Below are 288,358 nucleotides of genomic sequence, written 5' to 3' on the forward strand. Positions count from 1 at the left end.
TTCGGAAGGGCACGCAAATGATTCATTGCGGCTGGTGTGGTTATGCTGGTGATATTGGCTTCCTTAAAAAATGTGTGTGGTAAACAAGTCAATAGTGGTATTGACTTGTATGAATGTTGCATTCGTTTGTACATTTCATATAAATGCGACTAATTTAGTCGTACAAGGAGAGAGGATGTCTCCCTCCAGTAAACATGCCCTACCAGCAGACTGTCAAATGCCGAGTGCGATCATAACTTGAAACTCATCCAGCATGCAGCAAGGAAAGCTGATGTGTTAAGACAAAGATCAGACACAAATCTTTTTTTCACAAGTTAAACTTAACGCGTTTTGACATGTGAACACACCTCTCTGTCACTGTTGCTGTCATCCATCCAGGTGGGTGGCATGGGCACATTTAATTTTCCGCAGCCAAATGTTTTTAGAAATGAAGGATGTATGCTAACTGAGCCTACTCTCTTGAATGTGCAGTTGTACTTCGGTTGAAGTGGAGTAACCTACTGTCGCCTTTTCCCCGTCCTCTATTTGCAACCTAAATGAGAGTCATCAGATTCAGATTCAGATGACAGGGCACATTTTCACATTTGTAGGGGCATCTCATTACGCTTTCAGCGTGCAAGTCTGATATTGCACTGGGCTTGCATTTCTCTTACTCATCTTGCCCTTTTCAGTCAAACTTCATGCAACTGGTTAGTGAGTCATAATAATTCACAGTAGGCCTACTGCGGGCTTCGTTAGCAAACGGCTTCTTCTGATCTCAAAAGTTAAAAACCCTCTGTATCAAAGATGAAATGTTTTTAACAACCAAGGAATCCAGTTGCCTTCGATTTAATTTTTGTGGATTACCCGGATTGCTGGAAATCAACACAAACACCGGCCAGTCGATATATACATAGAGCAGCAAGGATTACTCGAACTGCCAAGGCAGTTTACATGCATCTTTATGGTTTAATGGCTATAGAAAACACTTGGGTACTTGGCCGGTAGGCATTATCTATTAGGTACTGTATGTTTTTATTCATCTGTTTATTAGGGAATAGAGTTGTTGATGGTGTAGTTGTTGTGCCTGACTTGTGTGCGGCCAGCGTGGGGATCAGTTCCTGCTAAGTTATGGTGTGGATGTGGGTGTGTATGACTGTTCATCTCTATGTGTGCACTGTGACTTGCTGGCAACCGAGTAAGAGTGCAGTCCGCCTTCACCGAAAGTCAGATGGGACAGGCACCTGGGATAGACACCCTCGTGAGAATAAGCAGTTCGGATGATGTAGGGATGGATTATTGGGGAATTTCTCAATCAGATGCCCAACCTACAACTGTTAAAAATACATTTCGATTTCAGATGAACTTTTTGAACGGTTGATTATAATTTCAGATTAATTTTGTGAATTCCCCTCCATTGAAGGGGAGCCTTTGGTGATTACAAAAAAAAAAATCAAACATATACTGGTGTTTTAAATTCACACAAATCACATTCGATGTCAAAGTCAAAACAGACTTCAAATTGAAAGCGACTGAAGATATTTCCCAAATGTGTTTGATGGGCTCCACTGAAGTGGCCACAGTAACCCAAAGGCAAGGCCTACTGAGGGACAGCCAAGCTAATCACTGCGCAGCCTTATCAACACTCGGCATCAAATGCTTCAAGACAGGATTGCTAAAAGCTGTTCTTTTCACAAAGCCCCAATGCCAACATTACATTGTTGATGCATGTTATTTGACAGTAGAATGCACCAGTTATCCCTGCAGCAGATGCTGCTTTGCGTTGTCACACATCTGCACGAGCAGAAAGACTCCAGCACCACAAATGGACATTATACACAAACAAAATGGGATTCCTTTTTGAAACCCCTCATGATTTTTCAACGAGGCTCTGTCATTGGATTAACAAACGCAAATTATAATTCACGCCTCCCTCTGGCATGATTAATAGCACCTGTCCACAAGCAAGTCCACATTTGTCATATTTAATCATGATCGTAGAAGACCTGCTCTTCACTGTTATGTTCTGCTCCATTTGTGGACGGGTTTCATTCATTCAGAAAATGTTACCCAAGGGTAAGGGAATACAGTTCACACAGCAACCTACTGGACAGGAAATAAGAAGGAAAAATCTTAACACATTCACACAAGTCATCTTGCTTGAGAGCAGAGCAGCACTAAGACAAATGTTTGTGACACACACAAAAGATTCCTTTTGATGATTGAACTGTTTTGGTAATTATTTGCATAATCTCTTTCTGTGGGAAGACCTCATTTTGTTTTTCACTCCTTAACACTATTTCTTTGTTTTGTTATTACCAACTGCTTAAAGTTTCTGGTCAAACCAACTGGTTTGACTTGCTGTTGTGTGGCTTAATGGAGACACCACACCACATTCTAAGCAAAGTGGAAAAAATGAACAGACTTACATTCGAATATAAATAAATCACTCCATGTCTGAAAATGTAAAGACAATCACATTTTCGCTCATGGTGGAAAAAAATGAAGAAAACAACCAGATATCAGAGGATGAGCACATGATCAAAATAAAAACAGGAAAGTATTCAATATTGATAGTTCAAAATAACATGGGACGTCTGACTAAAACCTTAAAACTAAAAAGCAGTCCCGATTCTGAAAAATGTATCTTGTTTGAAGTGTGTAGACAAGCAGTGATATAATTTCACTGCCCAAAACATTTTTATTAAAAACCAGAGAAATTAAGATAAGATAAGATATCCTTTATTAGTCCCACACTGGGGAAATTTACAGCCTCCACCAGCAAGAATGTAGGCAGAAAGAAGAAGAAAAAACAAACAAACACCGTCCAATTAAGTGCAATATAAATACAAAATGGATAAATCGCAGTGCTATTTACAGTTGTTTTCCACATCATTTAATTATTAAATATTATTGTTGCTATTTTTTATTCAGCAGCCTGACAGCAGTTGGTAGGAACGAGCGTCTGAATCTCTCCTTCTTGCAGCGCGGGTGTAACAGTCTCTGGCTGAAGGAGCTACCTAGTGCTGTCAGGGCGGGCTGGAGAGGGTGGGAGGGACTGTCCATCATAGCTTTTAGCTTAGTTAGCATCCTTCTGTTGCCCACCTCCTCCAGAGTGTGTCAAGGGAGCAACCCAGGACAGAACTGGCCTTCCTGACCAGTCGCTCCAGTCTCTTTCTGTCCCGGGCTGAGATGCTGCCTGACCAGCAGACAATGCCATAATGGATGGCAGAGGCCACCACCGAGTTAATAGGATACACGTTGGTGTTTGCAAATAAAGATTATTAACGTGGCATCAGTGCATATGGCATTTATTCTTAGCACATTATCCATTCCAAACTACTTTACAACTTGCACCATTCTTACAACTTGCACCACCAGTGGTGGTACTCGCTTGAACGGCGCCTGGCGTGTCAGTTTTTATATTCGAACATGTCACTTAGGCCGGTACCAACTCGAGCAGTGACCCACCTGAGTAGTTGCAGTCGGAGGATGTTGTGTGGGGTAGTTGACACCCACTTTGTCATGATTACCTCCACATACGCGAAGTTTAACAGCGTACCCACTGCCATTCCAGTTTTAATAAGTGACCGACGAGTCAGTTTTATTTTTAATATTCATGATCCACACACAAGAGACGTAACACTGTCTTGCTATGTGTGGACAAAAGCATTGACCACAAAGTATCTTACAATTCAACATTTTGCATTGACTGTTGGCTGACTGATGGCATGATTTTATTAATGATTTAGCCCTGAACTTTGCATTGTGCTGACAGCGGAGATGGGGTTGCTAAACCGTGAATTAAGTCCCAAATCCCTGCGATTACCCGTGGCTGGCACTCTGCTCGTCACTATAACTTATTCATCAAAAAAAAAAAAAAAAAAAAAAGATGGACTTCCAGCATGGTAGCGACCTTCTCCATACGCTTTTCTTCCAAAGTCTTACCTACCTGTTATAATCCTGCATAATGGAAATGTGGAATGTCACCTTGTGTGTGAGAGACAGCTGATATCTCTCCTTGTGCAAAAGAAAAAAAAAGTCATTTAGCAGAAGTGCAGATCACATTTAATTAGATGAGAGGATTTAAATTGCCATGCATCAAACACTGCAGATGGCCAAAACGGAGAGAGCTTGGGCCACAGGCCAGATTCCATGAGCTCTTCCATAACCCATCAAAATCCCTTGAGCTACAGGGGTCAATAAGTCAGAACACAGCTGCCTTAATTAACAATGACCATCGCTTTGTAGGCGTGCAGAATTTCAATGGCTCTCACCTGGAATCCAACAAGAAGTGACTGAAGTTTATAAATAAGAAACTTTCACACACTTCCTCAACTTTGGAATGGGACACTGTTTCTAATTTCACCCAAATAAATCATGAAGCGAGGGACAATTTCAAAGGCATACAATGTATAACAAAACTCAAATAGCTCCAAAATATGGCTCAAGCTCGAACAACTTCTTTTAACCTCACTAATGAAATTAACCTCACAGGGGAGAGAAACACTTTAATGTGTCAGAGTGTGTGAATATTTTCACTATTCATCTGTCACCTATTATTAAGGGGTGCTCTCACTTTCATTCTATTTCCAGGCTGCATTAATAACAACAGCACGACCACTGTCAGACATCATTAAAGACACATATATGGAGGGAAGGGAATATATATATATATATATATATATATATATATATATATATATACACACACACATACACGTATATACACACATATAAGCACATTGATTTTTTTTCTCTGGAAGGCATACATTTAGATTCATATCTCTGACATATGGATGAACTCTTAATTTTTGAGTGTGATGGAAACTGTCAAATGGTCAAATACCTGCAAATTCTGTGAATGCAATAAGACCACAAATATGTTTATGGATGGAAAATGTATTGAAAAAAAAGTATCTTTTTTTTCTTTGAATAAATGTGCTTTTGAACTGTAATATTGGTTGCTTTTCGTGAAGTGGCTCACTCTGAAAATACCATGTCACATTTGGGTTCAATCACTTTTTTGCAAACAATATTTGCCAAGTGAGAGATAAGTGTTAAACGTTCCACATATACAGTATGTTAAAATTTTGATGCCAAATATGAACTATAAATGTAAATGTTACATCTATATCTACATGTAAATGTTAGAGGTTGAATAAATGCTTGAATCTTGCTTGGTTTAAACTTGTGAAAAAATCACCTTCATTGGTATTCACGAGAAGCAACTTAAAAAATATGATATGACAAGTCACATGAAATTTGAAAATCATAATTTTCATTGTGTCTTTTGTTTTTGACAGAGATGCGAGTAAGTCAAATACGTGCAAGTCACAAGCAAGCAACAAGTCGTAACCTTCAAGTTTCAAGCGAGTCGCAAATTACTGTGGGGAAAAAAAAATCAAGCATGTCAAGCCATCGCTTCGGTCAGGTGAGTCATGTCAGGCCATGCCATCTTGGGCAGTCACAACATACAGAATAGTGGATTTTTTTTTTGACTGCTCATAACACAAAAGTCAAGTCAACTGTATTTATAGAGCACTTTCAAACAACCATCGCTGCATACAATGTGCTGTACATAGAGCAATTTAACATGCACAATAAACAGTAAGACAACTCGGTAATAAAGGCGGTAGAAAACACCAAACAGTAAAACCAAGAACAAATCTAAGTCATGCTGAGTCGAATGCCAAAGAATACAAGTGAGTTTTGAGGAGGGTTTTGAAGATGGGCAGTGAGGAGGGTCTCCGAATGTTCAGTGGGAGGTCATTCCAGAAAGAGGGACCAGCGACAGAAAAGGCTCGATCCCCTCTGAGCCTCAGTTTAGTTCTTGGTACTTCTAATAATGTCTGGTCCACAGACCTGAGGCGCCGGGCAGGTGTGTAGGGGCGGATGAGCTCAGAGAGGTAAGGTGGCGCGAGATTATTCAGAGATTTGAAAACAAATAAGATGATCTTGAAAATAACTCTAAAATGTATGGGGAGCCAGTGAAGGGATGCCAGAGGAGGAGTTATGTGCTCCCTCTTACGAGTACCAGTCAAGAGGTGAGCAGCAGCATTCTGGACCAGCTGAAGGCGCTTAATGGAGGAATGGCTGACTCCAAAGTAAAGGGCATTGCAGTAATCGAGCCGGGATGTGGCAAAGGCATGAACAACTGTCTCAAAGTACATTCACGCCAAATCCAATGAAAAATAACCTGATTGTATGAAATCAATGTGCATACTCTCTTATTATTACACAATTTTGAAAAGTGCATGTTTGTTTGTATCGCGTGCAAACAGTATCATTTAGCTCTTTACAGCTACCAATATAGCAAACACTCTTACTTGATACTAAATACTGAAATATGTCATATGTGGGAATAAATGTGTACTGAGTAACAATCAAATTTCCCAAATATTTATGTGTGTTAGTAAATAGGTCAATGAGCAACATTAGCTTTGGTTTTTAGTTTGTAGGTTGTTGGGTATTTTAATTTAGTCTATGCTGAAATTTGATTTGAGGTTGCACATGATTAAAACAATGAACATATTTAACTTGTTTATATCGATTTACCACATTTTAATCATGTGCAACCAATGTACATGTTCGTATTCAGTAAATCCCAAGGATTTTATTCCCAGTGCATTTACTTGCACATCAAACATGGTGGAAATGATGCAAGCAGAAAAGCCCCTTAAGGTGGAGTCTATGTGTACCTCAATGCTAAAATTGGCATCTCAGTTTTAAATGGTATCATTTCTAAATTCCAGTCTCCATAATGTTGATCATTTTATTGTCTTCGCACTTCAACACAAAACTGACTTGAGGGTGAGTTAACCGTTGACCAGCAATTGTTGAGCTAAATTTCAAATGTTACCTTTGTCAGGCTGATGAAAGTAAACCTCGTTGAAGTTATGCCTTTTGTCTTTGAGGTGCAAACCTTGCATGATGCTCTTGTCGTTTCCATGTTTTCATCAATAAGAAAATCAGTGAATTCAAATGTAAGAAATCTTTTGAGCTTCCTCTGTGATCCTTGCTCAAAAAGGCAACTTTCGTCCTCATCTGTGTCTGAAAAAGTGCAACCTGCTTCAATTTAGCTTTTTGTCTCAGAATCTACCTGTACGCGTTCCGACTCATTTTGACATGGCGTATCACTAATCATATCGACCCATTACACATATAGAATATGTAAAGTGGCTGTATGTAGTCACTGATTTGCCAGGTATTTGCCATTGCTAAAACAGCAAATTATTCAAAAAAAAAAAAAAAGAAAATTAACTTTTAATTTGATTAACTTTCTAGTAAAGGCACAGAGAAACTTTTATTCGAGCGAGTATGATAGTTCCTGGCCCACATTAGCAACAAATGCCCACCAAATGGACAAAATTATTGGCTTGAAAGCTTCACTATGCTCAGCGGTCTCTGATGACAATGCATGTGATGCTGTTGTGATTACAGCTTTATGCATGTGCACAAACACGCACACACACACACACGCACACCCACGCATCAAACCACTTATTGCCTTGATTGCGCTGACTATGTTTAAGTATCCATGCACTGTGGCTAAACGAAGATTCAGAGGCCAAGTGCCAACATTGTCTGTAGTCAGCAATAAGAAGGGGAAAAAATAAGATCACCAGTATTACCCAGGATCCAATCCCAAATGGAACAATAATGTTTCGACGACAAAATATCCAAGTCTACATCCAGGAGGTATGCGTGGAAACACTGGTAGTGACCATTGCAACAGTGCTGGAGCAAGAATACGCTTCCCTGTGGGGTCTAGATGAGTAAGGCGCTGTCAAGCCTAGTGCCCAAAAGCGGTAATGGACCCCCTGCCTGCGACTATCTCCTGGTCTGCATCTTGCCGCCAGCTGAGTTCTCCCAATCTCTTGCTGCACAATCCTGATACGAGTCACCTTCATCTCACAAATAGAGCAATTGATACAACCACAGCTGTTTCAATGCATGCATTACATTATCACTGTGCATCAAGATATTTTGTATTTCCTATCATTTCTTATAGCACAGACAGATGAAAAAGAAGAAATAAAATTTGCAGTACAATCAATATAGAAAATGGTTCACTTTTTATGAGTCCTAAAATATCTCAGTACGGTACTTAAATATTAGCTGTATGAATCTGAGAACGTGGAAATGCAAATTGTTCAACTATCCACTGTTCTGCTCACATATTGTAATATGATAAAGGTTGCTGGGATATTTGGTGTTTCATTAGCTCAGTTTTGTCCTCAATATACATTATGTGGACGTCAGCAAACTACGAGTTCACGACATGTGAAAGTATGATGCCTGTATCTTAAATTTTATTGAATGAACAGCAGTAAGTAAGATACATTACAAACATATTTTTTGGTCAAAAAAGTTCTCTAGGCTTTATAACAGTTTCAGCTGGCGGCATTCGATCCTTAGTTGAAGATGTCATTGCTTCCTGGCGTGAGACAGAGCACTCTTATATGATCACAAGGCATCTCACAAAAATGAAGGAGAACAAAGTCTGCACCGAGTGTTTCCAAAGGTGGCCAACGTTGTAAACATTGCGATGTGGCAAAAAAACATCTTTGGGAAAATATTTCTTGCCATCAGGGAAACCGACTGACTATTGTACAAAACAGAACATTGGCTGAGATGTTTGTTTTTGTTTACTGGTGCAAAACCATTTGTGAGGCCGGCATGATTCTTGATGACCAGCAAAAATTTATTGATTCTATAATAAATTAGTAACATCAGACATTACAGATCATATTGGAATGAAAGTACATCTTTTTCACAACCACTAGGGAACGGTTAAAGATCAATACAATACAATGTGACACATTTTCTTGTTTTCGCTTGAACTCATGGTTAATATGCCCCCTTGAATTTTGATGATTTTTTTTTTTTTTGTGTCAGTAAACATGAAATTAGATGCCCTGTCACCAATCACAGGGGAATGGTCCTTGTTTAGAGAAATGGCTGCCACAGAATTTGGCAAGGACCCAGGAGGAGCCAAAGACTGGGTGGTGTGCCAGCAAGAGGCTCCAAACGTTAAGACTTGTGAAGGCTTCAGTTCAACAAGATAAACACAACAGAAGGACACGGGACAAAACTGGCGAAGCCTCATGCCAGATGTTGGGAACGCAGAGTTGCATGTAACAGCAGTGTAACAGGGACTACAGCTGCTTTTAGAATTAAACCGAGAACAGCACTTCCTCAACCCCGATGAATATACAGTAACTGCTACAGAAAATGGATGGATGGATTAACCATCGTGCAGCTACAGATACGTACTGTATGTGTGCTGACACTTCAAACGACCATCAAATGATCAATGATCAAAACAAAATCCAAATCAAAGCATTGGTTTCAAATCGGATAAAATGTGAGTTGTTTAACGTGTAAACAACACACAAATGAAATCACTGACCATTAAGACCCTACATGTCCTTATAGCCCCGCGACCCTAGTGAGGATAAAGCGGTTCGGAAGATGAATGAATGAATGGATGAATGTCCTTATAACCAATAGGCACTTTCTTTGGTAGCTGACCTATACGTACAGAACACCGTTGCCACGGTAACATGGGAACCTTCAATGCTTTTTTCCATCCACTGACCTGAAGTTCATTTAAATCACCAGGCACATTTTTTTTCTCCCTTAAGGATGCGATGTTAAGACTAAATGAATTTGAAGCTACTGTGAGAGGGCAATTGATTGAATTTCAAAAGAACTTTATATTTCTTCAAATTAGGAAACAACAGAAACACTGAAGATTTTCTTGTGCAGACCTTGTAAAGATTGTTAATGGTGAGACTAAAGACTATTTCAAACGAACCATGTGAGGATAAAGCAGATCAGAAAATGGATGGATGGATGGACGGTCTTACTGTGCAAATTTCAATTCTTTGTGAAAAGAATGCAGACAAGAGTTCGTTGAATCCTTTCTTGCATAAATTATAAAGCCTCTTTCACACAATATTTCAAAGTTGGCTTTTCCCCTTGCTTTGCTCTTCTGGCTGAAAGATAGTGACGACAATTTCCTGACATTGGAGGTTGTATCAGAACCATAACATAGACAGGCATGAAAGATGCTTAACAATGAACAGTCTGGTCATCCCATGTCCTTCTCTGTGAACCAGGAAGTGGCCTTCTAGCATACGGATGGATAAACAAAAACAAATATACCACTTCTGTATGGCACCAGCTTTCCCCCTACAAGTTAACAGTTCAAACTTGGGAATTCTTATGGCAATCTTTTGTGCCAGATGATATTCTTTGATCACACTGTGCACCTGTGATGCCATTTTCAGTCGACAGCAAATGGTAAAATAGCCACCCGGTGAGAGGGAAAGAAATGGGTGGATCTTGCTGCTTAATTCATATTCCCCAAATAGAATATTAATCACAATGCTGTGTTTTGACTAGTTGGGGTGCATAGTATTGTGAAGAAAAATTTAGCCCTGACTTCCTATTTAGGGAAGTGGATTTTCTCATCCAGACGACGAACACACCTGCCAGTCGTGATTTGTGAATGAAGGTGGCTGTCTAGATGTCATGAAATGTAGACGTTTCCTGAGAATTGTGAATGTCGTTGAAATACGTGAAAAATATAAACCGGCTTTTCATTTCAAACGACCTTATGCTTTGAAGGAATGCATGTTTCCATATACAGAAGTAAATCCAGTAAAAGTAATTTAACCAGAATATTGAGCTTTTAACAGAATGCATGTTTGGAGGTCCATCTATAAAAAGGTGTGCCTGTCATGCACCAGACTATTTAAATCAATTAGCTTCACCATCACAAATTAATATGCTCACAGGCACACTAGATTGAATTAACCCCGTTAAGAACTTGGCAACGCTATGCTATTGGCCAAAATTATCGAAACATTCAACAGTATAAGATTCAAATTTGTCAAAGGAATGTTAAAGTAATGGTATCTCAAAGGAAGCCAAATTTCAAGGATGAAGAGGAACCCATGAGATTTTGTTCAGCCAGTTAACTCAACAAAAGGCCACAATCTGGGACAAAATTCCCTAGGATGTCATCGCTGTGGGGACATGAAAGCGTACCAACGCTCAGAGAGGAGCGTGGAATAGATATGTATGAAGGTCAGTACTGCAGTGACAAATGGTTTTCAAAATAGATTGTAAAATGTATCACAATGTGATGATCCACAAAGGATAGACATTCGCCATGGACCTGTAACTGTCAGGAAAGGGTGCGAGTGTGATGTTTCATGGATCAACAGTATGATCAACGGATTGCTTGCTCTGTGAAAAGTCAATTTTGTTATGTCATGTCATTTTTGACATCGCTCCTGTCCAGGGTCATGGGGGCGGGGGGGGTGTTCTGGAGCTCCCAGCTGACTTCAGGCAAATGGCGGACTGCACCCTGAACTGCTCGCCAGACAGTCGCAGTGTGTGAAGAGTAAAAGAGATCTGACTTACCTTTGTCTCTTTGTCTCATCATTGACTGCATCTCCACAGCTGTTGACCTTGGCTTGAGCCAATACTGATGTTAAACCAAGCATCGACGCCACAATGGTCAAGTTGCCCAACTTTTGGTAACACAAACCATGGCCGTGGTTTCTGCACATTGAGGCCCAGTTACGTCTGAGAGAAGTAACACAGGATATTATGAAATACTTTCATGTGGTGGCAATGTTGGATGCCTCGACAACAGCCAGAGTGATAGAGCTGCTCCACCAGCTATCGGCAAGTACGATCCACTTTAGTAATTCTTTTTTAAGCATTTTGGACTGTCCAAACTGGAGAAGGCAGAAATACTGCTGTCCCTCAACAGGCCGAGGCACCAGCAAGAAATCCAACTTGATGGAAAGGATACTGGCTGTACTGTACTCGGCTGATCCCTCATTCATGTTCACCCACATATTCCTGTGCCAGTTTCCAGTGGCAGTGAGCACTGCACTAAGCATTTCATGCCTCTCCTCCCAAAACTGCCGTGTGCTCGCTTGGGAGGCAGGTTTTCCTGGCCAAATGCCAACAGTCAGTCCATGCGCTGATTCCCAACCAGGACACTCACATCATGCGGCCCTTGTGTAAGGCCCTGTGGGAAAAGGGCCCGATGATGATCCCTGGGGTTGTACCACCCTTTCAACTCAGGCAAGGTTGCGGTGGCCAGTGCAGCTGTGCCGGTTGCACCCGTCTCTCACTACTCCGCCCACCCTCAGGACAGATGCATCAGGCCTCACAGTGGGAGCAGTGGGCAGGCGGAGCCTGGCAACCACTGGCCTTCTTCAGCCTGCAGTTATGTGACAGTGAGAGGAAGTGCAACACCTTTGACAGACAGCTACAAGGCCTTTTCCTTGCCACCCGTCACTTCCACTTCCTCTTGGAAGGCCACCACTTCACTGCCTTTGTGAACCTCAAGCTGACATCTGCCATGGTCAAAACCTCTGAGCCATGGTCTGGTCGACAGCAACATCGACTTGCCGCCATATCAGAGCTCACTACAGACGTGCAGCACGTGGCTGGCAAGCACAACTATGTTGGTGACACCCTCTCCCGGTCAGTAGCGCGGCTGTTCACCTGGGGCTTGATTACGCTGCCGACCAGGCCACTTTTTCGAACTGCAAAGCCTACCGTATGTCCGCCACCAGACTGTATCCAGAGGACATCACCTTTGTTGACGCCAGTGCCACATTGCTCTGTGATATCTTCACCGTCCAACTGTGCCCCATCATGCTTGCTGGCTACGAGCGCTATGCTTTTGACATCATTCATGGACGTTCCCAACTTGGTGTGAAAGCTTCCGCAAAGCTGCTGGGGGCCAAGCGCTTTTCGTCATTTTCCGCATCTCCAAAATAACCTTCATAAAAACTTATCAAATGATATTTTACAGTTAACATTTCAGTGGGTTGTAGGATAAATTCATATTGTGTACTGTATGAGTAGTTGGGCTGTCCACTATGAAATATAATTAGAATTAATTATTGATTAATCAAATAGTCCATCCGGCAATTTCCTTATCCGCTTATGCTCACGAGGGTCATGAGCGTGCTGGAGCCTACCCCAGCTGTCTTTGGGCAGCAGGCGGGGTGCACGCTGAACTGGTTGCCAGCCAATTCACACATAGACGAACAACCATTTGCACTCACACTCATATCTAGGGATAATTGAGAATGTTCCATTACTTGCCATGCATGTTTTTGGAATGTGGGAGAAAACCAGAGGACCCGGAAAAACCCCCACACAGGCATGGGGAGAACATGCAAACTCCAATCAGGAAGGTCGTAGCTGGGATCGAACCCTGCATCTCAGCACTGTGAGGTATTTACTGTTTATCAACTTGTTGTTTAGGAAAAATCAAAAACGAAAACAAAAAAAAGTAACAATATTGAAGCAAAATCATACGAGAGGGATTAATTAATTAGTTGTCGATTAATTGACTAATTTTGACAACTGTCATGTGGAATGTGCAACTGTATTCTACCGTCAAGTGGAATATAATTTTTCAACCTGCTTGGGCACTAAATATAGCTTCAGAAACGTGTATGAGGGAATCGTCTTAAGTCAACGGGAGAATATGTTGGAGGGCAGATTTCACCAGAAAGGGCCACATTTTAGGGTTGCTCCACCCAGAACTCACATTAGGAATGAAGGAGTGATAGTGAAGCAGTTAAAGTGATGGCAGAATCTGTGCAGCTAGAGCAGTGCACAGCCATGCGCGTGTTTCCCTCCTACGCGCATGGGAGAATACGGGCTTCTGTGAACACGGGCTTACGTTTGAGAGTTATCTTACAATAACCTAAGCATTTTCAGCTTTCATTCACCCTGTTTTGTATTCTGAATCTCACGTGAGCTCATGAACAAAAACACAAGTGACAAAATGTACATTGTAAGATGTTTCCATGACAACAAAGAGACAGGCTCTTCTACATTGCGGACATGAAGAAAGACGCATATGGAGTCATATCTTAACGTTGACCTGAGTCTTCGATACGTTCACGTATTCAACAACTCGCGTATTTGACAGCCGATAGTTACCACATAATCACATACTGTATTCTATGAATAAATCTTGGTCGACTGGACCAACTTAACATTTGAAAAAGGGTGTCTCCCTTACAATGGTGTCTCCCTTACAATTGTTACCACAAATTTATAATCAAGTTATGACCGTAGCTGATTAGTTACTTTCGGGGGGGGGGGGGGGGTTGGGGGGGGGGGTCACGATTTGGTGCACTGAGATATAAAAATGTCTACCCAGTTATACAGCCTTTCTGACAGAGTGCATTATTAAAGGCCTTATTGGTTCCCTGATTTTCATTTAATCTGCCTCCAAGATGCATTATTGTGCACACTTTATGATCTCGTATTGTTTTATTGGAACATGCATTGTGCCTCTGTAGTAGCACTTGCTTTTATGGCCATGCAGTAAATTCTGTCTTTTAAGATGAAATCTTGAATTACTTCACCAAGGTGGTGCAGGCCATCACAGAGGGCAGGCTAAATTTGGGAGATGGTGTACTGGTGAGGTTTGCTTTACTGCTGGGTGCACAGAATGTTAAGGAGCTCTCTCTCGTACACAACTCGCTGGCTGAGTGGGATTTATTCAACTGGTATGCGCTGCACAGCACCAAGAGGTTTCCTCTCCAAGAAGCTGTCACCATGGTAGCCCACTAAAGCCACTGAAAAAGATTCAGCATATGGTTCCAGCTAGGCTTTGGTTTGAAAAATGACCCACAATAGATGACTAAAATGCTCCCTCAAATTTAGTGATGCTCCTGACATTTGATTTAATAGTGTACATGGTCACATTTGAAGTCCACAACTGGTCAAAGAAATTCAGTCATGCATTCATCTTTTTTCTTTATCCAAGGATGTCAAAGTCACATTGCCGCAACATCTTCAGCTTCAGAAGCTTGATGAAAGTCACCTGAGCTGAAAAAGCAGAATCACACAAATGGAAAACAAGTATAATCGGTGAACGTCACACTCACAAAGTAGGCATGCCTTTCGTAGCTCGATCAGCAGCCGAAAGTTTTGGTACACATATCCAATATGTGTGTTGAAGATTGGGTCACAAAGTGTGATTATAATTGTTTGGGTTGGTATTCATCCAATCATACATTTATTATTGTGGTGAACTGGTCTAAGATAAACAAAATATTAGCTATGACTTTCATTGCATGCATTTGTACTTTTAAAGTACAACACTTGTCAGTATACTGTAATATGAAGAGGCCTTTTGGGTAAATACAATGCATTTTTCTTTGAATATATCTTTGTATGCAGAGACTGCTATTTAATCGCTTGTTCCAGAAGTTATTCTTAATATACTGTACACATGCCACTGCAACAGTCGGAACAAACTCTCTGACGTTGCAGTTAATCAACCTCGGCTTGTTGCGCTTTATTGGAATTATCAGCTCAGTTGGAGCACATCTTGAACCCAATTGCTATGCAGAACCTATGCATTATGTAAAGGCGTAGTAACAGCAAACTTTGAGTCAGCAGAATGTTATGCATTTCTTTCTCTATAACTCTACCCTTGATGAAAGGTATCACTTTTCAACTGAATGTGCAGCCAGATTAGTGGGGATATTCGCTGGGATTTGAAGCACAGGAATTGGGATTCTCGCAATCTCCCGAGGGGTATCCACAGTACACACACAACAGGAACATATTTATCGCAGAAGTCTATGTTGCCCTTGAAATACCTTGTCTAAATGCAAATCTGCGTGATGTATGCATATGTTTCCACTTCCGAGAAGCTAAAACACCATATTTTGTCAAGTCATATTGTAATCGCATGCGCCAAGCGAAGAGGAGGTGATTCTATTTATAATTTTTTTCTGATGAGACACCCTGATGATATTGACTGGATGTCACTAAGAGTTGCTCATTGGTTCCTCATGCTTATTCATTTCTTCACTCCTCACAGTCAGAGGAAGCGTATGGATGTATAAATCAAAAGATGCATTCACATCTGATAAAATGGAAGATAAATAGGCTCCATCCCATACTGTCCCCCGGAACGAGCTATGGGCTTGAGGCATTCAAATGTAGCCCACCCTCCTCAATAAGGCATGAGCAGATGAATGGACTTTTCTCCAATTCCAGCCTGATTGGTGGTGACAAACTATAGATCACCTGTGAGGGAGCGGCAGCCTATTTCAGCTCGACTTGTCTCAATCTATTGCTCTGCCACGGGAATCACTCCGGCCGAAACAAAACGACAGCTCCGAGGCCTTTTGTGCGATGGTGTGCTTCTCATTTTCGAACTCGCAGCAAGTGCGCCTCTCAAGGATGAAAGACCCGATCACACCTAGCCTCCAGTTTTGCATACAATAATTAGGGATTCAAGTTATCAGACTACACAAATATAAAATCTCAGCATTACCGTTTACACTTCCCTTTGATGAAACAATTCCAATATGTTCTTGCTCTATCTGTGCATCTCTACTTAGTTTGCACGCAGGGAGGTAATTTCAACTGGCATTGCTCCTTTTTTCATCTTTGCGTATAGCTCAGGGTTTGACATCAGAAGCATAAAAGTGCTATTTACGTTGAAAAAAAGGAATTAAAAAAAATCACCACATGCAAGCGCAAAATCAAATAAACAGTGCTTACAATCTCACACTCACAGAGGCTTTTACTTTGAAAAACAGCTCATTAAGATTGTGTTTCTTATTGGCTCAGGTGTTATCAGAACAGTTTCGATCGTTTGAGATTAAACCGGCCTATGGCCTGGAGGCAAATGTGCGCTATTCAATTTAATAAATTGCATTATTTCTAACCTGCTAATTTAGCTTTCAAACACAAACACATTTTAATGCTTCTTTTTTTTTTTTTTTTTGCCCCAGGTTGCAACTTTTCCTCTTTGATCCCCTGCATGTCAGTCAACGTGTGAAGGATCATAGGATACATTGCCATTAGTGTTAGAGCAGCAGTTCCTTTTTTTTTTTTTTTTTTTTTGCAATGACTTCAAAGTCATAGCACCATTAAATGCATGCACAGTCGTACAATGTGATTCTCTGGACACAGATTGTTGGTAAAATATAAGGAGCGCATTTTTGTTCTCTCTACGACTCAGCGTCTGCATAGTAATCAGCTTGTAAATTTGGGTTGAATCACAAGTCACTCCTCAAAGCATCATGCTTGTTAAACCTACAGGCTTGGAGGTTAGAAGCTTGGATGAAAGCCAGGGGCTGGTGAAAACAGTCTTCTATCCAAAGAAGAGTTGAAAGCTGACTTTTAGTGACTGCTTTAGGCTGCTGGTGTTAAATGTGCACTGACACTGTCGTTATTTTCATGCTGAAATGTGCACCACAAGCTGATGAGACTACGGATAATAAGCAGGAAAGCGTATTGTACAAAGCCTATCTTGTTATCAACACAAAATCCAGCTTCTTTATGGGGGCGGGGGGGCAATTCTAATGGTCAATTGAATTGTTTTGGAGATTTATTTCATATCCTTGATCTTAAAATGCAATGCATAAAAAGCAATCTCTAAAAATAGCCGTTTTCATTTCAATTACAACCTTTTACCGACATGCCTTAGAGTCTTAGCACTTCATGACATAACTTCATGATAATAATTTTGTAAATGATGCCAATTCACCAAATAAAAAACATCTATTCAACTCAAGCTTTGAACAGGGTATGAATAATTTTGTGGTTATCTGTACCTAACAAAACCATTTCATATTTCAAAACAAAATATTTGAAATGAAACCAACTAATCTGAAAGAGAAGAAAATAAAAATTCTCTGATACTGAGTCATAAAAAAAACACCAGTCACTGCTATGAACTACAAAAAAGGCAGGAGTTTATTGACTATGCTGAAATGGGTTGGAACTTTTATACTGAAAATCAATTGAGGACTGCAGTAATGTAGTGTAATTAAGTATTGAACCAAGTCAACATGTGGTTAAAAAAAAACTAATTTACAAAAAAAATAGAGCATTGGGAAATCAACCGAATTGTCAAGAAATGTTCGTGGACTGATACTGTGGATATTCTTTTCTCTGAATATCACAATCCAATATAATGTAATACATTATAATGTATTACCGAGATACAAAAATATTGACTACACATCAACTTGTTGAATCAATGTTTTTTGGTTGGCATCACAAACAACGACCTATATAATGCCCTTGTTAGATGCCAAGTTTTTTTTTGACGGAGCCCTGTGTGTAGAGTGTTCATTGATTAAAATCCCTCAAGACTTGTTATATGGCAGCTGAGTGGAGATGGATAACCCGCTGAAAGCAGCTGCTGCCGCCACACACAGAGCCCTCTGACAACAATGTGCACCTCCAGGACCACGCAAAGATCAGGGAGACACATACAACACAACCATCTTTATGCATTGTGTGGGCAGGCCCTTTGCATGAATACATACTTATCACACACACACACACGCGCGCACACCCTTCTTGGCACAACACTAATGAGGAGCCAGAAAGAAAATGGATGGATGGACAGATGCAACACTGCGTAAGATGAAGTCAAGATGGCGCCCGAGTAGGCAGCCGTTGGCAAGTGCTCTCATGAGCCTTGCTTTTTTTGTTGTTTTTGTGTTTGTTTTGTCACTTTGTGTTTGTTGTTACATCGTGTGGACCTGATGTGGACTTTTTTCAGCATTTTTTTGGCCATGACATTCATCAAGGAGGAGACTCTGTGCTTGGTGGTTGCGCCTTCTCGGCAGCATGGGTATACTAGCACTGTTTGACTGGGAGGAATGTCGGCGCCATTTGACTGTCGTTGCTGGACAGTCTCGGGGCGCTTGTGTCTTGCGCGTGTAATGGGCAGCATTTTTCACAGCCCCGCTTTGTTCAGCGGGGGGGGATCGGTGCTGTTGAACGGTCTGCGGCTGGATGGATGTAAGGCTTGAGGAGCCGACAATGAGAAGAAAGGAGCGTTGGAAATGGGAGTCACGGCTTGGACTTTGAAGCGGATTACGTGGGACAGGAGAAGTGAACTAATCTCTTTTCGTCAATGGACGCTACAGCTTTGTGTTTGCTTTCAAAACTTAGCTTGGAGCAGACGTGTGCACATTTTCAGCATGACGTCTCTGATCCACTGGTGAAAGGACACTTTGATCCTCTCCTCTTTCATCTATAACTGCTTCAGACAACAAAGTGTATGCAGAAAAGTGCTGAAGATCGCACGACTGTCTGTGTCCTATGTGTTGTGTTGTGTTGTGTTATTTTTGTTATTTTGACTTCAAAATGGCGCCGCGAGAGTGGCTGCCTTTCCAGCAGCTCCTATATTTTGTTGTTCTACTTCTTCCTTTCATAACTTTGCTGCTGTGAATTGGGAATTTCTCCATTGCGAGACTAATAAAGGTTTTCTTATCTTTTCTTATTGAACGACGTGCGTGCATGTGTGTGTGTGTTTTTGGTTGTGCACCCTGTAGTGATACTTTTATTTAGAAAGTTTTGCTATTTTATTTGCTTATACGTGTGGTCTCGAGCAGGGATGTGCGGTCAGTGTAGATGAGGGAGGCAGTTCCACACTGCTACCCCCTGTGATCTTTCCTTTTCCTTGCATGTGAAGAGAGAGAAAAAAACATGATTACAATAAATTATGTTCCATTTTATTTCTATGATCTGTGGTTTACATAGATTTTTGTTTTCACTCCAATGATAATGTGCCAAAAAATGTGATTGATGGTCACCAAAATTGATGTCTTTATGTAAAAACCCTTGCGCTGCAGTTGATGTATATAATTTCAAATAACGCAACATACAATTTTACAAAAATTGTAAAAGTATTATTCCTAAATATTTATTTTACTTTCAACCACTCAACATTTTCAGTGGCATCAGTGCTATACATAGACATATAGTTCTTATTTTTTCTTTGTATCTTTGCCCTCTATGGAGAATAAAAGCGGTATTGTGCTATGACCAAAACATATATACATATATACAGTATATGTATATGTATATATATTAGAGCTGTCAGTTTAGCGCATTTTTATTGGCATTAATTTAAATAAATTTTAACGAGATTAAATTTTTTCTCGCGAGATTAACGCGGCACACGTCACAGCGGATGTTTCGTTGCTCTATAAATAAACCAGAAACAAAACAACAAGCTGCACAGGTCCACGCACGTTTGTTTTGCCAGCCACGGCAGCGCAAGACACCGAAAACGGATACTTAAAGAGTTTATGAAAGGAAAGTTTACTTTTAAAAAGTTGCCAGATTGTTCCACTGACAAGACCAATGTTACCTGTACCATACAGGTACAAGACCAATGTTACCTGTACCATACAGGTATACGATGTATGCCACTGACGCGATTGTTACTTGTTTGCGACTATTTTGTGTGGAAGGGTACAGTGTTCCGTGTCCATATAAATAGAGCGGGTGGAGCTTCTCTGTGTTCGTCTGACAGTGACAGTGCGCTGAGGAGGTGACATGACAACGAAAGTTCAGCAGGGCAGTGGTAGCGACCTAGCGAAAATAAAACGTCTCCAGTGTTGTCATCGAACCAAGTGTAGTCATCCGAAATGATGTCTACACAAAACCGTAGAGAGACTTCCGCGCAAGAAGGACCAACAGAATCAACATAGCCTGACTGCTGTGTTCAAAGCAAACTTGAGAAAAACGAAATATGGAACAATTGTTTAAATCCACTATAGGCTGAGTACTAGTTTACCTTAGATATGCACTTTATAATGTTATATTGCTCTGTTTTGATTCCATAAAAAGAGCTGTTAAAGCATCTGTTGTGTGACAAAATATATTTTTTCACTAACATGAATTGGAATATTTCATATCACACAATTTTTATGCTTTGTCTTTGATTTAAAGATGACAACATGCAAACATCTACAAAAAATGTAGACATTGTAACAGAAGGGTTTTAATGCTCCCATCAACCTCTGAAAATATTAGAATGATTGCCCAAGTATTAGGTATTTTAGGGTGTTTTCCTCTAATGTCACTTCAGGAGAGAAACACGTCATCCATAAAATACAAAACACATGACATGTCTTGCAACTTTACACAATGCTAAACTTTGAAAAATGTGCAGGACTCTCGCATGCAAACATTGACATATTCATCGCGTATATATATATATATATATATATATATATATACGCGATGAATATGTCATATATATATATATATATATACGCGATGAATATGTCAATGTTTGCATGCGAGAGTCCTGCACATACATGCCTGCCAACCGAACCTTATTTTCAGTAACACCGTGATTGGCTGTTGTAGATAAGACTGGCCGTCAATCAAACAAAAATCTTTATATTTTTCACGTCTCAGTGAGAAGCAACTCAACAGTACTATTTCACAGCACAAACATAGTTACAAAGGTGAAATAAAATAATAATCAGAACTTTACTGATAGAAATCTTAGCCAGCAGCATGGCGCCAAGAGACATACAACAAAGCCACCTTTCTTAACAAGCTGGATTGATCGTTAGTGGAATCGGTGTCCGTAGACACTTTGTTATCCTCCGAGTGTACAATAGGTGACATTGTTGCTACAGCAACACTGTTGAGATGAAATGGCGGGCTAAGAAAATACCTGTACAGTGTTTGGCTACGCTCTGGCCTTGTTATTTTGTCTCCCGAACCACATACTTAACCCAGTTAGGGACAACTAAAGGGACCCTACTTCTGTCCATGCTTATTCCGTTCTTAAAAAAAAAAAAAAAAAAAAATCTCATCCTCCGTTCCAAAAATGGGCGGACGAATGGACCGTTCCATCCCAGGGACGAAATGCCCATCACTGGTTATTTTTTTCCATTCTATTGGACTCAGCGTCGACTGGTTGCCACCTAGTCTCATGACACACACAGGAAAAGAGGATCCATCCCACTCACTTCCACATGACATCTGAGTGAGAACTGTACCCACGTTGCCTGCACACAAGTCAGTCAAATGTACCACTACATACAATAAATTCTCCACCAGATAATATTTGTTACATATTAAATTGCCAGGCAATCTGGGGTCCGGTGGTAGTGTTGTCACCTTAGCTAATGCTAGATGCTACCTTGGTTGACAGTTCAACAGCACTCAGTCAACACACTAACCATTACCCTACCTCTTTTGTTTGGCCTCAGCGCTGTGGCAGTGTAGCTAAATTTGTTTCCCTTGCACATCGAGTCAACAACCAAACCTGAATCCTTCTCCACGCAGCAATCGATCGTCGCATTCAAGGACTTTCTTTTTTTAAACATTGAATCGGAAACAGAAAATCAAAGGACACAAAAGTGTGATTGGATTGGATTGGATAAGCTTTATTGTCAAATGTACTGTATGTGTAACATACAGCACAGATGAAATTTCTTCCCTCTCAACATAAAACAAGAGGAGCCGCTGGAAAAAAAAAGCAATGTCACACATCTTTCACTCAATATGTGCGTGCTCCCGCTGAAGAGGTACAAATTTTTTTTCACTTTTCCACTTTAACTCCATTGGCACAATATACCTCACAATTCCAATTTGTAAACGTGGAAACGCACCACGAGAAACACTCAGTTCACATTCGATCTGACTACATTTCGCCGGATTCTTAGACTGTGAAGTAGGAAGTTGTTCTAGTTCGAGTATGACACAAACGTGAATGTGAAAGTAAATAGGAAGGAATTTAAAAGCTAAATTCCGTTTTATTGGTTGATAGTATGAATCGCTAACTGTGCAATAGACCTACACGTGGCCCAAACAAATGGCTTCCTGATCGAACTACCCCCGCCAAAAAATAACCAAAGAAATAAAAAAAAAATCTGAATCGGTGAGTTTTTTTTTTTAATGAATAGCTTGGTATAGGATTCCACAGGGGAAAAATGCAAATCCTGTTGGTGAACTGGTGAACAGTCAACCTCAAATATAGTATATAATGGATTACTACAGTGTGATTAGTGCAAAACTTGTAGGCATAAGACAAAAGATTTAATATTTGTGAAAAATAAAACTGAATAAAATAAAAGGTAGAAGGTTAGAGTATGTTTTGGGTATTAATTATTCGATATGGAGGACATCATGTTATTTTATTTGGTTCACATACGCATATTCAAAGCTGCTGAGGAGAGTGCATTGCCGCTAAAACGTAAATTTATATGGTCAAAGCATCATGAAGCTGACTCTTTCAGCAAACCGTGTTGTGTGCAGTAGGCGAGAAGCCGAGAAATGATCACAGGTATCGATAATTCAAGAGAATGATCATTTCAATAATGTGAATTTCATGTAACTTGAATGGTGATAAACTGTGGGAATTTTGAAGTAGAGCAGGTGCCGCGGGCATGATTGAGCGTCTCCTGTGTCTCTGAGTATTTCATATCATGTTGAAAGTGGGAGCTGCACCACTGATCAAGACTCTCTATTTGACAAGTCTTGGAGAAAGTGTCGCTTTTGTCTTTGCAGGGCAAACACCTCCTACTTGAGTTCAAATTGGCTCAATCACACGCACCTCTCTGTTTCCAACACAATGTGAACAATTTACTCAAGGGAGGCCCATTGACATTTAGCTCGGATGCTATATGCGCTCCATCAATTCCCATGACACTTGCGGCTTGACAAAACATGCATGCATCCGTTTCTGAAGTGAAATGGCATTAAAAGGCACAGAAGAATTACCATGTGTGCTGCTTCATCATCAGAAAGAATCTGCCAGTTGAACAGCCTCATTTTCATTCCCTCCTTCTGTCTCTTGACCAACTGAAACAAGGAGTTCTAATGATATTGATATTGAAGCCTTACATTTAAGGAACAGTTCTGCTTTCTTCTGCTGAGTAAATGTGATGTAACACAACTTCAACTGAGTGAACATATTTTTGGAAAGCAAATTAAGCACTACATTAAGTTCACTGAACTTTTTTCCCAAAGCTTCGTCTCTCTGTATTTAACACTGTCGGTTGATTCACTTGACAAAAAGGCTACATATAAACGTCTCATAATCTTTAACATACTGTTTGAGGTGTTATGTGTGCGTGAATTACTTAGTGTTCCTGTCACCTCTCTAAACGGTACATTGACGTCGTTCCCTTGTTGATATACTGTATTTTGACGACCCTCAAAGCCGCAGCGTGGATGACAGAGATGACTATCGCATCAGTGGTGTCCTCGCATTCGGTCACCATCGCCCCCTCTCAAATATAGCAGACGTTTGTGTGAGAGCCAGCAAAGTCAAGCAGACCACCATAGCAGTTCTTCATACCATACAACCAGTCACGCGTGGCGAAGTTCATGACCGGTGGGGTTCTACTCCTCTGGAGTTGGAGATATATACTGTATATATATATATATATATATATATTAGACTATATTTCAAATGTGCTTCAAATAAGGTCTAAATTGAATTCTTGAATGGTGGTTTTCAAAGAATTTGAATTATGTTTCAATTAATTCCACATCGTTTTGTGCTTTCTTCTGTCTTTGTTATTAATTTATTGTTGGATATGATATTTGCTCCATGTACAGCACTTTGGATATAGCGATGGGTGTTTTAAATCCATCCCTCCCTCCATCCATCCATCATCTACCGCTTATCCGGGGCCGGGTCGCGGGGGCAATAGCTTTAGCAGGGAAGCCCAGACTTCCCTCTCCCTAGCTACTTCTTCCAGCTCTCCCCGGGGGATCCCGAGACGTTCCCAGGCCAGCTGGGTGACATAGTCTCTCCAGCGTGTCCTGGGTCTTCCTCGGGGTCTCCTCCCGGTGGGACATGCCCGGAACACCTCACCACGGAGGCGCTCAGGAGGCATCCGAATCATATGCCCAAGCCACCTCATCTGGCTCCTCTCGATGTGGAGGAGAAGCGGCTCGACTCTGAGCCCCTCCCGGATGACCGAGCTTCTCAACTTATCTCTAAGGGAGAGCCCGGACACCCTGCGGAGAAAACTCATTTCGGCCGCTTGTAACCGGGATCTCGTTCTTTCGGTCACGACCCATAGCTCGTGACCATAGATGAGGGTTGGAACGTAGATCGACCAGTAAATTGAGAGCTTCGCCCTTTGGCTCAGCTCCTTCTTCACCACGACAGACCGATACAACATCCGCATCACAGCAGACGCTGCACCGATCCACCTGTCGATCTCTCGTTCCCTCCTGCCCTCACTCGTGAACAAGACCCCAAGATGCTTAAACTCCTCCACTTGGGGCAAGATCTCTCCCCCGACCCGGAGGGGGCACTCCACCCTTTTCCGACTGAGGACCATGGTTTCAGATTTGGAGGTGCTGATCTTCATCCCAACCACTTCACACTCGGCTGTGAAATGCTCCAGTGAGAGTTGGAGAGCCCTGCTTTAAGGAGCCAACAGTACCACATCATCTGCAAAAAGCAGAGATGCAATACTGAGGCCACCAAAACGGACCCCCTCAACACTTCGGCTGCGCCTAGAAATTCTGTCCATAAAGGTGATGAACAGAATCGGCGACAAAGGGCAGCCTTGGCGGGGTCCAACCCTCACCGGAAAAGATTCCGACTTACTGCCGGCAATGCGAACCAAACTCTGACATCGGTGGTATAGTGACCGAACCGCCCATATCAGGGGGTTCGGTACCCCATACCCACGAATCACCCCCCACAGAACTCCCCGAGGGACACGGTCAAACGCCTTCTCCAAGTCCACAAAACACATGTAGACTGGTTGGGCGAATTTGCACATACCCTCGAGGACCCTGCTAAGGGTGTAGAGCTGGTCCACTGTTCCACGGCCGGGACGAAAACCACACTGCTCCTCCTCAATCTGAGGCTCGACTTCCTGACGGACCCTCCTCTCCAGCACCCCTGAATAGACCTTACCAGGGAGGCTGAGGAGTGTGATCCCTCTGTAGTTGGAACACACCCTCCGGTCCCCCTTTTTAAAAAGAGGGACTACCACCCTGGTCTGCCAATCCAGAGGCACTCTCCCTGTTGACCACGCGATGTTGCAGAGGCGTGTCAACCAGGACAGCCCCACAACATCCAGAGCCTTGAGGAACTCCGGGCGGATCTCATTCACCCCTGGGGCCTTGCCACCGAGGAGCTTTTTAACCACATCGGTGACTTCAACCACAGAGATAGGAGAGCCCACCTCAGAAACCCCAGGCTCTGCTTCCTCCAAGGAAGGCGTGTTGGTGGAGTTGAGGAGGTCTTCGAAGTACTCTGCCCACCGGTTCACAACGTCCCGAGTCGAAGTCAGCAGCGCCTCATCCCCACTGTACACAGTGTTAGTGGTGCACTGCTACCCCCTCCTGAGACGCCGGATGGCGGACCAGAATTTCCTCGAAGCCGTCCGGAAGTCGGCTTCCATGGCCTCACCGAACTCTTCCCACGCTCTGGTTTTTGCCTCGGCGACCACCGAAGCCGCGTTCCGCTTGGCCAGTCGATACCCGTCAGCTGCCTCTGGGGTCCCACAGGCCATAAAGGCTCGATAGGACTCCTTCTTCAGCTTGACGGCATCCCTTACTGCTGGTGTCCACCAGCGAGTACGGGGGTTGCCGCTACGACAGGCACCAACCACCTTACGGCCACAACTCAGATTGGCCGCCTCAACAATAGAGGCACGGAACATGGTCCACTCGGGCTCAATGTCCCCCGCCTCCCCCGGAACATGGGAAAAGCTCTGTCGGAGGTGGGAGTTGAAACTCCTTCTGACAGGGGATTCCGCCAGACGCTCCCAACAAACCCTCAAGATACGTTTGGGTCTGCCAGGACGGACCGGCATCTTCCCCCACCATCGGAGCCTACTCACCACCAGGTGGTGATCAGTTGACAGCTCCGCCCCTCTCTTCACCCGAGTGTCCAGAACATGCGGCCGCAAATCCGATGATACAACTACAAAGTCGATCATCGAACTGCGGCCTAGGGTGTCCTAGTGCCAAGTGCACATATGGACACCCTTATGTTTGAACAAGGTGTTCGTTATGGATAATCCGTGGCGAGCACAGAAGTCCAATAACAAAACACCACTCGAGTTCTGATCGGGGGGGCCGTTCCTCCCAATCACGCCCCTCCAGGTCTCACTTCATTGCCCACGTGAGCATTGAAGTCCCCCAGCAGAACAAGGGAGTCCCCAGCAGGAGTACTCTCCAGCACACCCTCCAAGGACTCCAAAAAGGGTGGGTATGCTGAGCTGCTGTTTGGTGCATATGCACAAACAACAGTCAGGACCCGTCCACCCACCCGAAGGCGGAGGGAGGCAACCCTCTCGTCTACCGGTGTGAACCCCAATGTACAGGCACTGAGCCGGGGGGCAATGAGTATGCCCACACCTGCTCTGCGCCTCTCACCGTGAGCAACTCCAGAGTGGAAGAGAGTCCAACCCCTCTCGAGAGAACTGGTACCAGAACCCAGGCTGTGTGTGGAGGCAGGTCCGACTATATCCAGTCGGAAATTCTCTGCCTCACACACCAGCTCGGGCTCCTTCCCTGCCAGAGAGGTGACATTCCATGTCCCAAGAGCTAGCTTCTGCAGCCGAGGATCGGACCGCCAGGGTCCCCGCCTTTGGCTGCCACCCAGCTCACATTGCACCCGACCCCTTTGGCCCCTCTCATGGGTGGTGAGCCCATGGGAAGGGGGACCCACGTTGGATCTTCGGGCTGTGCCCGGCCGGGCCCCATGGGTGTAGGCCCGGCCACCAGGCGCTTGCCAACGAGCCCCACCTCCAGGCCTGGCTCCTGAGGGGGGCCCCGGTGACCCGCGTCCGGGCAAGGGAAACCTTGGTCCATATATTTTTCTCATCATAAGGGTCTTTGAGCCGTGCTTTGTCTGGCCCCTCATCTAGAACCTGTTTGCCATGGGTGACCCTGCCAGGGGCATAAAGCCCCAGACAACTTAGCTCCTAGGATCATTGGGACACACAAACCCCTCCACCACGGTAAGGTGACGACTCACGGAGGGGGGGTGTTTTAAAGTGCTCTATAAATACAGTTGAGATAAGTTGAATGTCATAGTAAGAAAAACTAAATACTAAAATCAGCTCAACTTCATTGTTGTTGGGTTGTTTTTGTGAATATGTTATGATAGGCCATATTATTAAATGACCTGAGTGTCAGTTATCAATACTGCATGTCTGATGTTAAAAATAAAATCTTCAAAATTGGTGAAATAAATAAATAACTAAATAAATGATTGCCTCATTTTATTGGAGGAAAACTCTGTTACCTCAATCCAAGTGAATGGAAAAGTTTGCTGGGGACTCCCAATTCAAGATGACGGCTACGTCTCCAGGTATGTATGTTTATAGCATTCTTCGATGCAATGTGCCAATGGGGTGCAATACTCCCACACCCAAATTTCCTTTCCTACTTTTATAACACATTTGCTCAGTGAGCGAAAGTCCACCCTGTCCCTCAACCAAAGAGGTTCATAGGATGACCAAACATGGTGAAAGTCAAAGGGGAGGACAATGCTACGCTCTGTGCGCAAACTTCCCTCATTGTCTCCATTGTGTGATGTGTAATTGAGAGACAATTTGTATTACGTGGCATTGGTAAAGGGATTAGGAGACATGATTTACGTTTCAAAGACATTTATGGTTCAAAGCAAATGAGTTTCTTTTCTCAGTGGGACAATAGAGAGCTGACAGACTCCTCCCTTAATCTCTGTGAGCAAAAAAGGGCTCACTAAACCGAAATTGAGGCTCCGTGTAATTCAGACCCTGATGAAGCCATTTCAGATTTCACATTAGCCCTGCTTGCTGAGCTGAGTTAAGAGCATTTACGACTGTTCCACAAGCAAATCAAAGGTCAAATCAGTGTGATGGCTCGCCTTGAAGTGCTGTTAAGGGTTTGCTTCATCTTTGCCATAGCAGCAAAATTACAAGATAGGAGAAATATTGTTTTGTATGTTTCTTTCTTTCTCCCCTTTCGCCAGTGGGCAATTCGTTGTCAAAGAGGCGAAGGTGCCTTTCCATTTTCTGTAATAGCAAGCCGAGGGAAAAAAAAAAAACAAGAACATTTCTGTTTACCACTGTCGCTTTTGAAAATGATTTGTTGCAATTGGTTACTGATACGGCTCCAGGATATTTTGTGGGCAAGATCCTTGGCCCAAAAATCTGTTTGACCTTCTTCTCCGTTGTGCAGCTCACGTGAATGACAGGTTTAAAAACACACTCAATATCAAGTGATTGAAGCACGTCGACTGGCGCAAAGCTGTACCTTGTATACAATGAATTTACGGTCCATGAACAGTTTGTCCACAGACATGATGAGTCAAAAGCAACACCAGAATCAAAAGAGTTCAAAGGAGTTGTGGCCATGACTTTCAACCTTGATGGTGGAGTTGTGAAGCATGGTGATGATAGTGGGAGTTCTGAAGGGTCTTAGACACAGTCAACACATGGTAAGGTATTCAGACAGGGAGATTAATGCTTATGACTACATCTGACCAATCAATGACTGGGGATGGGATAATGTAATTGGGTTGCGCCCAAATACGGCCATTCGAGACAGCTGCTCATAGCAGGAACCAATCAAATGCTTCCATCCCTGCTAAGACTCCAGTTGTTCGTTTGCCGCATCTGAATCTGCTTTGCACTTGAGAACTTTTGACATTTTTTTTGTTTAAGTTTATAGTTGGGAAGTTTTGGTAAACATGATGATGTCAAAAGGGCCAGCTCAGGGCGAGTCAAGACACAAAAAGCACCTTGTGAAACATTTTTTTCCATCATCTTTTGCATTTTTGACAAACAAAAAACAACAACAATCCATGGAGCTGAAGAAAATGCCTGAAGACCCTCTAATTTGCAATGCGGGTTAGTACGGTGTCTCCACGAGTCGCAGTAACTGTAGATGCCGCACATGCTCTTTCTCTTAAGAGACATACACACACATCCACAGCATTCCAACCTTATTGTTTTGAATGCGACGTAGGTTTGTCACACAATGCGTTTTGGTGTGTGTGCACGTGGGTGTTAAGAATAAAACAAAGGAGTACTTTGAAACCTGCCTTCAAAAGAAAGCATCTTGATAACTCTTTTCGGCAAAATGAATTTTTTTTTTTGCTCAAGCCTTGAGATCTTGAGCAAAAAGACGAAACGTTAGGTTGCTATTCTTTTAAGCAAATGAATTAATATGCAAATAACACTGGAAACTTAATAAAATAACATCAATTTGTCTGTTACAGTGAAATGTCTTTCAATATACATCATTTTAGAGAGAAGTACATATAATTGGAAAAAAAAATGTCACAGAACTACCCAGCTAGTAATTTTCCTATATGTAACTATTGTCATTGTAGTTTGCAATTGTGTAGAACATTGGCTCATATTTTGGTTATTACAGGTATTTATAACTCCTGTTTATTATAAAATATGTGAAATGATGCAATTCTGTTCGACACAAATTAAAATTAGAATCCAAATACAAAAAAAACCTAATACAGTTCAATTAAAACTGTGAATAATGAAGTTTCTCAAGGCAAACTTTTTGAAACGGCTAATGTTGCAATAATGTTTTGTGTGTATTATATATAAGGATTTCTGAACATAAGTCTTTTATCTAGCCGAATAGCAATGAAGTATTAATCCCTCCCTCAAAGCCAGCCAACTTTAAACGAGCAGGTCTTGTTCCTGTGACACCATCGTGCTATTCTAATTCCAACAAAGTCCCCTCTCTGATCCCAGCTGTAGCTGGACAGAAATCATGTAAATTTATTGGTGACATTGAAACGGTTCTTTGCTATTCAAATGAGGCCTACGTCGTCAGACGCTAAATACTACCACATACTGTCTGCTAACGCTAACCTCCCTGCAAACAGCTGTGACCCCATGCAGGAAGTCAGACAACCCACTTCCTGTGGCAAGCTGTGCCGCTGGCTCTCTTGGCCATGGATGGCTTTCTAATTGGTGTCCTCTCACCTCTCTACTCTGAGATGCTCCTGCCTGACAGGTCTTGGCAGCAGGAAGAGATGTCCTTGGGGGGGAAAAAAAAGTCAGATCAGAGGGAAAAAAAAAAAGTACATACAGTATAACATTTTTAAGAATGCCGCTCAAAGTCATTTTAGAAAGTAAATCAAGGTGAGTTTACGTACATATTAAGCTACAGTAATACATGTCGACGTCATAAGGTCTGTTCTTAGGTCCCTTGCAAGATATGCAGCACTTTGTGTACAGCGATGGTTGTTTTAAAGTGCTCTATAAATGCAGTTGAGTTGAGATATCTTTATTTCATATATATATATATATATATATATATATATATATAGAGTCCGAAAATGAGTGTTATATTCACAGAATATTGTGTAATTAACGTATTAGGAAAAGTGCGTGCTGGAGGTTTTATTGTTTTTTTTTTCTTTATTTTTTTATTTTGGATGAGACAGACTGAAAGGCTACTTAAATAATGTGTGTAGATTGTTAAAACCAGTCAAGTCCGCAGGCAGGTGTGTTCTATTGTGAAAGGTTCTGTCGTCCTGGTTTCCTGGGTATGTCTCATGAAACATTAACACAGAGCAACTTTTGAAGTTGACTGCCCAAAAAGAGTTTTGAGTTCAACCAAAAATTTCCACAAAAACATGATAATGGTAAAAAACTAAGAAATAAACTCAATAAATGATCACAGACGTAAACAAACCTCATGTGTGGGCAATGTCTTCCTCAATAGCCGTCGAGCTGCAGTCGGCAGAATATTTTCAATTAAATTATTTAGGAATGTTAAAATGTTACTTCGAACATCTTGCAGTTTTTCAAGGTTTTGTGAGGGCAACAGCTTAAGCCAGTGGTATGGAACTCCGGTTCCTCGAGAACCATATCACGCCTGTTTTCGATCCCTCCCAACTCCAACACCCCTGATTCAACTGTTCATGATTGTTTCAGGCTTCTCCAGAGCTTGCTGATGAGCTGATCATGTGAATGTGAGTAGGGAGAGATCGAAAACAGGCAGGATATGGGTCTTGAGGAACTGGCGTTCCTTTCCACTGGATTAAATCTTGGACAAATTAATTGACTTAATGTTATAGTCCTATTTTGTTTATTTACTTATTTTGATTTTTTTCCCCAAAACTAAGTAAAATAAAAGCTGAAAGCAAAAACTGCATTTTCAACTGTTAGCGATTGGAGCAGCAAACTCCATAAGCAGCGGCTTAACAGAGTGAACAATGCTTCAAAAACGAGGCTGACTTCAAGCAGTTTGTCTAGTTGAAGTTATCTTGCCATTCCTATTTGAACACTTGTGTATTTAACCAAAAACACAGGAAACTTTGCTTCATGAAAGTTAGTTCAATACTACATTTACATGAACGCACAATGCAAAACGACATCCGCGAACAAACACATGAGACAGTCCATCCATCTATCCATTCTCAACACCGCTTATCCTGAACAGAGTCATGGGCGGACTACACCCTCAACTGGTTGCCAGTCAGTCGCAGGGCACATATAGAGACGAAGTACCATTCACACCAACATCCATACTGTCATTGAGTAGGAACCCACGCCCCCTGCATACAAGACAGGCGAGTGTACCACTACACTATCAGCGACTACCACGATGCAGTCTGGAATAGAAATCTTGTCAAGATTTAACAGAAAACGACAATCATAAATATTTATATTCAAATAAATACACATCCATAACATATTAGACTCAAACTAAATTGTAGATTTGTGTTGTGATCGTGAAGTAATGTCACCTGGTCTCCGCCTCCTCACCTAATCACATTCTTTGCAGAGATCCTACTGAAAACAGGAGCACTTACTGTCACACATTTATTAGGGGTGTTCACACGGCACACATTTGCTCCGGCGCTGCACCGATGTATTTTGTTGCCATATATTTTACACCGCAGGAAATTGTGTGGAGCGTTCACACGTACAAAGCCGCTGAGCGTGTCAGTATCGGCACAGCGTCGGTGCAGCCCCACTTGCGTTCACACGGCAGTTTCTGCAGCGGAGCAAAACGACAGAAAACAAATGAGCTGTCGTGTCGGTTCTTTTTAAAACGTATACACAACTCAAGGAACGTGCTTCTCGGTCTCCGTGCCTTCTGCTCGAGAGTGACCGCCCCCGAAAACGTAAATCAACGATGACTTCAATGACACTCAGAAAAGCAAACACGTAATGCGCCAAACAGACAATCAAGAGAGGAAATCACAAAATAAATTATATGGGGGGCGGGGGGTTGTGGACACACAACAAAGGAACAAACTACACAAACAACTCCGAGACAGTCCAGTCTCCTACAAAAGGAAAGATGTTACCAGCCAAGTCTGGTGTCGTTATTAAACAAACACATGACGGAAGTCCGACAGAGCACGAAAGCAACGCATTCTCTCCGTACGTAATCAACTCTTCAGAAGCATTTGCTCTGGAGCAAATTTAACTCAGTTGCGTTCACATGTGCAAATTTACATCGGTGCTGCTTCGCAAACGAGCATTTGCTCTGGGGCAAATTTTTAAACCACCTCCCTGAGGTGGATCAAATTTGGTCCGGGGCAAGCTGTTTTCCGGGGCTACGCCGGAGCTAATTTGCACGTGTGAACGCTCTACTGGGGCAGCCCCGGCGTAGCACCGGACCAAATCTGTGAATGCAGTCCTCTCGAAGAAACCCTCGCAAACAAACACAAGCGATATTTGTGGGCCGCGTTCCTCTCTGTCGACCGCAAAACTGGCGTCTGTCAGTGACAGACTGTGACGTCTGTAGGTCGTTGACCCGGTTAGTGATGATTAAACTGATGGACGGAAACCCACTTCCGTCAATGATAGTCCGTCTTTTTTATGTTTTTGTTTTGGGAGTGCTTTTTTTCAATGCTTCCCACCATGGCGGCACAGTGGTCGACTGGTTAACACGTCCACTGCACAGTGCAGAGGTTCGAGGTTTGATTCCGGGCTCTGGGTCTGCCTGTGTGGAGTTTGCATGCATTCCCGTGCCTGCTTGGTTTTTTTTCCCCAAGTAATCCGGTTTCCGCCCTCATTCCCCCCAAAAAACATGCATGATTTATTGAACACTTTACATTGTCTATCTGTGTTACTGAGTGTGAGAATGGTTGTTTGTCTATGTGTGCCCTGCGATTGGCTGGCAACCGTTAAGGATGGAACCTGCCTGCTGGCCGAAGACGGCTGGGAGAGGCTCAAGCACGCCCGCGACTCTTCGTGAGGAAAAGCGGATCAGAAAATGGATGGATGGTTTCCCGTCATTCACCAGTCATCAGCCTCCGTCAGTGACTGACTGAAGGACTTTCTGTCAGGACTAACAGAATACCCACCTCTGATTATACTGCTTGCTGGTTGGAATGGTACATTCACCAGAAAGAGCAGCTCAATGCCCATTGAATTATCAGGTCATGCAAACTTTTCACTGTTATTGAGTGAGTTAGTAAACTATTTAGTGTCATGCACCATTAAAGATGCCTAGCCCACAATGCCCTATTAGACACATAACCAGACAATAGGCAGACATTCACAGATATATCAAACAAAAAGAGTCCCCATTATGTCGCATCTAAGCATATTACAGAAACAAAGCCAAATAAAATGGCTTATATCCTACTTGAGTCTTTTTTCCTCTGACATTGAAAACAAAAATACAGGCACATGAGACAGTTTACAAAATAATTGTCACCTCGAGTTATGATGCCGTGGACAATATAACAATTATACAGGCAATAAACATTTAGAAAGAGCAATACTGGTGAGTATGATTTTTTTTTCATTTAAAAAAATGATTACAATTAAATTTTTTTCTGGGGTTTTAAAATAGATTATTGGCATTTCAATTCATTTCAATGGGGAAAGATGATTTGAGATACAAGTGTTATTAGTTTAAAACGGTGTAATGGAAGGAATTACAGCTGTAAATCAATGCACTGCCATACTTTGTTTAAGCGATCTCAGTATTCTCAAAATCACTTCATGCTGCCAATGAATGGTCTTTAAAGTGTTCTATCACACGTACCACTTAAACACTACAAAGGCCACTTTTATCAATGACTTACCAGCTGCACTTTTGACTGGAGTCTCATTTCAGGATTACGCACCCTCCAGCAGCTGATAACTTAATTATTGTGGGTGTTAAAGTGGCTGAACCATCTGCAGCTAAATGTCAGTGAGATCAGGAGGCTGCTGGTGGATTTGTGATGGAACGAGGAGCTACCTGCACCTGTCACCATTCAGGGTGAAGGGGTGGTGACCTCCAGTTACCTTTTTGAGTGCAATCAACAAACAGCTCCCACCTGTCAGAACGGACAATGGTGCTGATTCACCAATTGTGCAAGCCCTGGCAAAAATTATGGAATCACCAGTCTCAGAGAATGTTCATTCACTTGTTTCCCTTTGTAGAAAGAAAACTGATCGTGGCTCAAAAGTAAAGTCATTTCAAATGGCAACTTTCTGGCTTTAAGAAACTGAAAAAGAAATCAAGGACACAAAAAATGGTTGTGAGTAAGAGTTAAAATTTTCGAACAAGCAGAGGGAAAAAAAATATGGAATGACTCAAGTGAAGTGACATCATCTGCTTTTGCCTCCTGAGTCAATCACAGCCGGCCATCACAGTCCCCTCAGAGATCTTATTGAAAACATGAGCACTCACTCTCACGCATGTATATAGTCAATGCAGTCCTCTCTAAGAAACCTCTGTGATCAAACAGACAAGACAAGCAGGGGGTGTTTATGTTAATCATTAGCAAAACGGGCGTGACGTACAGCGAGGTCCGTTGGTACCTGACCCGATTAGATGATTGTACTGAAAACCCATTTCAGTCATTTTTTTTAAAAAAAAAACAGTTTCCCATCACTCATCAATAACCAGCAAAACGGGTGTCCGTCAGTGATGACGGACAGACCGTTTGCCACTGTGACTGCAAACTGCAAGTTGCAATTTGAAATGACTTTAGTTTTGTGCTTGTTTTCTACAAATTTGAACAAATGTGTTCATTCGTGTGTCACTCGCACCACGTGTACCGAAGAAGAGGCAAGACATACCGGTGATTTGTTGTAAGTCGCAAATAAGGGGAACATAAAAAAATTGATTGATGTTACAAGCAAAAATTGATGACATAGCAGCCACCTCCGCTTCATACTTGACGCTGCACGAGTTTCACCAACGGCAGGACCAAGAAGCACACAACTGCTCATTGGTGCGGGTGACTGCGGCTTGCAGTGCAACATGAGGCTGACCTGTGCGCCGTCCGCTTCCCGTACTTTCTCATATGGTATTGAGCTGTAATGGCAGGCTGTACTTTTAGTTCAGTGCTCTGCCCTCCAAATCCGGAAGCTTAGGTTCAACCCCAAATTGGGCGGAAGCCACAAGAATTAAAAAGCAAAACTGCCATTGCATGTAGACAGTTCATCATACTTCATGAAAAAAACTGACATATTTTATGTTGTCCACATGACTTTGGATGGATCAAGCTATTTGCGATCTTTTTGGCAGTGCTTTGTCTATGTCACACACACACACATCTACTCACTGTTTAACATTGTATAAAGTGACAGGAATTATTATTATAATTGATGACAGCTCTAAAGCTGTATCAATAAAATAGCATGGGCTACACTGACGCACACACATAAACATGGCAACAGCACACAGGCACGTCTGACTAAAATAAATACAGTGACATATTTATTTAAGTTTGGCACGCTATCTTATGTAGACTCGTCTCCAGTGTAACTCATTGGTTTGTATGCTGCAGATTTGGCCTTTTCCCACTGTCTGATGCTGCATGGATGACATTGCCATCATGCAGCTGCACAAAAACCTTATGAGATTAAATGCACAATAAGAATATTTTTTTACATTGCAGACAAAAAAAAAAACCTTGCTAATCTTACCTTCTGACAAAAACAAAATATTGAACATGACAAAAGGCATGTTTCAGTTTGTGTCAACTGCATTTTAGTTTGACAAAACAAAGCATTAAAAAAAGTCTATTAGTTGAATGATTTAACATAAGTAAATATAGGCGAAAGTTGACAATAAATTCAATATTAATTACAAAAATCCCTCATTCGCCCCCCCCCCCCCCACAACCCCCCTGCAAAGACTGTCCCCCAGACTTTAGTCCTGATGTTGCACAGTGTTGGCTTCATATATATGAATAAGTAAAATTTAAATTTGACTTATTTTTTCTTGTCAGGTGGCACTGATTTATGAGGAAAGGACACTGCAAGGTTCTGACAAAAATCTCATCATTGGAGGGAGACACCCTCTGCCTGCAGTGCATTGATGGTTTCTGCCTCCGCTAATCTGTCACACATTTTTAATATGACCTTATTATAAACTATAAAATAAAATTAAAATGTTAAAACAAACTATAGTCGACATAAGTCGCAGCATCTGTGGCCAAGACAAGTCATGTTCAATTAAACCCACCGAGCGCAGATTCCGATTGGCTCGAGTCACGCACATTCCCGTCAAAAATTAAGTAAGTGCTCTTTGCTCGCTTACAAATTTGAGATGCTTTGAAAGATCCAGATTTTGAGAGGACGCAAACTGCACTCGAACGGTGTGCCTGCAAAGAATGTCACCTTTATTTAAGGAGGGTGTTGAAAACTTGCTTGAAGTTTACAAAGAGATGGGCTGGTTCATGTCTTTAAAACTGCATTTTCTCCACTCTGATGGGCGACTATTGCTAGGTACAGTATTGTGTATTCTTGCAAAAAAAAACACTTTTCAATACATTTTTAGGTGTATGTACTAATTTCCTTTATAAACAAAACAAAGAGTGATTTTGTGCATGGGTAGTGGGACTTCAAAGTGTTGCCTAGCTTTTTTGGTTTGGATTGTCTTTTCTTTTTTTTCAAAAACATTGCTACAGTACAGTAAGTATTGTGTAGCTATGAATCGGATAATTTGATGATGCTATTATGAAACAAAGTTTGGCTTGATTCATAAAGCTTACAAAATGCATTAAATATTAAAGAGCAAATATTTGGAAAACCTAATGTCCTCAAGAAAATAAAAACATGGACAGATTCAAAATCAGCCCTCAGAAATTCATCGAGATCATTTATTTTCGACTCAGATTAAAGAATATGTCAACATTTGTTTGTCTGTGTGATACAACATACCAATGTATTACTGAATGATCTATCGACTGTCACTTTTTCCCCTAACATGACGGTAATTTAAAAAAATAAAATAATTTTCAACATGTACATTTGCATTGGCAAAGGTGCATTTAAATTATAAATACAACTCATCACAAGCATGCTGTTTAACTTTGACACGAACAACAACATCACTAATCTGACAATGAGTCGAGCTTTGAAAAGTTATTTGATGGCGGTATATGTAGAGCACCACAACACCGACAGTATACTGTCCAAGTCAAAACCTGTGTGCATCAAACGTCCAAATGTCATGGTTGGGCTAAATTCAAAAGATAAATTATTCATATGGCCTCAGTAACGTGTCCATGAGGTCACCAGAAGGCCTCACGAGCAAAAATGAAGTTGACAGGGTACAGCACAAGTCGTCTTTCAACCCCTGTTAAGAAAATAAGTGGGAGGGGCGAAGGGGGGGGGGGGGGGGTCATAACTGAAGCAGCTGTTCAAGCAAGCAGGGAAAATGACCTGCTCAGTAAACCAGAAATAAGAGGCTGAAATATGCAAAACAAATTTTGCGCTATACGGCAAGCTGGGTTTGGTTCAGTAGCGTGCTTACCTTGGGGAGGTGATGAGTTGAGCAAAGCACGCCATACAAAGCACGAGGATGTCGCTGCAGATTTAAGAATGTGCTGTTATTCATTATTGTAGTTTAGTGACTTCAAAAACCTCCTCCAGTACTAACACATGATGAGCTTGGGTCATATAAAACATGATATTGTACGTCCATGGAGATAATCTTTCTCTCACTTCTTTAAATTTCATTTAGATGTAAGGAGGATGACATTTTTACAGAACACAGGTACAGATACCTGTATACAACGGCTTGTAAAATAGTTCACTCAGTAGAGAATGATGATGTGTTTTGTGATGTTCCCAAAGTTTGGATTGAACAACACTTATCCAACCCTGCATTCCAATAAATTTGGGGACATTGTGTAAAACGTCAATAAGAATAGAATACAATGATTTGCAAATCCCTTTCATCAGATGTTCAGTCGAATACGCTACAAACACATATTTCAAGGGCCCGTACCATGCTATTTTCACTTTTCCACAATTAACTATAGGCATATATGTGATTATTGAAAACCTTTGGCATTTCAAATGAAATCAGAGTGATGTAGATCTCTGTCCTCCTTTTCACAACAGCATCATGCTTTACATGCACTGTCAAGCCAGTCCCAGAAAATGTTATGCCAAGTCCAAGTTATAACATTCACACCATTGACTTTCACAGATGATCATATATGTTTTGGATCATTGCAGTTCTTTTCAGAATACATCTTCCGCTCTAGCCTGTGCAGTTTTGTTCAAGAAGTCTCTGTTTAAGGTCAGGAAATCTGCGGCAAACAGTAGATTGCGATACCATCACTTCTGTCGCTTGGAGGTTGTTGCTGATGGCCTCACTGCTCCAATACCATTGGAGTAGAATGTATATATAAATGGGGTGTACCTAGAGACCATTTGAATGTGTGTGGCGCACACAGGTAACTGCTGCGTTGTGAGAGAAAAGCTAATGTTAAACCAATTATTCTCTGAAGACAAAGCTAATAGCTTCCCTTCTTGCAAGACCTTTTCCTTTCAAAAACATTTCCTGGTGTATTTCGACTGCATGTCTCCGTGGCAGTGACAAGGAAACCGATGCTGACCTTCATTTAGTCTTTGGAATGACAATACCGGAGGGGAATAAGAAAGTGTGGGGGGAAACAATACAACAGAAAATCAATAGCTTATTTTTCACTTTTTGCGAAGGGATTCAAATGTTTGTTCCAAGAAAGGTCGACATGCCTGTGAGAACTTTTGCACGACATACGCCCGATCCAACCATCAAACTGATACTGTGTCCATGGACCTGAATGTGCTTAATGGCCATTTGTTTACATCTATGTTCGTACACTATTGTTTGTGTTTAGAAACTAACGGAGTGACCCTGAATAATCTGCAGTGGAGCACTCATGAGACCACACTGAATTACAATGTTTGTCTCGAAAGGATATTCAATACGTGACATTCAATTTGAAATCGTACGTAAGATCAGGTAAAGTCTATCAGGCATTCAACTTGACCAGATTTTCCACCATGTCATAGTCAGAACCCGATTGCTTTTGTGTGATTTTAGACCTCAGATGATGAAAGTGGCAGTTCAAATCAGTAGTTACATACTCCTTGTCAGCAGTGTTGGTCACAGTTGTACACGTGAGCCAAGGTCAGCGAGAGCACTGCTCTGCGGCATCAACCATGTGCCTAAATGCCAGTGAATATTCCTCAGCGACGACCCTGGCTGACATAGAGTCCGTCCTGGCTCCCAGAAGTATTCCTCAATCTGTCTCTGTCTCTGTGGTGGGAATACCTGATGTTTGCTTTCCAGTGCTGTTCTGGGATTATGGCCGGGGATTTCAGAAGAAATGTATTCATTTTAAATCACGTTGCATACAAGATAGGGTGGGAGGATGGAGATTTTAATGAGATTCAACATTTTGCAAACAACAGGAACTATTTCGCAATACAGCTGTTGTGCAATAATCGATGCTGGGGAAAAAACATGCAAGATATATCGCAAAATCTATGTCGCTTGAAGGAAAAATTGTGGAAACACTCATCTGGCATATTTATTGGATACTTTCAGAACATTTGTCTGAATAAACGCTGACATGTCCAATTAATGTTTTTGAATAGCACATATTTATAGAACACCAGTAGCTTTTTTTCTTTTCTTTTTTTTAGGTTTAGTACCAGGTATGGTCAGTAAATCTATAGTTGAGAAGCAGGACAGTGTTGTGTTTTGTTACTAATACAATGTAATAAAACATTTTCATTGGTCATTTAGATCAAGATCGCTCCATCCATCTATTTTCAACACCACTTAACCCGCAGAGGGTTGCGGGGAGTTGCTGGAGCCTGCTGGAGCCTACTGACTGGCCACCTGAACTGGTGGCCAGTCAGTTGCAGGGCACTTGTAGAGACAGACAACCATCCAAACCCATAAACACACCGTGACTGAGTGGGAACCGATCCCACGCTGCCGGCACACAAATCAGGCAAGTGTACTACTACCCATCAGCGAACCCTAGAGCAAGATTTGAATCTTAAAACAATGTTGATGGTACACTGATGTGAATACAGCAATGTGTTGATCCACGACAGAGAATTGATTCACATGTCACATATTTCATTCTTAAGAGATTGCATGGGCTGTAAGTGGGTGTGTTGCCCGTGACCTATTAAGATTGTGATAATTTCCAAAGATCCCAAATAATGGGTGCAGAATTGCATGTTCACTCAATCTAACTGCACTCTGTTGGAAGCAGGTGCAAAAGAGATGTAGTAACACTGGAGATGTAGTAACACACTGGACAAATGGTTTTCACCTTGGAAAAGTTCGAGGTGGATGGCAAGCGAAAAATGAAGTTGGGGTATTGCACCTTGCGTTTAAATCTTGGGACCGCACACCCAAAATATTGTTCTGAGAAAAGCCAGCACCCGTTTTCACTGTGCGCTTGAATGACCCAGATGCAAGACAATGCAGAGTTGAAAAAATAATGGTGATTATTTTTTGATAATGATAATTATCACGCTGGCATCCAGTTTTGCGAAGATGCAAAATCAGCCATTGGAATCAGATTCAGATTTTATGAATCAAATTGCACTTGCTAAATCAATCGATTAACATTTACTCCTCCAAGAACTCACAGGCACAATCGATCTTAGGCCTGGTTTCAAAATCAGCTTCCATATCTGCTGATTGCTTGTGCAAACCTGACGTAAATCAGGCCCCAAATGTCCAACAGCACAGTGCTTGAACCCTGAACAGCAATGTCATTGGTATCTAATGTTACTATGTAGACATTATGCCATGACAGATTACTATGTGAAAAGTCAAAATTTTGTCACAGCCCTAAACCAATACACTTAAACCAGTGGAAGCTGTAGCTCTTATCATTCATATTTTGTTTGTTGATATTTTTTCCCATTGGTGATCAGTGATGAATTCACTGAGCTTACACATTGTCATCTTCTGCACTTTTCTTGTATCAAAATGGATTAGCTTGTCCATTTGAGGAGAAATGACCAGAGGCTCCCTGTTGTGTGTTCTGACAATAATTTGGTAGTTTCAGGGGATGCTGTGGTTATGTCCACGGGAGACCTCCACATGTGCCATCACTTCCATTATTCCCCCCTAGTTAAAGGGGACAAAGTCAAGTTCATTGCCTCCGGTAATCATGACGTCTTTTCGCAACAGGACACAATGGCGGGAACTTTTCAAGGGCAGAATGATTTTCTGACCATTTTCCCCCCCAAAGAATGACACAATCTTGCTTTAGTAAGGAGTCAGGCCAACATTCTCTAGTCACCATAATTATAACATCGGCATTTCACCGGATATCAAATCATAATAATCAGCACATGTTCATAATAGACAGGGAGAATTGTGTCGAAGAGTGCATGACGCTGATGGCAACCCAGTCATTTGACAAAAGTACACGAAAGGCAATTGGTAAAATCCTTACTGACTGCAGAAAAGACCTTCAGAGCACATGACGGTGATTGCATCTCCAAAAAGACCAAAAATATGTTTTTCTTGCATGCTGCATCAAGGGAGGTTGCAAGCATGATGAGCACTGTGTTCAACGGGGGTGGGGGCTGTCGATTCGAGACTGGCTCCAGACCAAACCTAAATGACAAAAGCTAAGTGAGAATCGCTGCTTGATTGACATACGATGATATCTGTGGACCCAAAATAATAAATGTTGGTAAATGATGAGGGGAATGTGATCCAGTGTAGAATGACTGAACTGATACACTGTAGTTAATAGGTTTTGGAAAGCACTTGAATTTAGTGCAGATTGCAATTGTGTCAGGAATCTGGATGTCACAATATATCTCAACTAATCCTCTTTCGCAAATTTCAAGGTCATGTCAATCCAGCCATTTAAATATTAAAATCAAACCATTTTTTGACCTGAGCCTGAAATAACCAAATATTGCAATTTAATTTTTTTTTGTGTTTGATTAAAATGGAAAAAAAAATCTGTCTATCTTTTGTTTTTCGATTGCCAATTATACACGGATTTTGAGGCTTTGTAAACAACAACTACGAGAATGATCCATCACTAATATATTGTGTTTGACTCATTTATGAGAGGTAACGTCAAGAACCACATCACTCATATTTTCAAGCCGAATGTTTCCCCACACAGGACTGCATAGTTTCTCTCCGTCTACTGATATTGCAGATTACGACAGGGTAATGCAGCGGGTTCGATGCTAAATTACTGGTGGCTGCAAAAGCACCTGTTGTGTGTGTTTATTTTTGACATTGATGGCAAAAGGAGTGGAATCAGATAACAGATGCTTCCATCTAACTGGTCTGCAGGGCTAGGAATGCATCATGAAGCCCCTGAATGCCAAGTGGCATTTGATAAGTCTCAAGAACCTTTTTTTTTTTCCTCTGGAGGTATCACTGAACATTACAAGGGGAGCCTCTTCCTCTGCTTCCTTTCACAAGGGTACAGTGTTTTTAAGGCAAAATAGCATGTTATACATACAATGTTTGTCCAACAGCACCATTCTGCCTGTTGGTTGTTGTTCTTGTTTATAGTGGTGCCTGTGCATCAGCGAAAATGACTGGGATCCGGGGCAAGCTTTTATCTGAATAAGCAGCGTCCTCTGCCCCTCGCAATTGACTCACACACATCAGCTACTGTCTGATGTGATCAATTACCAAAGATGAAAGTGACAAGGCTACTGCACCTTTACCGTGTTGCGTTTCCAGCGTCAGTGTCAGCTCCAGGAGTGATGGGATGACTCTGTCAGCGAATATATCTTTTGAAATGCAGGTTCTCAGCTGTGACACAACATTCAAAAAGCAACAGAGATGTGACTACGGGACGGAAGAGAGGTGTCTGTTATGGAATGACCCCCCCCCCCCCCCCTCCTACATACCCCCATATATTGGTGGGAAAGAATGAGGTGTCAAAGGAAAAAAAAAGTGGTAATAGACTGGAATACATTAAATGATGAGGAGTGTCCACTGGACTGGAACCAATTCTGCAGGCTTCTTCAAAGCTCACTAGCCCGAGAATAAGCAATGGGGACTTTGTAACCATGTGTGGCTTAGTGTTCCAAAAGGAGAGAAAATACGCATATGCCAAATTAAATGTAAACATGTTTTCATTCTGAACGAATGAATTTTGAAATTGTTTTCCCAATTCAATACATCCCTTTCTCCTAAATAAAGAAAATTGTTCGGAACATATGGGAACGTCATCCGCTGTTCCATTTCCAGGGAAATATATTTTTCGTCAAGTTCAGGTGAAGACATTGATTGAATTGAGAAGCAAGCTATGGGTCAACACACCAAGTGGACATGTCGCGGGAGACCAGTTATCAGCAGATGCTGAAGTGCTTGATTCCTTACTTTTCAATCAGGTCCTCAATAAATAAATAATTGGCTTATATAATATATATTTCCATTAGGGTGTAGAAATGGCTTGGTTATCGAGTATTTCATTCATATATTGATGAACATTAATCCAGGACAAACCATTCCATTGCAACAGTGTGTCATTCTGTCCCTGTCTCTTGCACACAGCTCTGAGCAAGGTATTCTGGGAGGTCTTTTTTTCTATCACAGCAATCTTGGTTGGTTGCACACGCACACTTGCATACACACACACACACACACACACACACACACACACACACACACACACACACACACACACACACACACACACACACACACACACAGCTGTTAACATTAATCATCAGCTTGTTACATTTTGATGCTAAGCAATGTTGTGTTTGCACCAAACATACCTTTTAATATTTTGGCCAAAAATTTCAATCTTGGATTTATCGGACGAAAATACATGTTCCCACCTGTATTTGGAAATAATTTTTTTCATGTTCGAATGAAGCCAATGTTGAACTTGTAGCTTCTAATAATAATGATAAAATAATGTTTAGCTACGTTTTTGACCTGGGAATGAGAGGAATTACTGGCAAGTGGAATCCAACAATTTGGTGATGGAATGTTGCTTGCGTGAATGTTTTAATTGTCTGTGTGTGCGGTGGACATATATGGTTTAATCGTGTTGGCTTAGCACAAGTTTCGATGCATTGGTTAATGTTGCTCACTGAAGAAGCGTGCCACTGCAGCTGGTTGTGTTTGTGATGTGTCTATGTGCCACATACACAGAGTGAAATGTTGAAATGCTTCTATTGTCTTGAATGAAGACGACTCTCTTGGTTTGCAGTCTTTGAAGCAAGTAGCAGGAGACGGTCAAATGAAGGCAGGAATGCACAGGTGAGATCCGATGTGCTGGTTGCCAACCCAACCTACAGTATATACTGTATATTTGCCTTGCCCAGCTGTGTATGAGGCAAGATGAGGGCTGGCACACTTTATGAGACACATATGCACCTGAAATGAAATTTGCCAATAAATCTCGCTTTGAGTGTTCAAAAAGCGTGAGATGTACTGTATCTCTTGAAAAAAAAAACCTTGCACAAAATAGAGCACACCAATGAAAATAGCAAAGCTGAATTTTAGCTTTAATAATCGCCTAATTTACAGAAATGGAAGTTGATAAAAATCTGCCTGGTGTTCATTGAGAAATTGATTAAAAAGAAAAGGATTTCAAAAGGCGTGTACTTAATTCATGTTGAGGCCAATATATTTTCCTGGTTACCACATACTGTAAATGAAACCATCAAAAATGTAATTGAAAAAAATAATTAATAATAATCAATGTAAACATAATTTATTTGGATTTATTGTTGTATTTTCTTTTAAAGAAAACTCTCAAACAGTTGTCGTTTGTCAATGAAACACTGCATCAGCATAGTTCAGCTTTAATGAGACAAAATGGACACACATACTTGACAGACTATTTGAAGACAACAGACCAACACACAACAGGTTTTCTTTTTTAAATTCATAACACAAAGCAGGAGGGATGAAAAAGCAAAGCCTTCTTTGCCCTTTCATGGTGATAATTGTTGTCTGCATTTGGTTGCGGTGGAGAGACAACTCTCTGAAGCATTAGTAATAAATAAAAGTACATTACAAATACATGTTAATTAGCGGGAAGCCCTTTTACATGTGGCTACAATAATTTATTAAACAGGAATATTGAAAGCAAAACCTGTACATTGTTGCTGAAATTTGTTTGGAGTGAATTAACGGTAAATGTAAGAGATGATGTGGCTCCAAAGAAGATGTCATTTTTGTCAGAAATATTCTTATCATGGTTTTATTATCAAACCTGATTCATTGCAGCATTATTATGCAAATGCATTGCCTCTCAAGAACCAGATTTACCTGAAATTAGATTTCAAAATACAACTATGTCCTTCCTCTTGCAAAGAATTCTACACCCACTTTAACAGTATCGTCTGTGAAAGAAAACTGCGGGGATAGGCCTCGTTGTTCTTTCTGGGAATGTTTCCTTCTCCCACTGGATCCAAAGCGTCAGCTTAAGGGAGGTAGAACAAGCATGTCGCCAAGGACCTGTCACACAGATGTCCATACAAGTGGCTGCCTTTTTGTGCTGCAAAACAGTGGAGTTGGATATCCTCAAAGTATCTGAATGTATATACAGTAGCAGCAGGGAAGACATCCAATTTTACTCAACCAATTTTCGGGTCATGGGGGTTGCGGGGGGGGGGGGGGGGGTATATACAAGTGTGCAAAAATGATGAGAAATTCATCGGTCAAATAGGTATAGAAAATTATCCATCCATTCATCTATCCATTTTCTGATCCACTTATCCTCACAAAGGTCACGGGGTGTGCCGGAGCCTATCACAGCTGTCTCCAGGCAGTAGGCTGAACTGGTTGCCAGCCAATTGCAGGGCACACATAGACAAACAACCATCCGCGCTCACACTCACACTTAGGGACAATTTAGAGTGTTCCATTAACCTGCTGCGCATGTTTTTGGAATGTGGGAGGAAACCGGAATAGAAAACCCACAGAATCGAAACCCTGCACCTCTGCACTGTGAGACCGACGCGCTAACCAGTCGACAGAAAATCGGAAAACAATGGCCATGACACTGGGGGTTACTGCACAGTATAATGATGAAAGTGTCACGTAGCGAGGTGGTGGTGGACCCCAAAAAGCAGGCAGGAGGGAGGAGCAGGGTGTATTTGAAGAATTGTATTTAAAACAAAGAAAACTGCATCCAAAACAAACAAAGTCCAAAGTATCAAACAAAAACCATGACTAAAGCTAAAACATAACAATGAACTAAACATGACAGAAACTAAGAGCAAACAGCAACACACATGACAGTAGCAAGAGCAACAATGACCCGACACTGAGTGTTCGGGCTGGGAGTCCTTTTAAAGCCTTAATTAGTTATGACCAACAGGTGTGCAGCTGCCGGGGGAGCCCTACAGTGCCACCTGTTGGTCCCCAAACCGAATCATGACAGTACCCCTCCATCAAGGGACGGATCCCAGACGTCCCAAAGTTGTCCAAAAGCTTGCCTCGCCGGGGAACAGGAACTAAAAGCGACGGCAATCCTTGCCTCGTCGCAAAACGGGAACAAACGCGACGGCGACCTTCGCCTCGCCGAAATACAGGAACTATAAGCGACGGTGACCTTCACCTCGCCAGGGAACAGGAGCAAAAGCGACGGCAATCCTTTTGGCTGGGCGTGGCCTGACGTGGACGGAGCTCGACGTAACGGGGGACAAGGAACAGCCAGACGTGAACAGGGGCTCGGCCTGACGTGGGCGTGGACGTGGCACGGCTCGTCGTCGACGTGAACGTGACTCAACTCCAACAGACACGTGACGAGCCTCGGCTCAACGTAGACGCGGACGGGGCTCGGCCCACCGTAGACGCGGCTTGACGAGACGAAAACAGGACAGCCGCATCACCAGCGCTGCCTGAAAGGGGAAAGGGGTGTTGGCCGCAGACGCGCTCCGCCAGGCACATGGTGGAACAGGGACCAATCCGTAGTACCTGCGGGGTCCAGGTGGTCGGGTCATTCTGTCACGTAGCGAGGTGTAGTACCTTGAAAACAAAGTGAGAATGATGTTTAGACTATTACAATGCACTGCCCTTTTTCAGACTATTTAAATTTCTCCTCAATTTTGACCTCTGACTGTTATTGCTCTCCAAGCCCCCTTATTTTTTTGGGCTTGTTTCTTTTGATTCTGTCCGCGTGTCTTGAAGTGAGCTGGTACATCAGCGCAGTCATTCCATTTGGACAGGATTGGTTCAAGAAAAAAACAACCCCCCTCTCTGAGTGAATCTCTGTCTATCTAATGGCACCAGAGGCTTGAAAGAGTCTCCGACCATAGACAGCACTCAATCAGAGCGAGCCTTCTAACTGACCTTGCTCTCCAATCATACCGCTACAGGGGATCAGGCAATCACTCAAACCACCTGGAAAGGACTGTTTGTTCACATTTTACAGATATAAGTCAGAGTACGCCCTTTTCTCCCCCCAGAAAGTTGTCTCTCCACCCCAAAACCCTCTGATTACGTCCCCTCGAAAGTGAAACATGCTGTATTGACGGTGTCGTCTGTCCGTTTAGTATTTCAATGGGTTTCAATTGCTACCTTATTATTAGCAGAACTGGATATTTTCTGAAACCACTTGACCGTATTTCCCAACCTTTATCGAGCCGGGGCACCTCGATATTATATAACAAAAATATCACGTCACACCACAAAACAAAAAAATAGACAAATGCTGATTATCTTTTCTCAAGTTACTCACAAATTGACTCTGAGCCCTGAGATCTGGGCCAGTTTAATTGAACACCAAGCTAAAATACGAACAGGAAGCCATGATTCTTCTTTGTATGAATGATGTCAAACTGATGTTTAATGTCCTGCCTGGAATTGCATTTGATCATCTGCCTTTTTATGACATGTCTAAATAGATATCCTGTATATAAGATAAGATAAGATAAGATAAGATATCCTTTATTTGTCCCACACTGGGGAAATTTACAGCCTCCAGCAGCAAGAATGTAGGCAGAAAGAAGAAGAAAAAACAAACAAACACCCTTCAATCAAGTGCAATATAAATACAAAATGGATAAATCGCAGTGCTATTTACAGTTGTTTTCCACATCATTTAATTATTATTAATATTATTGTTGCCATTTTTTATTCAGCAGCCTGACAGCAGTTGGTAGGAACGAGCGTCGGTATCTCTCCTTCTTGCAGCGCGGGTGTAACAGTCTCTGGCTGAAGGAGCTACCTAGTGCTGTCAGGGCGGGCTGGAGAGGGTGGGAGGGACTGTCCATCATAGCTTTTTTTCCATCATATAGATACTTTTTTTTTTGAATGAATGATGCATTTTCTGACAAATTAAATCAAAGTAGACAATGTCATGCAAGCACCCCTGACGATCTCTCATGCCATACGTTAGTTAGAAATCACTAGTCGATTTAACTAGAGTAACTCTAACCAATTATCTCCCTGTAAAACCCTGGACAATTCCAACCACTGAATCCTATGGATGTGTCAAGTCATCTGGCCCTAGCTGAGGTGAAAGATTTTTCAAGTAGAACCTTTTCAGACTCCCGCAGATGATAAATTGAAGGTCTTTGACTGTTGAAGACATTCCCAATAAAAAATAAATTGAGTTTGAAATTCCAGTGATATTATTTGATCTGATCTATTCTGTACATCCTCAAGGGCTGCGTCACTGACGAATCCTGCACGTACAAAAATGTGTTCCAAGGCCAGAGTCTCAAACCGACTTCAGTGATGAAGGGTGAACCTCCTTTTTCACCCTTTTCTGTATTTGACTCAAATTAATTCCAAATTTGTGTCAAAAGTGTTTCAAATGTGATTTAGGCCTTTCTAACCATATAGAAGCAGATTTATAAAGGTGAAAAGCCCTGCGGCTCTGAATAAAAGGCTTTTGAAAACTATTTATTTCGCAAATAGTCACACTATTTGATGGGCTCCACTCTTTCATTTTGTTGGTATTGCTTTTGAACGGAAGGCATTTGAGAAAGTACACTCAAGTCGAAACACTCAATGACAAGGACAGTACATTTGTCACACACTGATTAAAATGGGAATCCAGCTGTTTGAAAGTAGCACCTGGAGCAACTATTCAATGTCAAGCCTTGGCAGAAATAAAACAAAAAAGATCTTTTGCTTTCTTCAACCATTGTTAAATTTTGAGGGCATAATGACATGCGTTGCAGAAGTGAGTGAGCCGGCACAGGGGTGACTTTTTAATTCAAGCCATAAACTCTCACTCTGTCAATGTCCCTGGACTCATTGCTAAATGTCACTTTGTTACAACAAATTAGAAAGATTTCCTGGCGGTCATTTTCAATCATTTTCACTCTCGGGCTTCTCTCTGGCACGTTGTTTCTGCAGGAACAAATTGCGATCATGTTCTTGTTTCATGTGGTACTTTCTGCATCCAATTACAGGCGGAAGAACAGTAATTTTCACCTATAGTTGAATTTGCATTCCGTATGAGACATGCAACAGGGGTGTGAGTCATTAATCATTGTCCCATGAGAGCTGTCAGAACCCGTCATGCTTGTCAAATGTCTACTCTCTAAACTGCCTCTAGTTATCAAATCCCCATCTCTGACCCACCTGTGAAGCTTGACAGAGTTAAAGGTGACCTCGCTGGGTGCAGGAAGAAGGTTGGAAGGCTTGAAGTGTGTGTGTGTGTGTTTGTGTGGTTGTGTGCGTGTGCGTGGGTGTGTTCGTCCTCGTTTCTCTTCCATTTCCCCTTTTGTCTGCCAAATTAATTGCAACATTTGTTACTTTCTATTTTCTCATATTTTTCAATTAGGCTAATGATAAAATGGGGCTTTTGTTTTTGAAGGAGCAGTGTTCTGAAAGGAAAAGAAAATTATTCATCCATCCATCCATTTTCCGATCCACTTTAACCCCACAAGGGTCGCGTGAGGTGCTGCAGCCTATCCCAGCTGTCTTTGGGCAGTAGATGTGGGAGAACCTGAATTGGTTGGAGAATATACATATGGCACAGAAATAAAACAAAAATGGAAGTCGTCATTTTAACAAGTTCATCTAAAAATTCCCACAGGAACCTAAATGCAAGAATCTGAAACAAGCACTAATTTTCTCTCTTGGCAGCTGAATTACATGTTGGAGAATGATGTCATTAAATATTTGTTAAAAAAAAACAACTCTGTTTCAATGTAGCACAAACTGAAAAATACCAAAACAATATACTTACCGGTATATTGTTTTTAATTGTCTGTGAAATGATGTTTAAGAAGAAGACAACATTTATTTGTCTCACAATGGAGAAATTCCCATTTTAAAGCAGCAAAATTACGAAAGGGAGAAAGTAGAAGACAAAAGTATATAAATCGAAATAAATATAAAATATAATAATTTGCAGGGCAATTCAGATATTTTGCCTAGTATCTGATGTTTTCATGTACTGTAATTTGAATTGTACAAATTGTACGACCCATGCCTCTTTCATATGTGGATATACATCCGATATGTTTCAGACTAGACGACAGCGGTCAGGGTTGCACTCCTCTGAGCTGTACAACATCAAAAGACAAAAAAAAGGTCACAATTGTTTGACAATGGTTGACACAGAAATGCATTGATATATTTGATGTCTTGTTATTATATTCTACTAAAATGTCCACGGTAATTCTTGCATGATTGTAACTTTTTTTTTTCTCTGAGTAAGAGTACTTGAGTGTCTGTCTTTTTTTTTTTTTTTTTGAAAAGTGATGGCAGCAAACCAGAGGACATGAAAGTGCTAAGCAATGCTTATTCCATTGTGGATCAAATGATTAAATACATAAATACAAAGAAAAGTCAACAACAAAAATGTTGTCTTGAGCCCCGTGACAATAAATCTATGAAACATGTCGTAGATGTGAGACAATGAAATGCATGGTCTATTCGAATTGGCTTTATGTCACTTCTTCTTCTCAGTCACTCCAAGAATCACCTTGATGTCCATTATCTGCACCCATAATTGCAATATTGATTTTTCCTTGTTGTGGCTTGCTTTTCATCCCACCATTCTTGTTGCTTGCCATTGTTCAATTGATGTTCTTGCAAGTCAGCGTTGATTGGCCAGAATAATACTGCCTTGAAAAGACATTAAAAGAACAATGCAAACGCTGTGTGCATTTTGACCTACTTACTATACGTTAAAACATTCCAGATTATTCCAAATTATTTTCACTAAGGTGCAGTAGCGGCGAAGTGGTGCATGCTACTGTCAGTCATTCAGACCCCGCAGATTCGATCCGGCCAATGTCCTCGTGCAGAGGTGCCTCGAGATACATGTGACTTTTGAGTTTTTCCGAACCCCTCCCCCCCCTCCCCAAAAACAACCCCCCCAATCATTCTGCCTATTTTTTGTTTTCACTTGCAAGCAAAAATGTGTGATATAAGCACTCTATGGTGGCAATCAGCTCAACTCCACAAAATGAGGCTATTTGGTACATAGTGAACAATTTTTCATAAAAGAGGCTTCAACTTGTATTTTGCCACTCTCGGCTGAAATTTACGGTCAAACTAAAATGAAGAGAAAGAATGACCTTTTGTGTATTTCAAACAACACAGCGTTGCCTTAATGTCCACTAGGTTAATGTTAACACATCATTAAAAATGCCCTTGACAGAATTAACAAATAGCACTGGAACCCTTTAATTCAGTGGCTAGTTGAACACAAATGGCAACACATGTGGAAAACCAATACAACAATACTCACAGGCATATCTTTATCATTTGTGAAGAAACGATGAGCATTACTGCCACTTCTTGGGTCAGCTCTCGAAATCTTCTCCTTGTGTTTGTTTCTCTATGGCCCATATTTTGATTCCCAGCATAAGTATGGCCAAAGCGCAGTCTAACTGTGCGCATGGCTGAAGTTTTCCTTCTTTTGGTACACTGTGTTTTTATAATATAAAGAATTTTTTGGGTTGTTTATTGTTTATTGAACATATAAAATATACAATACAGCAAAAATGGCAACAGTGAAGATGAGTCAAATTGTAAAAAGGAAAGGAAAATAGTCATCACAATTATATGTTCAAAGGAGTAGGAAGAAGTAAAAAAAAACTTATCTAGTCCTACTCCTTGTTATATAATATATGAATTGATCAACAAGTACAATACTATCAGGTGTTATTTTTGTTATTAAAATATAGTATATAGTTCATATAGAAAATTGAAATGGAAATTTGGTGTATAAATAGCATCCTTAAGAGGCATTATAACAGGAGGTGGTGACATCAAGAGCGTTAAAGTACATTGCGATATCCTGCATCCCATTCCCTATACATCACTTCTCTTCTTTTTAACCCCTTCCGCTGAGGCCAGAGTTCGGCAAAGGTCACTTTCGCTTCATTTTCTCATGTTTGCTCATAGGGAACCTCTGAATATATAAGGAGGGAAGTCTTACAGTGCTGCCTGAGATCACTGATGTTATTATTCCATCCATTTTAAATAACAATTAAGAGAAACATGTGAACACAATTGTCTAATGAGCTTATTTCACTAAAACCTCAATGTAGACTATGAACAGATGGCTGATTAATAGTGCTACTGTTTCTTCAATAACGCAGCCTCAATAAAATCACAACTAAAACCTCCAACCGTGAAAATGATTATATATTCAGACCACACACAACACACAAGATGCGTCAACTGTATTGCTTTGTTTGATCTTCACGCTTTCAAAGCGGAAGGAGAAGCGTGTCGCCATTGCAGAAACTCTGACAATAAAGTCCATAGAGGAAGAGCTTCAGGGATTTGCTACCTACATTGATATTGCATAAAAGTGTGTGTGTGTGCGTGGCCGTGTGTGCGTCTGCTTGCAGAACAGGCTTGTCAGACACAATGACTGCCGTCTGATGTTTTTGGTCAAACTGAACGAAGAGTTCTCCGTAAAAGCATTTGCTTGATGTTTTTCCCGACTCCAAAAAGGCTCAGAATGAGGGCTAGTTTCATTATCCATTCTAGTCGATGCATCACTTTAAATTGAACTACTGTACTGTTTATACTTAACGTAAAAATATATTACTGTTAATAATTAACGTAAAAAATAAAATATTAATGTTGTTGTTCTTTAATGAAATGCTACACATCAATAAAACAAATGCAGTACCACCTGAGGCTATTACCTTTTTTTTTTTTTTTTGCCAAATGGTATTTGTTTTCATCGGCACCAGCCTCACAGGAAGTACTGTGAAGAGTTTATGTAAAGTAAACAGAAATCCAAGTTAGTCAATTGGCTGAGCAGGCTGAAAAGTAACCTTCCTTTGATTCCAACATAACACAAAATTGGTTGCTAAAATTGGTTCAGGTCTGCAACTCTTCATGCATAATTATCTCTTTAAAATCGTTTGAAAGATGCTGTCACCCTGTCAACATTTTCTTTTTGTTTTCTGTGTATGTCGTCATTTTTCAAACTAGAAAACAATGTCATGAACATTGTACCTTCAAATTTTATTGCACACCGGGCAATGAAAATAATGATCCAAATCTAATCTAATTTTGGAGTTCATCCAACCATCTTCTCCACTGCTTATCCTCACTAGGTTCGCGGGTTTACTGGAGCCTATCCAAGCTGTCTTCGGGCAGTACATGGGGGACACCCTCAACTGTTTGCTAGCCAATTGCGTGGCACACAGAGAGAAAATAATCATTCACACTCGTATTCACACCTAAGGACAAGGTAGAGTCTTAACTTGACTGCATGATGCGTGTTTTTGGAATGTGGGAGGAGACCGGAGTACCGGTACCCGCACCACCGTTCCACCTTTTGGAATCAGCTATTTTGTTAGTTGGGTATTACCTTGCACGCAGTGCTTCCTAATTCTTTTCTATTATGCCCAGCCAGGAAGAAAAAAAAAAATTTTGTGCTCACGCAATCTCCGCCACACCTATAAGTACTGTAATTTGTTATCAGTACAATTCTGCCTTAGCTCTACTTTGCGTTAAAGAAATCAAAAAAATAATAATAAAGAAAGAGACTAACTTAGAACAAAGAATAACTTTATTACCATTAATACACAATTTAGTTTGTCAGTGAAAAAATTTGAAGCGCATCAATTTGCCTGAAAAAATATATAATAATCATAATAATAATAAAATGAGACTGCCACTGCCACCTGCTGTAGTGGATGAGCAATTACAGTGTATTCTTGGATGGCAAAAAAAAAAAAAAAAAGAAGAAAAAATTGCTCCCAGGTCACCCACCCACCATGGCATTGCATCGCACCCCCCCCGCCCCAAAACCCGCCCATCCCTCCTATTTGAGAACGATTGCTTCGAAGGGAAATTTCCTGAAACGATTTTCATCATGCACTTAAAGTGTACAAACGCGTTTCGTGCCAGAATGACGGGACAAATTACTGGGGGAGAAAAAGAGTCCAAATTAAGAAGTCGACTTTAATGTTATTTGTTGGCATAGCTTTTGGTTCTCTCATGTCTCTAAAAACAAGGTCAATGCTCAAGATTGATAATTATCCTAAAATATGACGTGATAATTTGGGTTCGCTCTGATGAAAATCAAACCTCTAAGGTTTGACTCTCCAGGAGCAATCACTGGGTTGATGCAAATTTGTCCCAGTAACCCACTGATGCCAGAAAATGAATAGCTATACTGAATTTCAAAACGTGTTTGTTGGGAACAACCCGCTTTCGGTCTGATTGGTTTGCCATTTTAAAACTCAAGCAATTCAGGATGATGTTCGAAGGTCATGTTTTAGTAAAACAATAAAATAAATAATCACAATCGATACGACTACTTCTACTTACAATAATGATGATCATGTTTGGCCTGATGGTCGGTTGGTCATTTTGTTCTCCCTCACATGTTTTTGCATCCTGGCATAGGGCAAGGGCAAGACCAGTCAAAAATGCTCTTCCCAATAATATCTTCTATATGCCCCCACTAACCTATAAATTAAGCATCAAAATCTACCCGTTTTTAGTCCATCTCATCCATTTTGGCACGTGCTATCGACAGAAAATGACATCTCAGTGCCTAATTTCGAAGGTAATGACCAATGATGGTTCATCTGTTTTCTGGGTTAGTTCATGTGATGCTTGCAAGCTGAGCCCTGGCCACTGTCGGGCCCCTGAAATAGATAAGACAGGGTGGATTTTTCTGCTTCATTCATATTCCACAAACACCATATTAATAAGAATCCCATCTTTAGACTAGTGGGGCCACACAGAACATATTGTGTCGCCATTTTGACTTGACCCTTCACGACAAGTTTGTTAGTGACAAAACTAAACCTCAACTCTTTGATTTTACTCACTTTTATGGAAGCGTGGAACTGCAATTAGGGAGTACAATTTTTTTTGACTGGCAAATATTTTCAACCAAAGTTGAACTTAGGTTTGAATGTACTTGCAAGGCTCGGTGCTCCAGTGCTTACCGCGTCGACCTCACAGTGCAGAGGTACCGGGTTCCATTCAACCACTGGCCTGCCTGTGTGGAGTTTGCATGTTCTCCCCGTGCCTGCGTGAGTTTTCTCCGGGTACTGCGGTTTCCTCCCACATTCCCACATGCATGGCAGGCTGATTGAACACTAAATTGTCCCTAGGTGTGATTGAGAGTGTGAGTGGGTGTTTCTCTGTGTGCCCTGCGATTGGCTGGCGACTAAATCGGGGTGTCCCCGCCTACAGCCCGGAGACAGCTGAGATAGGCTCCAGCACACCCGTGACCCCCCTTAGGATAAGCGGATTGGAAAATAGATGGACGGATGGATGGATTTGCAAGTATGTTCGGAACATATTTAAATACCAGAAATTGTGCACTGCGGACATAATAAAATATTTAAAAAAACGTTTGTCACAATTAGTCTGTAAGTATGTTCAAATGCATTGACCAGTCAAAAATGTTTTACTTCACATTGGCAGTTCCACCCTTCCATCCATTTTTGATTGAAGAGTGGAGTATCTGATATGCCTTTCAAACATGAAATCCTTCACTTGTATTTGTGAGAGTTGCGCAATGTCTCCCAGTACAGTACATGCTGAGCCTGTTTGACTCCTGCCTGTCTCAAGCCCTTTGGACAACTCAGCTCTTTAAGGCAACAGAGCACCAAGCACTTGATCACATTAATCACCAAGTCTTCTGAGAAAGTGACCACAACACTTTGTTCATGATTTTGGTTCTGAAATGATCTTGATGTTGTTTCCTAGAGTTTTACCCATCTGATGACCTTCTTTTATTTGACAGAATTATGCATTTCATCGGGAAGTTGAGCAGGTGCGTACACCCAGCCATCCCTTGGATGTTGTTGGAATGTCTCTGAAGCAAATTTCTCAATGATGAATAATTCACCGGATATTATTCTAAAGGTCAGTTTCGTAATTAATACCCTGCTGTTGACTAAACAGCCTCAAGGTACCTGATGGCCAGTTTAATTTCAATTGGAAATTAGCGTAATGTTTGACAAGCTCTATATGTTCTCCTGATACCCTAACAGATGACACCTTGAGAACAAAGTGGGCTTACAATAAGTTTGCTTGTTAGCAGATGGGAATGGCGGGGCGGGTGGTTGTATGGGGATCAGAAACAATCTGTGAGTAAGCTGCTACCCACATAGTCCTTTCTGTCCAAATATGCAGTTTTGCCGTAAAGGCAGATTACTCTTGTTGGGTATGCATGTGTTTTGACAGCATCGACATACTTGGCACTGGCCCTGTGACATTATTAGCCAATTACTGTGGAGAACTAATGGAACAGGTCACAGACGGGTCTCCCTGGGAGTTCGGGGACTGAACATATGCTCGTAATATGGCAAGTTGACAGCCCAGTAAAGGCTTTGGCCTGTTACGGAGGAGATGACTTGACTCTTGTTAAGAGTCGGAATGGGGCTTGCTTGTGTAAAGCCTGAAGTTCACTTGCAAAGAGCTCATTTGAGTGCACAACCTATGCATTTCCGTGAGGCATTTGGGAGGCTGCTACAGAGGTTGCTGTTAACTATCACATGGATGGATGCACTTGGAGAAAATGGGATGCAGTCAGCCTCACTTTCTGTTCTTGTACATACAATTTTAATTCATGTAAGCTACCCAATAGTGGGCTCTAGTGCTCTCTGTGCTCGTGCTTGCTGTCGACTAAACTAGAATGAAAGTTTAGTAGTTGATTGAAGTGATGTTCAACTTCCATCCAACCTTTCATGTGATTTGGGTGATTAATGCAGATCACAGCATGTGCATTTGGAGAGATGTTGGGGTCAGATATATCAGTGTACCATCGGGGGGATTGTCTCTTCTCTTTTTGTTCTCTGTGTATACTTCTGACTTCAAGGACACTGGATCATGCTGTTTGAGTAAGGTCTCTCGTGATGCTACAGTGGTGTCGGATATATATATTACGGGTTGACACGAGATGGAGCACAGAGAGCTGGTGGAAAACTTGGTTAAGTGCTGCCCCAGTAGCAATCTTCAACCCGATCAAAACTTTGGGAGGATCAGGGCCACACCTAAGACCATTTCTATTCTGGGCGTGAACATGAAGATGATGCAGTATTTGGGAATACTGAAACTTAAACAATTGACGACAGGACCAATATGGAGTCAATAATGAGAAGCAGAGGGCATAAGAGAGTCAGCAGTTGAGTTCTGTACTAATATGTATGCAAAAATAGAACAAGGAACATTCAATATCTCGCTGGACCTCAGACTTCATCATGACAGCAGATAAATTGTTTTCCTGTGACATCACACACACACCTGAACCCACTACCGAGGGGTCTACGCACTGAATTAGATCATTTAATTTAATTTAATTAAATCATTAAATCATCTTTCTTCTTTTTTGGGGTCTGTCCTCTAGCCTTATAATTTTGAACCTAGTTTATCCTCTCAATTTACTGACATGCACAGAAAAAATATAGTTGTATCAAACATCACAAATTTCATTGCATTGACATTTTTCAAGATACGTACGGCAACTTATAGCACCATCTTGACAAACAACAGTGCTTACCTGTATACTGTAGTACTTAAATGATGGTCAAAGTTTGACTCTGGGAACGGATTCATTGCACAGTACTCCCATGAATCAATATTGGTAACATTTATTCAAAATCCAAGCAAGGTGCATGATCAGCCTCCTGAATGTGGTCGATTCCACTGTTTAGGAAAAAATGACAAGCATAATCTCTGTACACTTGAGAGACTCAATATTTAATGGCGCAGTTAAAATTCAAAGACCAAAAACAAAAACATTTCACTGTATGGAAGTCATTTGTATAATATTAAATGGTATATCTTACAAAGGCATAACAACACAGACTGTATAGATTTAAGTGACCAATACAGATTGGCTGGCAAGCACTGAAGCCCTCTTAAAGCAAACATGACTTCACTGCTAACTAATTTACAAGCATATATATTCAGATATAGACTTTATACAAGATACATATATGATTTACATACAATATTGCGGCAAAAGATATATGCCGATTTCCCCATAGGAATACACACACACACACGCGCACACACAATATTTTTATGCAGACCCATTTACATTGCAGCAAAACTTGTCATCTCATCTTTTTATTTATTTTCCTTTCACCCTATTTTCCCGTTTCCACGTTTCAGTGACTTGCCTCTCGCTTTTGTAGTTACTGTTGTGTGTCCATTTGTGATATTGTTCTTGGGGTGCTATGTACAGGGTGTTTACAGTGTTACCTTGAAGGATATTGTAAACATTTGTGTAAACTTGGAGGCCCAAGTTGTATACAAACATTATGACATTTGATTCGTGTGTTCTCCATTTCACATTGATTTAGTTTCATAAGACAAACAAGTAGAGCAGATAACATTAATACTAACACTGAATCTAATGATGAATGCATCAACGATACAGTCAAGAGCTAAAACGCCTTGTGGGAGTTTAAACAGTTCATGCAAATGATGCCACAGGTTGAGCGTGAAGCACATTTGTCTGAAAACTTAAGAAATGTATGATTATCTTTTCTGTTGTCCATTTGTAGCAATTTTGAATGAATTTGGGAAAAAAAAAAACAAGGAAAATACACTGACGGCTGAGTCATTTGTTCAAAGGTCTGTGATTGCTGACCATTTCAGCTGTGTAATTGGGGTGATGTGAAATCTAAAAAAAGTTTTTACTCTAGACTTGCTTTTTGTTGAAAGAGAGAAAAAAAGAGGTCCGAAGTACAACGGCCACCAAAATTGTCATTTCAGAATCCAAACTGACACCCAAGCTATGCATTCAATCAGTAATGCAGCTGCTACAACGTGACAGCACATTATGTAGTGAAGATAACACGGTGAAGATTAACAGATATTATATTCCATTCATACATTGTGCATATTGTACAAACGTGATTGGATAAATTATTTCCATCAGGAACATTTCTTCTGACATTGTGACAGTGTTTCATTCCATGAATATTCTCTCCCTGTGTGATAAGAGCACAATTACCGTTGACATCTTGCAAAGAGTACAACAACAATAATGCATGTCCTTCTCATTCCCCCAAAATTGTTATAAAAGCCATTATTTTTGTCTAATGTCTCGCCTTTGAATGCTGACAATCTGTAAACATAGATTAAAATGGCTCTTTACCGAGCAATTTCACTCAATCAGTTTGATGTTCCCAATGATATGTGCTCCTTTTGACTGAATATGGTTATGCTATTTGCGGATATTTGGGTTTCCAATTGCAAAGAAATGAGATGAAAAGTGATTGGAGGAAAGAAAATCTGGCAAGCTAGAAACAGGGAGCTTGTTAATTGTGGTTTCGAGAAAGATTGATTAAGAATTTTTGGAATGCATTCATTTTCAGAATTACCTCAGGTATAATTGAACAACTCATTTCCCCGGAAGGACTCATTTCCCTGTCCATGACGTGGGTCATGTTAGGTGATCATTTGCCTGAATGTCAGATAAAGCCTATTTACAAGAATCAAATCTTTGACCGATGACGATCTTAAAGGAGAGGGGCAGAGGCGGCCTGCATTCAAACAGCTTCCTTTGCACTCTCTCCAAAGAATGCCTCAATACATTATAGATGCAAGGCTGCTCTCAATTTGCAAGATGGTACAGGGAAATGAATCACATGAATCATATACTTGGTGATTTAGACACCTGGCTTGGGTGTTAGTGGGAAGCAGAGACACTTAATGTTGCTGCAATAGATTATACTGCACCCAATCTGTTCCAGCTCAAAGTTATGTTGGAACACTTATCATCATCTGTACAGTTTACACAGATGATTTGGAGTCTTTTGCATTGTCTCAACCGTCAGTGAGAGGCCCGTATTTGTTTTTCTCTTTTAGGTCAAGGGTAATTTCATGGTACACATGGCTGCAAAAAAACAAAAAACAAAAACAAAACAACAACAAAAAAAAAAACAGGACACACACTCAATAAATAAAAATGCAATCTAAAGTTTAGCATTGTGGAGTATTATTCCAGCATTACCCAATGTTGCCAATCACATGTATTGAAACACAGCTATAGAGGAAAAATATCATTGTAATTAGTAGCAAGCTGGTGGGAGTTAATGATACTGGAACATTATCAGCACATTAAGATGACAGTTTTGAGGTCTTACCAGCTTGTCATTGCTGGTGCAAGTACCCAGAACATCCCGTTATCCCAGAGAGTCATTCTGTAGACCTCTTAACCACAATTAGGGTAGCTAGCAACATCGCACATCAAAGTAATTAGACGAAAAATTTCATAAGTGGCTCAATGATTTGGTATTATGTGGCTGATTCTGAGCAGCAACATACAGAACTACAAAAGGACGCTGCGGTGGGGGAGGAGGGGGGCAGTTAGCCTTTCCAAAAGCGCATCCGTCTGCACTTTTCAAGGCAAGATAACGAGACGACTTTTAATAGTGAGCCCCTTTTTAATGGAGCTCGCAGCATATGGGAAACATCTTGGACATGTTTGCGTTGGTGTTTTTGGTTTTACCGGTCCTTGGTGTAAAGAATGCAAGAAAGATTACCAGAGTTGTCTACCGTTGGCCTAGTTATGCTTTTCAAATGTTTTTTTTTTTCCCTAAATCTTTCCACAGTCCCCCCTGACCAAAATAGACTTCTGAAACATGTTCAGGCAAGACAAACGAAACATCTTCCACCACCAAAGGAGTTTGTGCTGCACATTATACAGAGCAATATTTCGCTAGATCTCAAATAGAAACACCACCCTGGGCCCCTAATTAGCATTTAGCCCAAATTAGCTTACTCAACACACTGTATTTGCATTTGTTTCTGCATGAGTAAATGGTCTTTTAGTACACAGTTGCTCTAAGCTGGGCGCAAGGAGACATATACTACACTGCCCCACTCTATTACTAAGCATATATTGAATACTAAAATACAGATTCCCCCCCATGATGAAACTACTGAAGTGCTATGTTTATTGTCCAAGATGACTTGATGTGCCCTGTTGTTTCTTTGTTAGTTTACAGGATTTTCCAAAAACTGCTTACTGTGCTGCCACCAAACGTAATGGCGGGGCGTGCGCCAAGAAATAACCTATTGAATTTTGAATTCATTCAGACAGAGGTGTGAGTCCACCACTTTTGTTATCATTGTGAAATAAAATGTTCTTAATGTTCAAAATCTTGCGGTAAACAACAGTTGGGTATCCTTGAAGGTTTGCTGCTGAGCCATATGAGGACTGTGTTCGAGTTTGGTGGAGCTCTTCACACTTCTCAGGGCCACGATAAGCTATTCATGCAGTGACAATAGATGATGAACAAGTAATTTAAAAAGTTTGAGCCCTCAGACTGACCCAACAATTAGTAGTATGATACAACTGTTGTTAAAGTCTCAGAAGCACAATGGAATCCATTTGTTAGATGTTTGTAAAACCGAGCTGGCCGTATTTACTCAAATGATCCATACTTGCACACATATGCATTAATGAAGCACTGTATTGAAAAAAGGTGGATGGAGTCACATGTACAGGATGTCAGGCCAATGTTGTTACAGCTGGTGCTCATGTAGAAAGGAGCTACTACCACCGCCGGTTGCTGTCTGCTTTCCAGGAGATGAGAAGCTCGCCAGGGGGATGACCTTGACGGTGTCCTCCTTCTTATTGCAGTGTCTGTCCAAGGTGTTGTAGAATTGCGGCCTGTTAAGCCCTTTGTCCAGCTCGTCTTTTTTAGGCACAGACCTTCCCAAAGTGTGCCGGCCATCCATGGCACCCAGGCTGCCCATGTTAACCTTGACCCCCCGTGCACAGCTCTGCTGGAAGCCAAATGAAGGGAGAGTACCGGAGATGGCAGTGGAGGTCGGAGTGGAGGCGGGGCTTCCACTCGTCGGACTCTGGAACTGGGTCAGGGTTGGTGGCATCCAGCAGGTGTCGGAGTGGCCCAGTATCAGACACTCTTGGGTACAGGTCTCGGACGCCTCAGCCAAAGCTTTCTGGAGGTTCACCTCAACGGCTGGAGATAAACACAACATAAAACCAACAGTTGAGAGCACTTAAAAAAACACATTGGAATGCAGTGATTAACTGATGAGATGAATTCAAACGCAGATGGAACAAAGCCATTGTCTTATCTGAGTTTGACCCGCTAAGTGTCATCCTTTTGACAAATTGTAAGTTAGTGATAAATGTTTCATTTCATCTTATAATGAGGAAAGCATTAGTGGAGCATTTAATTTCCATTGGTATTCCCAGGACAGTCTGTTTACCTACACTATGCAACGAATTCCCTGTAGCTTAATTAGACTGGAAAAAAAAGACTTGCTGTTTCTATCACAGATTGGCTTTTCTGTATTAAATATTTAATGAACACTCACACAAACAATGTTTATTTTAGTCACTGTCAGTGTGACATGCCTCAAAACACACTTCTCATTTTTCAGAAGCCCATGTAAATCCGATCAAATGGAAATATTACAATGAAGAAAGTCAACACTTAATTACAATGGCCGGGCTGCATGTATGGACAAGACAAAGACAAACAGGAAAAGAAAAGACTGAACGAGGAGACATATCAGCAAGGCCATAAGCTTCAAAGCAATCTTATCTCATTATCCCTAGGCTGGCATCACATGTGGAATGCGTCTGGTGTGAGGCTTCAGCATTGAGCCTCAGCAATAAAGCCTGTCAGGCCAGATAATTAGAATGTAAAACAGTGTGCATCAAGGCAACGAACAGCCCGGCGGTGTTTTGTTTCCTCGGCCATGCGAGGGACAGTGGAGTCCACGTTTGAACATCACAAGTCACTCCTCCAGGCCTCTGCTTCAAGCTGTCACACAGAAATTATTTTGTATATTTGCATAAGTGAGAATGCTGTACATAATAAAAGTCCGGGGTTTTTTTCACCCTTCGATGACTTCTTGCTTTTTGCACAAAAAGTTGCACAGACGCTCTGCAAAGAGATTTGTGATTTGTCGTGACATTTATGGTTTTATGACATTAGATAAAAGATAATACATTAGTGGTGTAAAGTTTTATTTTTGAAAAGCGTCAAAACAGATCAGTTGAACCATTTCAAGCATTTTCCTCTGATGAGCACTAACCCAAGATGGCAATGTCCATGGATGGTTATGACGGCATGACATATCCTTCCAGCGACACGTTTTTATACGTTGTTTCATATTGCAGTAGGGCGGGTCCAGCTTCGGAAGCTTTTTTTTTTATCCTCTTTTCAGAGACTGCTTTGTTTGGATTCATAATGACACGCCAGCATCATAAGCCATTGAGTCTTTATATACTGGGATCCAACAGCAGATCTCTGGTACATGTTGGATTTACAACTGGCTGGAAATCACCGATATGTTCCCAACTGAGGTGTTTTGTTCCCCAACTTGTTTCAACCGCAAGGATATTTGATGCTGGCATGCAACTAGCCGGCACCTGTCATTAAAAACCGGGAAGCAGATAGACCAATTAACCGTTATCATTCCTACAGATGAATAATTACAGATGAAGTATCGATCTGAATTAAAAATGAAGCTTGATAAGGTTAGACGTTTTATGGCATCATACAGCAAAGTGGCTCTCATATTTCGGTTTGGAAGTTGATGCAGTCCAGTTCTACGGAACATTAAAAACTACAAACACAATACAATAATAATAAAGACATAACTTACACTGTCACTTGAAAGTCAGCGTTTTCATGTATGCATGATACAGCTCATTCTGTGGCTAGTTAGTGTATTCAACTTGCTGAAAGTGGAGTTTGATCTGTCCCTCCCACACTGAATTAGAGTCTGGGAGCAAGAGTGTATAAATCCTTTGGGTCATATAAAAGTGTCACCTTTCAGAGGGTCGCCAACTTCATTAAGGCAAAAATGGGCCCCATGTTGTCATTCTCTGAGCTACAACAATGAAGCTTGAGCCAAGTCGCCGACTTACTGCCCACCTTGCATTTTAATAAGGTAACGTTATTGACATAAACGTCTCATTTAACAGGCAAGCGAAGACACAAATGGAAAGCAAACAAAACACTCACAGTTCTGTTACTGTCCCACATTTCTGACAGCCAAAGGCAAGGACTCACATCAACTTCAATTCAAAGCTAATTTACGGCTTAATGTGTCTTGAACCAGAAGCAGCCTTCATATTTAGAATGCGGCTCCTCCGCAAGTCCTGGGACTGCACTCTTTCCTATTCCATAGGGACAATTTGGATGGGCAGGTGGGATGTCTCAGTCTGCTTTTGTCAGTCAAAGGAATGACGCAGCCTGCTTATGATGTCTCCGTCTTTTGTATTTCGGGGAAACAGCCGTCTCCTGGAGGGCTCGCAACCTCGTGAATGTTCTTCTCTCCCTTTATTTCAAGGAACATGTGAATGGCAGACAAGGCGGGTTCATACAAAACAACAGCGCCTAATCGAAAGTAAAGCAGAGATCAAACCGACTCTTCTCATTTAAGTTGTTTTAAACAAAGTGGTTCTAAAAATCTGTCACCCGTTTACTAAACTCGTACAAGTCAATTAAATGTCTAATGCAAGTTCGGTCTCACAATGACAAGTGACGATTCAGTTCACAATCTGATTCCAAACAGCCTGCAGGCTAAATTAGCGGCTCGGTCATAATTAGCTGCACTTTTTATCAGCCTACCCATTGCACACTTTAACTGGTATCCTATGTTTCTGACACGTCATTGCATCCTTCAGCCGGGCTTAGATGAAACGGCTAACCTTCCATTTGTGTGCTCAAGGCAAACAGAATCTGTTTTGTACTTGTTCCGAAATACAACATTTATGTACGAAAACTACTGTATACCATATATAGAAACTATATACATCACATTTTCACTGGACACGCGCTAGTACACAAATGCTTCCCAACAATGAATCATTTAAACTTACATCGTGAGGTGGTTGAACAAGACAAATTCTATTTCCAGGATACTTTGCCTTCAGATTCGCTAACCCTGGACGAAAATGAAAATGTTTTGAAGCTTATTTTATCATTTCAGGGTTTTAAATATGTATAAGGCCATCATTTGCCATGTGTAATTCAGTCTCCTCTAAAGGCTGAATAAAACACCTCTCCCTTTGAGTTTATTTTGGCTTCAGGGCAATGTTTGATTTAACGTACCAGATTGGTGGTAAACAGGGTACAGCACAGCGCCGTGATATAAGTGCCGCCTTACACAACAGACGTGCTTGTATGTTCATCTTTCATGTTTTGCTTAAAATTCTCTGCTTTTAAAATTCTACCGTTTCTAATGCAGAACACTCAGACGCTTTGACAAGTGCCTTGATGATATTTTCTGACGGAGCTGTTTCCATCCTGATGAGCTTCAATATGTCTGCAAACATGTGATTCAGCTCATTATATCAGCACTCACTAACCCATTATTACTAATTAAAAGGATAATGGCGTGCATCTAGGACATTAAACTCTTGGAACCAGCTATCAGGAAGGTGGACCTGGCCGCATCCTTTGCAGAAATAATTGGACCGGACTTCTAGATATTATACACAAGGCATTAAACTCTGGAGTTGTGATGTCACAACTTTCCACACTTCCTCCATTATAGTATGGAGGATTATGCTCATATTTTGAATGACAATGTTTGGTTTTGATTGTCTCGGGTGCATCATATAGGGAAACAAACGTGTCAAATTCAATCCCAGGATAACAGTAGAGACTCGACTGCATTCTGCCAGCACATAAAACGGGCTCATTTGTTTAACTTGGCCAGTGTTTTGATTTCGAGACTGTCACTGAGCAGAATCCTTTTTTTTTTCTTCCCAGCCAAAACTTTAAAAAAAAGAAACGTGTTTCTTCACATACACCGTTCGCTCAAGAGTAAAAACACATCTAAGCCTAGGAAAAGCGATGAAAGTACCTCTCGATGACGGATTATTTCTGGATCAGCCAGTTTAATGGCACTCGAAAACTATTACGTTAAAACAAGCAACAAAATGTCCCCACTCATACATGTGTAATCTTCGCCTCCCACTGGAATGTTAAAATGTCCATCCATGCAAACGGTGTCAAGTTGTGCATATGTATTATTGTAAGATGCTTGGCAAAGGAATGGTAATATAGCTGCTAAACGCAGAGCAACTTTATGAAATCAAAATCCTTTCAGGAAATTCAAAGCTTAAAAACAAAGGCGAAAGGGGGAGTCCTACAGTTGTACGGAATAAAAACGCAGAAATGAAAAAAGGTTCTTTCATATTCATTTAATAGATAGTTTTTTGTTAACCAAATCTGAATGAAAAATCGGAAACAGAAGAAGAATACCTGGAAAAGTTAAGGTGTTGATATCCACCCACAATTGAGCGGATCTCTGTGACGTCTATCAGTACTGGGTTTCATACTATTTTCTTTGTCATTATGATTTAAATAGATTTCCTTTTAATTTGTCACCCATCTTTAAAGTACATCTCATACCCATACTGATCAGAAACACACAAGCACACACAAAACATGATTAATTTAACAATGTGGGCATGACTATTGTAGTTATCAATGGTCAAGAAGTGCACTGTCTAATATTGAGAGCTATTTATAATAAATTGTGTAAATCAGAGCTCTCGGGCAGTGACAGTCAAATGTAAGCATTGTTATCTGTTTAAACATTGTTGAAACAGTTATTTTATCAGGTCTTATTATACTGTCCATGTAAATCTAATATTGCATGAATATCTTGTCAGTGTACAGTACACCCATCTGTCCATCTATGAACTGCTTATCTTCACTAGGGTTGCAGGGGTTTAAAAGTAGAAAATACTGACTCGGAGTCGATGACGTCTCACGAATAAGTCTCAGAGCTCTGTTTTTAACAGAAGGCAGCCCCCAGTAATGTATTCTGATTTTCATGCAGTTGCAAGCCCCACTGCATCTGTTTAGGGAATTTGGGAGACCATTATTGCGCCAAGCTGAGTGTTCTGAAATAGCGAGGGCGAGTCCTTTGACTATGCGCCTGGCAGTTTGGTGGCAGAAAGTCATCAAAATTATATGCTTGTTTAGAGCACATGTAAATCAGATGCAATAGGTAAACCTCTGGTCCAATGTTATTTGGGTGAATTTGACCGTGGCACAGTCAAATTTTGAGCACCCAGACATGTGTGTGGATGTCATCATATTTCATTCGGAAATATGAACAGCAGACATTACATCCTCCGAATCACAGTAGAAATCAATTACTGTATTTTCCACAAAAAGGCGCACTGGATTATGAGGCGCACCTTCAATGAATGGCATATTTTTTCATACATTGGGCGCACCGCATTATAATATGCAATCTACAATACATCCACTAGATGGAGCTACACTCAATGAAACGCCAACAGAAAGATCAGATGTCAGTAAAATTTATTTAATAAAGCAGCGACACAGTTCACTTAACCCCGCTGTCCCCAACCGCCGGTCCGCAGGGCATTTGGTACCGAGCCACACAGAAAGAATTTTCCTTATTTCCGTTTTATTGATTTCGGAACACGAAAGATGTTTTATTTTGAATAATTACCGGATTCTCCGTTACATCCGTCTGCGTCACGGTTGACTCACGTCAAACCACGCTTCTCGGTCACGTGACCGATGACGCTCAGAAACAAAACTCTGAAGCCCGCAAAATGAGTAAAACAGCTGCTTGGAGATCGCAAATGACGGCGGCCTTAAAATTACATTTGAGACAACTGGATTAAAGTTATGGCTGAATACTCTGAGATCGCCACAATAGCACTGTTGCTATTTCCGACATCCTACCTGTGTGAGGTGGGGAGTTTCTGCAGCAACAGCGACTAAAACAAAATTACGAAGTAGACTGGACATAAACCACACACTTGAGGTGTCATTGTCTCCCATTACCCCGAGATGGGACTGTCTGATTGCAGAAAATCAAGCTCGGGGCTGTGGTGAGTCATCATTTTCGTGCACTTTGAATTTGCGTTGTATCGTATTTTGAAGGCATTAAACATTACCATAGCGATAACAGTGTTGCGACCAGATTAGACGCTCCTTGTGTTTATTATTATATTTCGAAAACACCACAGTTTTCATGCAGTTCATACCATATTATTTTGTTGTATTAATCCACCACACCTTAAATGCCGGTCCCTGAAAATATTGTATGACTTAAACCGGTCCGTGGGGCAAAAAAGGTTGGGGACCCCTGACTTAACCGACAGCAAGTTATAACATTGACTTGTTAACGTTGAACTCCCTTGCCGCTGCTCTATTTCCGTGTTCAACTGCATAACCGATTGCCTTAAATTTAAACTCTGCGTTGTCAGCATGTCTCGAGCAAGGAGCCATTTTGGGGTCCAAATACTACCGTAATGACCATACACAAGGCACATCGGATTTTAAGGCGCGCTGTGAGCATGGAAGAAAATGGAAGGCTTTTAGGTGCCCCTTTTAGTGCGCAAAATACAGTAGTTGAATTATTCTTAATAATTATTAGCGATTTTAATAATCCCACATGGCTGGCATGAGGGGCAGCTCAGTGGTCAACTGGTTTGCACGTTGGCTTCACAATGTAGAGGTGCAGGATTTGATTCCGGTTCCGGTCTTCCTTTGTGGAATTTGCATGTTCGGGGAGAACATGCAAATTCACTGTGATTCACTGTGATGGTTTTCTCCTGGATCTTTCCTCTGACATTTCAAAAAACATGCATGGCAAGGTTAATGGAACACTCTAAATCAGGGGTCACCAACCTTTTTGAGAGTGAGAGCTACTTCATGTGTCCCGATTGTGTGAAGGCCGACCAAATTGATACATGTCTGTAACAACATTTGTACAAATTACATTACACATTACATAATATTAGAATTATTTTGTAATAAAAGTTATTTTTAATACTTAATGATTTTGATTTTCAGGCTCTGATCATCTTAAAGATGTGTCACAATACTGTCAGTGTTTGCATTTTTAAATCATAATTTTGACTAGCAAATCACAATCCTAGCACTGGTGGGCTATTGGTGTGGTCCTCACGGGCTACCTGGTGCCTGCCTGCGGGCACCACGTTGGCGACCCCTGCTCTAAATTGTCTCTGGGTCTGAGTGTGACCCCTGGATGGTCGTTCGTCTATGTGTGCCCTGCCTTTGGCTGGCCCGAAGACAGCTGGGATAGGCTCCTGCACGCCCTGAAACACTTGTGAGGATAAGCTGATCGAAAAATGGATAGATGGATGGATGGCATGCAGCTGTCAAGGAGGGCACGTGAATGATCGGTGGTGGGGATAGATATGTGAAGTCCGAAGTCATCAGCCGTTATTAATAGCTGTATGTCATGGGGGTACTGACCGCTGACCCACCGGTCACGTACCGATTGCTGCATTCTTTTCCACAGAGAGATGTCTGCATCCAAGGCAGTCATTGTGCCACATTGGAAGGGAAAGAGAGGAGCCTTTTTGATTGCTGGCAAGTCAAGTCGGGTTCATGCAAACAATGGCCCAAACTGCCTGTTTTTAAAAATATGCCACCTTGCGCGTAAGGGTGAAATTACAAACACACCAGGCTAACCTCTCACAGTCATATAAAGTGCAGTGCGGGAATTACCGGTATGCTTGACTCAAACATAGAACCCCCAGTATCCGTGGAGTCTTGAAAATTCAACTTTTCCTGACATGTTCGGATTAAAAGGCTATTTATTTACTTTTATCTGTAGATAGTACAGTATAATCCCTTGTGAAGGCCATAAGAGCTGTCACGTTTACTGTTGACAAGGGCGTGGAGGGTGAAGTACAGTAAATCATACATAGAAGGAATAGACAAAACATCTCGGCTCTTTGGGAAGCTTAAGATCAATGTTGGGTCCAGAGGTCAGGGGTGTCATGTTGAAAGATGAAATATATCTACAAGACAGCATGTTGTGTCAGATACTGTAGAAAATGTACTTATGTGAAATTAAAACAAGACAAACATTCGCATGCAATCCCTATTTTTACATGGACACACAGTTGCAATTGTGACTGATTGGCTGGAACAACGCTCCAGTGGATTTTCATCATGAAAACAGACATCTTTAGTTAATTCTTTGGAGATACACACTACCGTAGATACAGTATAAGATGTAAGATATGGCAATGCTTGCTGTTTTGGTTCAAACAAATCGAGGCGGATCTAATGAATAGCCTCCCTCCAAGGAGACAATGTGACGCTGATAAGAGAGGAAGGAGTGAGGTCATCCATATATACTCTCGACTAATTACTTCAGATGCATTTACTGAGATGCGGCTGACAACAGTGAGTCTCCGAGCCACATACGTATTTATCAGCACTTGCGGGACCTTCACACTTCCTCTCCTGTAATCCATCTGCACTTGTTCACTCTCTCGCTTTTTTTTTTGTTACTTCCAGCAGTTTGACCCATTGTAACCAAAAGTAATTGCGGGCAGAAAACAACATCTAATGATTACTTTATCTGTGGGTCTCAGCCAAAGTGAAAAGTCACAATAGACAGGTAGTTTGGACAAAAGGAGAAGTCCTTTTTTTTTTTAATGTTGTTCCTGACACACAATTTCAGGCAACAAAGAATATTATTGACTTGAACCAAGATTAGAGCACAGAAACAAATAATGAAGCATCAGAAGAGGACAAAGCGCACAAGCGCTTGGGAGAACAACGCGGGCAAAACACTCACTGCTTCTTTCTTTTTGTTGTCATTGATTAAAAGTAAGGTGTGTGTGAGTTAAACTGGCCCGTTGTCTACCTGTAATTTGATGTAAATTTCCACTCTTCCAGTATGCTGTCAATAGAAAATACGGTACCTTGGCAACAATTCCTCCTTTCCAAATTCAGTGCTGAAGCAATATATTACCCCACCTGATATAAAATAAAGAGCATTTTGAAGTTTATAAAGTGGACTACTTTCAATTTCAATGAGCTCTTTATATGTTGCCATTTTGAATAGGAATGAAGTTCTCTGATTTCCTTTTAAAAGCCTTCAATGTGGATGTGTAAACAAGAGTTTTAGTAATTGCTTATGATGTTAATTTAGGGCAGCACAAACCTAGCATCGGGTGGTTGTGTCATAAAATTGTTAATCCCTGTATACTGTGTAGCGACAATTGTGTAGGTACACTGTTACTAGAAAGGTATGAATACCAAGATGTCTTTTTCTGTCTTTCTTTTTTTTTTTTGTCTGATTCGTGTCACTTGACTTTGCTCGTGTGACATTGTTTGATTGCACCTCCTTCATTATGTATCTGGTCTGCAATTTGGTGACCCCCACGACCCTTCTTTAACCACCCACCCAGCCATGAAAACGTACGTTGTCATTATCAGCACAATCAGGGGCGGCCAAACACACAGCACGGGCCAGGTAGATGAAAGGTGCAAACACCATAACAATCTGCAATCAGCGCTCATCAACACAATGATACACAGAGGAGGTGGGGCAGCAAAGAGTTTCTGAGGGGGGCACAAACTCAAGCCGTGCAAACACACACAAACCCTACGCTTTTATACTTTTATACTTTAAAGACTAACACAAGCTCATTCAGTCCTGCTGCTTATGAATTGCGTACAGCCGATGAACACTGTCGATATAGTGGAGGTGGACTGCTACCGGAAAGATAGTAATACATAAATGTATAAAGTAAGCACCGGTTGAAAGAAACATGAATATACCTTAAAATGCATTGCACAAGGATGACTATTTAAAAGCGCCCACACTACGAACCATCTGTAACGCAAAATTTTAAATAGGGGGGAAAAAAAAGTTTGAAAAAGAACCAAAAAGTTAAATCTGTGTCAACAATTCAGATGGATGAAAATCTGGGAACAATTGTTCCATACCTGCAAATAAATCCCTGCTTCAACAAGTCAGCAAACAGAAGGGAAACTGCAGATTTGAACTTGAACCCTGTTCAGTCATATCTGTCAGATTTGAATGGGGCTCCTGCTTTGACACAGAGAAATACAATTCAACAAACTGCGTTCATGCATATATTGTAATTGTTGTAAAAAAAAAAAAAACCTCTAACATCTTCAAAAACAATCTTTCCTTTTAAACCAAAGATTTAAGCAAATTTGAGGCAGAATTCAAGTGTGTCCTTAATTATTAAAACCGGTGGCATCTCAGGCAAGAGCAGCAACAAAGCAGCGCCTATAGATGAAACTCTTGTTCACTTGATGGAAGAGACAAGAGGAAGTGTACAAGGCAGACCTACATCCCGTGTCATAAATTCATTGCGCTGACCCATTGCCCCCAATTATTATGGAAAACAAGAATGAATCAAATTAACATTGAAGAGATCTCCGGTCCCTGTCTAGCCAATGTACTCAGTGGCAGCCGGCAGAGAGAGGGTAATAAACAAGGTGCCGCTGCATATGCTATATATCTTGCAGTCATTGATGATTAGCTCTGTTTTCCTTTAGCCATACATTACTGTTATTGCCTTCTCGGCGAGACAGATAGGAAGCGGATACAAAAGCATCCTTGAGCCCATCTTTCAACAAACTGGCAGGCTGCAAACCACTCAGCAGTGGCGGTTGAATGGTCTCAGTGCAGGGTGGTGAGCATAATCTCTCATATGAGCAGAGGGTGAGATGTGTGGCCATTGTTTCATCTTTTTTTTGGACACTCTATTATGTTTTGTAGGCTAATAATATACAGTACATGTATTGTATTCAATGCCATGATTACACTTCCACTGTGGAAAAAAAACGATTGGGATAACATTATAAAAGTGATCGAAAAGATGGTGTTTGCATCTCCCCTGAATCATCTGCTCTTTTACAAAATGGTTTCTGAGGAGATTTTCTCCATGAGAGAAGCATTTGTGAGGTCAGAGGTCACTGGTGTTGGAGCCGAGAGAAAGCCTGGCTCACATTCCCCGTTGTAAATTCATCCCAAATTTGTTGGGATCAGTTAGCAAAAGGTCAAAGCATAGCCACTTGCTCACAGATGAGGCATCAACAGAATTCAACCAATAATAGTTTTAATGCCCAATGGAAAGCATGAGTCTGTGAGTGTTTGTTTTTGTTGGAAAAGGAAGAAATAATTTGACACAGATGTAGCCCTCCCTACATTTTTCAGACCCTGTCTACAGTGAATTGTTCTTTGATAAATGTGTGTCTTACATGTGGAAATAATATTACAATGTGGCAAATGTCTGCAATAAAAAAGCTGTATTTTAATTTTCTTTTTGTTTGTTTGTTTTGCTGATTTTTCTGGAAGAAGATTGAACACTAAGTATTGAAACTCAGAACTAATTCACTGCGATCCTATATTTCCAGTGATAATTTTACAGTTTGAGCCCTGCGAGTTCCAGGGACTCGCTGATCAGAAAAGTATGAGTCCCGTTATGCATTTAGAGAGTCCCAAATTTCGAATTCTGAAATGGTCTACTTATTCAATTGCATATGATAATAACACAAACAACAACAATATACGTTGATAATAGATTTATTTCTTATAAACAAGTGCTGAAAAACAACTTATCGCAAAAAAACGATCCAACTTTAGCTGCTTCCTCTGTGATATCTCTGCAATCAACTTTCGCAACACTTGTTTTAACGTTACACAAATTGTCTGCCGATCTCGCCAATCTCATCTCGCAAGAACGGAAATCTCGTCATGCGAGATTACCTAACGCGAGATCAAAACAACAATGGCGGCGATTGTCAAACTGCGATCGTTGCTGGAAAAAAAGATGTACCGCAGATTTTTTTTTGTTGTTTTGACTGAGAAATTTCCTTGTGTCCCAGAAACGCACATTATTTGAAACTGTGCGTCCTGCGGGAAAATTATGCGTCTAGGACGCGGGACGCTGAGGTAACGAGATGGCTGTATTTCTCCTACATATAAGCCCACCTTGATTACAATGATGCATTGCATTCTTCTCATGTTATGAAAATGTCATAGCGTGTGGCGTACGGTCGTATCAAAAAGCACGACATACACATTTAATCCATAAGAGTGCTACTCAAAGATTCGTCAGCATCATGTTAATAGAACCATCAACAATGAAATGCAAGCAAAGCCTTGCTGAGTTGGAAGTTTTCTCACTTTATGTAGCAACAAGGGTGGCATGGTAGTCAACTGGTTAGCATGCCGGCTTCACAGTGCAGGGTTCGTTTCCGGCTCTGGCCTTCCTGTATGGAGTTTGCATTTTCTCCCTGCCTGCATGGGTTTTCTTGGGGTACTCCTGTTTCCTCCCACTTTCCAAAAACATGCACGGCAGGCTAATGGAACACTCAAAAATGTCCCTAGGTGTGAGTGTGAGCACGGATGGTTGTTGGTCTATGTGTGCCTTGCAATTGGCTGGCAACCAGTTCAGGGTGCACCCCGCCTACTGCCCGAAGACAGCTGAGATAGGCTCCAGCACGCGTGAGGATAAAGCGGATGGGAAAATGGATGGATGAATGCAGCAACAGTGGAGGGGACAGATTATGCTTGTCATCAATGAACATGTCCTGTTCCTCTTCCTACAGTGGCCAACAGAGCTGCAGGGAGAGATGTCAAATCCAGGTCCAGAAAGTAAAAACCCGACCAGAGTTGGCTTGAGGCACAGGATGCTCTACTCTACCTGCAGATACACAGGCAACCAGGGAGCTCGCCAAACTGTGGCAGAGTTTTTACCTTCTGGACCAGGATTTGACCCTTCTGGCTGTAGGCAGTAGCGCTGCATTTCTTTCCCATTCCTTTTTCTTTTGCTGCTTTTTTTTTTGTCTCGCCTATGGTGGACCATCGGCCTATCAGACCACTGGAGCGGCCAAGCCCAACGGGAAAATCACAATTTTTGTAATTCATTCATCCGCATTGACATGCTTGAAAGCAAGATAAAAGTGATATACTCCCTGTCAAATATCAGTGCTAAACACGAAAGCAGACACCAGCATCACGTTCACAGCTTTACTTTGCCTGTTTGGATGGTGACTGTCATAATAATTCACCCAAAACTGCAGCCACTACAAGTTCATATATACAGTATATGCAGTATGTGTGTGTGTGTGTATGTATATATATATATATATATATATATACCTGTATATATATACTGTATATACACACACACACGCACACCTAGGACTCCATCAAGGACCCCACTAATAGATATGCGCTCTCGAAATTCACAGAGATATTCAGTGGATTGTGTTAATGTCACTGTCACTCCATACTTCATTTGGGCTGTGTGAAAGTGCAGTCGTTGTCAAGTAACCCTGAGCACTCCTTGACAGTCAAAGTTCTTCAAATCGTTAAATTATGTCAAAGCAAGAATTCAACTAAACTCAGCCTGTTCTTGGCTAAACCATTACATTCTCCCGCTTACGAAGCAGTACAACCATGCAGTTAATTAGAGTTTAATATTTTTTAGCTTGTTTGTCCTTCCATCCATTTGCTATAGTTGAATCCTATTTAGGATCGCAAGAAGCTGAAGCCTAACTGAGGCTGAGTGTGCACCAAAAGCAGACTACACTCTGGACTGACCAAGAAAAATAATCACAGGGCAGAGTTTGAGACAAAAAACCTTTTACACTCACAATTATAGTACAGTATCAATGAATGGAGTCGGGTAAATGAACCACAATATTCCAGATCATTAATATCATAATAATTACTAATACATTCGCAAGTCCTTTTTTTTTTCTTTTTGCCACTCTCACTTTGACGGAAGATTGAACAGCTTTTAAATTCGAATAAAACTGTGCCGACGGAAGAAAAATAAAACTCAAACGATGAAAGAAAAGGGCAAATGCAGAAAGTGGGTTCACTGATTATTTTCAGTGTGTGATGATGAAGCAAAAGCCCCAGTGGTTGAGACCATCCTCACAGGAGGAGTTAGCGAAAATGGCAATGCAACGTTCCACCGGAGACTGTAGTCGACCCATTGACCTGAATGTCTGTACTGCTGTTTTGCCTCCAGCGTTAACTATCTCTATTAACACGTCTTTGACGTCTTTGATTTTGTCTGCCTGTCGAGCCCCGGGGATGGCTGTTCCTCCTGAGGCGCCATTCTCTCTTTGTCAGATGTTTAGCATGACAACAACCCGCAGCAGCTTGGCACTTGTCATTCCTTACTTTTGGTATAGACCCAAATAAAATTAAAAAAAAAAAAAAGAGAAATAGCACGTAGAGACTACAATGAAATAAACAAAAACACATCACCTAACCTGGCCTGTTGTTTTTGGTATTGCAAGAGAGAGGGAGAGACAGAGAGAAAGAGAGAGAAAAAACATCCACCAGGATTCCTCAGCTCATCACCACAGCCGGAGTTATACTATTGCCAATTTCATCCCAAGGTTGATTCCCACCTTCTGTGTTTGTATGTGTTTGAATGAGAGAGGAACAGTTTGCCGCTTTGTTATTCAGTGCGTGGGGGCACCTGTACCCATTTCTATGATAATTTCCTACTCGCTATAAGCAAAGACAGCAAGACTGATGCAATTCATTTCCTCTTTATTCACTGGTGTGGAAACGTTGGGCCAGGCGGAAGTTACTTGTGAAGTCCTTCGGAGTTGTGGGGTGGGGAGTGAGTTGTGTTACTGGTGGGACGAGAAATCACAAGGTGGATGATTTCGGAAGCCATGCATCCCTAACATTTGTGTTTATTTCCTTCTCAGACAACAGACTTACTTTGTATGAGCACCTGTATCAAAGGCAATCTCCCTCCAAAAAGCAAAAAGGGACAATCAGCACAGGGGTGTGTCTTCTGCACCCTCTGATTTCATGTTGTCACTTCCAGTCAATCACCGTGACATCTCATTCTCCAGATCTGATGGCCTGCCACCCATCCGCCATTCCTTTTCTCATCCATCTGATATTGCTCATTATTCCTAACTATCAGGTAGCTTGTTAGAATTCAAATTCAATTTTCTCTGCCCCCAGAGTGACCTCAGCTCGCGGGTCACTTTCTTACACAGCGTGCTTTCCAATAAGAAATTCAAACTTGTTTCAAGACTTTTGTTCGGCACCCACTGAGCTCTGCCTTTCAAGACAGAAGTGTGTTCAGTGCCTTGAAGGCATATGCAACTGCTCCAATATACTCTATCATTACTAAAATTGGTCTTTCAAGTCAAGTCAAGTGCAACTTTATTGCCAGCACAGATGAAATTTCTTCCCTCTCAAGACAACATGCAACAAGAGGAGCCGCTGCAGATGCCCGCGCCGCCATCAACAGAAAAGTTAACATAAAATGACAAAGTAATACAAGACAACACATAAGACACAGACAATCGTGCAATCTGAACCACTTTCCTGCATACACTTAGTTGTTTGAAGCAGTTATAGATGAAAGAGGAGCGATTCAAAGTGTCCTTTTCACCAGTGGATCAAAGACGTCATGCTGAAAGGTGCACACGTCTTGTCTTCAAGTTGAAAGCAACAAGAAGCTGTAGCATCCATTAGCGGAGAAGAGACTGTCCATTAGCACCGACCTTTCTGCTGAACAAAGTGGGGCTGTGAAAATGCTGCCCATTACAGGCGCATGACACAAGCGCCCAGCGCTGTCCAGCAACGACAGTCAAAGGGTGCCGACATTCCTCCCAATCAAAATCAGTGTTGGTACACGCGTGCTGCCGAGAAGGCGCAACCACCAAGCACAGATTCTTCTTCTTTGACGAATTTCGTGGCCAAAAATGCTGAAAACAGTCCACATCAGGTCCGCATGACATAACAACACCACCACGTGACAAAACAAAAGACAAAAACGACAAAAAACGCAAGGCTCTTGAAGAACACTTGCCGATGGCTGCCTCCTCGAGCGCCATATTGGGGGAAAAAAAATTGCAGCAAGTGTTTAAAACAAAAGATGTCATCATATGTGGACAGTCTGCTTTTCATACCATTGCAAAATATATATTTGAGCAGAAAGGCCCATTTAGTGAACATACAAAATTTGAGCTTCCTCCGATCTGTAATCCCCCCCCCCCGCTGATATGAACAGGGCATATTTAAAGACCAATTAGCTAAGAGTGTTTTTGTTTTTTGTTTTTTTAAACCAGTGGTTCATATAACTGAGAATTGAGAACTGAACAACCGGGCCCCGTTCATGTGTAAGATAAGCAATATTTTTTATGAAACACCACTATAACTTTTGCAGTATTGACAAAAATACAATCTTCTTACTGGACTTGCTGTATTCCTCTGTAATTGAATTGCATAGCTTGTGGCAATAAATAGACAAACAAATAACATAGGGTAGCTTGTAATTAAGGAAAACTATTATCTGATATTGACAGCGAGCGCTATCAAAAGATCCCCTGCCAGACTCAATGAGGTGCCAATCAGCCGTGTGTCTCTGTCTTATCTTGCCACCGTTGCCCTTCATTTCACAGAGATCTTTCGTGGTGGATCATCAGTCGATAGCTCACAGCTGATGCTTAATGCTGAGTAATTACATTGGCCAAGCCTCTCCCGATACATTCATATCCCCTCAACACCTCTGCGTGTTCTCTAATCTCCCATCAAGTGAGGGGGGGGGGGTGTGGAAGACCAAGGATATGAGCAAAGTAAGCAAGGACATTTTGGGGGTGGATCAAATTATTATACAGTATACTGTAATTTCAAATTTCAAACTGAGTCATATGTTTCTGCATTTTACAATGTTACAAGCTCTTTTTGTTTCGCAGACCGTCCCCCCCCCCCCCCACCTCCCCCCATAAACTGCCATAAATCACAATACAACTACCGGTACTCGTAAGTGGAAGTGAAACATATTTTTGCAGATTATCTTGAAAAGAAATGTGAACATGAGTCCTTGCTTTGAAAAAAAAAAAAAAAAAAAAGAAAACTGCAACAATATTTGCCTTGGTCGATATGTTTCTCACAGGTTTTAAAAAATAAATGAAATATTCTATTTTGAGCTGGAACATCATAGATCCAACACAATATGTTTATGATTTGTTTGGATTTCTAAATCTAGAACATTCTGGGTGTAACAACTGATGTTGCAATCAAAACACCTTTATTACAGACTCGATTCCTATGAAGTTGGGACGAAATAAAAACCGAACACAGTACAATGACTTGCAAACGCTTTTCAAGCGATATTTAATTGTATACACCACAGAGACCAGCTAGTAATGTTCAAACCGATGACGTTATTGTTTTTAGCACATAATAATTAACTGAATTTTGTGGCGGCGACACTTTCCAGAAAAGCTGGAACAGGTGGCAAAAAAGACTGAGAAAGTTGAGGAATGCTCATCAAACACCCATTTGGAACATTCCAAGGTGAGAACAGGCTAACTAGGAAGAAGCGGGTGCCAAAACTGCATCTAAAAGGAGTTTCCCTTCGTTGCTCACTCATCCACAAGCAACGATGGGGCAAAGTTCACCTCTTTCTGAACAACTACCTGGGAAAATAGTCAAACAGTTTACGGACAAGGCCAAAAACTAACATTGAATTCCCGTGACCTTCGATTCCTCAGGCGGCACTACATCAAAAAACGACATTAGTGTATAAAGGATATCACCACATGGTGTCAGGAGCACTTCAGAAAACCATTGTCAGTAAATACAGTTTGGAGCTGCATTAGTAAGTGCAACTTAAAACTGTACTTTTGGGTAGGTTCTCATTGTTATCTGATTTTTGTCCCTTGCATTCTTGCCCTCAGTCAGAATGACGGGACGAAAGACGTTCACCCCTCCTCCAAGTACAACCATGAATTCTTTTTCAAAATATCCTCATGTAAATGTATATGAAACAAGACAATGAGTTGGATAATGGACACTTCCCAATGCCGAGATGTCAAGCAGGCTGAGCAGCACTGCAATTTTGCACAGGTGTGATATTGAAGTGCCATCCCGTGAAAGAAACTCAAATTATTTTCTCATCAATCCTACTTGTCTTTGCCTGTAGTGTAGCTCTTGTTATTCTCCCTCATTGCCTCTGCTTGCAAGGTTGATCCGTGTATCACAGGTTGAACATTTTTGAACATTCCATTTTACATTTTTTTATACATACATACATACATATGCATACATACATACATACATATGCATATATATATATACTGTATATATACACACACAATATATTCTAAGGAGGTCAGTAATGCGTTGAATAATATTCCTGACAAATGTTCCAAATGCCTAAGGGTCAATCAAATCATATCAGGGTGTAGTTTTTTGTTACAATGAATCGGGTCTCTCAACGTTTTTTTTACCCTTTCATCCAGAAGTGTTGATGTTGAAACTTGAAGATAAAACTTGACATTCTTATGGTCAAATACAGTAATTTTCTTTTTACCTTTCAGGGCTACGGGTAAACAATTGATGACAAATCTACAAAACTAAATGCAGGTGTAGAAGCTAAAGAGTTGCTGAAAACTGTTGAAATCTGCATGCATTAAATAAGGCTGGGACACTAACTCAGCTGAACTTTTGGATGCTGTCAATGTGCAAAAAAAGGAACAGAAATAGTTTCCCTAATTGGTACTTTTAATGCTTTTACAGAGATAAATAAGAAAGGGCTGCAAGTAAACAACATCTCAGTACTTAGAGCTTAAAACCTGACCTACTTTCCTTGTGCTGCTTTTTTGAATATACTCATTGTTGTACTTGAAAAACATAAAATCCTTTCCAGTAGTTGGTGAATTGACTAATCATGATTATTCCACACGCACAACATTAAAAAAACGACACATTGGTGTCTTCAGAAAACACACACAGCCACTTATAGATCCTGGATGTGCGTGTAGCAGAGTAAAGCTCGCACGTAACGAACACTCAAGACCAAAAGCCAACAACGACAGCCTATTCAAAAGTCTCCTTCATGAGTATGATGACAAAATGCCTAACGATTCACAAGAGTGCAACATCACCTTAAGAAATGAGAGTTAAGATTTTAGAGAAGATCAATAGGCAGCCATCAAGATGAACATTTCAGTCTTAGTGGCTTTGTACGTATGTTCAAAAGAAGAGAGGCCTTGGTTTGTTGTCATTGTTGGCCGCTAGTGATTACGATCAAATTGGAATCGCATAATCCAGCCTCATTGATTTCAGTTTACCACAGATTATGTTGAATGAAATAGTTGTGTTTTTCTCCTCCATCAGGAGCAATTACCCAGCAATGGGAGCTTGATACCACAGGCAATTTGGAGCCCTGATGTTGCTGGATTATTGTTTTTAGCCTGGTGTTGTTTTTCTTTCTTACTATTATTTTTTAATCAATACAAAGTAGTGATTCACGTGATGAAGACTATTCGTATGTATATATATATAATTGCATATCACTTATCATGCTGACTCACAGCATGATAAGTCAGTCTTTAGTTTGTGTCATTCATTAATTTAGCTACAATATTTGCAAACATCTGCTTTTACTTTGAAAAACAATGATCACCATTTTTGTCAAATTTCCTGGCATGATATCGGCCAAACCAAAACCATCCATCCATCTATCCATCCATTTTCCAATCATGTGCTGTAGCCCACCCCAGCTGTCTTTGGGCATGAGGCGGGATACACTCTGAACTGGTTGACAGCCAATCGCAGGGCACACGTAGACGAACAACCATCCGCACTCACAATCACACGTAGGGACAATGTAGGGTTTTCCATTCACCTGACATTCATATTTTTGGTATGTGGAAGGAAACTGCAGTACCCCGGAGAAATCACACGCAGGCAGGGATAGAACAAGCAAACTCCACACAGGAAGGCCGGAGCGGGAAACAAACCCTGCACCTCTGCACGTGCTAACGAGTCAACCACAAAAACCAGTCAATGAATTATTTTTGTTTGTGCATGTTTAGCACTGTCAATTTGAAATAATGTCGTTAACTATAAGGATGGAAACAAAATCTATTTTCTTAAATCTGAAAAATCGACACAATAATCAACAGATTAATCAATTATTGAAATAATCTTTAGTTGCAGCTCTAGTGACATTTGGCTGTGCAGGTATGTATGTGCTTGTATTGCAGAATGCTGCGTTTAATGTTTAGGACAGCACAGGGAATCTGCTCAGTGAGCAGCCAGCATCAGATGTCACTGGGCGCTGAAATGATCCAGGCACACTGAAATACGGAGTTGAAAAGATTTTTCTTCAGGTGATGTGACATGGCTACATCTTGTGGCTTGCTCCCAGTTCAGTTTTAATGATTCAAAAGTTCCAAAATGGTAATGCTAGATGATACAATATGTTGCAATAATTTTTGTTGCCATTTGAAATATGTTTACATGAGTGGAAATGTTCTCTCCGCTTACTTGTACTCATATTTTGAATGTGCTACATTGGCACCACTTTGTGTGCTGGTTTGCACCAGCTTTTCCGAGGCACTATTTAAAAATGCAAAGTCAACTACCCATTTCAGGTTTTATAAATCAGATGAAAATTAATCAATCAATTTGCATAAACCCCTCCTAAAAAGCGCAAACTAAACTGTGTGCCAATATGTCACATATGGCAGACGCAATTCTGGTAGCTGGTACATCAGCTTCTACATCTGTTTGCGTGAAATTAAGTTTGCACCTGTTTTTGCATGTACTAATTTATTTCAAGTAAGGCTCCATATCTGTGTAAATGTACACATTAAACAGGCATGATAGCGCAGTCAAACATGAAAAATGTGATCACAGCAAAGCATGCTGGGGAAGGCATTCCCCAGCATGCTTTCCTCTAATATCCGAACAGCAGGAAAGGACTGCCTCCCAAAAAATCGGCCCTGGCATTTTGACTTGGACTATCACACACGTGTGTACCTATAAATGCTCGAAACCCCCTCAGTAACTGAGAAGTCATTGCTTGTCTTACCAACCACAGTCAGGATTTGACATGGTAAGCAATGACATCTCAGCCATGAGGTTTGCTTGCTACAGTGTGAGTGATATAATTGACGTTGACTACAGGAATCCAATGTTCTATTCTTAAAACAGGTTACAATTTGTCTTAAGACATGTCTCCTGACCACTCCTGTCTGCCACATAGCTCTGTCACTGATTGATTGATTGTTTCAAATTTCTTTCTATATTGAAAATGAATTCATGAGCTGCCCCGTCTAAATAGTGGTTCTGTCTCTCGGGGTAAAATGAAGGAAAGTACTAATTAAATATCACCACATCAGCCCCAAAGGATGCCGGACCACCGGGCATCAGCCCTGTTTGCCAGATGTCCAGTGCAGCCCTGCCGAACATGCTCCAACATGACGTAATGTGAAGAGCTGATGACACACAAACAGTATATCCCATAGTGCTGTTTTGAGTGATGAAAATTAACAAAACATCACATGGGAGTCACCTCGCTGATGAGCACCTGCAGTCCATCCTGGGAATCTCTGCTAGACAGAATTGAAGGCCAATCATAACCAAACTTGTTACCAAGAAAACAATTCCAAGTATCATTGAACAAAATGGCATGACACCAAAGCGATGTAAATGTTTTGATGTCTCATTATTTCAACTTTTACTGAAAAGCTATTTTTTTCTTGAGATGTTCCCATTTTGAATTTTCATCATTATAACAGATATTTAAAAGTATGGTTACCTTATAGTATCCTGCCCGTTGCTATGCACGTTTAGATGAAAGAAAGTTGAGTATTTCAAAACATTTTGCTCATAATAATGTGTAGTGGAACACAACTAGGATTAGCTACAAAGGGAATACAGTATATCTTTTTAACTATCAAATTCCAACGGAAATTTTGAATGCAATTGTGGGTCCAGAAGCAGCATTTCAGGATGCATCTTGGCAAGGTGGGCTTGCCCTTTACAACTATACAAACCTTTGTTGTCAATGGAAAGAAGGTCCTTCACTGGACTAATAAATGCGCACAGAAGGTAAATTGATAAACATAAATGTATAAATTGTGGCTTTTATTCCACATTTTGGAAAACAAAAACATAATCGGGATAAGCGGAACAGATTAAACTCCGAAAGGTTAAAATGGGTTAAAAAAATGTTGATGTACCATCATGTGTGGAAAATCGAACCCCCAAATTTTAATTATGGGCTCGTAGTTGGAAATTTTTCTCTCAAAATGGGAGGGAGGGGAGGGGAGCATTGACATAAATATGGAAAGATTGAAATCAAAATGAAATGAAAATCTCTTTGCGACTGTATGCGACAACAGTGTGGCTTGCAAATACAAATTGTGTGCTCAGTTTTGATACGGCTCCCCATTCATTTCATTGGTATGTTTTTTTAAAGTTGTTTTGGGGAGAATTATCTTGTGATGGTAGCACATAATTCTGAAAAGAATGATTCCAAACCGAGTTGGCCTGAGACTTCTTAAACCTCATGTGTGCGGGTATGTTAAACAGTGGGTGCTGCAATCTTGCAGGGGAAAAAAAGTAACAGTAATACATGCTGCTTGCGTTGTATGCAGTACCACTGCAGTCCCATCAGGACTATACAACGCAGGAATAATGTTCGCCAGTCAGCATAAATGCAACAAATAATAAAGGCGTAGTTTAGACTGATGACTAATCTTTACAAATGAACCATACTGTCTATTTACCGAGTGAGCTGCCATGTTGAGGTCAGTCGCTCAGCAAAAACAGTACAAGTGATGTTTCATTTCATGACAGTGCCTTTACCTCTTTTTTTCCTCCCATTTTGTCTCCTCTACTTTTGGAGGTGATTTTTTTTTCTGTCCCCCTAGATTTGGTGGCGCTCCCTTGAATTTGCCTATATTGCCACATGGGGCGGTTCTGCGCCCATCTCTGAAGTCACGGTGACATCTTTCCCAACTGATAAAAAGTCCAAAAAGGGGCCATCCTTTCTGTCTTTATTATGTTCACCATAATTTGCTTTTGAATGTAGTAGATTCCAGTAATATTGCTTAACAACAGCTCGCACAAAGTCAGACGGTTTTAATATTTCCCATTTTGGCCATTCTGAGTAGATAATTTGATAAAGTTCTGGACATAATGGCTGTGCTGCATCCTTGTAAATGTGCTTCATATGACAAGAGACAAAAATTTTCCCCAACAATTTCTGAAGATAAGTTAGGCTATTTGATTGCTTTGATGTTTACCAGATGAGCATATCAGCTCTAAAGGGTACTGCACAGTATGTGTTTTCCTTTCAGTATATACAGGATGAATTTTAGTTCTGGGAAGTGATGTACATGCGGTCTGTTTTGTGTTGTATTAATGTTGTTCCAACATTGAATCTGCTCGAATCCTTCTCAAATGTTGTTTAGGCAAAGTTACAAATTGAAAGAGTCCTGGTCTTTACGCCATGTGTCCTGTCCTCTGCCGACATATTAGTCCTGATGCCCTCTTATATACAATATTCTTGAAATGAGAAGCAAATTTAAGTGAATGTCACCATGCTGTGACCCAAAAAACAAGTCAGCCATTCCTCCTGCTCTCATCTTGCATTCTCTCAATCTTGCGAGGGTGAGCACGTCAGCTCTTCCTCATATGGTTAAATATGCAATCTGTGCCTGCCAGTCTATGAGCGAGTTTTGGCTTAATCCTCATGAATACGTGACTTTGTCTGCATGAATAAATAAAAACCTGCTCACTGGGTAATTGAGGTGCCGTGCCACTAACAAATGAGGACACAATTTGTAAATGGAAATTCAGCCAACCGCCAACCCCTGCCCCCCACCTCCAACCCAAAACCTGACCCTTGGCCATTCATATCACAATAATGTGCTCACACAATTCATATAGACGTGCTATTTTCACCAAGATATACCAATGAAATGTTAACGTTCCCCAAGGAATATGAGATAATTCTATTTTTTTTGATTTATCATTTCAAATAGTAGACTGGAGTAAATGCTGAGGTTTTAAAAAGAAAAAAAAATGGCAATGTTGTATGATGGGAAACTATTCCGTTCAGGGGCAAGAAGTGCATGATTAAATTCAAGTGTAGACTAAGTGAGCGACTATGGCTATGAATGTATTACTCACAGATTAAAAATTTGATACATATTTTATGTGTACTATTTAATTGATTTCCATTTATAAGGCACGTCAGCAAAATGGAGTGGGGATGACTAAAATAGATCTGCAATAATTGTACAACTAGCGGCAGTCAAGCCAAAGGAACCACAGAAGAAGAAGAAGAATGAGTGAGGAGAGTAGGTTACCTCAGTTTCCCTCCTGGTTGTTTCGGCTTCACAAAGTGTTCCATTTTCTATTTTAAGTGCTCAATTATGGTCATTTTTGTGTCGCGAGCATAAGGGATTCCACATGCGTATAGCTCTATAAAAACAAGTGTCTGTCTAAAATGGGGGTTCTGTGACAGAGCCTTCTGCCATTTCCCACAGCCACAACCGAGCCCAAAGTCCTCTCAGGTTTCAACCTGCCACTTTTACCTTCAGCGGTCAGGATACATACGAAGTTAATGACGACTCTAATGTGAAATAACTCAAGTCACACCTTACGCCTCACTCACACTGTTTCTTTCCAAGCAAATAACAGACATAAAATTGATAATCATTATAATAATAATAATAATAATAATAATAATAATAATAATAATAATAATAAACATTGAAGAGGACTCTGCGTGATTTTTACGAAGGGGCTTTTCTTGTTGGTAAAACATGCACTACTACAACAATTCGAAATAGCTTAGTGTGTCTATCAGTGTAAAAAGTCAAATAAATGACCGACTGCAGCATCCTTCAAAATCAGGTTGCACAGGTCCAGAGCAGGAATGCTAATTGGCCATCACGTTCCTGATTAGCTCCTCCGGATGAGGACATTGCTGGTGTGTTTCCACTTGCCAGGAGACTAATCAGTGACAAAAAAAATTAAATGTGAGGTTAAGGGAGGCTAGCAACAGCATTACTGTGTTTCTATGACAAAACCTTGTTAAACGGAGGGCCGTTTCAACATTTATTGGGTGGTTTTATTCATGTTATCTGTTTTCTGTTTGACATATGAAGGTCCGGCATTTGCGCCATAAAAAAGGCTGAATGAACTGAAAGCAGAAACAAATAATCCATATATAAGTATTACAATGCTCAGCTAATTGCGATAAAAAAATATTTGATAAAATCAAATATAATATAATATAATTTATTTAATATCAATTTACCAATCTGTCTTTCCTCAGCGGGGTCACGGGTGTACTGGAGCCAACCCCAGCTGTCTTCGGGCAGTAGACGGGATACACCTTGAACTGGTTGCCAGCCAATCACAGGGCACGCGTAGACGATCAACCATTGGCTCTCACAATCACACCGAGGGACAATTTTGAGTGTTCCGTTATCTTGCAATGCATGTTTTTGGAACGTGGGAGGAAACCGGAGTACCCGGAGAAAACCCACGCAGGCGCGGAGAACATGTAAACTTCGCCCAGGAAGGCTGGAGCCGGAATGACACCTTGCACCTTTGCACTGGGACACGGATGTGCTAACCAGTCTACCTTAAAATAATATAACATAGTATAATATACCGTATTTTCCGCACTATAAGGTGCATCTAAACGCATTCAATTTTCTCAAAGGTCAACAGTGCACCCTATAATCCGATGTGCCTTATATATGGAATTACAGTCTCTTTATATTCCCCATTGAGTTGTTTCTCTGTTAATGTTCTTATGCCATCTAGTGGCTACTTTGTGAGTATGTGCAGCCATTATGAAAGAAAGACCAAAAGCATAGTTAATGACTGAGCAAGACTTCTAAGGATATTTAACCCCTTGTGTAGGTGAGCCCAAGCTTTGTGAGGCGAAGTGAATTTGAAAATGGATAGAAAGACGGATAATAAAAACATAAAGTATAATATTATATGTAATATTCGTTTCACATGGGAAAAAAAAAGGATTTGCGAATTATGATCCAACTCACAAGCAGCTTTCTATCATTTTTACTGCCCAAGTTTGCTTCGCTGGTGTCTGATTCCCACCAATGCGGGCCAGGGCAAGTGCATTGAGTTCGGTGGGGCAGCCTTAGCGAGGCTCGACCCTCCTGCCGAGTGCTTGACCCACTTATTTTCTCATCTTACCGGTTCCTCCCCTGAGAGTTGGGCTTGGACGCTGCTGAGGCCATTACAGTGTGAGGGGATACATTGCGCATTAGGTTGCACTGTCTAGCTGTCTGTCTGTCTGTCTGGATCAGCAGCTCACAGACTAATTTGAGACTTCATTATATAAAACAACTAAACAGTCGAATGAGCTCCTATTGAAAAGTTGTATAAAAAAATGCTTCCGACAAACATATTACTCTTTTTCTGTTTTATTTGGTATTAACATATCAATGCACTATTAGTATGTATCAATGTACTAGTCGTGCCATTGTCTTTTCCTCAAATAGATTAAAAAATATGTATGTCTAGGAATTCTACAACAATAATTCAAATCATCAGGACTTGCTGGTGTCTATCGGATCATTGTCCTGCTGCATGAACCAAGAGCACTTGAGTTTGAGGGTGCAAACTGATTGTCAGATGTTCTCCTTCAGGATTTTCTGGTCGACAGCAGATTTCATTGTCCCAAAAATCACAGCAAGTTGTCCTGTCCAAATGGTTGTTTGAGAGTGTCAATGGTTGTTTGTCAATGTGTGTCCTGCGATTGGCTGTCAACCAGGTCAGGTTGTACTCCGCCTAGTACCGGAAGACATTTGGGATAGGCTCCAGAACACCTGTCACCCTTGTGAGTGTAAGCCACTCACATGGATGAATTTTGTACTGTACTATTGTACTTGCATTCAGGCTGGAATGCAAGTCAAATGTCCTTTAGGGGCTGTCCTTGAAATCCTTCCAGTGTTATTTGATGTTTATACGGGATTAAATACGGTTTAACTCACTTCATGTGCAAAAAGACCTTTGAATTTCTCATAATGCACATTTTATCGAATGAAAACCAGGCATAGACAAATAGCTCATTATCAGTTGTTTATATGACAGAATCCAGAGACATTCTTGTTTAAAACTGAAGGGAAATGGGGCAAGAAGGGCAAGAAAGAAACTGAATTTCAGGCTGGAGTTGAGGTTTATTTGCTAGGCTGCATAACATTTCCTGAAAACAGGCTTGCGGCAGGACTATAGCGATTCTCCCTTCCTCTACTGGATTATCATTTAAAATAGTCTCCTTGGGAGCATTTAGAGTGAACATTATAGGAAAATAAAAACTTTCATTTTATTATTGGACCAATTTATCATTTATGTGATGCAAAACCACATGGCCCAAAAGCAAAAAGCACATTTTGTACTTTTATTGGCGCCGCCATACAGTGTCTGCATGTTGGAATTTGTGGTTGTACGTATGCATCTGTGTTAGTTATTCCTTGTGAGCCCAAGATCACAAGCAAAAGCTGAGTATCCGAAAGCACCAACTTGTTTGGTCTCCTCATGTTAGTGACACTCGGTGAGTTGTTGCTTGTTCTGTGCACTGTACAATAAAGACTGCTCCCAAGAGGAATACACAGCCACACGCACGGTGTCTTGTTATCTCCTGCAGGAGGGAAGAGGGGGTTTGCCCTGATAATGTCTCCTGTGGTCTATGCTGACTTTTTTTTTTTTTTGTTAACACAACATAAACTTCTATAACAACATTTTCAGTGGATTGGTCTGAACTCAAGTATATATACAGACTGGAGTGTATTTTTCAGTGTTTAATCACGTAATATATTGTGCTTTCATCATTAAAATGCAAATGTAAGCTATTTTGCTTTTTTTAATGTAATGTTCAGTATACAGTATGCTAGTTATTTGCGATGTCACTCTTGTCAACGATATTTAGAATAAATGATGGTTTTCAGCCATTTGAATTTTGATGAATTATTTGTTTTTGTTTAATAATCAGTGAACAGTTAAATAACTATTAATGGTCTGAGAAAGGACAGTATATTTCGCAACAAAAAGTGTCGAAGACATGAAAATGTCTTATGTACAACGGCTCAGGACAAAAGAAAACTACAAAGTATAACGCTCTAGGCCGGGGATCGGCAACACGCAGCTCCAGAGCCGCAGGCGGCTCTTTAGCGACATCTAGTGGCTCCCTGCAGCTTTCAAAAAAATGTTTGAAAATGGAAAAAAGATTTTGATTGTAGGCTAATATACTGTAGCTCAAATAGATATAGATACATTTTGCAGCTCTGAAAAAGGAGAGCTGTGATTCTGTTTTTTTTTTAAACGTACACTTTATTTATGCTTTTAACAGTCTCGACAAACACAGACACGTCTGCATCCGACTCCGTGCCTTCTTCTCTTCTCGTTCAACTCAAGAGGCGTTCAAAGACAGCCTCAGAAAAAATGGAAATTAATGATCACTTCACTGACACTAAGAAAAGCGAAAATAATCCACCAAAACAAAAAAAATCAAGCGAGGAAATTACAAAATAAATTCTATGGAGTCCTTTATGAACACACAACAAAGGAATGAATAACATAAACAATTCTGAGACAGTCCAATCTCCTACATACAAACAGCATGTGTTGCCTTCATTTAAGTTTTATAGCAGGCTTCAGACATATATTTTTTTTTTTTTTTTTTTGTCCTATATGGCTCTTTCAACATTTTGGGTTGTTGACCCCTGCTCGAGGCCAATGGTTCTTAACCTGGGTTCGATGGAACCCCAGGGGTTCGGTGAGTTGGTCGCAGGGGTTCGACGGAGCCTCTGCCATGGAGGTTAAGACACACCCGACTCAACATGTCAATTATTTATGACACGCCATGCAATTTCTTGAACAAAAAACATCATTTTTATTTTTCACTGATGAAGGGTTCAGTGAATGTGCATATGAAACGGTTGGGTTCGGTACCTCTAAAAAGGTTAAGAACCACTGTTCTAGGTTGACAAGCAGTCTGTGGCTTACTCAAGCCAAACTAAGCTGTAGAACAGTAATAGATAAATGCTACTTAGCGTTTATCTGGGGAATCCTCAACTGTTCTTTGCTCTTCTTTTAATACAGAAAATGTGCCTGGTTCAGATCAAACTGTTGCTTTCAATAGAATCATCTTTGTACGACATTGTTTACATTGTCTCCAAACATACAAGTTCTATGTCCTAGCGCATTTCTATGCATGTACTGTCTTTATACGAGTGACTGCAATCATATGTAATCCACATGCGATTTGATGGTTGCAAAATGAATTCTTGACACTCTGACTTGCTTTCAATATTCTATATTTGAACTGAAATCCAATAGAGTGATATTGCTTCGACTCGGTGCAAAATAAGCCGTAAAGGATTTCTTTTGTTTGCCCGGTTTGAAATGTGTGCCTTAATAAGACAAAGCCTGTTCTTGTAACAGGGAAACCACAGCTTCTTCAGGTACCTGATTTTGCCCTTTCAGCGTGGGTGTTTTTCAGGCGAGGCAGGATTTGAGTAAAGAGTGTGATTGCTCTTTGCCAGTTAAATGTTTAAATAAGACATGCATTTTGAATTGCTGCAGGTCTCATCAATATGAAATTGGACGAGTGGAGGGAAACAAGCACTCAGCGTGCCAAAAAATCCAGCATTCCACTTTTCGCCAGTGCTGCATGGGTAAAGAGGCAAACCACTCTACCTCACAAGGGCTTTCCGTCTAATTTTCCCGCTATAGAGTGAAATACATTTCGGTATTTATCATCTACAGATTAAATCTGCGAAGGGACTCAAGAGACGGAATGAAAGATTCTTTTATCAAACACAGCTAAAAATATGAACAACTCCGTAGTTGATAATGCAAAACCACTGGAAAAGTGTTTGCAAATCCATTTAATAATGGATCTCTCAAGTGTCAGTCAATCCTATTTCCACATGTACAGTCATTACATAATGTTTTAATGACAAGAACGAACAGACCTGCCAGCAAGAAGTGTGCGATATCCATCAGGGAAAAATATTCATTGATCCTCAGAGCTTGTTATCTGTCACTCAATCTGTGATCCAATAGCATCCGTAATGCTGCAAAAGCCCACCCGTTGCCTTCTTTCCTAAAATCCCGCTGTGCTTGAACATGTGTCGGCAGCAGAGGATTATCAACCTGTATTTTTTTCATGCAGAAGCAGTATCGGCAGCAAATGAAATTTGCTAATATTTTCAGGATGACAAGAAAGGACATGAAACTTAAAGGAGGGATTCAGACAGCCAGAAAAGGCTCTGAAATGCCAACCCAATGGTGTTCCAATGTCAAGGCCCAGATCTGACCAGAAAAAAAATTAAAATGTGTATGGAGAACAAAGTTCAATAGCATTCATATCCTTAACTTACTGAAACAGTTGGACTGGACTCGGGGGCAACTAGATGAAAAGGGATCAGTTGAAAATATGAAACAAAGGTCAAATCCATCGAGGATCTTAAAACTTAAGCGTGTCTGTGTGTGACTCGTCCTTTGCCTTCTCAATGCAAGTGAGAGATGTTTTCAGTCTATCTCTACATCTGCCTGAAAATGACAAGAGAGGCCCTTTCTGGATGAGGATGTAACTATGCGTGTTGACTAAGTTAGATAACAACTCATAGTCCAGGCTGCATATTTCGCTCCTTTGTGTGCAGATAAAAAGCTTGCCATGTTCCTGAATAGAAATTTTAGCCAAGACACAAGTGTTAGTGGAATTAGAAAAACAAACAAACAAAAAAATCATATCCCTCTGCAAATGGGTTCATGATCTGCCCTCTGGCTCACAAACTTTTTGGGGGCTCGATGGAACTTGCCAATGCTGCTACAAGAAAAACATCTTTTTCATCCTGCTTTTCACTGTGTTGGACTTTTCTTGCAATAAGCCTGTTTGCCATCATCCTGTCCTTGACATGAATTCTTCCCTCAAGTTCAATATTGAATTAACATTTGCTATGTCTGCCTTGATACGACTGTTGAAGTAAATATATCTGTAAAATTTGATGTGTGGAAAAAAAATACACAAAAAAATAAACTAAATACCTTGAAATGGAATATGACCATGTTAAAAAAACGTACCTTGAGGTAGGAACATATTTAATTCCCATTGTAACATAGCCGTCACTTTTTTGATGACAAGCAATCACTTGGTGGGTGTCAAAGCATTGGCGATAGTGATACATAGCACAATAATTCGCTTTTAGAGCAAAACTGTTTTAATGTTGAGGAAAAGACACAAAAATCGGATTGGACAGAAAAACCTGTTTTCTAAAAGCTTCATCGAATATTTCTCTATCCTGTATATTGCATCTACAACGCAAATGAGCATATTTTAGAATTTATAGTATGGCTCACTGTGTTTACAATGAACATTTCCCGGCGTTAAACATTCAGAGTGATTATTGGCAGCTGCAGTCCATCAAGTTCCATCTCGACTCTAACTCTGTTCTGATCTTTTCTCCATCCACTCCTGTGCCTGGGTTTGCAGTGCCTATTTTCCATCCATGTCCATCATGTTGCCTTGACAACAGATTTGGTTGATCTGCAGAGCAAGGGGCACAACTGCCAGGCTGTAGAAAAGGGCAATTTGATGCAAAGGCAAATATCACCTGCACTTGGTGTGTGCTGTCTCTCCATTTCGAGCTTCCCTTTCTCACAGAGTAGACACCATGTGCCATGTGCGTGCACGTGTTTGGTCTGCATGTGTGTTTACAGGAAAGGCGACTAACACATCTCCTTGACTGCACACAACAAAACTGCCAGAGGCGATTTTTCTTCAACTGTACAGTATATGTTGACATACTTGTAGTAGTCACACAGTACTGAAGGAAGAAAACCAGATAAGTACAAGACTAAATAAAGGGAAATCAAAGAATTTGACTGACCACAACTATGATGATATACACTAAATGGTTACATTTGCTTGTTGGGTATACATTCACCAATGAGATCCCGCATATCAACATAATTAAAAAAATAAAAAAATAATAGCAATTGAATCAGTACAATTATTATAGCGGTTGTAATTTTCTAAAATGACCTTTTTAAGCTAGTGCGAAATATGAAGCACATCCAAAGATGATGAAGTGCTGCACTATTGTAAACTGCACCCATCATACGAAAAGGTATTGCTCAATGAATGCTTCTCTGATAGTGTCAGTAGAAATGGAACATGATTGTCTTTGTAGAAAAGAAAACAGCCCTCCATTTTTTAATTTCCAGGCAGTTTTGATGCTATTTCTATCAGCATGTCCCGCCAAGTTGGGACTGCAAACCCCTAAGTATTTTAAAGCTTTTTTTTTTGTGCCTCTCTGTAAACGTCACCGACAGGTTCTGACATGACAACTTAAGTTAACAGTATCCAACCTGTCATACTGTATTTGTAAACAGCTTAAATGTCCTTCTATGGTCTTCAGGGGAAGGAGGTGAAGCCTGACAGCAGACAAGGGGTTTTAACAAACATCCCCATATGCATACATAATGCTCAATTTGAAAAGGAGGGGGGAGAAAAAGTTTGCCGCCCCATTTAATATATAGCATTTCTCTGCATGCCCAGAGGATGCCTTCTGTTCACATCTGCTTTGCGGTTCATGCACTATACTTAGCAAACCTGGATCTCGTTGTCTGGCAACCTACTGTAGTTCACCACACCACCATGCATCAAGGAAACAAGTGATAAAGTGGAATAAGAATATGCCCCCCGAGGACTCCATCCACATGCCCACATGCAGTCTCCCTCTTGAAGTGCTCCCTCATGATAAATTGGCTCCACTTCTTTTTTGCTCAACAGGGCAAACTTTGTAAGTGTTTTCTTGGCTAAATCAGCTGCTGCCTGCTGTGCCCATGTTGCGTGAATATTGATTGATAACGCTGAATAGTGTGCTTACTGTCCTGACCCAGCAGCCGACAAGTTGGCAAGAAATCCAGTGGATTTGCATGGCTCAGGCAGGTTTAACTAATCAGCACAATGGGAATCCCCAGGGTCCTCCTCCCAGAGTCGGTTGCGAAGGTCAGAAGTGAGAAGGCAGTTGAGCCATGAACTTTGCCTCCCTTATTTGATCATGGAGCTCGGGTCTGAATCTCCCTCACTGGATCAATTTGATGATGTATTGAGGGCAAGATTGGCAGCTTTGGATGAGAGTTCAATATTTGAGTGTAGAGCAATAGATGGGACCTGTTAAGTCACCTTTTTTAGCATTTATTTCAGCAGAATTGGTGACAGTATGGATTTGGACACTGGCTCAATTTCTCTGTTCAACGTATTTATACTTAATACAAAAAAAAAAAAAGCATTCTGAATATCGTCCAATATATATTGTGTATATCGCTGGTGTCGGGTCAAATCATCCCATGTCACAATTTGTTTTAATTTGGAAGTTTTATACTTTTTTTTTCAGAAATCTATACCTCGGTTCAGCCCACATGTGTGGGTGTTATTTTTACAAGTTACTGACCAGTCTAAAGGCTGAAAGTGGCTTGCTCTCTTTGACAATGCAATGTTAATTGTTGGACAAAAATGCTGTTTCGGGTTTCGGTTCTCAGGAAAAGTGAGGACTTTGGAGGTATGATGATTAATCAAACTGAGAAAGGTGTCATCCATCCATCCATTTTCTGAACCACTTCATCCTCACAGGGGTCGTGGGGGTGCTGGAGCCTATCCCAGCTGTCTTCGGGCAGTTGGCAGGGGGACACCCCAAACCAGTTGGCGGGGGGACACCCCAAACCAGTTGCCAGCCAATCGCAGGGCACACATAGACGAACAACCATCCGCGCTTACACTCACACATAGGGACAATTTGGAGTGTTCGATCAGCCTGTCATGCATTGAATGTGGGAGGAAACCGGAGTACCCGGAGAAAACCCATGCAGGCCCGGGGAGAACATGCAAACTCCACACAGGAAGGCCGGAGCCGGGATCGAACCCACGTCCTCTGCACTGTGAGGTCAGCGAGCTAACCATGGAGCACCGGGCCGCCAAGGTGTCATAGTTTATGGCAAAAATATAGGATGTTTCCAGATAACTACAGCTATAATAATAAAAATATTTAATTCACTGTGTCAATCAGAACTGAGAATGATTATACTGTACTTATTAACAAAGTTCTTATTTTGGATCTTATTCGATTGTGCTTAATGTTGCAGTCATTGTACGTTCTCACAATGACTTATCATTATAACAAATGTACAGTGATACTTAGTAATTTGGGTGCATCCAGAAAAGCTCTCTAACAAGATGATAATTAGTCAATAAAAGAGAAAAGCTCGACTCATTCATTACACTCCACGTTGAACAGATAAAACACAAAATCCAGCGTCTTGGCAGACAAACAAGTCCACTCCACACCAACCACCACCACACCCAGTCACATTGACTTGGCAACTGACTCTTGGACCGGTGATTACGACTGCTTGCTTGTCAAAAACATGCGGCGAATATGTCGATGATCCGTGAGGAACCAGGCACCCTTGCTAAGCCTCTTCTTTTGTGCGATATTATTCTCCAAAAAGTGCAAAGCAAACTGTGAATGGCTGAATTTTGGGCAGCATGCACGACCGTGCTTCGAGTTGCCAGATTTGACTTTTCTCCACTTTTGGCTGTGCGGTTGGAGACATATGGGTGAAAATTGGGGCTTGTGTTCAGAGAAGGATTCCTCACATATGTCACCATTTTAAGAATTTCAATTAAGAGAGAAGACTATAGCTGTCCCATAACAGTGATCTTCGCTGAGTTTCAACTTCATCATTTGAGCCAATCATTCATACCATAAAGCTTTGAGATGAGTGCATTATTCTCCAAGAACTTTGGAGGGTCTAGCAAGAAGTTATATAAAAATCATTTGTTCTAAATATACTGTAAACCATTTGACATGATCTCCTGCGTGTCCACTCACTGCCATTTAGCTTTTCTTTTGCCATTACACAATATGCATTTTCTTCTTCGGTGGCTTTTGCTGCATGTCAATATCCTATTTATATGTACCTATGCAATGGAGGTGAGGTTTAATGTGTGGCTAAAATATCAACCAGGTGGTGCTTTGAAAATTCTCACCTTTGGAAGGAGAAGGAACTAAGCAGATGGTGGGCCCTTAGGGTCCATAGCACATTGTTGACAACGAATTACAGAGCAGAGGGGAATGGGTTGGCTTATAACCTCGATCCCATGGTTCCATCTGCTGAATGCTAAGCAAGGCCAGCAAGCGGGCCGACATGCAAACATGCCACTCCTGACATCGCTCAAGTCTCAAGTGTACAACACGATCGTGGACACGTGTGAGTAACTAATGCAGTACTATGAAGGCATGTAGACTTCAAGGTGGCAACATCATCAACGGTGGGGTATGGCGAGTGGAGATGGTTGTGAAGTGAGGGAGTTTGGGGGATTTGTTTTGCTATTGAATAATTTATCAGACATTTCAAATAAATATCCGAGTTCTCGTTTTGGTCATTGCTTCCATTTTGCCCTGAAATTATGAACTAATTTGTGATGCATTAAAGGGAGCCAAGCCACCTGCACAAAAGTTGATGATGTTAAAATCAATGACCCTGACCTCATCATCGTTGACGTCATTGTGACTGATATTATTCAAAATGAGTTTTAGCTTGGACAAATCCCACTTGAAAAGAAGCGTGTTACACTATCGTATGTCAGATACCATCTGTCGAATCTCATGTAAGATTTGTATGGGTTCGGTAATGACCTTTGGCATCCACTTTTACTTCAAATATCATTCGGACCGACAGGGTTATTGAGTTTCAGTAAGACAATAACACACACATTGACAGTAATTTCTCATTTGAACTCCAAGATCAGCCACCCCATCATTACTTGTTTCACATATCATTTGAAGTCAACATGTGTTTTGATGAGATTTTAAAAAAAAACCCAAAAAAACCCCGAAAGTATAAATATCAGTCTGAAACTGCAACCAGGGTCCAAATTGCATAGTCCCGATACTTCATGAATTTTGAAATGAACAAAGACGCTGCATGGTCAATGATACGGTCATTCAAAATGATTTAGACTGGCATTTTCCACCCTCAGCTCAAAGCAGCTCTCCGGACCACGTTTATGACTTCTATTCAAATCCTGTCTCTCTGGCTCCAAAAAGAGAAGCCTGTCTTTTGTCCTGTAGAAACAAAATGACGCTCATCGGGTTCAGTACATTCATCCAGTTTCAAAATAGGCTTTCAACACAAAAGGACTGTTCCAATCCTATTATGTCTGAACAAGGCAATGCTCTCGGAATCAAAGAGGAAACGGAATGATTTTGTATCTAAGTGCAGTTGTCTTACGGTATCCTCCAACTACGTCTAATCTTGCTCTATTCACGACCGTGCAGACCACAACAAAACTAAAAATTATCGCCAAACAGGCAGTTATGATGACAACAAAAGACATTGGCAGAAGCCTATAAAGCCAGCAGTACACAGACAGAAGATATCATTGATGCCTCTAATGTTTGAGGACTACTAGAAAGAGTGGACAATCAGAGGTTTGTTCAGATTGATTCAAAGTGGAAAGCGGAGGCAGCCAAGTGTCCAGCTTGCACGGTATCTACTGCCTCTATTAAGATTATCCAATCTCTTTGGGTGTCGAGCAATATCGTGGAAGGTCCCCTCTGCTGTTGTGCCTCAATGAGGAAGTAGGCCCAGTACAAAGTCAGACCTTGTGCTGCAACTGTTTGTACTTGTGTACTGGCTTCAGGATGGTTGTTCATATCCTGGCTTGTTGAAGCTGCCACAAATCGTGAATCTCGGTCCCGTCTGTAGCGCCGCGCTGTCAAACAGCTGTTTGAGAATGCGTTTGTGAGTGAATCACTGAAGCGGGCCGCTCATGAAATAGCTTCACCAGACTGACTGCAACTGCAGTTCTTGGATGTCACTAATTAAATGTTATTGAACCTCTTTGTTCGTGTGAGGTTGACAAATGTAAGATGTTGCCCATGCTACTTAGTGCATGTGCACTAATGAGAGAGGCCAGTAATTCGCTCAATTATTTGTTTCCCCTTCTTTTGCCAGCGCTTGGTTGCTCAAGAGGGACCGGGAGGGAACAAATAATCACATTCTGTCAAGAGGGCAATGAAAAGAAAGCAGTTACACATTGTTTGATCGCGGGGTTTGTGTCTTCTTCCCCCACTGTGGTACCTACACGGTTTATGCACTGCAACAGGGAGGCGCACAGACTGAATCGCAGACCTTCAAGTGGCTAAGCCTTCAGGCTCACCCAGCTTCAAGTTTTAAATGAGCAAAGTATCGAGGGTGGCTTGATTCTCCTTTCTGCAAAATGATGGCAGATCATTTACACACTCTGCGTTCATTGAGAACATGCACATAAAAGGACTTCGTTCAACAGCACTTCCATTATGGGAGTTCACATCTGATTGAGTTAATTGAGTGTAATATGGACCTAATATCTACATTTATGAATGATGTAAAACATTTTTCTTCATTTTGCATCACAATAATCGTGCTATGGCTGGCATCCGATGTAGTTTTTCCAACATTCGCTCCCATCCGCCTTCATGAATTAATAAGACATGCATTGGAGCATTAAGGTGAGGTGTGCGGTTTGGCCCGCATCATAATTGCCTTTTTTTAAAGACTAAAGCCTGGAAGCAATTAAGTGTTGGAATAAAAACACTAACCGGATAATCAGCCTGCCATTAACACTGCTGAGGCTTTAGTTTGACCCTGCTTGGAAATACACTCTGTTTATGCTTCTCCTGATTCCAGAGCTTCATCTTGAAAAGCAAAGTGGAAGTTGACTGTTTGGAGCCATAGTGAAGTAGTCACACGCATTTGCATCCCAGGATGTTACTACTACTTACTGTTAAATGAACTAAACATTGGCGAGCATTGCAAAGGTGTGCAGTATAAATTAATTTGTCACACAGGTCTTCTTTTGCCCCTTTAATTGGATTTGCTCTTGATTGCACCACTACCCAATGGCCGAATATTCCCGGCTAGAATTTAGGCTCCAGTATGTCCCTGAATGATAACAATTATGAGTATGAGAGCGGGTGAAATTTGCATCCGGTGTACTAATCTGATATTTCATCTGCGCTACAACCACGAGAGTAGATGGTTGGTTTGATGTTTGATATCCATTGAAAAGCCATCTCTTAAGGTCTGAAGATTGGTTTGTAAAAGCGACTTCAGCTAATGTAGTCTCAGTGCATTAAAAGGACCAAAAAAGTCATTCTTTTTTACGTAAAATGATTCTGAATGAGAGGCTTGCCAGCATGCCCATTCCATCCCTGTTTACTCTGAACCAGTTTGCAAATATCTGTCAACGTCCTTGGAAAGTGCCACTGCCCCCACCCACCGGGAAAAAAAAAGAAAAAAATATATAATTCCGGTGGAAAAACCCCCACACAGTTTAACTTCATATAGATTAAGTATTTTAACTTCAGTCATTATGGATCGTTCTTTTCTCAAGAAGGGGAGACAGCATCCAATTTAATTGTGTTATTCCCCATTAAAACCTGTGAAAAAACATCAAAGGCAGAAATATTTAATTAACAATGTGGATAGCATGTGCAGCTGTCTGCTTTTTGCAAATTACTCTTTGCTGAGAATAAGAAACTTATCACATCAACACAGACGTCCCTGCAAAGACGTTGACACAAGGAAGGAGAAAAATACATGTCTTCCCCAGTGAGAATTATCCACTTCACAGGTAATTTCAGTTTAGAGTTTCCAAGTTGGAAAATTAATACCCTGTCATCATGTGCCAGGAGACTTTACGTTCTCATGTTGTTTGCTCTGTGAAGTGCGGACTCAACGAGAATTAGAAAAGAAGTGTCACATAGAATATCGTTGCAATTCATTTGTGAGTCTTTCAGTTGTTGTTTGTTGTTGGATGCAAAAAGGTCTCCGGAAAGCTGTTTACTAATGATTATTTTCCCTCTGGCATTCATCTTTTAGCTTGTTTAGCCCTTCCAGTGCAATATGACCCGGAATAATTTGTCTCCCTGCATATTAAAATAAATGACTGAATAATATCTTAGCGGGAGGACGACCACCTGGGGAATGTTAACCACTTTAAGCGATAATTGCCCCACCTTGCTCTTAAAATACAGTATGTGGTGAATCAAAGAGCAGATGAAATGAAAGAAAACCTGCAAACGGCCCTCGCGGACTCAGCTCCGAGCGTCCTCAAAGACTTTCAGGCGTGCAAGGCAGTTTATTTGACGCCCATTTAATATTGTGGTGTGGGGTGTCTTTCAACATGGCGGTGTTGTCTATAAGGTGAGGAATGATGTCTGATTATATTTCCATCATGAATTATGAATAGTAAAGACCAAGGCCACATGCTTGCATATTAGCAAATTAGAACGGTGAATGATTAACACCCTGCCTTCCTAATGTCTGACTTCAATATGGTGCCTCCCCAAGAGGACTATAAATAAAAGGTGAATTGTAGATGAGGAGCGGTAATGAAAGAAATAGTAAATCCACCTTGAAGGCACAAGCAGATGAGGTCGAAAGGAGTCTTTTTGATAGATTCTGTATACCTCTCTATAGTCTTTTTTTGTTAGATTCTTGACACACACACACATATATATATATATATATATATACACACACACAGTACACAACCATTATATTCAAATTTATAGTGTAATAGATGGATCGATGGATCATGTAAAAGGTGAGCAACAAAACTTTGCATACAAAACCATTATAAAAAATAAACAATTACAGGACAGGATAATCCCTAACCTCATTGTATGAAATGAGCTATCAGAAGTCGACTTTATTTGACAAACATCCCCCAAACGTTTTCTTCTTCTTCCATCCTTCTCAACTAAGCCAGCATGTGACCCCACGGCACCTCTGTCCACACGGCCTTGTGTGGCTTTAAGGCCGTGTTACGCTATGGACCAGTGACTCACAGATGCGACAGCAGGGCTGATCATCCATTATTATACCTCAGTGGATCAAAATGAGCAGGTCTGCCCATTGCAGCCTCCCGAGTGCTGCCCTGTGGCGGCTGAGCGGGGCTAAACAGACCCCCTCCCTCCACCACCCTCCTCTGCACCTGTAAGCTCAACGACACCAGCCGGAGCCCTTGTGGAGGCAGCGGGACATGCCTGGAGACAACATCTGCTTCCCCTTTGGTGACCCGCCGAGTTGAGCCAACTGCAGAATCAAGGGCACGCTCGCAGTGGTCCCAGATTTGATCCGAACTGAGATTGGGCTGTCACCTCTTGCCTGTTACTTGCTTCAGGAGACTTTCCACTCAACGCACTCTCTTTTTGATCTTCTTTTGCTCATTTTTTTTTCTGTCTAAAATGAACACATAGGAACGTTCAAAATGTGATTTTCTATTATACCTTGAGTAAATTGCCGAGTACAAACAAAACAAAAGCATTATGTTTTCTTGGGAGTGAGTTGCTTTATTAAGTAAAAATTACTAACCTCCCTTGCTGCTTCATGGTTGGCGATTGCGGCTTGACATTGTCGCGCGTCTTCATTGGTGACCATAATTTCAGCTAGCGCAGTTTTACCTAATTATTTTGTCGCTTGTGTTGCTAGTTTTCTTACCAGTCCAAAAAGTTGTTTTTTTGTTTGTTTTAATGTGGAGAAATGTGTTTTACAAAAACGGAGATCATGAACATTGGATCTCGCGCCCCCCCCACCACCCACGTCCCCAAACCCCCTGAACCCAAATCCTTGTTCTGACTTTGTGGGTGCATTCGAAAATACACTCCGGCACGCTGCTTTACTCTAATCGTTTGGGAACTCATAACATTGTTCAAATGTGCTGTTCCGTTATTCTCAGTGCCCAAAAAAATAGATCCCAGTGAAGACAGGACAGCAAGGTAAACAATTGCATTCAAACATGCATGGCAGCGGAGTGAGTTCTGCCACCGACAGCACACGAAGAGGACAGAACAAAAAGTCTGCTTAAAGGAGAAGTCAAGTCAAAACTTTTCTGTACAATAATATATTGTCTGTGGTATAAACACAGCTTTCTGAGTAATATTGCCTTCATGTAATATGAATCAAGTAGCAAAATCCACCCATTTTTATGCATCTCGAGGGGCAACCAATTTTTGCAAGGGGAAAAATAAAATCGCAGAATTTTGGAAAACTACGTTTGTTTAGTTTGAACAAATGTTGAGTCTGCATTTTTGGTCAGAAATCAACCCCAATATAAGAGTTTGATTGTTGGGACAGCATGCCCCACTACTTTTTGCCACCACCTTTTTCACAATTGCAATTCAAACATGCAGGTACAGAACAAAATACAATTTATTCTTTGAGCGTGCACTGGAATCCACACAATCATTTCTATTTTAATGTTGCATATTCAAAATCTTTGCAGACTAATTTTTTTCTCTAATTGGTGCATGGCCTTTGCCTGCAGGGGGAGACTATGCATGACAGATGTTTGACTCTTGAAATCCGGTGGGGCCTCTGGCTGAATGAAGTCAAGTCAAATCAGTGCAATCATGCAGGTGTCTGGGGGAAACAGGGACAAAGGGACACAGTCTGTCTGACGCTTTGCCAGAGCTCCTGGCACCGCTTGCCCACCAGGTCTGCTTCTACATGCACGGAATGGCAGACAGCTGACTGACCTCACGAGCGTTACATTGCCTTGAGCTTCCCACAGATGCCTTGCAAAGCGCCTTGGCGCACAGGCGCCTCGTAGCCACGGAGAACGTGATGAATGCTCGGGACTCACGAGCTGGGTACACAACAACCGCGTCCATGAGCTCGCTTTCTAGCCCTTTGAAAGCCACCTGTCATTTGGTGTTAGTCCAAACATGTCCTGTTGAGCCCAACTCCAAATGTACTCCCTCGACATCACCTTCATCTTCCTCCTCTTTTTCTTCATGCACACACTCCGGCCGCACTCTCAGTCCATTTGTCCAGGTTACCGGCTAGTGAGTGCTTTCTGAAGTGATCCATTTGCGTCTGAATATCACTGTATCAAGCGGTCAGTGCATACGCTCATCAGGTTCCCATCGAGTCCAGTGAGGCCTGATCTTGGATCAAATGCTTGCGTGTTATAGACCTTGGTCAAATCTTTAGTCATAATTCAATATAGGCAAATAAGCTGTGACCTTTATTACCAATTGAATTAACTGACAATAACTCAGAAGTCATGTGTGTGCATGCATGTATGTATGTATGGATGAACGGGGGTCGTATGTGAACGGTTTGCCATGAAATTTACAGCATGTGCACGCCACACCTCGTGAAATTAACAAATCCACAGTAAAACACGGCTGTGACCGGCATATTTTAGTTGAAATATGCTCGTGCATGAAATTCAGACAGATGGCATCATAGTTGTTGCCGTCTGTCATCCAATCACTGATGTGACTGCAGCAATACAGCAGCGATCACGTTAAATTGGATCTCATCAAAATTGCACTTAATCTCATTGTGATTGCTTAGCAAAAAGAAATAAAAATCCAAACGGGAGAAACATCACAATAATGCTGCAGAGACACAGAGAAAAGGTCTATTACTGCAAGGACAATTGTTGATGTCTCGTTTGTTTTGAGTATTTCCTTTTTTGAATTGACTCTACCTTGTCTGTGATTTTGTGTGCGCGCGTTGAGAACTTGTTGTGGATCAAGATCCATGTGTATATTTAGGTTTTTTTTTTTATTGACCTTATGTAAACTACTTTACATCAGTTGTCGAACGTTCTGAATAACAAATACTTTGTTGCTATACTTTAGTAGAATTGTCAGTTATTTGTAGCTTACTTTAGGTTTTTTTTTTTTTGTCTGACAACTTTTTACCTTTATACCCTACATTTAAAAAACAGATATTTGTACTTTCTAAGCCTGACTTTGACAAAAAATGATTGTCACCCCCCCCCCCCCCCCCGCAAAATTAGCTGATGCAACACAACAAAGACAGACGTTAAGAAAGGTAAGGCCAACCAGCCGCTGTTTTGATCTTCAGTGACTGAATGGTTGACATCTTGGGACCCAACAAGGAGAATCCACTAATAATGATAGAACAAATTGGGGGATACAAGCGACCTTCTATTCATGGCCTCATTTAGAAGAATTGATTTATGTTGTCGGCTAAGAGAGTAATTTTTGGTGAATGCAGTGTCTTGCGTGAGCCGAAAAATCACTAGGCAAGTTCATAAAATAAGTTTGTTTTTTATGTTGTGCCAAGTTATCAAATCAGTGTACAATTAACAATAAAATATAATTTGTACTTTTGTTGTTCAGTACACTTCAGAGTATGCACTTTTTTTCTTCCTTTACTTAAAGGAGTCAGATCAATACCTCCGCTAATAAAAGATTAACAACAACCACAACAAGATTACAATTATATTACACTGTAGAACAAAGGCAAAATCAATATTCTGTAAAACAAAAAAAAATGTATTAAAGCTTTGTTTTAAACACCATGTGTTGGCTAGTTATGAAGAGCACATTTTTATGAAACTTCTACTGTTCCAGTCAATTGGGTTAGTGAGGCAGATGGTCTGCAACAACAAAAGCGTGCTGTGTGTGTGTGTGTGTGTGTGCGTGTGTCTGTACCCAATTTGGACGTGTGAGGCCATGATTTTTAATTTTATTTTCCATCAAATGACTTACATGTGTAGAATTGTTTGGCTTTGTTGTGGGGGATGGGGGGGGGGGGCTCAAACTACAGTTGTCCTCTTTGAGAAAAATCAGATGGCTTTTCCATTTGTGTCGGGACGTGCAATTTCTGCTGCATATCAAGTCAATAACATCACCGGATTAGAGTTGAAAATACAACCGCCGGGATTCTCAAGTCCTCTCGGCCTTCAGGAGCCATATTGACACGTTGTTATTTTGGTCAATAAGTCTTTCTGAGCAGAGGCCATCCTTACCCTTGAAGATGAACTGCATGTGAAAAATGAGAGCGGGATGGGCCCCTGCATTTTAATCTGTCTTTTATCTGAAAGGGCCTTAAAGGGATGTGAGGATGGAGGGGGCATGTGGGGGAAGAGAGAGCCGGGCCATGCACTTCCTCTCACCTCGTCTCAGCCTTGCTAATGCAGTTGTTCACAATAAACCCCACTATTGCTTGCACTGAAATACAAAGCGTCCATAGCCGGAGCAGAATGGCTTTTTGGTTTGATGAAACAAGCTTAACTTTGACCCGTTGACAGAGTTTAGAACCAAACATCATGTTCCCCCTCAAAGTTCCCTCTGCCAAGAAGCAGCACTTTTTGTGTCAATTGAAGTGGAAACTACTGTACAATGACATTTCCCTCCAAAAAGCAAGACAAATACCTGTCATGATAAAGTATACGCTTCTGACAAGTGAGTGGAAGAGAGAGGAAAAAATGACACTTTCCTAAAGAATACCAATAACAAATGCCTTTCAATAAAACATGGAGCATAGACAACAAATGTCGGGGAGTGTGAGGTGCTGTTCCTCTGGTGAGATTTTGTAAAAAAAATAATATATCAGTCAAGTTATTATTTCAGTAGCTCTGGCTTTAAGAGAGTGTTTACTAGCAGCACGATTCCAAGTGGATCAAATTAAATGAGGGTATAAATATTTACCACACAGCCCTCAGCAACTTTAGGCCACGCACACGGTTGGCAACTGACAAATACCGGTAGTTTAGATTTCATGAATCTTGCTTTCAATGATTAATGCTCTGTGTTAGTAAGATCACATCAGTTTGATGGGATCAAGGAACAAAGATGATCACTTCACTCGAACCCAAATATTTCATAGGTTTAATATGCAGCCAGAGCAACATTCCAGTTTCGAAATCAGAGCTGGCAAAGTGGAACAAAGTGAATTGCTGGCTGATGCCTTTGAGTCTTCATTCTTATTTGAAGTGGCTCCCCCTCCCTCCTAGTTCAAAATATACTGTCCAGGGATGTGATCAAACCTGGCGGCTATTGATCCCTCCCCAAACCAGACATAAGACTTACTGAACGTGTTCACAACTTCAGAAACAAGTACTTTAAATGTACAGGTCTTTGAAAAGCCCACAAAACCACAGCACTGCAGAGTGAATTGGAAGCATAAATCTTAGTAGAATTAAGCCAAGTTTTCTGTTTGAGTGTGAAATTCTTTGAAATTATCTCAGCATCAAGCCTGGGAGCAGGAGAAAAGCTAGATGTGGTGAAACCCTGAAAAGATACCTTAGAACATGAACAAAGTGTAATTTGCAAATATTTTCCGAAAAGTATCAAATAATGTATTAATAAGTCAATAAGGGTGACTTATGTCATGCCTTGGAGCCCAGTTAATTAATGATAATTTTTAGTTAGAAGGTACCTCTTGAATATTGTGACAATATGTTCAAGCGCAAAAGTGGACAAGAGCCATTCAGACAAAAGTAGAGCCGCACCTATGAGCAGACTGCTTGGTCACGGTCTATTCTAACCCAGCAAAACCACTATGGAAATAAGGCTTGTTGAAAATAAAGGTTTGATTCCAGAAACCGACGAGTTGCGTACATTTTGCTGCAGTTACCGTCATCTCCATGGAAGACAAACTCTTGACTAACTCATCCTTCATACGTACTCAATCCGCCCATTATTGCTGGCTACCGATGAAAATAGCTTTGATTGTTCTTGAAAGTGAGTGTAAAACATGATCATTCGTAAAACAATCCAAATGAGTTGATATCTTGAAACTCGTCTGGGTAGTGATGTGTCGGTTGTGAACGATCCCTGCTGACTCTCAGATGCTCTTCGAAAGAGCTAACACGGTATTCAGTTCAATTCAACCATGTTACACATTGCTTTGGCTTGTCCCAATGTGTCAAATCAAAACATGTTACGAGTTCACACAAACCATACTTGCAATGTTTGATGGATTACCTGGCAAAAGAAACAATGACATTTCACCTTTTCTTGTCATTCTTTGTTAACCGGAAATAGTGTGGGTGTTTCTTCACAAATTTACTGTCGGTTGTGAATGAAATCGAGGTTGTATGTAACCTGACGTTGCACTGTTTATTCTCCATGTTTTCCTGCATGTCCTGTTCACAGTATGGACTGTTGCTGAACACCCAATGAAAACCATCTCAATTTGCTGCCAGAACTGGCCTTAAAAACATACCAACATGTTTTATTTAGTCAAGCAAAATCACATTATGCATTGATGTTTTAATCAACCAGGGAGACAACCTTGGCTTATAAATATAAACGTTTTGAGCAGATGACTGTCTGCATATTTTCAAATGAAATGTGAAGACTAATAGGGTGGCTAAATTTGCCATTAAACCATCAAGTATGCTGATTCAAATGTAAAATGTAAATGATTTCTTTGATAACATTGCAAGCTTGGTGAAAATATAATTTTACCTTGCCACATATTGCCCCAAGCTGAGCGGACTATGCAGCGCCTTGATAAAGTATTCATACCTCGTGAAATTTTTTCATATTTTTTTGAGACCTCGCAATCACAAACCTTAGTGCATTTCCTTCCAAGTTTTGTGTCTTGGAATTTAGACCAAGACAAAGTACAAAATAATTGTGAAGTGGAACGAAAATGATAGAATAACGTTTTCAAACTTTGAAGTGAATATAAATCTGAAAAGTGTGACGTCCATTTATATTCAGCAGTGGTGCGCAGTCAGTGCCTTCGAGCCCTTCTCTGCTGACAGAAACACTGTCAGCAAGCACGGACTTACAGTTACAAGTTAGTTTGGAAATGAAATGGTACTTATTTATTTCCAGCAGTCTATTGTCTCATGGCATACTGTAGGCCTTGGCTGAGCAACTTTCAGTTGTGTGTGTTGTCTTTTTTTTTTTTCAGATTTCAATTACTGTGTTGCCATGTAAATGTCATTTTCCAAAGGCTTGTAGGAAAGAATAACCCGTACTGGCGTCCACAGCACACCCATACCCACACCCACACACACATATAGATAGATAGACAGATAGATATATTATCCACATTAATGAGTCTGAGATCTGAATGTGCAAGGTGTATCATGACAGGTTTGGAGGTCACATGATATATGAAGCAAGCCGTTAGCTGGCTGTTCGAACTGCCAAAAAGAATGGCGGAACTACTATATAGTGCAGGACTATATGGCGAATGAGGGGTTAGAGAAAAATGATTGCCATTTGGACTCTCTGCAGTGTGTCTCTGTGGCCTCCTTCCGGTCACATGTGCCTGCAACACCTCACCAGGGAGGCGTCCAAGAGGCTTCACAACCAGATGCCTGAGACATCAGATATCTGGTTAACGAGAAGTAGTGCATCCAACAAATCTGGCCTTTATGGAAGAGTGGTAACAACAAAGCTATTTTTTGAAAGAAAGGAAGGAGAGGTCTCGTTTGCCATGTAGAAGAAACCGCAAACAAAAGGAACTTTGGTCAGATCAGACCAAAGTTCATTTTTAAGGGGCTGAAATGCAAAGCCCTATGTGTGGTGGAAAACTAGTATCGCTCATCATTTTTCACATTTTTATAAAATCTATAGAAAAACATTGATGTTTGTGGTTGTAAGGTGGCAAAAGGCAAGAAAAAAAAACTGACATTATTACTTTTTCAAGGCACCTAAATCTCTAAATACCAGATCATCACAGAGAGAATACCTGTATATGATGGGCTTATATAATGAGGAAATGCATATGTACATTTTTTTGGTGTGACATCAAATTGGTAGCAATCACTTCGCTATGTTTTGATGAAACAAGGCTTTTAATCGCTCCTGAAAACAAACAAACGTGACATACCAACATGGGTTTCATCAGGGAGTGACGTTATTGTTCTGTTCATGACAAAGCAAGTCTCTTCTTGCTTTCTGGTTATTTCACAATTGTTTTCTTCGATTCATCAGAACAATTATGAAATTGTTCTCACAATTAGAACATCGCTTCAGTTTTAAAAATCGTTAATTAGTTGATTTGTTGTGAGAGTGGAAAAAAAAGCTTCCGGCAGTTATCTCATGAAGAAAAAAAAAAGAAAAAATAATTCTGATGCCTTTCAGACAAGAGTAAATCTTTAAATTTGTTCGAGAATGTTCGCATGATGTCATTTTCCTCTGTGATGAGGAACTTGGAAATTGAGAATTCCATCTATTGAGTACCCTCAACAAACATAAATACATGTATGTCAAAAAATGTCTTGTTTTACCTTTGCTTGTTAAAATCCCGAATGCATCATGACTCAGTGGCGTGTGCAGCCCTGTGCTGCCTGCACACACAGATGATACCTGATGGGATTCAGGGGGTGCAAATATAAGATTCTGACAGTCAACACCCACGTACATTTGCCCTCCGTTATGCTCGATGTTCACCACAAAGAAGAATACCCCTTACATTTTGTTTGTCGATGATAAATTTCGCTGTTTGATACATATTGGTCAACGGTATTCATGCTGGGGCAAAGGCATTTTGATACCCCTTAAATGTTACTTATCAACGGGAGGGACTCAGGATGTCTGCAGCGCTCTTACTTTCAACATCACAGGAGACAATAGTGAGAAACCGATTACAAACACTGAGGAAAAGAGGTTTCGACCATGACACGTTCCAATAGGTTGAAGGAGGGCGGAGGGAGATTTCAGAAAGCTGACTGGACTCCTCCAAATCAATAACTCTCTTTCTCTCTCTCTCTCTGAGACGACTAGTGTGGCATTTGAACCAGATAAAACAAGGCTTCCCCTCCACCTCACCTCTGAGAACTGAGCACTTCCACCAAATCGCAATCGGTTGAGAAGGATACAGATGAGTCCATCTAAATCCCCTTCTGACTCAGCGCTAAACCCCCGCTGGTCAAAAAAAAAAGTAGGGAAAAAAAAACATCTTAAAAGGAACGGTCCAATCTATGTAGGTTAATACTCACTGTTGCTTCATTTAGCTCTGTTGCAGACCCACTGGGGCAGCTGTAAAAAGTTCTGGGAGCCAGAAGGCACAAAAGCTTTTATTTATTTATATGAGCAAGAATATATAGCAGGGGGAGAAAACTGGTGCAAATGATGTGGAAAGAAGGGAGAGTTTGAAGATGTTATCTCATAAATTGTAGGATAACTCCGACAAAAAAAGGAATTGAGTGCACTACCATTTTATGCGTAGCATGAATGTAATATACACAGACAGGATACTGTCACTGATAAAATCCTCCCCAAAACTGGCACTTTTCAGGAAAATGAAAATGGACAAAGATGTCGGTGACTTCATTCAAGCTGGAGATTGTAATAATGTCTTCTTGACCAGCTCCAATCCTAGACGTTGAGAAATTGTAAACAGAATCGAAACAAAAAAAAAAAAGCTTTCTTGAGGACTAAAAAAAAAAAAAGTAAAATGCCAAATTAAAACAACAAGTGAAATAATTTGTGTTAGCATTTCAGCATGTAACAATCTTTAGTGAAACCACAAATGTCCAGTTTAGAATACAGATAGAACTGCTGTTACATCAAAGAAATCATCTTACAACAATTTCAGTAGCATTCACAGTCCACAGTTTACTTTGTTCAATATTGTTAAGGACAAAGCGTGTTCGTAGAGTGACACGATAGAGTAGTGAAAGAATAATGTGGCCATCAGTGACAACATGTATGGTTATGATGTAAAATAGAGGAGAAATGATTCCGCCCAGTTTTCTACAAGGAGTGCCAATGTTGCCTTAAGCATGGGACTTTGCTTTTAATTAGCCCACAGATACTTCAAGTTGTCAAAAGTAAAAGGTTGCGAAAAATGTGTCACTTCTGGTTGGGGAATCTTTATCATAGAGACAAAATCAGCCATTGCATTATATCAGCAATAGCCAAAAGATGATAAATATAGTCTCTCTCTCTCTCATTCTCTCTCTCCATATACATACGTGCATATAGTATCTTGCCACCCTGTGGTCAGCTAATTATCGTCTTCTTGCTCCAGTGGACGTTTAACTCTCTGAACAAGCGTCCTCTTTTGCCTTCATGTCAGAGCACGGTCTCTCCCCCTGGTCGCTGATGATATTGTAATACTAATTACAGCTAATTGTTCTATGCTGAATGGATTTAGTCACGTTGCAAATGATATGCTATTGGTCAGTGTCACAGTGTTTCCTCAGAAAAATTCGATGGGGGAGCGGAAATTTGCACAAATGAATGTAATTAAGAAGCGCATTCATTACTTCTAATTGCATCTGAGAAGCCTCAGAGTGAAACTGATATCTGAAAAAGGAATGCTTTAAAGTTAACTGTACACACCAGCAGTCTGTCACGTGACAGCGAGCATGAAGGGTAAAAAGCACACACAGTTACACCGGTGTACTGAGGTTGGTACCACTTTGCTCCAATCACACTCATAAAGCCTTCCCATGAAATCCCTTTATTCATGGGCAGATTGTGTCTAGACAGTTGAATTCAAGTCTTAGTGTAAGCTCAGCATTGGCTGTGAGACAATAATGGGTAATGGGGAGAGGTTTCTGATTCTGTTAAAAAATAAAAGAAATCACATGGTGCCAGTGTTTTTGTTGCTTTTTTTGTTTTCACCAGATCAAGTGCAGTGGCTCTTTCCATACATAAGAAGAAGGGTAGTCATAAATCAGTAAGATGGAAACAAAGTCGAAAAGATATTATGAAGACTTTGGAGAGTTCAGAATGTTACTCCCACATGCACATGGCAAGCCTTTAATCAGATTATTAGTCTCCCGGCATCAAAACTGATAAAATGTGCTGCAAAAGCTTCAGCTACAATATTGCTCATAGTAAAAATTATTTTGATATAAAAGGAGAAAAGAAACATTGATTTAAATCTATTATTAAGATGAAGCTAGTTTTTTTAATAATAAATTGAGTTTATAATTCATTGAAGCCTATTTAAAACCATAATCTTATTATAGTTGCAGTGTTTAAAGGGACTTAAAAAGGAGATGGTCTTATTTTAATAGCAGATTTAGATCTTAGACAGACAAGGTGTAAGCTGGTCATTTGAAAGCCATATGCCGCAGAGCCACAAAGCTATGGTACTGTACTCTACTCCTGCAACTCAACACACACACACACGCACACAAACTCCATCGTGCTCACCACCCAATAGTAGTGTACTATATAAAAAGGAGGAGGTAATGTAAGTAGTAAATAAATACATATAAATATAAAAAATCACACCGTGACAATTATTATTATTTTGTTGTTGTTTTTTGCTTGGGGGTTAGCGCAAACGATTTAATCTACAGGTGTTAAATTCCGGTTCTCGAGGGCTGCTTTCCTGCACATTTTCCCGCACCCTTACAGCTGATTCAAACGATCAGGACTGGGCTGTTATCAGGATGTCGTAATTCAGCAAACCTGACGCCAGCATCAATTTTCATCACGCTCTGCACACTTAGCAAATGCAAACAATAAAACACTGTGTGCAATTAAACTGTTCTTATTTTTATCACAGAGTAAACTGTTGAACTGAACAAATCACAGGGCTTTATTTTATAAGTCAGACAACAGCATGACAGTTTATTCTCTCAAAAAAGTCACCTTTGATGACTTGAAGTCAGTCCCCTGTGCAGAAAAGCAACGTTATGACACAGTGACAGTACACACACGTGCTTTGCCATGGCGCTAATTAGCAATGCATATCCTTACACTCTTTGAGCATTACAATTTGGCGAAAAGGTGCTGCTCCAAAGCTTTGTGTCTAATTCTTCTAAAGTGGCTCTGATTTTCAAGATTTCTGCAGCTTGCTGACACACAATAAATGTAACCTTTAAAAAATGTGTGACAGCACATGACTGATGGTTGCATGGTGAGGTAAGCCTGAAAGGGAGGCAGTAAAAGTCCATGAATGCAACAGTCTTCTAACTCATGAATAATATGAATTTGAAATGTCATAACATTTTTCCAGAGTGGATGCATGCTTAATTAAAGAGAGAACGACACTGTCACAATAATGTCACGTGTATTTCCTTTTGGACATACAATTACACGTCAGTTGCCATTCAATATTTTTTGACCATCGTGCTATGTTTTTGTCTTTGTGATTTTTTTCATTAATGCAACAAAACATGTATCATCAAAATGAAAAGTATTAAGCATACATATTTTTTGCACGTTGCGCATATTTAGTCCATATTTCAAATAGCATTTTTGGTTCTGGTTAGGAAGTACATTGGTCCTATGTGGCCCTCCAGTAGCACTGACAAAAACATGTGAACACGTCCATGCCCATCCCTGCTGCACAAAGTCAAAGTTTTTTTCTGTTGCAGACTTGGCTGATATTCAGTCTTCTATTGGCATATTCTCTCACAGGCGCTTAAGTCAATTCTTTTTGCAACATTTTCAAAAATATTTTCCCGTCCTGGCTTCTGACACACCCACCATATAAAAAATGGAAATATGTGCGCAATCATCATACAGGCATGATTCGTTCTGGTCGGAGGGTGGCTCTAATTTCCAGATCGTGGAGTTTTCATGAGACATTAGAATTCCACAGAGAATTCTCACACTTTGAAAATACGGCCCACTTTGACTGTGAAATTACCAGCAGTGAAGTCCGTTTTAAGAAAGGGTTTTAAGAAATGGCAAGTCAGTGTGCTTCAGCCCTATCTTGAAAAGACAGCGCCATCTGGAGGGCTCAATAAACAAAACAACTGATTCATGAAGCATTTTGATGCTTCATTTTCCTATCGCTAGTAGAGACCACAAAAGAAAGTGAACAAGCAATGCAATGGCAGTACCTGAAGTTTGATTTACCATGCATCTAAGTGATCAATTTTGTAAATAATAAAATCCGTTTTAAATGTTAGAAATGGTTGAGTTGGCCTGGACAAATCCTTCCTCCCGTTGGGTTGAATGCAGACATTAATTCACTGGTCTTTCATTCTCCTTATTAAATGGTCTGTGCGCCTCTAATTTACACTATATTGATTGGTCTCTGCTTTCACTGTAGTTATGATTTACCACTGGCCTTTGTGGTAAAAATTGATTTTTTTTTTTTTTTAATCTACAAGAGGCCTGACACTGATTTGCGGATATCTGATTGCATGTGTTTTTCAATCCTATCATTCAAACAAAAGCGATGCTGCGATTCAGTGGAAACCTTCACAATCCTCCAGTGTACACCATTTAAATGATTAAAAAAAAAAAAGTACAACAGATAAACTTCTCCTGCTCATCATCATCCTCCTACTGCCCGAAGACAGCTGGGATAGGCTCCAGCACACCCTGCAAACCCTTGTGAGGACAAAGCGGTCCAGAAAATGGACGGGTGGATGGATGGATGGATATAGAGGTGTCTCTTCTTTATTTTATTGTACATAGATCAGTAGTCTAGTTATGAAGTTTGTACACTGAGAGTGCATGATTAGGTTTTTGTGCTTTGATCATATTCACAAACCTGGCAGTAATATTTGCCCTGTCTTTTACATCTTTAGTAATATTACACGTGTGTTAGCTGCCCAACTGTGTAAATGCAATAATGCCCTTCCAATAGGCTCGTCTTCCAGTTAAAATGGATGCACTTTAGCAAATATTATCTCAAACAGCAAAGTGGGCAATAACTGCAGTGAGTGAGCAGGTGGACGTAATATGAGATGTTTATGTCAAGGAATATCAATGAGATGATGAGCAATTCAGTCTATGTGTCGAAATTAAAATTTTCTGTCACCATGGTGAACATCTGACAGTGAAGGAGAGGTTTGATCATCGGTTGTGTCTTTGCTTTCACATTTAAAGAAGTCTCTGCTTCACAGGTGTGTAAGTGAATGTGAATGTCGACTTGTCTTGCAAATGTAAGATGCATCATATGAGCCTCCTCTCAGAAAGCAACACAGGAAAAAAAATCCTAAATAGAAGGGACCTTTCCATGTAAATGAACAGAAAGCCATCGACGAGATGTCACCCGTCTCATCTAATGTCGAACAAATGTATTCACAATCACACTCGCGCTGACACCCCAGGCCCAGACATGTCACCAGAGATGCCGGGGAGGCTGATACACCAAGGAATGTTGTCTCACTTACACCAATGACACAATGGCTATAAAGTGTATGAAAAGCAATTTTATCCTACCTGCCCTGCAGATTTGTGCTACGGGATATTTTTTTTTTGAAATGAAGACACACGCTCTCATAGTTTAATATGGAACTCTGGGAAGGCAGTCACACCTTGCAATGTTGCACATGGACCACGACGGTAGAGATTCAATCCACAGAAAATATAAGAAGCACTGACCAGAATAACTATGAGGTGTGTACTGGTACATATATGAAGCAAAGACAGATTGAACAGGAAGCCAAAGACGTGTGCATGCTGGGCTGTGTTTACGTTGTTTCATCACCTATCTCATTAATGTTTTAGCGGAATATCATGTGTGTCTGCTGTACCCCCATATACCCATCAGCCAATTAATTCAGTTTTTTTTAATGTTATGTATGTTTGTGACTTCAATGGTTTGTTTTATGGAAAACTTCAGCGGGCAGCAAACTAAATAGTGGCAGCTGTTCTGTGAATTACTTGAGTCATCATGAATCACCACAGAAATTAAACAAGCAGAACTCCGCTGAAAGTGGGCAGTTTTGTGCTGCATACTGGTATTTGCAATACGTCGACAAACAACTTTAAAGTGGCGATAGTACACTAAAATGATCAGGAAATATTTATTTGAACAGGGCGATGGAATACTAAATTATTTATAAATAGAAATTACAAATGTTCACCCCAAGGAAGATCCCTGGTGAAAAGAAAATCAATTGTTCTGTATGAAATATTAATATAGCTTCATAATTGTGAGGCAAATACAAAGTAACGGCCATTCAGCGCCAAATCATTGAACTGAATAGCCACTTTCATTGAAATAGTGACAGTTGAACACCTCTTTATTTAAATAATAAAAGTTACCTTTCAAAAATATCTATTCATTCGCTCACACAAGGGCCAATTTAGAGCAGTGGTGGCCACCCCGCGGCTCGCGAGCCGCATGCGGCTCTTTGGCTGGTTCAATGCGGCACCCGGGCTTTCACACGACAAGCGTCGAAAATGCCTCGGCAGTGGCGATGCCATTCAAACAAGGCGCTGACTACACAGAACGTACTACGTCAGCCTATCATCAATCCCATTACTTGATTGACGGAGAGGGCAACCAATCAGATGACTGCATGACCGCTCATGCGCAAACAACGGCGCTAAGCGCTAAGCTAGTCAGCGAATTACCTCTGATTTTAAGGCAGGGGTGCCTAATACGTCGATCAGAATCGACCGGGAGCCAGCGAACTGGTCCCAAAGGGTGGGAGGAGGAAATGGGTGGGGAAAAAAAAAGATTTGTTTTTTTGAATCTTTAGCTTTCATTCATTTTCGGCCTGTTCCGACTGTTGCTCATCGTGGTGTGCGTGCATATGTGCGCGAGTGCACTGGTAGGCAACAGCGTGAGTGCGTGCGCGTGTGTGTGTGTGTGTGTGTGTGTGTGTGTGTACTTGCACGTGCGCGAACGGGTCGTTCATGAGAAGTTGGTAGCTTCAAAAGTCGATCTTCAGCCAAAAACGTGTGTGTGTGAGTGTGTGTGTGTGTGTGAGGAAGGGTATGATATGACTCTTTGCAGTAACACAGTAAAAAAATTGGCTCTTCGTCTCTGACTGGTTGGCCACCCCTGATTTAGAGTGTTCACATCACCTAATGAGATGTTTTTGGAATGTGGGAGGAAACCTGGGGGTACCCGGAGAAAACCCATGCAGGCACCGGCAGAATATGCAAACTCCCCACAAGAAGGCCAGAGCCCAGATTTGAACCCACGACCTCTGCACACAATTTAAATATAAGAAAATGTTGGACTCACTTGATTCAGGGTCTGAGTTTCCATCTCCCTCGGTGCGACTATTGGGGGATGTTTGCTCATAATACTCCTCAAGAGGGAAGCTAAATGGAAGAGCTTGGGAGGTACTGGCCGTACTGCTTGGTTCTGGATCACCCAGCCCGCTGTCACTGCAGCTCTCCTGGGAACCATCTGGAAGATGGAACGTCACTCGGCGCTGGGTCTGGGAAAGCGGTGAGATACAAGAGGTGTTCACTCAAAAATCTTGGAAGAAAAAATCCCTTACTTTCTAACTTTCTAAAGGAGTTCATAAAAGAGTACTAAATAGCTGTGATGAGTGTTGTTCTCAGTTGTGCCTGCATTTTTTTTTGGGGGGGGGTTCATTCAACTCATTCAATATGTAACCAATCTGGATGCGAGGGCTCCGACACTATTCAAGGGCGGTAGATTGTAATGTGTAACAATTCGATTCAGTTCGATTCGATGCACAACACCTTATAAATCAAAACTGATTGTCCAAATGCGTTGTGTGTGTGTGTGGATATTATACTTTGTGATGCTGTAATGTTTGCTTACAATTCAATATATTTTAAAAACAATAAAAGGTCCTCTCCAATGTGTTTATCATAAATGTCTTTGTGTGTGTGTGTGTGTGTTGGGGAGGAGAAAAAGCAAAGCAGGGGTCTCACACAAGGTGCAATTCAAGCGCAGACTGCCACTGTTCATGAGATTTCCACAATATAATGTTGTGACCTTTCTTTTGAGCCAAGAAAGAGAAATGAAGCCCCATTTCACAGCGTCTTAAAACATGTTAGTGTTTTCTCATGAGAGCAAAGCCTTTACAACTAATCGTAGCACAAAGGCGCACTGGCTAATAGCTACTGCTGGTTTGATTTTTAATGTTTATGCTTTATATTGTTTTATATGACATACATTAAATTTTGGTGCTTGACATTATTTTTATTTTTAACTTGGAGTTTGACAGACAAAAAAAAAAAAAAGCTGGGAGGGAGCGAGTGTGGTTCAATCTGACATTGAGGCAACACCAGTGGATTTCAGCATTGTCACGGTCATTATACTGTGGCATGAATTCATGTCTTCACACAATTCCCAAGGTGACATCATAATGCCGCTGTGGTGTCGGGACGTGACACATAAAATGTAATTTTACAACCTCGGCTTCAGTTATTGGGGCAAATTTTAGTTATCCTATTTTCAAGCTGATAAGTTGTTTTTTTCAAATTCAACTGGAACATAAATGACTATTTTCATTTTCTTCATTGCTAAAGCAATAAAATTAATTTGGAAGTTCTTAATGAAAAACATAATTAATCGCTCCTTTCTTCCAGTTCTGATGGCGGTTGTCCATGGACATACAGTACATGTGTTTCCTCCACTAGTATGGTGCAGAGATAGCAAAGCAATTGTTATTGCAAAGGACCGAATAAGGGAAGAGGGATTGATTCATGAAGGATGTGCCACGGGTAAATGATAATCTGCCAGAAGTGAAGTGCACAACAAGTGCATTTCAGAAAAATGAGTGGGGTTTTAAAAAAGTAGGGCACAAAAAGGCGAGTTGGTTTCAATTGTGTTTCATCAAAACATTAATTAAAATGTTCTGATGAACAGCAGCAGGACGGAGAGCAGAAAAGACAGAACGGTGCCTGCATTTCAAGATATATATGTGTCTATATATGTATATATATATATATATATATATATATATATATATATATATATACACTGTATATATGTACTGTATAAGTAGTTAAAAACAGAGAACGTCCTCAATGTCAAAGTTTTGAATGCCATTTTAAGTCCGCATTGCACAGATGCGCAAAGGTTTGCCAGTCTTTGTGCATGGCCCGAATGTTGTTTTTTTTCATCAGGGCTTGTTCAAGGTTGCAAACGATAGCAACGACTTTCAGCAGATGTTTAACAACAGTTTTAATTGTCACGATTTTTTTTTCTCCAAAAAATGTTGAACATGTTCTTCTTGAACTTAAAAAATTGCGACCTTGAACAAACCCGAACAATAAATAAATAAATACAATACAATGCCATACAAAACGATCAACATTTGCTACCTTCCCAAAAGCTCGTAAACCTTCACTGCTCAGTGGGATATACTGTATGTTTTAGGACAATTACTTTTTTAATGGTTTCTGCATGGCAGTTGACAGTTGGATTAGATGTGACTATCTGTGGTTCGTTTTCTAACCCTTTATCTTCAATCGATTATAGTGGCCTACGGTCCCAGCAATCGACCTTGCATGTAAATTTGCACATTTGAGTGGTGTAGGCTCAAAATAAGCAGGTTCGCATCGCATCCTGATGGGTCTCATGTCACACTCCATGTCCGGCAGTTCGGGCAAAACATTCTCTGCATTCCTGAGCATCTGGCTCGTACATGTATGGTCCAACATACAACGTCCTTTTCCTCAAACTCTTCAGTCCGCTCATATAAGTTTGAAACATCATTTTCTGAAATGATTTCTGTCTGGTGTTGGACACTTTCTATATTGCGCCCTGCTATTGTTGTTCTTGAAGTGACGTCACACTTCCTTCCGAGTTACATCACTCACCGGGACCGCAGTTCGCAAAAATAATGACTTTGTCAAATTTACGAAATAGAAAAAAATGTTTTCATTCTTCGTTTATTTTGTTGAATTACCTTATTTGTCATGTAACATATTTTATTTGAGATTTTCTAAAATAACTGCACACTTGACCTTTAAGTTAATCGTAAAATCTGCATTAGAAAAGTGTAAAACCATTTCTTTGACCGGACAATACCATAACTTCAAGGGCACTCTCATCGGCATCCATGAGCTAAAAATGGGGGTAACTTCTAGTGTGTGCTTGTCTCATGAAACAGCCTTGCACCCAACGCACCTGATAATTCGGTGACAAAAAGTCAACGTAAAAATGGGCACCTCGTCATTTTCGTGCACGGACAATGGTCTAGTTCAGCGTGTTTGTGAATTTGGAAGATGCAATATGCCAGCTGCGTCCCCCGCCTTATCTTGCAATTTGATGACAAAAAGTGGACAACGTTTTAGACTGGATAAACGGTGGTCTATTTTGCAACGCAGGTGGCCGAATGTGATTTTGCTGAATTTAATCGAGGTGCAAGCAAACAGATTTGTCGCTTCGCGGACGTGCGTGTTTCATTCCTAAATATGATACAAGTGTGGGACAATCCCTCTGAATCATCGTAGAAATCAATTCATTGAATGAATTATAATCATTATCATTTAAAAAATATTTTAATTGCACCCCATTCCGATTTGGGTGGGGTTGGGGTGTCTCACACACAGATGAACGATGGGGAGGTGAAAGGCGGTTTTCAATTGCACACTACACAAACGGCCGACCACATCATCCGAAAGGGGAAACATCGCTGTTTACGTGCCAAAAACTACAGAGTTTAATTTGTGTTTCCGCAATGGCCATACCGCCCTGATTTGGATGCAAATGCCGCTTAGATTTGCCGGGAAAACACTTAGGACAGTATGTTCCATCCCACAATGACTCACACAGGTACCAACACCCCCTTACACCTATTTTAACTGGCACAAAGTGAGCAAAATATCAAAACAGAGACAACTCCACCCATGCGCACAGTTAGAATATTGTAATGCCCTTCAGTAGCGGAGAGAAGGATGCTCGCAGTCGCTGATACTATTAATCATTTTTAATAACAAAATAAGTAGTAAACACACGCATTCAAAGGAGTTGCTGTTAGCCACAACTCACACCCATGCACTCCCCACTCAGACTAACTCCCGGAGCCAATATTCCCCCCAACCTGGCTCCTCCACTCCCTATGACGTCACACAAATACAAGAAACAGATATTACACTGCCCTCCCCTTTATGAAACCCTCGCCCCGAGGGTTCAACAAAAAAAGTCCTCCAGCCGTCGTGGTCGTCGCCTCAGCCTCTGTGGTCGGCCTGGCTCTGAGTCGATACCACCTTCAGCTGGCTGGCTTGGGACAACATTGGTGGGATCCGGGGAACATGGATCCACCACATGTTCTGAACTGGTGGATGAAGCGGACCCCACCTCAAATACAGGAACACCGCTGCCCCGGTAGGGGGCCAACCTGTCCCGATGTAGGGCAACCTTTCTGCCCCTGGGGGGGACTGCCACCCGATAAACTACCTCTCCCACCCGCTCAAGTACCCTACATGGACCGTCCCAATGGCTGTCTAGCTTGGGGCAGCGCCCTTTTTTTCTTTTAGGTGTATACACCCAAACCAGTTCCCCAATCTGGAAGTTCCGCCCCTTGCTCCGCACGTCATAGTTCCGCTTTTGACGTGCACCGGCTTTCTCCAGCTCGTCCCGTGCGAACGCGTGCGCTGCCTCCAGCCGATCCTGCAGTTTCCGGGCATACTCCAGTCCTGGCTGGTCCTCTGAGCTGCCGGGAGGTCTTCCAAACGCCATCTCTGCCGGTGTCCGAATTTCCCGGCCCAGCATCAGCAGAGCAGGAGTACAGCTCGTGGAACTTTGGACCGCCGAACGATAAGCCATCAGTACCAGCGGAATGTGCTGGTCCCAATCACGTTGGTGTTTGGAGGTGAGGATGGCGAGCTGCTGCTGCATGGTGCGGTTAAATCATTCCACAAGACCATCGCTCTGCGGATGCAAAGGTGTGGTGCGTGTTTTCTGCATGTCCAGGCGTTTACAAAGAGCAGCAAAAACTTTGGACTCAAAATTTCTACCTTGGTCACTGTGGAGGATATCTGCAGTCCCAAACCGACAGAACATGCCCTCCAGTAGCGCATCCGCCACTGTCTCCGCCTCTTGGTCTGGCAGTGCGTATGCCTCAGGCCACTTAGTAAAATAGTCCATCGCACATAGCACGTAACGGTTCCCTCTGTCCGTCACGGGGAAAGGGCCCATAATGTCCACAGCAACCCTCTCCATGGGCGCCCCAACCCTCTGTTGCTGAAGCGGTGCGTGCGATTGGTCTTGAGGTCCCTTGTAGGCCGCACACTCATCACAGCGCCGGCAGAAGTCCTCTACGTCCCGTCGATGCTGACCCCAATAGAACCCCTGGCGTAGCCGTCGGAGGGTCTTGGTGCTGCCAAAGTGTCCCGAGCCGGTGCTACCATGGCATGCTCTCAGCACCATCTCTTTAAGAGCTCCGGGCACTACCACCTGCCATCTCTCCTCCCCGGTGGCTGGTTCCTTCCAGGCACGCTGCAACACGCCGTCCTTCATGCGTAACACAGCAAACTTGCTCCAAAAGCCTTTGGTGGCAGCGGAGAGTCCCATCACTCCTTCCCAGGGTGGCCTCCTGCCACTCTGGACCCACTGTCGCACAGGGTTGAGATCACGGTCCTCTTCCTGCTTGGCAGCCCACTCTGTAGTGTCCACAGCCTCCAAAGTGCAGCATGACGGTCCAGCAGCAGTCGCTTCCCCACGCAGCTCCAACTCCCTGGCATCCCGCCGGTCGCAGTAGCTGCAGCCACTAACAGAACATGGCCGCCGGGAAAGGGCGTCCGCATTGGCATGTTGAGCCCCAGCCCGATGTACCACTGTGAAGTGGAACGCCTGCAGCTCCTCCAGCCACCGTGCTACTTGGCCCTCTGGTTCCTTGAATGACATCAGCCACTGTAGTGCGGCGTGATCTGTCCTGATGGTGAAAGGCACGCCACACAGGTAATACTTGAAATGGCGTGTAGCCAAAACAACTGCTAACAGTTCACGTCTGGTAACACAGTAGCGTCGTTCACTCTTGTTGAAAGTGCGGCTGAAATAGGCCACCACTCGCTCACCTTCCGGCCCCACCTGTGACAACACCGCCCCCATGCCGACATTACTTGCGTCCGTGTCCAGCACAAAAGGTAAGGCTGGATCTGGCGGGGTGAGAACAGGAGCATTCATGAGGGCTCTTTTTAGGCTGCAGAACGCCTCCTGACAATCCGGCAACCAGAGGAAGGGTTGGTTGTCTTTAAGGAGGTGGAACAAGGGCGCCCCGATGCAAGAGAATCCCTTCACGAACCGTCTGTAGTACGAGGCCAGCCCCAAGAAGCTTTTCAACTGCTTCTGGTCCCTTGGTACTGGCCAATCTTTAATGGTGCGGACCTTCTCCTCCAGCGTGCTGATGCCCTCACCGTTCACTCGGTGGCCCAGGAACTCCACCTCCCGCTGCATAAAGTGGCACTTTTCTGGGTGCAGTTTCAGCCCAGCCGCTGCAATTCTTCCCAGCACCAGTCTCAGAGACTCCATTGCAGCCTGAAAAGACCCACCATGGACGAGGACATCATCCAAATACACCAGGCACCTTTGCCTCGGAATGTTCGAGAGCACTGTGTCCATCAAACGCTCAAATGTTCCTGGTGCATTGCATAGTCCGAAACTCATGACCTTAAACTGCCAGTGTCCTCGGGTGGTGCAGAATGCCGTCTTGGGTCTGGACTCCGTGGTGATGGGGACTTGCCAGTAGCCACTGCGCAGGTCGAGTGATGAGAACCACGCGGAGCCTGAGACCAAATCCAATGTCTCGTCTATCCGTGGGAGCGGGTAGCAGTCCTTCTTTGTCACCTTATTGAGCGGCCTGTAGTCCACACAGAACCGTGGTCTGGTGCTCTTTTTCCGGGGGACCATGACCACGCCAGACGCCCACGGACTATCAGAAGGCTCTATGATCCCTGCCTCGAGCATGGCACGGATCTCCTGATCCGCGGCCTCCTGCTGGGCCAGAGGCAGGCGTCGGGGCCGAACCTTTACTGGTCGCGCGTCACCAGTGTCGATGTGGTGCTCAACCAAGTGAGTGAGGCCCACCTCATTCTCACTGAGGGCAAAGATGTTCTCAAAGTCCCACAGTACCTGCCACAGCTGCTCACGCTGCTCGACATCCAAGCCGTCACAGTTCTTCTCCCAAATGGACCGGATAGCCCCAGTCCGGTTCTCTGTTGGCCGACCCGGGGTTAACTCCACTGACGTAGCTGGGCTGGATGTCATTGGCCCCGCCAGTGAGAAGTCCATCACGGGGCGAGCGGACTCTACCCGATCTACCGTCGACTGTCGAGGAGTCAGCGCTGCTGCTGCATTGGACAGGCTGGGTCCGGTCATCCGCACATCTGTGTTCTCCGCTGCAGGGTCTGCATTGTTGACGGCCACCCCCGGAGTACCCTGCCTAGACGCCAGGATCAGCCCTACATGCTGACCACTCGGCAGGGTGAGCACCCCAGCTCCCAAGTCCACCACACATTTCGCAGCTTTTAAAAAGTCCCGTCCAAGAATACAGGGATCACTCACGTCAGCTACCCAAGCTGAGTGGGTTGTCGAAAGACCCCCCAGGACGAACAAAAATGTCCCTTTGCCTCTCATCTCGGCTGTTTCACCGGTCACGGTCCTCAGTTTTGTAAAGGTCGATGTTAAGACGGTCCCTACTGGAACAACGTCAGGCCTCACAATTGTGGCTGAAGACCCAGTGTCCACCAGGGCTGTACAGGAAACGTCCCCAATCTGCACACGAACATGACTGGGGTCCCCCACGTCCGTCCAGCCCACCGTTATAGCTTTCTCTCCGAATGCGGGTTGCAGTTCCCGGTTAACAACTGTAGGGGTCCGCGTTGTCGGGGCTACACGGACCCTTTTCCGTTTCCCTGCTGGTTCAACAATTTTGGGCAGCGCCGCAGCAGGTGACCTGGCTGTCCACAACCCCAGCAGACAGCCGGGCGTGCACGATGTCCGCTTCTTTCCTCCTGCTGTGCTGGGCGGGTCTTTATTGCGCACACCAGCTCCTCCAACCACGCTGGCCTGGGCTCCTCCCCTTCCGACAACGAGGTGGCCAAAACGGGGCAGGCGGATGTCTGTAGCGCCCCCTTGGTTGCAATCTCCCACTCTGTAGCGAGAGAGAGTGCCTCTCCCAGGTCTGCCGGGTGGGCAAGCTGGACGTGCAGGCGCAGCTCATCCGGTCTGAGAGCTTGGATGAACTGATCGCGTATCAGTTCATTTTGGATCTCATTTGGCATTCCAGCATATGCGCGCCGACCCAGGCTCTCGATCTCATGAGCAAGACAACGGAGTGGCTCACCGGGATGTCGATCCCGCTGCTTGAACTCACAGCGCAAAGAGTCTCTCAAATTAAACTCCCCAAAGCGCCTCTGCAAAGCACCCACCAGGGCGCTGTAATCGAGTCTCTCTCCGGGGCTCAGCAGCAGCAGACAGGATGTAGCCTCCTCCGTCAGCGAAAGCGCTAACTGCACCGCTTTCACCTTGTCCGACCAATCCGCTGCGTTGGCCACCAACTCGAACTGTGCTCTATAAGCCTCCCAACTCCCTTTTCCGGAGAATTTAAGAGCTTTCATGGAGGGCCACGCGAGCCCAAGGGCGCCGCCATGCATGTTTACGTCCGTTGCGATGGCGGCGGCACCTGCCGCTACGTCATGGCGTAACTCAGTTTTGGCGGGCCCGCGCTCATTTTGGCGCGAATCAACAGCTTCATGGCGACCGCGCCCGTTGCAACTCGACTCAGGCATATCAATCACGCACGGTACGGCTTCATCCTTTACCGTCCGCCGGGTAACGGGATCGCCGCACGGAACGGCCTCTTCCTTCACCTTCCGCCGAGTACCGGAGTCGCCGAACATCCTTACGCAAAAACGGGAGTGCGACGGGTGAATCCAAAACTTCTGACACCAATGTAATGCCCTTCAGTAGCGGAGAGAAGGATGCTCGCAGTCGCTGATACTATTAATCATTTTTAATAACAAAATAAGTAGTAAACACACGCATTCAAAGGAGTTGCTGTTAGCCACAACTCACGCCCATGCACTCCCCACTCAGACTAACTCCCGGAGCCAATATTCCCCCCAACCTGGCTCCTCCCCTCCCTATGACGTCACACAAATACAAGAAACAGATATTACAATATGCTCAGCACTAGAATTGCGCCCGAAAACAAAAATAGGCCCTATTTTTGTTTTCGGGCGCAATTCTGGTTCGGCAAAGTGGTTCGGCTTAGCAGAGGTATATCCTCACAGATGAATTGTTTTTGTTTGTCTTAGAAAAATGACAAAATGATGCAATAACTTGTGATGAAAATGAAGAACGGCTGCCAACATGTGGGATTCCCGCTGAAATTATTCTCTCTCTCTCTCGGCTTTCAGAGCCAGAAGAACTATAGCAACAACATCTAGTTGGCTAAATCCTACAGGTGTGTGTACCATGCATACCAAGGCTTTCAAGGCGCCGAAATATATATCGTTCTCAAAAAGCTTTGACAGGTGTTTCTGAAATGAGTGGAGTGTGTACGCAGACACAGACCCCAAGTTCCGGCTTTAGATAGAGCCCACTTGCGTAGGCTTGGCAGCTCTACCAAAAAAAAACATTCTTCCTCTCCACATGATTCTAATTATTGGAAACGTGTTTCGGCAAAGGCATCCAGAATCTATTAGAACCAACAGCTGTCCTTGACAATTAGGCCATAATCATTTTGCATAAAGGAGTGTCTCCCACTATAAAATGCTGTTTCTTCAAACCTATTAAAGATGGTACCAGATGATAGATAAATAATTTCCTTTAATTACATATGAATTACAACGTAATTCTATTAATGGATCTTAGGTAATTACTTTTCGCTATAGGGGTGAATCAAATGTTAATGCAAAATGACAAGCATTATAAACAAAACAAACAAACAAAAAAAAAACATTCACAGAGAAGTCAAGGTGAGTGTTTTACTAAGCGATATCACTTATTTAAAGAAGCTGCCAGAAATCCATAAAGCAAAGACAAGCTGTGGTAAGAGATATCAAGACCAAACAAAGCCTGTTCAGCCAGATAAAACAGTGCCTTGAGAAGTATGTACACAGAGACAAACTGAACAGGAGGGTGTGTGCCAAATTCTGCCACAGAACAAGCAGACCAATCCAAAACATTCCCTCCAGTAACCGTCCAGGCGAAATGCAGATGGGTCTGGATCGTGGGTTACCGGATTAGAGGTCAGTCATACTTAGCGATTGACCAAGTAGTATCCGCTTGCGTCGTTATCAGGGCATAGCCTCTGTACTATTGTTAAATATACTTTTTAAAGACTTTGTACATTCCACCACACTCTTATTTCCACCCATCCCTCCATGAGTGGCAAACAGCCATATGTGGGATTCATCAAAAAGAGATATAACAGATGTAGTTTACCTCATGAGTGCTAGTCTCTGTATGCCCACTAAGGTAATTTATCTTCTTATACGCAGAAACACTCACACTGCAAAACTACGGTCAGACATTTTCCAAAAGACGCCATGCCCCCTGACCCGCTCCACTGCTGAAAACATTTTTGCAGTTTTCTGTGTAAAGCCTTTACTTTTTGCTTTTCAAAAGGCGCTGGGTGATATGTTGGTACCCGTGTGTGAAATGGACGATTTAACAAGAACATGCAAAGAGGAGGTGATGCTGGCGAGTGGGTCCAGGGATTAGTGGGAGATGGTATGACACAACCGATGAATTATTTATCAAATTAGCCGAGTCATGTCATTATTGTGAGCTCCTCTGTGAAACTGTATCAGCATTTTGACTTAGAAACAACACATATTGAAGTCTACAGTAAATAGAACTCAAACACTGGAATTGTTTGAAAATACTGCACTATTTGGAGTATTTGGAATATTTCCACAAATTAAGAATATGCAACTTTTAATGTGAAACTGAAAATCTGAATAGCATCTTCTTTTTCTGTCCAGTTACGGGTCACCACAGAACGCCATCTTTTCATATCTACGCCAGGGCCCTAAACCTCAATGTGTATGGGGGGACATTGGAGATGGAGACTGGTTGTGTCTGGGATCATCCACAAAAAGGGATTCAAGTATTTAAAAGGATGGCCCGGTAGTGGAGTGGTTAGCACATTGACTTCACAGTGCAGAGGTGCCACGTTCAATTCCAGCTCTGCCCTTCCCATGTGGAGTTTGCATGTTCTCCCCGTGCTTGCGTGGGTTTTCTCCGGGTCCTCCTGTTTCCTCCCACATTCCAAAAACATGCGTGGCAGGCTGATTGAACACTACAAATTGTCCCGAGGTGTGAGTGTGAGCGTGAATGGTTTTACGTTTCTGTGTGCCCTGCGATTGGCTGGCAACCGGTTCAGGCTGTTCCCTGCCTACTACCCGAAGCCAACTGGGATAGGCTCCAGCACCCCCCCCCCCCCTCCCCGCGATCCTAGTGAAGATGAAGCGGTTCGGAAAATGAATGAATGAATGAAAGTATCTTTATGCACGGTGAACAGTTCTTCAGAATGTGAACAAAATTGGTGACCCTGTCCTCTCTTTCATCTCCCTGTTACTTAAATCAAGGGCAGATTCGGATACAGTGCAGAAAAAAAAATATTTAGAAAAATGTAGTTGCATCCATGTTTAAAAAAAAAATATATATATATATATATAGATAGATAGATAGATAGCTATATATATATATATATATATATATATATATATATGTATATATATATTGATTAATGATGTCTGATTTGTTGAACTTCTCAACATTTTCTGTGCATTCAAACATGTCAGGATGCCTCTGTGCCCAACAAAAAAAAAACATTCATTCTCCTGTTTTTCTTGAAAGTGTCTGTTCTCGGGATCAACCTCTCTATTCATGTTCCCTTCATATTTTGAAAAAGACATGACTGGTATAGGGTGACAGGCTATGTTTTTCTTCTACTTGGTGTCACTTCAGAATTTCATTTCGCCAAAAGCTGTAATGAGCCCAAGCTATGGTATCCCATAAGCGATAAAAAATGCTCCAGGTCATGGCTGGGCAAAAATGGGTGGGGCCGCACTATAACAATAAAACTTTGTTGTCGAATAGAGTGACCGCAAAATATCATCGTGTGGGCGGCAAATGTTTCCCAGGCTGTGACTTTGAGACCTCTGATCTCAGTCTTGGACACCCTCCTTTCAGGACTTAGTTCAATGTCTTCCCTAACAACACCGAGCAAACTCTTGGAGCTTCCTCTCGGTTTCTTACTAGAAGCTCCATTCTCATCATCCTTCAACCACTATTCTCACTATCTCTCCTCTTAATGTGTGTCCAAACCAAGTCTGTTTTCACTAACTTTGTCTTCAAAACAACATTGGCTGTCCCTTTGCTGAGCGACTATTAGTGATGGGTCCAGCGACACCGATGCGTTGACGCATGCGCCGGGCTCACAGAGCAAACCACGTGTCGGTGCATGTGCTGCTTCATTACGTCACGTGATTGACACGTGAACTGCACCGGCGCAGTTTAGACTGCATCGGCTGCGTTGACACAGTCCAGGCTGCTAATTGACACATCGGCTGCGTTGACACAGTCCAGGCTGCTAATTGACACGTGAACTGCACCGGTGCAGTTTAGACTGCATCGGCTGCTTGGCACAGTCCAAGCTGCGCCACTTAGTCCAGGGGGCGTCGACTCAGTGCAGGGGACGTTGACGCAGCAAAAGCCCGCACAGTGTATCCTAAGGAAGTGCGTCTGGCGACATGATGCCGATTGCCGAAACAAGCCAGACCTCACCCTCACTCGAATAAAAATATATGTTTGGGCAATACGGAAAACACACTGATTATCAGAAAAAATGTGTCCGTCTGACTTTGAGCGTCATGTCGGCTGTCATATAATAGGCTATTATTATATGAGAAGTGCTTTATGAACGTTTGTACTGTACGTCATATTCCAGTTGATTGAGAGGTCCCGCCTATAAGGGGGAGTTCCAGAAAGTGACTGCGAGTGAGCACACCGCATGTTTGATGACTCTGCCACGTTGCTATTAAAAGTCACATAAAACGTAAACCTTGTCTGCTGAACATCATTACATCAGCTAGGCTAGTTTAGCTGTTGTCGTAGTTCAAAGCTTAATATGTGGCGTGGGTTGGGTCGGCGCCGCGAGTACGCGCTCGCGCTCACAGCAGAGAGCAGCAGACTATCGACTGCTGAGACGCGCTTCACTCGAGTGACGTTGCTACAGTACGTGCATATTATGGAGCAGCTTCCGGACAAATACACATTGTCCGCCGTGTAGAGCCATTTTGATCTCCTTTTGGAGAATAAGGTATTTATTAAAATCTCCTTGTCTCTCCAAGTGCCTCTCAGATTTTTGACATGTCTTATTCCATTGTGTGCGTGTGTTCTCCACAACAGGGGAAATAGCATGCATTAAACGCAACAGAATGAAATTTAAAACACTGGAGCATCTTATTTTTCTAAATCAAAATTTGTGAAGACAAAGCCCACAAGCATCCTCATTCACATGATTTTCACATTATTGAAACACATTGAATGATACAATATGAATGCATGGATGTGAATGATATTGTCAAGGGTCAATGTCATCTTTATTGTCAAATATGCTTTATGTATGACATGCAGCATAGATGAAATTTCTTCCTCTCAATCCTCAGTGCATACATGCATGCAAACATGCTGTGCATTAAACACACACAGCTAAGAAAGGATAGCAGCTACACTGTATAAAAAAGACATGTAATCTGAACAGTATAGACAATATAAACAATATAAACAGCATAAACAACAACATAAACAATGGCGCTTGTGGCTATTGTGGGTAGAGTGAGGTAGTGCATTGTATACACGTCATCATCAAATCAGTTTGTTTAGTCTGTCAAGTGGGTTGGCTGCAGGGATTTTGAAGGTCCAGCAGGTGGCAGTGGTCAGCGACACAGTATCAGTACAGTATCAACACAGTGTGTCATTGTGTCGACACGCCTCATGAGGCCTCATGGACCGATCACTAGCGACTATCAATGCTATCCAACCTGGTCACTCCTAAAGAGAATCCTAAATCATCTTCATCTCTGCGACATCCAGCTCTGCTGTACTTTATGGTTAGCCTCACTACTGTAAAGATTTCCCTTGACCCTAACAGACACACTTCTATTACACAACACGCTTTGACACCTCTTTCATATTGACATAGCATTTTTATTGTAGAACGTGCAAGACTGATCTTACGCTATGCACAAGGCAATTACAACAAAGTATATAAAAACATACAAGGAATTTCTGTCTCCGGTAGCTGTATGTTTTTTTTTTATTGTTTATTGTTTATTGAGCATATATAGTATACACAATAACAGGTTGACAAAAGTCAGACAAAAATTATGTAAGGAAAATTAGAAAGTAGATAAAAGAAGAAAACACACATCATCACGGTTGTATGCTCAAGGGAGTAGGAAGAAGTAAGTAACTTATCTAGTCCTACCCCTTATTTTGTGGCAATTTGATTTGATCATTTTTCAAAACAAAGAAGAAAAGAAAAATCTACATATCATCAAATGCTTTTACCCTTATGTATACTATACTATTCTATTTATACACCTTTTGGTTTGTATATATATAGTTATTCTTTCTCCTTTTGTATTTCAATTTTCTGATATTCATTATAATTTTCATTTCTTGAATACAATTGATAAGTTGATCAAATCCAAAACAAGAACAAACAGTTGTCTTACTATATTTTATAAGTATATCAAATTTATCTTTTTAATTCTGATTCATGTAGTTTTTTTGTACTAATCTTTTGAATTGGTTTTTGAACTCCTCCAACGATTTGCTCATTTTCAGGTCCGTTTCAAGCTTGTTCCACAGGTTGACACCTATTACTGATACACACCTTTGTTTGATGTTTGTTCTTGTTCTGGATTTTTTGTATTGATTTGTACCCCTTAGATGATAACAGCTCTCTCTAATTTCAAAAAGCTGCTGGATATTTAGGCAGAGGAGATTGTTATGTACTTTATACATTAATTGGGTAATCTTGAAGTCAACCAAGTCGTAGAATTTCATTGTGTTTAATTTGATGAATATTGGATTTGTGGGTTCTATATATTTAGACCTATTGATTATTCTGATTGCTTTTTTTTGTAGTTTTAAAACAGGGAGTGTGTTTGTTTTACAAGCTTTTCCCCATATTTCTACACAGTAGGTCATATATGGGAGTAATAATGAGTAATATAATGTATACAAGGAGCTCTTACTCAACACATCCTTCGTTTTGTGGAGTATCCCGATAGTTTTGGATATTTTTTTTATTATGTTATCTATGTGTGGCTTCCAGGATAGTTTTGTATCTATTACTAGTCCAAGAAACTTATTTTCATAGACTCGTTCTATTTCAATTGAATTTATCTTTATTTTGACTTCGTCTTTGATTGGTCTCGTGCCAAAGACAACTAACTTAGTTTTTGTTAAATTTAAAGATTTATTTCTGTCGAACCAGTTTTTTTAATTTTGTCAATTCATTTTCCACAATTTTCATGAGTTGTTTCATATTTTTTCCAGAGCAGTAAAAGGTTGTGTCATCGGCGAATAGGACGGATTTGAGTTGATTTGATACCCTACAGATCTTCGTTTATATATAAAATGAATAGTTTTGGTCCAATCACTGACCCCTGAGGCACTCCATGGATAATCTTCAGTAGATTGGATTTTTTGTTTTTGAACTGCACATACTGATATCTGTTTTCTAAATAACTTTCAATCCATTTATATGCTGTGCCTCTGATGCCATATCTCTCCAATTTATTCAATGATATAGTATGGTCTATAGTATCAAAAGCTTTTTTTAGATCAAGAAAAATCCCGACCGTGTATTCTTTATTATCAATATTAGTAGCTCTTGCTTCCACAAACTCCATTGCTGCCATTAAGGTGGTCCGTTTTTCTCTGAAGCCATATTGATTTTCACTTTATAGCATGTATTTACATATGAAGTTGTCAAGTCTGCGAGAAAATAATTTTTCTAATATTTTTGAAAATTGTGATAACAGTGATATTGGTCTATAATTTGTAAAGAATTGTCTTTCCCCACTTTTAAAAATTGGAATGACTTTGGCTGTTTTCATTTTTGATGGAAAAATACCGTCTTTAAATGACAGGTTGCATATATATGTAAAGGGTCGCACTACAAATTCTATAATCTGTTTTACTATTGACATATCAATATTAAAACAGTCAGTTGACTTTTTACTTTGATATGTTTTTACAATATTTAATATTTCATTTTGAGTCAGAGCAGTAAGAAACATTGTGGAAGGATCTTTTTCTATGTATTTATCTATTTCAAAAGAATTTATTGGATCAGGAATTTGTTTTGCTAAGTTACTGCCGATATTAACAAAATATTCATTAAATTCATTTGCTATTTCTGCAGTTTCCTCAATAATGCTATTTTTGTCTTTCATAAAATACTCCGGATAATCTACTTTATTAGAGTTATTTCTAATTACATGATTTAAGATTTTCCAAATTTCTTGAGTGTTGCTTTTGTTTTGTTCTAATAATGCGTGAAAATGGTCTCTCTTGCTAGTTCTTATATTGTTTACTAATTTGTTTTTATACGTCTTATATTTTGTTTCAGCTTCTTTAGTTTTGGATTTTAGAAACGATTTGTATAGATTGTTTTTCTTTTTACATGCATTTTCTATGCCTTTTGTTATCCATGGCTTACTTTGTTCATTTGACTTTCTGGTGACTTTAATTACTGGGAAATGTTTTTCGTATAGGGAGGTTATGGTTGACTGAAATGCATCAAACGCAGTATTTGGGTCATCGTTTGTGTAGACCTCAGACCAATTTTGCTTGTCTAGGTCGAGCTTGAAAGCTGAGATGGAATGTTGGGTTCTGAGTCTTATTTCTGATGTGTGAGTAATTGGTATAGTTTTTCTATCGAAGTAATTGTATAGGACTGCAAAGACCGGCAGATGGTCACTTATATCAGTTATGAGGAGTCCACTTTCCTTTTTATGTTCAATCTTATTTATAAATATATTATCTATCAATGTGGCCGTATCAACTGTTATTCTGCTGGGTCTCAGAATGACTGGGAAAAGACCGTTGCTATACATTGTGTTTATGAATTCTGTTGTTTTTTTGTGTCCATTTGGGTTTAATAAGTTGATGTTAAAGTCGCCACATATTATTCGTGTTTTCTTGTCATTTGAACAACTCAGCATATCTGTCAGTTTTTTATTAAATGTGTTTAGACAAGATCCTGGTGTCCTATAAACACAGCTTATAATAACATTTGATGCATTTTTAATGTGTATTTCAAGAGTTAGACATTCCATTAGATTCTCGGTTGTGTTTGTCAGGCTCTCAAGTTTGGTGCATTTCAGTGTTTTGTCTACATATATTGCAACTCCCCCTCCTTTTTTGTCTTCCCTATGAGTTGCATACATTTCATATCCATCAATTTTCATTTCACTTGTTTTTTCATCATCAAGCCAAGTTTCTGTTATGGCAATTATTGTAAATTTATTAAATGTAGTCAAATATTCTTTGATTTTGGTGAAATTTTTAGAAAGACTTCTACTATTTATATGTATCACTGAAAATGTATTTTTCAGTACTACATTTGTGTTGAATTGCTTATCAGTGTAATAGTCTGAGTTTGTGATGCTGTGATTATGGTTGAAGAAATTATTGTCTGGGTCCAAGTTGTTCTCTGGGTCGAATGTCTTGTGTTCAGCGTAATCAAAGATTTTAAAGTCCATGTTCGTGTTGTTTGTTTCCTATCTCTATTTAGTCAGAGTTTTTTCTGGTGGTAATCAGCTCTCAGCCCGTTGAATTGGAGTACTGGTGCGGGGGTGGACGATGAGTTTGTCGTGCCTCAAGTAGGCAATTTCCCCTCTTTCACGTGCCGCTTTTAGTTTTGGAAGCAATTATTTTCTTTTTTGACGTACCATTTCTGTGTAATCTTCATTAATGTAGATTTTGGTACCTTTTAAGTATTTTGCTCTCTGTAGTATCATTGTTTTGTCCTTATATTTTTCAAACTTCACCACGACTGGCCTTGGTCGAGGTCTTCCCGATTCGTGTCTCCCCGTGCGGTGGGCTCTTTCCACCTCGATTGTCTCCTTTAATTGCAATTGCTCCTTAAAGATTTTGTGCACTTTTTGCTCCGTTTCGGTCCACGTTTCTCCTTGCATTTCTTCAATTCCATCGATTATCAAGTTATTTCTTTTAGATTGTCCCTCTAAGTAGTCCATCTTGTCCGTTAAAACCAGCATACTGTCACATACTTTATAGATTTCAGTTTGCATGGTTTTGCAATGGTCAGTTCCATTCGTTTGTTGTTTTTTAATGTCATCAACCTCCTTTTGGGTAAAATTAAGACTTGTTTTCAGTTCTTGTACTTCCCTGGAGAAATTGTCGAGTCGTGTTTTTGTTGAGTCCAGAATCATCTTTACAAATCCTTTGAAGTGATCCTGTTGTTGCTGAATGAGTGCTGTGAACAGTTCTTTTTGTTGCGTGAGTAGTTCATTGACTTGCGTAAGGGTCATCAATTCTTTGTCCTGTTTATTATCTTGTCCCCGTTTGGGCGGCATTTTTCGGGTTTTGTTGCTAGCCGGCTGTCAGCTGGTTGATGAGGTGTGCTGTGGTCTTTCTGCCAACCCGGAAGTTGGTGACGTGCAGTGGGCCTGTGGCCTCCCCTGACGGCACCGCCGCGATGTTCGAACTTTTCCGCCGCTGCTGCCGGATTAACCGTTCAGCCGGCTGGCCTCAAGTGGTGGTAGCTCCAGCTGCCGGCGCCGCCGCCACTGGAGTCCCGAAGAATCCTCTCGCCCAACCACGCCAGCTGGCTATCGCTTGCTCGCGCTGCCTCGGTGGTCGAGCGTGCCGTGCATCCGCCGTTGCCTGGCTCACCGACCGGTCGGTTGGTTTTCTGGGGTGGACCCCGCTGCCCACGTCCGACCGATGGGTCGACAGCCGCTGGCCCCCCAGGCGTGAACCCAGCCACCGGCGTGGAACCAATGTGTCAGCCGCCGCCGGAGCCCCAAACAATCGGGAGCCCCAGACGACCACTGGCTGTCGCTCGCTCGCTCGCTCCCACTGGCTGTCGCTCGCGAATGTCGAAATGAAAAACGCAATATAGAAATAGGGCACCATGTACATTGTGGGACATGCTCAGTTTTCAGGTTCAAGTAGATCCTTATGTCGAACAATAGATGCTTATTTTTCCATAATGCTGTCTTACTTTATTTTCCCAAAAAAATATATATATTTTCATTCATTCATCTTCCTAACTGCTTGATCCTCACTAGGGTCGCGGGATATATATATATATATATATATATATATATATATATATATATATATATATATATGCAGAATTTGATTCTAACTTTCAACTTGGAGCACAATAATGTGGGAAACAGGAGGCAACCCTGAAAATTGGTAGGTACGAGTTGGAAGGAGGATGCCAGGAGAGGGCAGTAAATGGGAATTCAGCAAGGAAATTTTGTACGCGTGGAGTTCATTAAAATGTGAAGGAAAAGATTCAAATAACAATAACAAGTTGTTAAACCAGGGAAAGAACCACTGAATCGACCGCAACTTTCTTATTTACTTGCCAATATCATGTTTTCTGTCTCTTTGGATGTGTTTGATTTCCTGTCAACATATCTGTGAACAGTCTTTGTCAATACACAACCATGAAAATCATTTACTTTCTCATTTGAAGGCCAGCATGTGAAAGGATGTTTGCCTCGTCATATTCGCCGTGCAGAGTGTTTTTATTCCTACTAGTCACATAAACATCGCTTTTGAAGCACAAACAAAAGTCGGTTTTGGGGTGTTTTAATTAATCATAGGACTTGAATGCTGAATTTCAAGTTAAGGTGCAGATTGAACAAACAATGAGGGCCTACACCACATTCCAATATATATCAAGTATCACGCTTTAGCCATGCTTTTAATGGAGGGTGCACAAGGAAGAGCACAGCAAGGAGCATATGAGTGCATGACTTACATTCACAGATGTTATCTTCCCAAGTTGACAGGCCTCCTGCAAGGACAGAAGAGGAGTCGCTTTAGATCAGCATCTCACCGTGTCTGACAGAGAATTTACAATGTAAATGAATGCGTAGAGCCAACAAAGGAACCTGTGTCAGGAACTTTCCGGCGTCCCTAAAGCGACCCAGTTCAACCACTGACAACCTCATAGATTTAAAACAGCGCCTTTTTTTTTAGGTGGAATTGAAGTTTGGGATATATTGACTTCTCATTCCGGGTGCAAAGCACATTTCGTGAGCCTTGCAAACTACCTCACTGAGTACACAATCTCCCGATGAAATGCAATGAAAGGGAGGGAGGCCAAAACCCAACGTCCAGACACTAGCCATACATCTGACATTTTGATAAAGATGTTTTCTCGACATGTCAAATAAGAAAGTGAGCGGAATATCAAACAAGACATCAAAAATGAACAATACACACAGACAAGCTTCTAAATTGGGAACAAAAGATACCCGCAAGCCTCCAAAAAAAAAAAAGAAAAGAAAAGCATCATCTCCCCGAGGACTGAGATAACTCACACAGAGATAACTATTTAATTTTTCATCAGCAATTTTGTTGTCTTTGTACTGTGTAGAATAATCTGAGCACATGACTTGATTTGTAAAGAAAATAGAAATCGAGAGAGGAAGAGCCACTTAGGCAAGGAGAGCAGGACTGATGGGGTGGAACGGTATAACAGTGACGAGGAAATAAGTTTGTGTCGAGTGATTATCTTGCCATAATTGTACGCCGAGGGATGCTTGCTCTCATTTAGCATCGGAAAAAAAAATAAAACATTCACATATTTTATACAAAATCCTTTAAGATGCACTTCTGTTTTTGTGATATCTAAATGTTTAGGTAGGCATAGTTTGAACCTGTCAAAACATCCTCGTGGTTTTCTACACAGAAACTTTGCTTTTCTTCACCATCATTTTGCACATAGAAGACACTCCTTCACTCTAAGAAAGACGAGACTGTGCAGGATAGAAATGTGACGGTGAACATTAAATTCTGGGTTAATTTGACCCACGATCTATTGGGGAAAAAAAGGATCCAAGTTATGGCAATGGAAAGATACCCACTCCCACACGTAGCATAACATCTCACTTTTTGCTTTTGTGCACCTTGTATGCCACTGTCAATTTCGATCTTACATCCTTGTAAGGCAACAAAAATGGCTGTAAAAAAAAGGATATTTGCATACCGGAGACATGTACTGTAGTTGCTGTCAAATTACAGAATGTGTTCTAACCTTGTGGCTTGTATTTGGTACTGTACGCATCAGGGTTTCGAATGAAGCGTACAATCACATGACTTGATGAGCATAATTAAAGTCGGGTATGTCATAGCAATGGCGTACGAGTATGCATTTACATTTCTGAGCTTGCTAACGTTTGTCTGGTCCTTTTTATGACAAGTGGCTAATTTGCATCCACTGACTGGTCATCCTAATTCAGGATTTTATTTAAGGCGGTTGTTTCTTCTCTGAGCAATGTTTTATTCAACATCTCGTGACACCCACGTCATGTTGGAGACCTCGCCATCCAATTAAATATATGCTAATGTACACAAGGGATCTGAGGAGGTGACCTCAACTTTCAAAATAGGAGTTGGACGTATACAGTATAGGTTTAAGTAATAAGTTTGATTGCTCCAGACCAGGGGTGACTTTGTCCTTTATTCTTTTGCACTGGGCACCGACCTTTTGTATGTGAACGACTCTCAGATAAATAGCTTCAGAGTTTGATAGAGTTCGGCTTCTGATAAGTGCTTTTGTTGGGGAAGCACATCAAAGTAGAGTGGATGTCTTCACCGGCAAAGCCACTCCAGCTTTGATCACTCCAGGCACTCTGATCATTAAAATATTTGATAAATAATTGATTAAACCACCAGACTTCATTGTGCTCTGCTTCTGTAGCCCATTTCTTTTCCAGTTATGGGTAAGGTGCAGCAGGAAAGGCGGAGGTTACTATACTATCATTAAATGTATATTTAAATATTTAACACACATACACTCATCAAACATTCCATTAGGTATAGGACCTCTAATGAGATCCAATATAAGAGCTGCGTTTATATTTCTGCTTTCTAAATGATAATATATGGCTACAATCACTATCGGCAGTCCTGCACCTATGACATTGTTCAAGGGGACACTTGAAAGCAATTTCATCATCTGATTGTCTTGTGTTTTGTCTTGTGACAACATGCCAAATTAGACACTTTGGCGACCGCTGGGCAACGCTGTATCGCTAACTGCCAAGTTGCCAAACACATCACATATGTATATATATATATATATATATACATATACATATATTTTCTTTTTCAACCTGTTCGAGCAATTTTCATCCATGATTTGTTTTATAAAATAACCTGAGAAGTGTTAAAGACTTAACAGTGTATACACCACAACATGGACAATATCACTGCGGACAGGACCCGAGACGAAATAAAGCTACCGTATTTTCACGACTATAAGGCGCCATTAAAAGTCTAAAATTTTCTCCAAAATGGACAGGACGCCTTATGATGCGGAGCGTCTTGTCTATGCGCTGAGTTCCAAAACCTGACTGACAGCCGACACGCTGTTTATATAGAGAAAAGGCGGAAGTGACTGTGGACAGGCATGCGGCAAAGAAGTCGGCCAATCAGTGAAGGGTGGGCGTGTATATATATACATATATGGAGAGAAAGAGAGAGAAAAGGCAGACGTGAGTGACAGGCATGCGGGGAAGAAGTCGGCCAGTCAGTGAAGGGTGGGCGTGTAAGTGGACGCTAAAGGGACGCTACAAGCAGGTACCAACACCTGTATAAAGTGTGGCTATGTGCATTATTGCAAAACAACTTCGGTTTTGGTTTCTAAGAACCCCCGAAAATAAATTCTACAAAGAGACACGCCTACGAAGCTCAGTTCAAACTTCAAGCCATCGGTTATGCTTTTGGCATGCGTGCCCATCTCACAGCAGCGGTGAAAAACCAAGTCAAGCAAATGAACTCTGAGCTTGCCGTTATTCCCGGAGGCTTAACTAAAGAACGCCAACCGCTGGACATCGGCATCAACCGGGCGTTCAAAGTAAAGTTGCGAACGTCATGGGAACAATGAATGATCGATGGCAAACACAACTTTACAAAGAGTGAGAGGCAGCGCCGGGCGAGTTACGCCACAATGTGCGAATGGATTGTGGCTGCTTGGACGAACGTGTCTGCTTGCACTGTTGTTCGAGTTTTTGGCAAAGCCGGCATCATTTCTGTGGAGCCACATGGCAATGAGAGTGACTGACAACGAGAGGGAACACGGCGTTTTTGATGGATTACCGGTACTTGCACAATTGTTAAATTCTGATATAGAGGATGAGGACTTTGATGGATTTCTGGGTGATGATTGATCGAAAAACGTGAGTACATTGTACGATGGCTAAATAAAATACAACGGAACTCAGTTTTGCTTCGTTGCCTTTTTAAAAACGTGTTTTTAGCTTGTATCTGTATGTCTTGGCATGCTACCGTATGCTACAAGCTAACGTGTTTTTAGCGTGCGCGCATGCATGCCGTATGTTTAAGCTGGCGTATGTTTTACCACTTTAAAATTGCGCCCAATAATACAGTGTGTTTTGTCTATGTGTAAAATACAGAAATAGCACCCATTAATGAGACTGCGCCCAACCATACGGTGCGTCGAATGGTCGTGAAAATACGGTAAGTTCCTGAGCGCAGAGCATGGTCCGTGTGAACGATTTCAGTCTGAAACGCTCCCATACTTTCACAATTTTCTCTTTTTTGGACACATTTTTCTTTGCACTCCATCAATCACATGTGCCAGGTAAACTTTTTAGTTTCTCTGCTTGAGGTGAATATGAAAATGCAACACACCACTACAGCTCAGTCTTACTTTTTTCCTTGGTGGGGGGGGGGGGGGGGGGCGCTATATAAATGTGCTTTGCGCTGAGAGGGTGAGAGCAGTGCACAATTTTGCATGCCCGCAGCTTCAAGTCATCTCTCGTGAATGGATGCTGTGATGACGTACTCAGCATTCGCAGGCTAGGTATGACTTTCATTTAGCGGCTGTGCATACCACATCCGCCGCCGCCTTGGTTGATTTCGCAATACAATTAAATGCATCATCTGGTCATCTAGTTCGATTTGTTCGAGCAGGCAATTTTCTGCCGTCTTCATTGTTGTTGCTTTGTTCCTTGTACAGTAAAAACAGCAATAGGAATTGGCCATAAAATGCAGAGGAAACTCCAGCCTGTGTTGTCCTAGCCAATACCAGCTGTAGGGACGCTGGTATTGGCATACATTTGTAAAACAATGTGGGTGTGGGTCACGCGGAAGTATAAAGACAAACTACATGCGGCATCACCCGCGGGAGTATTTACAGGCCTTAACACTGGACAGCATTTTACTCCAGAAAACCTTGATAGTCTTGAGATTGCATCATTTCATTTACATTTCATTTCACCTTGCCTTGGAGAGATTCAAGAAACCATGAACCTGATCTTCTAAATCAGCCTCACAACATAATCGGTCCTACGCCATGTCTCAGAGTAACAGTTCTTTTTTGGACGTGATTTACCAAAAAGCTCCAGTTATGTGTCATCCTTCCAATAAAACATACTCCACAATGGTTAGTCAATGTGCATTTTGGTAAATTCCAGTCTCATCTGTTTGTTAGTTTGCAGGTTATTCCAGTTACCATTGTGAGATTTTCTTTTTTTCACAGAAGGGTACCAACAATTTTGCCTTTGTCCTGATAATTTTGCGTGCTCGCCTGTACATTGACAATACTAAACAATAAAATAAAACAAAGTATGCCATAATCTGCCTTGTCCTTTTTTTTTTTTGCAAGAAAATTGAGGGTTATGGTGTGATACCTTGAAGACCCATGAAAGACCTGACAAGCCCTCCTCCTGGGGTTCTCATAGTTTAACACTAATGAGTTATGATGCTTCCAGCCTCCCACATTGCAATTTATTTCATGGTGTAAATACCTTTGAAGGTGTCAAAAAGCACAAGAAAGCATATTCAGCCAGCAAATTCGTTGGAACTGCCACAGCTTACCCTTTAATATTTCACGTTTGTTCTAATTCTGTGTCCTTTGTTGCTTGCTGTGGAGTGCTAAAGTTCTATTCAAATGGTCCCACTGCAGTCTGTCAAAAGGATGGTCAAGTGGGATACAGGGTGAAGCCCCTGGCTACGGTCACAACTGTTTCAATAAAGGGAAAAGCACATATGGCAAGTTCCTGGTTTTTCCTGGTTGAATTTATTGTTTGGACATGAATCGCATCACTCTCAGCTGCAACGTGACGTAAATGCAAGCTCAAACCCACCCATGGAAGGCATCCATATTGAAGGATATTGTTATTAAGCAGAATTTGATTTTAGTCAAAAGTTTGAGTCATCCAAAACCACTTACTAGTCGACAGTGGTACCTTGACTTAAGAGTGCTCCAACTGATGAGTTGTTTCGGTTAAGAGCTGTCACTTTTATTTATTACTGTTCCTTTTTTACTTTGTGATGTGACCTTCCACTCTGGTGAAGTGATAAAAATAAGAGGGTTACAGTTGCAGATGCACTTGAAGCCACTGATCAAACAGTCAAAACATACAATTACAAAATGAGAGCACTCACCAAGAGCTATAGAAAGCCAAACCTCACATCCAGAAGCTCACGTGGAGACGATCATTGAATGAATTAAAGGCACATCTGTTGTTTTTGTGACATAGCTCATCCCAATGTACGGTAATTATACTTTGGAAAAATAGTTTGTCTCTTGACATTGTCTTTCATTGTTTTTTTTTTGTTTTTTTACACAATGCTTTATTTAAAACATAAGAAAATAACCGTGGTGTTTTTTTGAAAGGGATGGAAAGGACTGATGACTTTTCAATTCATCACAATGGGGAATGTTGATTTGAAATACTTATTCATTTTAGTTGCGAGCTTGGTCACGGATCAAATTAAACTCATAAGTTGAAGTACCGTTGTATCTGTGTGAGTGGAAATTTGTTTTATCTCATTGCAATAAATAGCAATTTAAAACAGCCAGCTCACTAAACAACGTTGGCTACATTTGTATGCATCTTGAATGCATGTCGTCGGTTTCTACAACCGATTCGTGATATAAAGTGTGCGTGGAATGATATTGTTCCACATTGTTCAGAAAATTTATGAGGGAAAATAAACTTCATGTGTGACGTTGACTCAAATTTTTTTGGGAGTCCACATTGTACGGTATCATTTCCATACAAAGACAGCTCACAAAACTGGCAGTTTTATGGTATTGGGTGAGATGAACTGGACAGGTCAGGACAAGGTTGAATACTAGATTTTGCTCCCAAGAACCACTGCTCGAGTCCCAGCTATAGGCAGAAGTCAAGTCAAGGTTTGTATATTTAAAGCATGTCCAGCAATAACGGAGAGTATTATTTGTACCTAAAACAGGATGCTGATCACTGTGACCAACATGATGTTCACTTACACATTAAAATGCCACTTAGGCTTCGATCTCATATTAACTATATGTAACTTGAAGTAACACAATGTATTTTCAAACAAAAATACATAGCATATACGTAAACTGAAAAAATAGCCACAATTCCTTGTTGTCGATGGGATTACCATAATGTAGCAAACTTTCCGTACTCATTAAATAATTGCTGTGATTTTTTTTCTTCATATTCCATAACAAGCTGTGACTTTACCCTTACGCTGCATATGTGTTGTGGAAAGTTGAATAAGTGCAAGTTGAAAAGAGAGCTAATTAACTTCTGAATGATACACTTCGTCACAGAGGGAAAACTTGGACAAGCATGCCATCTGCTCATTTTTGTGGAGGCTCAAACGTCTCAGCCAAGGAACAACAAGCAGGATTGAAGTTTACATTGTTGTTTCACGTGTGTGACTCACGCAGCTCACCTTTGTCAGTGGGGTGAAATTCTTGCAAACAAAACACCTCCATCAAAAGCGGGCCAATAAAGTCCTCAATACACTAAGTGTAGACTTAGATAAATGGAATCCCGATTTGCCTGTGTATTGGTGTTCAGCTCCCCACAGTGTATTGATGAAGCCTGCTTAGTGGCATTCGATAAAAGGTAACCCTCTCAGCAAACCACACCAACTGATCAAGACTAAATCCTGTGTATTTCACCCATGTGCAAGTTTTTGCGGACGTTAAGTATTATAGAATTAAAATTGCGTGTGTAAGAACATTTTAGTCATTCAGAAAAGAATGCGCTACCCCCCCCACACACACACACAATTCCGCACGGACAGTTGGATTTGGCTAAATGCCAAATCACACCACACTCTCAGCTTTTATGCTTTTACTGTATAATTCACACTTTGATTAGGTGAATGAAAACGGGTACGGGTAGAAGGGATGTAAGAAAAGGATGTAATACGATTATCTCACATTTATCATGAGGGTTACTTTCCAGAAGCCTCTGCCATTTTAGCAGTCATAAATATATATTGTACTTTGTATTATTATTATTGTATTATATTTAGAGTGTATTTTTAAAGGTGCGGAGTATAACTTTTCTTTTTTGCGAGAAAAAAAAAATCACCCAAGCCACATCTAGAGGAGATGACAGTGCTGACTTAGCCTATCTTGATTTATTTTTCAGTATTTTATCTCTTACATTTCGCATCAAGCTTTGCCACAGAACAACATTGCATCCCGGAAATGACATATCTTGCTTAGCAATGGCCAGCCCTTGTCTCCCATTCATAAAAAGCCAGAAAGAAATAATAGTTTGCGTTTCTGTGGCAGAAAATAATCATAAGTACCTCTCCCGAAGAATCCACCCTTTTTTCCTACCGGATGTCTTCCAAAACAAAATAGAAGAGTTCTACCGTCAAACGGTGGGGAGGCGGGGTCGTGGCATAGCCTATGTCATGCCAAAGTGACGGCTTTGTTGTTCCAATGCAGAATTTCAGCCGGGTCGGCAACAGAATCTATGCTCTGCAGCTTTAAAGCTTTATTCAGAATACGCATATGAAATACGCTTGTGCAGTGCAGGTATTATTTTTGTCGACTTGGAATCAAAATCTCACATTACACCATCTTTCACTTTGAATGATTGTTGCTTTCAAAGGCGGGGCCTGGCCTGTTGGGTGTGAATGGAGTCAGTGAATGAGTTGGCCATGTTGACTCAGCATGGCGCTGGCTGTTAACTGGCTAACCTCTAGCCCATCTGTGCATTGAGTTATTCAGGGTAAGTTATGGCCATCAGCAGCTCAGGCTGAATGTTTTGGTTTTCTTACCATTTTGTTCAAAAAAGAAATAGAAAGTGCACCTGTGTCTATCCCCGACCACATGTGACATCATTACTAATTATTTTCACTTGCGGGGCTAGGCAATATTAAATGAGCTAACGATGTTTATTATAGAAGTGCAATTTCGTAATCCAATTCTGCTTTACACAGTGCACTTCATCTTCTTTTACTTAGTGTGAAATTATCCTAAACTTTGACCATTCTCTCTCTTTTACTTTTCTACTGGCTTGCACGTATTGCGACGCAAGTCTGCAGTTACTGTCCATGTGGAAAAAATGATCCCCACAATATCCTGCAATTTTGAAAAAGCCACAATATTGAATGAGATGATTATTTAAAAATATGCAATACAGTACACAGAAATTATAAATAAATAAATAAACTGCAATATGGCAAGCGACGACTGTACAGCTGTTGGAACGCAGCTCCCCTGAACGAGAAACCTATTCCCACTCCAGGTAATTCTTACTGAAATCACATCCATTGGCATAAGGCAAAACAAAACAGACTGGCTGTATCTCATATTACTGTTTGGGCCTTTGGAAGAATGCTCCAATCTTCAAAATAGATTTAGCATTAAATATGCATGATTTACTTATTTTTTGTCTGTTGAAATACTTTTATTTCAGTGAACATGGATCACAGTCACACCAAAGTGACACATGTTGACCGATTTAAAATGCTGCATGCCCTTACACCGCCATGCCAATTTGTCTTCTCAGAGAAGGTATTAAAAGAATATGATAAGACACATAGCTGCAAAGTTATAATTAGCATTCATTTAATACCTTATGTCAGGAAATTACATGTGCAGTGCATGGCATCCAAAGCATACTTTAATCACAGGGGATGTAATTGATTAAGTATATGAGACCGGCTAGCAGATGATGAGGATGATGCTCTAAATCCATGTTAAATCAACCCAGCCCCTTCCTAAACAACCAGGGATTAGTGGCCCAAAATTACCAACAACTGTATTTGCTTATCTCCAACATCGTTCTTTGAACATCTACACTAGAGCTGCTTTTCAGCTGCGCTGACCGCACGGCTGGAATTCTCTCCTAACCAACAATCATGTTTTTATTCCAGGCAACCTCATGTTTGTAATGTTTATGTGTGTACTTATTTTAAAGTATGTATTCTGAAGACCCAGCTCCAGCCTCCCTGTGTGGAGTTTGCATGTTCTCCCCGGGCCTGCGTGGGTTTTCTCCGGGTACTCCGGTTTCCTCCCACATTCCAAAAACATGCATGGCAGGCTGATTGAACGCTCTAAATTGTCCCTAGGTGTGAATGTGAGCGTGGATGGTTGTTCGTCTCTGTGTGCCCTGCGATTGGCTGGCAACCGATTCAGGGTGTCCCCCGCCTACTGCCTGAAGACAGCTGGGATAGGCTCCAGCACCCCCCGCGACCCTAGTGAGGATCAGGCGGTTCGGAAAATGGATGGATATTCTGAAGACATTATTCTAAATTCATTATGTGAATGGTGGGAAGTTGTACAACTGGTTCGCACATCTACCTCACAGTTCTAAGGTTGAGGGTTCAAATCTGTATGTAGTTGGCCTGTTCTCCCTATACGTGTATGGGTTTTCTCCGGGTACTCCATTTCCCTCCCTCATCCCCAAAAAACATGAATGTTTGGTCAATTCAAAACTCAAACTCGTCCATAGGTTTGAATTTGAGTGTGACTTGTTGTTTATTCATATCTGTCCTGTGAATGCTGGTGACCAGTCCGGGGTATAGCCTGCCTCTCGAATTAAGTTATCTGTGATATGCTGCAAACCTGTAACCATGAAAAATAGAGAATGGAAGGATGGGTATGCAAGTCCAGGTTAACACTAAGTTTGCTTTTGTAGTATTACAGCAACATGATCAGCATTATCAGCAGATGATGTCGTAATGTCAATGTTGTGTATATCATCGCAAATAGCTGTTCTAGGTGATTACCTGCTCTAAAGTGTCATATTTTATCATGAGCCCATTGAGTGACAACTAGATCCCTAATGAGGGAGATGACCTTTCCCAAGGTTGAGCACATCTTCACCAACGAAAGACTCCATGATGCAGAAGGTGCCATTCAGAGTACTCCCTTTGGCTGAGATAATAACTCCATCATAATTAGCTTTTAGTACCCAAGAGTGTTGAATTGTGGGTTGCAGTGGGATCTGGGCTGATTTATTGCTTGATTTAATTACGTATCAAAATTCAATTAGACATGCTTTCAACCAAATTCAAAGTGATTTTTGTCAAGCTGTCCCTTGAAATCAGGCGCGGCTTGAAGGACATCGTTCATAATGCAGAAATTCAATAATTATCACAAAAAAAAACACAAAAACATTCATGTGCCCTGAAAAAAAAAAGCCATGCCAGTTTTCGAGACATGCTTTTACCCCTGTACTTCTCACTTCACACGTGACTTCAAACAGCATCAAGAAGCAAGAAATCTTGATTCAGTGCTGATGTGTGGTGGGGTGAAGCTACTTTACTAAGCAAAGACAGATGACAAAATGTTCTTTGAGGCTGACTTCTGCTTCTGGCTTTCTTTACCCACATCCCTTGCTGCCTGCCCGCCCCATTCTGCTTTCGAACTATGCAAGGGGGGGAAAAAAATCATGTGAAAAGAGGGTGTGAGCTGATTTGAATAAGTGTCACACCAGCCACCGAGTGTTACATTGATCTTTACGACTATGCAAATTCCAAATGTCACAGTGACTCTCCTGAGGAGCCAAAGAAGTGGTGGAATATTTCAGATGGAGGTCTCTGACTGACTGAATTGTCAGCCTTTACAAGAGTGTCAATATACTCATTGTCAATTTTATGAGGTGGACCCCAGATTTCCTGTGGAGGGAAGTTTTTAATCTCAGGGTGACCTGGTTTTGAATTTGGTCAGCCACCTACCATGGAGGACATAAATGACAATGCACATACAGCCACCCATCCAGTGTCTTTCCTCATTACCATGACCAAGATATGATAATTCATTACAAATAAGACGACAAATAATAAGATGGAAACGGTGATGAATAATAAGATGGAATTCTCTTTGAAAAATTATTTTAAATCAGTAAACGTTCTTATTGGAACATATTGGACGGAAATCTAATCTCACTGGAACCATTTTTCTGACAGAGTTGGTGTAAAAAAAAAAAAAAAAAAAAAAGTCATTATGTGCCCCTTTTTCACTTATTACGTTCACATGGGAAACTTTTCAATTAAATTCCAAACAGGCGACAGAACAATCAGCCCGGACTGATTTAAATCCTGGTCTATTTTTAAGGTTTTAAAAAAAAGGTCTAAACCTCTTACTCATATGGAAGGAGGATTGTCTTACTATTACATCCATGCATGCATCATTAAAACCATTATCCAACATACTAGTTGTAATCTTTTGGCATGCCCACTGTCTTTGTTGGTGACATTTGTCTGCAAACTCCACATAAAGACTGACTTGAATGTGAGCTTCCATATAATTATACTATTTTTTATGAGTTGGACTGCTTGTCTCATTTTATTGGGGCACTCCGTGGATTTTATTTATTGCACTTTTGATGCACACCTACACACTGACACACACACACACACACACACACACGCACGCGCACACACTAAGGGCCGGAGTGTCAGCCCTAGAGTTTAATGGCTTCGACCACCCCACTTCAGTTCACAATGTTTTAATGGTGATGTACCTTTATCATTGCATGAATGTAAAACGGCTTACCGTTCAACAGTCAGCGAACATGGAACTTCCTGTTAGTACTCGAATTGGAAACTAATTAACACCACTTCTTGTGCACTACTTAGTGGACCGACACCAACATCACGATCGCCACTCAGCAACAGGCACGGTCAATAACAAAGCACGCAATTAAAACATTGTGGTGAAAACAGACAATGGCTCATCATAACAATGTGTTTGCATGCACTGCAATTCATTTAACATGACTTACTGGCCATCCAACGGCAAACAAACTTACAGTAGTGCACGCTAGCCTCAGACATCTGCCTGCGTCCCACATGCCACATACCTGTTTTCTGAGTTTGGTCATGTGACGTTTGTATAATGAGCCGTGATTGTTACCGAAGCCCTGAGAAATTGCAATGTCATTTTCAGGTGACGACAAGTGTCAAAATAGCTGCCCCCTGTGATGAATAAAAATGGGTATATTTTGCTGCCTAATTCATATTCTCCAAATGCAAGCCTGATCTGAATACCACATTTAGATTATTACTTGTTTTTGTTGAGAAAGACACCCAAATATAATTTAAAAATGAACACTGCTTTGTTTTTAAAATACATTCTCTCGCAACTGCAACTACATGAATAGAAACTAAATGAACAAGAACAATGATTTACAGAAAATGAATGTATTGAATAAATCACTGGTATAATTTTAAAGACAGTATTATAAAAATAATTATTTAGCACAAAAAACAACAGTGCTGTTTGAACTGCTGGAAGACAAGTCAGTGATAGTTCATCTTTCATTGACTCAAACTTGAGGTTATGCGGTCAAAAATGCTGCATTTCTCCACTTGAATGTGATATACTTTTGCAAAATGTAATAATTCATTTCTCCAAGACTGTTAACAGAACTGTTAAGGGCGAAGCTTAAACAGTGCTATGATCTTTAATAGTTAAGTCCCTGGCCTAGTTTAGTAGCAGGGCTCAGTAGCTATCCCTAGTCAAAAGAACAAATTGGACTGTCATCCATCGACAATCCATCACAAATCTCAAAACCAAAACACAGAAATGAAACAAGATACGTGAAAATGATATTGAACAAGGAGCAAAAATTCCACTATTTAAAATTGTATCTGACATGGGGCATTGAGACCCTTTGACCAACAGAGCGCCCGCCCTCAACGCCTCACCCCCCGCAATATACAGTCTAGCTCCGGAGAAAGAACAGAGAACCCGCCTTGTGCGTGCAGCGACACAGTGGTGGTAAAAAATGGATCAAACACAGAAACAATTCTCGCAGTATCCCAGTTTGCTCTGTGCAGATCTTCCTCAAATATTATGTTGCTGGAAAACATCGTTGCATTTTTCCGGCAAAAGTTGAATAGAGTTGAAAGTGTGGAGAGGAAAGAGAAGCCCTCACCCGGGTGATTCCTTCAATGAAACAAACTTCTCATGACCAAACCAATTTCCACCATCTCAGCACAAATCATATAAATATCATTGTTGAAGGCAAATGTGTGCTACAGGAGGCCCACCAAATCTTGCTGTTTCCCTGGCCATAGCCAAGTGCATTAACATATGTTGTCACAGTGCATGGTGCTACGCTGCATCAGTAAATGCTTATTACAGCAAGATGCGCCCAGCACTCTTCCGCTGAATATCCATGAGTATTAAAACACATTCATATACAGGCCTGCTCGAAACAGTGGGGATGCGTCCCACATGACGGGGGGGCTCCTTAACATTTTAGTCTGATGGCCTCTTTATCATATTGATATTCCTTCCCTCACACTAATGGTGGGTGGTAATAATGACAAATAAAGTCAAAATTGCCACTGCATCATAGACAGTGAGCATAATAAGGTCATCAGCTGTGAATGTGTTGTTTTGTGGGGGGGTTTTCCCTTCAATATTTATGCCTTTTTGCATGCAGAGTCAAATTCTCTCACTATGGTTTACATCTCTAAAGACTGTGCCAGTGTGAAATATGCAACGTTTTGAGGTGAGGTGAGCATGTTCCCACCTGGCGAGGTTACACAAAGGGAATCATTTACAAATGGTTAATTCCTCTTCGACTTCCATTTGCTTTTCATTATCTGGCATTTAATTTTTCCCCAATGCCATAGGCAAGGCATTTACTAATCATGGAATTTGTGTCATGGGATGAAACTCAGCTCAACTCAATTCCCTCTTGTTGCACAATCTACCCAGATGTTTTGTGAAGTCGTTTGTTGATGACAGAGAAGAACGCGATTGAAGTCTCCACTGACCAGAATGGAGATGTCCGGTATGTATAAGTATGCCATTGAGATGCTGAAATTGTAATTGCGACAACTGACGTTTGAAATGTAAACAAACAACTGCAGCTTTCGAAGTAATCACATTCCCTGTAATGACTGGCAAGAATGGCTTAGATGTCCTGTCCCATTTAGTCCACTCTCTTGCTTCACTTCATTTTAGTGCAGGCTCTTGTCCCTTTCCATCTTTCCTCCAAAATGCATTTCCAGTGATTATTTTTTTTTCCACCATCGCACAGCCCAACTAAACTGCTAAAATGCTCTTATATGGCAAAGAGTTAAGCGTGCTTCAAATATCAAAGGGTGCAAAGTGCAAATAAAGGAGAAAGTTAACAGAGCTTGTGAGATGGGCTGCAAATTCACAAGTCCTCCAACAAGAAGTGCCAATAATATCTGCCTAAAAATATCACGGCTAAATCATTGTAAATAGTTTAAAAAACGTAGAACCTGGCGCAAAATGAGTAGAAAACAGTAAAAAAGCATTAGTGCAAAAGTTAGCGGAGCTTTTGTAACAACAGGCTGTCAACTCACAGGCGCCTCTTTGATGTCAAAATTCAAAATTTTTAGCGCATTCCGCAGCAACAGTGACCATTTTGGTTGTCTGTTTCATTTCCTCAACATTTCGATGTTTGCGATTCTTTTAACAAGCTGTTCATGAAAAGCAGCGAAATACCTGTTATATTAACATAAATCAGAAATACTGTTTGATTTCCATCCTCAATCCAAGTTTTGCTTTTAACAAACAGACTTTTTTGTTCCATCACAACTCATTGAAAACAATTCTGTAGATATCCTGTTAACGTATAGCAGTGCATTTTTTTTTTAGGAATCGGGTATGGTTGTATTTAATTAAAGGTATATTTCTCAGTGTCATTTGTTGTTGTTGTTTTTTTTTAATGACCCCATGAATGCACAAAAAATGTCTTCTAAATTCCACACACGTCAGAGAAGAAGAGTATCCTTGACAAGCCTGGCAAATTTGAATGAATTAAAAAAAAGACAAATACATCAAATAAAGGTCCAAAATTAGCTGTAGGACAGTGTGATTGTGTCCATGAAAGGCAGTGGAAACATGGCCTGCTCGATCTTCACCTGCCAATCAAATACGTTTGTTCGTACTAAATGTGCTTAAGATTCGTAAACTGTTGCAGGCTGAAAAAAGGTGTGCCAGTGTGTTTCACAAACAGAAATGGAGCGGACATTGGGGAATCTCACAAAATTCCCAATGGAGATTTCGCAACAATTCACATTCTAAATTATTCTCACTCTGCATGTTTTCAGCACTTATTGTCAAATATTTCAAGTGCTTGGAAAAAAAAAGACACAAATGACTTTACAGGGTCGTTAAGATACAGTAGGTGTCAAGTCCTTACATTGGCGATTCTTGCATGAAGAACTGAAAATACATTTCAGAAGAGATAGAGGAAGAGATAGAGGCCAGGATACATCACTGAGACGTGAAGCCTTTGAATAATACTTCATGAATAAATAGATTAAAAGAACCTCTTAAATAACTTACACCATGACTGTGAATCTTCAGCAAGTTATAATTAAACTTTAATCTGTGAATCAATAAATTAAACATTTTTAGAATTTCAATTTTTATTTGTTTATTTCCTTATTTCGTTCTTTTTTTTCTTTATAACCAAGACGGTTTTGTTTCAAGTGTTGTTTATTTGTTAGCAAAAAATTAAAAATAAAAAGTGCAAAAATTCCTTGAGCATTTCCCTTCAAACATTTTGAAGGGATGGAGCCAATCCCAAATGAACCAAATCCCATTTTGAATGGGATTGGTTCATTTCCAAGTGGATGCTGCCGGAATCTTAATGTAATAAGCAGGAGGCCGATGTCTATAGAGGTGGAAAATTTGGTGCTGATACAAATTAGGATTGCTCGTCCTTAGTGGAGATCCGCGCTCCACTGAGTGCCATTCTAGTTAATGTGTATTGACAGGAATGATCTGGAGGGGGCCCAATTTATGTTAACTGCAAAACTGCAGACACATTTCTAAAGAAATTTAGCTTGGGCTGGACCACCATGTCAACTAATGAACCCTTTCTTGCTTTCTTAGCGTCATTAACTATGAGACTCGAACCTAAAGCTTTTCTCCAATGGCAAACAGTTGCTTGGTAGCAACTTTACCAGGGGAATTACTTGTCAAAGCGAGAAGTGGAAATTTAGGGGAAAACGTTTTTAATTGTACTGAAATATCTTTAAACATTTTTATTAGTGTGTGGGGGGGGGGGGACGTTTTTAATTGTGCTGAAATATCTTTAAACATTTTTATTAGTGTGTGTGTGTGTCTGCGTGTGTGTGCGCACTCATGTGTGTGTGTGTATACAGTATATATATATATATATACACACACACACATTTTATGATCAACTGTTTTTCAACGTTAGGAGTACATTCTATAATATTGCAACTTCATTGTCCAGTCTTGTCAAAACATTCAACCAACCTGATTAATTCTTTCACAGAATCCTGTCGTCGTGATATATGTTAATGAGAAAACTGCACGGCCGTTTTTTTTTTTTTCTGTGCTGTTTCCATGTGTCAAGTTACATTATGTCTCATGTGATGCATTCATTTGGCAGTGTGCTATTGATAACATCTGCTGTACGGCCTGTCAAATTGTTGTTTAGCAAACCATCAAAAAGACCTACATATATAATGGAACTAAGTATTATCCAGAAGTCAGGATAAAATGCTGCTACATTTTCAATTTAACGTACCAGAGCAGTTGGACTGTGGATCTGGAGTGCACAATGACTTCCCATTAATAGGTTGGAAGTGTCAGGAGAGCCCAGTCTGGGCAGAGATTTCCATGTGGATATGGCCTGTTGCACTGAGGTACATGCCCCCAGCCATCTGGGCTGATTTGACAAATGATTCTCCATCAAAGGCCTGCGCACTGATTTGTGTGGTAATTGATTGGAAGGGAGGTCTTCAAATCCCTGATAGGTTTAGGTGGATCTGGAGGGGAGGTATTATGTGGCATGTGCAAGGAATAGGCAGCCATCAGGAGCGAGGGCGCAAATACAGAGCATGAGGTGTGGGGGAAACTAGATTCTCAACTGTGCTTGAATCCTACTTTGAGAGATTTCGAATGGCATGCTGCAAGACACGTTGTTCTTTCTGTAAGTCAGGAATGATTTGGTGACATTACAAGTTGGTGTTTGCTGTTTTTATTTCCCCGATGCACCTGCCACAATATCCAATTTGTTTGTTTCACCATGAAGATTGGATTTCACCAGTCCAAAAGAAGAATTTGGTTGGTAATGAAATATCATTGAGTGTGTGCATATGGAGGTGTGGTCCAATATCGATATATGAGCATGGCAACTTGGCCGAGACGGAAACACACATTAAATATTCCTTCATCGCTTTTGCTTGAATCTTTTATGCCATTAGCCCTTATTGTGGAAATTGTGGGGTTGGCATTGTTCTATCTATTGAGGATGACGGCAACCTCAAAAGGAGATAATACTGGAATGAAAAGAAGATATGCTGAATGTTTATTCATGACAAAAAATAAATTCATTTTCTCCACTTACCAATTATAACAAACCTATGGTGATTTTTGCAACGATGAGTTTTTAAACCTACACCATACATACAGTACCTATGTTGCATGTCCTTTAGATACAGAAAGACACTGGAGTGGCCTGTTAATCTGACAGTGAGAGTGGCTGACTGCCTTTATTACATGGCAGCCTGGTTGCGCCGCATACGTTTCCTCATTTGATCGAGACATGCGGTTGTTGGTAGCGACAGATGCCACATAGCACTGCTCCCAGAGGCCATAAATGACCTTTCTGCTTGTCTTTTTGGACCCAGTAACAAACTTCATTTGTTTGACAATGACCACCAATAGCGCGTTCACGCCAGTTATCTATTTAGACACCCTTACATTAATTGTCGTCGCCTACTCAAGACACCTTGGGTAGATACATGTGCATGCCAGAATACCAGTGATGCCTCACAAACCACGCCTCTGGAGTTTTCATTCATTCATTCATCTTCCGAACCGCTTTATCCTCACTCGGGTCGCGGGGGGTGCTGGAGCCTATCCCAGCTGTCTTCGGGCAGTAGGCGGGGGACACCCTGAATTGGTTGCCAACCAATCGCAGGGCACACAGAGACAAACAACCATGCACGCCCACACTCACACCTAGGGACAATTTAGAGTGTTCAATCAGCCTGCCATGCATGTTTTTGGAATGTGGGAGGAAACCGGAGCACCCGGAGAAAACGCACGCAGGCCCGGGGAGAAGATGCAAACTCCACACAGGGAGGCCGGAGCTGGAATTGAACCCGGTACCCCTGCACTGTGAAGTCGACGTGCTAACCACTGGACTACCGGGCCGCCACCTCTGGAGTTTGATGCCTTTAATATAAACTTAATTGCTGCATGACGACGCTCTTGTTTGGATGCCAGGGGGATTCCCTTTTATTATGCGGAATGAATCATCATTAGGGTGGGCTTATTCAGTGACCATTTCTTGACTTTAAAATGCTGCTGCACACTGTTTTTTTTAAGCATTTGTATGGGTTGCACTCAAAGAGGTGGGGGTATGTACCAGGCTCATTACTCAACTTTGCTGTTGTTGGATGATTTGCTACAAGGGAGGAGTTTGTTTTGTGGGGCAAACACACCGGCGAAAGGACATCTTGATGCACAGCTGTAATTTGTCTTCAATATTTCTGAGCTGGCACAAAATGAGTAGCAGTCAGTCCTCATACTATCTGAGGTGCTTGAACCCCACCCCCAACCCTTACCCTCACCATCTGTCACCTAACTGGTGATGATGGTATTATACTGCAATACGGCACATGCGGGTATGTACTGTATGCACTCATGTGTACCTGCATACAATAATTGCACAAACACATTAATTAGCTGCACGAGGTAACATAAAAACAACCACCATTTACTACTTGCATAAATCCCATTTGCTTTATTTTAGAACAATCCGGGTGACACGAGTGTGACACTGTTGTTTATATAAATATATAAAAACAATTAAAAATCTACAGTATGTACATGCACATTATTGTGCGGTACTTGTGGTTTAATGAGAGACACTTCTTCATGCTGCAGCCTTGTGAAAAACTGACACAATTCTCTAGCGCCTTAAGCCTGGTGTCAGAGTTATGATCTTAGCCTCACCCTTTATCCGGACTGCTGTACTGTAATGATGCTCTGAGGTGAGCCCACTCATCAATTATTCACAGAATACTAGATTTTCACTCTTTATCTTCTTGCCAGTTTACCATTTAAGAAAACCAGCAGAGAAAATAAAAGGAGCAGGAGTTGGGAGAGAGAGAGAGAGAGAAAAAATGAAGGCGGCAAGTTGCTTACTGAGTGTATGAGATAGTTGGCAGTGGGCAGATAATGCATTCAATGTGAGTATAATTGTAGTTTAGCGATGTGTGGTCCTCTGGGATTTTCACTATGCAGTATATGGCCTTTAGACTAAAGTCGCTATGGAAACCAAAGGACCCCAACAACCTGCGGTGCCCACCAACTCGGACAGCCGTTAATCATCTTCGCTCAGATCCTGGCACTGCAGAATTTGGCCAATGTGTCAAGAAGCAATTATATATACCCGATTTCTTCCCTCCCCTCTCAAATCCCCCACTCTCACACTCTCTTAATATAATCATAGAGCAGCACGTTTAAAAGCCCTCTCCGTCATTACACTATCTTGAGTAGAGGGTGGAGGGGGGTGCAGACAATTCAGAGGATGACAAGAAGCGCAGAAGGACAGAGACAACCATTCCAAATGTGAATATTCTTTTTCATACGAATCATATCCAGTCATTTGCTCGCTCACTTAACAGGCCCCCGAGATGACTGACGTACTAAATTACCCCAGCTGGCCCATTGCGATGGCAGCAAATTTTGGATCGGAGCAGATCACGAAGACTAATGGGAGCTGACGAGACGGAGGTTATGTTCTGCCACTATCGGCTAAAATGTACAGAACCATCACACCAAACCACTGTTTCCCCATACATGAGCAAATGGGTGCACAGAAACAGGATGGAGTTCAGGAGAAGGAAAATCTCTACACTGTCATCACACAATGAGATAGGATAAATGTAATATTGCACTGTATGCCCACAGTAATAACCTTGTGAAGAATTGCTCCATACTTGCGTGATAGCCTCTTTGCGTGATTTCTCCATGACAAAAATGAAGGAAAATTGTCATATTTTATTCTTATTTTCTCTCCTCCCACATCTTCACTTGCCAACGTCATTTCTTGACAGCGGGCTGTACGTTAGCTCTACCGAAGAGGACACGGCTTTGACCAGTTGATGACAGGCTGCCGGACAGGTTCCCTCCATTGAGCTTTTATATTGAGGTCGTTCGCTTCTCGCCGTGCCACCACCGCCACTCATCCACCCGAAAAATGAACACACAGTCAATTATGACACATCAGCTGCTAAGTGAACTGAGATTGTGTGAATTTCACTGCATAACACATCATCACATGTGTTATGCAGAAGTGGCTCAGAAGCAGAAGTGGAAAGTTACTTCAAAAGACTTGACGTCATTAGTGTGTGGTGAAGACTCGGACCCTGCATGAATTTGGATAATTAGCATTGAATAAATATCCACAAGTTGCTCCAGCCTGTCAAACTTGAAGCACATTGCAACATTAAGTTTATGAAGTACTTTACTGAAATAAATCCAACAATTTTCCAAGGCAAAAAGCCTTACCTCTGTCAAGTTAGTTTTATGTGTACGGAAAGCCTTTCAATATTTATATGTCATGTCTTTGTTTATCATAATTGCTTGTTATTGCAATACTAGTGTAGCCTATACTACTGGAAACAAATTCCTTGTGTGTTTTAGATACTTGGCCAAAAAAGTTAATGCTGATTTTGACTGCATCATACTGAGCTATTTGGGTCAATGTTGAACATCCACTTGATCACCAAACATGGTTCAAAGCCTGATAGAGACTGAGTGGTATTTCCTTAAATCCAATAGCTGAAAGCAAGGCGGAGCTTACCTTATGAGGACAAATGGGTGGTGGTGAGTTAAAAGACTTCTCTGACGTTTGGATCGCATCCTACAAGAAAAACACATTATCAGGGGCATGTTTGATTGGAGGTCATCTCCTGTAACTCCTCTTTGACAGCAGTTGTAGCTTATCTCCTCTCTGTAGGAACACTTTGGGAAATATTTTAGTGGGTTTCAGCAAGTGAATAAAAAAACGTGCCAGCTGACCACTAATCCAAGACCTAGAACGGCTTTTGTTAAGAGTCATATTAAATCTTCATCGTGCTCATATCTATCAGACATCACGTGATGGTCTTGTTCTGCTTTCTAGTCCAAACCATTATTTCAGTCCCCCTACAAAGATTATAAATCCTTCGTAGGAAGATTCCCCAAAACATATGTCTCTTTGCTGGAACTCCTTTTTTAGGGTTAAATGACGATCACATTGTTAAGATACAAATACATTGCTTACATACAAGAAAACCCCATTAAAAAGCAGACACGAGGTATGTCAACAAGCCAACAACAGATGGTCGCACTGCTTGTGATTATGCAAAGATCCACATTATTTGCATACTCACAATTCCATGGTGTAAAAAAAAAAAAAAAATGGAAACAGTAGTATCTTGAGCTGACTTTAGTGAGGGATAAAACGCACACATGTATGAGGAGAAAACAGCAGAAAAGTGATAGCTGAGTGAAAGATCTACCGAGGAGCTGGGAGCCGTGTCATCGCCCCTGTTGTTTGCTAAGCAGGTGTTTTCAATTATACCCTCATATCCAAACATGCAGCTGGGGCATGTTAAATTGTGCACCGTATGATATCACCAGGACAGATGTGACACTCAACTTTCGACTCTCAGCATCTATATTTAATTGTATGGAAGGAAATCACCTCACTGGCCAGCCTAACCAAGTGAGGATTGAAAAAGAAAGGGAAAAAAAAACAGCCAGGCTTTTACTGCAGCATAAACACCACATTCATGAAATATAAATGAATAAACGGGCCTAGCTGGGACAATGAATTTAGTCGACAAAATTTTCCCTGCAGATTGAGTTGGCTATGTAACCATGATACCATCTAATTGATGTGACAAATAAACATGAGTTGTTGTCTTGGGGGATACATGCAAGAAATGGTTGCTTTCTTTGAGTGCACACAAACACACATATGCATCCATTCATCTAGCCAGAGCAATTTCCACCAATGACCTTCATTCCAAGCCATATCTTACTGATCAAGTTGGAAGAGCAAAATTTTTTGCAGCAAGCCAAATGACTTTTCCCAGTGTCACAATCACCTGGACCACCCACCTGCGTACAAAACACTATGATCCTAATGTTCCAGCTCACAAAAGCTCTTTGCCAGCCGACATGAACATTACATGGGCACAAAAGAAGTCAGACTGGAGCTGCCAACCCTGCAGGGATAAAAAAAAGTTCCTTCGCATTAGCCTTGTCACCTTGTAATGAACTGCTAACAGGACAATGTGACCACAAACAATGAACAAAGTTTAAGTAACACCTTTTGTAATCATACCTTAAAAACAAAACAAAAAGAAAAAGTATGGTGGCTTGCAATCACGAAAATGGTCATATCTTTAGACTATATCATCACGTTTGTGAGTGTTTGCGAAGGTAGCAAATGTTGCTTTCTCATCAAACGATCTCCAAACCCTCGCCATAGGTTGGAATGTTTTTTTTCTTGTTGCAAAGAAATTCTGAACATGCTTAAAATTCCCTTGTGACAAGAACACACATAAAAACTGTTGGAGAACATTTGGTGAACCTCTTGAAACCTGATGAAAACGCAACATTTGCTACGTTCATGAACACTCCCAAACATTTGCCTCTCTGTGGGTTACAGGGTTGAAACGCAGATGCCGATCTGTACCAGCCCAAGTGGCTGAACATGTAATTAGTCCTCACAAACTGAATGGGGATGCCTTCAGAATTGTTTTAAACAACCCACTGTAATACACTGATTTAGTTTGCCCAAATATCGACATCACTTTCTTAACCTGTCTTTTCAAACAGATATAAACACTTACACATGTGTGGCATTAACTAATCTTAACTCCAACACATCTACTCACAACACCACAACCAAAAAAAAAAGAAAAAATGTGGGGTCCAGTAATTTTGTTTACCGGTACTTTAAATTGCATGCTGTAATTCACATCGAATTTACCTTACACAGTGCCCCCATGACATCCATCCATCCATTTTCCATGACATTTATTTAAAAATATAAATTAAAGGTAAAAATAAGTGTGGGCATCCGACCATCCACGGCCATTGTAATCTAAGACTGCAAATACGACAGAAGATAACGTATTTACAAGTAAAAATGAGTTCCCAAAACAGTCCTGATTCTCACTCATTCAGTTCACACACAGCAAGGAGCCAAATGGAAACTTCAAACCAAGTGCTAATGACATCAACATTGTATTATAAAACTATGTATTGTCTTCTGTTTTGTGATATTTCCATTGATATTCCTGTAGTGTACGTTTTTCAAATAAGGAAAACAAATAGGACACAAATTAAGAGAAGATAATGGTCAAGAGGACAATAGGGGTGTTCACACGGTAAGATTTGGTCCGGTGCTACGCCGGGGCTGCCCCAGAAGAGCGTTCACACGTGCAAATTAGCTCCGGCGTAGCCCCAGAAAACAGCTTACACCGGACCAAATTTGATCCACCTCAGGGAGGTGGTTTAAAAATTTGCTCCAGAGCAAATGCTTGTTAGCGAAGCAGCACCGGTGTAAATTTGCACGTGTGAACGCAACTGGGTTAAATTTGCTCCAGAGCAAATGCTTGTGAAGAGTTTACGTACGGCGAGAATGCGTTGCTTTCGCGCTCTGTCGGACTTCCGTCATGTGTTTGTTTAATAACGACACAAGACTTGGCTGGTAACATCTTTCCTTTTGTAGGAGACTGGACTGTCTCGGAGTTGTTTGTGTAGTTTGTTCCTTTGTTGTGTGTCCACAACCCCCCGGCCCCCATATAATTTATTTTGTGATTTCCTCTCTTGATTTTCTTTTTTTGCGCATTACGTATTTGCTTTTCTGAGTGTCATTGAAGTCATCGTTGATTTACGTTTTCGGGGGCGGTCACTCTCGAGCAGAAGGCACGGAGACCGAGAAGGAGAAGGATGTGACTGTACAGTAGTTGCTTGAGTTGTGTATACGTTTTAAAAAGAACATACACGACAGCTCATTTGTTTTCTGTCGTTTTGCTCCGCTGCAGAAACTGCCGTGTGAACGCAAGTGGGGCTACACCGACGCTGTGCCGGTGCAGACACGCTCAGCGGCTTTGTACGTGTGAACGCTCCACACAATTTGCTGCGGTGCAAAATATATCGCAACAAAATACATCGGTGCAGCGCCGGAGCAAATGTGTGCCGTGTGAACACCCCTAAAGAGTCACATTTTCTCTTTGCACAGAAATTTGTTTGACGATACTTGCTTTACAGAGTCTCAGATTACACTACATAATTACTGTTTTTCCTCTTTTCAGAGTGCCAACATTATTATTATTATTTATTATTTTTTGGTAATTTCATGAGGTCTGGAATAGCTAATGCGAGAACAGAAAGATGAATGAAATATGATCATTTTTGTGAGATTTCTTGGAAACATGCTTTTTTTTACATTAATATATTCAGCTGTTTTGTTGTATGCTAGAAATATATCACGCATTCTATATTTATCAAGACAGAAAAGACTTAAAATATCACAGTGGGTTTTACCATAATGAAACACAACTTGGATATACAGTACATTGTAAACCCATTCATATTCAACATGCCAACCTCTCCAACAAGCATAACATAAACGAGAAGCTCTCATTTGTGTTTCAAGCTCCATTAACTCAACCTCCACACACGGGAAAGCCTGTGTGTGTTGTGTTGTCATATATATTAATGTCATCACTAAAACGTTTCAGGCTACGTCATTTGCAGCAGCTATATACAGCATATACTGTATACTGTTTAGTGCCTTACTGTCTGCAACACAGTCCTGCCTCCCATTGAAATACACTCACACTGGGTTTAAAGGAACAATGTAGTTCAAGGATTATCAAATGCCCTTGATCATGTGATGGCTTTTTCTTTTTTCTAAATTGGTGGCACATAGCACTAAATCCGGGGTGAGAGGAGCTCTTGACAGTGCAGAATGTAACGAGTAGAGGCCTGCGCTATAGTGATGAAAGAGGTGAGACTGAACAGTACTTTGCGCATCAGAGTAAAAAAAAAAAAAAAAGTGCCATGCAAATGAAATGTATATTACACGTTCGTGTTATTCAATATCTCCAATTGAATAACCAATGCACATGATCCTTTCCATGAATGGAAATGTTTTTTTTTCTTTCATGTTCACACTTGAGTCACCCGTTTTGAGAGAGCCTTATTATTTTGGTATTTGGATGCAGAAATATGGACTGAAGAATATTTGTCTTTCTCAATCATACTGCATTATACCCCCCTCACACATCCACCACAAACACACACACACGCACATACCCTGATGCTGCTCATTAGAAAACCCTGAGCCTGGGGCTGTTTTGCAGGGTTTCAATCCCTGCATTATTATTTAGCACATACAATCAAAGGGACATGCAATTTGCGCAACACTTGTCCCGCAAACCAATGCCATTTCCACGATGCCGAGTCTGAAATCGTATTATAATGAGCCAGGGGGCTCTGTGGCGCAAACTGTCCCTCAAAAAAACTGGCCTTCATCCTCAGTGTACATCACCCCCAATTAATGTCGTTGCCAGGATGAAAATGAGCGGTATCAAAACAATTATTTTGATGTGGCTTCAAGCAGCACAAAATGTCAATGTGAATGGTAACGGAACCTTGGATCATTATAATGCCTGCTTACAGGTAGAAAAAGCCCCTCAAAAATGACTGAATATCATTTTAATGGATAAAAACCAACAAGGCCTTCATACTGTCTACCTGACACGTTATTGATAGACCGTGTCAGTCAAGCTAAAGAACACAAGGACAGCATACAGACAGGCTGACAAGACGTACGCAGACTGCCTTCCATCTTTCTTCCTGCCTCGTATGTTTATCTTGAATATGAGCGTAGTCAGGCACCGTGCATCTGCATACACGGCGATGGTGGTTCAAAAAACCAGTGCCTAAGTGAAGCTGAGCAGAGTGCCCAGACACTTTGAAACATTGCCAGGGTGGGCCTAATTTGCAAAGCAGTATTGACAAACAACATACACCACCACTTCAAACCAAATTGTAGTGAAACCGACTGGCACGGCTGCTCAGTTTGTGAAGAGAAGGATTTTGAGTGGGTAACATCCAGTGTCTTGTCTCTTGTTCGTAGACCTTGCGAGGCACCAGTTCGATGCGATGATTTTTTTGGCAGGGAAAGAGGGTCTAATTTACATGAGAGGGAATTCTGGAGTCACATGGGAGCTTGCCTTTGACCAACATGCCAACAACCCTCCGGATAAACAATTCAATTACAACTTATATGGCTACTGTGTTTCAAACAAACTTTCTTTACACAATGTGAACACAAACATATGATAAACAGTTGTTCTATTTGTGTGGAAATCCTGAGAGGGTATGGGTGTGTGTGTGTGTGTGTGTGAGTGTTCGGGGAGAGAAAAAGCAAAGCAGTGGAATCATAATTTGCCGACTTGAATGAGATGATGAGACGTCACTGGTATCAACCAGGGCCAAAATATTAATTTTCCTCAACGGACGATGTATTTCCGCACCAGTCATGGCAGGGATGCAAATACCCAGGTTAGCTTAGCGCCAACTAAACAAATAGGACAACACAAATAGATGGTTTTAGAATTGGTCCAAAACAATAACTGGTTCAGAAAATTGATGGATGGTCCGAAGGCAAGCCTGGCCAATGTATGGCAAGAAATCTTGGAGATGAAGTAAATTATTTGAACATGGTGCAGTTGTATTGCAGTCAGCACATTGGTTCGTGTATGCCAAGGGTACCCAACCGCTGGGCCGCGGACCGGTACTGGTCCTCGGGGCATTTGGTACCGGGCCGCACAATAAGAACTTACATTAATTCCGTCGTATTTATTTTGGAATACGAAAGATATTTTATTTTGAAAAAATACCGGATTCTGCGTTACATCTGGCTGTGTCACTTGACACACGTCAAACCACGCTTCTCCGTCACGTGACTGATTACGCTAAAAACAAAACACCAGAGCTTGCTAAATGAGTAAAATAAACTGCTGGAGATCGCAAATGACGGCGGCCTCAAAAGTACGTTCGAGACAACAACTCTGCCTGTGTTCTGGATTCAAGTTGTGGCTGAACACTCTGAGATCGCCACAATAGCACTGTTGCCATTTCCGACATGCTACCTGTGTGAGGCGGGAGTTTTGTGCAGCAACGGCGACTAAAAAAAAATGACGAAGTAGACTCAACATGAAGCACACAGTTCAGGTGTCATTGTCTCCTATTACCCCGAGATGGGACCGCCCGCTTGCAGAAAATCAAGCTTTCCGCTCACACTGATTCAGCATTGTGGTGAGTTGAGATTTTCAGGCACTTTGAATTTGTGTTGTATCGTATTTTGAAGGCATTAAGACCGTAGCGATCAGAGTGTTGCGGCCAAATTGGACGCTCCTCGTGTTTATCTCGAAAACCCCCCAGTGTTCATGCAGCTCTTCGCATATTATTTTGTAGTATTTATCCGTCACACCTTAAATGCCGGTCCGTGAAAATATTGTCAGACATAAACCGGTCCGTGGGGCAAAAAAGGTTGGGGACCCCTCGTGTATGCGATCTTTTCAAAAACTCAATTTAACTCAACTGTATTCATAGAGTACTTTAAAACAGCCACTGCTGTATACAAAGTGCTGTACGTGGAGCAAATATCATATATACAACAATAAACAATAAAACAATAAATTAATAAGGAAGACAGTAGAAAGCACAAAACAGTAAAACTAAGATCAAGTCTGAAAAATGGAATACTCAACTCAACTCAACTGTATTTATAGAGCACTTTCAAACAGCCATCACTGCATACAAAGTGCTGTACATGGAGCAACTAACATATACAACAGTAAAGAATAAAGTATATTCGGCCACATAGCATAATTGCATAAAGTAATTTTTCAATATTTTAAGACAAGAATAACCACAATTTTTAGAACAGATATGATATATATTTTTATTGGTATTGTAAAAAAAACCCTTAACCAAATGGGTGAAGAAGAACGTTTTTCATAATGATCGAAGTGTTATGTGGTCGACAATATGAATATGAACCTTGTAAAAGCACTTTGGATGAAATAAGGTTTTGCTAAAGTGCTGCATAAGTGTTTCATGTTTCCTTTTTTTGTGGGGGTAGATACAAATAGTAACCATTTGAACTGATTCAGGATTCAGCGGTTAAACATTAAATGAACAGCGATCACCCTTTTGTGCTAGAAGTCTAGGCAAATATGCAGTATTTGGGAGTTTGGTTTTTTTGACATCTTGATCTTTCTTAATGTGTGTGCAATTTCGAGAATATGTTTCCAGTTTGTGTGTGCTGGTTTGGGGAAATTTTGTTTTTTGCCTCACTATATGAGTAGGATTGTTTTCTTCATAAAAGGACTGATGCCTAATTCTTCAACATCACATACTTGCCAGAGGATCACCAGTCAGCGTGAACTGGAGATTTAGTTTGTTCTTTTTTTTCCCTCTCTCTCTTCACTTTAATTCTTTAGAGCCTCTGCTGCCATGGATTGTTTTGACAAGTGCAATATTGCAGTGGATTAACAAGAATAGGATTCAATACCATGTGGCTTCATAATCTGAAATATGTCAAGGAAGTTTAATATTGTTTTTGTAAGCAGTGGTCCAATTTTTATAAGGGAGGTTTGTTTGTCAGAGAGAAACTAGGGAATTGCGTTTCAGGCGAGGCATTTCCCTAAAGGTAAAGACAAATTATATTCTATTGTACTATATATATATATTGGAGATATTTTCAGATTGTAGTCTCTTTTCTTTTTATATATATATATATCGCTTTCCAGAGCACGGGCCCCTCTCTCGGGGCGAACCCATTCCAGGGCGCCCTGCCCTTCACCAAGAAAAGAGAACTCTCCCCGGGGCACCCGCCGGCTTCTCCGAGATCGTTTGCGTTACCGCACTGGGCGCGGGCGCGTCGCGCGCCGGACCCGTCGCCCCCCCCGCCCGCCCTATATATATATATATAAAAAGAAAAGAGACTACAATCTGAAAATATCTCCAATCCATTCATGTTTTTCTGGGTGACCTTCCAAGATACATATTTTGGCTTTGACTTGATGAACGAGTCTCGCTTTCTTTAAATGTCTTTGGGATACAACTCCACCCACATGGCGGGAGACAAAGATGTAAACTTGTGGCATGTTCGTCACAAGCCGGAATGCATTTGTCTCTTCAAAGTATATTTCTTGGCCCAGTCTCGTCACTCACTCCCTCGGACCAATTTGTCACTCTAAGCCTTGCCGCGCGGCTGCCAGTGCCTGGATGATAGCAGTGGGCCTCTCTGATCCAGGCAGTGACGAGGGAGCAGGCCAACTGTTACGCGAGCCACCCTGAGACAAACGTCCGGCACTTATGCCGGCCGAACGCCTACATGGCAGGCGACAACTGGCAATGCAGACGCTTTCAATTCGACACAAAGCGGCTCATCTACTGTCTTGGGATGTTTGTTTTGAGCGTGTGCATTGCGTGCATTGTAAAGTCTCTTTTCTTAGCCAGGTCAATACTGTAATGAGGTCCCCTTGAGAAAAATAAACCTACACAGAATACACAGAAGAGGATCTTCTAAATTCATGTAGAGTGAAATTGATGTCATTGAAGAAGGCCAAATGACATTGTTGGCAAATAGCATGGTGCTTCCCGGACTGGCAACTCATGGTGGTGCGGGTTGCTTTATTTGTGGAATTTTTAATGTTGTTCCTTTTTATTTCCTTTTGATATTTTGTTTTTAAAATTGTGTTTTCAGAGCAGGATTGTTATTTTAAAAAATCCTTGAAACTGCTTTGTTTTAGGTTTTGTTTTTATTTTAATTTGTTTAAAAAATGTTTGTAATTCATGTGTGTGGAATGAAAAACATCAAGGTAAGCAGTGTGCAGTAAAAGCTCAACAAAGAAAGTATGTTTTTAAAACATTTAAGAAGAAACCGTCCACAAATAAATATGGCTACTGTGGAACAGTTCACAGACTTTCAAATACAATAAGTGTTGTGCATTATAGTGCTTCTAAAGTTCTATCTCAACTTGAGGTCTTAAAGCTTCAAGCTTGGATGGTCTTGCTTTGCATCCCTTGTTTGCCAAGCTGCCAACTTTTAAAGTGAATTTGTGGCACCGCATAACCCACTTGCCCATTTACTTTTATCGTTGAGTCACATTGGATGGATGGCAGACATACAGGGAGACAGACAGAAAGAGGGAGGCAGGAAAGGATGGAGGGAGAGAGAGAGAGAGAGAGAGAGAGAGAGGTCAATCCCTTGAAGGGGCACAAGGCAACAAAAGAGATCACATCATTTTTCAAGTAATACCCTCATTCAAAATGCTTGGATGCTATTTTACTGTTATGCTTATAAGCAACAGCGTCAACCTCACAGTGCAGAGGTCTTGGGTTCAATCCCCGCTCCGGGCTCCCTGTGTGGAGTTTACCTGGTTTCCTCCGGGTACTCCGGTTTTCTCCCACATTCCAAAAGCATGCATGGTCGGCTAATTGAACACTCAAAATTGTCCCTAAGTGTGAGTGTGAGCGTGGATGGTTGTTCGTCTCTGTGTGCCCTGCGATTGGCTGGCAACCGGTTCAGGGTGTCCCCCGCCAACTGCCCGAAGACGGCTGGGATAGGCTCCAGCAACCCCGCGACCCTTGTGAGGATAAAGCGGATCGGAAAATGAATGAATGAATGCTTATAAGCAACAGTCCCCCACTTTACTGCTGCTGTTCTCACTCTGATTGAGTGAACAGAGCATTAGGTGTATTTTAAATTACATTAGATTCATGTTGTTATTGAGTGTTTCTTATGGTCAGGGCAAACGTGATTTGGACAAATTATGTTAAGCATGACCAAAGTGTCTGCACTTCAGGATATTCCTGTCGTATCTTCCTGTGACTTGTGTTGAAGTAACATTTAAGGGAAATTGGTAAATGCATGCTAATCAGCTCGTGTTTCACAACTTACAGAGAAGCTGTTCTGCTTTGATGAGCTGTGAACTCTTCTCCCTGTAGAGGTGCACAAATTCCACCTTCCAGACAACCTTTGTTTTTCGCCTCTGCCTTTTGCAACCATGTTTAGGATTAATATCCTGCGTGTGATTAACGCAATTCTACATTTATTGATAAGTGTGCAAGGACCGGCACCAACCACGCTGCACCCAACAATCAAACCTGTTAAAATTGACCACTTTGATTGCCCAAAACACAGAGGGCTTGATTTACCGGTACCAAGATGACAAAGTGCAGGTGCTAAATTGTGGTTTAGTGCTAACAGATTGCATATGCCATCGATGTGTGTGTGTGTGTGTGTGTTTTGCACATTATTTAAGATCACAATCTTTTACTAAGATCCCAAAAATAATGTTCTAACTTGTGTTCACTCTCTCACAACCGGTGTTGGGACCAGACACACAAAATGAGCTCAACTTAAGTGAAACAAACTCAACTTGTTTTCACCCTATGATCAAGTTTGCGCCTGCCTACACACGCGCAAACCTAAAGCAAATCAAGCCCAAGTGGCTCGTTGAATGCTGAAACCAAGCCTTTGTTTTCTACCCAGCTCACCAAACAGCAAAAGCATTTTTCCAGCCCAAGTGTAAATTAGGGTTTGATTGGAAACAAATATGGAAAGGTCCAATCAGTTTCCCTTGTATGGGCCTGGTTAACATGTGTGACTGCTCCTTGAACACTGATGGCAGAGACTTCAACCATTAAGGCCAGAGCACAATCAGACCAGCTGTGCTTCAGCCTCCCCATGGCACTGCTTGTGCCAGCTATGTGTTTTACACCAAGAGCAAGCAGGGAAGCATCCACCAAACCCCTCAGTCTGGGGAATCTAAGCCGCATATGAACTTGACAAGTAGGCAGAATGGGGTTTTAGTCATAAATGTGTTTCCCGAGGGATAGAGACAAAGAGACAGAGAGAGAAAGAGCAAGCTGCTTGTCATGCATAAATAATATAATTGGTTGCGTTTTTATTAATTTATTTTGGGGGGCAAGCAGGCGTTGTCAGTTGATGAGGCACAATGTAAAATGAAGAGGGCATCGTGGATGCCAGTGCCCATCACAAGTAAAACAATGCCCTTTGGCCAGGCTGGGGACATACACCTATGTTGTATACGACCGTTCTCTGACCCACTAATCCTCAAGGCCCTGAAAACACACTTGCACACACACACACATATATATATATATATATATATATATATATACACACACACTGTATATATACACATAATGTCTATATATCTATGCAGCTGGCCAGAGGTGCCGCGTCGTGGTAAACCCCCTCCAAACAAGTAACAATCGCGTCAGTGGCATACATCGTATACCTGTATGATACAGGTAACTTTGGTCTTGTCAGTGGAGCAATCTGGCAACTTTTTAAAAGTAAACTTTCCATTCATAAACTCTTTAAGTATCCATTTTCGGTGTCTCGCGCTGCAGTGGCTGGCAAAACAAGCGTGCGTGGACCTATGCAGCGCGCTTGTTGTTTTGTTTCTGGTTTATTTATAGAGCAACGTAACATCCGCTGTGACGTGCCGTGTTAATCTTGCGAGAAAAAATTTAATCCCGTTAAAATTCATTTAAATTAATGCCAATAAAAACAAACTGACAGCTCTCATATATATACTGTATATATACAGTATATATCTCATATATATTTTGTAGCCTACATACTCAATATACACAGAGTATATGGCATGCACAAATGGCTTTAGGCATCTCAAAAGCTAATTACTGAAGTAATTTCTTTCTTGAAGAATTGATGAATAAGTTGTCATAAAGAGCTCCAAAGCCTGCCTTGTCAATCTCTGCATACACTAAGAACATAAAACCTCTGTTGTGCTGAGATTGAGTGGAATGACAAGAACATTGTGGGAAATTATAGTTCACGGACTTCCACATCTTTCAAACCACCATGCTGTACATGCCAAAACAGTGGTAGGCTGTCAACCAAAAGTGTGTTCATGGCCTTGTAAACAAGTAATCGAACTGTCATTGGTGGAGACAGAGGCTGTGCCCATGGAATGGCTTGGATATTTGATTCTAACCCATCATTAGCAGCATCTTTGGGAAAGCTTTTATAGATCAGTACAAAGGAGCGGTAAGGCTTTATCAGAGCCAACACAGTGAAACACACGATGGGATCAGAACCCAAAGGTCAGTTGCGGCTGTGAGCTGTCATGCTGTCTGCTCCGTTTACTCTGCGCTGGTGCCATTGGACACATAACACACATCTGATCTTGAATATAAACTCACTAGACAGTTCATTAGGTACACAATGTAATGGGATTCGATTCAAGGATCACTTTTGAGTCATCCTGTAAAAGAAGGCTTAACTATATTCAAGATGTATTTCTCACATCATTGTTAACTTATTGAAACAAACAATAATAGAATTTCTCAGTAAGATGCAGCGATGTTCAGCCTTCTACTATATGAACATGCATTTCGGCCACACAAAAAAGAAAAAAAAAACGGATCAAGTCATGCTCCAAGAATAACGTTACAATAATATAATCATAAAAATACCCTTTGCATTAAGTTGAGGAAGGTTGAACATTTAAGTAAGTCTCAAACATATACATGAACACTGGAATGGACTGCCACCACCGGATATATTTGTCATGTGCGTTTTTACAATGGGTAGGAGTGGAAGGTCTCTTCCTGCTTGTAAACTACTGCAATGATTGACAGAGCCTTCTTGTTAATGTCTTAGCATCACTTTGGACTTGAGAGGACTGCAACTTTTGAGGAGAAGATCAAGATAAGAGGACAATACCACAATGATGTCACTTCTACTGGGTTCCACACATCGGTTAAAACAAATCCCTAATCCCTCACAAGACAATAATAACAATAATCATGTAATCCTTATTCCCTGATGGACCTATTTTCCGAGAAAGATTTCTTTGGGGGTTCCAGCAGAGGTTCTATTCGATGAAAGAAGCCAAACGGAGTTATTTAAAGACAAGGCAATTAAAATAAGACACAGTGGCCAATTCTCCCCACCGTGCTAATCATCTCTGATACAGATGTCGCAGTATTGTTTCGTATTGTGTTGTTTCGATTTTCTATCATTGTACACTGGTGGCACACTTATTTCCACTTTTTGGAAAAAAAAGTATTAATACCTGTTATTAGAGAAGCATACCATTTTAACCAACGTGATATACAAGTTGGAAATGTGAGGAGAGTGTAGAGCCGCAACATATGCTGCTGACTGGAGAATAAACTCGGCACACATGAAAGAGGATGAAGGTCGTCTTTATTCCCGGACTTCAGAAAAGCCTGCCAGACCCACACAGGCATTCACAAACAGTATTCAAAACACCACAAACAACAATGAGTCTGCACACATTGAATCATGGCTGAACATTGACAACCGTTCATGGCCATAATTAATCATGAATAATCCACTTACAGAATGTTCACGACTCATCTCGCTGTCAGCATGCGGGCTCTTTCATTGTTATGCAAATCGAATTGTGATTAAAAAACACATCTGATGCATGCACGGCTTCTGTGAGTTCTTTCATTTGAAAGCATCGCTGTGTTTCTTTTGTTTTACTGTGTTGTTTGTCTTCTTATAAAAGCCAGCATGTCTGAAGAGTTTCTCGCAAGATGAGGTGGTTCAAAACCTCTCTGCTCCCTGTTCAGGGGTAATGCTCCCCACTACCTCCTACCTGTTTGAGATGGCAAAAGTAAAGTAGCACAGTTTCCGAAGATTCTGCCACTGAAAGATAATATTTTGTCAAATGATTCTCCTTTCTTATCCTCTTTTCCTCTCCTCACCTTGGACTCTGACATTCTCCCACCTCTCATTACCAAGCCTTCTTTATAGACCTCAGCGGACGTGCAGACTCCTCTCACTTTTCTCTACCCACCTACCGTGGGCCCAAGTTATCTATTAAGTAATCTATTGCTCCTTTATTTGCACCAGCTCCATCAGTCTATATATATATATATATACCTATATACCTCAATTCCCCATCCCCTCTCTCAACCAATCATTGACCATTTTCCCTCCCTGGCCTGTTCTACACCCGCCACTCCATTCTGCTGGTTTTTGTGCCACACCGGTGCTCCTCCGGCTGTGCTGCAACTTGATCTCCTTCTGCATTCACTTTCTGCGCCCACGTGAAGTGAGTGATGCAAAGCTTGGTTAGGGGAGCTGGGGTTCCCTTGCTGCTGCACGGGCTTGGACGTCGTTCTTAACCGAGAGGGGATGACTTCACCCTTGTTGAAGTGAAAGGTCGATATGGAAGGTTTGCTGCAGAAGTGGGGAGGGGGTCTCAGTCGGGGGCCTCGGACTGGTGCACTGGAGTGCTAATTACGGCTCTCCGGGCACTGTCCTGTGGGGCATCATCGCCACGGCTGTAGAGCTCATTTACACAGGCTAGCTACAGCATCAGAGACACAGTATGCGAAAAAAGGAGGGCCGCCCAAATTACGGTTAATCAGAGGCACCTGTAGACAGCCAGAGCCTCCCTCCCCATTACCTTCCGTAACGCACCCACCTATCCCCATAGCACACACTACTCCTCGCTGCTGTAATTATTGCGATTGCCTCACTTGACTTTCATTCCAAGGCATAGAGCTGCGCAGCTTGCCTTCTAATGAGACACCCAAAGCTATGATCTGGAGGTGTTATTTATTATCTGATTATTCATTCTGCACAGCACGTATAATGTCAATTATTTAGATTTGCACGTTAGCAGGGCATGTGTTGCAGAGCTCTCCCCAACTGTGCTTATCGACATTCACCTCTCATCGCCTCATCACGGTGGATAGAGCGTTAATTAGGTTTGAGCTTGATGTACACACAACTAAAGGGACGTGGTTCGAATCAAACGGTGTTTAAATATGAAATGGCACTTATGCATTAAACTTTAAACAACTTGAGTTCGTTTGGGCAACGAGACTAAGTCCTCTTCGATGTGATGGCACATAGAGGTATATTGTCGAGATTAATAAACCAACGAGACCAACGTGATGTAAACGGGACAGACCCACCAAGGTATCAAAGAGTGACGTCACACCTCAACATTTACAGCTGAAGAAGCCTTTTTGGATTAAAGGTGAGACATCTTTCAACAAACAAGAACAAGTCACATTGATTCAACCTTTGCGGACTCTTGAACACATTTTCTATTTCTATTTTGAATTGCTTTCTTTATGGTTGGAAAAATAAGGATCCCTTCTTAAGGTTATTGTTGCGGGTATTATAAATGTAAACACCACCAAGGGCTTGTAATTGGATCACACAAACACAATCTGGGAAAAAAACAACAACATTATGCTCATCAAAAAATAAAGAGTGCTGTCACTAAACATGGAATGTGGCCTCATTATTTCAGCTTGATGAGCTGCCACACCTGACAGAAACATGACACATGGCAAAAACAAAAGATTTGTGCTCCTTGCCTGAGCAACTCATTCCCTCGCGCCCACTGAGAAGACGTACAGCAGTTTGCACTGGGAAGGGGAAAAAATAAAATAAAAATCATGTTCAAAGACATTGTCTCTTTTCCAAAGTGGCGAAACATTTGACAAAAGATCCAGATTCATACGTTTGATCTTGAATCTTGGTTGAAGAAATGGAAGTGCTGCACATTTTGTTTTGTTTGCGGTGGTAAGGTGAAAGTTGAGTGGGAGAAACCAAAAGCAGGCAGGAAATGGGTGGGTGGAGGAGGGGGTTTGAGTCTTTCAACATACTTTCTGTCATGGTCGAAAATCAAATTCCTCTAAGTTTTATGAAACACACTGCCACACACGCTTAGATTTGTACTTCTTTATTGTGTTTGTAGTTATGAAAATCAGAACACGGGCAAGCTAAGGGTTTATGACAGAGTTTGTACAACTACATTGTCATAGATTTCCGCTGTTTACAAGATGATGGATTACGATCATCAGTGCAGGGCCTCTAATCTAATCTGGAACGCTGCTCATCAAAACAGCTCTCATAGAAGGTGCGCTGATCTGGGATCACAAAAGATGTCCTTCTTTTTTCTCCATTTTTAGACTGATCTAAAGCTAAAAGTGATGTTAGATCAGCAATGTCACTTTGAAAATAATAGTGCTGATCTATTTTGCGCTCTGATGTTGAAAACAATACATCTCCTCATGGTATCAACATGACTAAGACTGTGAAAACACAAATAGACAGAGAGACAAGTAGATGAGAAACAATGTGTGCTCCCAACAATTGCACACAAAACATACAAAGTATAACTGGACCATCCAAATATGCGACCAAAATCGAATGCAAATAATTGTCATAAATGTAAAAAAAATAATAAAGATTCGGGTAAACCGACACACACACAGACACAATCACATGATGTACTGTAACTTGGCATTTCAATAAGACAAACATCTTGGCTGTGGCGACACCATTCTCTCGCAATTTGTCATTTGGAATCAGAGCCAAATTAGATTCAGCACAGCACAAAACCAGTTGCAGAATCCCACACCCTGCACGATGCAAGTGAACTTGGGGTTTGTTGATAGACCGTATAATGTACTACAGCTAAGAGTAAAATATTTCATAAGCCTATCATTTAAACGGACGCATACAGTTTGTACATTGCAGTCTTAAATAATATAATGACTGCAATCTTTTTTGGCTTTGGGTAAAAGTCTCCTATGAGGCCATTTTTGGCTGTCCTGCTCTATGCTCACATATAATTACGCACTTGAGCTGTTAAGCCTGTCCTTTTGAATAGACCATCGCCACAGCAAATGGCACCGCAATGTTAACTGCGTAGTCCAAGGTGTATTTCTTCTCTATGGCCTGCAAGTGCATTTGTTTTCATTAGGTGGGATTGGTCAGCAGTCTGGACCTTCACATTCAGTAATGGAGCCTGCGATTGCCGGCCTATTATAGACTCCAAGTGAAATAAATGATATATTGATCTTAAATATTCCACACTCTTGACTCTGTGTGCAGCCGCTGCCACCATAACTGAAAGTCTTGTTAGCATGTCTTCTGTAGTGGACTACAGTAAATATTCCCATCCCCGGAATTCTACGGAAAGGAATATCCTTCACCCGGAATAAAAACCTATGCATTAACATTTTGACTACGATATTACATGTTACTGGAAGTTGCGTAAGCGGAAATTCCACTACCCGTAACCCGGATGGAGGTGTAATGCCGCAGGAGCTTAAATACACGCAACGCCCACCCGATGCGACGGAAAAGACACAACGCTGAAACAAGTTTTCACTTCGCGTTTTTCGATCATCAGATTCTAAACGACGACGTGCAAGTGAGTTTTTATTGCCGTGCGTTTTACTGTAATTGTGAATGATTTTAACTTTATTCACTTACGTCCTGTATAACGCGGCACTAGCTTAAAAGCAGCACCCACTCGACACGACCGAAGAAACGTGTTCGCTTCGCCGTTTTCATTCATCAGATTCGAAACGAAGACGTGTAAGCGACTTTTTATTGGCGTGCGTTTTACTGTAATTGCGAAAGATTTTAACTTTATTCACTTACGTCGTGTAGATCATCGCATCGAAACGTAGAAGAACTGTAACAACTGGAGCGGAGCGAGTGAAATGCATCCGTTTGAGCGAGGCTGGACACAAAGTTAAAAAGATCCAGCAGACACTTGGAGTCGGAAAGACTCAAATCTACGAAACTTTAAACAACAAGGCATCGATTCAACTCCTGATGACAAGCCACCATCCAGCAAGGGAGCAATGCAAATGGCAACAAAAATCCTTCAGTATGCACAAAAATTACCAGACATCGGTGATCAACGGGACAGTTACTTGCAACTAGCAAGAAAACTGTATGACACGCAGGCAAGCATTGTCATAAACCAAAGAATGCATCCAACAAAACAATCCAAAATACATATTTTTTTCCCCCAAGACAGAAAAAAATAAACATTAAAATACTGTACGTATTTTACTGTTGCGATTTTTTTTTGGATACACCTGTATTGCAGTTTTTGTTATATAAACAGTTTTTGGACAGTATATTTTGTATTTTATTGATTGTGTTGTTACACGTGCATTTTGTCAACATACTTGCAGGTTCATAAAGGACGTGTACCATGCTCATTTCCCAAATGAGGAATTTCTGTTATCAGGACAAATTGGACAGCGCAAACACGAGTCCGTACTAGAGAATAATTACTGTATTTCAGCACTTCCCTCACTGGAGTGACAATTGTGCAGTTAATGTGCTAAACTGGACACTGTTTTGCAAATCTCATTGAAATAAATAAAATATCCCTCATTCAATGCTAAGGCACAACATTCCCCCTTTGAGATGATTACAAACAAGCCTATGCAAGCCATTTTTTAGATATAGAGTACCAATGACTGAATCATTTTTTCCATTTATTATTCCTTCCGGGGGTCTGCCCATCAGCATTCTTCGAATAACCACACCGGAGTTGCAACGGAGCGCTCCATACGATATGATGAAAAAGAAGACAGTAAGTGAGACGTGCAAGTTTTGACCACTCTGACTTCTGCATAAAAGAGAGTCTACCACTGGCTGGTTGTGCACAGTGTTGTTGTGGGGATGCTGGCAGAGACCTTAGGAAGGGGTGGGCTGGGACGAGCGATTCAGAGAGGCTTGGGGGAGGAAGTGGGGGAAGCACATTTTTAATTTGGGTCATCTCCCAGTCTGCATGGGGCCGAATGATGAAGCCTCCTCTGCAGATTATCTGAAAACACATATGTTGTACTGGGTACCCACCTGAATTAATTGCCCTAATTATTCCTGATACGAGAGGGAGCAGGGGTGGGGAAACATTTTGTAAAATAATTCTCTATGCGGCATGTTCTTCTGAGTAAGACCACAACACAGTCTCAAAGGATCAAGGCTGTCTGTCATGACAACAGGTCAAACTTTAATTGCTTTAAAAGGCGAAAACAGGCACATGCTTCGTGCTGAAGACTCAAATGGGATTTGCCAAACGGGTGGGATTGTTGGGGGAGTCACTATGGGTGCAAGTGGGCACACGAGCATGTACACACTAAACTTGACAACGGTTGACAAAAGGAAGACTAATGCCATGACAACAACAGCAAGAAAGGTAAGATTATATATATATAAATATGGGACCATTCCAATATTAGTGGACACAAACAGAAATGACTGTTTCGAAATTAAGGTTTTTGTATTTCAACCGATATCGCGTTCTAGGAATTTTTTTGGTCATTGCAGCAGCAATGCGTACTACGGAGAGTAGGAATTTCCTCCACACCGATTCCGTGCGTCGCATGTGGCTCAATTATTCATTTTGAAGACAATGCGAGTGGTTAGGAGAAAACAACACGCTTTATTGACAAACTAGACCAGTTATATTTTCATTTGCTTAGGTTTTGATGTAAATTGCCGTCCATTCACAACTCAAGCTCAAAAACGCTGGCTAATTTCTGCAGGTGTTATACTCCACTTGAGTCATCTCACTTCATGTGTAACTGGTTATGTTAATAAGATTTCAACTCAATTTATTCAAGTGCTGATCAATGGCGTGCAATCTCGGCACCTCATACATTATGTATTTTAATGGAACTCACTTGCTTTATAGCTGTACGGCTAAAGGTTAACAGTCCCAATAGGTGAGACTCCCTGAAGATTAATCTGAACATCAAACATCTGCCCCCCCCCCTCCCTGATCTCCACCACTCTCCATAAGGCAAAGGTGCACAACAAAAGAGAGGTTGTTTTATCATCACCACTCCTTATGGGTCATTGGAAGAAAGAAAGCAATTTATTAGCTTCAAGTCTTTTCTAATATTAATGTGACCAGAAATGCCAGCAGACATTTTTACTCAGTGAAGAAAGTGATGCAGAGAAGGGATAAAATGGAAGTTGGAAGGAAAGTAAGTGAGGGCAAGGGAAGGGTGCAGGCACATCAGGGGGTGGAGGATAATGTGGAGGAGGGTGAAAGCAAAATGAGGGAAGGGAGTGTGACTGCAAATGGGCATAAAATCACAGAGCATGGAGAGATACCGCACCGTCTTCATGAAGACATTGAAAATGAAAGTCATCTCAGCGGTGGGATCTTAAGCCTCTTCTCCATTCCTCTCTGCAGTTTAATATGAAAAACATTCAGTCGTCTCTGAGGACCATCGTCTCTTGCTGCTGCCACTCCCTGCACAATAAAAGTGGAATGCTATGCCCGAGATGAGAGTCCCATGGAAGTAGGTGAGGACTGAGGTAAAAAGAAAAAAAGACCCTCCAGTCCAGACTAAATCTCTAAGTGGAAACAGAGAGGGCTGGAGAAATATCCTGTGAGGGTCACTTCACAGTTTTCGCTTTATTGTTTTCTCACTCATCAAGAAGTGCCCCTGGCAATTGGTGAACGGCATTGGACTGTCTGAGAGATGCAGCTTTACTTTGACTATGAGAGGTGCACATTGTAAAGTCCCATTATGTGTCTGCTTCGTAAAGCTGTGGCTGGAAATATCCTACTGTAATTTATGATTGTTCAGGATCAACCAAATGGTGATAGGATGCAGATGCGATGGCTCTTTTTGGGGTTTTTGAATGGAATAATGCCAAAGAAAGACCTGCAGCTGGCCTGCCTTAGTATGGATTGCATCACTGGGACATTTTTTTACACTCCTGCTAGCTATACACGCAGCCACAAATCAACACGGCTGTGAGGTAATGAGAAGGAATCAGATTTTGTGCAATCAAAATTTGGCTGCATTAACCACCATTATTATTCTGTCATTGTTTGAATTTCACACGGATGAAAGTGGATTAATGGTGAGATGTTCGATTGCGTAGGGAATAAGGGTATTTGGGCTAGTGAGTGGAGAGCTTAAAGCTGTCAGAAAATCACTTAGTCGACAAAAGATTTCATTCGGACACATGACGAATAACCTGGAAAGGAGCAGTTGCCTTCAACACAGCCTGACCTGGGGCCAGCCGTTTTAACTGGCGCCATCAGTCCTACAGGTAATGCAATTACATGTCACTAATATCTCCCGATGCTCTTCAAACTGCAAATGCACTTTTGCTAAATAGCATGCCCTGTAATAACTAGTGACAGCACTCAAGGAGACTGGGAAAAAAAAAAAAAAAAGAAGCTTTTGCCAGTGATTGGTTCAAAAAGGTTCCGAATTCTGTTCCTGCAGAATCTATGAAGTGAAAACAGCTGCCTGCGGTTATAATGGTTTGCTGTTTCACGCCTCGGAACTCCTCACCATAGGTTCATCCAAATAAAAAACATGTTTTAAAAACATCTTAAAACTACCTCTCTCTTGGTTAGAGTTCAACCAATGGGTGATACTCATCAGATTTACAAAGAGAGCAACAGTGCACTGTCTGGAGCAGTTGGTGCAGTTAGGGCTCACTTCCATCCGAATGTGGAGTTTTGTGGGGAATTAGTTTTCTGTTTTTTCATACTTTATTAAAAATGAGCTTGTAATGTTCTTTTTAGTTGCGCCCATAGTTGGGCTGCCAACTGCCTCCTGGGTCTTTTGAGTTATCTTGGGGGAAGCAAGTCTAGCGATCATGCGACAGTCAAAACTGCCCATGAGAGATGAATACAGCCACCTTGCAGAAAAATAGGCGTACGTGCACGCTTGCAGTGGTTCACATCAAGAAAACGCCGCGGGGTGACGCACAATAGCAGCACATCGTTAGAAGTTCATCGAGTCACCTTAATCAGAAGCAAAATCTCTTCACTTGATGGATTAGCTGGAATATCAAAGAATACAATGCAACATACAGTAACTAAGCGGGGCTGATCAGGAGCTGCGATAGTGACAATTTATCCATAGAGAGACACACACGGGGGAATGAGCTCTCGCTCCCTCTATCCCCGCCTCAAGGCAACATCAGGGTAAATCTTCGAAGGGATTATCCCAGCAACACAATGTTCTCTGTTATGCACATCGTACGCCTGTTTAAGCACAATTGACAATTTAGTTATTTTTATTGTGCATGGATGAAAGTCTGACAACGGATTGTCTTGCTATTCTTTTTTGGATTGCAAAATAGGCTGGCTATGTGTTATGTTATTTCATAGTAAACGCACAGGAAAATCAGATATTACACAGAGGAATGAGTCAGTCTGTGAATGCCAAAAGTGGAGTGTTTCAATACTGTACCCATTTTTACAAACCGTGCCTACAAGTAAAGACACATCAGCTGCTTCTTGCTTCAAAAAAATGGGCCTTGAGCCAGCGGGAGTAAGACAATAACCGTGCAGTGTGAGATGCTTTGCTTTCCAAACTTTAGTTCGCCTGCCAGCGCAATTGAGGCTCCAATCGGTCTTAAGTAAGCCACACATGGGATCTGTGTGGGATACGGCCTGCTTTTCATTCAAGGTAAACCGATGGCTTCACATATTGGTAAAAAGGGGCATCCTCGTCCAAAATCCTGAGCTCATCTTTTGATTGGCAGGCCATTATTCAATAGCTTATTAATTTTCACACATGTTTGTGTTTTGTGCCAAATCCCCAGTTTGTATGAAGAGACACAGTTTTGGAGCAATTAAATGAGTCAATCGTTGTTTTACTGATGGCAAGCCCTCCTTATAGCCTCATTTTCCAATCTCTTCCTCCTGCTGTTTCTCCTCAAGACATCGCTTAAAATGTATTTTCATCATAGCGGCGCACGCCTTTGTTTTAACTCTGCTTGCCCCTAAAATCGTGAAAACGACTTTGACACTTGACGTTCGAAGAAAAACAGAGGCAAGGGAAAAAAAGTCCTTTGGTAACACAATTCATCAGATAAAAGGAAACAATCTTCACGTTGCTGAGGAATGTGTGTGGTGACTCGCAGCGTGTTTGATGCTTTGTTCTGAAAGTAGTCAAGGACGGTTCCTTTTGAGAAGAAATTTCAGCCCACAATGCTAAGGGTGGTTGCGGGTTTCCATTTCTGGATATACTTCACCTGATAATTCTTCTCCATAAGCTTGAGAGGCATCGTTGCAATTTAGTCTTGTTTGGCTTGTTACAAATCCTGGTAGAATCGTATCTTGCATACCCATATTCTATTTATTTGTTATCTGATATTGCCATGAGTATACAAGTCACTGTGACAATTTGTCATCTTTTATTAGCTATTCTGTGAAGCACTTGCGTTGCTTTTTAAAGTACGAAAGGTGCTCTATAAGCTTGATTGATTTGGTCGTCACTCAAGTTCAATTACTACTTTCTTTGAGAATGGCGTCTGTGAGAAAACTTCAGAGAAAAAGAAAGACTACTAAGAAGCCCCATGTCATTCGCTTGCTTTGGGGAGGATGTAATCACGGTCACTTTTGATAATGCACTACAAATACTTCGCAGTGTGACACAGTGCTGGTGCACACCACTGCAAACTACAACAATAAGAATGCATATTTTGTCAAATGCATACCTCTCTGGTAGCCATCAAAACTTAACGTGACTAGGTTTGCATCATACTGATGCCGCTCAGGTATCGGATCTTATGATGCTCAAGTGTACTTCTTGTAGAGGCTGATCGCTGTGCGTGTACATGAAGTGAAAGCGTGGCTCGGCACTCGACAGGGTGATCAACCATTCATCATCAACCAGCCAGTGTCACACAATGAAAGCCTATGTTGACAGAAAATGCACGCGCTTATAAGAGCAGTACATCACCCGCACATCAAGAGGAGCAGACTGCATGGCTTACATTTACACAGTCATTCAAATGACCTCTAAAGTGTTATCTTCACAAGGCAAATGTGGTCGCATTACGCCTCCCTCCCCCTATTCAGCCCCCATGCAAGTCTTTTCTGAAGATGCCAGGAAATATCGCAAAGATCCAGTCTCACTGCCTCAGCAGATTCCCATTTTCAAGGTTGAAGCTTAGAATATGGGATGATAATCATGTGCCAATAAATTAGATCTGTTACAACCAAATATACTGATGGTTAAATCGTCCTCACTAAAGGTAACAGGACACCTTTAAATTCTGCAATCTGGATTCTGGCTTTTAGTGCACCCTTTAAAAGAGTCTTCTGCTAAGCGCTTTCTCCTTCACCGACCTGCATTCTCAGTAGTGACGCCATTTAAAGAACAGCAAATGGCAAATGCCTGAGAATCATGTTGAGCAGTCATCTCAGCTGTCACATTTGTCTTAATAATAAAAGAATAATTTCCGAGGAAATTGTGTCATCTGACCAGCACCATACAGGTAGTGACCAAAAGATAACTGTATATCATGCATATATATTGCGTATATAGTGTGTCAAAAAAGGGCCATCATTATCGGATATGTTTGGAATTAATTCTTTTATTGATTAACCGGATTAATTTTTATTTTGCATTAAAGTGAATTGATCAATGTTTGATGTACATCAACCAATTAGTGTTCTTTATTTGGTATTGTTTAGTGATAAAAACAACAAGGAGTACACAAACATTTTGGCGTCGTTCTCGAATGAGCACCAGAGGATGGGGTACTCATTTTTTCCAAACACACCAACCTCATGGATGAACTTAACTTAGACTTTCAGCATATCTTGGAAAAGTTTATCGTTAATATGTGTGGAGATGTCACTTTCATATAACTGAAGATACTTTTTTAAAAATGTCCTAATTACAACACTATCATACTGGGGCTACACAATAGCAACTTATTAAAACAATACAATTTGCTGTTTTATAACAATAAAAAGCATCATATTTAACACAATTCAATTGTATGTCTTGTTTGAAAAATTAATTAAAAGTGTATTGATAAAACACAGAAAACTAAATCCCAAACAAAGTCATGAAAACAAAGCAAATCCAAAGTAACAAACAAAAACCATGGAAGAAACTAAAAACTCTCAATAACAAAAACATGAACAAAACATGGCTGAAACAAACATAACAGTAGCATACCAACAGCCACAAACAAACATGACAGCAGCAAAAAGCAACAATGACCCGACAATGAGTGGTCGGGCTGGGAGTCCTTTTAAAGCACTAATTACCTAATGACCAACAGGTGTGCAGCTGCAGGGGGAGCCCTACAGTGCCACCTGTTGGTCCCAAACCGAATCATGACAGCAGCGTAGTATTAGTTAACTTACTCACACAGTTCTCTCTGTGTTGACCCTATTTTTTTTCCACCAAGGAGTTCTTTTGCATAGGGACATATCAAAATACGCACTGTTGAAGCCATGGTACAGCAACACGGAAATAACCGACACTTCCTGCAAGGCATTTGGTCACGTCTGCTGTTATGGCAGCAGTTAACGGGAAGACAGCCTGTTCAAGTCAGCCATCACGGCAGTTGTTCATAGGTTACTATGTAAAGTGCTGCGACAGTCAGCTTCAAAATAAAAGCAAAACAAGTCACACTGCCATGGATATTGTTGGCTTACTTGGTGACTAATTAAACTAAAAGTGCTTCATCCCAGCGTTACAAAATGGTGCACATCATTCATTAGGCAGACTATTACTCTAACAATAGCGGTTATATGAAAGTTCATCAATTCATCAGACAGACGGACAACCTGGCAATTTCTTTCTGCCTGTGTCTAAAAAAAGAAGTCCCCAAAAGTCTCTCCTATTAAAAAGCAAGCAGCGCACTTGATTTATTTAATTTCTCAACAAACCAGAGGAAAAAGTACAGTTTTTTTCCCTTTTTTTTTAAATTTTAGCGCCGCGACTCTGGCGGGAAGTCGTGTACTGATCCCCAGCAGAATAGCAAGACACAAAACAGACCAAAGCTCCACTCGGTGCGTGCCACCCTCCAGAGATAGCGTGCTCTCATGTTATCCCTGAATCCCGCGAGCATCAAGGCCTGCACTCATCTGGCCGATGAAACATCAACCTTATCAGTTGCTGCAATAAATAATTTAGCACAGTACAAAATGCGATACTACTTGAGATCAATCCTAGATTCTGTATTGCATCATAGCTTATGAGGATCTCAGTTTTGTTCCCTTGATGTTCTTTTTCCCTTATGTGTGGTGCATGGTTAAAACACTGTGATTATTTGCATATTCTGTCTGCAACTCTGTAGAAATTCTTCACACATTTCACTGCGTTGGCTCCGAGGCTTTGGGCTGCCTTACTGTGCAGTTCTACTGATACTTGCCATTGAATTATTTGTGACCTCAGTGGCTCTCTCGATGTGCAGTCTGCACTCATAGTGAGTGCATAGCAATATTGGACACAGAGGTAGCAGCAAGCTCCGCTGTGGATCGATTTCACTCTGTCACGTTGTTGTCTGGTGTCAAGAAATGCATCGAAAAAAACAGTTTTTAGCGCACATCTTAGATTGTTTTTTCACCGTTGACAGCAGTGAATGGCAAGATTTTATTTTCCTGATTAGTTACATTCTAAGCACCTGATGTCATAAAGTAAGAACAAGTTGTTTTCTTCCACCTCCCCAAAGTCAATAGAAACCTAAAAAAAAGTGTATTTAATCATCGTGACACTTTCTCCAGAGCAGGTAATGAATGGCCAGTGTTTGCATTGAGGAAGGAACCCACAAAAGATTCCCAAGGGATTTGCAGACATCGGTAGATGTGAGTCACCAGGGAGGTCAAACAAATGTGATGTGTCTGGGTGACCTTAATCACTTCCAGGTTCATCCAGGCTCCGATTTCACTTGTGTGCCTTATTTCAGGTCAGTGCCTCAAAGTCAAAGTAGGGCAGAGTCATTATCTGAGGGAGCACCACACAATCATCCACACAATACAATAAGGTCGGCACAATTCACTGAAGTGCTGCCCATTACCTTTGGGCTTCAACACATGTGGTCCCCATCAGAAGCAGAGCTGATGTATATGTGAGTTGCATGAGTAAAATATGTGGGGCATTTGTCTCTAATACCTCAGCAATTTTCTAGGATATTTGGCTGTGTTTCATTTGCAAAAGAAAAGAAAAATCCCTGGATGAGTTTATATACCAGTGTATGCTCACATATAAAAAAAAAATCAACCAGAAACAAGGTGATCATGAGCTGAGGGTATGCACGGATTGCTTGAAAAATGTATCTTGTTTTGAGATTTTGAACTGATTGAAAAGTTTGCACTTCTGATTAGTACGACACAAGTGTGTAATTGATCAGGTGGTATGCTGCCTTGCAATTAGATAAATGTTTTTGCGCCATGACTGTGGTTACCCTGGATGACCCATTGTAGTTGCCAATCATGTCAGTGGACTAACCAAGTTACCTCATATTAGCATGTTGTGTTTCTGTTGGCATTGGTGCTTGTTTTTCACCTGCTGCACGGTCACGTAATCATAAAGCAACACTAGGCAATAGCAGATTTTAATCAGCAATCCCTTTGATTCCCTGGACGGATTTTGGACCCTGATTTCAAAAATGTCTTCAATTTTGTTGAGTCTACCACATCAGGTTTTTGTGATACTTTCATTTCTTGTTTTTGAGTATGACCTATAAAAGCTTGTACAGTATACATTTCACCAGGGATTACAATTTATTACATATATATATATATATATATATATATATATATATATACACACACACACACACACACACACACACACACACACACACACACACACACACACGGGCGGCCCGGTAGTCCAGTGGTTAGCGCGTCGGCTTCACAGTGCGGAGGTACCGGGTTCGATTCCAGCTCCGGCCTCCCTGTGTGGAGTTTGCATGTTCTCCCCGGGCCTGCGTGGGTTTTCTCCGGGTGCTCCGGTTTCCTCCCACATTCCAAAAACATGCATAGCAGACTGATTGGACGCTCTAAATTGTCCCTAGGTGTGAGTGTGGGCGTGGATGGTTGTTCGTCTCTGTGTGCCCTGCGATTGGCTGGCAACTGATTCAGGGTGTCCCCCGCCTACTGCCCGGAGGCGGCTGGGATAGGCTCCAGCACCCCCCGCGACCCTAGTGAGGATCAAGCGGTTCAGAAAATGGATGGATGGATGGATATATATATACACGTATAACCTGTATATGTATATGGAGTGTTGACCAGTGTAATTTCTCAACATAGAATATAATGCTACAATTAGACTTTGCCACATGCCGAGCAATTGTTATGCTGATTTCTGTGTTACAGCGAATATATTTGCATTGCTTTGTGGAAATGTGTAATTTTTTGTTGCTACTCATGGGTACAAGCTGAGAGGTTGTCGTTACTATATTTATCCCTATATTCTTGGCCAGCCACCAGGGACACAGAAACGGTGGAGCAAGTCTACTCAAAGTTTATTTATTTATTTATTTTCCCGTGATAATGTTTTGCCAATATGTTTTTGATGAACTACGGTGTTGTAAAACATTTGGTATAACTCGGGGATGGGGAGCAGTATAGAGTAGTCCAGGAACACTGACAAAATGCTGCTGTTGATTGACAGTTCAACGGTATTCAATGTCTCTAAAAGTATCCATCTATCCATTATGTGATCCGCTTGTCCTCATGAGGGTTGTGGACATGTTGGAGACTGTCCCAGCCGTCGGCATGCCGGAACTCCATACTCTTTTTTTTTTTTTTTAATGAGGTATTTAAGTCAACAACACACAGCATTCGTTACATGACATAAAGTTGGGCAAAATATGAAAAGTAATCACTTTCCTGAGGTTAATTGCTGGCATTAAAGTGACCCCAAGGATTAAAAGCCTTCACCAAAATTGAGGGTTACACGTCAATTACACTTCACACCTATAGTTTAAGGCCACTCTGGACCAAAAAAAAAAAAAGACTCATTGTTGACTTTTTTTTCCTAAACCTGATAGTACAAATATATGTCCATGTCTATACTAGGCACACACAATTATTCTTAACTGCTGCTTTTACCAAGAAAAAAAAGGCATTAAAGTGTTGAGCTCTGTGGCAGACGCAACCATCTAACTTCACCATGACCATCTCAGCAGCCATGCACCATAGGCTTCTTTAACAAAAGATGTCAAAATAACACATACTGTAGTTATCTGTGTGACTGATCTCAGGAATGAGCCTCAGCTCTTTTTGAAGCCGGCACGCACATAAATTCCGAATGTCCATGGCTATTGCACAAATTGGAGAAGACTCTTGAAAGTCTCCATGTGTCTGCTATCCTTTTGGGCACAGACGAACAATATTTTATGTGACTACCCACCATAATGTAAAAACAGTCTATTACACCACTGAATGCACCATAAAAAAGTGGAGGTATTTCCAGATAGCGAAAGTGATCCAGTCAAAACCTAGTTATGCGTTGAAATGAAGGCCCTTACATCGGTACACATAAAGGCCCAATAGAGAGTAGAGTCAAGCAATAATACAGTTTTGTGCTTTACTGAATAGTTTCTGCTGATGACTCTATGGATGATTACTCACAGATATAATATTTGTCAATTGAAGCTGCATTCATCTCCTGCAAGCAGACAAGAAGCAATTCGTTGGAATGACTGCGGGTGCGGTGGTGTAAACTGGAGCCACAGTCACGGCTCCCATACAAATGCTTAAGGTGTATCTATCCATTCATCCATCCATTTTCCGAACCGCTTGATCCTCACGAGGGTCGCGGGGGGTGCTGGAGCCTATCCCAGCCGTCTTCGGGCAGTAGGCGGGGGACACCCTGAATCAGTTGCCAGCCAATCGCAGGGCACACAGAGACGAACAACCATCCACGCCCACACTCACACCTAGGGACAATTTAGAGCGTCCAATCAGCCTGCCATGCATGTTTTTGGAATGTGGGAGGAAACCGGAGCACCCGGAGAAAACCCACGCAGGCCCGGGGAGAACATGCAAACTCCACACAGGGAGGCCGGAGCTGGAATCGAACCCGGTACCTCTGCACTGTGAAGCCGACGTGCTAACCACTGGACTACCGGGCCGCCCAAGGTGTATCTAAGTGTTCACATTTTCCCTCAACTACCTGTTTCCTTTTTTCCATCTACCCTTCACTTTGAGCCTCTTTGCTTCCCCCCTGATTGAAGCCACTACACAAAGCGAAATCAGCAGGTTATTGTACGCGTGTGGGTTAACTCTGCACAGTGGATAGCATTTGGGGCCTCACCCTGTTTTGTGTGTGTGTGTGTGTGTGTGTGTGTGTGTGTGTGTGTGTGTGTGTGTGTGTGTGTGTGTGTGTGTGTGTGTGTGCGTGTGTGTGTGTGTGTATGTGTGTGCGTGCGTGCGTGTGTGTGTGTGTGTGTGCGCGCGCGCGCCAGAATGAGCCCGACAGCTATATGCAAGAGTGTGCCACTGTAAAGGAGAGTAAAATGCACAGGATGCTTCGCTCCCCACACCGCATTCCACCCATGTCTGCAGAAGCTCTAATTGGGTAATGAGCTTGTCTCATTAGGTGCTGTTGCAGGTGTGTTTGTGGATCAGATGCAGTCATGCTCATAATTTTATCAACACTGTGACACATTTAGTGCTTTCTAAGATGCACAATGCTTTCACAAAGCTATTTTGTGAAACATGTACAACACGCAAGTACAACAGCGCACCACATGATCCTGTTCCAAGACAATTTATCAGCATAACCTGATAAAACTATGTAGTACAAGTACTGAACTTGTAAATGTTTTGCTAATCAAGTGTCAGCAGAATATATGTCTATGACAAATCAATAATGACGACCAGTCCAGGGCGTGCCACACCTCGACAAAGTTCGCTGGCATAGGTTACAGCTGACCTGGGACAGGATTGAACTCAGGGTGAATTCATAGTTTAAAGCCGATTTTGACCAGCATGCATTCACAGAACTCTGTTCCATGACAATATGGCAATAGTGGTCAGAATCAGTTGAGTGTTTGAGTGGTGTAGTCTTTTGACCCAAAATCAACAGTTCATAATGCAGATTCAAACACGTTCCTGTGTGTATTTGTTCTCTAAATTGCATTGCTATGACATTCTTTCAGTGGCATAAAAGCATGGTGTAATTTGAATATGTTTTCTTTAAAACAAAACATGAGTGAACGTTCTTTTCTCAGTTCATTTAAGCTCAGCCGAAAGCGTGTCGGCTGGGAGCAGAAATGGAACTGCAGCGTCTCTCTCTCTCTCTATCTCTCTCTCTCTGGTGGTGAAAAAAGAATGGTTTGATGAATAAAATAAATAATATAATAACTACAATAAATAGTATTTTGAATGAATTGATTCAAAATTAGTTGGTACACTCAAAAGAACTATTATGCCCATTACTAGGTCATAAAGCATTGAGCAAAGTGCTTCATTGTAAAAGATCAACTTGTAATGAGTTAGTGAGCTGTTTGTGAGTTATCAATACACACAAATGTAAGTTCAAGTGTAACATTAAAATAGTCAGCTAAACCAGACGTGTAAAACTGAATATTTGATTGAGTATTGACCCCTCAATTTATCAACCAAATGTTTCAGCCGATGATCTAGTTTGTGATTACAAATTATTTGTTGATACTACAACCGACCAGCGTGACTAATGTGCCAGTAATAATGTGATGTATGCATCATAGGCGATTAAATTGTTTTTTTAAAATGAATTGTTCGTGACAAAAAGTCAAAGCTAACGAGTGGAAGACCCTCACTACACGGAATGGTTGAGAGCCTTCTTTTGGTGGCATTAAAAGTACCGGTATGTTTGAAACTTCTTGAAACAATTCATTGAATGACTGCACTACAATGCTAACAACAAAGCTGTGTGCTAATCTTAGCTTTGTGTGTTCACCTGTGCCAAAAAACTCAAAGAAATTTCCTCTTTACACTCCACAGCTGAAGTCTATCTGGGAATCTCTTAACCGACTGAGATTCACGCTTAATGTGGCCTTAATTTGAACAGTGTATGACCAGTTGAAATGAAATTAGTTTAGGAGAGGGGACTAAGTTTTGCATATGTTTGCACTAAAATGATATGTTGTGTTTTCAACACTTTTGACCTTGAAGCACTGTTATTTTGTATTAATTCATTATACTTATAGTTCTTTTTGTTTTCGGAAAACAAGAACATGCACTAAATTAAACAAAAATAACAAAACAGTCCAGTTGCCTTGTTCCAAATTTGCTGATTACCATGACCTGGATTTCTGAGAATCTACACAGACAAAAAGAAAACACCCTGGTATGTTGTATTGATACTGTATTGTGACAGTTCGTTAAAAATGATCCAGGTAATTATGCTGTTAGACGGAAAGATGCCGTATGAATGATATTCTGGTTAGGGCTGAGCACCACTAACGTTGAAATCCTAGATTCAGCTCCATCATTTTCAGAGTAGGAGAACACAGAAAATCAAATTATATGTTAAAAATTCATAAAGAAGAGCGACAATTTCTGTCGTACAGCGACAACACATTTCCTTTCTTCTTTTATTTTAATACTGAACCAGAGAAGCGAAGAGACATCTCGGGGTCACTCACAGTTTGATGTGTATGTGGTGTTATTGCGTCTTCTTTTCTCTGTTTGACAAAATGTGATTTTGAGTGTTAGTAATTCTGGAGATAACACTTTTGGGCTGGTGAAATTGGAAAGAGGCCTGTTTGAAATGCAGTGATTAATGTGGTGTCTGGATAATTTTACGAGTTTCAGCAATGGTTCTAATCAGGAATTAAGTGTCGGCATCTACTTTAAATCACCTTCTTTGTGCATTTGTGGGAGGTTACTGTCAGGATAGAAAAAGGCAATTGTCTGCGCTCCTCCGATTATCCCCTGCAAAAGCCTATAATCTGGCTGAAAGTACTTAAAGAGTCAAGCAGCAAAATAAACAACATTGATTATCATCCCACTGCCCCCCCCCCCCACATGTTGTAGACCATACAGACAAGCCAGGGAGTGGGGAAGGGGTTAAGGTCACTTCAGTGCCATCTGATTGGGCAAATGTTAAGACAGGATAAATTCCCCCTGAATCCTCTGTCCAAACCAGATTATCGGCTATTCTAAGGAGGCGGGCATCTTATCATCTCCCAATCTCTTTTACAAAAGCAAATCAGGAATTCTGTTCAAGGATTACCAGGATTACCAAGGAAACACACATGGTCCTCCTTGGACAATGTCTTAAGATCAGTCTGTCTACCTTTAGCATCCAACCATGACAATGTGTTTGCTGCCGTTTTACTCTCAATAGTAAATACATGATGTACTGTTTGTTTTTTTTTCCAAAAAATAATCAACACTATTACATTAAACTGACATGGTCCAAAAGATGAGTTTCAATCCCCTCAAAAATTGTCAGGGGAATTTTGATTCACAGTGGTGATTTAAAGTGACAACCTGTGCCTCCTTTTAGTCCATGGCCAAAAAAGTTTTTACACTTTTACCTCTCTGTCAATTACATACGCAGTGTCATTCAACGTGATTTTCTTGACATGAAGCAGCGGTCTCATTCTTTTCTTTGTTATTGACAAAGGCTGGATTGCATCAACAAGGTTTAACTTTAAAACGAGATGAAATCATGTTTTTCATTTTAAATTCGGTTGCACCATAGATGATTTTTTGACTTTTAAGTCAAATTTTAATTTAATTCTGTTGCACCAGACCTTTAAACGGTGAACGAGAATTAATGTTAAACTGACAGTTGGGATGGTTTCACTTTAACAATGGTACTGAGCCTGTATGATTTTTCTTTGAGGACCTTCATTCTTTTGCTCTATGCACCTCAAAGAAAAATCATACAGGCTCAGTCCTCTGTAATTTTATGATGAAGAATAATTTGACCTGTTTATCAAGGAAAGAGTTTTGAAGCTGAGCAGGAAGACTGGACCAACTGTCAAACATGATGGAAGTAACAGAAATGCATGTGCACCACCGAAGCTACAACTCCGACTTTTGTTTTTACAGCGAGCTGTAAAGTGAGTGACATCACTTTTCTCTTTCACTCTGGTCAATCTATTATAACTGTCAGCCAGTAGCTGACAAACAGTATGTCTCTTTTTCAACACACTGTCTGATTTTTTTTTTGCCTTCTATTGTTTACGCATATTTCACAAAGAATTTGGTTAGCTAGTTTTTAACAAAAGAGACAAGTTAGAGCTTCTCTGTCAAGCCATCGCGAAGCTAATCAAATTAATAAATAGCATTAGGCTAACGTTTTTGCTATCTTGCAACAATGTTAGGTCGTCATATCTCATTGAGTGGCGAAGGTTTGCGAGTGTGTGCTCAAGTAGCCAAATGTTGTTTTTCCTTCAGGGTATCAGTGTTGTGTCCAACGACCGGCAACCCGAGGCCAAGGCCAAGGACTTGACTCCGAGGCAAGGCCAAGGCTAAGGACTTGAGAAATTTTCCAAGGCCGAGGCCAAGGACCAAGGACTTGCCTCCGAGGCCAAGGTCAAGGACCAAGGACTGAGTTTTAAGCTGAGGCCTAGCCGAGGACATGTACAAAACAATGCTATCATACCACTTGGCAGGTCTTCATGATTTGCAACACCCCTCCATCATAGCCCCTTGCACTCCCTAACGCTTGAATGAAGTGTTTTATTCAAAGAGTAGAACAGTCAGGGTACGTGTTATTTATACTGAGAAAAACAAAAATAAAAGCATATGATATACATTTATGAATTTATGTTTTAGTGCAGTAGTTTCTTAAAATGAAGTAAATCAACACTCAACAGGCATGACATGGCACGGAAGACAAGTTGAGAAATGACTTTGCATAGAAGTCAATCACTGACTGCAGAAAAAGCGGGAATCTCTCAATGATAATTTTACAGTTTACCGGCAGCGAGTCCCAGGGACTCGCTGATCAGAAAAGTATGAGTCCCATTATGCAGTGAGAGAGTCCCAAATTTCGAGTTCTGAAATGGTCTACTTATTCAATTGCATATGATAATAACACAAATAACAACATATACCGGTACATACAATTATAAAAAATGCTGCAAAAATTTAAATAATTCAGTAGCAGGCCTGAGGATTTCGGAAATTCATGGTAACCGTTTTTCGGTTCTGTCGGATTACCCAATGAAAAACCATGGTAACTAATGTTGGGTTCCGTAAACGTTCATCATGGGAACCCATTTTTCTATTTTAACTGATATTCATAATCAAGAATTCTGACACTCAAAAGTATAATGTTTCAAGGGTAAATGTTTGAAAACGATGCATTAACAATGAACATTACATCAGTGGCTGTGTACTTCAGGTTTATTCCAAAAAATAAATGGATCAAAAACTGGTGTACTCATGTGGCATCATCAGAGTATTTTTTCCAATCTCACACTGCAAAGATTAATTTACTGGTAATCATTAATACAGGTAAGTATTGATGTGGCTTGACATCCTCTTCCCAAGACGATGCATGTGTAATCTACTATCAATTTGACGAAAGAATCTAACACACATCATCATGAGTTCTCCCGACAGTTAACATTAACATTACTACACCTTGTGACGAATGTTTTATTCATAAAGTTACCATGCTACAACCATTAAATTATAGAATAACCAATACTGTTTCATAATATTTTTCATAACGATTAGCCTACAAATCTAATGACCAATTTGCCTCGTAATCGTGCCTCTCGTCGTATCTCGCTCTTGTGTTCTGTGCATACATTCCAGGTGAGTTTAGTGGTACCCCCTTTTGACGATTCAAACGAAAAATCAGACTGGCATTCCCATTTCTTAAATATCGTAATTAGTAGACCTTTGTGAGTTTTCTTTCATCCGCGCGATTCCTCAGTTTGCGGACTAAAATAGCAACCTGCATGCGCACATAACGTTATCTGTTGCACCCCCCCAACACTGAAAACAAAGCAAAACGAAAGTAAATTAGAAGAAAGACACTCACACACCACACCACACCACAAACACACATACAGGCACAGTGAAATCGCGTTGATCACACAGTCAACTCGAGTGTGGTGACTTTTATGGTTAAACTATTTTTCGGTACCGTTAAAATGACGCCTCGGAAACGACAAACTACCGGTAACGATTGTTACCGTGAAATCCTCAGGCTTGCCGTAGTTTTTTTTGTTTGTTTGTTTGTTTGTTTTGACTGAAAAAATGTCCTTGCGTCCACAAACGCACATTATTTGGAACTGTGCGTCCCGTGGGAAAATTATGCGTCTAGGACGCGGGACGCTGAGGTAACGAGATTGCTTAATCTCTAACCATTCTCTGAGTACTACTATTATTACCACTACCACTAATACTACATTAATTAATACCTTCAAGTTCACAATAATAATAAATAATTAAATCAACCATGATTTTAAACTATGTATTATCAATATTCATTATTCCAAAATTGAGAAAGCATTCAGCAAGCATAACTGGAATCGAGCAAAAGGACTTCAAATCCCAACGGCCAAACCCGGAAGTGAAGTGCCGAGATTATTGACTCCAGCTGTAACACAAATTACTTTGTTCAAACAAACATTCTCGTGCCACCGCACAAACGTGACAACTGTGCAAAAATAACTAAATAAAAGACACCACTGTTACAGAAAGGCTTTACACGCAATTTAAACTGCCGATCGCGAACGGAACAAACCGTGATTGAAACTAACTGTGATGCCGCTCTTTACACGTTGTACTGACTGTCAGTGGCAGCCCCACCACTCTTAAAGCGCCAGATAAAGTCATCAACGTGGGTTTCCCTGGATGGATTTGTTTGATTGCTTTATGATTTTTGCGTTCCTCTGGCCCACTTTATACCTGTGGACGAAGGATTAGAGGTTCTAATCCCTCGTTGTGTCCGAGGACCGGCAACCCAAGGCCAAGGACTTGACGCCAAGGCCAAGGACCAAGGACCGCCCTTCGGTCCTCGAGCCGGTCCTTGGCCTCGAGGACCGGCTCAAGGACCGAAGGGCAGTCCTTGGTCCTTGGACTTGGCCTTGGAGTCAAGTGAACACAGTGAACACATCGCTGCAGGGTATGCGGCCATTAAAACTGCTTGTGAATGTCTGACAAACGTCTTTGCAACCTTGAATGAACCCTGTTCAAATACCATCTGCTGCGTGCACGCACACACTCACAAACCTTCAGGAGAGACTGGCTGCAGTCACCATTCTTAGCCACTCCACCCGCAGCCACAGCCAGACCTCTCACCAAACCTTTGTCCCTCTTTAAGATACGGGCTGTAACATTTAATTCAAAAAGCACCCTTTGACACAGGGATCTTGACAGTGGTGCAGCGGTGAAGCCTATTCATTTAATTGCAATAAATTATTATATATAATTTCAAGATCCGCAATCGTCCTACAAATCAGTTTAAGATCAGTTTCAAATTGAGTTCAACTGAGTTTTACGTAACGTTGCAACAGACCTTTGCTTTATTTAAAAATTGGATAAACTCATTTTAAACCTAGTTTTATTCATCTCTGGTGTGAGCTAATCTTAGATGAAATTAAAGGTATTTGGTGCAACCCAGCCTAAAAATGTTATTTTTGCTTATTTTGTGTCAATCATTTGCATTATTTTGTTTTATTATTAGCAAAATCAGGAATGAATAATACAGTTTCACACTCAGGCTTTGCAATACATCACACATTTTAGAACACAGTTAAACTGATGCTCAATAGATCTTTGGCAATGTAACGTTGTAAAACAAAGCTACATTTTGATCGTTGCAAACTAAATTAATTCGACAGGTCAATGGCACTTCAGCAAAGTGTTTCAGCTTTACACAAGACTGACACCATCATAGAGTTGAACAATGGCCCACAGAGGGATGTGGCTGCTTTGGAAAACGGCATTTATTAGCCTCAACAGCATGATAGAATGATAGATTGCTTGTCAGCTTTCACACTGTATGCTTCAAAGACGATGAAATGAGTGACAATTTCAATGTAAGCTGCCTCTGTGGGGTCAGATGCACGCAGAATGCAAATGCAACATCTACATCATGGTTACTACAAGACGAAAAACAACATTACAACAGAAAAATATTGAATTTTGCTTTCTTTTTATTTTATTGTGCTTGCCTCTGTGTTAATGCAGGATTAGTTGTGAGGCAACATGCGCATAAGCAATGTTCAACCATGATTACTTCAAAAAAAAAGTGGGGGAGGAGTTTGGCGTGATGAAAATGGCAAGGGTGTCACATAAACACTGCTTGTGAATCTCATTTATCCCGATACTGTAACATTTGGAATGTACACTCCTCCCCAAAAGGATAAATCACAACAGCGTAGATAATCCTACATGAGATCGAGAAGCAGAGATGAATTTGTCCTCATTAACTCTGTTTGGCACACCAGATAAATGTGGTCCTTGTAAACAATTTTTGATGACACCTTTAACATAGAACAAACAATGGTACAACCAATCGATGTTCCTTTGATCCCCACTGCAGTCACAACTCGTTTAATCAACAGAATTGTTTTCATTGAAAACAATCTCCTGGCTGTAGTGCTGCAGAGAGTCTCAGTAAGAACCAATCAGCGTGCTTCCAGACTGATTTGATTGTTGCACACACAAAAGTAGCTCGATCACCACAGCTCTGGAGGTGGTGGCTGTCGTGGTGTTGGGGGAATAGATTGAATTATTCAGTTTGGCAGAGACCGGGCAGCAATTGTGGAGTGTGGAGTGCAACAGAAAGACACAATCTTCCTTCCTTCCTGCACACTCACCCATTTTCTGGACCGATTATCTTCACGTGTCAGGTGTGCTGGAGCCTATCCCAGCTGACTTTGGGCAAGAGGTGGGGTACACTCTGAACTGGTCGCCAGCCATTTTCAGGTTTCTGCACAGTACATGCATACTGTAAATAACCTATGCAGTGATAACCAGTACTGACTGTGGCCATGCTCAACTGTGGGGGACTGTGGCCCCTCGATACAATTGCTATTCCGCTATTTGAGCATCTACACTTAAGTAAGGCTGCGTCGTGAATGTTTCTTTTGAGTGAATATGATGGATCATTTCATGAAGTTGGACACGTTCATACGCAGACGTGTACAGGGCTGTGAAAGTATTTGCCCCTATTCCAGTCTTTTTTGCATATTTGTCACATATAAAGGTTTTAGGTCATCATAGCAAGTTTAATATAACACAGAATATCACACAGAGAGTACCCAAGGAAATACAAGATGCAGTTTCTAAATGCCAATTGAATTTATTAAGGCACAAATAAAATCCCAAACTACCTGTCCCTACGTGAAAAAAAGTAATCCCCCCCAGTTACAAAGTAACTGGGACTATCGACAGTTTTGGGAAAGCTGAGTTCAATTGCACAGGCAACCATATTTTTGAATCAATAAATCATATGAATAGAATCTGTCAAAGTGAAGTAGGCTTCAAGAAACAAATGCATCATGCGACGATCTGAAGAAATTCAAGAAGAAATTATGAAAAAACTTAAATCTATCAGTCTGGAAAAGGTTACAAAGCCATTTCCAATACTCTGTGCCTCCAGCAAACCACTGTCAGAGCCATAATCCACGAATAGAGAACACTGGGAACAGTGGCTCACATTCTCAGGACTGGTCAACCAGCTAAAATTACTTCAGTAATTGCGACGATGATTCCTCCAGGAAGGCACAAAAGAACCTAGAACAACATCCAAAGAACTCCAGAACTCGCTGACCTCAGTTCAAGTCCGTGCTCACGACTCTAGCATAAGAAAGACACTGTCCAACAATGGCATCCATGGGAGAGTTCCCAGTCAAAAACCACTGCTGTCCAAAAGGAACACTAAGGCTCGTCTCACATTTGTCAAAAGACATCCTCAAGATCCTCAATACTTTTTGGGGGGGGGGGGGGGGACATTCTGTAAACATTCCGAATTTCTGCTTGGCTCTCAATTTCTGCTTGGCTCTCGACGAAGGCGGACGCTTCTGCTCTGCTCCCTGCCCCCCCACCTTTTTTTTTTCCCTGCTTGCCACTTAGTCTTTTTGTGCTGTCTTTTGTCCAACTTTTTCCCTAGCCTCCTACCGTGTTTTCATCCGAAGAACTAACCATGGAATTAGTTGGCTGGTCTCTCGATGTAATTGACAATTTTTTTTCAACGGAAAGAGCCTGCTTGCCCTCCGGGGACACTTGCTGCCGGATACGCCCTGGATCCATGGAGAAAGTGGAGACCGGTGTGCCTGACAGTACTGTCCGTGGAGGACGTGGAAGACATCTACATTATTGGCCTTTTGATAACAGGTATGCTGCTGTTTGGTGTTGGCAGCTTGCTGTTCTGTCGCAAAATTCAACCGACGGGAGCAGCTCTATTGGAAGTGAAGAAGCTGCCGGTCACTCTGGATGGCTTGGCGCGAATGTCCAACACTCAGACTCAAGCGGTGACTGAGCTCAACCGCAATATTGTTGCGGTTTGGAGTGACTCCGCGCGATCGATAATACCATGGAGACGTTGGAATTTTCGCTTCGAAAAGGAATTGAGGATTGGCTGATCGGCGACAGTGAGAGATACAGACCAAGGACTCAAGGCTGTCTGGAATTGTTGGCGGCCGTCTCTCCAAAACAAACAACGCTATCTGGCCTTTCCCCTGGATGGAAATAAGCATGGAGTCTAGGGCCCCCCACCACCAACCCCCCTCCTTCTCGGCCATGGACTGATAAGCCGGGACTGTCTTCATGATGAGCAGACCTCGACGAAGCAGCTATGACCTGCACACGCATACACATACATAACTGGACAACCACACGCGCATACACATCCTTGTTATCACCGTCTTCATCGCTCCGATTCTTTTTCCCCCGTGACGTGGTTCGACATGCAGAGCGCTCGTGTGAATCCGTGCAGCTGGTCATTTCGGACGGGTCACGGTTACCCTACCCTACCCCCCCTCCCCCCTTCCCATTCATCCCCCCCTTATACATGTTATGTCTTGTGACTTGTTGTAACTGTCTAATGCTTATTCATGTGCTAGGGTCTTTTTTATCCTGGACTTAAATTATCCTCGGAAGAGGATAGTTCGAGCGTGGTTTTTTTTCCCTCTCCCTACCCAGCGTTTTTTCCTTTCTGAATTCTGATTGTAATTCCCCCATTGCGGGACAAATAAAGGATATCTTATCTTATCTTATCTTAAACTGATGAGTCAAAAAGTGAACTTTTTGGAAGATGTGTGTCCCGTTACATCTGGGGCAAAACTAGCACAGCATTTGATAAAAAAAAAAGAACATCATGCCAACAGTGAAGCATGGTGGTGGCAGTGTGATGGTCCGTGGTTGCTCTGCTCTCTGAGGACCAGGACACCTTGCTGTGGTTGATGGGACAATGAATAAATAAATAAATAAATAAATATCCAAAGAACATCAGGAAGGGGCAAATACTTTTTCATGGCACTGTATGGATGCATCAGGTCGGTAGGTGGTTTCCAAGTGCCTACTTTACTGATCTGTGATCCCTAACTTTCCGCCCGTGGAGGTCGGCTTGCAATTCCTTATAAAAGTAGTCTGCACGCCTCGACCTGCCACAGAACACGAGCAAGTCAGTTCAGTCATCTGCCATGTCCGTTGCTGGTCCCTCTCTCTGGAATGACCTCCCACTGAACATTCGGCAAGCCTCTTTGCCGCCCATCTTTAAAACCCGCCTCAAAACTCACTTGTATTCTTTGGCATTTGACTCAGCATGACCCAAACTATGATCTTAGTTATACTGTTTGGTGTTCTCTACCGTCTCTGTTACTGATTGGTTGCTTTACTGTTGTATGTGCTAGTTGCTCCATGTACAGCACTTTGTGTGCAGTGATGGCTGTTTGAATGTGCTCTATAAATACAGTTGAGTTGAGTTGTGTCAAGGACTATCAGCACACCCTGTCATGCACTACATTTAAAGGAAATGAGAGGAGCCACCTCAATTGGTGGCAGGGGCGTGCCAAGCACATCCTCCAATTGGCGAAAATGTGTTTGAGGCTCATATGTCGATCGATAGGAGATGAATGTTGAGTGGTCTTCCTGCTGGGATAGAGAGTGCATAAACTTCGAGAAAGGTCCATTCACACAACCCCCTCAACCCCATCCCCCTGGCCGTTCACTCCGGGCACCTCATGTGTAGAATGTTTTGTTGTTATTTTTGTTTAAATCCCTCATTAGCCCAGAACCCACGCATCTTGCTTGTACAGCTTCCACCTTGGTCTGCCTGACTAGATGATGCTCCGGATCCCCAGTCAGAGCAAGCCAGAGCATGCTTCGGGCACCCCCATGTTCTTCTTCTTCTCGCGTATGAGGGCAGCTTTGCGGTGTTAAATGTCCAGACATTGCAGCCATTGGACAGTAGATTCATTAGGTGCTGTGAGGTTCAAGTTGCCATCTGGTGGTCGATGAATGGGACAGTAGTAGAGGAGATGTTCTGCAGTTTGGAGTTCTGGTCCACAGTCGCAGAATGGTGATTCGACGAGACCCCATCGGAACATGTTGTCGTTGAAACGGCCTACCCCAGTTCTTAGGCGGTTGAGTCGTACCCAGACTTTCCGGGGTAGCGTTGAGCCAGGTGGGGGTTCGGTGTTGGGTTGGACCATGAACTGGTTGGGTCTTGCAGTATTATCCCAACTACTTCTCCACGCTTCCAGGATGTTAAAGTTGGAATCATGAAGTTCTGCAGCATGATGAGGAAAAGGGTGGCAAGATTTTAGCCTTTGGCGCTTTCCAGGTTGTACCTCGGCGATCAACTGGTTTAGGGCATGTTTTTTGTCCAGCACAGAATGTTGAGCAAGGCAGTGGGTAGCTTTTTCTCTACGTAAGCTGGCTGGGGCAATGCCTGCCAATACTGGTAGGAACTCCGTGGGGGTGGGACGCAGACATCTGGTGATTATCCGCATGGTGTCGTTGAGGGCAACATCAATCTTCTTTGAATGGGTACTTCAGCACCAAACTGGTGTTGCGTATTCAGCTGTGCTGTAAGTAAGCGCAAGAGATCTTGTACGGAGTGTGTGAGTGCTTGCACCCCAGGATGAGCCAGCTAGGCGTCTCAGCAGATTGTTTCGAGCTGTTACTTTGGCACGAAGAGCATCTATGTGCTGTTTATATGTGAGCTGTCGGTCAAGCTTCACTCCTAGGTATGTGGGGGATGGGTTATGTGGAAGTGGAGTCCCATGCAGGTAGACAGTGAGTTGGCGCTTGGATTCTATGTTGTTTAGGTGGAAAGGTGTGGTGGTAGTCTTTGCCAAGCTCAATTTAAGTCTCCACGTTCTCAGGTATTCCACTATCAATGCCATATCAGCTATTAGTGATTCTTCCACCATGCGCCAGCTTTTGTGGGAGTAGCATAGTGCAAGATCGTCAGCATATCCATATTGATGAGACTTGGTTTTAGGCATATCGCTGATATAGATGTTAAAGAGCATAGGCGAGAGGCATGATCCCTGTGGTACTCCATTTCTCAAGCGGCGGGGTCGGCTGCGTTGTCCGTCGCTGGTCTTGAGCACAAAACTTCGGTTTGCCAGAATATTGCTCAGGAAGCGAACCATTTGCTTGTCCGGAATCATCTGGAGAAGCTTCAGTATCAGGCCTTGTACAGTGTCATATGCCGCAGTTAGGTCAACCAAGATAACTCCAGCCTTGTTTCCCTTCTCGAAGCTATCTTCAATAGTACTGGTCAGCTTGATTATTTGCTGGGTGGTAGAGTGTCCATGTCGGAAGCCAGCTTGTTCTTTAGGCAGCTGGGGGTCAACCACTGAGTCAAGTCTAGTCAGGAGAAGTCGTTCCAAGATCTTATACGGAACACATAGCAGTGAGATAGGGCGGTAGCTCCTTGGGTCATCGGGAGGTTTATGTGGTTTCAACAGGGAAACCACAGTAGCTTTCCGCCAGATCTTCGGTATAGACTGGTGCTTCATACAGGCTGAGAGGTATTTGCGTAGCCAGTTCATGCATTTTGGGCCACAGTATTTCAAGAACTCAGATGGAATATTATCAGGGCCCTGAGCTTTGCCAGTCTTGATCTGTTTGATGACAGAGGTTAGCTCTTTGGTGGAAAAGGGAGCTGAGAGGAAGCCATCAACGCTTGGAGCATTCCATAATCTGGTGCATTCTTGTTTCACTCGGAGGTCATGGACTTTGTCAGCCTCTTTATACTTTCCATTAGCTAATAGCTGATGTGCAATCGAGTTGGCAGTGACAGGGCAGCGTTTGGGTTGAGAGCTGCGTCCTGTGAGGCGATTGAAGGTCTTCCAAGCTACTCTGCCGGAGTGAGTGAAGTATATGCTTTGGACCGTGTCTTCCCAACGTTTCTCACGCTTCGCGTCGAGGCATTGCACTAGGTCGGTGGAAGTGTTGGTTGCTTCTTAAGTGGTTGCGGCAGACAGGAAGTCTTTGTAGTGGCTGTCACACTCCTCGTCCCATGTTGGTATGAATTGGTGACGGTAACCGCGTGGGATTGTTCTTTTTGCGGATTTGTATAGGGCTTTACAGAACGACATATAAGACGTATTCAGGTCTGCTGATGTTGGGTCTGGTAGGTGACAGATATTGTTATCAGTTAAGCACCTGAATTTAGGCCAGTTGGCTTTTCGAAAGTTCCATCTCTTCACAGCTTTGCTTGGTGTTGGCCTGATTGGATTAGCCGGGAGTATGAGTGATGGTCTATGCTGTGACTTAGGAAACGGACTGAGGATCAACCGCTCTGGAATGGGTCCATTAATGTTGGCAAAAGCCAAGTCCGGGTTAGTTGTTGTGTTCCATCTTCTGGAGTGGAAGCTGTCCGGTTGTTTTGGATCGTAGAGCAGTTGCAAGCCAGCAGCCGAGGCCCAGCTTTCAAGTGTTTCACCATCTGGATTAGTGGTTTGATAGCCCCATGTGGTGCTATGGGAATTGAAATCTCCGCTATATATGCAAGGAGAGGCAAAGGCAGGGATGGAATTGCCTTGCAGTTTTGTGCTTGGTGGTTTGTACACATTGACTACGGCGGTGCCTTCAATTTCCGTTGCCGTCCATTCCACTTCACCGTCACTTTGTGATGAGTTGATCGGGTTCCAGGTGGCAGAGTTCTTCACAAAAGTGGCTATTCCATGTATGCTGCTGTTGGTGCAAGCAGCCAGGTTGTAACCAGAGATCTTGAGTTTGGAATGATCCAGTGAGTGGGTTTCTTGCAGGAGGATTGCTGTTGCATTGTGCTTTTCCATAAGGTGTTCTATGATTGCACATTTTGCTTTAGTAAGGCCTTCTACATTTAGCTGCATTATTGTCACTCCGGCCCATGCAACAGATGGATTTGCATGCCCTGATAGGGGCACGTGCTCTGGGCCGGTTCTTCTCACAGCTCTCTGGGGCCGAGGGTTTATCCTTTTACCACCCCGGAGGGGGTTGCTGTCTCTGATTGTTGACATTCGCTCTACAGGTTTGTAGATTACCAGGGCTCACCACGTGGAGGTTGTCAACGTGAGCCCCCCCCCCCCCCCCAACCCCCCCATGTTTTAGCACTCTGAATAACCGAACGGCACATTTCACATCCCTTAGTATGGATACTTGATGAGAGTAACCAATATCCATTGGATATTTGAGAGAATATCGATCTAGTGATACGTCAGAATCAATATGCCTGTCGTTAGACTGTGAATACAAAATATACAAAAAGAACACAAGAAACAATATAATAAATCAGAACCTTTTGTGAGGTTATAACCAAATGAGCTGCTGGGTCTGCTGCCCCGATTGCAGATGTGTCATCAAACAAAGTGTGTGACGATTGTCTGTGCTGAAATAGGATGTGTCCTGAATGAAATACATTTTCTTGTCACATGGTGAATCAAAGTCACAGGGGAAAAAAAAAAAACGTAAAAGCCACTTTGTGGATTATAAAAATCAGCGATGAGTTGGTCAACTCCATAATTGCATTTAACAATTGCACGTTCCTGTCAAAACTACAGAAAGGCTCCAAAATTCCGACTTCTGGTAGTCCTCATTTATATCACTTCTTTTACTTTATTTTCTTCATTCTCGTCTGACAAAAACTGTCAGAAAAACACATGCCCGATTGTTAGGTCTCATTAATACTGTGGCTTTGTTTTATGCATCTATTCATGGCACATTTGAAAACATCTCATCGTCTCATTATCCATAACATGAACTATGAAATGATTAATGATCCACTTCAAAGACATATATCTTAAGATCTACTCAAGAAAAGTTGTAAAGTAGGTACAAGGCATTTAGTGAATTTAAAAGAATCTATTAATAGAAGGCTGACATTTCTGCACCCTATATGAGAATGCTCCACTTGAGTCTGAGTCATTTTCTCAAACCACCAAGGACACTTTTCCCAGCGGGAACTGATTAGCTCTCTTCGTTTGAGATGATGAAATAACTTTGATTAGCAATTAAACATTTCTCATTGTCTATTCTTTGTTTTGTTCCTTTCAAGTCTGTATTTTTGGATCAAATGGGCCCCCAACACAGAGTCGGTGTAGTCGTTATTGTGCTGCTTCTTCTCACATAATTCCTCCTCTCAGATGTGTTTGTTTTGACTGTATACCATACCAGCGGGGTTATCATGATGAGATCATCATTATTGGCTTTCGTGAAGAAGAAACCAAAAGGAAATGTGTTGTTCCAAAAAAAGCTTCAATTTGAGAACTTCAAAGGATGAGCCTTTCACCACATTTCCATAAATGTTTATCTGTAATCTGTTCCTAATGAGCAGTCTTTCTTTCAGAAAAGTGCTGCAGAGATGCGATATATAATGCAATCGTTGACTTGATATAATCCAGTTGGAACGGCCGTGCATCTTTCGCTTGTCCACAAGTCGTATAAGGGAAAAGAAAGGATGGACCAAGAGTAAAATAGCTGGCCAGAATACAAGGAAATAGCATACAATGTCCTTAAAATATGTTGTAGTTTACAGTGCAATACGTGGTGTACAATAGCTCAGTAAATCTCATGACAGCAAGCTGCCAAAATAAAACAACATTCATACATTGGTCAGTTTGTTTGAAAGTGCTCTATAAATACAGATGATTTGAGTAGTATGACACACATACTGTATACGTAGTTTACCGTATTTCCATGCATTTTCTAGCACAGTTGAGCTGGGTGGGCCTTTCACAGATGAAGTGGCAATCACCAAGGACTGGTTGAGAATGTTGGAGCATGGTCTTGGGCGGTTTCATATCTAAACAAATGAATAGCTCAACCAATGTTTCAAGGACGGCCCGGTAGTCCAGTGGTTGGTTAGTGGTTAGTTAAAAAAAAAAAATAATAATAATAATAGTGGCTCACTACAACATTGTCCCCTCAAATTAGATTTTGGGTTACTGCTAAAAATTGTGTTTAACATTTAGGACTCCATTTTGTGCACGGTGAAAATTTCGTGCAACGGGCAGTCTAAATCTGTACAGGGGTGGCTTAGACTGGCTTTATATATTTTCTCAGATGCACGTATGTTAAAAGCTGGTATTTTACACCTTTGTGAGCGCGGACACTTAATTGTCTCCTTTCATTTATTTTAAAATTGACGCCCGAGATGCACAGTTATGAAACCGATTTGCTGGTGTCCATGCTAGATTTCAAGGTTTGTGAAGTACAATTCTATAAGGAACTGCAAACAAACCTTTATGGGAGGATGAAGTAAAGTTTGCGCGGGAGATCACAGATCTCTCAAGTGGGCACTCGGATGCCGCCTTCCAACCCCTGTCCACGTGTGACAGGACACTCAGCCCACATTTGTGGAATTTCTAGTTTAGAGTGTCTGAAACTACATTGAAAGATCTTAATTATGTTTAGTTTGTTGATTTGTACATTTTTCAGTCATAGTGTGGCTTGCTAGTCTCTACAGATTTTGGTAATTTTCAGGAAAACACCGCTGTGTGTGAGCAAAACAAATGTGAGAGTTTCAAAACAATAAACAATCAGAGTCATTCAAATCTGCAGTAAAATGCAAAAGACTTTAATAAATTTTCGAAGCGCACACATATATGAAACAGTAACAGTTTGTTTTTTTTCCCACACTGGCAAATCAAAGTCAAATACAAAGATCATGTAAGGTGCATATTGTATGTCACATTGAATAAAAGTGAGGTCATCTGTCTCCCTTACAACAATACACGTTTTCAAATTCATAAATATATGTGTTGTTGTTGTTGTTATTTCCCAAACAATCCACCAAATCTAATCATCACAGTACTAGGATGCTATTGATACGTCATACTGCAGCTCCTATGCAGAAGTGAATACATTTGATATCATAATTACATGTACAGTATATACCTCCTCCGATAATAACAACCTGCCTCTAAGGAAGGCAACACAATTAAAAGCTTTAAAATAGACATAGTCGGTTGAGTCATGGCACAAAATCAGAAAGGCTGCTGGTCGTAAAATGTCCTTAATTCAACAACTCTGTGGTTTCTTCGTCCAGCCCGGCTGTACATTTCAAAGTGACTGGCTATGTCTACTTTAATGAAACTAATTCTATGGTTATGTGTATGATGCATCACGGGCCTCATTCACAGTTGGGCTGATAAGTTGGTGTGTCAACTTATGAGCACGACTGAATGTTGACCAACGAGTGGTGAATGATGATATATAAAGTTGTGCCGATAAGTTGACATACCCCGAACGTATGTCAACTTTTCGGCAGTAACTCATCAATGCTGATCACATCAACCAGTCAGTTCAGAAATGACCTACTCTTGTGCCATGCTGTGAAATATGTGGAGAAAAAAGATAATGCTGTGAACAAGAGGTCACAAGGTTTGGTGCTCAATGTTCTTGTCAACAGTTAAAAAAATGATTCCTGCAAGTGTCAAGAAGTGCAAGCAAGTTACTTTCACTTATAAGCGTATCGAGCAAATATTTAAACATGATTTGCTGTTTTTTTTCTTTCTTTCTTTCAGGTCATTTTAACCATCTGGAGTGCTTTTTTTTAATATCGCTCAGCAGGTTAAACCATTTCCCAACTTGGGAATTTAAAGTGACACGCAAAAGGTCAGGCTTAGTGCTCTTCAAATCTGCCCTACATAAACAGCCTTTGATTATAACACGAGTCCCTTGTGATTGTGGCTTATCTCAAAGTATTAACTTGTCCTACCACCTCTCCCAGTATAGTAATAACGAGACGATCAGAACAATGGTGGGTAGAGTAGTGGGTGCACTAAAAAAATATACTCTAAAGGAGGATAGCGAAATGTGAAGAGGTGAAAACAAGTTCACTGTGATGTGTGCACTCACGGGAGCCTACAGACCAGTAGACCTTGCAGCATAAATACATATTAAGTCATTAGTTCTGAGAGCAAGCTCACATGGAAATTAATGTGGGGAAAAAAATAATAAAATAAGATAATAAAATGCCAATAGGCAACTTTGCAAAAAAAGGCAAGGAAATTGTACTGAATAAATATAAACACCATCAATTCTGTATTGGACATACATACATATAAACATACTTTACAGATCTAATGACACCTATTTTACAGCTTGGATGCTGGAGTTTAAGGTCATAGCATTGGACTCAAACACAAGTCACACATCCAATACATTTTACAAGTGGATTTTTGTCAAGTTTCAAGCAGGAAAACATGAAGCATCTCTCTCTTTTCCTCATTTCCCCCCATTATTCTCCTATCTCTTCCTCCTCCATGCCTGTATGAAGAGGTGAGCTTTGAGGCAGTAAAGAACTTGTTCACCTTGGCAATTCTGCCTTCTGCCCTCACTTGTTCCCCCTCTTTTCTCTGTCCCATCTCTTTCTCTCTCTCTCGCACACGCTCTCTTTCTGTTTTGGTAGTGGGAGCTACAGATTGATTTTAATCCTGTGGGAGCGAGCTGTACCTGTGCCACAGAGTGTGCCATAGTGTGGTGGTTTCAGTGCAGTCTCCTGAAATATAGAGAGACAGACAGATATAGGAAGATTGGAGTTACAATAAAAATATCAGCCAGCTCTGAGCAGTCTAAACTGTAGCATCATCAGTGCCAGGCTACACTCAAGACGGAATACAAAAGAAAATAAAAATAAAACAAACAAATAAATAAATAATACGAATATCTAAAGTGATTGTGATATGGACAATCAATAATAAAAAACATTCTTCAAGGGATGGCTGGCAATCATGTCATTTTCATGTCAGGTTTCCTTGAAGAATGCTACAGTATGGTGCAATTTTGTTCCTGTACTTATCAGAGCATGCAATTGCATCCAATTAACATCCCCAGTTTGTTTGTTTGTTTTTGTTTTTGTCTCCTACCACACCATGCCAGCACTCTTCGGCCCACTAAAACAATAAAATCTGGATGAATTTAGACCCACTCTTTCGGACCCTTGCCAGTGGGTCCTCTGATATGTACAGAATCTCACATGGTGCGGCAGCGCAACCGGCGCTGACTGAGAGAGAGAAAGAGTCAGAGAATGTGACGCACACAGAGACAATAGACCACAGTGCCCACATAAGTTGGTCAGAATGCAACAAAAGAAACTGAATGAAAAAAAAGATGGATAAAAAATAAATAATAAATGTATAAAGATTTTGGCCTTTTGTAAATTATAATGTGTTGTATAATCGTGATGTTGCTCCTCACGTACAGTGCAGTGAGTCATCACAAGCACCATGGGTGGTGTATCGCAATGGTGTAGCCTCCAAAATGCGTTACAATGCGAACGCATATGATAGGACTGCATATGTCAATTGAAGTCATGCATTGAAAAATGAACAAGTACGGGCTATGACGCAGACAGTAGTACATGTTGCCTAACACTTCTGTGGTAATTTTGTGATGTCAGAGGTCACTGATGTTACACCTGAGGGAGGACCAGGCTCATAATCTCTTCTATGTTTGTCCAAAAGGTGAAAGCAATCGAGATACAGTGGTCGAAATGGTATACGACAGAAACAATGATGGCAGTTTGTCATCATTAACAATAGGAGGAGACATTCCACTCCCTTGAAGACGGGGTCAAAAAAAGATTGTGTGAGCCTTTTGTCTGCCTGCATGTCGGAGATCACTCAAACAAGGTGGCGCTTGCTTAATCGGCCCCTGCTAAAGTGCACACCATCACAAGTGCTACTCATCACTGGCGGGCAGGTTGACCTCTAATACAATACAGCACGGGTTGAAAGAAAATGATGAGATGTGTAAAAACCAAGGAGGGGTGGAAAGTGTGTGTGTTTGGGGCGGGGGTGGTATTACCGTTTTATAATGGAGCCATACGGTAGCACAAATCTGTACTCTCTTAAGTATCTTTTACAAGCTGTACTCTTTAACAGCTACATCTGTACAGTCTCTGGAAACATTTTGGTGACCTTAACCCATAAATTGCTCTGCTTGTGTGTGTGTGTGTGTGTGTGTGTGTGTGTGTGTGTGTGTGTGTGTGTGTGTGTGTGTGTGTGTGTGTGTGTGCGTGTGTGTGTGTGTGCGTGCGTGCGTGTGTGTGTGTGCGTGCGTGCGTGCGTGCGTGCGTGCGTGCGTGCGCGTGCGTGTGTGTGTGTTTTCTCTCGGATGGGTGTTCTGTTTTTGTTTTGCATTATTGGTAGCAGCTTGCAGGAAGTCCAAGGCAACAATAGGGTATGGGTTTATTAAAAGTAGGCTACCAACATCGGCCACTTCCATACACTAAACTGAAAAAAACTAAAAACAAAAAAAAAACAAAAGTGTCATTGATTGTTTTTTAATTGGTGTCTTGGCCTAAGTGATATCAAATGACACACTTTGAGGATGTCACGTGAAAGTGTCTTCCGAAACTAAGTAAAAAAAAGAAATACTAGCTCATTACTCATTCATGAATGTATATGAAAAGGCACATCAATTAAAGAACATGGAAATTATAAAAGAATCTCAGTAAACAAACACCTATAACAACATCACTGTGGGATCTGAGGCTGACACACCCGAGTGTCATCTTAGAGAATCACCGCCTCCTTCCCTCCTATCAGCCTTATATGAAACCTAATTACAGCGATTTTAATCATACTGTATTACGAGTGATTAACCCTTTAGTGCATTTAATTAACCTTTGCAGCCACATATTTCCATCATGCTTTTTTTCTTCATGACATGGGCTTTAAATAATCACACTTAAAACTGGAGGGAAATCTAATGTCTAAAGTGGGAGCCATCACTTGTCAATTGCTTGAGGGGGCCGAATAATATAGATGTATTATTTTGAGTAACTGCTGACAATATGATTGTAACTTTCAACCACTTGGTGACTATTTTTTTCTAAATAACATTGGAAAAAAGTGGCTGCCTTTCCAGCAGCTCCTATATTTTGTTGTTCTACTTCTTCCTTTCATAACTTTGCTGCTGTGAATTGGGAATTTCTCCATTGCGAGACTAATAAAGGTTTTCGTAAAATATTTTGGGACTTATGAAAACAAAAAATATAGATCACAACTCAACAGAGCACAATACAATTGGATCAAATGTTTAGTTCTGATATATGGATTGATGAAAGACTTTAAACCACTAACAAGCAAGTGAAAAATGATTTGTAATTTCCAATGCTCAAAATCCAAGATGGAAAATAATTCAGGAGTACTTCAGCAGTATATTTTTACATATTTCAGAGCAGCCGCCACCAAAATTAGGAGGGAAATCATTCTGACAAGTCGAGAGTGTGTCACATAAACATATTATGAATTCAATCTTTTGTACTTGGGGCTGGAGTAGGCTTATGCATTATACACCATGTCACAGAATGGCTTTTAACCAGGTTTTAAAAAGAATCGTGGATAAAGGGAATGATTATCAGCTCAGTGTGGGTGTCCTCATAAATTATCCTGAGCACAATACTTCATGGGATAATCAGTTATTTAGCCAAAACCATGCCAAGAGTAATGTTAAGGCTTGGTGTATGTTTGGAATGAAAGAAACTATAAGAAAGGCAAAAGGCAAAAGAAAACACATATAAACACTTGATTGGAAAAGTGCAAGCAAGAAACAAAAGCAAAAACCCCATCAAAAAAGACAAACAATGATGCAATCTCATGTGGGTGTCCCAAATTTGAATGAATGACAGATTTTATAATTGTAATTGTGACAAAAATGAAAGCCAACCAAAGCAGCACCACATCCACCAAAAGGGTAACGAAGAGAAAAAAAAAATCAAATAGGACAAAAACAATCAAGAGCACATTTGCCCCTGGATAAAACAGCAATGCAGTGTGGCTGAATTGTAGTCTTGATTTGCAGTACAGGATTCTGGATTTTCTTCAAATGTGGTGCTATTTTGAGATCAAATATAAGTACATCCAAAACGGTATCTGTATTTGTCATGTATTGGTAATTTGACTTTAGAGCTTGTCAGTCTTTCCAAACACAAACCACAACACTGTAAAAAGGAAAAAAACTCAACCTGGAAGCCATGTGAGCTAATTCAAACAAAGTACTGAAAGTGTATCTACATATGCAATTTATAACAATAATTGGGGTCATTAAAGAAGATCGTTTATGAGCTAAATGCAATGTTGGACAGGCAGGCTTTTTATGGACTAGTGCTCCCTTGGTATTTAAGTATATTGGTCTCAAAGCTCTGCGTCACCTTGATCCCTCGACCCCTCCTCTTCCCCCCACCCCGAGCAGTACTTCGTCTTCCCCGCAGCACTGTGCTCTTGCTGTCGGCACTGAGCAAGGCCACTTCTCCTTACCTCTGATTTACATTTATTTCCCTCATCCGCTTTTATTTATTAGGGTACTTCGCATTTGGCACATTTCTCTTTATGGAATCATAAGCCCTTGCTGTACTTCCTCATTTAAATGAGCTTTCCCACAAAATATTCTGATCTGAAACAACTCTCTATCCAATAAAAGCAGGACAGTTTCACTTTTTTTTTCCAAAATGAATTGATGATTAATTGAGAAGTCTCCGTCAATCTGTTTACTGTGTTTACTTTTTGCTTGCTTGGTTTAAATGGACAGTCTAAATATTGAGAAGTCTCCGTCAATCTGTTTACTGTGTTTACTTTTTGCTTGCTTGGTTTAAATGGACAGTCTAAATATTTGCACAAAGATTAACTCAGCCCTTGACCACAAATAAATCCGTCCAGTTCAGTAATCGCTGCCCATGACATAGTCGAAATAGGCTGTGTAGGGGTTACGTTTTAAGCAAACAGCTCGTGGAAGCAGATTTATAACTTTCGACTGGATGTAAGATGTATTTTATTTTCTTTTTTTTACACGAGGAAGTAAAAACACAATAGATGTTCATCTGATTTGTTGATTTCTGCCATAATTTGGAAAACAATGGCCCCAGGCTGGGTGTACGTGACATTAAGTAGGAGACATGATTAAAAAGAAGACCCCCAAATTCAAAAGACCCAGCAATCACAATTGCACTGATGCTGCTAATCAAGCTCTAAATGTGAAATTAACCTACCACATGTAAACGATGATGAAATTATGACTGCTTACGAATGAATGTGCATACGAGATTAATTAAGACACGTGTGTTGAATTTCATAATTTTCACGTGCAAATGGCATTCACGTAAACATTTTCTTGGTTTATCTTGGAACTTATTTGTGCTCCATACTGCCACCGTCCTCCTGCAATATACACTACCTTGGGGCAGCAGGGGTAGCATGAATGGGGAATATGGTGGGTGGGTTGAAAAAAGAAGTCATGAATTACCTGTCGGGTGGTGATTTGCCCTGGAGTCTTGAATCCCCCCTGACAGCCACACTCTGAGACACTGTATGGGTCGGAGCTCGTCGATGAGCACTTGGAGAGCGTGTCACAGCCCACCACAAATGTGTTGTCCAAAGGGAGCTCCTGGATCACATGATGCTTCTTTGGGGCCACTGGAGTTTCCGGTTTGATTTGAAATGTAGGCTGAGGGGACGCAGATTTGTAATGCTTGGCTAAGTCCGGGCTGTCGGGTTTGAAGGTGGTGGGAGTGGTGGCCCAGTTGTACTTCCCCATGGTTTGCTCCTCAAGCTCCACAGGGAGATCCAGCGTACCATTAACATGCTCATGTGTAGGGTCGTCAGGCTTAGATTCATCTATGGTCACAAAGTTCAGGAGGAGGCTCTTAGGGGATCGCTTCTTTCTCTTCTTCTTCTTTTTGATTTGACGGTTCTCTTGGTTAGGTGACACCCACTCGCCGCTCTGCTTGCCTTTCTGTACCACTTTGTGTCTGGGTGTCTGTCGGCAGCGCACCAAGGCGGTCACAAATATCACCAAGATGACAGTCATGGTCCCAGCTATGATAGCGATGACAACAATCACATATCCGTTAGCCTGAGGCGTTACTTCACTGTCCCCGATGGTTCGGTCCAGTGGCGTCTCCATGCTTTTCCGAAGCTGATCTTGGATAAAAGTGGCATTCGAAACGGTGTCATTGACAAATAAGTGGATAAGCGCAATAGCTTGTAATGATTCTGGCTGCCCAAGATCTTTGACTTTGACAACTAGCCTGTGCAGTCCTTGATCCGCCGCTACAATTTTCTCCTGCAGTGTAATGTTGCCTGTTGTTTTGTCAATGGAAAACAGGCCTCGAGGGGAGACTCGAGAAGTGATGATGATGCTGCTTGTAATGCTATACTGGAGCTCCGCATTCATACCTGTGTCATTGTCAATGGCAAACACTCTTGTAACAACGTCACCCGGGCTGGTGGTGGTCCGCACGAGGTCATATGAGTAATTGGAAGCGGGGACAACAAACACAGGGCGATTGTCATTTACATCAACCACGTTGATAGTGACCTTAGCATAGGAAGAGCTGGGGGGTTGCCCTCCGTCCACTGCCTTGACCATAAATGTGTAAGAGCTCTGCTGCTCTCGATCAAAGGTGATGTTGGGCTTGATTACGCCCGTTTGGGGGTCAATGATGAAATGATCTTTCCCGTTCAAAATGGACAGGGTCACAACAGCATTATCTCCCGCGTCTGCATCTGTCACTGTAATTAAGCCCACAGTTCCAAAGAGAGGAAGGTTTTCGGGCACATAGAAGTTGTACTCGGGGTGTGTGAAAGCCGGGCTGTTGTCATTAAGGTCCTGAACGATTAGCCTGACAGTGACATTGCTCTGCAGGGACGATGAACCATTGTCCCTGCCTATGACAGTGAATGAGTACCTCTCCTGCTTCTCTCTGTCCAGCCGTTTGCCAACTGAAAGGATTCCTGACCGTCTGTCTATATTAAATCCATCGGGTGCATCAGGGGCAAGGGTATAAATAATTTCAGCATTATGTCCGCTGTCTGCATCAGTGGCACTGATTTTTATTAACTGTGAGGACGGGTCATTATTCTCTGGTATGGAAAGTTGAATTTCTGGCTGGGGAAAGACGGGCGCATTGTCGTTCTCATCCTTGATTTTAATTAAAACCATAGCTGAAGTGTTCAAAGGAGGCGTCCCTCTATCCGATGCCACTATCCTAATTGCATATTCTCGAGTTGTCTCATAATCGAGGGGAGCAGCTGTCTCTAGTAAAAACTGATCATTAAAGACAGGCTTCAGCCGGAATGGAACATCATGGTCAGTGTAGCAAGTGACTTTTCCATAGAGATCCGCATCTCTGTCTGTAACTGTGATGAGTGCAATTTTTGTGTTGAGGGGAGAATTCTCAGACAAAAGCACAGTCCCGTTCACCAAGTTGATTATGTAGCGAGTGTCAATGGAGGGGACATTGTCATTCACATCTGTCACATTTACCGTCACTGTGGCCCTTGAGGGTGTTGAGCTGCCATCACTGGCCAGAACGATAAGTTTGTGAACAGGAGTCAACTCCCTGTCCAGTGACTGCTTCACTGTGATCAATCCTGTTGTGCCGTCAATGGCAAAGTGGCGCTTGGTCGAGGCAGAGATCTGGTTACTGAAGGCAAAGTGGATCTGGGCATTGGACCCCAGGTCTGCATCCGTTGCATGAAGCTGCACAACCGATGTTCCTGTGGGGGCATTCTCCGGTACTGTGACTTCCAACTCGCTACGCTTGAAGACGGGACGATTGTCGTTGACATCGGAAATGGTGACTTGGAGGATGGCAGTGCTGGACTTGGGAGGGTTGCCACCATCTTCTACCTTTATCTTCATGACAAAGGTGTCCTTCTGCTCACGGTCTAAGTTCTGCTGAACGATCAACTGTGGCCACTTGTCACCCTCAGGAGTTTCAATGATGTCCAAGCCAAATTCTCCGACACTCTGAAACAAAATGAAACACACGGTCACATTCACTAGCCTACAAATGATGACAGTATAAACAGTGCAAAATGATGGTCTTTATCGTGCTTTATTATACTGTACATGGGTACATGCATGTTAAGAGTCCCTCGTATTTGCCGGCGTGTTTGCTCACACCTAGAAAGCCATTAAAGGTGGTTGCAGAAGTTCCTCAGGCTAGTCAGTTTGAGTACTGTAATTTTGATCAGCCTTACTGACTTACTCAAGACCCCCATTAACCCAACAGCACTACATCGTTGACATTAGATTCATTATAGCTTATGTAAGTTTGGATACAGCAGACATACTGTATTTAAAGGCCTTGTGGGGGAAAAAAAAACAAAAGCATTGCAATTGTAGTCAGACTAATGACCTCCTGTTCAAAATACACTGCAAGGCAACAACACCTTATTTTGTGGGAGTTGACTAGTTTGAAATCTCCAAACTGCCTACCTTTTCTAAGATGTGCTTAACTGGAGAGTATTTATCAAAGGAACACACATAGAGGTAACCCAAATGATAAATTGACAGCACTGGCAGTACTTTTAGAGTTAATTGCCCCCCCCCCCCCGAAAAAAAAAGCACTCGTTTTTAGGATGTCCAACATAGTATGGTATGGATAAGGTTGGGTACCAACAACCAAGAACCAAGTGGAACCAGAAGTAACATAGCAGTTCTCCCAGAATCGTCCATATCTGCATATGTTAGTTTTCTAACTTTCAATACTAAACCACATGCAAGAAGGACCAATAGGAAATATTGGATTGGATACAATTTTATTGTCAAATGTGCTGCATGTGTAACATACACAAATGTGCTGTATGTGTAACATACAGCGTGTACACAGTAATATGTGTGTGCGACAACAGCGAGTCAACACAAATGCAAATGGCCAGCTAATATTTAGCTTAGCATACACAGCATATACATGCACGCGCGCACACACACACACACACACACACATATATATACATATATATACTGTATATATACACACACATATATAATATAGAGCATATGTTTGCACTGACTGCTGAGATGAAATACATGTTCCTTGCATCCCCCTCACATACTGTACATATTTTGTGTTTTTGTGTAATAACAACACTAGTTATTACTCTTAGCCCAGATCCAAAAAGAGCTTGTAATAGGGTGGCGGTGGTGGGAGAGTGTGGGGGTTCTAAGATAGCACTGGAAGGGAGAGAGAGAGAGAGAGAGAGGAATAAAAAGAAGATCAAGCCCATGAATGAGCTGCATGCACATTATGAAACAAAGAAGCCCTTTGAAGCTCTTTCAATCAGAAGCAGTTTCATGGTGAAAGAAGAAAGAGGGTTCTCTTTAAAAAGATAAGCTTTATGCTGCACACAATGTTGGAAGTGATTACTTCCATCTAGGCACAGCCATCAAATGTGATGAGGATACATACATTTTTCTTGTTCAACTCAGGAGAGTGTGTACACAAGAATTCTCGAAGGTTTATAGAATCTAGGGCCGTCCTTGTGCCAGCGTGAAGTCGACACATGGGAACGTGCAGGTGCAGCATGTAAATTATTGTGTACTCAGAAAGAAACTAAGTGCTTGCAGAGAGTGCCGTCGACACGATTGACAGAACTACTTAAAAACAGCCAGCACAGCAGCAGTGATCTTTGAGGCTACCTTTTAAGGTACATTACAGCGCGCAAACGTCCAGCAGGAATGCAGAGACGTGGCATCAAAAACTTTACCTGAGAATCGAGAGAAACTGTGTAATAGATTTATTTAGCACAATGCACTACAGAGGTATTTCTAGCAGCAATCTTGGTGCTCTATTGCTTATCAATACTCTTAACAACAGAAAACTTCTGTTGTTTGAATGGCTTACATTGACAGCACAGTAGTAACACTGGCACCATGATTTTTGACAAATGCTAATATTAATCGTGCGATGCGGAGTTTGGATGTGTCAAAAGGAATGTTGCACCATGATTTATGAGCCAGTATTTCCTTGGTGCTTTTGTCTTGGTTTCACACAATTTTATAGCTGACAAGACAGCACTCAGTGCATTTCAATAAGTTGAGGAGAGCTATCTCACAGGCTGTGCACACTCCTGAATGCAGAATTTGTCTAGTGGATTATGATAAGATCTCAGGCGGGCCAAGGGAAGGCCAAAATACTAGTCGGAATCACTCACTTGAAACCCTTAGGCTGAAAAAGAAGGACGGAGCAGCTCTAAACTGCTAAGTGTGCAGAACACGTTACACCGAAAGCTTGCTCTGTTTGTCACTATGCGTACTGAAAGGCTACAGTAGTTCAAGAATGTGAAGGAATTTCCATTCATACCGCACTAATGAGCCAACATTTTCCTAGATGATTAGATAGGGATCAGGGCACTAAAGTGGACGCAGCAGTACACAATGTAATCAAATCTGCCCAATTTCAATGGAAATTATTGCATAATGCCAAGACACTAACACTTGCTGTTAGCAGATGATGAGCAAAAGACGACTTCTCACCCCTCTTCTCCGGAGAGCATCACAGATTATCAGCCGATGCATCCTTCAGTCACCTTATTAAAGCTCAAAGGAGATTGAGATTCGGTTGTGAACATATCCCAAGGACTGGAGTGATTGTGATCACCCACATAAAACCTTGCACCTCTTCATTATGCTGAGAGAAACCAGAGATCTTAGCCTATGTCTATACTATGTTCCACAACAGCCCCGTTTCCGATGACCATAGGCAAAATGGAATAGTCATAAAACAACATGGGGCGGGGTGGGGGGAGAATGTGACACAGTGCAATTGCTGTGCATGATCGGGATATTTTTCAAGTGTCTAAACCTTTGCAACAGCAGACAAGATCTATGGATATAGATGCCTATTATGAGTCCCTCATATTTGCTGGAGTGTTTGCTTACATTTAAAAAGCCATTAAAGGCGGTGACCGAAGTGCCTCAGGTTCGTCAGTTTGAGTACTGTAATTTTGTTCAGACTTACTGAGTGCCAAGCGTACAGTTATTAGCAAGAGTTATCTTGAAACACGGCAGCTGGATTTATGATCCTCACATCAAGTTAAAAACATACCCAGCCAAAATCTAAGCTCCAATCAACACAGTCAACACATGCTTCACAACTTGAATGAAACCTAAAGTCAATTAATTCTTTGTAAAATGTGACCATTCATTGTAATCAGTCAAGGCCCCAATTACCTAACAGCACTACAACGCTCACATCAGATCCCTTATAGCTTGTGTAATTTTGGATACCGCAGACATACAGTATTTAAAGGCCTTGTGGGGGTGGGGGGACCATTGCAATTGTAGTCAGACTAAGGGCATCCTATTGCAAATACACTGCAAGAGCAGAACACCTAAACACAACTAAACCTGACAGTAGGTAACAGGGCAGATCAAAACTTGGTGGGGGTTGGAGTGGGGCAGGAAACATGTATTTGGCGCGATCTAAACTCAGCCATGTGCTTACTTTACGGACCTACAATGCCAATGTTTCTAAGGGAGAGACAGAGGGTGGGAGAAAGAATGTGACATACACAGGCAAAGAGACAAGACGGCAAGAGTTGCTTGGCATGCATGCTGTAAATAATCTCTTTGTCACAACCAATATCATTGGTTGTGAAAGAGAGAGAGGGAGAGAGTTATGAATAACAGGCTGTCTTCCATGTTGAGGATGAGTGAATTTCAGTATCTGCTGACTGAAAACAAATATTATCAAACATTAATTGAAGGGCAGTATGTGACACCCCTCCGCTGATGCTAACTCTGGAACCGAGCCTCGCAGGGGAGCTTCATTCGACTCTGCCGAGGGGGTCCAACATTCTCCAAAGCAGCCCAGCATCAAAGTTTCATCCGTAGAAAGAAAGCATTGAGAGACAGAAAATGACAAATGGGAGGGACCCTATCGGAACGTGATGGGCTTGAGGGAAGCGTAGTGGAATTCATGGTAGATTACAGGCTGAACCATAGTGTGCCTTTGAGCCTCCGGCTCTCAGCAGCCACAAACCCAATGGCCTGTCATGGACACCATGATGGAGTGGGAAAAATCTTTGTAAGACTTGAATATGGAGAAATTCCATTACGCACACTATTTTGGCCAAGCGGATCTGGAACAGAGTGTAAACGTAGCCCACCTTTTTTATGCTGACAGAATTCTTGTTGTCACACCTGACCAATTTTGGTGGTGGACTGTTATTTCTTAAATTTGACCGATAACAAAAAAAAAATGACAAGTGTATCTTCACATCAAGCAGACTATTAAGACAAAAAAAATTGGGGGGTAAAATATGGACATGAACATCCAGAAAAATAAATCTATTTTTAACACAGCTTTCATTTAAAAGTTTCAACCACATACCAGCTGCATATTTTCTCTTGCTCTGATAGAGGATGAATTAATTGCTGAGAGATGCCGTGGTGAAACTACATAAAAGACTGAATTGATTATGATAATCTCTAGATATGAGAGGGAGAACAATATGTGTTATGCACAACAGCATGCGCTTGGAAGCCTGTCTCTGAGCATCAACAGAATTTAGACACCAAAACCACACCATCCACCGGTCCACTGTGCACTGGAAAAAACAAGATCAGTGGTTGAATGCTTCATTTTGGAGGCATCGAGATCAGCCAACTAAATTGTAGACATCCACTTCATCGTGCAGTTTATCAGTGAGACATAGCCTTTATAGCCGGCAGCAGCACATTGATCTACATAGGGTGACTTGAACAAGACACCCGCGTTAAATGTGTATGAAGACGCTGACACAGATGAAAGTTGGTTTAATGCAGTGTGTGATGCTGCAAATTCAGTCAGTGGGATAAGAAAAGGGGTCAGTGTGAGAAGAGCAAAGGCAAGCTTCCAAGCAAAAAAAACCAAAACAAAACAAAAAAAAAAACTAAGGCAGAATATCTTTCAGTCCGAAGTATGATTCGGTGTTGGATGCTGCATTAATCGCTGGAATGGATACTGTACAGTGATATGATCTGCGTCTTCATTTTTCTCCAATCATGCCTGGGATTGCTTTTTTTGACCTTGACCATTTCAAAGGATGCGCTTTGTATTTCAGGTGATGTGATAAACACTCCATAGGACCACACCAATACCAGAACCACTCTCAGAAGCCTGGTCACCAACGTTTGTTTGCGGTATTGGAGCACTGTGTGGAGCAGAATTACACAGTCCCACCCTTGACTTGGGAAAAGTGCCAAAGATGCACAGAGATGTTTTTTCAGGAAATCCACACAAATGTGGATTGACAGTGAGTTTGTAAAACACAATGGTCACAATTTACACACGGTAACCTTCGCAACACAAGAAAACTAAGCAAACTACAGTATCATTCTGAGGGTTTTTTTCAGACAAATCTCAGAGGACCATGTATTGGTAGTCCAGGGGTGTCTAAGCAGCTGACAGCTCTTTTTGGAAATGCTCGCACATTCTTTCCCAACTAAACCCTTGGCTTTCTCTGACACTTCTAGAGTAAAAAAAAAAAAAAAAAAAAAGACAAGAGTTGAACATGTCGATGGCACGTTTAACGATCTCTCCTGAATTTTACATATGGACCTTGGAACACAAGGAAATTAATCTCAAATGCAATGTGAATACAACGTGAAAGAATAAATCAGGGATACTGTGCCAAGGATGCTCTTGGAGAAACTTTCTGTGAAAAATAATACAACAGCAGCCCTGGCGGGCTTTGGAGCGTTTTATATTGTGAAAAAGGACAAAGGAAATGATTGCAAATGATCATTGTAATGAGCAGAACATTGCTCGGTGATTTTCCAGGCATGAACAATTCAGGACATTGCGCTGGAGAGACCTTGGAAGTAGGGAGGCTCTTTAAAAATGCAAATTGCGATTACAGCAGACGGGGATGTTAATGATTTTGGTTTTACCAACACAATGTCAACTTAATCTGAGACTCCAAGATGGACTTTTCATTTCTGTCTCACCATACATTCCTTTATTTGCAATGTCTAAGCTTTCCTCCAGGGTGCTTGCCAACCCTGTTAAATGAAACTTAATTTGTGTTTTTTTTTAGTATTAATCCTTCCACAAACCAAGGAGTGTTGTCCAGGCTCTTTGCAAGCAAAGCATGATATTCCCCAGCTTTTTTCTGGATAAGGGGGTGACCCCATTAAATAATGGAGAGTATTGCAACGATCGTTTATTAGTGCATCACTCAGGTGATGAAAAACGTTCCCTCATTATGCATAAGGCATCTGTTTGCATAAAACTGTGCAATTCTTCTTAACGGGCTTCAACTGACCATATTCAACCCATGTAACCGGTTGCTGAGTAAAATTGGGCAATTCACGCATTGCTGTGTCTGCACTTTCTACCCGATGTTCTGATCTCTATAAATGGTACTGCAGCATTTTCTCATTATGTAGCAGGCGGAAGCATTAATTACTTTCATAAAACATTGTGAGCGTCATGATATATTTATGCGGTGTAAAAACATATTTCAATGTAGGGTGATCATTAATTTTCGGAGTGGAAATGCACTGCGGCCATAGAGCAATCGAGAAAGCAGTGGTTGAAATGTGTGATGTTGGGGGTTTGCGATGGACAGGCAGGATTACCTGTTTTCTGATGGGGAAAAAAATAAGCAAAAACCAGTCGAGAAAGCAAAAGTAGGCGACCCTGTCTAGCATGGTGGGATGCAACATTGCGGTCTGTTAAATCAAAGCCTACCCACTAATGAAGTTGTTGATGACTAGTCTTTATGTGTTAGTGTGTGCGCACAGGGCTGCTTATTTTATGAATCACAAAAAGACACTAATGTTTACTAAAAGTCATTTATTTTACTGAGTCCGTGGGGGAATCAGTATCCAAGCTTCAGTACTTTTACCTAATTCGCCACTGAAAGACATGATGTGGAAGATAACTTTTGGAGTAGATGTGACTGAGGGTGTTCAGTAATTGCCAATAATTTATGGTTTAGTGGAATGATTTGTCAAGAAACATTTTGATTTGATTGTTTCTTCACAAATGCAGAAAAAAAATCATTTTATGTGGCCCGCAATAGCGAATCAATCAAAGTTAAGCAACATTTCAAATTGTAATAAATAATAATGTTGAGATATTGCCAGCATTTTTTGCTACTCTTTTTACATAAACTGGAACAATAATTGGACTTTTCATTATAATTGGCTTCTGATTCCTAGTCATCTATCAGTCGCGTTGTATATAGAAGAATATGAGGCATTTCAACATTTACTTGGTTTGACAAACTTAACAGCTTATGATCAATGAGGGGACTTATCAAAAATATCAATTTGTCATAAAATATTAAATTGACCACATTTGTACAAACGCAGTTGAGTTCACCAGCAATATCCTACTCCAGGAAGACAAAAATAAAATGCATATATAACCATAGGATTAAACAGGGATCATTCTTACCTTGACCAGCTCGTAATGTTGGATCCCATTGATCCCGACATCGGGGTCAAACGCAGAGGGCACTGGGTATCGGGTGTTAATGACGGTGTTCTCTGGGATGGAGATGTTTATGACCGTGGACTGGAAAAGGGGCGCGTTGTCATTGACGTCCTCAATCAGGAAGCGGATCTTGACCAGTCGGAAGATCTCATCAGGCAAGACAGCCACCTCAATTTCATAATAGCAGCGTTTCTCCGCAAAGATTCCAGAGCACAGCTTCTCCCTGTCGATTCGGTGACTGGTCGTAAAGATCTCCCCCGTGTTGGCCTCTACCCTCACCAAAGGCACGTCGCCAGTCTTGTACACAGGCTTGAACTGCAGAGGCGAGGACAAGCGGACGTTTGGGTCCAGGTTGAGGTCGAGATCCCTGCGCAAGTTCCCGATGCGGACGTTTTCCGGTTGCTCCTCCTTCACTGTGTAGTCTCTCTCCTGGGCCCGGCATATGAGGACCGTGGAGGTGAGAAAGACCACCAGCAGATAAGTCTGACTTGCTAAGTTCATACTCAAGAGTGGATGGAGCTTCACTTCCACAGAAGCAATTCTGTCTCGAGAGAGTGGAACAGAGTAACAAAGGGGAAAAGGACAGAAAATGTCAATACCGGAATGTACATTTTGTTCAATTCCCGCTACAGCGCTGACCTATTCATCTCAAGGAGTTATGAACACCCATCCTTCCAATGTCTTTGAGTGCAAATTAAAGGTAGTTTTACACCATTAACCTTTGCTAACATCCACTGAGCAAGAGGACACATAAAGGTTAACACTTCACATATTCCATCAATCTATGTAAGTCGCTTCTGATGAAAGGTGTATTTTTTTTTTTTTTTAGTCTCAAGAATATGTGAACCAGTGGCAGTAAAGATCATTGCATTGGCAGATTGTCCACATAAGACCTTTTTTCATGTCAAATGGCTGTGAATCAATGCAATGCGAAGCTGCACCTCATAACCGAGCATCCGCCGAGCAGGAGAAGGCGTTACGCATTGGTGCGTGCATGCATGCACACACGCGCTTCACTGCGAGTTGTAACACTTGACAGCAGCTATTAATAGACAGCCTAATTTGCTTCAAACGTAAACAATTGAGCTCCCAAGTATTTTGTGAACGCCCATGTGCAGCCGAATGAGACAAATGGCAATTTGGAATTCGTTTGAGCATCATTTATGTTCTCAAATATTTCTTTGAGACACCTCTGAGATATTCCCCTGATGCATTGTGACACTCTTTTTTCAAAATATTAAATTTTTATAATAATAAGCATATCTTTTAAATACCCCTTAGATATTCCCTTGATGCATTGTGATATTCTTTTTTTTTATAATCAAAAGCAAATGCAGTTGGGTTCATCATTGCAATGACTCGGACAAATATTAGACTAACAATGCATTTGCTGCTGCAGCCTCTCAGAAACAAGAATGTACATTTGACTACATTCACTTGAATGACTACATTGCAGATTAAAGGTCAAATAGCTTTTTTTATTCCCTTTTAGAGGATGGGCAAATCACTCTGAGTTCTGCTTTACTGTTGTGGTGGTTCCTATCGCACTGAGCAGATGAAAATGGCCTCGAGGAGTTGTCATAGCATGGATCACGTGACTTAATAGATCACCATTGAGATCAGGTTCATCTTTGGACCACAAAGTCGTCAAAAATAACCATTGCCAGTAGTGCACTCTCGTTTGCCGATGGACTGGAGTTTTGCAGCTGGTAAGCTATTTCGCCACTTTTTCGAAACCGTTGTGTCTGTATCCTGATAGTAAGTCTAAATTAGTCAATTAAAGACCATTCTGACCAGCATCCAATGAGAATTTTACTGTGCAACATATTTGAGGATTGTTGTTTGAGAATGTTGCTCTGCACCATTCAGTTATTAAAAAACAAACCAAAAAAACCCCAAAAAATGTATGACAGCTGCAGTATTATATTCATTTGTGACTGGGGCCCATAAATACTGTTGCCCTTTGGCACAGGACAAAAATGTTGTTTAATGAATTTCCCTCCTATTTTACATGACTCAGACAATAACCAGTAGAAAAGGCATGAATACCTAAAGTGCACTACAGGGGTCCTCTTCCTTGGCAAGGCAACCACATTCATTGAAGCTTTCAGCCTACTGACAAAGGGGAATTGATTAAAAATAAGAGTTTAATTTAGCCTTTTTTTTAATGCCAATAATTGCAAGATGTTTTTTTTTTCATATCTGTTATAAAGCAGCCACATGAGACTCATTACAGTACAGTTAGACGAGAAGAAGAGAAGACAGCTGACATTGATCAGTGTGAGGATTACTCACATTGTATGAATAGCACAGGCGGTATTGTGCTGCTGAATCAAAATATGGATGAGTTACATCCCATCAGCAAGTGTGGAACACTTTGAAGTGTGCGTCATATCAGACGCCGAATTGCTTTACTGTGACGATCGCAAGGCACTCCAAGGCGCATGATGAAGTTTGAATTTAATCCTTAAATGAAAAGTGATTCACCGCGGTGAAAAGGAAAGTAAAACAGCAAAGATCAAAGAATTATCTCGATTGTGTCTTCCTCGTAAAATGACAAGACTTTTCTGAGGTATGAAAAGTGAGTTTGTGCGTGTGTGCATATGCTGTATGTGTTTATTTGAGTCTGAACAGGGCTCCAAATGCAGTGAGAGAATGAGAGAAAAACTTGGCAATGATAGGGTAGACCAAGGATACTATTTTACCAGAATTCAAGAGATGTCCGCAAAACTGACACGAGACTCGGAGCAGCTGCACAGTCTTACGAAGGTCCAATAATTACGCATTGCAAGTAAACTTTGAAGTGACATGTTGAATATTTTCACATCAATGTACAACTCCAACGGACGATTCTGTTAAATCGATGAGGATACTTGTGGGTCAAATTGTGATAACGCGTTACACAAAATACTTCAGTGATGAAGGAACTTGATAAGTTGTGCTGTGATTCATGTGTTTTTTTAATTTTTATTTTTTTTTTAAATATGAGGATAATCAGTTGGCAATGGCATAGAACGCCATTAAATCTTAAGAAGAGGTGATTCTAATATTGTACTTTCACCCTCTTGTGTACCTTATAAATTGTTTGTCTCAGTATGATGCAGTGTTGTTCTTCGCCACTTCAACCTCGAGCCACAAGAAATACAGACATTAAAGATCTCCTTTTACTTTTACCTTTGTTTCCAGGACAACATGCCAACATTAGTGCGTGCCGCAATTCTGTTGCCTCTTTAGCCCTGTAATTGTGGACCAAGGTCAGGCCAAGCAAGAGAATGAACTGTAAAATAAATGTCAATCTGTGTGTCTCATTTTCTTACATTTTAAGTTTCCAGAAATGCTATTTTTATTTTATTTCCGGACCGGAAGCCACTTTGGATTCAGTCGACGAACCAAAGCTTCCCTCATGGGAGACAAGGCAAAGAAGAGTAGGCCTGCACTGGATCACTTTCCATGACAGTGTGATGGACAAGTCTTCCTTTTGTTTGGATCTACTGGCTGTAAGCGGAAGGCCAAATCTACAGTCCAACCACTGTCACACTTTACCTTTACGATTAAAGGGAGCCTCAAATCATCAACTGCATTGGGCCCAAAGACATTGAGACTTCTTGATGAGAACGGAGTTCGTTATTGTCATTACATGGAAATGGGATTTTTCAAAGACTTCGGATTCTCTTGGGGTCATCTCATTGAAAAGCTCTAAAGATCGCTGACAGCCTGACAAGATCAGCCCCCCCCCCACACACACTCACACACCTCCCCCCGCCATCCCTCACTTGCCTTCCCAATACACACAGCTGGCACAATTTTCCTTCAGCACCAAGAAATGACAAATGCTCTCCCTCTGGAAATTACTACAATTGCGACGTAACATAGTCCTCCTGGAAATGGGCAGAATTCCGGAAAAATGTTGTTTGACTTTGATAAAGTAGAAAGTAGGCTAAGAACTTGAGACACAATCAGAGTTCCCCACTATTGAAACCTATTCTGTATTTGTTTAGAAAAAAAAAGACTTATTCAAATTTTAATATTATGCACGTTGTTTGCGTTTTGTTTTTTATCAGCCGCACTGACTTTTCATATCAGTTTTAGTGATTGAGAATTGACATTAATTGTAATTTATCTAAACACATGCGCACTCACTATTGTTATTTACCCTCTGCAGTAGCGAGATGACAAATTGGCACGACTGGAATAATGAGCCTGAGGAGGGCAGTCAATACATGTTCGTCTATCACTGCTGACAAACTTTCTCGCTCAAATCTGGTTTGTCAATAACAGTTAAGCTGATGATATCATATCAACAAGAAATGACTATTTTTTATTTCAAATTACATTGTAATTCACTTTTAACAACGGTGTAAAACCTTGCCAAATGCAATGTCATGGACGGCATGACCTTAAAAAAAGTGAACACACTTCTAAACAAAATACGACTGTTGAAGGAAATTAAAACACACTTCATCCAGAATGCAATACAATCAATCAAAGAAACTTCAGAGGCTCATTCGAACTGTAGTAAACACTCAGCAGACGCCTTTGGGTATAGAGGTACAATAAATGATATTTGAAGCAAGACCTGCATCAAAATGTTTACCTTCATAAAAGACATGCTTATTTTTAAACACGTAATTGTAGCAATAGTTTCACATTTAGAACTCCATTGCATTTTGTTGGGACATTTTCTGACAGTACTTGTGTTGAATTTCAATATACTGTACAGTTTGTGTGTATTCTATGAGTGTACATAGATGATTGTAGTGGAAAAGAGTGTTAAAGGAAGGTCTATGAAATGATACAGGACATACAACTTGCCCTTCACAAACTATGAACTGGTCGAACTCTACATTTTAATATATTGACTTTTTTCCTCTCTCATACTAGGAAAATACTGAGTATGTAATTGCCCCCCCCCCAATAAAAATATCTACCAATCCATGTTACAATATTAATTCAGCCTAATTTAGGAATTACTCCAAAATGTAATAATACCTCATTGTGGTATGCACCGATTCTACGTGTTGAAAATTAGTGTGCATGTATGCGCCCCAAACAAGCCTTAGCGGTGATGACAGAAACATCACGAGCACTTGTCTCCGAAGAGCAGAATGGAAATTGGTCTGGAACAAAGTGATTGCCCCCCGAGGTTATAGTCTGTGACAGCTCCGCGGCTGGACCGGGATCTCGCTTGTTGCCGCGCACCCACGCAACGTGCTCTGCAGCCAAGATGCTGAGAGACCAGCGCTTGAAAGTCGGGCCACTTTCGGGCCATCCATTAATTATGATATTACCACAATATGGATAGTTTCCCCACTTGTATTGGAAAAATCTGTATATCAAGTGCACACGAGGGGAAAGCCAGATATATTCAAGCAAATTATTGGCTCGCTACTGTCAAGTTAATATATGTCCACGTTTTAGCGTATGCGGCGCATTTTCGTTGCGTTTGGTTGCAACTTGGCTGTTGGTTGAGCTCGTCGATCGTTTGAACAGACACATGAAGTCAAGCAAATTCCGACCTTATCATTGAAGCTATTTAAAAAAAAAAAGCTCTTACCTTTTCCGCTTGGCTGGGCTGAAAAAATCAGTTAGTTGTGCCTCCGCGTAAAGACATCACTGATTTTCAAAAATGTAAACATAATAATGAATCAAGTGCCATGTATTGAGCCGAAGTGGAGATAGGACGAGGGGAATAATCCTCGTGAGGGGAAAAAAGGATGGCAATCGAATAAACCAAATATCCACTACAAAACCTTATCCATGCGCAAAAAAAAAGCGGTTGTCCACGAGAGCTGGAGGAAATAAACACGCACAAAACTTTGTTTATCAAAGGAACACCGGTACAATTCCTCTTCAGCTGTCCAAGCTTCGTTTTTCACCCTAACTGTATCCCTATATCTGCTATTTACGCCAACGTCGCTTGCGCCAAAACGTGCGTCAAAAACTTCCATCCAAAAATACACCTCTTGGTGAAAACTTGCAGCTAATTAATTTTACAATCTCATGCAAACAAACAAACAAACAAAAAACAGCAAATAAGAGGGATGCAGAGATTGCATCGCTTGCGCGCCCCCCCTCCCTCCTCCAAGATGGATCAAATTGTGGCTCGGTGCAGCACCATTTGCCGAAGCCGGGATAGACGCTTCGCCGAGGCTGTGCGCTAAACTGGAAATGTCTCGGTAGTATTGGATGAACTCTCCGTGTGCGCCCACCTCTCTCCCTCACTCGCTCGCTCTCCCCACCGCTGACATCACGGAGGAAGGAGGAGCCAGCAGAAAACTCCGGAGCTGTGGTCCTGTTAAAGCCGCACTGCGTTGGTGAGAAGCTCACACTGCCTTGTGAGACGCATTCGAGAGTGCGAACTGCATGCGCGGCACTACTCCTCCAAACCACCTGAAAGCAAGAGGGTGGCAATGTTCACTTGTATTTTTTGGATTCCCATGAGTCGTATTGAATCATTGGCACCTCTGCATAAAGATGAGCGATGAGATTCTAACTCTTCTCACCACGTCACAACAACGTGTTTTTTTTTAAAGCTGAGAATGGGGTGAGAGGGTTGATAATGGGCTTGTTCACACTTTCCATCAGTGGCGGTTCTGGGGGGGCAACGGGGGCCAGTGCCCCTGTAGCACCGATTCTGCCCCCCCCCCTCCGAGCGTAGATTACGCAGTCGTGCCGAGTTGCCGACGCGAAAGGTGGAACCAAAGTGCGTGATTTAACATTCTAGTCGGAACAGATGGACACGGCGTATTGTTACGCTTGCAGACATTTTAGCCCTCCTAATACTGTTTTTTTCTCATCACTGTAATGTTATGACTACAATTTCAAAGTCTGAAGAAATAAAAAGTCAAATAAGATTTCGAATCTGTCTTTTTAGCCCTGGGTTGAATGTGCCCCCCCCCCCCCCCCCCATCAAAACCCCTGGCCCCAGCCCGGCCCCCTCAGTGAAATTGATCCAGAACCGCCACTGCTTTCCAGAGATAACAATTTATCAGACACTTTTGGTGGTACCAGGTGCCGGTGACAGTTGATGTTCCAAATACAGATTAAGGGCTAAGGTTGAAATGTTAACAGTGAAAATTGCTGGTGTAAATGATCAAACGTAAGGAAATAGTGAACCAATCCGTTACACCAAATTGAGATGCTACATTTGTTTACAAGTCACTCAGGATTTTGACCAGCCACAATTTTGTTTTTGGGTAATATGGGTTATGCACAACCAATTTCGGCATTCGGTAAAACAGGTCACAGCATTTTCGTCTTTTCGAGCCCAACGGCAGGAGACCGGGACAAAGTAACTGAAGAAATATTAAATGATCAAATACTCAGCTTTCAAGAAGTATTTTAGGTACATACACTTTGGCTCCTTATTGCTCCTAAACAACAAAATTGAGATCTCTGAAACTCTTCCGTGTTTTAAAGAAGAAGTTTGCATTTCATTCACCAAAAAAATAAGGTCATGTGATCCACTGGGTCCAATTCATGGTCAAATTATAGGTCAAAGTTACTAAAATGTGCATCAAACTTCTAAAAGAGTGCAGATTTGGATTACATGTTGAACACATTTTCCAAGAAATACCTGTTTTTGCCAAGACTCACCCAGTCGTTCCTGAGGTATAAGGGTTCAAACCTAACGAAAAATCAGTGGGCTGTAGCTCCCAAACAGCTACGCCGATTGACCTAAAATTTGAGATTTAGTGTTGTGCCATTACTATCAACAAGTACAGCAAATTTCACTAAAATTAAAATCCGCTTGTTTACATTTTCCAGATTTTTAGGCTGATTTTGACATGGGATGCCCCTAAGATTTGTCCAGATCGAGAGAATTTGTGGAAGCAAAGAGCCCATTGTGTCTGTTCATTGTGAGATATATTTTTGTACCCTAGTCTTCGTATCTACGTATGCTTGTAATCAATGCCTCGGTCAAAGTGAATGGATTCATCCATCCATTTTCTGAACCGCTTTGTCCTCACACGGGTCATGGGGGGGGGGGGGGGTGCTGGAGCCTATCCGGGCTGTCTTCGGACAGTAGGCGGGGGACACCCTGAACCAGGTGACAGACAATCGCAGGGCACATAGACGAACAACCATACCCGCTCACACTCACACCTAGGGACAATTTAGAATGTTCAATTAGCCTGCCATGCATGTTTTTGGAATGTGTAAGGACTTTCGGAGAAAACCCACGCAGGCCCACGACCTCTGCACTGTGAGGTTGACACGCTAACAACTGGAAAACCGGGGCCGCACTTGAATGGATTCAATACATTTCAAAAAACTTTTAACATTATTATTATTATTTTTTTTACTATCAGGTAACGCAGAATTAAACAAATATGTATGACTGCTGATATGTACAGTTGTGCTGTTAAGTTGACATACCTTGCATGACCCTGTTCCATCGTTTTTATTTTTTTGGAATGTGTTGCAGCCATACATTTCTAAGTTAAAGATTTTTAGCTAAACATAATGAAGTTCATCAGTTTGGACATTAAATACCTTGTCTTTTTAGTGTATTCCATAGGTTGAAAAGGATTTGAAAATCTTTGTATTCTGTTTTTATTTATGTTTAACTCAATGTCCCAACTTCATTGGAATTGGGTTTCCACTGGACTAATTGAGGGAATCAAACAGGAGATTTGAATCTGCCGATGTCCAGCAGATGAACCATGAAAATGTACTACAATTTCAAAGAAAAACGTCTGCGTGGTAGAGTCCCCCCCTCCCGCCACTTTTCAAATCTCCATATCCAAGAGGGGATTCAGTTTGTAAATGACTCATGGCCTTCCTCAGATTTCTCCCTTTCTCATTCAGCATGGCACTGGGCATTAGCATCCCATGAACATACTTTCGAGCAAAATCATTTCCACCCACAGTTAAGTAGTATTGATCACATCGCTGACAACAAGCTGGGTTGCTATATAAATAATAACCTGGGCAGGCGAGTATTCAGTTTTGCCACCCGCGTGTACAGTATTTTCCCCATGCATGAAGTACCAAGTTTTGAAAAGATTTCCAAGCTTTTTCACAACATGTCGCTGTCAATAAACAGTGGCACATACTGTGTAGTTCCAATAGAAAGCAAGTCTTTTTGAAAAGCGAGAGAAATCCGAACAAAAAAAGGGCCCCTTTTACAGAAGCTGCTGATTTCCACAGTAACTTTCAAGAACCACTTAAGAGTTATACCCCAATGAGTTGAAGCTCTCTCTATTGCCTATTTTTTTTTCAGATTCTTCTCACTTTCTCCAAGATCTCTGGAGGTAAAAAAAAAGATTTGAAAAAGATGGAGTGGACAGCACAAGGACAATTCAATATTTACTTTTAGCTACTTCGCCGCAGAGGTAGAATTTCAGAGAAATGGTGCAGGGACCCAAGACAGACAAAGACTGCATAGGATAATATTTGAACTTTTCCCGCAGCATGTGAATATGAAACGTGTGTGGCCCTAGTTTCATCCAAAGTAGTGGATCAGAAGGAAGAAAAGACTTTAGGCTCCCCATCTGTCATGTCGGTGTTGAAACGCTTGACAACAGACACAAATCATGCTGCATGGGCACCCATGTCTGGCTATAGTTGAGAAGTTTAAAAGTAATCCCAACCTTGTCCAGCGTGAGACAAAAATCCACTTAATCAGAAACTCTGACAAACGATACATTGTGATGTTGACAACATAAAATGGATGTGAAAGAGGATATGGGTCAAATAATTGATTTTCCACTGAATTTATCTTAGTGTCACTTGATATCCTGGATCCTATTAGAAGCATTCGTGTTTGCAATGCTCATGACGCAATCTGATTTGTATTTGACACATAAACATGCCCTTTTGTTTGGCCTCAATTAATCAACATCACAATGGCAAGAAGTTTACTTCCAATAAAACTACAGCTAATAATATCCTGTCAAATCAACATGAAGCGCGCTTAAAGCAAAATGAACAGACTTCCTCACGAGGCAAAGAATTCTTAAGACTAATGAAGGGTCTAGCATTGAGTGGCATGTATTTGCAAAACACCAATTAGACGAACGCCAGACCTCACCTAATGCCCACTGGCAAAATAATGTGTGTGTGCAGGAGAGATACATGATGCTGTTACATGACAGCCAATTAATTCCCGCTGAATGTCTTGCAGAAAACTACCGGCTGCATGATAAAAACATGCATTGTTCGGATCAGATTTGGAAGAGTTCACTGCGGTTTGTCATGCCATGGTTGCAGCTGCAAGGCTGCCATTGGTTTTCACAACTGAGTATCGCAACTGAATATTAAGATGTGAATGAAGCCGATGTGAAAAGGAAGTCTCAGTTTAATAACCTCATCTCAGTCAGAACAGGTCAACTTTGAACTGAGCAAGTGATATCCACATTTTAGGCGTGATGCATGAATGCTTTGGGATTCCCCTGGAAGAGTTGGACGAAGTGGCTGGGGAAAGGGAAGCGAAAGCAGCTGCCCCGCGACCATAAAAGAGGCGATCATACCTTGACCTGAATTTAAAACTATACATAGCCATATTATGACAATTATTATTATTCAGCATTAAAAAAAACATTCATAATGTTTATGAAAATTATCAATGATGTAAATTTAGGGCAGCTAAATTGAAAAAAGAAATGAAAATAGACTAATCAAGTAATTTCTTTTATGTGAGGGACAGTATTAGCTGTACAGTGTATGAACAAAATCAAATTTCTAATTTCTAAGACAGACATTTAGTTGTTTCACTATTCTCCATTTCAAGAGGTGGCATCTGTTAAACAGCATTTGTGTGTTGTATGATGTGGACAATTTACATGCCGTGGTGATGATTCCTCCCACAAAGCTTATACTGTATTGGGTATGATACATTTGAACTGTGCTACACTGGGCATTGATTGATTGGTTGAAAGCCAATGATATTTAAATAAAATATGAAATACGGGTCAAGATCATCTCGAGGTGTCTGCCTCACCACATTTTACGCGTTCAAAGGAAGTCGGAAGCAGTAGATAGTTTGGCTGACTACGCAAAGTATTCAACGGGACAGTATTAGCCATACAGTTGATGGACACAATCTCAGCCATTTCAAAGGGAGATATTAAGTTGTGAGGGTTTTCTCCATTTCAAGAGGTAACAACTATTAAACAGCATTTGTGTTGTACGATGTGGGCAATATACATGCTGTGGTGATGATTCCTTCCATCTGTCTACTGTGAAACAGCCTGCGGCAACATTGTCGGATGAGAACGTTTGCTTGGTAGTACACATTATATTTAGCTGAAGGTTCATTTTCTATTTGTCTGAATGAGTTGCTCGACTTCTCGCAAAAGGAGTTGTGAGGAGAACTTTGAATCCTGAAGAAAGCATTTTGGCCGCAGAACACAATGAACCCGAACAATTTTGCTGGCACAGTCTTGATTAATAAAGACATGCAACACTCGTTTAACACAGTGCCAGCATTTGACGACGCATTTGCCTTTGCATGGTGAAGGTCACTGAATTGATTTTAGATAAACATTTTATGTGGTGAAGATTTCAATCTTCATGGATTGCCTTTGTGAGGTCAGAAACAAGCCTGGGCCTGGTGACAACAAAAGTTCGTTGAATATAAATTGCATGGATGTGACTTAAAAGTGAGATGATGGCTCTTCAATCAGTCAATATTGATTCCTCAGCGCGCGTTCCTTATTCTGTTAGTTTTGACAGCAAACTATTTTTGAGTTGTGACAGGAGAGAAAACAAATTGTGTTTTCGATAATCACCAAGGAGTCATTATTTGCCACTTGTCCTCCCCAGATGGCCAAATGCTTGATGTTCTCGTCACGTCGAGTTGTGTTTTCTCCTGCCTTGAATGGGCTGTGTACACAACCATTGTTTGATGAGTAAAATTGAAGGCAAGGCTTGTAAACTGCCGATGCCCCCCTTGCCAAAGACATGGCACTGCAAAGACAATGTGCGCACACATCTCCTTTGCACTCTTGAGACTTTAAGCTCCTTATCTTGCTGCTTTAGAAAGGAAGCAGACTGTATTGTGCTGGAACGAATGCGGAGCTTGAAACTATACGGTCGAACAAAAATGAGGGAAACTAACCTAAGGCCATTTAATCTGTGACAGGAACATATTCGAATTGCAGTTTATCTCTCAATAGCGTCATCATTAGAGCGGTATTGATTTGACAATAATGTTCGGGATTTTGCAAGAGCATATATTAAAGTGTATCATGTAGAGATGCTTCCAAAATTTTGGACGCCTGATTTACTGCGGGTACAAGAAATGACTACTGCAATCGGTTCTCCTACGTTTCTAACAGTCCCAGCTTCAAGAAGTTTTCTTTGCAATGTTAGAGAGTACATGTCTATGTGTTGGAAATACAACACAAACAACATTTGAATCGACTCCAACATGAGCCTAAAATAGCTCAGGTCAAAGATGATTAAAATAGATACTAAAATGAATCCCCCTTGAGATTATGAACAATTTTAACTCATTCAATCTTCAATGGATGGCCTATAATTCTTAGAAAAAAATCCAGATGTCCTTGGTAGTTGATCCCAGAGGTCGCTCGTAAAATGTTTTGTAAAGTTTGGGTATGCTGTTGTTGTTTGTAAGCAATTTAACACAAGGGTGGCTTCTTCCCACATTGCCAGATGCTGTGGATAAACAACAATTCATATTAATCAATCTAGATGAATATGTGTATTGTTACAAGGTGTTATTTTAGGCTCTTGTTTTGTTAGGAGTCAAACCGGTGAAAAATAGAGCTCTTTCCAAGAGTGTGGTTATTTTCTGATAGATTTTTTTTCCATTTCATGTCTTAAAGCATCTTTCATGGCACGATGTTGTGGGTTAAAAGGAGACATAACAAAAAGCAGCAAAAGAGCATTTAACAGTAGGAGACAACACAAACAGGTGAGTGAGAGACTGTCACAGAGTCATCACAGTGTTTCTTCCCGCAGAGCTGTGTGTGTCAGTCCATCAGTTATATTAGCCATCTAAGTGGGCCTCAATCAAGTGCAGTTGTGGTGGGGGGAATCTTGTCCATCCTCAGTGTGTGTCCCCACAGAAAGAAAATGTTCAGCATTGATTTCATGTCTTTTGAGACCCTACAGACTTCAGATGGAAGTGACAGTTAGTGACTGAGCTCTGTTTTGGTGACGGCCTCAATTGGAACGAGAAGCAGCTTTGAAAGTGCTCACTGAAAAATACCAAGCAGATGTTTTTTTGTTTGTTTTTTTCACTCAGAAAACCAGAGAGATGACGAGTTGTTGGAAAATGCCATGTTATGGCCTACAAATTATCCCGCTGAGACAATTTGGCTCCATTTCAAGCGCTTTGTCAGGAAATTAAGACCAACGTTACAGTTCCATTTTTCCTAGTAACAATTTTGGTGTGTTGCCATTGCTGTCTTCCATGTGTCTACAGTTCAGACCTCCATAGTAAGGTCAAATGGATCGGCCAGTGCCCATATCCCATTAGCCAAATTTGTGATGATGTCCTGCATTTACAACATGATAATCATGGTAACAAACATTGCTATTGTAAAATGAATGTGTAAACATATTGTTTGTTACAAAATAAACATGGTGGGATTTTACCCATTAAACCTCACTTTCCAAAGCTATCATATCTGTGCATCAAGGTCACTTTTTTTGGGGGGGAGGGGGGGGGGCTGACTGACAGACTGGTTGCCGGACTGGCTGAATGGTGAAATCTTTACCGCTGGAAGCGATAACAGAAGTGCGGTTACAATAACATGATGAACTATAGATTGATGATTACAGTTTGGTTCGGCTTAAAAAAAAAGAGAGTCTGACAATTACAGACGGGTACTCAGGCTGCTGACGGATGATGAAAGACGGACTCAAAAAATAAAATTCTAAATTCCCACCACTCCAAACGACATTGTGGATACATCTCCAGCTGAGGCAGCTATTGTCTTCAAAATTTTACAATCCCAAAAGATAGCATCGTGAAAAATATTGTTTGAGACATTACCTTGACTTTCATTATGTCACCAAAAAAAAAACAAAACAGTGAAGCCATGAGAGTAGCAACCACCTCCCAATTTCCATCCATTTTCTATAAAACAATTCCTTGTCAGTGTTCCAAGGTTCTGGAGTCTACACTAGGAAAATGAAACATCTGAAATCTTACAATCAGAGAAATAACAAAGTTGTTGACCAAATTTATCAATGTACAAAGCTATTTTTTTCTTCTTCCCTTGAGAACGAATAGTTGCAGGAAACAGATACCTTCCCTTGTTCTTTTGTCATGAAATATTTTTCTTTATCATCAAGAACCAATTCTGAGAGACAATTCCTCCTCTGGGCACCCACTGAGCAGGATTCTCTTTGGGGTAAATCAAAACATGGACTGAATATTAACTTGAACCAGTCCCTTCTCTTCTGAAGTAGAATGAATAAATTTTACTCAGGAAAAAAAACAAACAACAAAAACATTCAGTGTTTATTAACAATCTCTTGAAGTCCTTCCCTGTACTTTTGAGGAAGCGTTACAAACCCGTTCGATTTTTTTTGAAAGAGAGAGAGAAAGAGAGAGAGAGAGAGGGGTAACTGATTCTTTTTGAAGTGCTTCTCTCTTTTTTGTTTATTAAAGATGTGGATTTGGCTTGTAACCACAGCTTTATGTTTCCGTGCCACGAGATTTACATAAAAACCCTACAGTCTGGAAAGTTTTGAAGGGATTCTGGCAAAAAAAGAAGACTGGGGATGAGCGACAAAATGAAAGCCTCAAAGAGCGGCGAGTGAGGGTGGGGATGCTGTACGCGGATGTGGGGGTGGGTGGTGCTGAGGGCAAAGGGAGAGGCACTGGGGAGATTGGGAGGGGGGCGGGGGGGATGCGGGGTTGCTGAGCCTGAGCTCGGCTGTGTATGCGAGCGGCAAATCCGACTTGCTTGGTAAACAGAGACTCCAGGGACACTTCTTTTGCATGCCGGCTGAGATGGAAGCCCTCTGTGATCCTAATAGCGTAAGCTCATTGAAATCGCCATCGAAAATGCCAATAACACAGCAGCAACACACACCAAGCAATATACGACACACAGACATACTCACACAAACAAATTTGAATGTGTTTGCGAACCCTCTGGCCCTCCTGCACTCGGATACCTTCTGGAGCACTAACTTGTTCATACCGCTGAAGCATCAGAGGGGCATCGTGGCACTCTCCGACGGCAATCGGAGAATAAACTAATTTTATGGTCGTGTTTCCTGAAATTCTCAGTCTGCTCCCTATTCTTTTGCCCTTAGACACTCACATCAAACACTGACTTTGAATTGGATGATGACTTGGTTCAGTCAAAGCTATTATTTTTGCGGCTGTTTTTTTTTTGGGGTTGAGAGTAGGGGTGGGGTATTTTTTATTTTATTTTTTATTTTTTGCGCAACACCTTCTTTGTGTTGATTTCAACTGGCTGTGAACTTGAACCATGGCTTAAAAACTAGCAGCACTGTGTAAAGCCTCTGTAGATTCACACTTTCAGTGGTTGCATCTTTACCTTCAGGCGACATTTATGCAAGTTGACAGAGAACACATTATCCAGTGATACCGCAAAATATATATATTAAATCTTTATGGCTACTGGCATGGCTTTTTAATGACTCTGTTCTTTGATGTTTTCTGTCATGGACTAATGTGGTGTATACAGTGAGTCTTGTGTGAATTGGTAAGAGGACAGATGTGACCTACCCTTCCCTTCCCTTTGGAAAGTACCTGTAATTTATCTTCATCAACTATTATGGACATTCTAGGTCTAGGGTACAGAACCTCAATGGGAAAATATCAAATCAGCAGTACATTTTTCAGAAAATGGCAGATCCAATTTTATTCATCTCCCTGAGGTGTGCCTCTAACTGTGGGTGCACTGACCCTTCACTTGTCTGACACTCCCTCTCATAGCCCGAGATGAGCTTTTCTAGATTTCTGCCTTAGAGGCATACTAGGTAGATCCCCCAAAGATGTTTGGGATTACATTTAGAAGACATGATGACCTGAGAGGCCAAAATGAAAATAATCTACATGAGGCACAACAGTTGAAGTGCTATCTTGGTCTGACATGTGTCAAGACACGTCATGTGTGGATCCCTCTAATATACTGAAGACAGCATCTTCAGAATCATCACATTTCTTGTTTTAAGTACTTTTAAGCGCTTCAATGACTTTCTCAGATCATTCACTTGAATCTCGTACAGCCACAGCCAAGACATTACATTACTGCACAAAGTAATAAAATAACAATAATGCCACTGGCTTACTTCATTTTGCCTTTCTATAGGGGCACATAATTGATGCAATGAAGCCACACACAACCAAAATAATAAATAATTTCAATTTTCAACACTCTTGATTTTATCCAAACTGATACCAATGTAGTTGTGATTTTGGAGAAGCAACACTTGAAGAGAATCGGAGTCATACAAAAAAAAAAAAAACAAGAGCTGAACATGGATGCTGCCATTGCTTTTATAGGATATAATAAAATCCAAAATCATATAAAAATATATAAACCATCCATCCATTTCCTGATCCGCTTATCTTCCTAAGGGTCGTAGGGCGTGCTGAAGCCTATCCCAGCTGTCTTCGGGCAGTAGGCGGGGGACACCCTGAACTGATCTCAAGCCAATCGCAGGGCACGATATAAATCATTGCCCTCCAATTTGTTTCTGAAAGTGCCAACTCTTTTCCAAACAGATTGTGTCATCAGAAGCCATCATGTAATTGCGACTGGACTATTATCAAATAAACAGGGTAATTTAAACTTCATCCATGAATTTAAGAGATGCTTAAAAAATGATTTGCCACATTACATATAAGTTTAATGTAGTTACTGTTGAATATAATCATGACCTGTCCATATGACAAAAAGAAGTGACCTATACATCGGTCACATTTTTACTTGAGTTGAAAATAATTTTCATGGTATGGATGCAATTGCGACACACATTGATATCCTATGTGGAACTCTTACAAGCAGACAAAAGATGAGTTTTTCCAAAGGTAGTAAAATCACCTTTCAGCAACTCTGTTTGGAATACTTAATGAGGTTTGGCCAACGGTGGTATCAAAGAGTATGGATTCGGTCTACTCAACATACAGCAAACTGTCAGGTTCAAATGATAAAACCAGAGTAAAATTGGACTGTGTGCAAAGGATTGCTGAGGGCAAGGATTATAAAGGTTTTTCATCCAGCGCCTTGCCCCATATTGATTCAGTTATAACTAAGAGATTTATCAACACAATGTTTGACAGGGACTTCAGTAACACTTAGAATTAAGTTACAACTGCAAGTGAAGAATAAAAATGCCACTCCAGCAGAAATTCAGAAAAGGACAAATGGGTTCTGCGAAGCTTTACCCCACCCGCTACACTTAGTGCACCTTAGTGTGTCGTCACTCTCTTGGTTTGACAGAATCAGGGACGGACTGATAAAATACTGCGAGTAAGAAAGCAGTTGATGCTGCTATTTATTTCAAAAGGGACAGACTTTTAATTATGCATCAAAGCCAAGATAATGTATCTTGTCGCTCTAAAAACTATCAAATAATTTGAGGTCCAATCTGTCTTGTATGAAAATTGTGTACATTGCTGGCATCCAATGGAAACCTTGCAGCACTCGACAGGAAAACAAGAAAAAAAAAGACAACTTTTGTTGAGCCATTAACATTGTATTGCGAAAGGGATGATTTTCAACACTTTGATTTGTCAATAATGTGTGAAAACAACAGACCCACGGTGAGAAAATATGAAATTGATCACATTTGGACCTCAGATGTTTCCAGCATAAAAACATAAAATGATGGTGTCTACTTTGTGGTTGGTTGTCTCCATCATAGATGAGCTCGAGCTGGTCCTGCGGTCACTGATTCACTTCTTCCTCTCTTGATTTACAGCAACGGTCTCCTACCTTTTTTGTGCCACAGGGCAGATGAGATAAGTACAGGCTATAACCGGAGCAGCAACCTTTTTTTTTCATCACTTTTAAATGGCGAGTTTTAAAGCACTGCTACTGACAACAAGGATAATTATAGTAATTATTATAAAGTATAAAAAGTATAAAAAAGGATAAAGTAATTCAACATTTTATTAACATACTTTTTTTTTCATTTATTTCAGTTTTATTCCACTGTACAACAAATGTCAAATACAATCAAATAACATAGTGACCTCATAAGAAATAGACCAATCAGGAATAAATTTGCTTTATCATGCAAACATAATAATTTTTAAGTTATGATCCCACATATGGCATGAGCATCATTGCTACTTGCAAATTGGGCCGATCAAGAGATGACATGACTGCTCACTGTTTTCATCCGGTGGCCGGCGTCTAGTTATTAAACTGCAAATGTTTCCGTGGGCAAGCTGTGCAAATTTTGCTCGCATTTTCATGCTTTGCACTTGATCACTTGGGTGCTACTACTACGAGTAATATATTTGCTCACTTTCAATATGTACTCCTGATGACAACTGATCCTCTCCTTAGGTTGATAATGTCCACGCCACCTGAAAGTACTCCTGTTTCAGAAACCATTTCCATTGCTGATGCAATCACATAATTTGAGTGAAACCACATTAACCTGTCAAAATCTACAAATACGCTATTATTGTTAAAAAGTCAAAAGTCTATAAATAATCGTTTTTCTAATCTCTTGGTGTACCGAAGCCAATACATATCCCTGACACAACACTTTATGCCCCGTTTCTTTCACTATGCTATGTTATCGCCATGAAAAGTAGGCAGTTGAGCCTCTCGTTTCCTGGAAGCACATGTGGGATGAGATAGGAGACAGATACAGGAAGATGGGAGACAAGACAGTTCACAGAGCATTGAAGCGAAGGAGCAGCAGGGGAATATGTCTTCAAATCAAAGCTGAAGAGAGATTCAAGTGCATAAACATCCACTCTGTTTTTCTCTTAGACCTGGAGGTGACGGATGCAGCTCACGATGAAATTCCACTTAGCTATTTCAAAACGTGGGCATGCGCTGAAGCAATACATTTGCAGAATACTTTCTGGCGCGTCACGGCTAATTCAGAAATGGTATTTTTTATTTTGCGATTTGGGATCACCTCGTATTCTTTTTGCAAAGTTTGTTTGAGATGCTTAGAATTTCTTAAAGTTGTGAAGAATAACTTTGTTGCAAAATAATAGCTGTGTCTGAATTTTAGATGAAGCGTCGTGTCCGTACAAAATAAGAAATGGTACTTTTTACCTATCTGAACCTGAAAAAGGTCAATTTGGACCCGGACACAATACAACGGTTCAGCAGAAGCAAGGTGCAAAAGGTTAAAACCTGCAGAGTGTAGGAAAGCACCCGAATGCCCTGCCATTTGACTAAAACACGTTAAATATCGTGGTCTGCATTGTTGTACTTGTTTGTTGCTGATACTTTCCACTCTGAAAATCAAAATATATACCTTTTGGGCTAAATAATATGTTATTCTAGTCTGTTCTTCTATTTAATCTCACTGGAGGCTTTTTCGGTCTGCTCTGCTCAAATCGGGTTGAACCAAATTCGGCCAATAATATTTGGCACAGACAAAAAAAAGTGTTTAATTGACTTTAAGCTACAGGGTAGGCAGCATCTTTTTTTTATTTTTTTATCCCACATTGTCTTGTTGGCCAAGTATACCTTTCAGTAGAATTTATAGTTACAATTATTACACACTTGCTTTTCGCTGATGGTATTGGCACAGGGTAGCTAAATAATGATGAGATACGGTGACATTTAAATATCCTCAGTTTGTCCTTGCCCCACTTCAATAAAAATGTAAACATTTTTAAATGCTTGTCCTTAAAAGGCCCGAACTCCAGACACAGCAGTTTTGTGACCTGCATGAAGAGATGGTTGGATCAGAACAAATGCCAAATCACATTTTTTATATTGTAAATGCAAAGAAAAAGAATGCAGACTGTGCCAAGGCTTTAACAGCTGAAACAGCGTGAACAGCTAGAATAGGATTTTGACAGCGAGAAAGGACACAGTTTCATCTCGGTCAAAAGGAAGTGTAACAAGATTCTACATCAGTGCAACAAGTCGAAACCTGATGAGACAAAAACATGTTCTGCATATTTTTGAAGATATTTCGACTGTAAGCACAGGCTAATCAGTTTCGCCAAAGGAAGCATTTTGTTTTGAATTTTCACCTTTCGCCACCTTTTCACCTGGGACGAACATGATAGTGACGATTATAAAAAGTTCAGCATTATAGCGTCTGTAGACGGCAAATGGCGTAGAGGGAAGCGTAAATCGATGGGGACGTGAACATTTCCTCCTTGGTGCAGGTAATAAACGTTGACAATAGGAACATCTCGAGAAACTAAATGTCCTCTGCTCGTTATGCATGCATAATCCGTGATGTTCATACTCCAGCTGAATCTTAAGTGGCATAGTGATACACAGACACCAGTCCCAGGGTTTAGCGGCAAACAACAATCTATCATGGGATTGCAGAGCACCTGCTGGGTCCCAGATGTGCTCTGGCAGTTTTTTTCTTTTTTTTTTAAAGGGCTGGCTGGCAAACGGCTCCCTCAGGGACTCGGCCTGCAGCTGTGACAGTGGCTACAGTGCATCTGCCTGATATACAATCCCAAGCCCCTTCCTGCTGATTTATATGCAAAAAAAAAAGCAGATGATGAGCTTCTACCTTGTCTTACTAGAATACACACGTAGTTGGCAGAAAATACAATGGGTATCTGATGTTCAACCTGCAAATGTCACCTGAATGTTGTGTGTACATATAAACAATATCTAAAAGAGCCACTCTTCAGCATCAAAGGGTTCATTATATCTTCCATCCATCCAAACATTTTCAACACCGCTTATCCTGAAAAAGGTCACGGCGGGGCTATCCCTGGACTTCGGGCGGAAGGCGGACGACACCCAGAACTGGTTTGCAATCTGCAATCTAGTGGTGAACCCAGTTATTACATCTCAAAACTGGTCTGCAACAGTTGAGGAAACATTTTTTTTTTTTTTTTTTGAAGAATAAATCTTGGGCCACCCCAAATTTGGGCGAGGGCCGCCTGTGGCCCGGGGGCTGGCAGCCGCCAATCCCTGAGCTTGATGGCTGCTCTTGCTGCTTTTATTTAATTTCACAGCATCTTTCTTTCCATGATATGCAAAAATTACATTTGTCTGGCGCATCATTGCATGCACTCAACAGCTACAACTTCGACCCAAGATTCAGATTTCACAAAGACAGTAATACAGTACTCAGCTTTGACTGACACTGGGGGGGGCAGTATTCATTTCACTATGTTTGTTATTGTGGGGCATTCCTGACATTGTCAATCAAGAGCAAATGTTGTCTTTCTAAGGAAAGACCAACCGCTGATATTGGGTGTAATTACATTGTGGTGGTACACTTAATGAAGAACCATTGAACCTAATGAAGAGTTGGTTGCCGTCGTCTAAGTGCACAAGCCTTGACGTGTTTTTTTTTTATGTTCCCCCTCTTCTGTCGAACATCTCTTATGAGAATAACGCTTTGTTTGTAGGTATGTATTTATTTAGACTCTGGCCACAGACATTGAAAAAATAAAGCTTACCTTTTCCTAGTTCCGGGGTGAAAAAGATCTACATTCAAACAGCACAAGGTTTGAAAACGCACACACACACACACACACACATGTACACGTATTCGTTGGCTCTCAAGCTCATTTTGGCCTGAATGCTGACCAAGCAGCATCAGCAGACTTGGTTGCACATTTTGACACATCCATTACTTGATTTGCTTGATGTCTAAAAATCAGTTTCACAGCATCTTGGAGACAACATAAAATGAGATAGTTTAAAATTATTTGTATTAAAAGTTACATGTGCATTTGTCATTGCATGCGTTGGAATCAGCATACTGTATGTAAAGATGCCATCACACCGTTGTGGTCTATTACAAAATAACATTTACATAGTACATCTGATCACATCACACATTTCAAATGACACAAGTCAAAAAAACTGCTTTCCTCACCCACATATGGCTGTTGAAGAGGTTTTCGAAAAGCTAATTTTTTGAGGGCAAAAAAAGATGTTTGCGTGTGGATGAAAAATGTCGTTTTGAAAATATCTGTGCACTTGTGGGGAGTTACCTAATTTTCTCACTTCAGTCCGGTTAATGCTGAAGAAATACTGGCGGGACTAAGACTAAATTAAGTATTTTAATGAGGTACAATAACTCAGGTCAAATTGAACAAACCACAACCCTCAAATTTTTTAAAAAAAAATCCCCCCCCCCCAAAAAAAATAAGTAACAAGCATCTATTCAAACATAGAAATTCCCTGAATTTAATTGTGCATGTGTGTGTTTATGCTGTGCTTCCAGTTCCCCAAATAAATGACAATTGGTTGAAAAATGCAATTGTTACCAGGGAGGAATGTCGTCCTTTCCTGCAACTCAAAACATCACAAATGTAGTCAATTCCAAGGAAGGAGATACACAAGCTGTCACGTAAAATCAAATGGCCTCAAAGCCCATACAACCAACCAAGCTCTTTTGCCAACAGCGACCTAGAGGCTGAGCCTGTGTAAAACACATATTTGCCCAGAGGCCTTTTTTCTTTTTTTTCCCCCTCCCCTTTTTGATAGTCCCTTGAATCGTATGCACTCGTGTCTAACACTACTTGTCACCACTGTGTTGGAATTAAGACTGTTTAATGTCATTGCAAAGTGTACAAGCAAGTCTACTGATGTTGGGATACCAGGGTAACATGAGTCCGAGAAAAAAATGTACAGTATTCTGTGGTGTGTACTCTGCCTGGTCGCATTCATCCCACCCTATCTATTGTGTGGAGATGTTTTCATGTCTAAACAGATAGAAATGAATACACTTTTGAAAATGGCATCCAGGAAGCAACCGAATCGCATACCAGGTTGCCTCATCTAGTTACTATTGATGTGGAGCAGCAGCGGCTCTCCTCTGAGCCCCTCCTGGATGACCGAGCGTCTCACCCTAGACTTGAGAGACTGGACACCCTGCAGAGAAATTTTCAGCTACTTGGATCCACGATTCCGTTTTTTCGGTCATGATCCACAACTCGTGACCATAGGTGAGAGTGCGGATGTAGCTAGACTGGTAAATCAAGAGCTTCACCTTTTGGTTCCGCTCCTTCACCACGACAGAACAAAGACAGAGTCTGCGTGACTTGACACCCAACCGTCTATCTATCTCCCGCTTTGTTATTCCCTCACTCATGAGTGAGACCCCAAGATACATTAATTCCTCCACTTGGGGCAGGATCTCACCCCAGACTGAGAGAGGGCACTCCACGAATGAGGACCATGGCCTAAAATCTGGAGGTGCTGATTCTCATTCCATCTGCCACAAAGTAGTCCAGTGAGAGGAGGAGATTTCAGCTGATGGGGACTTTGCCTTGTAGCATTTATGAAACAACATGCATTTTTTAGAGGAGTTTCAATGATTCGACAAATAGAAATGAATATATTCGAGAAAATACAGGATGATACCTTTTTAATGGTAACAGCATTCATTGAGCAATACTGCATGCTTGACACGGTGTTAGATATTGGTGTTGACCTAGTTGCATTTTGCATTGTATCAGTTTTGTATTGGCTATCCTGACTGAAATGACTTCATCATCATTTCCCTCTCCTCAAGCCTAAATTTAATGTGTTTTCCAATTCCCCGTTTGTGAACATTCTGTCCTTCATGGTATTGGATTCCTAGTGGAGCGGGGATTTGAGAGGAGTCCTCAAAAGTTAAGATGCTTCGTCTGTCAGTAAATCGTGCAGGCCAATGTTCTTTGAAATTGAAAATAAGACATTTGTGAGAAATATTACAAGGAACTTAGCATTTGAAAAAGTATCTAATATTTTACACGGAAGTAATTCCAAATAAACTAGGTATTCCAATTTATTGGTCTTACAAAGTGCCAAGAAAGCACTCGCCCCAAATGAAGGAGATGAATACGAAGTAAGTGACAGCAAAGGTGTTTCCTTAGTAGATCTGCATCTCATTTGATCAAATTAGTTTTCGTTTTAGCTCTGTCATCACCGTGACCTTATCTGGTTTAATCATGCTAGTCTAGACAGAGGAAATAAGCATAGAATAAGTGATGTTTAGAAAGAAATGGCCCAAAAAATTGACAAATGTCGAGAGCTTTGGAAAAAATAAAAATAAAAAACACTGCCACCAACAACAAAACATACAGTATAGAGTAACACTTTCCTTTATGTGCAAGCAATGATTATTTGATCGAGTGTCTCGAGTGCTGCTTTTTCTAATGAAGAATGTATTTGGAAGTGAGAAAGTAACAAAGGGCAGGGGGAAATAAAGTGGATAAAACTAAAAGCTGCTGTTTGCTTTGATTTGATGGAGTTGTCTTTACTTCATGTGGCACCATCATTCCTATAGTTGTATAAAAGAAATGACAAAGAACTTCTCCTATTTTTAATGTGCAAAGAAACCAGTGGTGTTGATGGCAGGAACAGAAGGTTTGTCGTTATTATACAGGTGTCAGGAATACAGGCAACTGTGTATTAAAAAGGGAATTATTTAGATCTCCCCTCAAAATGTTATTTTGAGACTACTGTATTTTAGATGAAGATGGGAAGAAGCACTGCTCGTGATGGCAAAAACCTGCTAGTGCAAATACAATGTAGGTACTTGCTCAGAATAAACCTGACCCCAAATTGAGCTTGTGACTCTTCACTCGTGAAGTTAATTGGGTTTAGCATTAGAAGCCATGGCAAACATGGTTTCACTTTTGAAGTTGAAGATAAAATGTCAATAAGCATTACCTGATTTTTAAAGTGATGGATTTTACAACACATTCAAAGCCATTCAAATATTCCTTGCCAAAATATCATGGATTTTTGACCTGGAGAGTTGAAAAGAACTCTGCAATCTAATTTGTAGAAGAACTTGACAAGTCAGGAGGGCATTTTGTGGAAGTCACTGGTATTGCTCTCGGTAAATAAAACTTATTTTTGTAGAATTGCATGGGAATAGCAACCAATTCAACAGACTGTGATATTTTAAACTAAAATGCTCCCTTTGGAATTACACATAATAGGGTTCAGGAACCTCGTCGATGGCATGTGTTGAAGTGATTTATGGCAGCACAGTGGCATAGTTAGCACATCGGCCTCACAGTTAATCTCGTAACCGCATATATCTGTGTGGTGTTAGATTTTTTATGCGGGGTGTTTTTTGTTGTTTTGCTTGGGGGTGTTTCTGTTGTTTTTCTGCCACGTTCCAAAAACTGTTTTTCTTCGGTTAACTGTAACATGGTAAATTGCCCACATGGGTGAATGTGTCTGTGTGAATGGTAGTTTGTCAATATGTAACCCGCTTCTCGTCCGACGTCAGGTTGGATAGGTTCCATGTATATGCAACCCCAATGAGGCCAGTCGGTATATAACATGGAAATATTCAGTAGATGGAATAATTTGAGTTCACATACCAGCCATATTCAGTGAATATGCAGAATATAAATTACCACGAAAGACACATGAAAGGTCTTCATAAAACAATGTGCTTATTGATGTGTTGCTTCTTTGAACATGTCAGTTAAAATGAAGCATTATTCTACGTCAATCCATCTATACAGCAATTTTCTTCCGCTTATTCGGGGTCGAGTTGCAGGGCAGGACCTTTAGCAGGGAAGCCTTGACTTTCCTGTCCCCAGCCAGGTCTTTCAGCTCTTCCATGGGAATTCCAAGGCGTTCCCAGGCCAGCCAGGAGTCATAGTCTCTTTAGCATCTGCTGGGTCGTCCCAAGGGCCTCCTCCCAGTGGGACGTGCCTGGAACACGTCACCAGCGAGGTGTCCTGGTGGCATCCGAACCAGATGGCTGAGCCACCTCATCTGGCTCCTCTCAATGCGTACCAGTAGCTGCTCGAATCTGAGTCCCTCCTGGATGATCAAGCTTCTCACGCTATCGTTATGTGAGCCCGGGCACTCGACGCAGGAGGGAACTCATTTCGGCCGCTTGTATTCGGGATCTTGTTTTGTTTATTTTTTTTTTTTTTGCTCATGACCCATATCTCGCGACCACAGGCGAGGTTAGGAACATAAATCACTGCCTCCTTGACAGTGTCTCCGGATTGGCAGACGAGGGTAGTGGTCCCCCTTTTTAAGAAGATAGACTGGAGGGCATGCTCCAACTACAGGGGGATCAAACTTCTCAGCCTCCCTGGTAAGCTTATATTCAGTGCTGGAGGGTTCATTGGTAAGACAAATACTGATTTCGAACAGTTACGGAGACCTTGTTTACGTCTACGCTTTGGGATCCAAACTTAACTCGGCTTGTCCGAGACGTAACAATTAGTAGACAGCACCACCCTTATCTTCACCCAAATGTCCAAGACCTGCCCGATAACACAACCACAATGTCCATCATCAAGTGTAACCTAGGGCGTCCTGTTGTCAAGTGCACATAGATCTCATATGTATTGTATATCATTATGCAAAATCAGTGATGAGCACGGAAATCCAATAACAGAACATCACTTGATTTCTGATCAGGGCTTGTTACTCTCAGTAATGCCCTTCCACATCTTATGCTCACTGTCCACGTGAGCATTGACAATCCCCAGCAGAACAATTAAATCCCCAAAGGGAGAGCTTCAATAACCCCCTCCAAGGACTACAAAAAGAGTGGGTACTCTGAAATGCTGTCTGGTGTGTCGGTGCACACAACAGATGGGACCCGTCCCCACACCCGAAGGCAGAGGGAGGCTACCCTTTCATCCACAGGGGTAAACCCCAATGCACAGGCGCTAAGGAAAAAGTCCCTCCCAGAGAGGTAACATTCCACATCGTCAGCTTCTGTAGCTGGTGATTGAACTCCCGAGGTCCTTGCCTCCAACCACCGCCCAGCTCACACTGTGCCCGCCCCTTTTCGCCCCTGCCACAGGTTTTGTGCCCATGGGACAGGGGTACCCATGTTGCCTTTTTGGGCTGCATACAGACAGCCCATGGGTGCAGGCCCGTCCACCAGGTGCTCATTATTGTACCTTGAAGCAGAATTGTATTTGGGTGGCTCTTAGAATGTAAGGTCCAGTCGGATGTTTAAACACTGAACCAATTCAGTGGATTTTACTGCTTAAAATATTGCAGACATATAAGCAGTTCAGAAAATGGATGGACACTGCAGACACAAAATTAACAACTTGACTGAGAATTGTGCTGTCGCTTGGATGTGAATCTATTTCCAGTGGTGAAAATTTGCCATTGCGGAACCCTTCCTCTTCATGACATGCCAACACACCCATGTAATTAACAGAGGTGTGAAATTCACAAGCTCCTAGGGAGCTCATTTACCTGCCGGTTGAGTAGAGTCACCTGTGGCTAAAGCCAAAGTGTGGCAGGGTTTTTGCTTTCTGGACCTGGATTTAATACCTCTGGTGATTAGGAGCCCTTTATACCTTTAAAATGTATCGGTTTTAAAAACAGTTGTTACCAATAAACTGGCAGAATGCTAATGCAGCACATTAACATTTCATTGAGTCTCCTGCACATCATTTGATAGTACATCACCAGAAAAAACAAAAATATGGTGGGTGCATTTGTGCTATGGCCAAGTAAGCTATGTGTCAAGCGTGGGGTCCAGTTTTATTATTAATGCACATTCAATAAAATAGAGCAATAAAGTATGGGGCAGTTTAAAGGGCATAAAAGATCACTGACAATACAGGGGATGAGCAACAGAACTGTGTGATTGATGGAAAGACAATGCCAGTGAAAAAAACAAAAACAACAACAACAACAAATGCAGTGGAAAGTGAGACAAACATAGATGAGTGTGATGCTCTGAATGTAGACTGTAGCCCAGGGGTGGGCAAACATTTTGGCTCGGGGGCCGCATTGACTTTTAAAATTTGACAGAAGGGCCAGGTGAGCACGAGCTATGGTACATTAAAAAAAAAACTGCATTTGTTGACAGTCCATATCAAACATCAACAGAACAAAAGCATGAAAGTATGGTATTAATATACTTTTTTTAAATGACAAAAGTGTTGTTGATGACCTATTTTAGCCTGTGCATCGCTGCAGATGGGTTGTGATCAGACCAGTAGAAGTAGAGCGATACAGAGGTACTAGGTGGTCGAAAAGATTGCCCCCCCCCCGTGTTCTGCAACTTCAAGTCAATGCGCCACCTGGCGGTGAAATGCCTGTCATTACAAGTCCAATTGAAATGATTGCAATCATTCACATTGAACCTTAATTGTGGACCAACCTTCGGCGGGCCGGATTAAAAAGACCAACGGGCCGGATTCGGCCCGTGGGCCGTAGTTTGCCCACCACTGCTGTAGCCTCATTCATGTATAGAGACTTGGGGAGAAAAGTGTCATTTAATCACATGGATCACCAACAAGGGAAAATGGTTGCATCTTCATTTGAAATAGCTGATGACTTTTTGGCCAGAAGGCAAACATAATTGCTTGACAGGCAGATTGTGACCTTTTAATTTAAAAGTACTGCCGGTAAACAAACGAGACCACTCTGACTGAAACACCAGTGAAATGATAGACCTTTACAGATCTGGAGGCTATGAAGCCAGTGACAAAGAGAAGACAAAATGGGCAAAAATTACTCTCCATTTCCTTGGGTTGGGAAATTAAACATGAGGAGTGATATGAAAAATGATTTCAACGGAGTCTCCAAAGATTTCTTAAAATGCCTCACAGCATTGCATGAGTGTGACTTGTAATGTCAATGAGCTTTTATATTTTGGCGAGATTTCAATTTCTGAAGTGTATTAGTGTACAGAGCCTAGTAAGTAGCAGTGGTAAATATTTTTGATATTGTGGAGAAAAGCACACGTTCAAGGTTGGCCAATCAGACAGCACCAAACTGTTAAATACGCTTGTGGGTAGAGGTTGTGTTTGCCCTCACCTTGGAAATGCCATGAGCAGCGAGTCTTGCGTCTTAAATTCCGCACTCTGGTCACGGTTTCCTGTTATTGACCCTGAATCCTGCACCAAAACCCGGCAATGTTGCTGGTTAACCCATAATCTTTCATATACAATATGGCAAGCGTATATGGCCAATGTGAAAGGGGATTTGCTTGTTTCTTGGCTTTTCCTCTGGGCACTCAACATGCCTGTTACATTATGTTCCTTTAACCTCTCTCCCTGGCAAAGCCCCAGCGCCGCTTGGGTCGTCATGGAAATGAAAAGTTGAAAATCATACTCATGGGTTATGGTGAGCACTAGCTCATTTGCATGACACAGAACCACCCCTCCAAGACCGAGTAATTTCAAATGGATATTCAATGTTCTGTTATTCTTTATCCTTTGTGTATTTTCAAGAATAATGTAAGAGAGCTTTTATTAAGACATCCGGGGGGAAGGGGGGAGGGGCGGTTAATTGTGTCAAAGATAAATAATTTGTCTTCTTTAAGTTTTAACTTTTGTCTATTTTAATTCTTCCTGTTCCAATACTTTAGAAAAATATACATATTGCTCTTCTATGTGGTAAATTAAATGCAGATACAATTTTCTCGAACCTAACACTGAGTTCAAATGTGTTGCAAAACTCATTAGTGTCACAGTAGGACTGTTGGATTCTGCCTACACACACCTGGACCCAAAAGTTATATCAAGCATGCTTAATGGATTCATTTAGCCGAGGTGGGTGTTGGTGTCTTCGGAGGGGTTGAAGGTGCTCTTTGCCTGCCACATTTACTAATTGTTTTTTAATTACATCTCCAACTGTATCATCTGCGGTAATTTGAGACAGCAGGTCAATTTCCTGATAGAGCGATGAAAGAGTAATCTTTCAGGGCATCTATTTCAGTATGTTGGAAGTTGTTTGAAGTATATACTGTATATATATACAATATATATATATTTTTTTTTCCCTTGACAAAAAGCATTAATTTCCCAAAGATGTGAACCTCTGAAAATGGTGAGGATATATTTTGTACGCGCCTCCATATTCAGACTTTTTTTTTTTGATGACAGCAGGTTTCAATAAATTCTTCAATAAATTTAGCTAGAAAAAAGGAACTCAAACCGTACAGACACTTCTTGTGTAAATGAATCACCTTTTGCGATGCAAACGAGTGCACTGATAACTGAACCTTGTGCTCCAGCTGTACTTACTGTCGAAGCAACAACCAACTCTCGAAGGGTCATCTGAAGACCTTGAAGTGGTTTGCAAGTATTCCTCTTCGTGTGTCATTCCGTCGAGATATTTTCTCCATGTTGACCCGCTGCTCACACACACCTCGAGACAGAGAATAAGATAAAATGGTGCTGTTTAATGGCATTTTTCTTGACTATGGTTTGGCCCGGATTGAGTGAAAACAGCAAGTTTAATGAATCGTGCATAACATGATCTATTATTTACCACTTTAGTATTGTGGTGGACCACCAACTCATGCTTAACCAACCAGAACGGGACTTTGGCAATCAACAGCACACTACTGTGCTCGAGCATCAAATGATGATGATTTAAAACAACATCACTGTCAAGATACTATACACATGTTGATTTCTCATTTTAATATGTACTTCCCCCTTTTTCAAAGACGCTCTCCGGGGAAGTTTGTTTTTGGATATTTTAGGCTTATAGCCTGACTGGGATATGCAAAAAGAGACAAGTGGAAAAAAGTGGAAAGACAGACAGATTTGGCCACTTTTCTAAATAAAATACTTTGCAAATGAGGGGTAAATTTGATTAGTCTGAAGAAGAATTTTTTTTCTTTCATTTTTCGCTAATCATCAAGGTGGTATGGGGATACTTGCATTTAACAACATTTGGGACCAAGAGTAAAAAGATCTTCCAATTTGAAACTCACAGAGCGCAGACAGTACATTCTGTTTTTTTCGACATGCTTCTTTTCCCTGTTGTGCTTTCATTAAATGTCAATCGCAGCTACCTCCAGTGAAGCTCAAGCAATCAATATCACTGTAGTTACCATCTGATAGGTGAACTCTAATCGTGGGCAACATTGGGTAGACCAGCAGACAGCGATTGTTCATGCTCTGAATACAATTTGTTGAAGCAGAACAAACAAGAAATCTAATTGCTTTCGAAAGTACTTCAAAATCTCTCTTCCTGATGAATGCAGAATATTTTGGAGCCAAGGAGTTGATTAACTAAGATCCCAAATCGCGGGCGCAAATTCTGTGTTTGTTCGATCAGAATAGGGTGAACTGTTGGTGGGTATGTTGTGTGCAATCTAGTTTGCACCCGTTTTTGCACGAGCAAACTCTTCTGACATTAGGCCCTGAATGAGATGTTTGTTTTTCTATGACTGACTCTCAAGCATCTTCAGGATAAAATGCAAAATATTTTATTTCTTAATTCTCTTATTTTGGATGGGATCAGATCATTTCATGAATACAGTAACTAATGTTTTGCTTGACCTTGCATGTGGTCTACCGCGGGACTCCTGAAATGTCATTCTACTTTTTACCATCAAGCAGAACATAGTATTAACCATCTGTAAAATTCATTTTTTCATGATTGACGTTAATGTATTTTTCAGTTTTTATTTTAGTGGTTTTTTTTTTATAATTAATGTTCACATACTACACCGATCGAGGAGGATAAAACTCCCTAAATATCAATAATAGCGCACCCATTAGTGTACATTGTTGAATGTAATAAGCAAATGATGGTTGCGGCTGGTGGTAAAAGTGCCGGAAGGTTATAGCTGTCAGTGATCATATCCAGCAAATGATTATTACGGGCAGGGCTCTCCCCACACCCATCCTCCAGGACCCATAAAGGCCACCCTGTGCTTCTGTTAAGGCAATCAAGATATGCATGGACTTTAGTTTCCAAAGCCAAATGGTGCAATTCAACCCTGACCTGCCTTCAGCGTAAAATGAATTGAGACTGAATTATTCTCCTCCAGTTACTTTGCCGTGCACCACCGCCATAAAGAGCAGTCACTCTAATTTCCTCTGACAAATAGTTAAACAGCCCCGGCACTAATGTGTCACTTCATTTCCACTCAGGCTATTTTAGTAAAAGTCGAGTATCCAAACATGCTCGTTCATCAGATATGAATATAGTTCTCCTGTTTCCTGACAGTGTAGTATTTTGCTCGATTCCGCTCAAAACAAAATAGTCATGAAGTTTATTCAGTTCGCATTACACTCATTACAATGACATTTCAGATTTTGAGATGGTATCATCTTCCAAAATAAATATTTAAAAAAAACCAAGCTCTTTGGGAGTTATTATTGCTTAAACCTTGATGCCAACTTCTCTGCTGCCTGAAACATCACATTTGAGTTATTGACAAAGGATTTGCTAACTGAGTGCCTTCCAAACTCGGGAATGGTTCATTAACTCACCAACGAATCAGAAATAAAGAAAGTTCAAGAATTAAAATTGATTGTATTCATACAATCCTCGTTTAAGATTCAAGCTTCAAGCAAGGATGAAAGGCTCGGTAAGTGTTTAAATAAGACGATTAAATCTGAGGAAAACTTTCAGACAGCAGCAAATACAACCCCCATCAAAGGGTCTCAGTGAGGTTTGGTAAATGTGTTTATCAATGACCACAACAAAAAATAACGCATCTTTGTGACTTTTGATCCCACTATCATTGTCTTCAATTATCTTGGGATGGAGAGTCTTTCAACATGACTCGCCGTTGACCTGTATGTGTGTGTGTGTGTGTGGGGGGGGGGGGTCAAATTTTGTCATTAAAAAAAAATAATTACATCAATAGGATGTCTGAAATGAATTAATTCTTATTTTTTAACTTAACAATGACAAAAATGGGCATCTGTGTTTTTTCACAGGACAGCGTTGAGATGCAAATTTGACATTGACAGCTTCAAAGACCTGTACTTAATGCAACATAACATCATAAACACACCTAACAGTTTGTCCTTTGACCTGAATAAATAAATTGGCTTTTTAGTTTTATGTAGATTTTTTTGGGGGGGGGTTGTGTTTGAAACTATTGAAACACATCAGTAGTGTTCAGACAGATTGAGGGGTGTACAAGATTGTTACATGCCCTTAATCATTTTTTCGAGGTGGGGGTGGAGAAAAGCCATCTTCCTTCTGTGGCTGTAGTCTAATGCAGCTCTAAGAACATGAGGATCGAACCATGGCAAAGGCTCAGAACAAGTCTTTTGTTAAATGAATGTTTGTGTGTGAGCGATAACAAGATTGAGTCGCTTTCGTGATGAACAATGAGGCTTTAAATAATCCACTGACAGTGGACAAGTCTGGCATATCAGCAACAGGAGAGCCTACAAATCCAGATGACTCCGGTGTGGAAATTATACACATCTATTCGTCGCCACAATTACAAAAGAAAGACATAGTTATTGTGGACATAATAAAAATAATGATCATAATAATGCCACTAACTTCAAATGACGATGTGAGAATGTATCAAAATAATTTTGGACACGCAGGTCATGTTTAGGATTGGTGAAATGCATCCCGGGACTCAAGGAAAGCAATATAGCATTCAATTCATACGTAGGAATTATGGATCAAGGGAAATCTGATTCGATCCGCCACAGAGATTAAACGTGATTCCGGGTTTATGCTTCTGCAGACAACACAGAATTTATCCTCCTGATTGTAAACTGAGACCCAGGCTAGAATAACTCCCCCAAAGACTTGACTCACTCGATACTGAAAGTGAGTGGTAGCTCCTTATTAGCTTTTGTAATTGTCTTATGAGATGGACATGACTCCCACCGAAAATTTCATTCCAGTGCGTGGAGAATGTCATTTTCATCACAGGCCTTTGAGATTTATCAGCAGACACCCTCCCCTTTTCTGTCATCGACTACGTTAACATGCAGTCAAGTCAATCCTCCTTTCAAAACCTAAACATTGCCAATTTTCCGGTTTTGAAAGGCCATGTAAACAGACACAAAACCCCAAATATGCTCATATTAGGGTTTTAGAAAACCCACATACCCATGGGTTACCCCTTCTATCACCCGAATACAGTATTCGGTCATTTGAACACGACGGGTTACCTCCCTTGAACGGAACATTGGCTTGAGTTATGTGCATCCTCTAGTGAATTTCGTAAATTCGGCCCTCAGTGCACAGAACTGTGTTAGTCTCCGTATACTACAGGAAAAAAAAATGCAACTCATCAAATGCATTGTATCCGTTTTCATATCTGTTTGAAACTTTCTCTTTATTGATTGTAATATTGACTTTTAAACCGCAGCATTAGCATGCATCTCAGAGCAACAATTTGACTTTAATGACATAAAATTGATTTGCCAAGATGCTTTACAGATCTGTACAGATAATGGCATAATTCAAGAGCTTCGGCCCAGTAATAAATCAGACATAATTGGTTTGCTGGTGCATAGCTGACGATTCAATGATTTTGTCGTTTGTGATGTGCAACGGGCTTCTAAAAAGTTGCCAAAGGACAGTTACGTAGAAAACAACATCAAGTCATAGGAGGAAAAAATAGGGCAAGCAACTTTTTTTCAAAAGCCTACAGAAATTTGTAAGTATCACGTTTATAGGGCAACAACTCATATTTGTTCGCTTCATAACTGGCAGGCATAAACTATGCGATTTACCTCTCGTCAATGTGGTGATTTGTGTGTCCAGTTTTGCATTTGTATGATGGCATTCTTACTGGCAGACCATCGCTTCAAAATTGCATCCTGCAAACATTTGATTATTCGACCGACCTACTATTTTGACTTTGCTTCCGCAACTCAAAAAGATTGAGGCTGGTCTCTGCTGTCATTATGGGAATGCATCAACTGATTTCCTGACCTTATCCTGTCTGATAAGTTACATTCAGTCATGCTCTTTCTTCTCTGTATTACTAATAATAGTTTAAGTGAAAGTGTGAAACGATTGGTTGGGAATCACTGCCACTGAGGAGGGTGAACAAAAACATAAATATCGGTGCTTTGATTGTTTTGCTGTTGAAGCACATGCTATGACCTCGAAGCCAGAGTAACCCTTGTTGGAGGATGATCAAACAGGGGGGAGTGTGTTGTTGTCGACACGGCGGGATCCCTTGACCGTTCTCCACTTCCCCAGGTCCTCCGCGTGTTCGTTTGATTCGGGCTGAGTTGATGTGCAAAAGTCAGAGGCTGGAAATGGAGAACGGATGTTGCAAGATGTTTTACTGAACGTTCAGGGCACAACACGAATCGATTCGGGCTCCTGTGAGTCTCAGATTTCATCAGGAAGCCCCGAGCAACTACAGTCACACGTACATATAGGCATAGTATGTTAATTATATTAATTAGGGGCGGGCAGTCCTTCCCCTTATGTAAAAATCAGAAACAAAGAAAGGTCAATGTAGTTCAATCTTGGCATTCTGACAAAGTACAGACCATATCTCGAGACAAGAGTTCCTCCTCTAGGGACCTTGACAGCCTTCAGGAACTTTCCCAAGGTGGGAGACGCAAAAGAAAACACTTGGAGGGCTGTTAATCACTCAAGGGGAAATAGGAGCCCAGCTTCACACTACATTCTTTGTTTTAAGTAGCGGATGTTCAGGACAGAGACCTAATAGTCAAAGTCGACCTGTCTATGATACAAAGTTTTAAGCTAAACATATAACATAGGTGATATCTTCAATCTCCTAAAGACTCTCACTTTTTCTGAATCCGAACACGTGATCCCCCTTGCTGCACTCCAATTGCATGATTATGGGAGGGCAAACATCATTACCATTTCACACAGATTGTGATGTCTCTGGCATCACTCCCTACGCTGTCATTGGCATATCCACTTTGAATTGTAGGTTGTGGTAAAAAGAGAAAAAAAAAAGTGTTATGCGGGGCTTACACTGGAAAACTGCAAGTGAAACCACTCTAGTTTTCCAACATGCGCACTTATTTAGTCATTTAAACAGAAAAAAACATTAAGGTTGTGCGTGGATGCTTTTTCACCATACTCTCCTTGAACTAATAATATCGTAGCTACACCTCTTGAGGGAAATGGATGGTATGGTATGCGGATATTTGGAACATGCGGAAGTCTCTTAAGCAAATGTTGACTTGTCTGTATAAAATTTATGAGAGCTAAAAGCAGCATGACAAATGAAGAGGCTACTTTTGCTGACTAGCTTTTCTTTTTTTTTTTCGATCACTTTGACCTGTGATGGCCTTTTCACACATTGCCTGCTTCTCACTTTCTACAATTCTCTGAGATAAAAGATGCACATATTTTACAGTAGGTAGCATTTGCTGGGGTGTTCCAGTGGGTCCTTTTAACTTTTTCAATATTTTACATCTGAGCAGCAAATGGACACCATGCACCATTGTGGAATGAAGCTGAAAGGCTTGTCTCCACATTTCTCACTCACACCGCTTAAATAATCCATGGACGCTCTTAGCGTGGCTGCAGTCAACTGAAACAGACTTATAAAGTTTTAATCATAAGCACAACGATAGTATATTACCATGAACGGATGTGTGAATTATACATTAATTATTAGGCTATAGTCTTGTTTTAAACCCCTTTCTAGCAGTCTTTGGCAGACTTCAATATCCAATTTCCCTTTTAATGCGTTTGCAGAGTAAATAATTTCTAGCTCTCTTGGATGTTGTTTCCAAACAGAGAAACTTAGTACTTTAGTTCCAATGTAGATGCATCTCGAAAAATGCCAAATGTGTCACAGGAACAAGACTGTGTCAAGGGTAATCGTGTCTGCACAACTTTGAACAGTGGGGGTGCAAAAGAGTTGTAGGTTGTCAGAGACATGTGAGGATGAATACTGAAACGTGATGGTGGGCTTTAATAATGTGATTGCTAGCTTGGAAATTATCAGTGGAAATAGACAAAGCCCCAGCGGGGAGTGGATAGAAGAACTCCCACACCCTTCATCAGGAGAATGACAGGTGTTTCTCACAGCATGTTGAGTCTATTTGTAATTGATTGATGTGAGCAATTGAAAAGTGACAAACATCATCAGTACCTTGAAAGGGAGGAGGTGGATTGAAATAAGTGGTTTGGGTCCTTCTGAGTTCGGAAAATGCCTTATTCAGATCGGCGAAAATGTTGCCTCACTTATCTGTTGGTAATTTCATTTTAATTGGTGGCTTTGTTCTTCAAAGATGGTGGCATTCTTTTGAATCTGCCGCATCTGGAGAGGTTTCTCTTCAACACATCAGCGGTTCTTCTTCAAACTCTTTGTGATTACTTCTCTGTGTCCAAAAAAAAAAAATGTTTGGTACGAATAACGTTCATACTAGATTTACTTGTTGAATTAAGGCCTACAATAAGTGTGAGTTGACTGTAGTTGTGTGATACTTTGATTTATTTAAATTACAGGACAACACAGAAGTTTTTTGTTTGTTTCAACTGTTAAGGAGAATGTTTTGTCGGAAATACTTTGAAGTGCAGCATGTAACAATTTCTTGGAAGCTGTGTGACCTTTTTTTCATACTACATTGAGTTAAAAGCAGTTACTGTTGAAAGTTAGTCGAAAATAATTTACTCAAGGCCTAAATTAAAGTTCCTGCCTTTGCTGCTCAACTCCATGTCACTGGCTTGTGAAGCCTGCACAAAAATCTGGAGGCATGTTTGAAGTTTCATTGATTGATTGATTTATTAAATAATCCAAGATTACTTTCATTTTCACTAATTGCATTCATGAGGGAGTAAGTCAGTTACTAATTTCATTACTTTTTGGGGATGGAAATTAATAACAACCTACAACTAATTACTTTTTGAAAGTAATTTGCCAAACATTGCTCATGAATGATTTGTGGGTTTGCTTTTAACTGTTCTCCAACTTCTGTCATACTGTACTGTGAGTACAACTGGATGCCAACCAATTCATGTGAGATTAAAAATGTGATATAAGATGATACAAGCAGTTGTGTCCTTCATAATTGGGAATTGGGCCACCACAGGTAGAAATTACTACTCAGGTAATTAGTTTATACTGTACATACAGTAGCAACATTGCACTGTGCTCTGCTCTCGGTGGGTATCCAATGCACATGTGTAATTAAAACTGCCTACAATCTGTCTGGACAATAGCCTTCATTCTGCATCGAATGCATCCCCTGATGGTGTGAATGTTGTAATTTGTTCTTTAGACAGAGTAATGGTAACTGGGGACATTTTTTTATTTTCATTTTTTTGTGATGGGCTCACACCAGCTGGGACACAAGTCAAACTATTGACGTTATGACCCAAGAGCACTCAGAAGACATTAGTTCTTTATTAGATTAATATTCATTACTCAAGGGTGGGGCAACAACACTTAACTGTTGATAGCTTCTCTGAAGGATAAATTGGGAGTTGCATGCTTTTGTCTCGAATCTTTGCCTGAACTACAATCAAATTGTTTCCCACCCATGCCTGTAAGGATGCTATCACAGGGACAAATAATCAAAGCAGTCACTATGATAGTTTCCTCCACAGAAAGTCTGGGCGGCACAGTGGACGACTGGTGAGCACACCCGGCTGATACCTTCCTGTGTGAAGTGTCCACCAATTCACTCCCACATTCCAAAAACATGCATGGCAGGTTAATGAAACACTCTGGATTGTTCGTAAGTGTGAATGTGACTGTGAAGGGTTGTTTGTCAACATGTGTCCTACAATTGGCTGGTGTCCAGTTCAGGGTGTACCCACTCACCCAGAGTCAACTGACTTGCAAACTAAGTGAAGATTTGAACAACACAGCTGGGAATAAATCAAAGGATTGAATTATTGTAGTAATACATTGGTGCCTTACACTTTCGAGATTCAATTGTCATATGTATAGTAAAACAACACTGCGCTGCGCAAAGAATCCCTTATACAAAGAATAAAACAATTTACATCCATCCATTCATCCATTTTCTAATTTGCGTACCCTGACTGCATATCCCAGCTGTCCTCGGATAGTAAGGAAGGTACACCTTGAAGTGGTTGCCAGCAGGGCACACGTAGACAAACAACCATTTGCGCTCGCAATCACACCGAGGGACAATTTAGAGTGTTCAGTCAACCTGCCATGCTTGGTTTTGCAATGTGGGAGAAAACCGGAGTACCCAGAGAAAACCCACGCAGGCACGGGGAGAACATGCCAACTCCACACAATAAGGCAGGGGTCTAGAATCGAACCCTGCAATTCTGCACTGTGAGGTGGATGTGCTAACCAACTTCCAAACAATGACAATTTCAAAAACAAAACCACCACCATATTTTAGCTCTGCAGTAGTATCATTTAGTGAGTGGAAAATTATATACATACACACACACACACACACACACATATATATATATACACACACACAGTATATGAAGGGGAGGTGTTATGTTTTTGTTTAGGTTACATTTGGTTCGCTCTTTTTGTCTCCACCTGTTCTCATCATGCGGGTCCCTTGTGTTGAACCAATCAGCTCCCTCAACCCTTTGCGTCTTGTCCAGCCAGGTGTTTCTCGTTGGCTCGTCACTTTGCTTGGATTTAGTTCCCTGGGTTCTGTCAGTATCTGTGTGCTCCTGTTACGTTTTGTTATCTGTCACAGGCTGTTTTGCTACTTTGGTTCCTTGTGCTTTTCAGGACTTTGTTCAAGTACTTCAGTTAGTTATTTTGATGTCTTGTTTCCCCCCCCCCCATGTACTCATGTTTGTATTTTTGGTAAATACATCTTGGTCAGTCCACCGTACTCCTCCTGCTTTTTGGGGTCGCTAAACCTCAGAGGAATGGACCCCTGCTGCAAATATTGAAGACACTACAGATACTGTACTAGTGATGATGAGAAAGATCCATAAGAGGACAAAACTCAACCAAAATATACAACAGAGAAGCATCCATCATTGGGCCGAGTGAAAAGGAAGGTGTATTTTGGGAAAATTAAAGAAGGCTCTGAGGAAAGGCTTCATTGGACACTGTAGATGTATTTCCAATACGTGTAACTGAGGTAATGCTACATGAAATCGGAGAGGCAAAAAACTTGTTACAGTATGCAAAAAAAAAAGGACATTCAATGAGCACAAATGACAAATGGGCACGTGAGGATGGCGTAGGCCTGTACATGTCATTGCAACTGTGATTCGTCCACTACAAGCAACTGTGACCAAGAAGTCCATTTCATTTCTGTTCACTATTCTTCAATGACAGCACAGACTGGAAGGTTTGAAGACAACCCCAGAGAGGTCAGACTGAGATGGTTTGAACATGTGCATAGGAGGTTGACGCAGGAAGTATTGGTAGAAGGATGTTAGACATGGAACTAATAGGTCGGAGGCCGAGAGGGAGATAGAAGAGGAGATGGGAGAGGATGATGTGCTATGGCGACCCCTGAATGGGGTTAAGCTGAAAGGAAAGAAGAGGATTGCGTGATTTGGATCAGGTAAACCCAGATCAGCCTACCGTTCAACCATAGGGTGTGTATTTGGATGGCAATTATGTAAATAGTGTGGAAAAAAAACAACAACATACCAGTGAGACAAGTTCAGTTTACCAATTTATGAAGCAAGTGTTGTGATCGTACCTGCAAATATGAAGCACAGCTTCTGTCCTTTATTCATGATAAACAATATTTATTTAAAATGGTACATTTTTCTTTCTTTCTATGAAATGCATTCCATCGCAACATGGAAGAAGGCAGACAGTCATCAGACAGCCGTATGTCTAGATCCAAGCCCCAAAAGCATGCCGGGGTGATGAGGGGAAAGAAAAGTGGGACACTTTGGCTCGGATATTTTGGGAGTCTTCACAATAGAAACACCAATCCGCACCATGCCAAAGTAAATCACCCAGTACCGCTTGGTCGAAATTAGGTTTCAGTTTACAAAAGAGGACAGTTGGTCAGTTTGTAGGATAGAAAGTTGTATCAATTAAAACCTTGCAATTCACTCGTACACATATGCACACGTTTAAAAAAAAAACACAAAAACCTGCCTGTATAATGCATTAGAATTCAGTACACAGACGTCTGTGTTAATTCTGTGCCACTGTAAACATGAAGCTGAAAAATCATATTGCATACAGTTTACTGTCACTTATATAAATATGTGCTTACTTGTTCGTCAATTTATTTATATACAGTAATGATTCTGAAGTGTGTTTACCCAGAGTTGTCTTAACATAGAGACTGTTTTTTTCCCCCAACAGCTCCTTCACACTTTAATCAGACTAACAAAACAACGGGACAGGTGCTGCTTGAAGATACTGACGGTGCCATTAAGTATTTAACAACAATAGCATAGCGCCAAGGATGTATTCCTATTCTTGTGTAACCTACTTATCACAGTGTGAATGCCGATGTTTATTATAGTGGTTCCATGTTTAAAACATTAGCTGAAATTCCCATGTTGTTTCCAAGCAAATATGTCTCCGTTGGGGAAGGGCCTGACAGATAAAAAGAAAAGTGTATATTTGTCAGATGTGGATGCTCACCGCAGTCTGAGACATTTTATAGGGTAGTTTTATGTTATAATTGTGCATTGCTGTCATAATAGTCTCCCCACCGTGTTTATTCTGTGCTCAAGAACTAGTATAGAATAAGAATTTGTAAATGTGTACAGTATTTGATGGTGGAATTAGCTGGCGAATCAGAGATCACTCTGCGTGCACCACAAAAGATGAAATTGTTTCAGCTAGCCAGTTTGTGTATGCTTGTAACACCGTTCAAAGTGAACAGTCCTCTCACGGGAAGACTTATATTTGTTGTCCCTCAACATGACAAGGTGTGAGGAGAACGCTTGATTGTGAAATCAGCGGGGTCCTCTCCTCCCTCCTCCTCTTCCTCAAAGTCATTTGCTTACATACTGTGCTCCCACACCAATCATCAGTTTAGCGGCTTAAGCTGTATTTATATTTGTATTTGAAGATTGTATTGTATGTTGCCATCAGCCTTCCTATCCTGGAAGAGACCGTGGGGCAGAATATCAACTTCTGCACCAGCGTGCGCGTTGCATTGATCCCCGATCCATCATAACATTGTGATTAAAAATGACCTCCGGCAACATTTGAATGACCTCAAACCTCCTGGATAAAACAATCCAACAGACGGACGGGTACATCAATTTTAACCCAAAGAAAGAAATAGTGATTATGAAGGTAAATCATATTTAAATGCCTTCAAACCGAAACTGACGAATGATACAATTTGGACCCAAGACAATGGCTGATGTGCAGGTGGTTAATAGTGACTTCTTCTCTTCAGCCTCCACTATTTTGCTTTCTGCAGTTTCATTGAGAAACATGCTCTCCTCAGATTACTCCATTTTTGATCATTTGCCTTCTTTTGAGGATAAGACGTTCCGATAATGAATGGAAGAGCAAATTGTCTTCTGATGTGACCTTGCAAGGCCACCGTTTTGATCAAATAGAGAACATCTACATCCCATACTAAAAATGGAAGCAGATTCGGCAGAGCTGTACAAGAGTCTTATTTTGAATGTTAAAGGCTGAGTGTTGGACTCAAAGGAAATCTACCAAGACGAAAATGATATTGACAGCTATTGTATGTATGTTCACAAACAATAACATGCAAGCTTTGTATTTATCTTTTCACATCTTTCAGTCACAGGGTAGCTATGGTTTGACTTAGAGGGGGTTAAAAAAGCAACCCTGAATAGTTTTCATGATGACATTCTCCCTATCAGTCTTTCACATTTGTGTTGAGTTATGTTCTTATCTGACTGCTGGTGTTAAAAAAAAAAAAAACAAATAAGTAAAAACAAGGAATTCTTTGGCTGATGACTCCTCTTGTTAATATTTCAGAAGTTTTCATTGAAGATTAAAGCCTCAAAATAGGGCTGGCCACGACAGTGTTTTGATCTGGTCAGGCCATCTTTTGACTTGATTCGTGTGTACTTCACGAAGACAAACCTCTTTGATTCTGATTTTGCCTCAAGCTGGGTGCACACATCAAGATAATCAGACTGTTCATGCCCCAAATGAGACAACAATTTATAGATCACCCAATAAGGTTATCTTTGGTATGATGTGTGTGAATTGTGGATTTTCTCCGTGATAATAGGGTCCCATTTTGGACCCTATTATCAGTATTGTTGGTGTCAACAATCATACATTTTAGATGTGTTCAATATTTCCAGAAAAAAAAAAAAATCAATGTGTGTGGAGAACGCCGACAACTCTGAAGCTGTTTGACTAGGTGGACCGGGGTGTGAATGTAGCTAATCAGAGAAGTGCCATGCCTGATGAACAAGGAGTAAATACCTCAAAATATGTGCACCCGGTGTGTTTTGGGGATGAAAGTGGGTTCCTCAAATGGCAGGAAGTATTTTCCAAAGTCTTTTATTGCCCCCATGACCATCTTGCAGCACTCCAGCCTCCGGTACTTTTTCTGACAGACGAGGCAACACCACCACCTGCCCGAGGGAGGCTAAGGGGTATGTTTCTGAGGGGACACTGGCGTCTCCACTCCACAGGCAGACTCACTGATAGTGGTTTACCCATTTCCAAAACATACCTATTTATGTGGTATATTAACAATGCCCTGCTCCCCTAAACATATGCTGATATATGCTCGTGGATAAGCCAATAAAGAAAATACGTTAAATTATATCAAATAGCTGAAAATATAAAAACGAGTCCGGAGATTAACGACTCAACAGAGCTGGATGATAATGATTCCAAGGAATTTCATCAACTAGGAACAGTCAGAAATTGCCATTATATTTTTTAACGGACTAAGCACTGTCGGAAGTCAGTTGTTATCTCTTATTGTAATCGTCGCTAACCGGGACGGACCCGATCAGTCTGTCACTGACGCCCATTTTACTGGCGACTGATGAAACACAGTCGCCAGTAAAATGGGCGTATTGGTCTCACACATGTTTGTTCGCAATGGTGACTACAACAAGCCTGAGTAGACTGCATTGACTATAAATGTGCAAAGTGACAATAGTGTAGGAGAGGTCAGATATCACCGGCCAACCTGGCTCCTAAGTTTTTATCAACACCCAGCAAAATGAATTTGAACTCGCATTTGGCAGGGTGTTAATGTAGAACCCTGGTCTGCTCGTCTGTTTGTGAGATCATGTGTGATCACGGGAGAGCTCTACCTCGGGAGACTGGATTCTCGACCTTGTGATGACGAAGATTGTGTGTGTGTGCGTGTGTGTGTTTAGTGTTCTTTGCTGAGATTATTGGAGTATACCACACACCATATGACCGACACTGTTTAATGCCTGATTTCATGTCTTTGTGTGGGGTCTGTCACAGATAAAATAATCTGTTAAGATTACAAAATCCTTATGTGTGGGCCAGTTTTAACCCCCTCCCCCACCCCCAGCCCAGAACATCCTAGATCTTCAAACTAATTTTGCAGTTGATGTGAAAGAATTCAATATTGGATGGCATGCATGTAGAGATGCTGATGCGAGGAACATTTTGAGTGTTTTTTCTGCAGCAAAGAATAATCAGCAGTAAAAATATCAATAGCAAAATTAACATTACATGCCGCTTGACATTATGATGTACTGTTAATTCCTTTATTAACTGGAGGATTCCCAATAGAAATAGGATTTTCCTATAAAGATTTCCTGTGTTTGCGTTATGGAAATGTATGTAATTTAGAGAAGCATTAAAAAATCTGTGAGAGGAGTAATTAAAATTGTCAAAGGAAATCACTGTTTCATGTCAGCAGTTAATGAATAAGTATCAAAGGCTGGTTTGTCTAATTGTAATCATGTCAGCTCAGGGGAGGATGTGAAACTTGCTGATCTTTTTGATACAAAATGAAGCCCAATAACCCAATCTGGTCTCTCTTAAGATCAGACTCTGCCTTGCAGACATTTTTTTTTTGTTTTTTTTTTGTCGTATACATACAGCCTGCACCTGATTCATTTGTAGGGTCACATAATATGTAATAGAAATACAAGGACTTAGGATGTGCATTGGATAAGCACACCTAATTGTTTACCGGTGAATGATCCAAACTAATTTCAAAAGACAGTATTCTGAAATAATATCCCTGCGTGGTCAATTCTGCTGTGTCTTGTCATTTAATCGTTGGTGAATGTTTCTTCAACCCGTTACATGGTTAACGTAACATCGGTTTCTGCCTGGTAAATGTTGCACCTTCAGTGGTCGTGAGGATCTACAATTATTCGTAAAAAAACAAAAACATCATAACATTATATATTAGGATAATGACATATAGTTTCCAAAAGTATGTTAGTGTATTATATCATAGCATGGATTGATATGGTTCAACACCCTACCATATGGCGCTGCACTACCTGTGACAAGTAGATCACTGTTAAAACGGTTTAAATATTCATCTACAACAATTCATTTAAGTCCACTCAGTCAAGACAGTTGTCATCTCCTAAGACAGTGAGTTTGTTGTCATTTTGAGTTTTGTATTTGATCAATTGTTTTCATTGAGAGCAGCTGCCACGGTAACACCGTATGGAATTCACTTTACTGGTCAGATTTACTGGTTTTCTATCACCAGTGGAAATATGGGGTTCATTTTCAATAAAATAGCTCTGGAACAAGTCAGTTTTTTTTCCCCCTGAAACGTCAAAGCTATACATTACAATGCATGGTTAAAAACAGTATTGCACAAGCTTTTACAGATCACAATTAAATGCAAAGAAACAATGAAAATACCTGAAAACCTGATATACTAGTAAAAATAGACTTTTCCCCCCCAGCATTTGCTGCAAAATACATTTAGGGACACATAAAGCCATCGCTGAGTATAATTTGCCGTTGACCAGTGTAATCTGTTATACACTATTTTGACAAAAATAATGGACAGGGGAATACACACACACATAACCACAAATACTTTAATACTATATTTTATTTGAAAAAAACCCCCAGCAACATTCAAAGCTGTATAGACAGCGGCTGATGAAGCAGGACTGCAAGCTTCGGGCATTAACACACAAATCTCTCCATCTGAACAGTGCGAAACATGGCTGCAATGTTTCCTACATCTACTACACAGTAGCTCTAAGGGACTGAACAACAGAGGTGCTTTGCTTTACAGATTCATGGCTGATGATATAAGTAGCCCAAGGGTCTGGTGCAAGGCAGTTTGAGCTTTAGCTCCTATTATGCATGTCTTGTGAGCTGCTAAATGACAAGAGAATACAAATGTAAAATGTATAAAACAGACAGTTTCATTATTTATATCTATTGTGTGTGTGTGTACGTGTGTTTCCCCCCTATATTTGCATATCAGCATATATAGTCAAAGCAGTTAGTATGCTGTCTACTCAAGGGCACATCCAGTTCTGAGGAAGCAGGCAAACCCCCCCTCACCCCCCCCCCCCAAAAAAAAATAATCACACCACATGACATCACAATACATGTAACAAAAACAAAACCCTCCAAGCCTCCTGTTGTCATTGGTCAATTGACACATTCTTTTATTTTTATTTTTTTTACCTGTAACTGGTATTGAACCGTCTGTCAGATACTGGAAATTAAACAGAAATTTACCTAGTGACTACACTCGGCCAAACTGTGACTGTCTTTAGTTTACAATGCACACCCATAATCTCCTTTGTCTTAATTTGAATTTATAGACATTATGTTATCAAACCTCAGCATAGAATGTCTCAGCTTCTGCACAAACACTGATTCGGCAAAAGACGTCAAACGTGACATACTTGATTTGATGATTGAATATTACATTTAAAGATCCGGAGCTTAAGGAGAGTTGGGACCTTTGCCATCACCCTGTCAGTAGTTTTCAAATATTTCCGTGTTGATAACAACTATGAGAGTCAACACGTCTTCATATTAAGTTTTTGTCAGATTTATATTTAAAAAGAAGGCCCATTGGGACTGCCTGGGTTCACATCGAGAACTTTCTGCAATTGAACATGGGATTGATTGTCTTTCAATGCCCCATTGAAAATCCGGTGATTATCTGGCAAACATTCTCGGCTGGCTGTAGTCCATCTTTTTTTCCCCAAGTCAGCTAGAATAGATTTCACTCCCTGCTGTGACCCTGAACAGTATGAAAACGAGTGAACAGATAGGATGTCAAGCCAAGGGTTTTGGCCCTTGGAAAACGGGTATAAAGTTCTGACCTGGCCTGGCTCCTCGTCTTTCTCTTGGGAGAGAAAATACAAAATTCCTCAAGCAATGCTAACTGCCTTCCATCAGATCAGGACAGCACATCCATAAGACAGCTGCCCACCTGCTGTTCTGACAAATTGACCTCACACAACTCCCCTTTTATGGGTCTTTGCACTGGTTATTGTTGCATGTAAAAACTTTGCTGTATAGTAACCTCCCCCAGCTTGATTGTGCCTCAGAAAAAACGTTTCAGAAATATATCTTGGACAAAGGACAAAAATGTAGACAGGCATGCCCAAAATAACCTGGACAACCACTACTACCAGCACAATGAAGTCTTGCTTCCACTTCTGTCACTTAAAAATCAAAAATTGTAAGTGGCCAAATTAACAAAGTGAAGGCAAAATTCGGTTGGGATTTTAAAATCCGATACATCATGTGAGCTGCCTCACAGATAAACCGAATCATCCCTCTACATTTTCAAGAAGAAACAGAAGAGGGTCATATGTGGAGCTATTCCAGCACTGCAAACAGTCAAGACAGGGTTTGTGATAATTTTTGTGTGGACAAACATAATGCTTAGGAGTTGTGGCAACACAACAAACCTTGAGAAACACTTCGAGTTAAACCGCAACACACAATCCTCTGCATTTATGATTAGTCGGACAGAAGAGGAGAGCAGAGTGTCAGTTCTTTGTTGCTGCAGGCGGGCACTATAAACGTAAAGATCGAGAAAATGTGCAGCTTTAAGCGATGCTGCCCAATGTTGCTTTCGGAGTTGTTCAAAGTACTACTCTTATGATATTAGTAACAAATGTGGCAACAAATAACCATGCAAGAACTGATCCTCTATGTCATAGGTGTCAAACTCAGGTCCTGGAGGGCCGCTGCCCTGCATGTTTTCCAAGTCTCCCTGTTGCAACACACCTGATTCAAATGATCAGATCATCAGCATGCTCTGCGCAAGCCTGACATTGAACCTGTTCATTTGAATCAGGTGTGTTGCAACAGGGAGACTTGGAAAACATGCAGGGCAGCGGCCCTCCAGGACCTGAGTTTGACACCTATGCTCTATGTGTATCACAAAAATAATCTCATATAAAAAAAATAATAATACCTGTAATAAAAAAAGTACAGTACATGTATTCAGGTAAGGATAAGAAATTGTTAAAGTGGATTACGTAGATTAGGTGTCATGAAATTACACGATATGATTGCAATAAATCAGACGTGGTGATGATATTAATAATACTGAGAGTGTGTTTGCAAAAATTATCAGTCTATCTGATCGGATCTATCCCAATTTGAATTTTACTCAGTATCGGATGGCAATCTGTGGTTTCAAGCTTCCTTGCTCATCCCGACAACAAGTTGTATCAGAAAAAGGTTCTGGACTGGAGTCATGGCATTTTTTTAGCTTTCGCTACCAAACCTTCAAACCCTCAAATGAATAATAAAGACAATTAAGAGAATAGTACATTCAACTTTGCCGCATGTTTGGATATGATGGTACAATTTTAATTGAAGGCAATATTGTGTCTGTACTATTGTATTGGGTTTTACTTCACTAGTATGCATAATTTTAATGCATTACATTGATTCGCAAGTACGGCATGAGAGAGAGAGAGTGCTTTCTTGCAAATAAACATGAAATTACTGTCACAATATTTTCGGTGAACCTTGGAAGACATTACAATGACTTTTCAAAATCCCATTTAGTATATCCAGGCACAACACGTTGACGTAAAATAGATGCCAGAAAGCCTCAATAAACCTTGAACATCTACAATCCGACTGGTAATGATTGTTTCACGTACGTTTTCCCACCTAGCAGACCATTTGAACATATTACATTTAGACTAGAGCAACGACAAATATAACATAGAGTAGCTTACCGGACTTTCTGTGGCCTGCCAGTGGTGGTCAAGTTAAAATGCACTTGACTTTTGGTGGCGCCAGGAGGCCGCAACCATTTCTTCTTGAAGGGGTCACGGCATTTCCTAAGTGTAGCGGCTGCCACCCCTTACCGCCTTGTAAAACTGCCTTTGGACAGAGGATATGTATTTAATGGCATGTGGAAAAAACTTCAATGAGTTCAGAGAGCTGAGGTCACAGTTGTATATTCAACAGTGATTCCATTGAAGGGAACAACACATCATTTGGGTTTGAAAACGATGTTTGTGACACCAGTCCTGAAACTTTTCTCACAAACCACACCATCTTCATGTGTTTATAAGATGATATATATCCAGAAACATATTTTGAACTCTAAAAGCATCACAAAACTGAGTGAACTTTTTCTCTCTCAAGGTGAATCTCAGTACTGAAGCAGCTAATTTGAGTTTTTTTCTTAATTACACAAGCGGGGATTTACGAGAAATTCAGTACAAGCTGTGTCATCATGTCGGCAATAGAGATTCAACAAATAAACAAACTACTGCAACCTAGCAGCTGTTTATTTTCAGTTTATTGTCAGTTAAATGGGGACAAAATGTATGAACGGATTCCTCAATCAACTGCCACCTTACCCCTTGAAATGTTGATGGTATTACAGATATCGTATTGCATTACATAGAGCAACTAGTGAGTTCTTAATTCAAATTTGCTGGAAAAAAAGACAACCTTGATGTCTTCACAGCATTGACTCATGTGAATCCGCTTGTCATATCCATTTGTATTTTTAAAGTCAAATACTGTACTTTAAAAAGAAAAGAAAAAAACAGAAGAAATATTATTTCTGTCCCAATGGAGTGGTAGCTGGGACAGGTCACACCAATTGCAAGCAAGGCTGGTGATGGTCGGTTAACCAACAATGAATATTCTGGGCAAAACCTGCGAATTCCCGTTAGCTGTGGAAAAAGGGGGAAAAAAAGCTCAGAGAAAAATAAATAAATAAACATGAATATATGACAGGTATAAACTTTCACCATGCATTCTCACAGTTCACCTTGGGATCTTTCCTCTGAAGATTAAAAGAATAATTTCAAAGCTGTAAATAATCCGTGCAGGCAAGTATCACATCATCTGACGGCAGTGAATTATTCATTGTAATCTGGCAATGTAAGGTTGTTTATCACATATTAATGTGATACATCAGGGGAGTAATTCTCCTCTGGCACACCGCAAGCAGTTTCACTCAGTCGGTGTCAGAGCATATGTTGTCTATGAGGATTCATGATGCTGTAATCTGAGGATCTAAACTAATCTAGACCTGCAGCACCTGTCAGGGTGCGATGCTGATGATAGAAAGAAATTGCTCAAGTGATAATACTCTGTAGTCCTCATCATGAAGTTGGAGGTCACCCCACCCGCCCCCCCCCCCAAAAAAAAAATCACATTTGAGTATTGACCTTATTTTGGATGAAGTATGATGAAGCCTTATAATATTATAATTTGTGAATCTCACTTAAAAGCCGATATCTCACTGAGTGGCTTTTTTATTTTATTTTATTTTTATTTTTTTACCATGGTGACCCATATGGCCTGTTACGTCTGTATTGTTTCATCTAGTTAATAGAATAAAATAAAACATGGGGCAGATTGGTCAAACGAGCAAAAACAGTTAGCAGATGTGTATGACAACACGGAATCTGCAGATGCATCGTTGTGCAGCGTTTACACTTTCCATTCTCCACCTCGTCAATCCCCTCATAACTGATCAGGGAAAAGAGCCCTGATGTTGAGTTACAATGTCGCCGCTGTTTTGAAACACTTTCACGATATTTTGTGACTCCAATATTTTGTTATTTACTCAAGCAGGATCGTTGAGAATAGACACACAGAAATGAACACAAGACACTGAACTTTGCTCGAATATGAGCGTCATTTATTCCGCCACAAAGAATCAGCACAGCAATACAATCACAAGTTGGTTAAATGCAATAAGTACAATCAAACTCTCACCGTAACGCACTGGGAAGGAGAGCCAACATCCCCGGCAGAGTGTGCATCCAACCAGCTGGGTGTGCGTACGCAAGCCGCAGCAGACTCTGGAAGAGTTTATCTCCCGATTCCTTTTCTACGCTCAAATGTTCGTGTGCCACAGAGGGGAGGGTGGCCGGCCCAAACTCTCTGGCGCCACCGAACAGCCTTCTTCTTCGACAACAGGTGTCACACACACCTGACTCTCAAAATAATCATGTTTTGCTCAAGCAATCCCACACCCCGTTCCCAAGGGACATGCATATCTATTTCCAACAACATTGTTTTACCCAAACAATCAGGCACTCCTTTCTCTCAGGGAACACTCGCTCCTGGTACCTGAGCAAAAACATGCCCAACCAAACCTTCCTACAAACCAAAAAAACATCACATAAAATATACTTATTCCTCTTCTGCCGCGCAATTGAATCATTTTACTGCGACTCACAATGGTCAATGTGTGGTGCAATTCACATGAGCACTTGCAGTTCCCACCTGCCTTCGTCATCAATGCACGCACGAGTTGTCAGTGAGAGCGCTTTGACTGGTTCAGTCCAGGGCCGTAGCTGTCATTTGGAGGCCCGAGGCAAACAAACATCAATCAGAGCACAACCTCCTCTTCCCCGCAATTTTGTTCCATTTCGACAAAAGTTGAGCTGTCTTGATTGTTGTATTTGTTATTTGTTACCAATTTATGTGAGTCTTTTAATATTTACCACCAACAAGTTTGAATGTCAATGTTTATCACCATTTAAAAAGTGTGAATTTGAGAAAATTGTCCTATTTCTCAAGCTGGGTAAAGTCATGAAAATCTTTTGATTATTGCGATCTAATAAATGTGTCATTATTTTTAATAACATTAATCAACTTTTAACATGGTTTATCTTACTGATGAAAAGCCTCATTCATGTACTCTCCACTTGACCCTACTTTAATATTATAAAATAAATATTGTAGCCATAATTAACAAATCTGAATCCAGAGTAACGATGTCTCGTGCAAACAAACAACAGGCAGAATTCTTTTTTATCGGATGGTAATTTGAATATCACCAGTTTCAACGTCTTTGCAAGCCTCCAGAAACGTTGTCACCTCCAATGGGGACATTGGTTTCGGTCAAAAGGGGGGTGAGGACCATCCCCCACCTTGAAGATGCAAACATTCCAACGTCATGTGACAAGTTACAAGACCACAGTAGCTACACATTTCTTTCGTGTGTTACTGAACAGAGCAATTACAACCGTGTAAGATTAGGTGCACACAATTTTGAGAAGAACTTGGACATATTGCAAATGTGTTTCATGTCATTAAATGTTGGATTATCAAGATGAATAAATTTGGTTAGGCTGATTGACATTTCCTGTCTCTCTCTTTTGTCTTCTCTACTGGCTATATGAGAAACCCTCGGGGTCTCTAGCTTTTTGTTCCTCTTCTGGCCACGTGCCCACGGTTGGGGCCTCTTTCAGGGGTGTTTCCTTAACTGCCATGTTTCTTCTTTTTCAAGAATCTTTTTCTTCCTTTTTGGCGGCGCGCCCAGCACTCGGATCTTGTGCGTTTATCTTGCAAAGACGGGGGCCATGGGCATAAACTACACCTCGTGCTCTGCTCAGCCCGACAAACTTGTCGTAAACATGAGTGCGCCAAGAACCCACTCCAGTGCTCCTCCGAAGAGGGCTGGAGACTTCAACAGGCAAGTGCACTGCACCCACCCGTCGTACCAGGGACACCAAACCACATTTATCCTTTTTCTTGTCTTTTTCTATTTTCCTTGGTTTCATCTTGTGAGGATAAAGCGGATTGGAAGATGGATGAATGCATTGACTACCAGTACTTCTACAAACAATAACAACAACAACAATAACAATAATGACAAAATAATAATATGAACAATACTATTAATAATCATCATCATTCTTTTATATACTTGCAATAATTTCAACAGGTTTTCACTAATTAAGTCAGCAGACAAAGTTACACTGTAAGGAGCATAACTGGCGTTGACAATGAGCATCAATTTTGAGGGGCTGGCCCTGACTCTGCAGGCAGGCAATATTTCACCAGTTGCACTAGAGATGTAGTAGCTACAGTTGGAGAATGAGAGATTGCCTGTAGGCTCATTAGGAACAGCAGCTGGTTGGGTAATGAAGAGGAAACAACGTGTCAAGAGGCTCCGCGAACCTCCCAAGAGATGCATTTCCAAACTATTGAACAAAAGATAAATGTTACATCATCTGTTTAAGGAGGTTGGAGTCGCTGAAAGTAAAATTATGATGTGATTTGACCTAATAATGGAGATGACTGAACAATAAGAATTACTTCAGAGGTGTAACTTTGGTGTGAAAGGTGGGGGACAGATATTTCTTGTTGTTATCCCCCTGATGACCCCTCCCCACCCCCACTGTTTAAACTCATTTTATACCAAAACGTATATAAACATTTGCAAGAACCCGAACATTTCGTGCCAAAATGTATGAATCTGTTTTTGGAGTTTGTTTGTTTTTTTTAATAAAAGGCTTTGCACACCTCCACAGTCACTATGAAGGCTGTGCAATGATTTCCGTTTGGTAAATCAACACTCGATGCCAGGAGTGGCTTTGATCAGATATTGGTCCACACAGTGCAAGTGGGTGTGGGTGCAGTATGGCAATCCTACGTTGTGAAGTGGCGTGCGGAAGCAGTGTGGAGGGTGAGAACATACCGGCAGCTAACTCTACAACAAAGCTTTTTTTTTTTCAAATCAAAAGAAGATGATGACATCTCATCGTCATCCTTGATGAACACGCGCACACATGCATGCAGGCACACAAGTACATGCTCACTTACAGTTCATTGTTCATGTAAACTTCATGAAAACTGCATTGGTCATGCATCTGTGCCATGGTTATCTTGCAATAAACGGTTATACTGTGCTCCTTTTTTTGTGTTGTTATTTAGTAGGAAAGTGTTGTTTAGATATTTGAGGTATCACAAATGCAATATACCGTATATACAGTATATAAATAGCATCAATCTGAAAGTTCTACTGAAAATGCATCCTTTCACAAAACAGCTCTTTTTCTCAGAATCTTTTTTTGGAAACGAGTATTTTCAAGAAACATATCAATATTCAACTGCTGTTTATGTAAGTAATGCGGTAACCCCCCCCCCCCCCCCCCCTTCCCATTCATCCTCCCCCTTATTACATGTTATGTCTTGTGACTTGTTGTAACTGTCATATGCTTATTTATGTGCTAGGGTCTTTTTTTTATCCTGGACTTAAATTATTCTCAGAAGAGGATAGTTTGAGCATGTTTTTTTCCCCTCTCCCTACCCAGTGTTTTCCTTTCTGAATTCTGACTGTAATTTCCCCATTGTGGGACAAATAAAGGATATCTTAATCTTATCTTAATGTAAGGTAAAAGAAGAGGGTTTCAGCTTTCTTTTGGTAGGTTCCACACTTAAAGAGCGACTCAGCTAAATTTTCTGTGGGGCTTCCAAAATGAGTCAAAATGGTCAAAAATGGCGGCACCAGCTCTCTCAATTTGAGAAAACGCGGTTGGCATTGAATGAGATCAATGCATACTCCACATGTCTGTCACTACTATCCAATTGATAATTATAAAATGCATCATCTTATTCAGAATCGGAATACTTATTGACAATATAAACATAGCTTTCATTCATATTTCATTCATTCATCTTCTGAACCGCTTATTTAAAAATAAATCTTGATGCAAAATATTAATCAAAGACAGTGACAGACAGCATAGAGTACATTTAACATACAGCATACTATATATAAGTCAATATCCTCCTTAGTAGTCAACACTACCAGCTGTGGTTGAAAGTTTCACAGTTTCCTTTTAAAATGTCGAAAGCATTAATAAAGTCAATAATTAATCATAATTTTTTAAAAAGCAAATTAAAAGTAATAAGAAACGTATCACTCTACACACAGATGCTAATATTTAAAGAAACATATGTCTTAGTTATTGCTTAATTCAATTGCAAGTAACTAGTCATATGTTATGTATTGGATTTTAAAAGTAACTTGCTCAACAATGTTCCAACTGCAAGTTTCACGCAGAAGTGAGTCATTATTGACCGGGGTGCTTCTTGGACACAAAGTTGACTGGCCCCAGATCACTGTTCAATCTCACGCTACAGATGTTTCCTTGGACTCTAATCTTGTGACCCGACAGTCTATTGCATGAAGATGAATTTAGTTCCGTGGCCGTGAAACCGTTTCTGGACAATTCTGTCATGTGGCATGGGGTGTGAGGTTGCGGAAAATATCCTTCCACAGGGCCGTGCTGTCAGAGATGTGCCTGATTAGCAACTGAATCTTGCTGCAGTGAACCATAACTTCTCCTTTTGATGGGCTCGGGTACTACATGTGCGACCCACAGAATCCGACTGCATGTGTGTGCTCGGGCTCAATGTAAATGATGCTTATGCTTGAACGGATTTTATCTGGAGCCTACAGTAGATCGTTTTACTAGTCTGAAGCAGGCGATAATATCTGTTAAGTTTAGCTTTTATTTTATTTTTTTCAAATCAACCACAGCATGAAGATGTTAATCTTGATAGACATTTCACTTTCTAAGTCTTGAGTTTATTGCTTCAGATTTGAACTAGGAAAGACACTTAAAAACACATTTCTAGGGCCGATGGGTTGTTTACAGTTAATGAATCATCCATCCATGTAAATGTCAATTAACATTCAAGAGATACAGTTAAAACTCCAAGAAACACATTTACAAGGGAAAGCTTGCGATCCTGTGACGCTGTTTATGTCGAGAATGCATCTGTGAAATTCAAACAGAATTATAATATTCCTAATTCTCTTTCAACACGCTTCCTGAAATGTTGGCAGGCTGACAAGTTGGCTTTATTGATTGATTTATCGAAATAGAACTGTTCAATTAGCACAGATTAGGCTGCTGATTGACAAGGGTTATCTTTAATCTGAATATTTAATGAAGCTGAATTGAATCCTTCAGTGGGAGACACAACAACCAATGAAACATTTGTAAAGACGTTAGGAAAAAGAAATATGAGTTACAAGAAGAGACATCAGATTGGCTTAATGTCTTCACGTCATCTTGAAGGTGATTAAAGCCACATGATTGATGGCTCCCTCAGAAAATCTAATGAAAGAAATAATTGGGAAATTTACAGCTCTTGTGGATTTAAGGGTGGCAGTCAGCAAAGTGACTCCCAGTTGTCAGTTCAACTTCCTTTACGATCTGTGCACGCCAATAAATACTGGAAAACAGTAACTTTCTTGCACTGGAAATATTATGAGGAAAGTGAAAATGTGCTTGCAAACCAGATTGCCAACTCAAGAACCACGGCCACGTGACATCTCACCATAATTCAGCAAATGTGAGGTCTCCTCAGAGGAACAAGTGTCAACAGAAGGAATAAGAAGAAGAAAGACCAATGCACACACAAAGTGCATTTAAGGTATGCTGTGTGCAGTCTTTAAGGCAACCAGACAGTATTTTGACAGAACCAGACACGGACGTCATGTGTCCTCCAACGCAAAACTAAGGGCTCCATTGTGACATTATTTTCACAATGGGAATTGCGCTGTGTGTTGACTGTCTCGCTGAGCACAGCAACAATATATTTATGCTTCTTCTTGCCAGCTCAATTACCAAAAATGTGTCTATTTTCATGTCACACATAAACACACACACTCCAAGAATTACAAAACGTTTTATATGGATGTGAATTTAAAATTGTGACAATGTCGAGTGAGTGGCATAGACGTGAATATGTTAATGGTTTCCTTGTCAGAAATAAATGATGTGATCTTGTAGGCACAAGCTGGCAGGTACAAATGTCTACACTAATCTTTCTCAGTGGCTGTGGCCGGTGGGGCCAGCATTGAATTTATAATTAACTTGTGAGGAAAAAGTAGGCATTTTTCTATTAAAAGAGACATCTTGTCAATTACAATCTTTGGAGAGATATTCACTGAACTTCTTGTTGGAAGAAAGGTCAATAGCTGTGTGTAATGAGTAATTGACTCACGGCGTAGAACAGCTCCCACTCAGACTGTCGTTCTGATCAAGTCACCCAACGTGATTTATTCTTATATCATTTTCGCACTCATTTTATAACCTGTTGCAAAAAAAAAAAAATCACGTCTGATTAAATTAGCTCTTTCGGGGGCAGTTCATCACCAAAATATGACATGGGAAATGGAGCTTAAATGGGCTGAATGATGAAAAGAACATGACTTTTTGAATTTCAGCAATAGCACAGATCAGCACTAATGACCCGTTAACAATGGCCTAATGTTTGTGGTCCACCGGTGATGGAGGACACTGCTGATGAGCATATGTAAATGGATTGTGTTAAAAAGGGATTTACAGACGGTATGATATTTAGGGGGGGGGACCTTGAAGAGTTCAGGTTTTTGCTTAAAATATTTTTAGGGACCAGCTACGTTCCATCATAATGAATCAGTGTGTGTGTGTGTGTGTGTGTGTGTGTGCGTGTGTGTGTGTATGTGTGTGTGTATATATACATATGTATGTACTTTGTGTCTATGAATAAAAAGATGTCAGGTAGAAGCTCAGATATATACAGTATATATATATAAATTCATTCATTCATTTTCTGGACCACTTTATCCTCACCAGAATCACGGGGGGTGCTGGAGCCTATCCCAGCTTACTTCAGGCAGTAGGCAGGGGACACCCTGAACCGGTTCCCACCCAATCGCAGGGCACACAGAAACAACCATTCGCGCTCACACCTAGGGACAATTTGGAGTGTTCAACCAGCCTGCCATGCATGTTTTTGGAATGTGGGAGGAAACCGGAGGACCCGGAGAAAAACCACGCAGGCCCTGGGAGAACATGCAAACTCCACACAGGAAGGCCGGAGCTGGAATTGAAGCCGGTTACCTCTGCAAGTTGACATGCTAACCACTCGATACCGGGCCGCCCATGTATATACCATATTTTCCGCACTAAAAGGCACACTGGATCATGAGGCGCACATTCAATGAATGGCCTATTTTTCATATATTGGAGACACTGGATTATAAAACGCAATCTACAATGCATCCACTAGATAGAGCTACGCTCCTTCTGTTCGACTCGAGAGGCGTTCATGGGCCCCTCCGAAAAACGTAAATTCAGGATTATTTCAATGAAACTACGAAAATTGAAAATAATGCATCAAAACAGAAAATCAAGCAAAGAAATGACAAAATAAATTCTATAGCCCCACTACAGAATTTATTTTGTCAATTTTCGTAGTTTCATTGAAGGAATCGTTAATTTACGTTTTTCGGAGGCGGTCATGAACGCCTCTCCAGTCGAACGGAATAAGAGAAGGCACGGAGACGGACAAAGACGTACCTGTATTTGTTGAGATTTTGCAAACCATTAATAAAGTTCTCTCCTTTTTTTGGAGCTGCAACAAAAATTTCAATAAAGCAGCGACACAGTTCACTGAACCAACAGCAAGTTACAACATTGTAAGCATGTCTCCAGCAAAGAGCCATCTTGGGGTTGACATATTACCGTAATGACCAGACACAAGGTGCACCGGATTTTAAGGTTCGCTGTGAGCTTTTAAGAAAATGGAAGACTTTTCGGTGCGCCTTATAGTGCGGAACATATGGTGTGTGTGTGTGTGTTTTATATATATATATATATATATATATATATATATATATATATATACACACACACACACACACACACACGTATATAAAGCTAATTCATTATTGGAGGCAAAGAAATGTAAAGATGAAACATACTACAGACTAGTTCAATGCATGGAAACTGAGCAACCTGAGCTTGGCAGAACAGTTACAACGCATTTGGGTGAGATGCTCATAAAATGCGCAATGCAGTTGTGAAAATTTTCAGGACATTGTAAGACGTATGCAAAGTCATTTTTGTCTTGAGAAGATTGGCTGGACTTTTAGAGGAGTGAAAAGACTTTCATCAAGGTGTCCTCAAGACAGCAACAAAAATCTTGACATAAAATTGTCATGCACAGAGACTCTGTCTTAAATGTTCCTTTCCCCACCAAAGGCAAGATATGTTCACATATCTAGCAGCGCTAATCTTGACATCTCTTTAACATGGATGGATTAAGGCCTGTGTGATGTTGAGCCTACCCTGTTGAAAACGCCATGTATAATTCCCTGTGAAGTCGAAAAGCTAAAACCTGAAGCACATTTGACAGATCCCAGCAGGTAAAAGTTGGGAGAGCTTTGGGAACAGGATTTTAGTGACTTAATTGAAGGCGGAGTCACATCACCGCATTGCATTATTATACAAACATGCCCACCTCTATCTAAAGCCCTACTTAGGGGACTGACACAATCCTTCAAATATTCCCCAAATATCATGAATAAATACGGGACAGGGAACTAACTATTAAAGCGTCCTTGGACACCAGGCGCCTCACTTATCAAATAATACGTAGAATAGGTTCTAAATTTGCTCGTACGATTGAAATTTAGAATGTGCCGAAGTGCAAAAAAACCCTGTATTTTCAAACGACCCTTGTCGTCGTGCGGACACTTGTCATTCCATAACTATTGTGTGTTGAAAAATCCCGCCTGTTCTCAACTACCACATTTGTGCACGTCTCGACTCTTTTTTCATTGGTAAACATCTCCAATTGACCATCCACTGTACAGACCATGTACTGCGGAGTCAGAAATCTGAAATCATGGCAAAGAGAGCAGAAAAAATCAGTGAGATTTGAGTGACTTACTTGTGCAAAAAGTGGGGAAAAAAATATGTTGTACTCTTCGGGGACAAACACTGCTAGTGTTACCAATAATAAAAAACATCGTTGGCATGTATAAAAATAAAGATCTAATTCAGTGCCCCCCCCCCAAAAAAAAAATGAACACAAAAAAAATGTGTTCGGGACCACAGACGAGAGTTATCTTTGATTAACGGGAGGAGGACAAGCAAATTATTTGGATACAGGTGTAGCAGGTTGGGGACACGTAACATCACTACGTAACCTCAGAGCTACCAAATCGTCCGCAAATTAAGTTTTAAATTTCCTCCAGCCCATTTATTATAGTTTGCAGATTATTCGTGCATTGATTAAAATCATTTCCTGATTATGTGGCCGAATTTTTTTTTTAATGGTGCTTTCATTGTTAGGTGGCTGCAATTAATATATGGTTCAAACTATGTTTGGGAAACCCTGATTTCATTCTGGCTTGCTGGGAATGTCTGTCCCTTGTCTAGCTGTTCTATCTCGAGCAAAATTGGTGTCATTTTCATTCAACAGATAGTGACAACATGGCCGCCCTTTCAGATGGACCAAACGGGTTTGATTTGGCCGTTTAATGCATATTCCCGAAATTAATATTTATCAGACTGCCGCCTTTAGACTAGTGGGACTGCATAGAACAAACATCATTGTGAAGAATTTTGGGGGGTTGACTTCCCCTTCATGGAGACCGATTTACTCGACATGTCATGCCGCAACTTCTTGATGAGAGCAGGCGATGGGGCTCAAAACTCTGAACTTTAATGACATGAGCTGAACAGCTCATGAGGTCGCCATCTCCATATCGCCACCTGAGTACAACATAATTTGCAGTCAGCTTAAAGTCTTGTCACCCATGATTACCTTAAAGTATCTCCACATAGCTGGTCATGGCTCCTCTCTTTAACATATTTGTGAGAATGGTGAAGCGGTATCGGTGTGCAGTATCAGTGTATTTTCCCGAGTACAATAATTTTATTTATACATTTTGTTATGGTCCAATGATACCAAGGTTAAACATTTTGCAATTAAATCAACCATGCAGGTTTACCTTCTTGTGTCATTAATATGTGAGTCATATCTTTGTTCCTTTGGCTCGAATACGTTTTAACAGCAGGATTTCAACACGAATAGTCATTATTACTGATATAAAACAGAGGCTGCATTTCAGTGGGTCATTTGTGCAAGGCGGTAATGAAATTGAGACATCGGTGCGGGACACAAAACGTCAGATCTTTGCAGGATAGATGTCTATGTCTTCCAAACTGTAAAAAAATGAACATGACATTTGAGTGGCATACGGATGATTATGTCCACTTAATGGTGGCTTTGGTTTTCGAAAGCTGTTGCTTGCCTATCCTTGCCTATCCATACACTTACATAGAGATGTTGCATAACAAGGCACAATGCATACAAATTCAGTGGTATTGTTCATCTGACAGATGTAATGAATAAAAATGAAAAAATAAAGATCCACGTGTCAAAAAAAAAGAAAATTATACAGCCAATGCCAGACTGTACAATTGACTCTTTCATCAGATGGTGTTTTCCTCACAATATGGTACAACTCAGAATGTAGATGCTCTGATGAAAACAATTAATTCCTGGAATGTTGTGTTCAAAAATCAATGACGCAATTAAAAATAAATAAATAAATAAAAACAAAAACAAACAAACAAAAAACATGGAATGAGTTATTTGTTCACTTTTGACCCCAACGATTATTTTCGGGTTTTTTTTAGAAAACAGAAAAATGTTGAAGCAATCTCTCACATCCTCAGTGCGTAAGATTATTTATTTATTTATTTATTTTTTGCTTTGCAACGACATAGTTGTTGCAGTGAAATTTGCGGAAAATGCTCAATGACCTTAAAGACGTTACACAAGAATGTCGAAGAAATTGGCTGATATTGTCATGATTCGTATTCGGCAGCAGGTGGCACGCGTTCACTTCTGCCGCCTGCACACCTGCTGCCTATTTGCCAGAGATTGCACCTGCTATATCTAGGCGCTCCGGCGGTCGACCCATTGCCGGAGTATTACATGCCGTGCCACTGCTGTTGCCCATCGTAAATGTCATTCGAGACTATTCGCTGTTAGTTATATTTTCGTCGTCCCAAGGAAGTCATTAGTATTAGCGTGCGTGAACTAGTATTTGTATTTAACATATCTTCCTTGCCGTTTTTTGCAAGCGTTTTCTGTTGTCGCGTTTTCCTTTATTTCCTGGTTCCTGTTTTTTACCAGCGCTTTCTGTTGTTTATTTGGCGATGTTTTTTGGTTTGTAATAAATATTTTTGTTTTGACTAAGTCCTTGTCGGTGTCTGCTCTTTCGGGGATCCACTTATTCTCGTTTGATCGGTTACGTACGAAGCAGTTCCTTTCCCTGCTTCGTGCGTAACGTGACAGATATTCGTCCCAAGGCACCTGACTCATCTGCACAAGCCACCAGCGCAGTGTCAGTAAAGCCTCATTAGAGCCGCAATCAGACAGCGGAGAGGGAATTTTTGCAACATTAACTTTAGCATTACCGATCCTGTAAATAATATTGTAGCTGTGGCCCTGGTCACCTGCTAGAGGGAGTGAATGAGGGTGGGAGCGAGGCAAGAGGTTTACATGACCAACAATTAGTTGCATTTGAGATATTGCGATATGATAAAAAAAAACATTCTGTAATCAGAACATGGGTGATCACAAGATAGTTGTGTGATGTATAGCTATATGAAAGATCATCGCTAGTTGGGTGATTTAGAGCTACATGAAAGATAATCGCATCGGGCGGCATCAATTGCTACACCTTACGAGTGCAAACATGAGAGAGCAATGTAAAATGTTACAGCCAAAGCTGGAAATATAAACTGGTTTCACTAGTCACATGAATTCGCATCATGGGGTACGGTCAGACTAAGTGAGTTCATGTTTTACCACAAAATGGCAGTACATAAAACTTAAAAGACAATCATTAATTAATTATAAATTACTAAATCAGCTATTTTTTTCTACTTCAGATACACATGCACTCTCTTTACATTTGCTAGTAGCATAGAGGAGGTGCAGCATTTTAGTCCCTGTTGTTGCACATTTGTGTTGTGTGAAGTTGGGCAAAGCTGTTTGTAGATGAAAGAGAAGAGCAAGAGTGAAGTCTCCAGGCACTATTATGAGGCCACAAGGGTCACAGATCTTTATGGGAGGGATACTGAAATTGTCATTTCACAATCAGAGCAAAACTTCCCAGACATTTGCGACAAGCTGAGTTTATCTGTAAACAAACAACTCCAGTGATATAGTAACACATACTGTATATAAAACAATTCTCTCTCTCTTTGACGCATGCTCATTTCACTTTTCTTCATTTTAGGACTGGCTCTCTTCCTCTTTTTTTGTAGCTCTTGCGGGATCCATTCTTCGCCGATTGGATGTCAGCTGGCTCCAGGTTGGGGCAAAGCTCCTTGCGTTTGTTGCATTGTAGAAAGGCGGCGAGAGTTCAACGGCACTGATAATCTGCACTCAATAAAATACCACAGCCAAAAGTCGGCAATCGTGTAAATGGCCCAACACGATGAAGGAGAGCGTATTGGAACTCTTGAAACAGGCTGCCTGTGACAGCGCACTCAACAAGCACTGATACCTCCGCCAAAGATTGTCACGGCCAAAAATGTTGAAAACAGTCCAAAATGGGCTCGCACAATGCAAAACGGGTAGAAAAAGTAAATGGAGGAAAATTAGTGGAGCTGTTCCAACATGCTGCCAACTCACAGGCACCGTTTTTGTCGTCTACTATATGCATCACAAAGATTAACTTAATACTTATCTTTCAAAGAACCACTATGCATTCATCCATTTTCTAAACAGCTTGTCCTCATATGGTTGTGGTTAGCTGGGGCCTACATCTGCTGACTTCGGGCCAGAGTTGGTTTCTACCCCAGACTGGTCTCCAGTAAATTGTTGTTTTTAAAAAAAAGTTACACTCACATTCCCATCTAAGGGAAATTTAGAGTCTTCATTTAGCCTAACAATCATCCATCCATCCATCCATTTTCCGAACCGCTTGATCCTCACTAGGGTCGCGGGGGGTGCTGGAGCCTATCCCAGCCGTCTTCGGGCAGTAGGCGGGGGACACCCTGAATCAGTTGCCAGCCAATCGCAGGGCACACATAGACGAACAACCATCCACGCCCACACTCACACCTAGGGACAATTTAGAGCGTCCAATCAGCCTGACATGCATGTTTTGGGAATGTGGGAGGAAACCGGAGCACCCGGAGAAAACCCACGCAGGCCCGGGGAGAACATGCAAACTCCACACAGGGAGGCCGGAGCTGGAATCGAACCCGGTACCTCTGCACTGTGAAGCCGACGTGCTAACCACTGTACTACCGGGCCGCCCCCTAACAATCATGTTTGGGCAATATTGGAGGAACATCACATACATCAATCAATTATTTCACTCTGCTGTCTCAAAGTATCATATTTGTAACATTTAAATTGGATATAGGGGATTTACTGGAGGAGGTGAAGAAATAAAATAAGAAATCACAGACTTTGGAAATATTTTTAGGTTGCCAGATTCATTGCTGCGTGCTTGAG

General features: G+C 41.2%; 1 protein-coding gene and 1 long non-coding RNA gene across 3 annotated transcripts; one reads left to right on the plus strand and one right to left on the minus strand.

The window, feature by feature from the left end:
• Window positions 1-59,094: 59,094 nt before the first annotated feature.
• Window positions 59,095-230,333, minus strand: pcdh11 (protocadherin 11). Of its 2 annotated transcripts, XM_086136918.1 has the most exons (7): window positions 229,755-230,333; window positions 224,162-224,741; window positions 214,231-216,738; window positions 159,750-159,809; window positions 138,437-138,472; window positions 118,699-118,897; window positions 59,095-63,359 (listed from the first exon to the last, which is right to left on the minus strand). In XM_086136918.1, the coding sequence occupies exons 2-7, from the start codon at window positions 224,699-224,701 to the stop codon at window positions 62,899-62,901; spliced, it is 3,804 nt and encodes a 1,267-aa protein (XP_085993044.1). In that variant the 5' UTR covers window positions 224,702-224,741; window positions 229,755-230,333; the 3' UTR covers window positions 59,095-62,898. The 2 variants fall into 2 exon arrangements, with proteins under 2 accessions (XP_085993044.1, XP_085993052.1); XM_086136926.1 differs by lacking the exons at window positions 59,095-63,359; window positions 118,699-118,897; window positions 138,437-138,472; window positions 159,750-159,809 and adding an exon at window positions 207,537-209,485.
• LOC147208530 (uncharacterized) lies at window positions 177,143-177,577 on the plus strand. The gene is made up of 3 exons (XR_015103755.1): window positions 177,143-177,243; window positions 177,328-177,410; window positions 177,486-177,577. It is a non-coding gene; the product is annotated as an uncharacterized LOC147208530 (long non-coding RNA).
• Window positions 230,334-288,358: the final 58,025 nt, after the last annotated feature.

This window comes from Hippocampus guttulatus, chromosome 2 (assembly GCF_054856545.1).
Source record: "Hippocampus guttulatus isolate MCC_2025c chromosome 2, RoL_Hgut_1.0, whole genome shotgun sequence".
NCBI classification, from domain to species: domain Eukaryota; kingdom Metazoa; phylum Chordata; class Actinopteri; order Syngnathiformes; family Syngnathidae; genus Hippocampus; species Hippocampus guttulatus.

Coding starts and splice junctions, on each gene's coding strand:
- pcdh11 (XM_086136918.1), bottom strand. CDS start 224,701: ATGAACTTAGCAAGTCAGACTTATCTGCTGGTGGTCTTTCTCACCTCC. Junction 216,739..224,161: donor AACATTACGAGCTGGTCAAG/GTAAGAATGATC, acceptor ATTTTGTTTCAG/AGTGTCGGAGAATTTGGCTT. Junction 138,473..159,749: donor CACCCATTTGTCCTCATAAG/GTAAGCTCCGCC, acceptor CTGTCCTTGCAG/GAGGCCTGTCAACTTGGGAA.